At 40.7% G+C, this 225,411-nt stretch overlaps 5 protein-coding genes across 13 annotated transcripts; 2 read left to right on the top strand and 3 right to left on the bottom strand.

Moving 5' to 3' along the window:
* Window positions 1-3,043: 3,043 nt before the first annotated feature.
* LOC102046009 (phosphoribosylaminoimidazole carboxylase and phosphoribosylaminoimidazolesuccinocarboxamide synthase) lies at window positions 3,044-12,276 on the bottom strand. Its single transcript, XM_055703329.1, has 9 exons — window positions 12,144-12,276; window positions 11,194-11,391; window positions 8,562-8,740; window positions 7,700-7,879; window positions 7,498-7,611; window positions 6,171-6,254; window positions 5,881-6,061; window positions 4,967-5,125; window positions 3,044-4,272 (listed from the first exon to the last, which is right to left on the bottom strand). Exons 1-9 carry the CDS (start codon window positions 12,160-12,162, stop codon window positions 4,106-4,108), a joined length of 1,281 nt encoding a protein of 426 aa, XP_055559304.1. The 5' UTR covers window positions 12,163-12,276; the 3' UTR covers window positions 3,044-4,105.
* A 346-nt stretch (window positions 12,277-12,622) lies between these two features.
* PPAT (phosphoribosyl pyrophosphate amidotransferase) lies at window positions 12,623-66,851 on the top strand. The gene is made up of 11 exons (XM_055703307.1): window positions 12,623-12,897; window positions 50,410-50,476; window positions 53,888-54,094; window positions 55,444-55,556; window positions 55,676-55,821; window positions 57,097-57,169; window positions 59,959-60,110; window positions 61,327-61,454; window positions 61,750-61,971; window positions 62,721-62,841; window positions 64,243-66,851. The coding sequence occupies exons 1-11, from the start codon at window positions 12,770-12,772 to the stop codon at window positions 64,416-64,418; spliced, it is 1,533 nt and encodes a 510-aa protein (XP_055559282.1). The 5' UTR covers window positions 12,623-12,769; the 3' UTR covers window positions 64,419-66,851.
* LOC102045839 (uncharacterized) lies at window positions 16,459-49,964 on the bottom strand. 2 transcript variants are annotated; one of them, XM_027797343.2, is made up of 10 exons: window positions 47,499-49,964; window positions 42,558-42,644; window positions 38,645-39,082; window positions 37,517-37,606; window positions 36,687-36,758; window positions 32,497-32,583; window positions 25,668-25,739; window positions 24,551-24,952; window positions 23,056-23,121; window positions 16,459-22,004 (listed from the first exon to the last, which is right to left on the bottom strand). In XM_027797343.2, exons 1-10 carry the CDS (start codon window positions 47,884-47,886, stop codon window positions 21,790-21,792), a joined length of 1,917 nt encoding a protein of 638 aa, XP_027653144.1. In that variant the 5' UTR covers window positions 47,887-49,964; the 3' UTR covers window positions 16,459-21,789. The 2 variants fall into 2 exon arrangements, with proteins under 2 accessions (XP_027653144.1, XP_027653145.1); XM_027797344.2 differs by lacking the exon at window positions 42,558-42,644.
* Window positions 66,852-67,450: 599 nt separating the features above from the next.
* On the top strand, window positions 67,451-89,806 carry AASDH (aminoadipate-semialdehyde dehydrogenase). Of its 5 annotated transcripts, none has more exons than XM_055703278.1 (15): window positions 67,451-67,586; window positions 68,364-68,617; window positions 70,624-70,744; window positions 71,448-71,788; window positions 72,523-72,715; window positions 75,679-75,920; window positions 78,747-78,853; window positions 79,323-79,495; window positions 80,030-80,222; window positions 80,738-80,856; window positions 81,322-82,159; window positions 83,254-83,417; window positions 84,005-84,130; window positions 85,397-85,528; window positions 86,543-89,806. In XM_055703278.1, the coding sequence occupies exons 2-15, from the start codon at window positions 68,388-68,390 to the stop codon at window positions 86,948-86,950; spliced, it is 3,387 nt and encodes a 1,128-aa protein (XP_055559253.1). In that variant the 5' UTR covers window positions 67,451-67,586; window positions 68,364-68,387; the 3' UTR covers window positions 86,951-89,806. The 5 variants fall into 5 exon arrangements, 4 of the variants coding, with proteins under 4 accessions (XP_055559253.1, XP_055559264.1, XP_055559250.1 ...); XM_055703289.1 differs by having other exon boundaries at window positions 67,553-67,638; window positions 82,057-82,159; XM_055703275.1 differs by having other exon boundaries at window positions 67,558-67,638.
* A 409-nt stretch (window positions 89,807-90,215) lies between these two features.
* On the bottom strand, window positions 90,216-222,292 carry CRACD (capping protein inhibiting regulator of actin dynamics). 4 transcript variants are annotated; one of them, XM_055703265.1, is made up of 11 exons: window positions 222,021-222,292; window positions 160,422-160,558; window positions 128,618-128,786; window positions 116,027-116,162; window positions 106,097-106,261; window positions 103,521-103,589; window positions 101,990-102,175; window positions 96,973-100,312; window positions 95,320-95,510; window positions 94,167-94,332; window positions 90,216-91,040 (listed from the first exon to the last, which is right to left on the bottom strand). In XM_055703265.1, exons 4-11 carry the CDS (start codon window positions 116,144-116,146, stop codon window positions 90,880-90,882), a joined length of 4,398 nt encoding a protein of 1,465 aa, XP_055559240.1. In that variant the 5' UTR covers window positions 116,147-116,162; window positions 128,618-128,786; window positions 160,422-160,558; window positions 222,021-222,292; the 3' UTR covers window positions 90,216-90,879. The 4 variants fall into 4 exon arrangements, with proteins under 4 accessions (XP_055559240.1, XP_055559234.1, XP_055559228.1 ...); XM_055703259.1 differs by lacking the exon at window positions 222,021-222,292 and adding an exon at window positions 221,270-221,747; XM_055703253.1 differs by lacking the exons at window positions 160,422-160,558; window positions 222,021-222,292 and adding an exon at window positions 146,943-147,010.
* Between the last annotated feature and the right edge of the window lie 3,119 nt (window positions 222,293-225,411).

Here is a 225,411-nt window from a genome sequence, read left to right as displayed (position 1 = left end):
TTCCCCCAACAGAACCTGGGTGACTGTTCTAGTACGTAGAGTGGGGTTTAGGTTTTGAGTGCATAGGTACACTTTAGATCCTGGCAGTAACACTGACTTCATGTATCCTGATGAAGCTTTCATGCATAAGAGGCTCTTCTACCCTGTCAAGATCTAAAATGCTTCTACAAAAGCACAACAGCAGATGTGTAAGTGGCTTTAGGTCCCTCACACTCAAGATCTGAAATAGAATAAGGTCTTGGGAACTGGGACTGCAACCCAGTTTTAGAGGTACTTAAGCTTTGCAGGAAATGCAGGGTTTGTGGGGTTTTGGTTTGTTGGTTGTTTTTTTTTTAATCAACCTGCTATGAAACATTAAAAGTTCTCGTACATACCTTGAAACAAGTCTTGATTGTTCAAACAATTCTTACCTTATTTTTGTCTAAGCCCAGAAGTTGAGCACTCTCACATGTAAGCTTCTAAAAGTTTAGAACAGGAAAGCGTGCTCTAAAAATGTGTATGAGATGCCTACTGCAATGTGATCCAAATACAGTGGAACAGGCACGTCTGATTTTATTTTGAATCATGGTTCAAGATTTCTGACGGTTATTTCATAATTAAGTTGCATTGCTGAAATCACTGGGGCTGTGTGTGACAAGAGGTTCAAATGCCTACTCTGGTGCGAGAAGTCATGATTTTTTTCTTTGGGAACGAAATACTTCAATTGCTTCCAAAAAGAAAGGCTTCAAAACCAGGGAGTGCCTTAATGCCATCCCCAAGAAATCTAGTTCACAGCCTCTCCTAGGCCTTCAATTCACTTCTCACAATTCTCCACAGGCACAGGATATTAAAACCTTACCTTCAGGGTCCTGAAAAAGTGCCTTAACCTTTGAACTGCAGACGGAGGACAAATCAGTGCGAGCCAGGGCTGGTTTTCCCCTCATTTTTACAGAATGGGTGTTTGGGGTTGGCTTTTTTTGAAAAGGAAATGATGTTATAAAGGGTGAACACCAGGTGCCACTCACCTGTACCTGAGGCAGTGCAGGATGTAAAACAAGTCCTGCCCTCGGTACCTTCCTCTGCCAAGTCTAAATAGCTCCTTGCTGATACCTTGCAAGAATATGTACTGTTAAGCCAGTAACTGCCGATTAGGAAATGATCTAAACCAGGGTCCTAGGTTTCACATCAGGTCCTTAACAATTAAGACTTTCATTACAGGTATCCCAACTCAATTTTAAAAATGGAAATAAATTTCAGTAACCCCTCCGTGTAATAGTTTTTGTGAAGGTAAAAGCACTTTTTATTTAAGAAGTTGTTGGGATAGATTTTAAAATTGAACAAAAAAAAAAGCAAGTGCTACAAGAGCAATTTCTGGCTGAAGAAATTCTCAAGTTATTGCATCAGTGTAATAGTCGGAATGCTGAACCAAGGGGAAGTATTTTCATTTCATAGCAAAAGCTTTGTAAAACTTCCAGCTAAACAGCTGATACGCAGCACTTCAGCCTTTAGGACAACTATATGGAGTCCCTGCAGGTATGACAGACTTGGTAGGTTTTACCTGCTGATCACAGCCGTGCACTGTTAATGCTAGCTGCTGCATTGTAGTACTTCTTTGCAAGGCAACAGCTCAAGCAAGGGTTTGCATCTGAGAGTTCAGCACAAGCTGCACAAAAACCACCCCCAGACAACCCACCCCAGCCAGAAGCTGAAGAATGACCATCTCTATGGCAACTAAAGCACTTAGCATGCTCATGCCCAGCATAAACCGGCACAACTTTACAAGTTAGTTTAGTATAATCAGGGTGCAAGTAGTCTGAGAAATGTAACTAAAGACAGTACAGAATATTCCAGGTGTAATGCTCAAACCATTGTCTGTTACTACTTTTCACTGCAAGGGGAAGGACTGTGCAGTGACAGCAATACCACACAGTGATGCAGGTGGGGGTGGGGGGAAACCCACAAAACAAATCCCTGGCTGCAGTTGTCCATCTCACCATGGTGCTGGGGTAGCCAGGGAGCTAATGAACTTGTCAGATTGATTACAGATCAGAGCCAAGACCAAGTGTAGTGTTGGGTAGGGATGGGAAGAAGAGGAAGTGCCACTTTTACCTCTTGTGTAACTTCAGCCCCAGGTTATGTATACTTATACAGCTGAGCTAGCAGGCTGCTGCCACCAGGAGAAAGAAGTGCCACAGTCTCCTTTAGTTGTTGGCTTTGGTTCTTGTCCAATCACAAGATATGACCCAACTCACACAAACAAACAAAGAGCATGCACTCATCTCTTTTTGCCCATTAATTTTTCTATTAGTTGAATACTACTGTCTTGTTAGGACAGCTAGCTGACATCATAAGCATGCAGGTGAGTACAACCTTTGTAAGTAGTGCTTGCTAAAAACCACTGTCTTGAGGATCTTCATTTTTATATCAGTGCTTCCGAAGAGATGGTACACCACCCAAGAATTTCAACCTCTTTGTCATCACTAGCCCTCACTGTTATTGACATTTCATTTAGAAATTCATTAGAAAAGCAAGTGCCCTCAAGACCAAGAAAAGAGTTCTAGTTATTGTGCTTTAGTGTGAGCTGATGAATTTTAAAACTCCTGCCACTTAACTCCAGAAGAAAGCACTGCTAAGAGCTCTTCCATACAACTATGGATAAGATGTGGTCCCTTCCTGTTAAGCAGAAAGCCAGCAGTGGCATTTAGTGCAAGGAACTGGATTATGGGTAAGCCTGACCTACCACACAATCATAAAGCAGTACATTAGGACCAAAGCAACACAGCTTCCAGGAACAGTGAGACACAGTAGTAGAACATCATCTTCCAGAAGACTGTCACCTAATACCATTCTGTGCAGGTTTTCGTGCATAAGCTTTTTTTTTTGTTTGTTTTGTGTGTGGGGGGGGGGTGGTGTTTGGGTTTTTTTTTTTTGTTTGGGGTTTTTTTTGTTTGTGTGTTTTTTTTTTTTTTTTTTAAACACAATTATCATCTAACTTAAGGCCCTGAATTTACATTCTACAGCTGATTGCTAGTTTTTGAGTGTATTCAGTAAATCTCCATGAAGCTTTGAATTCAATAGTTTATTTATAATTGTAAAAGCATAAGTGTTACATACCTCAAGTAATTGCATATTTGTTAGAATCATACCTACTCAGAAGATTGGTGTGTGCAAAGACAAGACAGTCATGCTTAACTTCCCCCCAGTACTTTTTTGCTTTATATTTATTCCCCCCTTTCAGTTCAGCAAAATTTCCATAGAAACAGAGTGAGGAAATACAGATATGTCATAGCTAGAGTTATTGAAGTGTATGAAGACAGTTTGACAACATCATGTAGGCCCTTTAGAACTATTGAAGGTAGAGATCTGCCTAGTATATAAAAGGGCAAAGACTGGACTAGGCAAGAGTTACAGCAAACAGGCAACAAGCCTAGTTACAGCTCACAAACCATTTGTATTTATAGCTTGGTATGAGCAAGAAAATTGGTTTCAACTTTATCACATCATTTCAGAAAGTATCAATGGGGTACATATACACACACATGTTTTTTAAAAAATACATGTATGCATATAAATTATTTAAATAAGGCAGGTATTTATTCCAGGCTCTTAAAACATTTTTCCAGCCCCTTTTCCTATTTATACAGGATATGTTGCCATTTTATTGCTAAAGAAAGCATACCATCATTGCAAGCAGAACAGCATCAGCAGTGGCTCTAGTTAGCGGTCCAGTTGAGTTAATAAGGTTCAAGACATACATTATTACTATGGAAGAATATTACTGTTACAGAAATAGAGAAGACTAGTTGGATTCTATTTAGATCGCACCAAATCATTTTCTTGACAGTCTGTAGTTAACAGTATACACTAAAGAGCAGAACAGCACCATTTTGGAGCAACAGAAAGATACCTAAAATACTACTTCCCCATCTTTTCCTTAGCTGTCACATTAAAAAAATACACAAGGGAAGGATGAGGACAAAACAGACTTCATCTGCTGCTCTAATAATGCTTTCTTCTGTAAGAAAGGATGCAGGACTTTCAGCTCATCCAAATGTAAATCCTAGTATGAATGAATATGCACGCCATTATCTTTGCATAACTGATAAAAGTTACTTGTTAGTATGACTTACAAGGTGCACTCTCGAAGTTTTTTGTCAGCCTGCTTCAAGGAGATCCAGGTGTTTAACATGTTTGATCGCAGTTTGGCCCACACCAGATGGTTGTTTAACCCAAATATCTGGGCAGCAAACTGGGCAGCTCCGTCAGGTGACAGCGTAGTAGGACAGCCAAGACCTGCAGAGAGAAGAGTGCCACTTACCAAACCATATTTTACAGTTAAAAAACCCACACACACCTGCTTCTGAAGAACAATTTAAGACAATGTTTGTTTCAGCCTCCAGGAACCACATGATCCGGTTTTAGAGCTAGTGAAGTGTCCTGTGTTCCACTACTTCTAACAGAACTGCTTCACAGCATTTTAAACCAGAAGCCAGCATGCCAAATGACTCTCCTTGTACAAAGCTAACAGACTTCTGGGCCTCCTAGTTGCCAAGCATCCATTCAAGTCACTAAGTCAAGAATCATACAGGTAGCAATGCACTGAAGTAACAGAATTAAGCCCTTACCTACACCAATTGTGGAGAAAGATAATTAATCATATGGAAAACACTGCTCTAGAACAAAATTCCGTTATTTAAATTACCATTAATACCAACTCCAATTTCAAACTGGAATGTTAGGCAAGGATGAGCCATGATTTACATCTTTCTGAAGATTATTCCTATGCAATCTTTGCTCTGCCTACTGGGCTTTTTGCTATCAAAAAGTCAAAGACTATGTGCAAGATATTTCAAAGATTTTGTTCAGTACTATATCCAGCTCCTCTTCCAGTGTTTTGTCATGTATGTGTTTGTATATGTACGCAACTAGAACAAGAACAAAAATAGAACTAGGTCAGAACAAGAGCAGAAGTTTAAGATCATCCTACCGCTGGGTAGTCTGAGTGAAGACCACACATCCTGAGTACCCCAGTCAGCTGAGAGCGGAGGACAGTTGACAACTGGGTAAGCAGTGTTACCAGACATTACTGGCCCCAAACCGTTGCTTCTGCCAGCTACTGCAACAAACACTGTTGGGATTCCATCTCCTGGAGGGGAGGAAGGCATTCAGAAATAAGACATCTACCTTCTTCTGTACCACTTGCTTTTGTGGGAACGTTGTATCAGAGGCCACAATTCTGTTTGCAGTTATTTTGTCAATTCCGTTACATGGACACAAAATTCTAGTGCTAATTTCCCCTTTTACATAAATATCTTATAAATCTCGCAGCCTTAAATCCCAGCTACGCTTTCCCATAGCTGAAGTCAGCATGTCTGCCTCTGAGGGGAAGTCTCAGTACTAGAAGAATAGGTGCTGCTTAGCTGTGTAGCAGCCATTAAACCTCTGCCACCTTTAAGTGTTCCTCCTCTCCTTAAATCATACACAGTTCACCTCAAAGTGCTTCTCTGTTACCACATCTGTAGTTTCACAGAGCAGAAAGTACACTCCCACAAAAATAAATAGTTCTGTCACCCCTCCTTGTTTCAGAATGGCCAGCATCACCAGCAAGATGCTACCATAGGTGCATTAACATAATCAGGCTCGGGCAAAATAGTTCTGGTACTGGGTTAGGCTTTGGGTAAAGGAAGTTGTGGCTGCGCAGTAGGACAGCGCATTACTCCAACTGCTTAGTGAAGTCTATAGCTTCTCACTGTGTAATTAGCAAGAGTAGAACAGCATTGTAACACCTTGGTGTTCTGTTTGACAGAACATGGAAAAACACCTACACAAATCCTTAAGTTGCCAAGGAATTCTCGAACACGATACTGTTTCAATCCAAATCAGTAGTTCTATGGCATTTACCTTCATACTCTGCTTTGATCCTCAGGGTTTCATCTGGCCCTTTGTGAGCAGACGTCACTCTTAACTCACAAGGAATTCCAAAGGCTGCACATGCCTTTTTTATTTTTTCACAGTGACTCAGGTCAGAAGGAGATCCCATCAACACTACCACTCTACCTTGGCTCTTTGTTTTCAGAAGCAACTGGGGAAAAAAATGAAGGAGGCCGGGGGGGGCGGGAGGAAAAAGCAGTCAACAGGCCTGAAGATGTGCAGTTATCAAAGTCTATATACATTTTTTTAAAAACAGATACCTCCACTCTTTCTGCAACCCATTCAAAGTTTCTCTTGACCATCTGCAGTGCTTCAGGAGTCACTTCTTTCAGGTCCCGGTAGGACTGAAAAGACAAAAAAAGTTAAGTGTTTTGGGTACACAAAGCACTCATTTTGCTACCATAATTCATAAGGATACCCCAACTGGAATATTTATGCAGTTTCTAGAAACTCCACAGGAAGGAGAGCAAGAGATTGGTATAGACACGGGAGAGTAGATATGGAAGCAAGAGCTATTTACATCTACTGAGATGGTTCTTCATTAAACAACCTTCTACATTACTATTCATAGCTGTCTGCAACATGCAAGGCTTTCAGCCACAAGGGTACCAAGGGTTTGGAAGCTTCTCAAAGGGTGAATTTAAGGAAAGATACACAACATTTTAAAAATTGGATTTGCAACGACATGATTGTCTGCACTAGCCAACCTACATTCTGCATGATATTACCACATACCTTATTTTAGGGAGATGAGCAAAAGCACTGTCAGAGCAATTAACTTGAGTATGCTACTACATAATTCAGGTAAAGTAAGCAATAGAGCAGTTCTGCTTCCTAATTTAAGAGTAATACACCCCCCATCCCCTTTGAAATCTTGCCCTGTGGCTTACAGCCACGTTCTCTCACAGGCTCTCTGTTACTAGTCTCAACAACTGTCACAGAAGCTCCATGGCAGCAACATTCACAAACCTTTGTTCTTTCATAACTACTATCTGGTAAGTCAGAGATATTTGACAAGTGTAACTGCTACAAATTTAAATATAGCACAAGTTTTATTTCAAACTTATGTTTGTTTGCAGCCCCTCATATGTGGACAGTCTGTTAGTAACACTTAAGACAACTGAATAGTGAATTCAAGCTTAACCAAAATAATGTTGAGAAGCATCCTCCCGGCAAGATCCCTCTTATGTGTCACCAGTTCTCTACTACTAGACGATACCACGCTGAATAAACGGAGAAACTTGGAGGCAGACCTGGGAACCAAATCTTCTATTATTCCTACCAATTTGTTATCCAACTATTTTGTTACCTGCACAACAAGTCAAAAATTCTTATTACCCCTGGAAGCTCCAGTCAATAGTGCTGTTGGGCATTCCTACTGAAGATATACAGGCAGAGGATTTTCTACCATAAACCAGATCAACTATTTAATGAAAATAGGCTTGGGCATTATGTACCTTATAAGCTACTCTAACAAGATAAAACTATCCAGAAAAAGCCACTCTGAAAGCAGATGTTTAACTATAGGGTTCATGTTTTTTCATTCTCCTTCCCAAGTGACTTGGAAGGTAAAGATTAAAACACTACCTGTTTGTCCTTCTGCTGGCTTCTGTCTCCTGACGGCCACAGTCTCCATGAGTCATTATCAATAACATCAGCAAGAACAATTTCTTTTGTCAGAATATTAACACCAAATTCAATCTAAAAAAGACAGTAAGAATCCCAATTTAGGAACTATATAGTGATATACTTTGTTAGATCTAGGATCAACAAGAAATCAGACTTATACCTTCAGGTCTACCAGAGTGCAGTTTTGAGGCTGCCATGATTTTTCCAAGATTTCAAAAATGGCTTGAGTAGAACGAGCCATTATATCTACTTCAGTCTGGCCAATAGTAAGTCCAGCAAAACAGAATTTTGCTTCAATCAGCTGTTCCTCAGACCACTGTGGATCATTATTAGCATCATCCTGTTAAGAAAACCGGAACATATACATCATGTAATTTAAGCTGGCTACAAGATGAAAATAACCATTAGAAAATACTAGGATTTGTTTGGGTTTTAAAAAAACAAACCAACCCAGGCTTTACACTAGTATTTTATGATTAGCAGTGAAAAAAAGTGACAGCAACATTGAAAACACTTGCTGTAACACCTGAACATCTTTAAAAGCACTTCAAGTTTGGACAGTGCCCCACAAGTGACAGGGTACACTACAAACAGCACTTTAGGTCATAGTTCACAAGATACTTCTTTCAGCACACATTCCTAAAGAAGTTCAGAATGCTTATTGCCTAGCTAGCTACTTACCCTTACCATGCAGTAACTGTTTAATTTCTCCAAATGTATGAACACATCAATTTCAACTGATGCCTTAGCTTACACCTAAAAAATCCTTACATTCTAAATAAAACAAGTTTCTGGTTTATGTACCATTTGGCTTCTTATTCTTTGATGGCCCTGTAAGCCAGTATTACATTATATGCACTTTAGACAAAAATAGCTGTTGGACAAGAATGCGCAAAAACGTCAGTATGGCAAAGCTACCAGCAATATGAGCATTACTGGCTTAATTTGTCAACATTTTAAAAGGAGATACAGAGTTCTCTCTCTGTTTAAGTTTGATTAACATCACAGGAAAGGAAACTTACCTTGTAAAACATCTCAATTTTGGGCGGGTAAAACTTATATCCTTCTTTGACACCAGGGTTTCTTTTGAGGAAGGAACCAGTAGCAATTCTTCTGCACACCCATTCAATTGGGATCATTTCACAGTGAGCTGCTATGAATGCTGTGTCACTCTGTTTCCTGACAAAAGCTGTTTTAATTCCTAAATACAAAGATAGATGCTTAGTCTCATTACTAAACACACCCCACAGTTGAGACAAGAGTCACAACCATCTTTAAGTACAACTGAATCTTGTTCTCTGGATTTAAGGGACACCCTGAATCTCTTCAGGGTATTTTAAGCCCACTCTGACCTTGCAAAAGGCAATCAATGTTGTTAGCTTCCACAAGTCACTAGTTTTGCCTGTTTTATCATACAACACTCGCTTGTAGCTCAGAACCTTATGCTCTGGTCAGAAATCCTATTCTTGCAAATAATTTTGTTCACAGAGCTTCCAAAAAAATTATCTATCCCTTCGTATGGTTTATTTGTAAACAAAAGTTAGCAGCAACCAAGTACCCAACCAGGCTCTCTAGTGGAAGATCCATTTTACAAGGAACAGTAACTGGAGACTTTCAAAGGAGCTAGGGAGCACAGCAATCTTGACTACTTTGTTCAATAAAGGAGGATGGATAAGGAAGAGAATGACTTAGTCCTCACTTTCATTACAAACTAACATTTATTTAGGACACGAGATCTTCATGATTTGTTAGCTAAAAGACCTTCAGGCTCAGAAGCACACACACACAAACCTGCTGCAGCAAGTCAACCTTCTCACATAATTCTAAGATGACCCCATACTAACCGGGGCCAGCAAACACACGTAGATAGGCACTGTAGCTGTATTGTATTCCACTTCCAGAGCCATGAAGAATTAAAGTCTTAAAATACAGTATTAGCATTGACTCCTTAGATTTTATTGCACTGCCCTCAAGGCCAGAATGATTTAAATAATCAACTGCACATTAAGTCACTTCCAAATCCAGGCATTAAGGCCCCTACATGGTTTACTACTACATTTTTCACCAGTGCAGATGCATGCTTTTAAAGGGCCGACAGTAGCTTTTATAAACGGAGAGAAACTTTAACAGAACTTTGTAAATCATCACCTTTGAAAGGCTAGGTTAAGAAGAGTTGCGCAAAGCAAACAAACTACCTATACAATAAGGCATTCACATTATCTGCAATTTATGCCAGTCAAATAAGCAAACTGTAGAAGAACCCTGAAAGTTCTTTTGTTGCTTTAAAATGCAGCTACACTTTACTCCGCACATTTTTCCCGCAGCACCTGAAGTTACTGAGGACCTTTGAGAGGTCTGCAGCATGGCTTCTTCACATTCATAGTTTATATCTGTATACTATTTTTATTGTTATCTTATCTGTTGCCATTTAAGAATTGGGCAAAACATCTCATTAAAGATTCCTAAATGAAAACTGGTAATCAACCACAAATATCATCAGAAAGACAGACCTTGGAGGCTACTTTGTACCGCATGCACAATACGCTTCTCAAGAAAGCCAGTGACTGAGGATTACACCAAATGACTTATCTTTGTCTCAGCCCATATTTTAAGTACTACTTGCACAAAGATACGGGAGATAAAACTCTATAGAAACCATCTTTCTCTTCCCCACATATGAAACATAGTAGGCCTTTACTGTTTGACCATCTGTTACTACTCTAAAACTTGTATTTGTTACAAGCTGTAACTCAGCTGATACTTGAAGCAGTCTTTGCGAGACTTCTACAAGAATGCTTTGAAGTGTGCTGAGCGCACAACTATAAGTGGCCTTAACCAAGTTTACTGGTACCTACTTGTGTTATAGTACCATTTGCAGATTCAAGTTAGAAACCCACCAGCGCAAATTCCTGAGAAGTATGCATGTTGCAAAGAGACAGTTTAAAATACTTTTTCAAGGCAAAGATACGGGCTCCATTTTTGGAAGCTTGGTGCAAAACTTACTCGAGTAATTCAAGTTAGTTAGGTACTCCATGAAAACTCACTTGTAACGTCAGAAATATTTTGAGGTTTTTAGAAGCAAGCGTTGTTCCCGATACATTAAATTGGGCTGATAAACACTTAAGAGGACTGTATCGCAAATGCATATAAGTACAAATCATACAGAAACTTTAAATTGATATAGCACACAACTGAAAAGGAAAATAAAAATATAAAAAGGTACTCTGATTTAATCTTTTAACCTTAATACACAAATTTCAAACAGCTTAGATATAGGTCTGGTAGTGCCATTAGCTAGCAGTGATTTCTATGCAGGAGATGCATCTAGTCCGGTATTCCAGGCAAGAGGGCACGGAGGGAGGGGAGAACTGACAAGTACAGAGGAGGATTAGGAGGGGTGCGTCCAAACAAGAAAAAGAAGTGTTATCTGCGATTAGAAGATTACTTCAGTAGATAGTCTCATCTTCCAAATGAAGAAATCACCTACCCAGATCTGTAGTACCAGAGGGAAGAGTGTAACTAAAATCTAATAGAAAAAGCATTCCAAAAACCCATTACAGCCTCAAGGCAGGATAAACCAATATATAGAAATAATACTGTGTTGCAACAATATCCATGATATCCAGGCACGTATTCCACCTTTGAAATACTTACCGGCTTCTTGAAGCAGCTGGAACACACAGCTAGTTGTCGTGTTGGAAATGGCAGCCTTCCCCTCCATTCGGTCCTTCCTGGCCGCGTTTCCCGCTGTTATTTGGTCTTTCGACTGCATGAGAACACATCCCGGGATATCTGGCAGCTCGTACACTTCTTTCGTTTTCCCTTCATTAACTTTTTTACCAAGTTTCAGGTCTAGAAATAATTTAAAAAATTAGGCGGAAAAAAAGTTTTCCCTTGCGCGTGCAAGTGCACCGAGCCCGCATACTTTAGCGGCTGCGTGCAAAGCGGGACCCGGCAGCATCCCGCGCTGCAGTGACCCCGAAGGGCACGCTAAGCCCCCCTGCGGGGCAGCTGGGCCAGGTTCCCCCCCGAGCAGCGAGGGCGACAGCAATCGCCCCAAAACCCTGCCCCGCGCCCCCGTTCAGCGGGAGCAGCCCCGCTGGACGCGGCCGTGCCCGCGGCGCCCGCCTGCACGCTGCTGGGCCGGGGCTGCGGCGTGCGCGCTGGAGCAGCGCTTCTACCCGTCCGCGGGGGGTTGCCTTTTTTTTTTTTTTTGTAAGCACCGGGACAAGCCCGAAGCTCAGGCAGCCGAACGGCGCGGGCGGGCACGGCAGCCGCCCGCAGCAGGACCCCCGCCCGCCCGCAGCGGCAGGACCCCGACGTCCCCCCTCCCCCCCCCCCGTAGCGGGCGAGGCGCGAAGTTCGCCCCGAAGCGTTCACCTGCCGCTCGCCGCCCCTGCTGCGGGACGGGAGCAGCCGCGCCCTCCCTCCCGGCGGCCGGGGCGCGGACACCCACACTGACCACCCCACCCCCCCCCAAACAAATAAAACTTTGCGGGGAAAGGGCTCTCTCCGCCAAGCGCCGCACACCGAGCACGGCGGAGCGGGCAGCGGCCCGGCACCCCCCGACCGTTACCGGCGCCCCGCAGGGAGCGGGCCGTTACCTGATGCTGCGGGGGCCATGGCCACGGCGGCGGCGGCGGGAGCGGGCACCTAGGGCACAGAGGAGAGACTCAGCACCGCCGCCGGGCCCCGCCGCCGGGGTAAGAAGGGGCTGGCGGAAGGGGCGGGCAGGCGGGGCAGCGGGCAGCGGCGCCGCCCGCCAATCGCCGCCCAACGCGGCGGGGGCGGCCCTGGCCCCTCTCCGCCCCGCCGAGCCCCCCGGGCGAGCCCCGGCCCCCCCCACCCCCGTGCAAACACGGCCCCGGCCTGCTGCCCGGCCAATGCCGGCGCCGCGCCGCGCCCGGCCCCCGGCCCCCCGCGCCCCGCGGGCAAACACCCCCCCGGCTTGTGGCGCCCGGCGGGGGCGGCGGGCCCGGGGTCGCGGGCCCGGCGGGGAGCGGGGCAGGGGCGGGGAGGGGACGGGCGAGGCGGCGGTGTGGGGCCGGGGCCCCCCCGTATGTAAATGAGAGGCCGCACGGGCAGGCTACCGGCGGCCCCGCGCGGCGCGGCGCTGTAGGCTGCGCGCGGCGCCGGTAGGAGCGCGCGGGAGCCGCCACAGCGGGACCGGGAGCGGGACCGGGAGCGGGAGGGGGTCCGGGGCCACCCGCCGCCACGTGCCGCCCGCACCATGGAGCTGGAGGAGCTGGGCATCCGGGAGGAGTGCGGCGTGTTCGGCTGCATCGCCTCCGGCGTGTGGCCGACGGAGCTGGACGTGCCCCATGTGATCACGCTGGGGCTGGTGGGGCTGCAGCACAGGTAAGGGGGCGGGGGGCACGGGGCCGCCGTCCCGACCCGGCGTCTCCGCGGCGGCAGCCCCGGGGGTGGTCGGGGACCCGCGCCGGCACGTGCCGCCGGCGGCAGGAGCGGGCTGGGAGGGGAGCGGTGCGGCCGGGGGTCAGCCCCCTCCGTCCCGTCCCGTCCCGTCCCGTCCTCCCGCTCCGCGCCGGCGGGGCGCCCCGGCAGCATCCCGGCGGCGAAGCGCAAGGAACGCCCCCGCCGCCTCCCACCCTCCCGGGCCGCCCCGCCGAGCAGCAGCGCTCGGACGTGCGTTGGACCTCGGCTGCATCTCACTTAAGTGGCATCGGCTCCTGCTGGCGGCCGCACGTCCCGCGCTGCCCGGGGGTCTCTGTGCGCGGAGCCCGCGGCGCGGCCGCGCAACCGGGCGGCGGGATTGCGTCCCCCTCACCGGCTGCCGCCGACCCGACCCTGCCGCGCCGCGGCGGGGCCCGCCCGTCGTGCTTGGCGTTACTCGGGATGCTGACGTGAAGTGTGTAATTCACGCAGTTCGAGACTGCCGACACGGCGTGGGGCTTAGGCAGTTTTAGGCTCCTACTAGCCGTAGTCGTTTAGATCCATCACTAGGATCCAACGAAACGTACGTTCTACCTAACACGCCTACGGCGATGTAACACAGACTAGCTTCACGGTGATCCACGGGGATGCAGGGCTGCAGAGTGAAGTTTGGGTTCTGCTTCCCTTTGGTATACAAAGTCATAATGCTGTGCGCTGACATAGGCTAATCATTTTTTTCAGTGGTGGCAGAAAGGTGTATCCTTGTGGGAACACATGCTCCGCCCAACAGGCTAGTTCTGTGGTACTCGCTAGGCTGCTGTAACACGAACACCTCTATATACCATACCTCTATATAGCATGCTTAACTTCATTTGCACACGTGGGCTAAATAAGCGCATTCCTGACGGACTGGGCAAGTGGGCTTGTCTAAGTACACATGCACTGAAAGATAAAATCCTATGTTCTCTGTATTTTTGAGGTCACATACATGTAAAGGTTGCTCTGAAACTGTTTTGGACCAACAATGGAAAATTGTTTACGTTGACATTTTCTGTTTATTACAGCTAAGTTTCATACATTCTTACTGGTAAAATGCTGCATCCCTACATGACGCTCATATACTAATAATTTTCTTTGGGTTGCAGGTGTCTCATTCATAAACTATATATATTTGCCAGTGTCCATCAAAAATGGTCTTACTGGAAGCGATAGAGCTGCAAAGGAACAACAAAGCCATGTAATCAGTAGTCTCACTTTAGGTTGCGCCATTTTTCTATGAAGAGGCTGGAAAAAAATCTTAGTTCACGTGTGCTTACAGAGTTGCACTGGTGGACCTGAGGTTTCTTAGTTGGAAATAAAATGATTGCTGTCTTCTCATTTCTTTGCATCTTAATTATCTCAATTTTCATTGCAACCTTTTTTCATGATTTTTTAGTACACATATTCTTCTTTTTTTTTTTCTGATGGGCACTTGACAAGTATATTTGATTTCCATGAGCTCTTTAATATCAAATTTTCCCTGTGGAGGACACAACTGTAGATAGTAATATTAATGTTGCCATTGAAACTGTAAGCCATTCTCAAGTTTTACAGGCAGATACACACCTAAAGGCATGCATGCACTACTTCCAGTTCTGATCGAACTCAGTAACTGTCAAATTTTTTAAGGGACGCTTTCTTAAGAGACATAAACGTTATTGCATCTGTAAAGTGAAACAGTCTGTTCAATTAGGTATACCTTCGCAATCACTCAATAAAATTCTATTAAATAGCTGAGGTGGTAATGTTCCCATTTCCTTCTTTAATGTTTCTTTCTAACCTCTTTCCATTTTTCCTGCTCTGAGGTGTAGAAGAGATGACATCTCTATCAGGAAGTAATAGGATAACAGCTAGTTTTTCTTCTCTTTGGAATCTTACTTGAAAACCAGAATTAAGATTTCACATTAACTGTATCAGTAAATTTCATCAAGCCTGTTCTTTTTAAACTTAAAAACTAAGAAGTGTCTCTTAACTGTATCCTTTTGAAAATAAGTAAATATGGAAGAGGTATGGTAAATATTAATGGACAGTCCCTGTCAGGCCTAAGGGACTGGCAGATAGTTGATTGGCCACTGGAAAATAACAGTCCTTAGATGTCACCTTCAGATTAGTAAGGATGTTCAGGTAATGACTATTGGCCTCAGATACCCATAAGCATATTCTTTTATATGCAAATTAGTCCTGTGCAATAAATCAAATTACAGAATTTGGCCCTTAAATCATCTTAGAATTAAAAAATCAGAATATTCAGGCATGGCATTGTATCAAACTGCATTTCTGAGATGACTGACCCATAAAGAAGATGCAGCTGTTGGGAACATGCTAGATTTTCTAATCTTTGAAATATTATCTATATACATAAAGATCCAGAATATTTGTTACGTGCCACAAAAACATGTAAGTTCTTTGTGCTTTATGTTCTGATATAGCTGGTTGCAGCAATGTGAAGGACTTTGCTGTTTCTGATAAATGGCCTAAAATGAGTTGGTAGTTTGTATTACAGTGTTAAAAAGACATTACGGCACTGGAGAGATTTACTTTGGTGGTGAGGATGTTTGTAACTGAAAACTTGAAACTCCGCGTGCTGGATCAAACCACCAAACCGCTTAAGCATGTATTCAACAGCGTGTGATTGAGTGGTGCTCATTGTTGCACTGAAATTATTCTGCATGAAAAACTGGTGTGTATTTTGTAAGCAAGGTTCTGGAGTGGGACCACAAGTAGGCATATCATGAAAGATAAAAGATAGACTTGGAATTTCACTATCTTGATATAAGCGACAACTTTAACAGATTTTTTTGTTTTGTTTTTAATTCAAAAGGGGCTGCTAGATTGTTGAGGCTTAAATTCACACTCCTTTGTAGCAGAAGTTGCAACATGGCTTTTTATTGGCGTTTATAATGGTGATCTGTGAATTAAACTGAAACCTAGTATATTCCTACTCACTGGCTAATCAAGTCCTTCCACACACTAAGAACATTGTGCCAATTTGAGACCATTTTGAAGTGATTTCTTCAAAGTTAAAACATCTGGTTTTAACACATGTTACAGCTACGTTAGTGAATTCTCTTTATGTTTGAAACTTTAAAGCTTCTAAAACTAACGCTGTTACTCTGGTGTCAACATTAACAAGGCTTTAAAGTGGATCTTCTAAATCATCTTTACCATTTGTAATCCAGAGAAGTCAGTGCAAAATCCACTGACACTATGCCAAAATAAAGTCAAGAGGATATTGGTAAGGAGACGACTTTTCTTGGGGGCGGTGAGAGAGGGAGGAGTAGTACTTTGAGTTACAAATCTATTAAACGTCATTTGAGTCCTTGACCAGGACAAATTTGCAAAGTTAATCTTGGAACAAGTGTGAGTTTTGTTAACTTTTTGCAAAATTCCCGGGAAAATATTTTTGGCAGCAATGCTGTGTACTGAAATCTGAATGTATCCAGCTTTGTACTGATTTTTAGAAGAGGTCTTTAAAAGGCTTCTGTGCAAGTCTGCAAAGTCAGAGAATACTCCTCATACCATCTCAGCTGGGTCTACGTATGGAATTTGTTAATGAGAATCAAAGTAAATGAAGAGTGGAGGTTCAGCCAGCATGCTTTTTTGATACCTTCTTTATTACTGTCCACTATTAAAACCCACACAACAGAACCCAAATAATCAGCAATATAAGTTAAGAATTCTTACTTCTCTTTCAATCTAGTAAAATGACTGATGGCTTCCCATTAGCCATCCTTCCAAATATCTACACTCAATATAGCATAATGAAAGTGCTCATCTACGTTTTGTATACAACCTCTTGGCTACATGATCGATTTTTTTTAAAAGCCTATTTAGCAAGCTATTAGTACCCTCTCTTACACGGTGAATCTTTCAGACAAAAAGCTTTAAAATGCAATAGTATTTGGATGGGTATTTTCTGAGTAACATAGGCATGCTACAGGTAATGATCCTGGTAATTTGGTATGTAACATATTTATCTCTTCATCTCAAGAGCCCGTTATAGGTTCAGCAGATCCCCCATCCCCAGATGCAAGAACTGCAGTGTTAAATGTTTTAACTGTCTAAATGCCAAATTTTGTAATTAACCATATTTTTATGTAAATTTTCTATGGAATATACTGGGTAAGATGTCTGCCTAGCTAGTGATTGAGTCTGTATGCTGTTTTAGCAGAACATTCATGCTGTATGTGCTGGTAAAACATTTTCGATTACTTTCAGAGACACAGAATGAATGTGGATAGAGTTACCGCTTTTTATCATTTTGTTCTATCTTGGTTTACATTTATAGGGCATTCTGTGCTGCTAGGTGCCAACAGCCCGGTTTAATTACATGCCATAAAGCTTACTCTTGTAGGAAGAGATAGGCAGCAAGACTTTTTTGCTGTGGTGAGCTGTTATAGCCACTTGGCTGTCTCACATAACTTCCTGCAGAGCTCAGGTTCCTGCATGCTCTTTTTTGGAAAGTGAAGATAAGCCAGATTTCCATTCTAACCGAGTTCAAATCTCTGAGATGTACATGTCACAGAATGCAGTTCAGTCACAGCTCTTATCTCTGGATGTGGAGTAACCAACTGGAATGAAACGAGCGGAAAAACCAGGAGGGAAGTGGTGCCAAAATGTAGATACAAGAGGACATTTTGGAGGCAGCCCTTAATGTTTATTGTGACTAACAGACTTTCCATTAGATTAACCTAGCCTTAGCTGGGGTGAGACTGTTCATTTTTCTTCACGTTGACTGTAGTTACATCATCCATGTAGGCATGACACAGCTCTCCAGTAATTTTCACGGGATTGCTCTGTTGGCTTGTTTGCCCATACCTTAAATTTGAGCCTAATGAACGGAGGGAGGGTTGTACACAGCATGGGACGTTCCTGCTGGGTAGTTCAGTTCAAATAAATTGCCTTGGCTGCTCTTTCTGCCATGTCTTACACTACTTTCCCCGAACTTAAAAAAGCAGGGTTGTTTGGAGGGGCTTTTTATTAGTTAGTGTAGTTTTAATTTAAATCAGTTCTGTCAGTCGGTTAACCACTTGGCCATGTGAGTGCTAGTGCCAACACAAAGGAGACCTTGCTGCTAGAAGGAACAAAGGCTGAGAGTGTGGAGGGAGAGTTTTTTAGGCCAACAGTGATGCTGACAGAGCTTGTGGATCCAACATGAATGCAAGCATTTCTGTTCCCTGAAGCTCATTCTCCAGGCATTTGGCCCAAATATAGTTTGGTCTACCAGGAAATAATCTAAATGGGGCATTCAGAGGACTTTCCAGGGTAACAGCCCTATCTGAGACATGTAGAGTGACCCATTCATCTCAGTGAATGAGTGTGCTTTAGAGAAGAATGGAACTTTTAAATATAGGTCAGAGTGGTGATTGCTCCATTTATCTGCCACACCTTGAAAATTTCAGTATCTCCATTTGCCACTGGGGAGGAGTCAGATTTGTCCTCACAGTAATCTGGCTCCTTGGTAATAGTGCAGATATTTGAGGGAGAAGAGCAAAGATCTTTGGTTTTTACAGGACTGCTGCTCCTGCCATAATTACTCAGTGTTGGTTTTGATTTTTAAGCTCAATCATTTTCATGATGTACTTTATATTAAGATTCCCAGCAGCATGAAAATACATGGAAACAGATTGGTCTGGCCTTTCTGTAAAAAGGAACCATGTTGTGGATCTATGTCTTAAGAAGGTCTCTCGTCCCCAAACCCTGTCAGTCCTATGGTAGTATTCTCACACATAACCGTTTAGCATATGTCAGACAGTGTCCCAAGTTCCACTTAACTTGCCCATAAGGGTGCCTAGACTAAATATTGTGTGGCTGTAATAAATGTAAAGCTGTCAACAGAGCAGAGCCACAGCACAAGCTCAAGTGGATATAAAAATACACTGGGAGGACAAGTTGGATTAATGCTATTTTCAAGGGGACTTTTTTTGAGAAATCCTTCTCTCTAGTCACATTGTATTTAGCCCATTGTCACTACTCTGGGAGATGCTGTCAAAAGGAGACAGCCCACAGCTCCTGACAACTGGAATCCTAAATGTGCAACATTCATGTTATTTTGCCTCTAAGCAAAAAGTGATGTGGAATCGTAAGTTACAACTGCAGTGAAGAAAGGTCTTGATGCCACTTTGTTTTATCTATCTCAGCATCCTACATATTCAAGTAAATGAATTGTTATCTGTATAAATGGGAGTAGCACATAAATATTTGATGATGCTAAATTCCCCATGCACTTGACATCTCTTACCATCTTTGACTGAAAATAAATGTGAACAGCAGGGAAAAAGCAGATAGCCTTCTGACAAAACAATTACAAAAAGCTAGCTATGCTTTCCAGTCACAAAGCCGAATAGAAGTGGAATCCCACACAAGGGGAAGTCCACCTTCTTTGAACGTTTGTTTGTGAGGTAAATCCCGCTCTCTGGAAAGTTTTTTGAGAAAAAAACTTTTACTTGGAAAGCTACTTGAGGTTTTTTTCTGTTCTTGCTTCATGTCTACCCTCTAGTGTTGATATGAACAGTTTCCAAGCCAAGTGTGCTCTGCAGTTCTCTGCTCTGACCTACTAAGAATTTAGACAGTCCTTTGCCTCAGTGTTTTTATGCAGTTCTCACCTTAACAACAGCATTTAAAACCAGATACATATTTCTTGAAAGATCTACTTATTTTAATGAATAAAATTAAGTCTTTACTTTTTTATTTTATGGGAGCAAGTTTTTGGGGGGACATTGTAGTGAATGACAGAAAAGTTTTGGAAAGATTGGGATCCTTGTGCATCGCATTTTAAGTGCAGTTTGTCTTTGCAGTTCCAACTGCCTCCCTCAGGTTAGCCTTGCTTCTGAGAGGGAGTCATACTGCAACAAAAACAACCTTTGAGCTGCTCAAACCTAGGCCTAGCACAGCTGAGAACTTGCTGGGCTGCTCCAAATCACACAGAAAACCATCTGCACTTTTTTTTTTTTCCCAGCTGGGCTAGTCTTTTGTCAGGTTAGTGAGCTGAACTGGTTTATAGGGGATCCAGCAAGCATTGGACTGTTCAGAGTAGCATGGAGAAAAAGGGATCTTCTTGTTGCAATGAGTTATCAAATCAACTTCAGCCTTGCACTCATGGAACACAGCAGGTAGAGCAGAAGATATAAGTGATCCATACTATTTTATTTTAAAATTAAAAAAAAAAAAAAAGTATTTTTAAAAACTTAATTTGAATCAAAATGGAACTAAACTGTTTAAATGTACTGGAGTACATTTTTTCTGGTTCACAGGTGGAAGGAGTAACCTGTGATATTAGTACTGCTAGGAATGGTGAGGTCTTCAGCTGGCTCGGCATGTTCTAGAAGGATACCTGACTGCCATGATGGCAGGGACAGATCCCTTGTTCTCCTACCAAAGACAGCAGTTCTCTATGCAAGTAATATAACGCAAGTTCAAGATGTGTATCTTCCAATCAACTCATTGCAAAAAGAGGAGAAAGATTTTTAAGCTCACAGTGTTGCTAGTATTACAAGTCAAAGAAGGTTTGTACTGAGAAACCAATGTGAAAAGTAGTATATAAACATACACTGGAAGAATAGTAAATCTGTGTCACTGTATAAATGAATATGATCAAAAAACTGATTTTCTAGGGATCTTTCTCTGACTTCTCAGAATTGTTTCAAAAATGCTAGTCAAATGGCAGACAACATCTACCTTGGTGAAAATTATTTACCTTCATAATGTCTCTCATAAATGATTTAATAAGACAATAATTAACCATACAGCAGGAAACAAAGCACTATATCCAGTAACATTTTTGTGTAAGATGTTGTAAAGAGAGACTTGGGTGGAATTTAGGCCTCTGTGTAAAAAAAGCTGGCGGCTGTTGCTGCTGCAGTAAGGACTTGACTATTTGACTTCAGTTGTGCCCCTGTGTGTGCCCAGAACTGACCTAGCTTTGGCAGGGTTGTGTAAGTCTATGCCCAGACATGACTGAGATCCAGAACTGAGTTGTTTTGCTTGAAGACACTGAAAGCAAACCCCTAGATAAGCATGCCTTGCAGGCAGTGCAGGCTATTACTTACACAATCACAAAATGAAGTAGTGGTGGCTAGTAGGATTTTGCAAAGTGTGGTTAGTTGTGGCATGGCATTTGTCACTTACCACGTCACTGTTCCCTGCACTGTTTCTATGGTTTTTGTACTTTTGGTTACTGGACAAGGCAGACCCCTTGTCCAGGGACCAGAACCCATGCCTGCCCCTTCTAGGTGGGCAGCGACTTTGTGTACTTTCTTTCTGGCTCATTGAATTCTCAAGTTCATTTCTGCACAGCACAATACCTTCAGCAGGCAGATGGGGATGGTCCCCCACCCTAGCACAGGCAGGTGGAGAGGCCAGGAGGAGGGTAAATGCTGATAAAGGAATTAGGTGGTATGTTTTCCCCACCAGCCTTGCCTAACCAAGAAGTTGTTCTCTTACGGCTTCAGCTGTTTGGTTAATTGCAGAGGACTAACTTGCTAGGAAGGTCATAGAGATGGTAATTGGAAATTATGAGATGAAATTTTAACTACGTTTTCCTTCATCAGTCAAAGTTATTATTTTCTTTCAATTAAGCCTGTTAATTGTGGCATGTAGGTGAGTCGAGGCATGTACGCAGAAGTTACATCTTCTATCAGACTAACTGATGTCACTGCTAAAAGCTCATAGTTAAGGATTATGATGATAACTTGTTTAAATGACTGAAAGTGAATATATTGAAGGGGAGCAAGCATGTACTCGTGTGGGTGACCTACACTCATAAATAAGTCTTATTTACTTTCTTACTATCTGAGAGAATCTCTTTGCATGCTAATTTTATAGAAAGTTCATTAAACCAACCTGTTGTATGGCTGACGGATCAGCATACAGCTGTGTTCTGTTGAGGTCTTGCATTTCTTCCTGCTTACAAAGCCTTTCTAACAGTAAGTTTTTGCCTTCTGTTACTGTGTGCACTCTCTCTGTTAATAGTTTTTGGAAGTGGAATATGGTGTTTTCAGAAGCACTTTTCTTAAGTGGAACAGGCGACACCTCTGTGGACAAAAGCAAAATATGTAGTTAGAGTGCACAAGTCAATGAACTGCTGACACTGAAGTTTAGCACAAGCTAGATTTTCCTAATGCTGTCCTTCTGTTATGCTCTTTGTTGCCTTGCTGGTGTTGTGTAAGGGGTCACTGTATAACAGCGAGTAGGAATGGAACAGACCTTGTAAAAATCACTGATATTTAAAACTTTCAGCTTTGCCTAGCTACTGCCTTCTGCAAGATGTACTGATCCAACAGGCAATAATGAAAGTATATTTAATCACATAGAGTTAGTCCTGTTAGTAGTTTATGATGGTGGCCTGGGCGGGTTGAATGCAGAAGTGTTGTGGTGTTCAGATCTGTCTGTAGACAAGACATCGTTTTAGTATTAAAAATAGGGGTGAGCTTCCTAAAAAACCAAGTTTGTCGTCCCTCATTGTTGGACTTTTTGATTGTTTAGGGCCTGACAATTCTGCCAGGAATAAAAATAAGCTCCTGATCTTTCCTATATCAGATCACATGCTGCATATTTCTATCCATCCCTTAATTTTTCTCTCAATGATTCTGCATCATATCTTCTCTTTGGAATAGCTGTCTTAACCTGTTTTCCCTTGTACAACACGTTAGACACTACATGGTACACATTATATGTCTAAGCATGTAATTTCTCATTTACTGACACATAGTATAATATCGGGAAACCACAATCATGACTGTGATACTGTCCTTGTTTTCCTCTAAGCAACACAGGTAAGATATCTTCTATTAAAAATCTTTTTCTCTTTTCTTTGTACTTGATTCTTATAAATCAAAGAAGTATTTTCTGATGTTATCTCATTTATACCAGGGATGAGGACTAAATAAAGAAATTGCAGTTTTCCTTAGGACCACATTTTTATCAGGACTCTTCTTTTGCACATTGTTGAGGGTGAGAGAAGAAATGGAGCTTGGTGTTAAGTTCTAGGATTATTTTTTTTAACTGCTCAAGTACTAGAAACTAGAAGCTCGCATCCGATTCAACAGCAATGTATAGATGCTTTATAAAGTCAGGGGCTCTTACCATCATTCCATGTTTTTCTCTTGATACTCAAGGATCCTGTGTTTGCTGTAACATCTCCCACTGAAACTTAGAAGAGAAAAGCAAGGTGACTTCAGTATTTTGCAGTGATTCTCAAAGCACAGTCAGTCATACACCAAAAAGTTATATACTACAAAAGCAAATGCATTGGGACAAGTGACCTGGAGCAATGAGAGTCTTCTAGAAAAGTCAGGTACTGGTTGGCACACAAAATCTGGGTGGAGACATTTATTTGGCAGATCCCTTGAACAGCTTCATTACTAAAGCTTCTTTTCTGAAAGGTTATTGTTTTACTGTCTCCTGCATCAGCATTCGCAACACAGACTACACAGTCCTTTTCCAGCATGCTAAAATGTAAACCAGCCAGGCTGGCTCAAACATTCTTGGTGTTGATAAATTCCATTCATGGAGAGCAGAAATGAGCAGTAATATCTTCAGTTTCTGGATTTGGAAGAAAATGTCTGTCTTAAGAATGATCGAGCACAGGAATGAGGCAGATGAGAAGCAGTGGTGTCAGCCTATGGCTGTGTGGATGTCATTCCAGCCTCAGCTAATGGCATTACCGTACGGTGCCCTTGGACACCACATTAGGGCTCCGATTCATGACTGAGGACAGCTGGCTTAAGGATGACTCCAGTAGTTTCTGTTCAAGCTGCCCATCTGGCCTTTGCTGCAGAAGTGGTTCAAGTCCTCAACTAACATTTGCGACATTGCAAATTATTATCTAATATATTGAGAAAAATCAGAATTAGTTCTGGTTTACCATAACTCACTCAGCTCTAAGCTGCAGTGGTTAAGTTGCTTCTACAAGAGCATCTGATCTGCCTGGAGCAAGGGCAGGTATACCTGAGAGCTGGAGCAGCTGGCCAGTCATGAGAACCCTTACAGCATACACAAGGTGAGCTGTTGGTTCCTAGATCTGAGGTCTTTTGATACTAAAATAAAAAAAAAAACTCTTTAGAAAACTGATTCTACTTTAGCAAAATTAATATAATAATTACAAGTGCTCAAATAAACATCACTGCCCTGTATTCTTCTCTCTTGACTATGTTTAATTTAGTTTAATTTTATTGGAGTCCTTGCACTTGGCTTGACTGTTACAGTTCTGCAGTTTTAAATGGTGTGAACTTGGAGCTCTCTGTAAGATTTCACATGCCTGCTATATCACCTCTAAAACCTGCCACATTTTCTAGCACCATTTCACTGTATCTCGCTTAAGCTTCCAAAAGCACAAAGGTTCTCCAATAACATTGAACGCTTCAGGTGCTTTCACTTTTTGTTAATGTTCTGACTTCTAAATTCTTCCAAAGACCATTTCCGTTCATGAATGCAGATGTCCTACGTGACCATGCAGATACAGGTTCTTCAGTTATTTTCCCTCCCCATTCTGGCCACATATTTTACCACTACAGCATAGGTCAACAAGGCAACTTTTTTCATTTTAAGTGCTTTATCTCATCACTGAAGTTTTTAGTACCTGATAGGAGACTTGAACTTTCACATCCCCAGCCTGAGGGACCCAGAGGCTGTCTTCTTAAGATACAGTCAACTTCATCGTAAAATCTCATTTTTCTCCTGGGATTACCAAGATGCTCATTTTCCTTCTGCAGCGCACGGTATTCATATTTTAGGTTCTTGTACTTTGTGCGACATTGTTTCCAATCTCTGTCTATACCACGTTTCATTAGCCTTCTGGCAATTTCCTCAAATATTTCTTTATTTCTCGTGGCCCCTTCAAGCATTTGTTGTATCTTTTCATCTGACCATATGTTTATCAGAGCTCTGACTTCATTATCACTCCAGTGTTTTCCTGCTCCAGTATCATTAACTGTAATAACTTTAAAGTGATTTTGTGCTTCTTCCAAGGGGATGTGATTGTCTGAAAATATAAATGAAACAACAACTGAGTATTGCTGAATATACATACATTAAAGTGTAATTGTAGCTAATGATTTTGTAACAAGCTGAGGGATTAATTAATGTTTATAATAATCCCTTGTTATGAAAATCTTTTAACTTTATGGTGTTAACATCATACATGATTATATTTCTCTCAAGTATGCAAAATATGTAGCAAGTGAAACCTCTTGTTTCTCTAAGGCATCTAAATTTCCACATTTTGTCAGTGTAATTTTGTTGCTGTTGTCAAATTAAAGACAGATCTGTCCAAGCGCTGCATGAAGGAAAGCAATACGCCTTAAGCTTTAAAGCAACAAGATATCAGTATTGATAATAAAATGGCTTTCCAGTATGGTGTCAAATTAGAATGGCATGGCAAAATATCATGCAAATGAAAATGTTACTGGGGATTCAATCAAAGAAAAAAAATCTTATCTGTGTATTCAGAAGTAGGAAATGCTGCTCATCAGACAAATGTAGAATGCAAAGTTGAACTACAGTATTAATGCAAGTTTTGCTCATGACAGGGAACAGAGCTTTGAAACTAATTTTTAAGTTTAGTGATAAAGCTAGACTGGAGTCAGAAGTAGAAAAGTAAAGCCATGTTTACAGTAGAGATCTGCTTGGTCCAGCTTTGGTACTGAAATTACAATGCAATTTCATTTCAGAATAAATACATGGAAATTAATACTCACCTGTCCCGACCATCCGTTTTGTTACTGGCGTACAAGATCTGTCTTCTGAGGTAGTGCTTATAGAATCATCATCTATAGAAATACATAGATTTAAGTAAAATAGACTTGGACTTAGACCAATAAAGTGCTAATATTATTGTCATCCTCTGCAAGTAACGCCTATCCACTTAAAAATGTCATAATCCATTAGCCTAACCCATTAATCATAGAATAGTATAGGTTGGAAAAGACCTTTAAGATCATTGAGTTCAACCATTAACCCAGGACTGTCAAGTCCACCACTAAACCATCTACATGTCTTTTAGATACCTCCAGGGATGGTGACTCAACCACATCCCTGGGCAGCCTGTACCAATGCTTGACAACCCTTTCAGTGAAAAAAATTTTCCTAATATCTAAATTTGATTACCTGGCACTTGTTACCTGGGAGAAGAGACCAACACCCACCTTGCTCTAACCTCCTTTCAGGGAGCTGTAGAGAGTGTTAAGGTCTCCCCCTCAGTCTCCTTTTCTCCAGGCTAGACACCCCCAGTTCCCTCAGCTGCTCCTCATAAGACTTCTGCTCCAGACCCTTCACCAGTTCCATTGCCCTTCTCTGGACACGCTCCAGCACCTCGGTGTCTGTCTTGTCATAAGGGCCCCAAAACCGAACACAGTGTTCGAGGTGCGGCCTCACCAGTGCTGCTGAGCACAGGGGGACGATCACTGCCCTTGTCCTGCTGGCCACACCATTTCTGGTACAAGCCAGGATGCTGTTGGCTTTCTTGGCCACCTGGGCACACTGCTGGCTCATGTTCAGCTGGCTGTCAGCCAGCACCTCCAGGTCCTTTTCCTCCAGGCAGCTTTCGAGTCGCTCTTCCCCAAACCTGTAGCATTGCGTGGGGTTGTTGTGACCCAAGAGCAGGACCTGGCACTGAACCTTGTTGAACCTCATACACTGGCCTTGGCCCATCGGTCCAGCCTGTCCAGATCCCCCTGCAGAGCCCTCCTGCCCTCCAGCAGATCAGCAGTCCCACCCAACTTGGTGTCATCTGCAAACTTACTGAGGGTGCGCTTGATCCCCTCATCCAGATTGTTGACAATGATATTAAATAGAGCTGGCCCCAGTACTGAGCCCTGGGGAACACCACTTGCGACCGGCCACCAGCTGGATGTAGCTCCATCCACCACTGTTCTCTGGGCTCAGCCAGCCAGTTTTCCATCCAGTGAAGCGTACACCCGCCCAGGCCCTGAGCAGCCAGTTTCTCCAGGAGAATGCTGTGGGAAATGGTGTCAAAGGCTTTACTAAAGTCCAGGTAGACAACATCCACAGCTTCTCCCTCATCCACTAAGCAGGTCACTTTGTCATAGAAGGAGATCGAGTTAGTCAGGCGGGACCTGCCTTTCATAGGCCCATGCTGGCTGGGCCTGATCCCCTGGTTGTGCTGCATGTGCTGCCTGATGGCACTCCAGATGATCTGCTCCATCACCCACCCTGGCACGGCGGTCAGGCTGACAGGCCTGTAGTTCCCCAGATCCTCCTTCTGGCCCTTCCTGTAGATGGGCGCCAGGTTTGCTAATCTCCAGTCAACTGGGACCTCCCTGTTTAGCCAGGACTGCTGATAGATCATGGAAAGCGCCTCAGTGAGCACTTCTACCAGCTCTCTCAGTTCCCTTGGGTGGATCCCATCCAGCCCCATAGACTTGTGTGTGAGTGGTGTAGCAGGTCAATGAGCATTTCCCCTTGGATTATGGGGGCTTCATTCTGCTCCCCATCCCTGTCTTCCAGCTCAGGGGGCTGGGTACCTGGAGGGCAACTGGTCTTACTATTAAAGACTGAGGCAAATAAGGCATTTAGTACCTCAGCCTTTTCATCATCCTTTGTTACTATGTTTCCCCCCCACATCCAATAAAGGATGAAGATTCTTCTTAGCCCTTCTTTTGTTGCTAATGTATTTACAGAAACAATTTTTACTGTCTTTTACAGCAGTAGCCAGATAAAGTTCTAGTTGGGCTTTGACCCTTCTAATCTTCTCCCTGTATAACCTCACAACATCCCTGTAGTCTTCCTGCATTGCCTGCCCCTTCTTCCAAAGGTCATAAACTCCTTTTTTTCCTGAGTTCCAGCCAAAGCTCACTGTTCAGCCAGGCCAGTGTTCCTCACCACCAGCTCGTCTTTCAGCACATGGGGACAGCCTGCTCCTGTGCCTTCAAGATTTCCTTCTTGAAGAATGTCCAGCCTTCCTCGACCCCATGGCCCTTCAGGACTGCCCCCCAAGTGACTTTGTCAACCAGGCTCCTAAACAGGCCAAAGTTTGCTCTCTGGAAATCCAAGGTAGCAGCTCTGCTGACACACCCCACCACACACTTCTTACTCCTCCAAGAATTGAAAACTCATTTAATGATCACTATGCCCAAGATGGCCTCCAACCATCACATCGCCCACAAGTGCTTCTCTGTTCACAAACAGCAGGTCTAGTGGGATGCCTTCCCTAGTTGGGTCACCAGCTATGTCAGAAAGTTATCTTCCACACACTCCAGGAACCTCCTACTGTTTCCTCTCTGATGTATTTGCAGCAGACTTTTGGTAAGCTGAAGTCCCCCACAAAAACAAGGACTAGCAATTGTGAGACTTCCTCCAGCTGCTTATAGAGTATTTCATCTGCCTCTTCATCCTGGTTGGGTGGCCTTCCCCCCTGATTCTTACCTATAAACACTCAACCCCATCATCGCCATCATTAAGCTCTAGACAGTCACAACACTCCCTGACATACAGGGCTACCCCACAGCCTCTCGTTCCTTGCCTGTCCCTTGTGAAGACTTTATGGCCATCCATTGCAGCACTCCAGTTGTGTGAGTCATCCCACCATGTTTCCATGATGGCAACTATATCATAGGTTTCCTGCTGCACAATAGGTTCCAGCCCCTCCAGTTTGTCGCCCATGCTGCATGCATTGGTGTAGGTGCGCTTCAGCTGGGTTATTGATCCTGCCACTTTTTGGAGGGAGAAGCCCTAATTCCTATGTGACCATTCTCAGGCCCTTCCATGGTTTCTAACACATCAATAACCCTTGTGTCTTTGCTGACTCATGGATCTCTATCCCCTGCCTCCACTGAAATGGCAGACCAAAGGGCCTCGCTAGGACACCATCCCTCAATCATCGGTGTGCTGCCCCCAGGCTTATCTCTAGCAAGCCTGGTTTTATCCTCTTCCCCCTTCAAATGTAGTTTAAAGCTCTTTCAACGAGCCCTGCTAATGCCTGTGCAAAGATCCTTTGCCCTCTCTGAGACAGGTGTACCCCGTCTGTTGCCAGCAGGCCTGGTGTCATGTAAACCCACCCATGATCAAAACCCCCAAAATTCTGCCGGTGACACCAGGCTTGGAGCTGGCTCTTTCTGTTTCTTCCCTCGTCATTCCCTGCAACTGGAAGGACAGAGGGGAACGCTGCTTGTGCTCCTGATCCATTAACCAGTTGCTCTGCAGTTTCTCTTGATTGCCCTCAGACTTCTTGTTGCGACTTCATCGCTGCCCACCTGAAAAACCGATCACGGACAGTAATCTGAGGGCTGTACCGGGGTTCCCCTTCACAGCTGTAACCCGGGCCCCAGGGAGGCAGCAGGGCCGGGTCTGCGTGCTGGGCCTGCTGCTCCCTTCAGCAGGGAGTCTCCTGAACAAGTCTTCTGCCACACGCCCCCCTAAACAAAGTTTTTATTGGCATTTCTTCTAAGCCTTATCCTTCTCTCTGCCCCTGCATTCCCCAAAAGGTAGCTGTGGATATGACATGGATTTAAAACACTTGATTAAACACGTAGGCATACACTGACGGTTTGTATCTCACATATATGCCTATTTGCATAACATGTTTGTATACACTGATTAGCACAGGCGTGCCTTCCAGATTTTTTTCTTAAGTGCTGCAGGTAGGCCAGGCTTGGCGAGGCTCGGGTGCCATTTGTAAGGGCACATGCCTGTGGATGAACTGACACCTGACAGGGCTGGGCTGCAGCCTTTCCTTCACAGGGCCATGAGTGCTCCCCACTGCCGTCATGAAATGAGCAGGGACCGGGGCCCCAGAAGGCCACTGTCCCCCTCTCCAGTCCGGGAGCTGTGCATGTGATGCGGGTGCAATGGGGAGAGGGAGGCACAGGCACCTGCCCGCACACCTGCACGCAGCGTCATTCTGTACAAGCTGCATTGCATGCTGCTGGTGGGGCTTGTCTCAGATCTTTGTGAGAACTGAAAAGAGACCTTTGCTCCTTACTCCTTCTTGTTCTCCTCTGTTCAGGACTCCTTTTGACCACAAAAAACCAGTGGTTTAGTCCATTTTAAGCTGCCATGGTGGGTTTCAAAGCTGGGCTTCAAGGTGTGCCTTTCCCCGATTCTGGGAGGGAGGGCAGGGAGGGATGTTAGGTTTTGTGGGGAAGGTTGCAGGATTTTGCCTTCTTTTGGGAGACAGCCATCCGTGTTTGTTTACCTTTGGGTGAAAGGCTAGTCTCTGGTACAGAGCTTTTGTGATGGTGGTAACATAAGCAGAAGAAAAAATGGGAAACAATTCATTAAGGCTTTTGTCGAAGTCTTCAGCCTCAGCTTAACTTGCACTTTCTACATATAGGAATGGCTCTATCCAAAACTATTCTATGTGACTTCAATGACAAAACAGGGAAGACAGGAAAACTATTTTTTATTCTACCAGCATATGAGTGCTCTTCAAAATCCCATCTCTACCAGAATAGATACATTGATCTATTATTTTTCTGCATGTATACATGCCAGCTTTTTCTCCCTCTGCAGAGCTGAGGCAATAATAGATTTGCGCTTTTTCACAGCATAAAAACTATTCCTTTTAGAAGTAAAATTCAGGACCCATCAGAATTACTGAAATCACGTGTGGACACCAAAACCCAGCTTTGCTGACTCTGGGCTCATTTCCTCATCTTGGACTGCTCTGAGGCTGAAAGTTCACTTTTGTGTGACATTACTTTTTGGGTTGGGAAGGAGAGAAAGATTAGTCATCATTGGTTTGGTAGGGGATGTCATACACCGTCTATATTCAGTACAGTTTTTGGTAAAGGGTAGAAGTAAATATTCCTTCTATGTTTTGAAAAACTGAGTGCATGGTTTCGACTCTGTTAGAAATAAGAGATTGTTGGTAAATAAGCAAGGTTCATTTGATGTGCTTTCTATAATGGTACTTGCTAATATATGCACAGAGTAGTACTTAGAATTTTTACATTTGCCTTATAACTTGCTTTCTCAAGTGATTTGGCAAATACTTGTTTTTCAGAAGCCACATGCAGGAATAAATTTTATACTTATGGAAAACTTAACATCAGAAATTATACTCTTAATAAGCATATGTGTGTGATTTACTTGCAGTGCCAGAAAAAAAGTGTGTTTTCATTAATAGGCTGCCCTATAACTCTTAAGAAAATTCTTGCATCTTCCTTTAACATTTGCAGCTATTGGAAGTACAACCTTGGGCCAAAACGGAGCAGCAGGTCTACTCCTGGGCTCTTAAATGATATTATTTTTTAAAAAACTATTACCAAAAAACCCCATGGCGCTCATTTATGTGCTCCCCTTCTCAACCATGCTGGCTCTCTAATCTCTTTCTGCCTTTGGCAACAGCACCTGTACTGCTGACTTACATGATTTCTATCCTCAATTGGATATCACATGACAGGAACAGGGATTTTGTGTGTACAAGGCAGTCAGTTGATTTGCATGACATTTTATTCTATGTCATTGTGTATGAACTCTTCTCTTTGCATTAGTGTGACCTCGCTATGTCTCTGAACTTTCAGGGACACAGCTTTACTTTATCCTCAGTGTAACTTGTGTTGCTGTGTGTCATTGCTGTGATGGCATTGCTCTGATGTTGTCCTTGGTGTCATACTCGATACAGTTGTCTTTCATAATCAAGATCAACCTATGCAAACAGTTGTAAAACCTCTATTGGATAGGGTGTCTCAACACCCAAACTCCAGATAACATAACTGCCAAGAAGGAAGCTCTTGCCTGGATCACAGAAATACTGATGCATACAATAGAAATATTTTTATGGTAGAAACTTTCAGTGTAAAAGGCAAAAAACCTGTTGTTCACATAATCATTATAATAGAATTTTTTATTCTTTCCATTAACATCTCTGAGTACAAACAACACTACCATAAAGTATATTTTGTTCGAGGATGTCAGGACAATTTCAGTGTCATTGCTATTTCCTCTGATGCCTTTTTTTCATGACCTTCCATCGTTTCTATGTGCATTTATTCCAGAAGATTAATATCCCTACTGTATTCTAATGTTAAATTGTAATGTTTTTAATAAAAAAAATCTTCTGAATACTTGTCATTGAATGTATGACTTCTACATATTGCCGAGGCTCTGATTTCGACTTTCCTTATAAAATAATTAAGAATATTTATGGCACTTGTTTGATAGAGTGTAGCCTGAAATTAAATGCACTGTCATGAAGTAGTTCGAAAAGACAGATAAGGTATAAAATTTTCAGTGTTTCTGGACAGCTGTTCAGCTCTCCAGTTTATCCTCTCTAGCAACTGTATATGAAAAAGAACAGTATCTGTGTCACAATCAAATGCAGATTTACCACATCTAGCATAATAAGGAGTATGTTGTCTGGGAAAATAAGATTTTGTTAATTGGGGGAAGGAGAAATAAGTGTTTATACATTTTTGCAATATAAAATCAAACAAACCCCAGTTTTTATCATAACGTAGAAGCAGAATGAGTATAATGTGTGGAAATAACATAAGAACCTTAGAAATCTGCAGTCCCCAGTAAAGTAGAATGTGCTGTTATAACCATCAAGACACAGTCTTGACCTACCTATGTCAATCGTCTCCTTCTTTATTTGTGTAGTTTCCAGAGCTGCTGGAGTGGAGTGGGCAAAGTCCCCCTCATCTTCAAAGATTTCTGTAAAAAAAAATAAAAATAATTACAGAGCTCTAATTAACTAAACAGGTCTTGAGTTATGTCTTGGGAACCACCAACTAAAGAATGCCATTAATGACAACTATTGTTGAAGATTTCATCTCTTAATACATTAAAGCTGCCATTTCCCTGCAGCTGTGGGTTTAAGAGCAGAGCGTATGCACTTAAAAATAAATCCAGAACACCATGTAACAGCTGTCTAATACAAGTGTATGGATTAAATGTGCCAAATCTTAAGTTATTTAAACCTAGATCAGAATTTGTAGAATGTTCGCTGATGAGCAATTGTAAGATATGTAGTAACTGGTGACCCTCCATGCAGCAGAACAGGCAAGACAGTGACTTTCCTAAGGGGTGCTTCAATACATACTGGAATTATTGGAAGACTCCAAGCGACTGATGCCATGAGTCACTGAATTAACCCCAAAAGGGGTGAGGGTCCTGGCACTGCATCAGGGTGCTGTGCCTGGACCACTGATCTGCAAGGCTGCCTGCCTGTCTAGTAAAGACAAAGTACTAAATGCCTGTCCTGAGAGCATCCTCCCTGCAAAAGGTTTACATCACACAGCTGGGCCCTGGCCCCAGGCAAGGTGACAGAGGTGTCCCTGGGCTCCCCTCCACGGGGAGGAGACCTCCACTCCTCTGCCATTGGCCCTATGGTGTTCGGGGGGGACAGCTCCACCCCTCAGCCCTGGGAGGGAGGGATGGACTGGGGGATGACGCAAGTGGTCTTTGTGATCCTCATTCCCAAGGGAGTACAGAGATTAAATGGTGAAGGCCACACCACGGATCGATGACAGCAGTTTCTGGCTCCCAGACTGTTCTCAGTCCATTCAAGAATATTTCCCCTAAACATTGAGCAATAAAGCATAATCTAGATTCATTTTATTAAAAATTACCCCCCAAATCAATACGGCCTTGTTTGCATCAGATGTTCTTTACGATGTGACCAGCATCATGTGCCTTTTAATTTATTTTTTTTTTCTTAGTGAGCCAAGAATGTGGGTAGGGAGCCTGGCTTTTTTTTCTAAGCCACCGTTCAGAGTTTTTGGAGGGAGAGCATGAGGAGAGCAAGACTGAGCCAAACAGAACAAACCATCAACGGTTTCTGGCATGGATAAAACACAGTGGCTCCGTCCGCATTGTTTAGTGAAGCTATAGACAGTTGCCAGCAAATATGCTTAATCTCTACTTTGTGTTTGAAGCATTGCTCACAAGGCCACCAGAGCCATGCTGTCGCAGTCTTTCCTTTTACCCGCTCAGACTGATACAAGCTCTGTTCTCTTTTGGCACTCTGTCACTATCACCATCCTGGGTTCTGGCACATGAGGCAAGATTAGTAATTTGTCACCTAATCCTTACTCTCGTGTGTGTTTTGTTAGTATAAAAGGGGAGTAGGAAATGTCAAAGCTAGGGAAATTTTGGAGTGTGTGGCCTATGTTTACTCTCCAACAGCTTGCAAAATTGCTGCTGCTTCTGTCATGCAGATCTATGAGACTGGATACAGACAACTTGGATGCAGTTAGGAGTTTGTATGCTTGGGCTGAGCCACGGAATAATCAAGAAGTTTTGCACTTCTCTGAAACACTCTACTTCACACCAGCCTGGGGCATATGTATGAAAACATTATCTTTTGACTTTGTATGTTTTAAAATTCCAAGCACACAGCTGTAAGTCTTCAAGCCAACATAAGTGCCCCAGTATGCACTGACTTAAGATCTTAAACAACAGATTTTTAAAAAGCCCTTGCTTAGAAATTTACCCTGGCAGCGTCATGAGTTTGTTCTGAATTTGTTCTGAGAAGGACATACAGTAAAGTACGCTGGGCACCAAAAATCCTACAAAATAATGACAAGAAAAGTCATTTGAAGCAAAATACTTGCTGTAGGTATTTTTTAAGAACATCAAGCTACTGGTATTCCCTAGAATCTTGTTTTCACCTCCGCTGTTGTTCCCTGGCCCTTGTATTTAATCAGACACCCCTGTGTGTGCACAGTGACACACTGGAATGTACACACACACCACAGAGTTTGCATGGCTGGCTACTGCCTGGGCTAACTGAAACAGTTTGGCTCTTCCGAACAGATTTCTGGAATTCACTGCCCTCAAAACCGATCCCGTGAAACAGAAAACATCAGTCAAAACGACTAAACACGGGTTTATTTCCAGGCTGTTTTAATATGGGTATCTTTCGCCCGGAAAGTGCCATTCACGGCGGCCCCAGCCTCCCCCGGCGGCTTTGGCCGGCAGCGGAGCGGGCCGCCTGTGCCGTGGGCTCCTGCGCCCCCTGCCGGCCAGGCCCTGCCGCTGCGCCCCCGCCGCCCGCCACGGGCGCACCTCGGGGCTTGTTTCCCTCCGTCCTCCCCTTCCCAGGGGGCACGTGCTGCTGCTCCCCGAGTTTAGGCAGAGGAGAAAAACAGTACCATGAAACGTCAAATAACCAGGTATTTCCCTGGAACCGGGCAGGGTATTTGTCTTTCGACTAATAGCATCTTAAGTTTTTCCCTGCTAGAGTACAGCAAACCCGACCATTTGTAAAGGTCAGCAGTGGCGACAGTGTTGCTGTGGCTCATAACGGAGATTCCCATGTAAGCTGGTGAGAAGCACATGCGCTGCTGAGGCAGCTTGTGCACCTCTGCATGTTCACACAGCTGCGGTGGCCAGAAAGCAGCTATCTGCCCAGGCTAGCTAGCGTATGTCTAACTGACAGCAGAGTACATCAACTCCATGTATTAACTAGGAAGATACCTTGATACAAGGTGAACAGAATTTATAAATTCCTAATTACATCCAATTGAGGGGGTTTACAATTTTTTTTTTTAAAGGCACGAGTATAAATTACAATCACGTGCTTGCTGAGCAAGTTTCCTACGAAGGTTCTGTTGAATATGGAGTAGTCCTTAAGAAGTCACATCCTAAAGGCTATCGATTGTCAGACATCTGGTATCAAAGATTCAATGTAATATATCACTGCCTGATTGACTTTTTCACTACTTGTCAGGAAGTAAATTTATGAATACAGAGGTACATACAATCTCTTTACTTGCCAGATTCTCACTTTAAATTTATTCCAACCATCTAGGAAAGGCATGTATCACAATTCAAGAATAAAGGGTCTCCATGATATTGTAACGTAAAAACTGAGCATCTTTTCTCTGCTTTATGTAATATCTAATTATGTTACCGGTAATAACATTAAAGTCTAGGTGTTTTTTACTATCTGTGGTAAAATAATTTGAATCTGTATCATTCATTTGGGAACCAGGGAAAGAATTTTAGAAACTGAAACTGCACCGCTTCATGATGTAGTGCTGTGGTTTTGCCTCTTCTTCCCTACAGAAGTTTGAACAGTAGTCTTTAGAGTGGATAGGCTGAGCCAGAGACACTTCTGAAGTACTTGCTGTTTTAGCCTTTCCCCACAAAATCAGATTGCAGTTACAATTATCCAGAAACAAACAAAATATGCAGTTAAAATCCATATACTTGAGAAGGCAAACTGTAACCAAGGTAGGCTATAGATGTCTTAACACCTACACTTATCCTAAAGGAGTGTTAAAGCGTCAAAAATGAATGCTCAGAACTTTACTAGAAGTAGTCTGTTAACTCCACCTTAAATAACTCATTTGGAAGATTGCAATCCAAAAAGTTACAATATTACGTAGCTGCAGGCAGTTGAAAACTATGTCAGATGACAGTTTAGTGGCACTGCTCAATCTATGTATTATTACAGTATCTCACTACTGTTCATGTATATGTAGTAATTTTACTTGTTGATGGGGAGAAACGGAATTTTATGCATTTGACAAGTTGTCTTAACTGCATCTCACAAAGTACTCTTCATGATTTCTTATGTATTTTTCTCTCTCAAAATGAGGTCCCTATAAGCAATACACTTTTCATGACAACCTATTTTTCTCCAGTGAATGCCTCAAGTGCCCATGGTGGTGTGGTAAAAGGCCAGTTACATATTTCTTTGTTAGTAAATTTAAATTAATAAATGTAACTGCTGTTGAATGGTAAAACAAAATTGCTACTGTCCAGTATATCTCAAATTACCTCTCATGATCAACCATGTCTTTACTTACTTGTCATAGGTGTTTCTTTCGTTATACGCAGAGCTGCCTGATTCTCTGGAGTAGTATTTACAGTAACATCATCTGTCAGAAGATTTTAAATTTGATATTAAAATCTTTAAAGTTCACATTAGACCATTTAAAATTCTGTAAGACTACTCCTTAATGCCTAATTTAGACCATATTCTGCCTCATGCTACCGAAAGAGATCATAAGGTCCCTTGTGGCATGTCAGGTCTGTCAGCCTTTGATACTTTCATGTGTCTCTAGCTGAACGTTAAACTCCCGTTTCCCCTGAAAGTTACGCTTTCAGATGCAAATCATAATGTTTCTTTGTAAAGAGCATACGACCTTCATAGTCAGTGCTAGTAGTGATACTCTTCAATGAAGTTTTCATTCCCCAACATGAGAGTTTACACAATTATATTAAAGATTGATCACATTATATTGTGAAAAAGAGAATGCGGTTACTAGTTCATGCACAGGAGAGTGAACAATTCTAATCCTTGGAAAGACAGAGTTTAAGTAGAAGTAAATGTGGTAATACATTGCACTCAGCTTGTTCAAACCAATAGTTTCTTCTTCTTTACATCTTGGGCCATGAATCTTTGAAAAGATTACTTACGAGACTGTTTTTATCGAATTCAGCAGAGCACTGTAAATGTGCATATATGCTTGTACTGAAAGTATAGTTATCACCATGATGTTATCTCCTGCTTGTAAATATTTTGGGTCTTTGTCTCTTCCAACCATAATTACAATGTGGGCTTATTTTAGAAATCCATCTTGATTTACTAAATTGAGGGAGTCATTTATATAAAATAGAAGACTTTTCAGTTTACCTGAGTCAGAAACTTTCTTTGTATCTCCAACCCGTAGGTCTTCTGACATATTACTAACAGAGTCCTCTTCAGCTGTGTCTCCAGGCATTTCTGCGTAAATAATGCTATGTTAATTAGGGCACTGCATTTGTGTACTACATAAGAACAGCTGTGCTGTGTCAAATCAAAAGATCCATCCAACCTATGCCAAAAGATCCGTTATGCCAGCAGGCAGTAGTAGATGCATTAGCAAAAAGCTTAGAAACAGCAACTGAAGAGTGAATCCTCCCCCAAAATGTTTTCATAGTTTTCAGAGATGGTCTCTGTGCTATATTTTTCTTCACTTCTTCCATTAGTTTACTAACTTCTAGTCTTGTATTTGGCCATTGTAATATCATGCCCTGTGTAGGACTCTTACTGTGTAATAAAGAGTTTTATGTTTAATTTTATTCTTAAACAACAGGCATGTTTCTGGTTGTACATACCAATAAAAAATGTTTTAACTCCTGGGTAGTGTAGGTTCATCGGTCTAATTCTGCATTAATCCATCCAAGTTATTTTTTCAATAACAGCACAAAAATAAAGACAAGCTCTGACAGTATTCTTGGTGTTACTCCTTTTGCTATTTTCACCATAGCTGTTTCACTGCTTTGGGAGACTTGCTCCAAAGGCCAGTGAAGCTGGACTATTGGGGACAACAGGAGAAAGGAAATTTCAGTGTTAATTTTTTTAACCAATGTCTGTAACTACAGACTTTTTTGCTCAATGTCTTCATTTTTTCTCGTTACACAGTCTGACCATCTCTCTGATCCTTTTTTGGTTTTTTTTTAAACTAAGCTGGTAACAGTCTCTTCTGCTGTGATTTTGACCGGAATGGTCTTTCTGCATTGCTTTATTTTATCCTATGTCTCCATCTTTTTTTCCTCCTTTTGTTTCTCAGTTTTGCTACAAAAAGTCTGAGGCAATCACTCAATCTGAAAGACCACCTTATAATGTAAGACACAATAGTAAACTTCCATTTGGTGTTTTTTTCCCCCCAGCAAACTGGTTAATCTAGCTGGTTGCTCTTTTTTTTTTGGTGTTCTTTCAAATCTCTAGTGTTGGAAAACTAAATGTTTTACATTATATATGGGTAGCTGAAGTACTTACCTATGGAGTCCTTTTCTGATTTTGCTTCTGTCCATTCTGGAGGCCTCTCACTTTCATCATTATCTGATTTACTTGCTTGTTCCATGGTGCTGTGCCCCAGAATAGCATCCAGTTCATTAAAAAATTTCATACTTTTACTTGTACTCCCTGAGTCTTGGGCACTTTTAACACTCTTGTATTCATGTTTCAGATTTTTATATTTTGTCCTGCACTGCTTCCAGTCCCTGTCAATTCCAAACTTCTGAAGTCTAGCAGCAACCTGTTCAAATATTCTTTTATTTCTCACTGTCCCCTCCAGTTGTTGCTGGATATTTTTGTCTGACCATATGCGTATCAAAGCTCTGACTTCATTAACAGTCCAGTGTTTTCCTCCTTCATTTGCTACTGTTGGAATAAAAGCCGGTGTTTTGGAAGCCTCTATTGCTGACGTTGGATTACCTGCATCGTGTGGGGTAGGGGAGAGACACAGAAACGGGTTACCTGCATTGGGTGGTTGGGGTGGGAAAGGACAGACAGAATGAGAATGAAGTATGCCATTTCCTCATGACTTGGCTCTCCAGAGAAAGACGGAGTAGAGGTGACATTAAAATCGAGCTACTGGTTATTAACTTTTCAGCATTTTTGTTAACTCTGACATCATTTTTGCCCTCTCTTGAAAACCAGCACTGGTAGTGCATGTACATTTAACTAACCTAAGAGGAACATTCCTTTCTTCTGTGCCCTAATACACTGAACTTTACTTGTAACAACTTTGAGAATAACCAAGGACTTTTGACACCTCTGAGAATAACCAAGGAACTGTTTTGTCATTCAGACATTAGAGAGGAGCGCTGTTTGGCAGAGAGCAAGTGCTGCCTTAGCACAGCAATAAACTGGGCCCCGAGTCACTGACACTACCATCAAGACTTGACTTTCTGCATTTGTGCCATACTCATGGTTTTACACACATAGAGAGATTTAAACTGGGTAAGGATCTGAAGAATCTGATCCTTAACTCTTGACCAAGTATCCAGTTTGTGAGGAGCTGATGAATGGAGACTTGTCTTCAGTCACAGGAGCGTTTGTGCGATAACGAGCACAGTTCTCATGGTACAGAACCTCCACCTTTTCTCAGTGCAGGTCAATCAATGACATTTGGGGATTTTTATTAAAAAATTAAGTTTGAGTTATCGTACTCTGCAGATCTAAGTTTTTTTTTTTTCTTCAGTCTTCAACTTTATTTTTTAATGTTTACTTGTTTCTAATTATGAATTTGCTCCCAGACTTCATTTTGATTATCAAATTAGTTTGGAAAGTGGTTTCTTATGCATTTTCTATCTAAATCTTTGCAAAAATAACTACAAAAACAAAAAAAAACCCCAAAAAACCACAATTCCAGCGCTTCAACAAAGACATCAAACATGAAAGTGCACAGTAACTGACACGGTTTTTTCCAACCATACTGAAGTGATAAATGCCTTTGCCAGTGTCTTATTCTAAAAGGGCAAGCCAGGTTACCGGGGTTGGATACTTTATAGTCGCTGAGCTTTATGTGATGGCAAAAATATCTGACCTTTGCTTGTACATACAGCTTCAGTGGAGTGTACTTGTGTATAGCCACCTGTCTGAGGACCAACTTCTCCTAGACAGAGGCATTCTTTGCTAGTCTCCGTAATTCATTCTGGTTGTGAAAAAGCTGTTCGGAGATAGCGGTTTTCCCCCGTTTGTCCTGCCCTGTGTTAATCAGGACTCTGCAGCAGCCAGCTCACTGATACGTTGTTGAGGAGGGTAATTTTCAGGTTACGTATCACTTATGCTTTCTTCATTTCTTCCTGGGGGAGTCAAAGAAAATGTTTGTTTACAGGTGAATGCAACCGTAGGTCACAGGTGACAACTGCCAACATCAGACAGGCTTGGTGTAGTCTCTCTGCTCAGTGTTACCGGGAGCATTTCAACTACCTGGATTTCCAGAGTGGTGCATTCTGCACTACCAGAGCGTGCTGCGGGGGCCAGAGAGGAAGGACCCAGGGGAAGAGAAGAGGAAGACAAATGCAGAAGGTGCTCCCTGCACTTCTCAGTCAAGCCACAGAGTATGGGGCAGTCTGGGAGGGATAAGGTTTCTTTATAGCTCTTGTGTAGACCACCATTTCTCACTAGTAAGCTCATTTGCAACTAGGCTCACTTTTGGTTGTGGATGGTAGTTCAGATGAGTGCTCGTGACATAGTGTATTGCTTATTCCTTCTACTGTATGCAGAGTGGAAAAAGGTGCCAGTGTTTGTTCCTCATTCCCTTTAAAAACCATTGCGATTCAAAATATATTACCCACAAGCACTGCTCTGAAACAATGTGAAAATTTTCCTTATGCCTCAAATGTATTTTAGCCCTAATCTGTTTTTTAAAAAATTGTTAAAACAGCTTATGTGGATGCCCCATCCCTGGCAGTGCCCAAGGCCAGGCTGGATGGGGCTCTGAGCAGCCTGGTCTAGTGGAAGGTGTCCCTGCCCATGGCAGGGGGGGTTGGAACTGGATGATCTTTAAGGTCCCTTCAGACCCAAACCATTCTACAATACTATGATTCTGTAATATGCATTATTTTTTTATCTGGAAGATAAGTTTATGCCATATTTGATTTTTCTCTAAGCTCCCTCAAAATGAGATATCTGCTGAAATGAAACCAAAATATTAAGCAATATAAATAGAAAGGGCCCAACATTTTTCTTAGAGTGGAGTTTGAAATCTAAAGACTAAGACAGGTACTAGGGTAAGACATTTCAGTATCAGTACACAACAGCCGATGCAACTGAAGTTACTTTGCTAGCTTTGTAGAAAGTAACTTTCTCAGAACCGAAGACTTTTCTAGCAGGCCAAATAAATCTGCTTTGTGCGGTGTGTTGCAAGAGCACTGAGTAACACAGATATATTCCTGTAAACCTTGATTCAGATACTTACTGCAAGAAAAGACTTGTTTATATATATATGTGCATATAACTCCATGTGAGATTCTTGTCCCTTCCTTAATGTCTTGTTATGCCGGGTAAAAGGGGTATAGCGTGTAATGTAAAAGCTGTAGGTTTAGCTGGGACCTTGTTTTCTCCCTGAATACGGCACCTTGGAGATTCTGTAGTGAAAGTTGTAACTGGATTGGGATGTATATAGATGGGCATAGAGGGTATATAAAAAATGGAAAGAGCATGTAGGAAATTCAGGACAGTGCTACTGTTCAGGCATGGGATCAGCTCATCAGTTGTCTAATTCTGCCTAAAATGTGCTCAGGCTCCTCCACTCCTTTTAGCAGCCCCTTGAAGAGGCTCACACCTAGGATCTTCTTCCTCTTTCTGGCTTGCCAGATTTGGGCCTTTCCTCTGTAATGACTTTCCTGAGCCAAAAAAAAAAAGTAGGATTATGTCCGAGTGAGTTGTATGGCTGGTTGGACTAAAGCATTGCTGACCACCCCTCGCTTGGAGAGGGGATACAGTTTGAAGACCGCTGCAGATCTGGATTGCTCAGTGAGCCAGCTCTGACCTCTGCATCTCTCCTGGCTCAGGCCGTTCACTCATGCTGCTTTAAGCAGAAATGACATGAGTTAGAGAAAATCTGCAAGTTGACAGTGGTTTCACACCCTACCATTTGGCATACTTTCCACTAGCATTTAACAAAATGAACGTGGTTGATATGACTAAGTTATAGCACGGGATGTGTTTTGAACGTGAATGGTGGTCATGCAGGTGTTACATCATATACAGTGGCCAATATCTAGTTAGTGATGCATGAGACTGCCAAGTGCTAAAACCCGGAAGGAGATGGTGCAAAATGTGGCTATTTTAAAGCTATGTTGATCAGAAACAGAATGACGGCGGATTCAAGCTGTCAGAAAGTGCTCTGACAGCCATGCCGCTTTTTAGTTTTTGATCTCTCTGCGCCATCATACTATACCTAGTTGAACTGGTCTGACATGAGACATAAAAAGTAGTGGATCTCCTGGAGCATCCTCATCATCTTCTAAAGAAACTGATATTTCACCTGGGAAGGAAAGAGGTTTTAGATGAAAAATAGGTATGGACTATGTTAGCTTAAATTAGTTTAAGTGAAAATGTCCATACGCAATGAGAAGATTATTAACTTTGTAATCTCCACACTTAATTTGTATTTAAATAAAATTTAAAATTAATTTGGCCTGTCACCCTAAGAGGACATGAGTTACAGGAAGTAAATAAAATTATTTTACCTCTTGCATATGAAGCCTGTTTGAAATGTATTTTTAAATCCTTGAAGAAACCAACTTGATTCTAGTGACTTGTACACTTTTCACTCAGCATTTGGGATGGACAGCACATTAAAAGTATAGTTTAAAAGTAGATAATGAAAGGTAAGAGACACGCAAATAAAAGCAGACTTTGCATACGGATTCACATAAGCACAAAGCCATTTATGTAACAAAAAAAAAATATCCAGGAAGAATTATTTAGGGAAGTGTATGAAGAAAACAAGAATGTTCTGCAAAGAGTTCAGGAAATCTATGAAATTCATTAATGGCACAGGGAAAGCAGGAAAAGTATTGTAACTAGAGAATGGATGTATTTGTAGCTGACAGGATTCTTCAGTCTAGCTTTTTACAGCATGACATTCCTACATTTCTCTAAAAAGCAGTATTATATAGTAATTGCTATGTGAGTTTAGAAAGCAGCATACGTAAGTCAGGTTCTGAATCAGCTTCATTTTCACGGAGGACAGACTTCTAAGTTCTATGTTCTATAGTAACACGCTGTATTCAACGTACCGTGTTGACAGGGAGGTTTGAAATATTGATTCACTGTACAGGGAGCTGAGCTACTGTCAGCTCCTGCCAGGCAGGTCACACAGATCAAAGCTACCTGTTCAAAGGTGCTGCGGTAGCTCGTCACAAGGAGCAGTAACAAGGTGCGGTTAGGATGCAACCTGGTATCCTGACATAGGTGAAACCGAAAACTGCACTTGAAAGCATTATCCTAAATCCTCCTGACTTTCAGCAAGGCTCAGAATGACTCATAGATGCAGTGGCCTGATCTCCGACTGCTCCCAGCTGTCTGCCTTGCTTCTCTGGCAGGAGCTGCTACCCCCTGCGGCCGGGCTGATGGAGGGAAAGGTGTGCTCATCCCTCCACCTCCAGCACCAGGCTGGCCTTTTATCTGCTTAGGAGCTGCAAAGCAAGCTAAGGAGAAGGGAAATAAATTCTGTCAGAAGGCTGCTGAGTATCCCATGGGCACTAGGATGAGCAAGTTTAATTACATCATAGTATCACAGAGAAACAATTTATTATAATTTTAAGTAAATAAGAACAGTTAACACAAAAACATGTTAGAATATTTGATGGGGGGAAAAAAGCATCTGATGAGCAAAAAAGTTACTCAGTAAGAGCAATACACACTCTTATTACAAAAAATATGCATATGAAATACAATGACATGTTTAATGTTAAAGTCCAGACACGGAAAAACTACATACGTGTGGCATTTTCGAGTCAGCATTTCTGAAGGATCTTTTTGCATTTCTAGTAGCTGTCTGAGTTTTGTATATATGATAATACTGTCATTGCTGATGCATTTCTGCTCAGACTTGATACCTTTTCTGCATTTGCTGTGGTAAAATGAAGGTCAAGTAAGGTGACTGACCAGCGCATTAATATTTAAACATAGAGGACTATGAAAGAGCGTTAGTTACTTAATATGAGATACTAGGCGAGCTTTACTTCCGTAAATACTGCAGTTAATTTATTAATACTTGATTTAACTTGAAACAATCAAACTGATTAACAAAATGGGAAGGTGATTCATTTGAACTGTAACGAAAGATAGCATTTTTCGTAGTGCACCATCACTCTAATGGATTTACTTGGCTGTCGATTACTGTGGCAGTACACAAACTAAATTTTGAGATAAGTGAACATGTTGACTTACATCTTTTTTAATGATTGTTTAAGCTACAACTTGTGTGTGTGCCTCTGAAAACATGTATTTTGGGAGGACAAAATGAACATCTCTGGCCTCTGCTGCCGTTAAGTGCCTACGCAAAAAGCGTCATCTTTCTGTGAGTGAGCTGGGAATTTGGTGTGTGCGCTACTACCAAGTTTGTCCCGAGACACCTCTCAGATTTGATTGTGATTTTCAGTATCAGTTTCTTCAATTACACATTCAAAAGAAAACTGATTTTACCAGATATGAAGAAAACACTCAAGGAAACAGTACAGAAATACCATTCAGTTCCATAAACGTGGTCTCTTTTTTCCTTCCTTCCTTCCTTCCTTTCCCCTTCCTCCCCCTCCCCAGCAACCTCCCAGTAGTTGAGATAATCAGGCAAATCAAACAGAAAGACATGCTTTGTAGCTTTACATTAAGGATGGATATGAATATTTAGACCGAGGCTAAGCAGAATGGTAAAAATACAGTAATTTCTTTGGGAGCATGCCTTGTCCCTTTTCATTCTTTTTAAACAAAACAAACTAGTACAGCTACTAAGTTCTTCAAATAAAGTAAGACGCCCATGGTGGACAGTATTATTTGGCACAGGTTTTAGTTTCCTGATAGCATTTTGTTCTTGCTACCCAAGTCACAAGCCTAGACATCCTCGATGCCTCCAGCTCTGTCAAAATGAGGCATCTTGGCATCTTTTTAAAGCGGGGAGTGACCATTTTCCCTTTCTGTAAGGCTCTGCCTTTGAAAGGGAGAAGCCCAGGGGGGGACCTGCAGGGATACAAATACACTTTGGTCTGTTTGCCTTCCCTCTGAGGATGACACCCACATGAAAGCAGTCCCTGTCCTCCTGCAGACCATGGGGGAGCAGCCAGGTTCAAGTTCAGGGGCAGCAAGCTGCCTTGGTGGGTGCAGGGAATCGCGTTTCCTTCTGCGGGAGCTACACTGTCAGATCTGCCCCCACAAAAGAACTTCTGAGCATCAGCTGCAGAGCCACCGATGCCATTTTAGCCTTACAAATGCCCTTCAAAGTCCTGAGCTGGGCGGACAGGGCAGCACTTGACCGCAGGCGGAAAGGACTGGGCCCCTAGTACGGTGTTACTTGCTTAACTTGTGCTCTTAAATGAAGAAAGTTGGTGTTCTCACAGCTGCTCTCTCTGCCCCTCTTATGGATGCACGCATTCTGCATAGCTGCAGGACGCATTTCTATCTTGCTGTGTTTTCTTTGTGGGTGAATCATAATTGTTGTGAAAAACTTTGCATTTGAATTCTTACCGTTAGAAGTGCATTATTACACTTAGTTGCATTTAATTTTTGTTTATCCATAAAACCTGGGGGGGGGGTTGTTTGTTTTTTAAGGGAGTAACAGAAATGCTTGTGCATTGAAAAGATTTATTTTAATTATATCATCTTTAAAACCAAGCTGCCCTAATGCTTCAGAATGAGGTGTGTCTCACCCAGGCGTAATTTTTGTAATATATATTCTAGTTTGGGATTCGCAACTGAAATTAAACTTTCCTGATTTAAACTTGCTAGAGGTCTAAAGCAGATGAGAATTAGGATTAATAGTTGGTGCAAACTACATCAAAAAACAAGAGGGTAATCTAAGGGCAGATCCTCAGATGAAGGACACTTAGTTCCATGTAGTCCTCAAAAGTGTAACAGCTTGTATTGGCCTCAGTTCTGAAAGTTTTAAAATAAAAATGGATTGCAATACACGGTGCAGAGAGAACATGTTAAAATATTATAAAATTGCCATTTTAATTTGAAGTTACTTTGATAAATTAAAGACTTTCTCTTAGTGATGACAAATTAAGGTCAAGCTTTTTGTTAAAGTAAACAATGACAAGAAAAATGGCAATTTCTTTTCCTGGGATCTGTAAAACAGCATTGTAGGGGAATATGTGGAAGGGTACAAGGGCAAGCTGTATGTCCGGCTCCTTTCTGTGCCCTTGGCAATCTCCCCTGATACGAACGCAGAGTTTTTTGTTTTCTTAAAAAAGGTTCACAATCTTAACTGATGTAAATTACCACATACTGTGGGCACGAACAGCTCGGCTTTTCATTTCTCTATTTAGCCGTCTTATTTCGGTACTTTTTACTCTTATTGGGGCTTATGCTTCAGTGACATTTAGGATGTGACAAGGAGATTTGAGTGATGTCAAATAGCAGATTGACCCTAATGAAATGTTAAGCATAGCTTACATGCATATGTAGAGAGGGCTGAATAAAACAAGAGATGCAAATAATTTCGTAAAACCCCCTTCAGAATAAAAGCCGTTGTATTCATTTGGTTTGCCTCAATGACAAACAACGTTGAGTTTTACTTTCCTCACATTACAATTTTTAAGATGACATTATTAAACACACACACACACACCCCCGTTTCTCAAATATTTAAGTTGAATTACTTACAAAATGATTTACCTTTAGCCATCACACCTAAATTTGCAGATACAGGGAAATACGAATAAACCCCCTAGATTTCACTCGTATCACCAATAACAATTTTCCAAAAATCACGCCGATTTCAACCTTTACTTTCACCTTTCTCTAAGTTCCCACCCGCACCGGAGCCTGGCCAGACCTGCTCCGCCAAGTACCGCGCACGGACCAGCGTCACCGGCAACGGGAACAGCTTTTCCTCATGTACCGTTTCCAGCCAGTGCAGAAGCCTAGACAGCGGCGCGTACGCACCAAGGCTGCAATAGGAGCAGTTACCATAATTTTGCTAGAATTACGCTGTATTTACAGACTTCGACACTGGTGGGTGCTAACATTTTCTTCCCCTGCGCAAGGAGTGCATCCAGTCAGTTCCAGCAGCTGCGCAGCCTCCGCTTCAGCTCAAGCGAACTCAGGCTTGGGGTTTGTCCCTTTGGTTTTTAAGCAAAGAGAGAAAAATAGAAGCAAAAACGTTTTGTTTTTTTACCTTGCGCGCTCTCTGTGGCGGGGCTTGTGTTCAGCTGCGCCTCAGTCGCAGAACACCTGCCGTTCTCTTCTGCTGCTAATTGTGTGACAGGTTCGTATCGCAATATGGCATCCAGATCATGGAAAAACTTCATGGTTTTAGTGACATCCCCCGAGTTGTGGGCATATTTAACCGTTCTGTATTCATACTTCAGGTTTTTATACTTTGCACGGCACTGTTTCCAATCCCTGCAAACTCCTAACTCCTGCAACCTTTTAGCAATGTAGATGAATATTCCTTTATTCCTCAGGGTGCCGTGGAGTTGCTTTCTGATATTTTTTTCTGACCAGACGCTTAACAAGGCTTTAACCTCCTCCTCAGTCCAATGCTTCCCCGCTCCACTCTCCATGTTGAAAGTGACCTGGAAATGATTCACTATTTCTAGCCAAGATTTTGTTTCCTAGGAAACCAGACGGCTGGTTGTCAGCGAGCTCCGCCGAGGTGGAGGGATCTGGTTTTACTGGCTCAAGCTGCCTGAGGGGAGTAACTTGAGAAACTGCCAGATCGGCGGGCGGGGGCGGCGGGGCAGCGGCGCCGGGGGCGGCGGCGCCTTAACCCTTCGGGGGGCGAGGGGGACAAACCCACTCGCGCTATCCAGTTGCTTTAAAAAAAAAACACCACACACGAAAACAAACAAATAAAAAACTAAAACCACCACGCGACCCACTCCCCCGCAAAACCCGTCCGTGCCCACCCTTCGCTGTGCGGCTCCAGCCGGGGAGCCCGGGGCTGCGCCCTCCGACAAGTTGTAAGTTTGGAGGAGTTGGTGGTTGTGCCCAACCGGAGGACGAGCTGCTGTAGAAGTGTTTCCATGTGCAGTGTGGCTGTGCGCCAGACTTGTTTTGCTTGAGTTCAGAAGCTGCGGTGTCCGATATTAGCTTGATGTGCTCAAAACGCTTTTATCAGAGGGTCCACATAGCTTCTGGAGGTGTAGATGGCTAGCTTGTCTGCTGGAGTGCAAGAATGCAAAAGCTTCTACACAGGCGATCCGTGGCAGAAACAATGCATCCCCCTAGGCAAAACCATCTGGGATCATCCCACTTGGCGTTTGCTTCTCTGTCTAGGATTGGGTTTGAACCGGTGGTGGTATATATGCGCATTTTTAACTCTAGCGTTCATGGGTTATTAGTGATGTCTTAATGAAAAGCTTGCATATTTAAACGTCTGACTAAACTGGTAGAGCTGTGCGGGCTCTGCCGTAATGACATTGAGCTTACTTGTTCATGAGAGCTACCTAAGAGATGGGGGCCACCGAGGTGGCACACGGCAGGGGCCTGCCTGCCCTCAGCACCTTCCCTTCCCTCTTTCTGCTATTGATGGTGTTGGTGTTTAAAGGGACGGTGTCCCTATTCGAATGGCAACTGCCTGTAACATTAACATCGGGGTAACAGCTGCTGAATGCAGCATATCAGCTCTTAAGTCTCACTACCTTAAGTCTCACTACCTGTCTTTGTGCTTACAGGTGGGACATCTTCCCGAGTTAAAATAAATGTGTTTGAGTTTCTTCTCTTGAAGAGCTCTGTCAGTAACAGGGCAAAGTCGCTCTGATATGTCTGAAGCTCGTTTTGTTTAGCTTTCTGTAAGCAATTGTTCTTTAAATTTCTGGTTTACATAGAACTGGGGCTAGTGACCAATAGAGGGATTTTAGGAATGGGAGAAAATTTCTAATGAGCATGGTCAGTGGTAGGTTAGCGTCCATTCTGTAGATTTTTGGTGCCCAGTTTTATTGTTGGCTATACTAATTAATATCAGTTACTTCAGTTGAGTTAAACCAGTCTAGCGCACAAATAGCATCTTTGTCTAATATTCTAAAAATATTCTGAATGTTTTCTTTTTAAGAAAAACATCTTCGCTTTTCAGGCATTACTGTATATGAGAATGGATGGGAGCTTACCAGTTTACCACAGTCCTTACGAGTCTTACGGGCATGGTGGGTCTATGGCAGCAGTTTTGTTAGAGGGAACACTCTGCCTTACTCCAGGAGGCCTTGTAAAGGGAGATTTGAGTAGCCTGCACTGTTGCCCACTAAAACCCAGTCTGCAAAACATCTTTTCCATGGATAAGGACTGAAATGCAAACATTGGGCAGCTGTGCAGTGTTCTGCCTGCTTCCATCAGGGCACCCGTGCCTGCTGCCTGCCCGCCCTAGGGACCGAGCCTGGAGGCAGGGCTGGGGACAACGGGGAGCAGGCTCGGGAAAACCCTCCTTCCAGCTGATAGAGCTCCTCTGCTCAGCAAAGCACAACTGCCAGCCGGAGGCTGAACTGCTGTAGGAGAAGTGTTTCCATTTGCTGTGATGCTGTACACCAGACTTGTTTTGCTTGAGTTCAGAAGCTGTGGTGTCCAATATTAGCTTCATGTACTCAAATGCTTTTATCAGAGGGTCCACATAGCTTTTAGAGGTGTAGATGGCTAGCTTGTCTGCTGGAGTGCATCCCCCTAGGCAAAACCATCAGTTTCTTAATAAACTCCTCCAGCCCAAAGCAGAAATGGAGTAGCACTATAGAGCCTACTACTACTGCCTAGATGACTATCACTGCAAAGTGGCTTTTCGGATTAAGCATCTGCTGTTATTTTATGCCCACGCTGAAATAGCACTGCAGTAAGAACCTGAGCCAGTGCTTATTAGTGGAAAGATTCCCACTGAATTCAGTAGGCTTAGGCACAAACCTTATGTGACTGTTTTGAAATAAAGCATAACATGGGCAAGAAACCAGCTGCAATTACAAGCCTGTAAAATAAAACAACAAATAAGCCTACATTAAAATTTCATGTTGTTAAAAACAGATGGAAAAATATCAATCTATTGTATGTTAAAGCATTTCATATTCTAAGCATTTCATTACTTTATGTTAATTCTGTTTTGTCCATAGGGGCCAGGAGAGTGCTGGAATTGTGACAAGTGATGGAGAGTCATCCCAGGCATTCAAAGTGCACAAGGTAAAATGTAAATTAATGTTGTGTAGGTGCCTAACTCAGGCACATGAAAGTTTGTTTTGGCTGGGAAACAGAATGATTAGAGGGAAAGTAACATGTTTTGATGGATTGTTTGGTTTTGTCAGTGATAGTATCTAACCCTGTTATTGGTACAATTTGTGTCTTAAGTGCATGTTTAAAACAAACATGCCAGCTTTATGGTGGTGGGTGTATCCATACACACAGTGGCAGACACAGAAGTATCAAGATCAGTCTATTAATGTCACAAAAACTACCTACCAAAGTCACCCTGCACCTAAGGTGTTAACTCTGGAGATTCGGAAGAGCAACAATGCAACTTGAGATCAAGAGAAAAGAAATACCATTACAGGCTGTGCACAAGCAAGTGGATGACTAATTCTTGCCTTAGTGAGACTGGAGAAGTGGCAGCTACTTTACCCATAGGTAAAAATAAACAGAATAAAAGATTGAGTGGAGGCCTGAGAAGGTCACATAGTCTTTCTCAAGCTGAGAGAATCCCCAGGGATGTTAAACGGCATAAAACGGCCATAGCCTCGAACGTATTATGCCAGGAGGATACTTGCATGCTCTGGGATATTTCTGCTCCTTCTGTAGTAAATGGTGATTAGGAAAAAAAAAAAATCATCAGCCTGTTCCATCCTGGAAGGGGAGAGGATTTGAAATAAAACTACATCAGCAAAATAACCATGAGGCACTTCTTGATGCGTGTTCTCTGACCACAATCAGAAAGCGGTATGTCTTGGTGTTCAGAGGTCTCTGAGGAAGATTAATTAGCCTGTTCAAAGCAGTCCAAGAGTAAGAGCTGCTTTGCTGCAGCAGCATGTGTATCTATGCATGACTGCTCAATGCCTCATGCAAAATCTTGTTACTTCAAGCATCATGTTTGTTCCCTCTACAGGCATTTCCCCTCTCGTATCTGTTACTTACAGCCTGATTCACACACACACACACATACACACACTTTTAAATGCAGCTTTTCTCAACTTCAGCACTGTTATGTTTGTTCATTCCTGCTCCTGCTTGGGTTGCAGCTTTCCTTAAGGTTTACAGGAATTCCAGCTTCCTTTAAAGTAGGCTGCTCTATATATCCCATAGTAAAAAGTGCTTCTCAGAATGAACTAACAGCAGGTGATTTAGTAATTTGTAGTGTTTCCATGTTACTGAGCTGCAATATTTAGCTGTCATGCTAAGAATTTAAAATTTACTATCTCATCATAGCAGCTTTGATACTTTAAAAGTTGCAGAGCATGTGATGGCTTCTTTTATCCTTGAAATACATGTCTCAGCTCCAGCACTTTGAAACAACCACAAGTGTAATAAAGAGCTTGTGGAGTACAATTTATACGACTTGTTTAATCCTGGAAGTGGTGCTAATGTAACAAACATTTGGGTCTGTTACACCGGTGAAAGTGTATCTAGGACTCTGAGTTCTAAACTAGTCCCTAAAAATGTCAGCATTTGAGATGCTGCTGTACTTGTTGTCCTCCAAACCCCATATGACTCTTCTTCATAGCAGAGACAAGAGTGGAAAAGGTTCTTGCTTCTCACTACTCATGTTTGTCAATAGTTTTTTAAAAAAACATAATTATAGTATGAACTGGAACACCTAAGGCATGGGGGTGTGTTCCCTTCTGATTGTTGACAGCCTTTGACCACAAATTAATAGCCCTTGATAAAGGCTATTAATCCTTTGTTTTAAAATCGCCAAGAAAGACTCCTCCAGATTTGTCTGTCAGAGCCTTTCAGCTGGATTCGTGTAACAAAACATCATTGTCAGAGCTGTATTAGCTCAAGATGTGGAAAAATTTAAATCTCTTGCATAGACATAGTGATACCAGTAGGAGAAAGACTTTCTGATTGTTTCACACTTGGATATGCAGAATAATATATTAAGGTAGCCATTTACCAGGCCATTATCATGTTCTGGCATGTGTAAGGCCTTGTATAACACATACATAAGATTGGGAATTTTTTATACTGATGTAATTTACGTTCACCATCCCACACCACTGCCATCTAACTCGGAGGAATATTTCAAACTGCAATTAAAAGATTATGTGCTTGTGTAACCAAATCTGGTTTAAAACAACATTGCTTGTTTAAGCTATTGCAGTGCTTAACTTGGCCACATCCATTAACACTGGACCTGTGAACTGTCAGGATAAAGTTAGCCTCAGTAAAAAAAGAGTGCATGGTTGCATTTCTTTATGTGCCTGAGCACATGACGTAGACTTCAGACCACCTCTGTGTCATCTGTGAGACAACAGATAATAAGTGATTTGGCGCAAAGTTTGCTGAACCACTAAAGCAAATCTGTACCAGTTTGGCCGTTTGAGGCAGTAACTTTTTATTGTGATTGTAAGTATCCTAAATCCACATGTGCAACCACAGCCTCTTGGTATTCTGACTTTATAGCAGTCACAGCAGAAAACAGCCTAAAGCTGAGCTTTCTTTAAGCTTTTTCCGTTAAGCTCTGGAAAGAGTTCAACCACTTTCCTTCCCTCCTGCCCCATCCTGCTCTCTTGTTGCTGTACCTGTGGCACAGGCTGTGAACCGCTCACAGCTGCAGAGCTCTCCCATCTATCTTTGAAGGTCCTAGAGGAGTGTTACCCTGGGCTGGTGTGTGTATCACAACTGCCACGCGTGATAGGGAAACCGAGCATAGGATGTAAATGTTTTCCACAGGCAGTGGCAGAAGCAGGAGTTTGTAGGAGGACCCGGAATTCAGTCTAAATTTCTACTTTGCAGTATTTTCAGACTGTTCTTGCTGCTATATTGTCTCTACATAGTGCCTGTTGTGAAAAGCACCTCCTGACGGCTGACTAAAAAGTTTTGAAGCCTTTCTGCTTTAGATAGAAGGCAACTTGGCTACATGAAAAGTTTAAGTAAACAATAAAACCTCTTTAAAAAAGCTCTGCTTCTGACATTGGTAAGAAAGACCATGGAATCTAATAAACATTATCATGGGTCCAGATAAAAGTAAATCCTATATACTGCTAACCTGTAAAAGGAATTGTTTACATAGAATTTCCTTCTCACAACTTTTTTTCTTCTTTGCCAGTCTTCTGGCAGTCTTTTTTCTGGTGTTTTCAAACAAGACAACAGTTCGGCAGTATTTTTCAGAAAACGTATTTTCGGTCAGGGAATAGATTGTTCCATGAAAATCCTCAGCACAAAAATGTATATTGCTTTCTTTAAGAACCAGAGTAATGGGATCTGATGTATCACTGCGACACCTACTCAGCTTCTTTCTTTCCCATGTCTTTCAGGTTATTTGTCTTTCTCTTAAAGTTGCTTACGTTAATGCTGTACCAAAACCAAACACCAGGAGAAATGAGGAAGTTGCCAGGAAAACAAAACCAAACAAACCTTTTTTTTCTTTTTCTCCTGAAGGGAATGGGTCTTATAAATCATGTCTTCAATGCAGACAGCCTGAAGAAGCTCTACGTTTCAAACCTTGGTATTGGGCACACGAGGTACTCCACCTCGGGAATTTCTGAGCTGCAGAACTGCCAGCCTTTTGTCGTAGAAACTCTTCATGGGAAGATCGCTGTGGCACACAACGGGGAGCTAACAAATGCTGTACAACTCAGGAGGAAGGTTAGTACCTCCTTTGGGAGGCTCTGGCATCGTTTCTTTCTGAGTATGAGGCAGCAATGAGCCTTAAAGTCATTTGCTATGACTTCCCTTAATACCAGACTTCTTGGGGTAGTGAAAGAGAACCAAAATAAAAATAAATCATTTTGGAGTAAAAATATCCTGGGGAAGGGAGCAATTTGTAACTCTCACAGGGATTCACCAATCCTCTAGACTGATGGTCACGTTCATATTGACCAAATGAGAAAACTAACTCAGCCGTAACGAAAGGTAGCTTGGCTTGAAGCTCTGCTCCTTTGCAGTGGCTGATAGAAGGAGCAAATCATATGCTTAAAATTAGGAGAGGCATAATAAGGTGAGGTGATTGTAATATGAAATGTCTGGTTTGGAATATTGTCTTTATTTGTATTTCTGGCTTGCAAAATTAATCATGAACACTATCAGGATGTAAACCAACAAATGTCAAATTTTGATAGTGTGTTTGGCTAGAAGGGTATGTGTTAAGAACCAAATTAAAATTTAGCAGATGTTTCATTGTCAAATCTCTTCTATGATATGTTCCACCCAAAAGCGAGGACATACTTGTGCATTGCAGCGAGGCAAATGTATAGCACGCCCAAAAGAACCTAGCCCGTCTTTAATCAGAGCCACAAGTGTGTGAATGGATGGGAGAAAAAAAAGTGTTGAGGAAATGTAGATGCAGAATCAGAGTTACATGAGATGTAAAGTGATTTCTAAAGATAAAAATTAGGAACTGTAACGCATACAGCAGTGAATGGGTGGCTAGATACATTGCAGATTCTCTTCTCCCTTAGAAGCATAAATATGCCAAGACAGAACAATTTGGCCGACTAGGTCTAGCAGACTTTAAATTGTGGGATTTCAGTTTTTTAATCCCACTCTGTCTCCCTTTACACCTCTTTTTTTTGTTGTTTCTTTGTACCCAGACCATGCTTCTGCCCTGATTATCTTTGTCTGATGTAGGTAATTTCATATATTCCCTGGGATATCTGACCTCTCTTCCTAGAGCAAGCAGAAGCACAAAGCTGATTAAATGGCCCAAACATGAATTTATGCCCTGAATATTGGTGGTATTAATTTTGGTTGCATGTGGAGCAAAGGAATGAGATGCAAAGGGAGAAATGCAGTACCAAGCATAGGTGTTTGTACTAGGTCTTTTTACATCTTTGATTTTTTGGAAGAAAATTGACATTACTACGATCTGATCACCCGAAACACTGATGTTTTAATGTATTTGTTCATTGTACAAAGGTGCTGTTAGATTGCAATCTGAGCAATGTTATGTGGGTTTTTTTTTTAATGTTGGTAACACTTTTATTTTGTCTTAAAAGCTTATGCGGCATGGTGTAGGACTGTCGACCAGTTCTGACAGTGAACTGATCACCCAGTTGCTGGCTTTCACACCTCCTCTAGAAAATGATGATACAGCTGACTGGGTAGCAAGGTGAGGAGGATGGGTTTCAGAATCAAGAACAGCAATCTAATCGCAACATGATATGCAATTGTAAATGCACACAGCTGTTTGTGTGACATACAATTATGTTCACCTATGTCTCATTTCAGAATAAAAAATTTAATGAATGAAACTCCAACTTCATATTCATTGCTAATTATGCACAAAGACATAATCTATGCAGTACGTGATCCATATGGGAATCGCCCACTCTGCATTGGTCGCCTTATTCCAGTAGGGGACATGAACGGAAAAGGTAAACCATACATATATATTCATATACATATACATATACATATATATATATATATAAAAGTATATATACAGTTTGCCTGAAATCACTGATAAAGTAATAAAAGCTATACTTACTGATGTGCGAGTAGGAATATGTGATGCAAACGCCAGTTTTGAAAATTCAAAATAAAAGAATGTTGGTAAAGAAAAAATAATTTGTAGAATGTCTGCAAACATCTTTCCTGTGCCCAGCAAAAGAGAATCCTAGTCACCTGATGACAGTGTCAGAATTATGCAGCCCAACTGTAATAGAATATTTGTAAAAATGTAATTAACATCTCATCACCTAAACAGGAAAGCAAGGAAGAACGAAATCACAGAAGGGTTGAGGTACAAGGGACCTTTGGAGGTCATCTGGTCCATATCCCCTGCTCAAGCAGGGCCACTCAGAGCCAGTTACTCAGGATGATGTCCAGTCCAGAAACAAGTCTGGTTTCTTCTTTCTCCTGTAGTAAGGTGGCTGAAAAGTGCTGGATTACTGGCAGTGTATTTCTAAATTCCAAGCACTCCCAGTCACACGTAGTATGGTAATGGAACACTATACAATCAATTTATAGGAAAAAATATTTGTGCTCCTGTTTAGCCTGCAAATCAACATTTTCCATGAAGTGAAATTAAAATTGTTCATTTGTATAAAAATAAAATAATTCAAAGGCAAAGTAGTAAATGCTCCCGTGTCTACACAAAACTTGGTAATTTTAACCACAAGAAAAAGTATCAAGATTTTTTAAAAGCATACAAACATTCCTGCCCTACCTATATTACACAATTTGGTCTTTCCTGTGTCTGTCTCTGAAAACTCCTTATTGAAATTCAGTCCACCCTCTGTTGCAATCAAAAGAATCTATCAACACATTTAGCACAGGAAAAGAAGGAGTTTCTCAGGTGAGCAGAAGTAATTAGGTATATCTAAAGGCACTGAACTAGAATTGGAAAAGTTAGAAATAGTGCAGAGATAACAAAGGTAGTTATCTGAATTGTCTCTCTTCATGAACTGTGAATGTGATGCTGTTACTGCCACTTCTGCCTAGAACTGGTTTATGATGTTTATCTTGTTGGGGGGGGGTTGTATTACAGAAACTTTGGAATGCTATACTTTTTAGTTAGAAATTACAACAGTCTTTAATTGTGCACTTAGCAACCTGAACCATAGCAGCCAGACACTGCAGCAGAAATGCAATTGCGGGGGGTAATGGTAACAAGAATTGTGGACTCTAACTTCAGTCTTTCATTTCAGGAAAAGATAACAGTGAGACAGAAGGATGGGTAGTCTCTTCTGAATCCTGTAGCTTTTTGTCTATTGGTGCAGAGTAAGTGCCCTGATTTTCACTTTATCTGAACGCTCTCCTCAGGCAGCAATTAAACATTAAACCTCAAATTGCCAAGTATCATAATCTATAACAATATGAAAGACATCAAGGGTTAGGTTGTTGAGCTATTTGGAGGGGTTTTTTTGCCAGTCTTATTTTTTGCCTGGTGATTTTCTTGAACACTTTAATGTAACAAAATTATGTGTTCAGAAAGTAACAGTAAAAATTATTGTTGTAAAGTAAATGCCTCTTACTTGTTGCATTAAACCTGGTTACCTGTATAACTTTTTAAATTTAGGCCTTGTTTGCAGCAGATTCATTGTATTATAAAATAATTCTTCAGCTACAGAAAGGCTGCATTTGTACATCGCAGACTGAACGAACCTGAGCTGTAGCATATGCCATCTGATGAGCCAGCCTCCTTGTCTGAAAAAAAATGATGGGCACATGAAACTATTTCCATGTGTGCAAACACCCATCAGAGCCAAGGAATGAGATGACATTCATGTTACCTCTCTAGCTAAGATACTCTGAAAAGAAAGGTGTGATAAAAAGAGAAGGCTAAGAAGCTCTTTGGGAGACTGCAGATTGTTCTTTAGAAGTTTGGAGTGGAAGGCAATTGAGAACTAGAGCATAATTAAAGTAAGAAAGATTGATGAGTGGCGTTCCTCAAGGAAATGGGTGCTGTTTAACATCTTTGTCAGTGACATGGACAGCGGGACTGAGTGCACCCTCAGCAAGTTTGCTGATGACACCAAGCTGTGTGGTGTGGTCAATATGTTGGAGGGAAAGGTTGCCATCCAGAGGGACCTCAACAGGCTTGAGAGGTGGGCCTGTGGAAACCTCATGAAGTTCAACAAGGATAAGTGCAAGGTCCTGCACGTGGGTTGTGGCAACCCTGGCACGAATACAGGCTGGGTGGAGAACGGATTGAGAGCAGCCCTGAGAAGAAGTGCTTGGGGCTGCTGGTGGATGAGAAGCTCAACATGAGCCGGCAATTTGCATTTGCAGCCCAGAAAGCCAACCATAGCCTGGGCTGCATCACAAGATGTGAGGCCAGCAGGCAGAGGGAGGTGATTCTTCCTTTCTACTCCACTCTTGTGAGACCCCACCTGCAGTACTGTGTTCAGCTCTGGGGCCCCCGACATAAGAAGGACATGAACCTGTTAGAGAGTCCAGAGGAGGGCCATGGGCATGATCAGAGGGCTGGAGCAGCTCCCCTGTGACGACAGGCTGAGAGAGTTTGGGTTGTTCAGTCTGGGGAAAAGAAGACTGGGGAGACCTTATTGCAACCTTCCAGTACCTCAAGGGGGCCTACAAGAAAGCTGGAGAGGGACTTTTTACAAGGGCATGTAGTGATAGGACAAGGGGTAATGGCTTTAAACTGAAGGAGGGGAGATTTAGATTAGATATTATGAAGAAATTCCTTATTGTGAGAGTGGTGAGATGCTGGAACAGGTTGCCCAGAGCAGCTGTGGATGCCCCATCCCTGGCAGTGTTCAAGGCCACGTTGGATGGGGCTTTGAGCAACCTGGTCTGGTGGAAGGTGTCCCTGCCCATGGCAGGGGGGTTGGAACTACATAATCTTTAAGGTCCCTTCCAACCCAGACCATTCTATGATTATGAAGAAGCATATTTAATCTCCTAATCAGACATTAAAAAATGTGCATTTGGGGCTAGACTAATCTGGATCCCTTTCAAATAAAAAACTGAAAAATTCCATTAAGAACACAACTATCAAATAAAAGGAAATGTAGAGTAAAATCAGGAAGCAACATGACTGCACTTTACAGGTCTTTCATTCCATTCTGCAGTGTTTATTGCCGGAGTGGCGTTCTGTGTTCTTTTGCTGTAACTTCAACCCTGTCTCTGTAGGAACTATTAGCTGTTGGTAACAGGGGCTTTCTCGAGACAATTTATTCTACATGTGGATAAGAACAACTGTTTTCTGAAACTTCTTCAAAATCTCTTGTTAAGAGAAGCTTACCATGTAGGACCATCAGCTGAAGCCTGTGGATTTTTAAAAAAGCAGTTTTGTCTAAACATCTGCTGTAGGCACTGCTGCTGCCTGCTAATGCTAGTATCTGACCAGTGATTGATCACAGATTTGCCCATGTCTGATCTGTATCTCCAGAATATTTCAGTATTTTGGGATAGATTTAGATTGCAATTTTTATAATAGCCACCTGAGTAGTCACTAAAGTATCTAGAAAAATGTTTAATAAGGTTAAACATTGTAACTTAATAATAAACCTAATAATATTCTGTATTTCTTCAGATATAAGGATTCGAATGTACATTTCCAGTCAGCTGTATGACATTCTGGCATAGGTGCCTGTCACCACTAGACAGATATTTCTCTAGATACTGGCTTATGGAGTGGGATTTTTTTGGCTACCATCTTTATTCTTGATCATGGTTTTTTATATTGCTTCATAATGTTATTAGCTTTCACAGAAAAGTCCTCTAGTATTGATCCAAGATGAAATTACTAAAATAAATTTACTCTCAATTAAGTCTGTTTGAACCGTGTATCTCACATATAGGAAGATTAGCATAATTCTCTGGTACTAAGTATTAATTTACTGCTTTTGAGTATTAATTCAGACTTTTAGTAAAGGTCACTTGTCTTAGCATGTTAGTTTTAAAACACTGCAGGTCAAATCCTAAGATAGAAGTAAACTGGCGTGTTGGAATGTTCAAAAGCATTTTTTCCTGTCAGTTGTTTATATTTCAAAATGATCATCTAGGTTCTGGACAGTTCTAAATGCACGTATTTCTCTTTCAAGGTACTATCGTGAGGTCCTTCCTGGAGAGATTGTGAAAATATCCAGATATGATGTCCAGACGCTGGATGTTGTACCAAGACCTGAAGGAGATCCATCAGCGTTCTGCATCTTTGAATATGTTTATTTTGCAAGACCAGACAGTATTTTTGAAGGTAAGAAAATGCAATGTGCAGAGCCCCTCCCTAAATAGTGGGAGACGTTATCCTGGAGAACAATGACTCTAGAAAGGATCTGGGATCATAGCACGGTACCAGTGAATGTGAGCTTGCAGGGCAGGGCTGAGACAGAATGGGTTGGCACAGTTCTTGAGGAGATAAAACTCATCAGGAGGAGCATGTAACATCACCTTCCTGTTTGGGGCTGTGCATATGGCCTCAGTCAGGCTGCCTGTCCTATGGAAGGGATGAAAAAAGCCACAAACATGATTAAGGTAGAGGAGACATCCCTGAAAAGTGAGAGACTTAAGAACAGATCTTCATTGGTTTTTGGAAAACTTTTTAAAAATTAGATTTCTGAAATAGGATCTGCAAAATAACTTTATTTTGGCATTTCCTTTGCAAGAAAGAAAGATGCTTTTAATATAACTTGTAAATCTATGCATTATCGAAGTACTTAGTGTTGTCAGTCTAATGCTTTATTATTATTTCTGTAGAAGCCCTCAAAAATTGTCTCAGTGATAAGATACTAACCAGGGCTCTCACACCCAACAAACACCTTCTTCTCTTTCTGTGGGCATGCCATTTGTTGATCCAATACAGTTCCCCACCCTTACAAAGCCTGCTTCACCCACATCCCTTTTTTTCATGATCCCATTACACTTCAGTATCCTCCCTTCTTACATTTCTTAGTACTGATGCTGTGCCCCTTGCTGTGCCGCATCATCACAGCATCTCCAGTTCCCTCCCATGCTGCAGACTGTTTAGGACCTTAACAGCTTCTGGGGCCTCTTATCCCCTTAATAAATTTGGGGTGAATTTTGCCAACTGTTTAAAAGTTAGTAAGTGGGCAGAGGCAGACAGCAGGATTGCACAAACTTTGCTGGAGAAACCAGCCTAAAAATAGAATATGCACATTACGAACAGGCAGGCTTAAGTTCTGCTTCTTTCCTCCTGTAAATAAATTTTGTAATATCTACAGGAACTTTAGTTATCTGGTTAGGGCAAACTGGATTTAATTCTCTGTGTTCTAACATATGAATGTTAGAATACATTATGGAAGGAAATAAAATATTACCTTGTGTGAGTGACTGCTTTGTAGTTCTGGAGTTTTCCTGACTTCTGTGCCTGAAACTTGCTGCAGAAATGTGTACAGCAGGCTGAGGAAATTTGAATTATGCACACCAGGAAAAACACTTCTTGCTGTTCTTAGGTCAGATGGTGTATTCAGTCAGGAGAAGATGCGGGCAGCAGCTTGCTATTGAAGCACCCGTGGAAGCAGACCTGGTCAGCACTGTTCCAGAGTCTGCCACCCCAGCAGCTCTTGGTTATGCTCAAAAGGTAAATGTTACCCAAGCATATTACACACACCTCTTTTTTTGTAATGGAGTATAACAGTATGGGCTGCTAAGAGTTTTGTATTGATAGCACTTTGTATCTTGAATACACTGAGTACTCTTACTGAGTCATCTGCACTTGTTTTTTCTGTCATTATGCCAGTATATTAAGGTATTTCACAGTTTTTTTGGTTACTGTGAAGTCAATACCAAGTCCTAAGGTTGCTTTAAGAAAAACAGTAACTGAGAATAACCAATTCTTTAGATACTAATTTGATTTAACTACCTCCTGTTTACAGTGTGGACTACCGTATGTTGAAGTACTTTGTAAAAATCGATATGTAGGAAGAACATTTATCCAGCCAAACATGAGGTTGCGGCAACTTGGTGTTGCAAAGAAGTTTGGTGTGCTGTCTGATAATTTTAAAGGCAAGCGAGTTGTTATCATTGATGATTCAATTGTGAGGGGCAATACAATCTCACCCATAATAAAACTACTGAGAGAATCAGGAGCCAAAGAGGTAAGTTAATTTTCAGTCAGTACAATACAGATGTAAATAGAAGACTGATGAGAGGGTAAAGCACAGGGTTTTGTCTTAAATTGTAATAGACATTATTTCTTTATTTAAAAGGGCAAGTGTGCAAAAAAAAATAGTGGCTAGTGTTTATTGTGAAGATAGCGTGATTTTTGGATGGTTCAGGGGAGAGGGGCAGGTCTCCATTTAGAAAGCACTCTGGCAAACAAAGAGAGAACGGAAAATAAATTAGTTCAGATCAGAAAATCAAGTATTGGTGTTGTATTCCTGACATATGTGTGACTTTTGTACTGCATTAAGTACAACCACACACTGCAGTAAATAGCACATGCCTTAAATCACGAAAGCACAATTTTTTTAATTGATCAATATTTTTTAATTGAAACAGAGTGTGCAAGTCTGTCGCTGGAGCAAAAATGTTCTGTATAGTATTTGACTCTATAAATTGAAACATGTGCATCAAGGATTGAACACCATAGAAGAAAAGCAAAATCAGGATGGATCCTTTTAATAACATTAGGAAATACCATAAAAATAAACTCTAAAACCATCTTTCTCCTGCTGTGTTGGCATCTGAAACAACTTTATTTTACTTTTAACCCTTCCACGGCTTCTGTGCAGTGCTGTGTTCTGTTCTTCATGATTATTTTGCAGAACTGGGACTTGGTTATTTTATTATGATCTGCTGACCTTCACCTTATAGCATTCTGGTTTTAAACTGTGTTTTTATTCAGGTGCACATCCGTGTGGCTTCACCTCCCATAAGATTTCCTTGTTACATGGGAATAAACATTCCAACTAAAGAAGAACTCATTGCCAACAGACCTGAATTTCATGATCTTGCAAACTATATAGGTAAATACTACTATTTTTTCCTTTTTTTTGAGAGAGAGAGTTTTTACTTGTATGTATTTGTTGTCTACATCAAAACAAAGCACAACACATCAAGGCAACAGTGGCAAAACTGACTACAAAATTGTGAGGTTGATGCACTAAATCTCTGCATTTTGAGTACCCCATTAGATCAAACCAATTTAGCTACACACTTTTAACAGTTAGTGAATTATATTTCTCCAAACAATAGAAAGCATTACAATAATTGCATAATCATAAGTTATAAATAAGGTATGACAACACAGCTTTCCAATACTTAAAGCTCCTAGGAAACTTTACAAGGAGCTACTGTAGGCAAAATACCAGGAAGAAAATAAGTGGTGAAGATCTGTCCTATAATGAAAATGTAGTTTCACAAGATATTCATATAAATATGTTTGGAATTTGCAAACACCCACTGATGTTTCTACAAATTGAAATTTATGTAAATAGTTTTAACTGCATTATGTATTGCACTTTGAAAGAAATGACATTTGAAACTAATCAAAGAACGTTAAATACATTCTCAAAGCTCTACAATGAGTCATGTTTGCAGCAAAACAAAAGAACCAACAGCTTCTGTTGGTTGTGATGTGGTAAGTAACATGCTCTTTGTCACAGTATCGGCAACAAAAGTCACGTGATGCTATATATGGTCTACTGGGCTGCAAAATACTTTAAAAAATGGTTGAACATAGCTGTGGTTACAGTTAGAAAACTGTAAACCTACATTTCCTCAGTTAAATACTTACTCTTACCATCTAATATTGCAATGAATTCTTTTCCCCCAAACTATTGTGAAGGCATGTTGAAATTTTTCAAGTTTGTAGGATCTCATTTTTAAGTATTACTCACAAAATAGTAAGAGTACATACAAAAGAAAACTAATGATGTGAAAAGGCTATCAAACTTTCCTACTGCTAGAATATGTGCATGAACTGCACATTTAATTTTTTCAACATGATGGTCTTCCCCTCCTCCAAGTCCCAGTAAGGGTTTGTAGCCCTAGGTGTTCAGTTTGGGAAGCACGAGCCACACACACATCTGTTTCCAGACCCGAACTACAGGGTAAGTGGGAAACTATAGGGAGTTCAGGGAGTCTTAATACACACTCTGCACTTTGTTTCTGTTTTTGCAGTATGTGGACACGTTTGTTCCCAACTCAGATCCTTCCATCTAGATTTCAGTGAGTCTACTCGCTGTATAGAGAGTTTGAGAAGGGTAAGGCTTATTATGGTCTGATAATTTTTCATATCCATTCTCTTTAGGTAAGGTGATCCACCTGGCATCATAATCCATGCAGTAACGTGACTGTGTTTCCAAAGAGCACTGCAATTGGTACAATACTGCAGCTTTAACGGACGAATTCTTTATTTCATTTAGGAGCAGACAGTGTTGTCTATCTTTCTGTGGAAGGGCTGGTGTCATCTGTGCAAGAAAGCATCAAAGCAAGGCAAGAGAATGAGAACAGCCTTAAAACCCAGAAGTCGCGTGTCGGAAAGATCGGTCATTGCACAGCATGTCTCACTGGAGAGTATCCCGTAGAGCTAGAATGGTGAACGGACATGAGCCGATCTGCTGTTGAATGTACCTTTCTCAGAGATGCCTTCTTGCTAATAGTCTTCTCACATTTAGGTAATATGGAAAGCTTATTACAGCTAACTAACTACTGTTACTAAAACAGATCTTTACGGTAAAGACTTACAGAAAGTCCAGTGTGCAGATGAAAACAATGTAAGCGGAATAAAATACAGAATCATATTTTTGGTGCACAGTTGTGCCTTCTATTTTCTCATACAATACTGTAAAAACCAAAGTTTTTTTAATTATGTGGCAGTCCCAGAGTTATTTCGGTCTTGCCCCAAAAGATATCCGTTAGGCTTGTTCACAATTACTTTGTCATTTCCAATTATCAAAGTATTAATGCAAAAGTATGTGAAGTTTGCTTTTCTCCTTAGGACAAATACTAGATTCTGAAGAATCAAATTGCTTCCTTAGCAGCTCTTGCTTAGGATTTTTAAGAACAGAAGTACCTAACTTTTGCATAGCTAAACAGCCTTTATTCATCAAGCCCTTTGTAACAGATTGATTCTATAAGCATAATGTCTAACATATGATTTTAAAAAATGAAGACTCAGGGAAATGCTCAGCCAAAAGCTCTCTAGTTTTATAACTTTAATTTTTTTTTTGAAGTCTAGTGTAATTACATTATCTTCATGTGCTTTTATCAGTTGCCAACAGGATGTGGAAGGAGAAAAAATACTTGGCACTGCCATTTTTTTTCTGTTTTACATCTTGTTTTCTCCAGAGTAAGTCCTGACAATTAGTGTGCTTTTCATATGTCAACATCCAAAGTAAACTGAAAAACTAACTTTTCATTCTCAACAGTAAAAATGATATCGCAACTAAAGATTATGAGCTGTTTTAGGTGTAGCTTTATTTTACAAAATTACTGCTGTTACAATAAATGTAGTATTTTTTTCTTTTTTAAAATAAGAGTTCTGAAAAACCATAAGGTATTGAATGCATTGTATTTTTTAACTGGTCATAATTAGATGGCTACTTGTATACATGAAGATCACTTGGACAATGAACCACTAGCTGAAAATGGGAAAGCACCTTCTGAAAACTATTGCAAATTTACGCACAAGTGTAGAAGTATTTTGTATACCTCATTTCTTTTCACTGAATACAAGCAACTTAATTTTAGATTTTCTATTTAATATTGTGTATTTTGGCCTTAAAATTGTTTGTGACACTGTTAAAAAAAGAAAAAAAAAAAGTTTTTAAGAACTTTTTCCTTCCCCATCATTTTTCATATAGTGGAAAATTTCAGCACTGGTGATTAAATTCAAAAGGGAGCTTTCTTACGTGGGATTTGTGGCAATTGTGCCTTACAGATGTTCGCAACACAAAAGTCCCAGTTCAAGAAAGCATGCTAATACATTTAACGAAGTCAAGACTGTGCCGTGTGCAGTGGAGCCAGAACCTACTTGTAGTCAAACCTATGGGAGAATCTAAATTTTCATGAGCAATGGGCTCTTACTATGTGTTCTTCACTAAAGCCCAGATCTACGCATTGGGAGATGTAGTGGATCTCTTCTAATTAGCAAGTTTGTTTGTTTAACAGAAGTAACAGTTCATTTGGACAGTAAATTGAGCAAAAAAAGAACAGCGTGGAATCATGCTGACTGCCCCCTCTTCCAGATTAACCAGGGAGGAGTGGGAGAAAACAGAAAAAAATATCATTAAAATTTTTCACCTTTCTTCTTTCCTTCCCTCAAAAAAGCAATAATCATTAAAAGAAGGGATAGTTCAAGCTCATAGGTTATAGATATGTGTGAGGAGCCCTTTCTGCTTAAGACAAACACGTACAGTTTAACAAGGTTGCAAGCACAGAAATCTATCAATTAATCTGAAATTGTTTATAGAAGAGACTGTAAATCAAACTTGTGCAAATACTCTTTTTAACATGTTTTCAACAAAAGGCATTTTTGAAATCTAGTAATAATTGCTTAAATGTGATTTGAGCATTAGGTGGCATAATTGTGATTTCAATAAAATTAGTTCTAACGCCTTTTTTCCCCCTCTATGTTATGCATATGAAATTACAAGGTCTGCTACTGTAAACACTGTAATTTTTAGATACACTACATGCCTATCTTTAGTACATATTTTTCCAAACCTTAAGTTAAAGGGGACATACTTTTCAAGTGTAATTTTATTCTCTGACAGCTGGACTTATGCTCCAGGTTACCAAGCCTTTTTTTACCACATAGAGCAGACACACACATGCAATGAGGATGTTGAGGGCGCAAACTGGTTTTAAGTGTCACTATTTGTATTGTTTTTGATGTTCTACTGTGAAACTGTTTCTGCTGTATTACCAATGTGCAACTGTGCCAAATTATCATTTACAAAATGTGACAAAGTAGAAAGCTAATATCTGAGTTCTCCCATGTGTAATATTAAAAATGGTTATAAACTGGTCATCTCGTTCCTTCTCCCTTCACTGCGGCTGTGTGGATCGGTGACTTCTTTGATAAAGTCACCTTGAAAGCGCCTCGAACCTGGAGCACATCACTTCGTGCCTTACATTAAGCCCCCCACCCCGGTACGCAGCCCATACTGCATTACTGCTGCCCGCTCCCTGCGCCGGCTCCAGCCACCCTCACTCCCCGCTGGCGCCTCGAAAGCCCAGCTGAAGGGGAAGCGGGCCCTGCCCGTCCCGGGCCCGGCGCCGCAGCCCGGCCCGACAGCAAAGCGCTCCCGCCCTGCCCCGCCGCCACGGCCGCCCTCCCGCCCCAGCCTCCCGGAAATGACGTTCTCCCCCCGTCCACCGGCGGCAGCACCGCCAGGAGGGCCCGTACCACCTGCGGGGGGGTGTGGGGGGGTGGGAACGGAACACACACGACACGGGGACAGAGACGAGTGAGCTGAGTGTGGCAGGGGCATCTTGCCCTTCACCCCGGCCACCTGTGCTTGATTTAGCCCCTTTCTCACGTCTGAAGAGTTGCCGCAGAGCTGGGAGGGCTCTGGCACACTCACCATTCCTCTCACCCTCGGGAAAAAATGGCGCAGCCCCACGCAGGCCACTGGCGCGCCGGGCGCTGCTTGTGGATGCCCAAACAGCGCGACGGCCGCTGGCCAATGAGAGCGCGCGTTACTGCAGAGTCGGGCAATACTAACTTTCCCGCCAATCAGGAGGGCCGACTCACTGTTGCTAGGTGCGGCGGGGCGAGGGCTGGGGCCGTGAGGTGCTGCTGGGCGTTGCGGCAGGTGGGGGACGCGCGCGGCGTGGTGACTCGTTGGGGCCAGCGGCAGCGGCCGGCGGGGCCGCGCCGTTGGCGTCTGTCCCGCAGAGGTTCCGCGGTGCTCGCGGCGCAGCCGTCGGCCCCGAGAGCGGCCAGGCCGTGCCCGTCGTGTGTGGAAACGGGGGGCGTTGCGCGTGGCGGGGTGTGCGGGAGCCGCCTGTCCTCGGTGGAGACCGCGGCGGAGGCGAGAGGGGGCCTTGGCCCGCAGCCTTGCGGGCGCCCTTCGGCCGTCCGGTACGGGCGTGACGGGAGGGCCCGTGGGGCAGGCGTGCACCAGCACGAGCAGTACCCTAAAAGCCTTGGCTATCGGCGTGTTGCGTTTTCTGCTTGCAAAGGAAAGATTAGTTTTTCACAATTCTATTAAAGAGAAAGTCACTAATTAAATTGTGTTAATAAAGTTACTAATTTAGTTGTGCCCAGCTTTAAAAATAAAGATGTAATGGTGAGGGACGTGCAGCCTCTATGCAACGATGTCTTTGAATTACCGTATCCTGGGCCTTGGGTAAGACCTATGGCAAATGATAAAAGTATTAAGCTTGACACTTTTGCAGTATAAGGTGTGGTGAAGCTGTGTGCTTTCTGCCAAGAATCTTTTTTTCCCTCTTGGTAGTGTTCTGTGTGCCTATATAATTTGACTAAAGTATCAAAAGTTAAGAGGTGACAATGCAGTCTGGTTTGTTAATCTTTCAGGGGGATTGAAGATGTGCAGCTGAGATGACTCTTCAGGAACTGGTGAATCAGGCAGCTAGCCTGTACTCTGATAGAAAAGCAGTTTGGTTTGATGAATGCAATGACAAAGCTCCAACTTCCTACACATATGCTACGGTGGTTAAGCTTGCCATGGAGTTAACAGCTTTCCTTCAAAAGCACTGTGATCAGCAAGGAAAATGTGAAATAGGCCTTTACTGCTATCCAGGAATAAACTTACCATCTTGGATCTTGGGGTAATGGTTTCAATGCTTGCAGTCTGTGTTGGTTTTTTAAGGGTCATCTCATTGAAGGAAATTTTCAGTTTGGTTATATTTTTAATAACAAAAATGTAGTAATACAGTCAAGAGGCACTGAAGTCTTGCATTCTTTAAGAGAAAAAATGGCAGTATTATAATCTTTACAAAAGCCACTGCTAAAGCTTTTTGAATCTTAAGTTTATTGATCTAAAGTGTCTATTTTTAAAGTGATTAAGGCTATTTCTAGAAATATAAAAAATTAATTACTTGTGTCTTTGTGCTTATTTAGAAATGGAGGTTATCTACAGAATAAATTTATACAAAAAAAAAGGAATACGCAGATTTTTTAATATATTCTTGCCTTGCTAGCAAAAAAAAGATGTTGAAAACAATTTTCATGCTTTAAGCTGAATGAGTGTACAGTTAAAGTTCCGTTACAAATATTCCATTACAAAAAAGTAATGAGTAATGCAGCACTAAAGTGACCTTGATTATTTAATAGCTAGGAAGTTGAAATGTTTGTGACCTCAAAACACACTCACGTTAATCCAGCAATTTTAAAAATCCTACTTCTGATTAATTCTGTTTGTATCCTTTATATATGTATCTTTTATATCTATTGCATTTATGATGTAATACAGAATTGCAGCATCACAGGCATATTTTCTTCAGCTGCTATATACAGCAGCAGTTGTGCTTCCTAGGAGGAGGGTCTGTGTCAATATTTTCCTATTGTCACACAGCATGTAAAATACACAACAGCACAAGAAGATGTATCACAGCTGGGTATAAAGATTTCAGTGCAGTGAGTGAGTGAGGGCTGTAATCATAAACCTCCCAGAAACACTGAGGAACTTTCTCACTGATCAGGAACACTTTTCTCTGAGTCCAGCAGTGGAGTAGGTTGCCCAGAGATGTTCTGTAGGCACCATCCTTGGAGGTTTTTCAGACGTAGCTGGAAAAAGTCCTGAACAACCTAGTTGGGTGTCACAGCTGGCCTTGCTTGAGCAGGAGGTTGGACTAGGCATCCTGAGGTCCCTTGCAACCCAATTTATCCTATATCCCAGTGAACTGAGCAGCAGCACAGTTTTCTTTTGCTGTGTGACTGGGAACTACGGGGGCGTTTTGATTCTTAACAGCTATCATTGCTGAATAGTTAACCACTATATATGATGCAGGGCAGGCTTCGGTGCTTAATGATCAGCCAGTGGCTATTCGTGTATATAGAATGCTGCTGTTTCCAAGTCGTTATACTGAATCTCGGCTTTACTACAGTGATAAATCACTTGCATAAAGAGGTAATATAACTAATTGTACGTGGGAACCCAGCCTTAGAAGAAATGTGAATATTTATGGGATCCGCTCATGTTTTAGTCGCCGCTTAACTCCGCTTTTTGTGGCGCTAATAAATTCAAGTGCTTGTCATTATCAAATGGAGCCACTAGAGGGCGGGACTGTAGTGAGCAACTGTGGAGGAAGAGCTACAACGTAAAGCGCCGGGATGAGAGCGGAATGATACTCGATGTTCCTGTTTGCTTATTAGGGAAGAAATTTCAGTATGTGCTCAGATTTTCTTATGCTGGATTCTTTAGACTTGTGAGAACAGAAAGTGTTTTCAGTGTGCAGACTTTCAGTGCCTTTTAAAACATGTTTACACATGTTGTATAACTAAAAAGCTTGTATTTCTGTTCCTAGTCAATAGCAGCAGCTTTTAAAATGTGATGCTGTTGATGTCAGTGATACCTTTGTCATCACCAGCCTGCTTGGCCAGAAATAATGTTCAATGTTTTCATCCAGCTTTAATCTTTTTGCGCTGTAAGATACCAAAAGGCAACGCTGATTATTCTTACTACTTTATTTCCAAGAAAAACTTTAAAAGTCACATAGTGACTACGTTTTCTGGCTCTGGCAGCTATAAAAGCATAGAAGAAATGTTAGTGAAATTTAGGAAGATTTTCTTATTTTTTTAAAAAATTACGTTTAAAACATTTGTGTCTTGTTAGAATCCTTCAAGTTCCAGCTGCCTATTCTCCTATTGATCCAGATGCACCACCAATGTTATCCACTTACTTCATGAAGAAAAGCAATCTTCAGTACATTCTTGTTGAGAATGACAAAATAAATGTAAGTGTGCAGGCTTCTACAGGAAGCATTAAAGGGCAATTTAGAAACGTGTAGTTATTCAGATTGTATTCTGTTTTAATAAGCTTGGATGGGGTTGTTTTGTTTCTTCATGTGAAGAGGTTGTCTTTTTCATTCAGAAAAGAACATCTTTAAAATTAGAAGTACAAAGTGCTTCTCTTCCTCTTCAAAAATATTACCTGTTTTCCTATTACAGTGTTGTCCAGGCAAGCTTGTTGTGCACTGGCCCTGGAAGACTTTGGTTTCCAGAGTTGTCTCTTTGTATGTCAAGGCTGAGAGTTGGAAATCTTTGCAATAGTTGAAAAAAAGCTCCTGCATTTACTTCTTTGGTTTCCTTCTGTCCAGCTCCTCACAAGTCTTATGCCTTCACTCATTGCAAAGGGAATATAAAAGATTGGGCCATACAGCTATAATTCAGAGTTCTTTGTCTTCTGCAGAATTCTTTTATATATTTTCCTTCTCATTATTTGCTCAGAGAATTGTTCATATTTATGAAGTCTGTGTTCACTCATATTTAATACATAAAAATACATGAGCTTAAGACTGTCTGCTATGTGTCCTCCAAAAGTAGAGGCATGAACAATCACAGATTATTTGTATGAAACGTTATTTCATTTTGCATACAGTAGGACAATAACAGTGCATCCTGAGTTCTGCTGTTTAAATTGTTTATTTTCTCTTACAGAAATTCCAGATGTCCCATGTTGGTTGCTTTAACCACAATTCTTCCACAGTAGAACACATTGGTTTAACTCTCTTCCAAATGAACTTGAGCAATACTGATTTAAATTCACAAGTAGATGACATGAAAAGTAAATATGAACCTTCCAAAGCTATGGGTAACTCGCACCCGGGATATACCATTTGCCCAGATCAAAACAAAGCAAAAACATGGGAAGGAGGATACATGGGTGATGGTCAGAAATACTCTGTAGCATACATCTTGCATACATCTGGAACTACTGGGATCCCCAAAATAGTCAGAGTGCCTCATAAATGTATAGTGCCAAATATTCTGCATCTTAAGTAAGTGTGGTTTCCAGTTTTCCTTTTAAATGCTTTTACAGATTTGATACTTAGGCAGTTGGGTTTTTTTAATTAATATTTCAGAGGAGTGTAGATTGGGGTTTTGCTAACTGTTTCACTTCTTCCTCTTTCCCTGCCTTTTCAGATTTATTTGTGTTTGTTTCTTTTGTTTCTAAATAGTATCATATAAAATTTTGTTTAACTATTATTTTTAATGTTGAAATGGTGCTTTACTTGAATTTTTGAGGGGTGTACTTCAAATAATAAGCTGTTGCTGTAAGTATTGTATTCTGGCTTGTGGCTTAAAAGAAATAGCTAACAAAATTAATTATTTGTTTGCAGTTATATTTACTGTGTTCTGTAATTTTTAAGTCCCAATTCCTTTTCAGGCTAGGTTTTTTTCTGCTTCATTTAGTACTTCCTAAAAAAATTATTATGGAAAATACCATCCTTTTTTTATTTATTTAATGAGCATCTCTTAGTTTAAATATGCTCTTCAGTGTACTGTATTGGTGTGTAATGTGGTAGATATCTTGGTGAAGGAGCTCATTAATTTAATCAGATGCAGGAGCTCGTGCTCAAATTGTTTGGCCTACATACACCTATATATTCAGAGCAGCCCTTAAGATCTTAGCTTTGCTAAAGCACATTTCTTTCATGCTGCTCTTCTAGTTTGGAAATGTTTTTTTTAACAACATGCATCAGATTTGTAATTTCTAGCTTTCTGAATTTAGATCCATATTTGAGATCACACCGGATGATACGCTGTTCTTGGCTTCCCCTCTAACATTTGACCCATCTGTGGTTGAACTGTTCATTGCACTGACAAGTGGAGCCTCTATTCTTGTAGTACCAAACACTATTAAAATGATGCCTGTGGAGCTGTCTGCTGCTCTATTTCACCGTCACCGTGTGACAGTGTTGCAGGTAGGCAACACCTAAGATAGGTGTCTTCTTCACTGTCTTGCTTCTCATCTTTGCTAATGAGTACTACTTTTTCATCAGTCTGGACGCTAATCGTAATAGAACAGGAGCATTATTCCTTGAAGGTGTAGCTCATGCTATCTTTTTTGCTGTAGAGTGTTAGCTGTTTAGAAAATTACAAGCCTCAAACATTTTGTGACAGAAAACAATGAACTAAGATAGAACCAACATTCATATTAAGAAACCATTCATTCTTAAGAATTAATTTATTCTGTTAACTAAGCAGTTCTAAAGAATCTGGTGATGAAGTAACCCCTTACAGACATTTTTAGCACTTTTTAATGGGCTTGATCTTAAAGCCTTTCCTCATAAACAACTTCTAGGTTTTAATGGTAGTTTCTGTGCTAAAAATACAACTAAACCAGTGCTGTTTATAGGATGATAAAATGTTTGTTGTTTTTACAATAATGAGAGAAAAAGAATAATTGATTCCACAGCAACACTTAGTTTCCAGGCCACTTGTTTCTATGAGGCTTCATGTGCCTCTTATGTCTTGGAATAGATCATGTCCTATAGCATCTCCATTCTAATAGTTTTAAGGGGTTTGGGTTTTTTCAATTTACTTGAAATTATGTGCATCCAGCATGGCTGAACAAGCCTAGCCCTTGCCTTGTAGAGTAATGAGGTATTTTGTAAAACTCTTAAATTGAGTATAGAAACTTAAATCGGGGGGGTGGGAAGAGCTGCTAGAAATGGATCTCACTTGTAATTGACTTAGAACAAAATGAGTGTGGTCTGATTAGTCTATTAATTGTGACAAATCAACCCCCAAGCCTTGCTTTGCCATTAATGTTGTAATTCTGAACTATTTGCACTCAAGGAAATGCTGAAATTTCCTTTTCTTTCAGAGGAATGGTGGTAGTTGAGATTGTAGGGTACAAATTTAAGATTAGTGAGCAGTTAGCTGAAGATTCCACAGCAGAAAAAAATCCAGTAGTTACAAATATTTTGTAACTTTATTCTCTGCTCTAGTATCTATTTGTTATGATTGCTGTAATACACAAGTTTCTTGATAAGTTTAGTTCACTTGCTTTTAGAAAAAAAATTCCAAATTCTGATACGTTAATCTCTATTAGCAAGATTTTTAAAGTATGTTTTTTAAGTCTTTTAAGATGTGTTTTTAAAAAGCATCTTAAGCATTAGTAGAGAAAGGCAGAAATTGGTGAATAAAGGTATTTGAGATGTCCTTCTAAGAAAAATTTGATTTTGTGATCTTTTGATCATTGTCTCAGTCAGTGAAGGAAGGGCTTCTCAGTTGAATTAATGACAAAAATTTACTTACACCTTACCTTCTGATGATCAGTGATTTTATGTTTTTTAAATTAGAATAAGACATTACCTTCCCCTCTTGACTTGCTTGAGCAGACTTGAGAAATCTGAAAAGTGGTTATGAGGGAGTGGAAAAGAAATTTTCTTCCCCTCTTTTTTTTTTTTTTTTTTTCCCCCCCACTATAATTCACAAATGTTTATATGGTCATTTGAAAAGTGAAAGTCTTCATCTGTTACTAGAAGAACACAACCTGGTAATACATAATTCCGTTAATTGTGCAGCCTTCTTACTAGAAAAAGTTGGGAAGAATGAGCGTGAAGTAAGTGTGTTAAAGATTTGCTATTTTTCCCATTCAGTGAAAGGGCTCTACACCAACAGTATTATATAAGTAGTTGTATTTAAGGAACCTGTTTTCTTTTTCTCTTTTCCCCTGCTCACTTTAGAGTGTGCTGTGAAAGCTTTCAGAAAAACTTATCTTTGTAAACTGTTATATTTACACAAATCAGGAACAACCCAGAATCTGGTGTCCTAGGAATTTTTAGTGTTACGGAAAGGTCTTTAAATGTTCTATATGCAGGTTAATCAGATGTATAGGTTATATTTTAGCTGTAACATGCTGGAATGAAGGGATAAAAAGCTCAAACAGTAACATCAGAGAATACTGTGTTTGCTACTTTCTGTTTCACAGCAATTAAACTAAGAACTAACATGCTGTCATAATTTAACCTCAGCCAACAACTAAGTATCACACGGCTGATCACTCTCTCCCCCTACCTTCCCTCAGACCCGGCGGGATGAGGAGAGTCAGAAAAAGGTGAAACCTGTGTGTTGAGATAAGAACAGTTTACTAATTGGAATAAGTAATTAATATTAATAATGACAACAATAATTGTAGTGAAGAGTACAGGTGGAGAAAGGAATAAGACCCAAGGGAAGAAAACCAAGTGATGCACAATACAGTTGCTCACCACCCGCTGACTGATGCCCACCCAGTCCCCCAGCAGCAATCAGCAGCCCCCAGCCAACCTCCCCCAGTTTATATACTGAGCATGACATTCTGGGTATGAAATAGATCTTTGTCTAGTTTAGATCAGCTGTCCTGGCTCTGCTCCCTCCCAGCTTCTTGTGTACCTCTTCTGGCAGAGCATGGGAAACTGAAAAATTGTGGACTTACAGTAAGCCCTTCTTAGCAACAACTAAAACATCAGTGTGTTATCAACATTACTCTCATATTAAATCCAAAGCACAGAACTGTATCAGCTACTAAGAAGAAAATTGTCCCAGGAGATGCACACACACTTCACAGAGACACAACACACAGCAGAGACACGCCAGGGAACCCATAACACATCTAAGTAAAGAAGAAACTGCAGAGGATATAGATTGGTGCTGATAGTACTCATTAAAGGCTTCACATAAGAAACAAAACCTCGCAGAACACCAGTGTGATCTGTTTGGGTATCTAATGGCTGATGCCATCTACTATACGTAATGATTATTAAGTATATCCACAATATAGTAGCTATGCAGTGCATATGATAAAGCAGGAGGAGGTGCACACATATACTGAAAAAATAGAGGAGGTCTTTCTCTTATCTTCTTTTTTCTTTTTCTTTTTTCAATGTGTATCATTCAGGCCACGCCAACACTTCTCAGGAGTTTTGGAGCTCACATTATTAAATCAGCAGTGCTGTCTGCAAATACTTCACTTCGTGTCTTAGCCCTTGGTGGTGAAGCATTTCCTGTACTGAATCTCTTGAAAAGTTGGAAGCACAAGGAGAACAAAACAAGTATTTTTAATCTGTATGGTATTACTGAAGTGTCAAGTTGGGCCACTTGCTACAAGATTCCTGAAGAGGTTTTTACTGCTGATTTTAGGTAGGAAAATGCACTGATTTTGTGGCTTGGCATTGAATGATGAAAATCTCTAGAAATAGAACCTTGGTCTTCTGTTTCCAGGGCTACTGAGTTCTCATGGGTGTTTATGCTGGTAGAAGTTACATTTGATTTTTATGTAGAAATAGACTAATCCATTCTCTCTTTCTCTAATAACAGCTCCCTCAAGTAGAAGTTGTTGATGAACGATTCTTGAAGAACAGGACTGCAGTCTGAAATTCTGTATACTTGTAGATCTGTTACATTTCACATGATGTGTTGTGATGGTGTCTGTTTTAGTCATCTCTGTATCTAGACCTTTTCCTCATTCCAGCCTGTGATTCCACATGCTGAACCTGGACTAGCTTAGTCCAGGGTGTGCTATCTCTGACTATGTGGGAATACTGAATCAGTGTTGTGCTTCTGCAGGCAAATGATTCCTACCCAATTTGCTTGCTCATCGTGAGGCTTTTCCAGTGAGATCTTGCATGTTCAAAGAGAAGAAACCTAACAGAGCAGTCAGTGAGGGTAAAGAAACGGGGCTGTGTATCTGTTAATAGTAGCCTTGGAACAAATGTATAGCTTAGCTCTGTCAAGTTCAGAATGTTACTTCTGAGATTTACTTATTTAAGCAAAAATGCTCAAAGATTATTTTCAGATATAATCAGTAGGTACACATGTGTTTCTTAGGGCTACCATGCTTTTGCCTGCAGTTCTTAAAACTCCGCAAATGAACGATTAAGTGGAGATTAGGTACTGTTGGGTTTTTTTTCTAATACTGGATAATACACTATTCAGCAAATGATCCCACTGATACTGCTTGACTAGTATGACAGAAATTCGTCCAAACTGGCTTACCCAGGGTCTCACAGTAATTGTACTTGGATATCCAGAAGTACTTTCTTTTAATCATTTAGCACTCTGCCATTTTAAACTCGGTTACTCAATTTCTCACCTTTTTTTTTTTTTTTTTTTTAGTTGTATTTTATAAAGAGTGTTGCACGAGTTTTGGGGTCGTGAAAGGTATTTCCAGTTAGCTCAGTGTTTCATTTGGTTTCGGAAATGTGTAATTATTCCCTGACATGATAATTACACATGTGACTTGAATTAATCATGTCCTATGAAATGGGATGTTTTGGACAAATGATGTGATGTATAACCTGTTACTTAAACCCTTGAAACATGAGAATGGTGGGTGGTCATAAAGTGATGTTAAGTTCCCATGCAAAACTAATTTTCATTCTGGTTTCTCGTGAGTTCAAACGTTATCTTCTCCGCAGTGAAATTGTTTTTTCTACTCAAAGTTTCTGTGCTCCAGAGATAGTGTGTTGTTTTTCAGTCCTAACTGAGGTGCAGTTAGAATGATGGAAGTTTTTACAGCCTTTGACTATTGTCTCCCACCCTTCACCTCAGAGCCTGCTCCCTGTAAGCCTCATTGCAAAGGGAATTAGGATTCCTTTGTAGTAAGCAGGCCCAGATACAATAAAACCACAAAAAAGGATGGACCTTTTTGTCTTTTTCATTCCTTAGTATTAGTAGGACAGTTGGAATACAGTGGCTTTTATTTTTGCCAGCTGAATGATAAAAACTGGCAGAGTTCCTAGAGAACGCTAGAAAATGGAAAAAAAAATCAGCACAAAGTTAGTGCCTTAGTGGTCTGGACCCTTCTGTTCTTTAGGTAAGTTTTGCGAAGTTGAATGTCTAATCACAAGTCTTTTAATAATAAGGTCCAATGAGGTGGTGTTTGTCTCTTATTTTTGCTGTTCTATGGTATATGTAGGAATCTTGGGGTTTCATTTGGTGATGTTAAATTCTGCTCTTTTTTTGGTTGGGACTTTCCCATGACATGAAGCAGATACATTGACAATCTGGGATGCTTTCTCATACCTATGTGTCAAGTAATTATATTTTGAAACTGACCAGAGGAAGGAAAAGGAGAAGATTCTCAGTTGGCAGAAGTACATGTCTTAGAAAAGTTGACTGCTTTTTGGACAGCTTGAGATAAAGAATTCATTGGCTGATCAGAGAAAAGGAGAAGTTTCAACAGCCTAAATAACAGGAGTTGAACAAGAATTGTTAGGTTAAAATATGATACTTAATGATAGAAATTGAACTGGAACCCATGCATAACTTCATATATTACCAAAGCTATTTAAAGTTAGTTTGCTTTTTAAATTTTGCTTTACTGAAGAAAATATATTATTCTCTGTTCCCACTCAGAAATAGTGTCTGTGTTCAATAAATGAGGTTCTGCAAGTGCTTGAAGAAGCTAGAGAATGAAGGGAAAGGAAGGAGTTGGTCTGCAGCTCAACAGAAGTCTATAATAAATGACATCGAAATTACTGTTTCTTCTATTTCAGTCTTTTCTGAAAAAGTCAACTGTACTTGTTGCCACAACATCAGTAATAAAATAGAATAAAAGCTCAAACTAGGTAGGTCAGGGAAAGAGTGAATTAGAAAGCAGTTAATGTGTTTAAATTGGTTGACTTTTGGTATGAAATTTAATTGAAAGTTTCAACTTGGGTGCCTCAAAAACTGGAAGTTCTCAGCATTTTTTCAGGGTATGTCAGGGTCCATTCCAGCTTTATTTTCTATCGTTTTGTGGGGTTTGGGTGTATGATAATGAAACCTGTGCACATTGATGAGGTTTTAAATTTTGAACAAATTGAGATGTTTTTAAAGAAGATTTATTTGTAGAAAGAAACCTCAAGCATCTGCTTTTGCTCTAATACCAATCCTTTAAAAGACTGTATGCTAACTAATTTCTGGAACAGTTGTTTGTGTTCAGAAGGGAAAGATTTTCACTATTTCTTTCTTTAATATATTTAGAACTGATTTCCCTATACCTTTGGGATCACCGCTCCTTGGAACAAAAGTTGAGGTCAGAGATGCCAACGGTTGTTCAGTTCTAGAAGGCGAGGGACAAGTATTTATAGGTTATTTTATATTTCTTATTCTTCCAAGATACTGTTCTTAATTGATTGCATTTTAATAATACATTGATTATTTTGTTTGTTTATTTGTATCTTTATATCGGTGTCTGCCTCTGATATACAGATTAATGTAGCATTTTAGGTTTCCATTGGGAAACTTCTGATGGTATTTTAGGTTGTTGGGATAATGAACAGAAAGTTACCGTAATTTTATCTGCAGAATGTGGTTTCCTTATATTGACTTTTTTTACTGCTTGCATTTTGACATTCTCAATTGAGGTAATTTCTGTGTATGAACTGGATTAACTACATAGCCCAATTTGTACATTGCGGAAGTTTAGACTTCTGTAATAATCTTTTAGTACTTCTTATAATGCTTGTTAGAATTAGGAGAATTTGATAAAATATTATTTACAATTTCAATTTACAGTTAGCCATTTAATATATATGCCCACAATCTTTTCTTGTATAGGTGGTGAAGAACGAGTCTGCTTTCTTGATGATGAAATAACTGTACCCCTGGGCACAATGAGAGAAACAGGGGATTTTGTGAGAGTGCAGAATGCAAAGTTGTTCTTCTTGGGTCGGAAAGACAATCAGATTAAACGTCACGGCAAACGTTTTAATATTGAATATTTGCAGCAGGTAATACAACATCTAGTGAGCAGAGTATGCCAGTATAGAAGAACAGGGATAAGGAACACATTGTCATCAGAAGTGGGTATTCCCTAATTTTCAGATGACTTTTAGGAATCTAAAAGAAACTGGGAGGGTGTATTTTCAAAAACCTAGTCCCATAATTTGGAGAGGAGTTTGGTTCTGAGTTCTTGGAAATCTGTTTTATTGTATGGTTTCTTCCAGCAGAATTAAGAACTGTATAAACATCTGAAAAATACTGAGTGTTGCACTGCAATGTTTGTATAGTGATTGTTCTACAGGACTGAACGTCAGCCTCATGGATTATATCTCATTCCTGGCATTTAGACAAATAATGCATATATCTCTGAGTTCATGAAGTACAAACGTCAACTACAAGAGGAGATATTTCATAGGTTGTTATGTGGGAATGTGAAACACATACAGTTTTTAAATGTGTACTTTTTAAAATTGTGGGGTTTACTTCTTTTACTCTGTTGTTGAGCTGCATTTCAAAGCAAGACTAGTATTTTTTAATTACAGGCTGCTGAAGATCTTTGTGAGGTGGAAGCTTGTGCAGTGACCTGGTATCAGCAGGAAAAACTTATCCTGTTTGTTGTACCCAAAGATGATTTAGAAGAGAGAGAAACACTTAAAGAACTCCAGAAACGTCTACCATCTTATGCAGTCCCTGATGAGCTTGTTCCGATCAAAACTTTGCCTTTAACATCACATGGTAAATGAAACTATTAAGTATCCTTGCTGCTTATTTTAATGGTCTCTATTCCTTTTTTTCTTTTTTAATTTCTTTGTTGACCAAAATCTGGTGCCTGATTCGTGCTTTTTAAATAGTAGATTAGATAACTTAACTCCTAGGAGGAGATCTTGACCAATGTTATGTTTTCCTGATAATGCTTCATTTGAGAGTCAAACAGTAGTGGTAAAATCAATTCAGTTTTAACACCGCACACTTCTTTTCTCAGTCGTTCCTGTTGCAGTTTGCAACAGAACCCTGACTTTGGCTGGGGAAAGATCAGGCCTTGAAGGTGGGATTATGTTGGGAGGCTAGGGTGAACTTTTAAAAACCTTACTGGGTTCTGTGGAGTTGATTGACTGGGTAAAAACCACACAGGTGCAGTTGGGTATGAATGAGGAAGTATTTACAAGAATAGACTATTTGGGCAGAGGAAATTTTGGAAGTGTAAGTGCTAAAAGAGCAATGAAAAAAATCATACTTTATTTTCTACAAAGGCAAAGTTGATATATCTGAACTGAACAAGATTTACCAGAACCATCTAAACTCCAGGAGGCGTGACAGTAAGCTGAGTGGCGCAGAGGAATTGTGGGAAAGATTGCAGTATTTATGGAAGGTAGTATTTTGAGCTGCCTTTTTATCTTTGCAAGTGGATCATTATACATGTGTCAGAAATTAAACAGTTCTAAGAAGTATGACTAATGCAACCAGAACGTTCTAGCTGCCTATAGATATAAGCAGTACCGCTCTTTCTGTTCAGTTAATACTTAATTCTAGTTGCTCTGCAATGGCCAAGAGGGGGTATTGGAGAACTGCAGAACTGAAATTGAGCAAAACATTTTGTAGTACAGAACTAGTATCTCCCTGTTTCCCTGTTCCTCCCCAGCTCTTGTTCTGTCATACCTCTGTGGCACTAACAAGTTTCATGTGATTTTTTTTCAGAATAGTGAGTTTCCTCAGTTGTTGATTTTTAGTGGGACTTCTGGTTATTCAGGTGGGTTTTACCCAACCTGAGTTTTTATGTGTGCGACATGGTGTAACACCCGTGGACTGTTACCTCTTCCCTTCTTCTTTTCTCTAGTCTGTTCTGGGTCTCCTGGGTGATTCCACCGGAATTCCTAAAGATGCAATATTTCTGTACAGTGGTGGAGATTCCTTAAAGGCTCTACGATTTTGTGATGAAATTGAGGTGCTAGTAGGCAAAGCTGTGCCTGGACTTCTTGAAGTTATTCTCAGTCGCTCGATTGAAGAGGTTCATAGACATATTGTTAAAAATCTGTTTCCACATGAAGACCAATTAATGAATTATGACAGTGTTGTGAAAAGAAAATTAAGTGGGAACAGTGAAGAGGAATTCCATGGAAAATATGTTAAACTGAAATCTGAAAGAGGTCTTGAGGTTGCTTCAGGGTTAATTTCATTTTTTGCACTAAGCAGAGGAAATCATTTTTTTTCTATGAATTTCACAGAGTCTTTTGTGCAGCCCAATAATACGGTACAGGTAGGAGTGGAACTGCTACAGCAACCATCCTTTCTGCATTTAGTAACTCCAAGTGTAATGAAAAGCCATGTGCAAGGGTATGAAATGGAGAACAGAAGTTTAACAGTTAGGAACAAGGCAAATAAAGCCGACTGTTGCTCTGTACAGCAGATCCATGCAGAATGTAGTCATGTAACAGCGACAGAATTGGCATTAGGCATAAGATGGAAGTCAAATACAAGAAAATGTGTTGATGCATCACCACTGGTTATAATACCATCTAAAGAAGAAATATCTGCATCTGTGTATGTTGGCTCTCACTCTCACGCAATGCAGGCGATTGACCTAGACTTGGGAGAAATAAAATGGGAGAAGAACCTTGGAGATCGTATTGAATCTTCTGCCTGCATATCCAAGTGTGGCAATTTCATTGTTGTTGGTATGTCTCTTGATTTAGCCTTAATTTGAAATTATTTTTCTGCTAAATAAATCATGAATGACAGAGAATCTTATTTCTTACCTCTGAATGTCCTCCATCTACACTTACTCATAAGTTTCCATATCTGCTTCAGAACTAATTTATTGTAAAATAGAAACAGAAGTAAATTTCATGATAACCAGTGACAGAGCTTATCTAACATGTACACTTGTGGTTTATTATATACCAATTTATTAATAAGGCCTTATTAAGGAATAGTCAATATGTACAGTTTCTTTTTAGTGGTTGATTAAGGTGTGACCTTTAAATGTTTTTTTGTAAAGAAGTGTGGAAAGGGAATACGGTCTTAAAATGTCTTTAAAAATTGATGGGGATAGAAATTAGTACATGGTGCCTCAGATTATTTTCCACAGAGTTTAATTATCTCTTTTTTACTTCTTTCTGGAAATGTAAAGAACATGTTTGGATAGTTCTTTGGTCTTGTCATATCCGTTGTCAACAGAGTTGCCATTATTCATCAGTGCTATCTTTTTAGCTAATATGTATACATCACTGCTTCACACAGATGTCCAGGGGGTGAGGTTTTTTTATGCAAAGCTAATGTTACCACCTTTTTGCTAGTATTTTGATTGATACTTACTCTGATAACAAAATGGAAAAGTCATTAAAACTGAAGGAGTTTCTAGAACTGCAGTTCAGTTTTCATTAGAAAACACACATGCTTTATTCTTTCAGCATCTTTGTTTTCAGAAAGGAAAATTAGGGAAAGGATTAATTTACAAAAATTCTTCACCATTTTCAGCAACTCTGTCTTTTGATGTTATTACTATATAAATTTGATAAAAGGCAGTGAAGTAAGTATATCCTAAATGTAATCTGGAAAGAACATACAGAACAATCTACTTTGAATGTATGAACTAGCCGCAAAGACGTTGGGCTAAAAGAAGAGGAGCAGCTTTGGAAAATGTTTTGAAACTGTACCTTGTGAGTCATATTGTTTCTTTCCAGCAGCAATGCAGCTAGCTGCATAAATTGCCCCATAAATACAAATAGTCATTATTCTTTTTTCCCCTGTTGTGTTGTATTTCACACAGGTTGTTATGATGGCTTAGTGTATGTGCTTCAAAGCAGTGATGGAGAAATACACTGGACTTTTGTCACAGAAGATTTGGTGAAAAGCTCTGCAGTTGTAGACCCTTCCAGTGGACTAGTCTACATAGGCTCACATGACCAACATGTGTATAGTTTGGATATTTATGTAAGAACACTGACTATCTTTTATGCATAGAAGACTAAATACCCAACTTAGATCATGTTTGTAGTACACCAGATGAAGGTCCACATAGTATTCTCAGGAGTCCACAATTACACTTTTGAAATAGTTAGGCCTGCTTGAAGTAGGGTTAGGATTATGTGGTAGTAAATAGTTCTAGTGGCGTTCTCAGCTGTGGTTCTTGTGCTACTAGTCCTGGCTGAAATCAAATCTTAAGTTTCTTAGTTATTAAATTCTCTGTGGTTGTTTCAGAAGAGGGTGCCCAGCTAGAAATAAAGCTGACTTAACGGTGGAGAGAGAATCTTGCATTCTAAAAGAGCAGATGAAGGCACATGCAAAATAAGCAATAGAATACTGGCTTTTCATTAACTGAATCATTTACTGGAAGAGAAAGTAGCCAACAACGTAATTGTTGCTATAATAGCGCTGAGATTATATCTTCACTTCTTAACTAGCATTTGCTGAATAAATGCAGTGTTTGATAAGCTTTGACATTCAAAGGTCTTTGTAAATGTGATGAGCTTTAACTCGAGTTGAAAAATTTTTATTTATCTTTTTTCTTGTGCTTACAGAAAAAGGCATGTATATGGAAGTTACATTGTGAAGGTGGAGCTGTGTTTTCATCTCCTTGTCTGAATTCCTTTCCACATCATCTTTATGTTGCTACACTAGGAGGACTATTACTGGCTGTAAACCCAGTATGTACCTTTGCTTACATGTCTTTGATCCCAATCTCAAACTTTAATTAAACCAAAATGCATTTCTGATCACTTTTCTGATGAAAGGAACTAGATGATCATATGTTACCATAACGTATTTTTCACTTGAGGGCCTTATTATTATACACAAAGTTACCATAATAATACCTATTTTTCAGAAAGCTGTCTGGTGATAAAAAGAACTGAAGTGACTTGCTTGAATTTACATGCTGACTGTAGGCCAAAGCTGGAATCAGTGTCTTCTCATTCCTATATACTACCTTATCAGTTATACTAGTGAGTGAGAGCATGTCTGTAGATTATTTTTTTCCCTGTAGATTATTTTAGTAATCTGTAGATTACTTTTCTCCCACTCTTTGACTGTAGGATTAAAAAAAAAATACACAGAATTTGACTGAAATCAGAACAGAACAGAGAAAGAAGCCCCTTCATTCCTCTTACTGTTTTCCTCCCCGTAGTCATTTAAAGAGCTGTCCCCTTTAGTCTTGGACTGCTGTTCTGTTCTCTGCACTGGAGAAATGGCATTCTTGATAGATGTGGAGCAATTTCATGGCTTTCTGAGGCATTGTTGGCTTACAGCTGGTCCTGCCTGATAAAAGGAGCAGTCACTTGGAGCAGCTGTTCATGTTTTTGTACTCACACAAGCCAGAGCATCAGTCCTAACCATCTTTATCTCCTACCCGCTACAGGTGTCCTCAGTAATACCCAATCTAGTGTTAGAAAACCAGTGTATGGTTTTGCAGCCCTAGTGGGCTGTACTTAAGAAAAAATAGATTTTGATCTTTTTTTCCCCCATAATCCTGAGTAACGCATAGTTGAGAATAATTTCCTACAGTATTTATAGTTTATGACGTAGTCAGTATGACTTGCTTTCAAGATATCTTCTCCTTCATCGGTCCTTGTCACATGCGTGAGGAGCTGGGAATGGAATAAATATCGAATCTGTCATTTATTAGAACTACTACTACACTATTATTATTTTGTCTAGGGGGAGGAAGAGGAGGGTGAAACAGATATTGAGTATCCCATGGAAAACACTAAACACTTTGTTGGAATAAGATTTGAAGAGTATGTTTGCTTGTGGTATGCATTCTGGATGGGAGAAGCCTGCTTTTCTTTGCTTCCTGCCATGCCCCCCCCCCCCCCGCCTTAAGGACTGGGACAAGCTGTGAAGGGAGGGTTGTTTTGTGCAGCTTTGTACAGTTGTGTTAAGCATCAGATACTATTCCATGCTGCTGTTTACAGGTGGCGGGGAATAAGATTTGGAAAAGCTTCCTGGGAAAACCAGTCTTCTCCTCTCCTCACTGCAATGAGAAGTATGTTTGTGTTGGGTGTGTGGATGGAAACTTATACTGTTTCACTCATTCTGGAGAAAAGGTAAAAGTGGTGGTGTTGGGATTTTTATGTTCATCACAAAATCTTGAATAAGATGCTTTATTAATGCTGTTTCTGAGGTTTAATGATTAACATATACCTTTTTGTGAACCAAATAAAGTGTCTATTGTTACAGAGAGGAGAAAGTAGAAAAGCTTTTTGCCTAGGGTAGTCCATGTGGTTCATGGCAAAACTGCAAACTCTCAAGTTGCTTGATGCAGTAACAGAACTTCTAGTTCAGAGCTTACAGCCAAAGTTAATGGTCAAGAGCAGTGCCAGCAAATGAAATGGTATGGTTCTGTTTTTGGAGTTTTTCAAGCATGTTGAAAGCTCTCTTCTGCAGGATGGTGGCTATGTAGAAGTAAAGTTTTCTTAGAATGTTTATGCATTTATCAAAAATTATGGCAAAATGTGCCAGCCTTCACATTGAATTAAAAAAGAATATTTTTTAGAGATGAATGTGGTTTGTATCTGGTGGTGAAACAACTGACGCTTTCTGTTTCTTTGCCTGAGATGCAGTGTACATGGCAATTCCTAAGCCTTTTCTGATTATAAAATATTTGTTAGCCCATGCCATGCTTTGTGTCTGCTTGCAGCAGTGTTGCAAAACTGATACTCTCTTGAGGAGGGATCTGCATATCATTAGCATGAACAGAGGAAATCTGTATTACAAAAGGAGTATTTGTCTTTTTGGCAAAGAATGGCATGTTATCAGAATGTTGTCTTGAAGTGCGTTACTAATTGTGGTACCACAGCCTAAGAATATTCTTTTCCCAAGTTGGCCATCTTTACATGGGCCTCACAGAAGACAGTAACTCTTGCACATCGTATTTTATGAGTCTTTTATCACTTCTTCTGTGTTTAAAACTCGTCATTTGACCAGCTATCACTGGAATGTAGTATGCTCTTGAAATAAAATGCTCTTCTGTCAACAACTATTCTATTAAAAAATTACAGTTGCTGTCAAACTGATAATGGAACAACCTTTGATAATGGGTGGTTATGTTCTTTCTGTAGGTCTGGCAGTTTTCAACTAATGGACCGGTGTTTTCATCTCCATGCATCTCAAGTTTAACTGAGCAAGAAATATTTTTTGGCTCCCATGATTGCTTTATCTACTGTTGTAACATGGAGGGTAATTTACTGTGGAAATTTGAAGCCACTTCAAGTGTATATGGAACACCATTCATTTTCCAAAGTAATGACTTAAAGAACAAAATTCTTTTGGCAGCAGTATCTACAGATGGCAAAGTGTGGATCCTGAATGCCAAGAGTGGAACAGCAGAAGGAGTAGATAAGCTTCCAGGAGAGGTTTTCTCTTCCCCTGTAGTATGGGGAACAAAGCTTGTTGTTGGCTGTAGAAATGATTATGTTTATTGCCTAGATTTGTATGTAACAGGAAAAAAAGCACAGCTGAGATGTTAGGCTGCTTCCTTTTTATTGTTTACATTTGTAAATTAAGAACTCACAGCTGCTGGCTACATCTCTGCCTATTTTACTGTAGGCAAGAGGTGCTCTTTGCAGATGACTTGGGTAGCATTTTGCACCAGGCAGTGTCCAGAGTAGGTAAAGTGATGTTTATTGACTTGCTGTACTGATTGAAGGAGGATGGCTGCTCAGCACCCAGCCAGAAGTTTCACTACCCCTCCGTCATTTTCCAGCTCCAGTTCATGAAAGAACATGCTTCATATGGTTTGGATTGGAATGTTGTGCTTTGACCTATGCAGTAAGAAAATGAAAGCCAGTAGTTTGGCTTCAAACACTTGCAGGATTGGGAGAAACTGTGGTAAGGTGCCTACTCCACAGCTTGGAATAACGTGCCTGTCTTGCTGAGGGAGAAATGTGTTCCTCTCCGTGAGTCCAGCCTAGCCTGTGCCTGGCTTTTCCATGCATCAGACTGGTGTTCGTCTAGTATGACGAGGTTTCTATGCTGGGGCAAGGTAACCCAAGTCCTTTTTTGAATCAGACTGAAGAGGTAGCCTGCATTGCATATACCTGGTAGTAGAGACCTGTTTACTGTAGTTTGTATAAACTGAGTGCTTTATCTCTTGTGAGCCTAGGCCCTCCTTGGCTTCAGTTCAGTCAAGCCTATACTTAAACTCCGTTGAAGTCAGTAGGAGTTATTTCTTTATTCTGAAGTGGAGAATATACTTACGTGTATATCTCTTAAATTTCAGTGATGGGTACAGTATGAGTTCCAAGATGAAGTGTGCACTGCTTAAATCAACCATTGGCAAAAAAATATTTAAGAGATTTGAATGGATGTTCTCTACAGTATCTTTGTGGAGAGCTACTAATAAATGGTTGTGTAAATTGGTTTTGGTTGGCTTTAATGACATAAAAAGAATTACCAGTGGTCTTAGTAATGCGAATCAAGTATTTGCAGTGACAAAAGTACACCTGACTGAGAGCATCTTCCTGATTATGAGTCTTCTAAAAGAACTATAGTAGAAACTACTCTCACTTTCTCTGATGAGCCATCTACTTTGAATGCTAACATCTTGAAATCAAAAGTAAAGTAGAAGTTGCACTGGCTATGTTGCTTCATCGTGTCTGGTTCCCTCCATTTTATCATTAGCAGAAATGCACAGGCGAGACAGTTGTAGAACTGTAAAAAGTTCTATTTATAAAGCAAACCTGAACTGCATGGTTTTAAAAAGGAGACACAGAATACACGCGTCATTGATTAGATAATTTTGACTGGGTTATAGTTTAATAAGAATTAAAATGACATTAGTATAATAAACAATTGCACTTTAAAACATTTGAAAAATTAAAAAAGTACACAACAAATACCCCACAATTATACATCTTATAGTTTTTATACATTACTATATGAACATAAGAGGTTAATCATATATAACCTTGTCAGAAGAAATGGTATTTTGTGTGTATAAGTTACAAAAAATTGAGACAATATACTACATAGTGGTTTGTTCGGTCCTTAAAACATTTTTGCTGTTTTGAACTCTGTAGTAATGTTTTGGTTTTATTTTTACAGATTTCCAACACTTTATCAGAAATGGTTGCAACAAAGCTAAAGCAAAGTAACACTTCATTGGTATTTAGTGCAAATTTTTTTTTAATTTAACATGAAATGTCACTTAAACATGTACACTTTAGAAATGTTTCCATTGAGTACTGTACATAATACAGTTTCCATTATTACACTAGATACCTTAATGGTTGGAAAAAACCTCTGCTTTGAAGCTTTAGATTAAGACCATCCTTAATGAAAGCTCTATGTGCTATAAATGTATTGTATTGGAAAGTTGCATCCTTATGTCATGCACAATAGCACCTAATTTTGCTATGCTTTTCAGAATACCAGTATCTTGAAGTCTTTAATCCTGTTTTACTTCACCTTCTCTACATTTCTGCCTGACTTCTTCTCCCAAGAGAAATAATCATAAAGATGGATTTCAAGCAGTTCAGTTCTTGTAATTACAAATACATACTGCAGGCTTATAAACTCAGAAAAAATGTAAATTTGACTTAAGATGCACTAATTCATGGTGCTAGAGGAGCAAAAATAATAGTGGGTCCCATTCTTTCTTATAAGGTTGCAGAGATTTGACTGTGAAGGCATTAAATAGGGGTTTTTTCCCCAATCATTTCAGAGCAGCATTGTTTTATCTCCATATAAAACATTTTAAATACTGATATTAAGGGTAGAAAGTTACTGTAGACATTCTGGTTTTAAATATGAAACTGAGCAAAACTGATGGCTTAAGAGTCCCAAGAAAACCTATCTTGCTGCTGCACACCTACTCAATCTAGCAAGTCTGTTTTGTTTGTGCTGTTGTAACCATGATACTGAACTGTTTGTTTTCTGGGAAATAGTGTATTGAGTGAGTTCTGCTGACAAGCCCTTTTTAATTGTTGGAACGGGAGGATACGGCAGGTTTCATTCTTTTTTCTGTGTAATTTAAAGTGCTACTCCTCATGCTGCATACAGCAGTTTGGCTGAATATACTTTCATGAAACATATGGTATCATTCTATAACAATGCAATTTCTTCTTATGATAATGTCTCCCTGTATGATGTTGTAGACTTAAAGGTTCCTTTGAGCCTTAAGGTGATAAGGAGACATTCAATTTTGTTAAAGACTTCCTTGTAAAAAAAAAAAAGGGTGTGTTACAGATCTGTTTACTAGCATGACTTTTTAAAATGTAGACCTAGCTATTTATGGACTTTATCCTTTTTTGTAAGAGGGAGGGGGTGAACATTTCTGATTTAGTTACAAGACATAATAAAGTGTTCAATTGCCACAGCAGATACCTGAGATGGGGTAAGTATACTTCTTTCGGAAGTGTTCTGGCTGTATTGGTCAAAGTACAGGAAGTTACCTGAACTACCTGAAGTTGCACATGGAGTAAAATCGGGAAGAATGCAGAGTTAAAACTCCTGAGACTCTCACTGACTTAGCTTTCCGTTCTCAGTTAACTTCAGTTCTGCAAGTCTTACTCCTGTGGGAACTTACTGAGACAAATTCTACAGCTACATGAGCACAGGAAGTTTTACTGATTTTAATTCAGGTCGATTGATTTAAAGTTGTAATCTACAATCACTGTCTCTATGCATCTTAAATATGGCGAAGCACAAACAGTGATGCACTTAAATGACTAGAAGAAACACCAACTCCCTGGCTTCTTTCACATTTTTGTTTAAATTACTACTTTCTTTAAAAAAAAAAAAAAAAAGTAGGATTAATTGTTTTCTTCCGAGGAGTAAGGGAATATAGACATAATGTATTAATCCTGTGATAAAAGAAATTATCTCAATACTTGGATGGTACCAACTTTCTACTTAGCATTTGCAGGTAGTATGATATCTCCTGAAGTTCTTCATTAGGGAAGAAGCTTTCAAAGAGCAGACAGAACTGACATTTCATACAGTTTAACACTTAAAAAAAATTTAGGTAGAAGAGAAGGGAACATGCATCTTGCCTTTAATTTTCAACAATGTAGCATTGGAGGAGAAAAAAAAAAAAAAGATCTCCACTTAACTGTAGAGATCTCAAATTTCAGAACCGAATACCCACAGAATTTAAGGAGCTTCTGAACTGAAGTTCTGGCCCTTATTATGATACTCGCTAAAATTTTTGTCCAATAGCTGAGCATTTTTAAGTTTTTGAGAGTCTGGCTCTGAAATTTTTGCCATGACCTTATTTAGCTGTTTGTCAAAGCAATGGAGTATATGAGTTGAGTAGACTTTACAGTGAGCTAGAGCAAAATGGTAATCAGTTCAGTTTTCAGTCCTTCAATACATGCATTTTCAGTTTTGTCATGTGTAAAAAGCTGAATAAATAAAAAGAAAGCAATCAATAGCAATAGAGATGTAAGTTTACAGTTTACTTTATGATCTGTGGACAGTCACTCCAGGCTTTTGCTTTCCTTTTGGCTAATGCAAGCCAGGCAGGTTCTGTTGACACAGGGTTAGCATCAGGCGTAGAGAACCTCTTGGCCACCTCTTTTGCCAGTGTGGCAGGTGGAACAGAATCTGAAATTTCCACTGTTTTTGATGGGGTGGGGAGGGAAAGAGCGAAAACATTAGTTGAACCTTTTGCTTTGTTGCAGGATTCTAAAGATTTGGCTTCTTTTCTGTGAAGATGTTCTGATCTAAAACTTGGTATTTATTTCCAACCCTTTCAGTTAAATCTTACTTTTTATTGTATTTGCAAAATAAGTTAGGACAAGCTGAGTTTCCTTTTTCAGAGGTGACTCCAAGTAACACAAAAATAGGGACAAAATTTTTAGTCTGTGTGAGATCCAGAGAAAACATTTCCAATTTGCTAGTTGTCATCTTTACATAAACCATTGTAATTACATCTGTAATGTGGCAGACAATGGGAAATAAAGCTGGATTATTTTTTTTTCTCTTTGGTAATGCAGCTGCTGAACACGTGAGCCAACTATTCAGGAGGATTTAGATTCTCTCTTCAGATTAGGGTTCTTAAATAAACACAGAGACTAAAGTGGTCCTTTAGTTTTCTGCCTCAGTTAACCATGCCCATGAGACTGTCCTGAAGAAGAAACAAACCTGGTTTCTCCAATAGCTGTTTGTCACATTTTCCTGAAAACTGAATATTTAAGACAAATAGCTGTCTCAGCAAGAAAATGTGTCTAATAAGCACCTGATTTCTAACAAGCAACTTCACAGAGCAGAACTGTAGAAGTATATTGTAGAAGTCAGGTGGGAAAATTGTTTAATTCTGAGACAGTGAATGCCCTTGAAGGCAACCTGGATAGAAATTAGACCTATCTGAAACCTATGGAGTAACTCCAAAAACCATGGTTACAAAATAACTCCTCACCTTACACATTTTCTTTTTTATGAGCCAAAAAGCTTTTTTTTGTTAAATGTACAGGTTCAATCCAAGTTACATTTAGTTGCATTTCACTTTCAGGTTTTGAATGTTTTTAAAAGTGCATGGATAGCAGTAATTGTTTATTTTTCTTTTTAGTACATCTTTAATCATGTATTTTTAGCTATAAGCAAATGAACAGTAGCAGCAGCTATTACTGTAGACAGACACTTTGAAAAGCTAATTATTTTTATTGATGCTGTTTTAAAGGTTATACCCTCTTATCAGTTCCTGTTGTATAAGACTCAAGTGCAAGTCTGAATTATACCAACTTCTTCAGGTTTTGGGTGGTTTTTTCATGTCCTTAGAGCACGACTCAGCAAACTTTTGTTTTAAACATTTCTGGCCTGCTTTCCTGCCATAGTGCTCTCCTAATTGTGGGAAACTCAAACTGGTGTCATCGTCCATAATAGATACTTGTATATAGTATATTTGTGTAGCTGATAATGGCTACCTGGCCACAAATGTAGCCAGTAATCACATGGACATCCAGTCACTATTTCCTTTAGAATCAACAAGTTCTCTGCTTTTAATTTACATTAATTCCTCCTGAATTTCCTTCTGAAACTCTCTAGTTTCAGGTGTTCTAGTGCAGACAGCTCGACTAAGGATAATCAGGTTTTAGCCCTTCTTTGATCTAATTTGGCATCCTCTGTCGTGCTAGAGTTTGATTTCTGCTAGATCTGACCATGTACAGCATAACCTCACACTACTGAATCTTTTGGGGCAGGGCTACAATAGAGCCCTGTTACAGGTTGACAGGAATACTGTGAAGCTGCTCCAGCTGCCTGCCTCCAAGGCCAGTTTGGACACTGGAAGCAGGCTAACAGGCAGCATGAAAGTTTTGGGCATTCTGTTTGAGACAGTAGAATGATTTGGGTTAGAAGGAGCCTTTAAAGATCATCTAGTCTAACCCAAGATGTTGCAAGTAAAGTTCTGAGGGATATCTGCACAGGCGTGCAGCTGCAGTGTGCACGTACAGCTGCTGAACCAGTTGAACACAGGCATGTGCAGGGGTTGTTCAGCTCTCAACAGTCCGTAATGTAGGAGTGGCACTGTCAGCCGTTGCTATTACACATCAGATAAATGAATTATGTCATTGCTTTCAGTAGCTGCATTCCATGGTTCTTGGCTTGCAGTGGTGCCAAATAGACTCGGCTGAAATAGGTATTTACTTTCAAAGAAGCCCACTCTACTGTGCAACCTGTAAAAAGGTTTGTTCAACACCTATCTGTACTATTCCCCAAAACCTTTTGCCTAGGACTCATGTTGGCTAGGGAAATATTAGGCAAGTTTCTATTTCAATAACAGCTTTATACCACCCCAAATATTGTGCCCTTTTGGGGAAGTATTTACTCTAATGCACCTGCCTTTTGAATATGAATTGTTTCAGCTTAACTGAAGTTACAGATAAAGTAGTAGGTTCTGGTTCCAGCCTTCCATACCAAATACTTGACTGGGAGGTAGAAGTCCCACATTCCAAGCGACAGGCTACCTTCAACTGAATTGACTGGGTTGTGCATTTTTGAATGAAATGAAAATACTCATTCCAAATATTCTGGGGTGAGTATTTTTCCTTAGCAAACTGGGAGGTTTGGGAGCACAATATGCTTCGTTTCCTACACAAATACACTTTGTAGAAGTTAAGTATCATTCCCCCTTTGTGCTAACACCCAACCTAAAGGCAAAACAGCACTGCAATTGCGATTTATAGTAAATCAAACCTCTCTAATGTGCATTAGTCATGTTCCAAAAATAGTGTTGGATATGGCTTGGGAAGATAGCCTGATTTTTTGAACTTGAACCAGGGCAAATGTAAGGAAATGAAGTAGTGCAGCCTTAACAACCTGGGGAACCTGGTGAAAACCTGGTAAAATGATGCACTTGCAGCATAACAGCCAGCACATGAGAGACAGGGACATGTTGTGTTGTTCCATGCTGAAAGCAAATGCATTTGTAATTTTAAGGGTAATACAGGATCGTAGAATGGTTTGGGTTGGAAGGGACCTTAAAGGTGATCCAGCCCCAACCGCCCTGCCGAGGGCAGGGACACCTTCCACTCGACCAGGCTGCTCAGAGCCCCATCCAGCCTGGCCTTGAACACTGCCAGGGGTGGGGCAGCTACAGCTTCTCAGGGCAAACCTGTTCAGTGCCTCATCACCCATTCCCATATATAAGGGGGGAAAAAAAATCACTCGTTCACCTTCTCAAAAAAATGCAATACCATTTCTGAGTGCATTATTCCTAGAGTAAATCTGAATCTCTCACTGTACCTGTCACAGAAGTTGGAAGGGTGTTTGACTTCTTCAGCTGCTCCCTTCTTTCCAGTCTTGAAACAGCGGTCTCAATTTTCTTCTCCCCTTCCTGAGTTGTAGATTTCTGCAGTGTACTTGTTTTGCTGCTGCTGCTTTTATTTTCTGACTGATTACTTACAGCAGCCTGGAACAGAGAAGGAGAAGTGCTAAATGAGAAACTGTCATGCAATGGCTACAAGTAAGAGATGTCACACATGATGCTTTCATTCATTGCCTGTCCTTTCCTTAACCTTCCTTTTTGGCAAAGGATCAAAACAGTCTGATATTTCTAGAACTAACAGTCAATAGAGACTGTAAAAAACCCCACAACTCATAAATTTGTGATGTTTTCATTTCAGTCAAAATGTTGAACAATTTGAGCCAGCCCTACCTGTTAAATAACAGCACTGAAACAGTGTGCACTTCACACCCACTGCTGTCTTCTGCCAATTATCTATGTCTGTAGTTATGCATGTGTTCATCAGAAAATTTAGGTCTCATAACAAACATCAAAATATTATCTCCCTTTTTTACCATCTGTGGTATCTAAATACAGCATCACTGTTTGTGTAGCATCACTTCTGCAGTGTTTAAGAAATGTTTTCCTTACTAATAGAAAACCGTAGATAGTAAATAGCTATTCATCCTGCTTTAGGCATTTGGATGTTTCACGTGGTGGTTCATTTCTTTCATCTGCATTTTATCCAAATAATACATGTTACAATAAAAATAAATTCAAACTCACTAATATTCACCTATATTCACCTGTAAGTGAGCATGCCAGCTGTTATTCCTCAAGCATTAAGGATTAACATCTTAACTTACTCAAGCTTTGAAAGAGCCATATTGCATACAATATGTGCAGTGGTCATGCTTATGATTGCCGTTAACTACCACATGATATTAAGGCATCAGAGTTTACACAACAATTGTCACACTATTGCACACTATTTTCTCCTGAAGGCCTCATTTTTGCAAAAGGGAACTCCAAACTTTCAGACTACTACTACCAAACATTTTAAAAAAAAACCCAACAAACCAACCAAAAAAACCTTTCTCATAATAAAACTAGCTAACAGTTATAATTAGGTTATCAGCAGTAATAATGGGCAGGTTTCTAAAGATTGTTCACATTTTCTTTCGCCAGCTTCTCTGCTTGCTTCGCCTCTCTGGCTTGTCTCCGCTCTTCCCTTGTAGCTTGCTGCTCTCGAAATCCCTTTTGCTTTTGCAGTGCTAATGTAATCCAAAGCGGTTGTGAAGTTTCGACTTTTTCCATCAATTTAGAGCCATCTAAAGAATGCCTGCTCTGGAGGACAGGCTTTTCTGAAAGAAAACATGACAAGAATTGGTTGAGTAATGTATATCTCTTCGCTAAAGCAAACCCATACAACTTCCCTGCCTTGTGAAAACTCTGGAGCTGAGCCCATTGACTGCCGTGCCATTCACAGACCTTGTGGACCGTATGTCAAATCCCGAAACAGTTTTTATGCCTGAAGAATAAGACCTAATTCAACATAAGACCTAATTCAACACATTCATACAGCTGTCCAAATTTATCCTTTTTTTACCCCAAACACTTATAGCTTTATTTACTACAAATATTTACACTGTCTGAGATATTTAAGTGAAAGTGATACATACGCATTGATTGTTTATAACTGTGATGAAAAGGGATCCAGCCACTACATACTGCAGTTCCCTGGTTTTCCAGCCGGAATTAAGGCAAGAGGAGTGTCCAAACTTTGGCCAAAAGAAGGGGGCTGAAATGATGTACTCCTGTAAATGCAGCCCCTCTTAATTCTTTTTTTTTTTTTTAAATATATTGTCATTTGAGCGTTTCACTTTCTGTACCCTGCATGAAATCGGGGCTAGCACCCAGTATAGAGCTGTGAGTGGCAGGGAGCAGCACCAAGCTGCAGAGGTAGTGAGCACAGAGACCCCCAACTGGCCCAGGCTCTGCTGGGCTGGCAGCTGTGCCTCCAACTGGTTTTCATAAATTCTCATTTAAAAATGGACGTGAAAGGGAAAAGTGTAAAAAAATGGAAAAAATGAGGAGCAGTTCCACTGAGATGTGGTTTTAGAAGTCTCTTGATGCTTGCAAAATTCAAGAATGGAAAAAAATTGGGATTTCCTAATAAAATGCTGAATTCCTGCCTTGCTCTTTTGAGTGTCCTTACACCGAAAGGGGAATTTTTCCTCTTGTACAGAATACTGTTTTAGTACACGGGGGCTTTCAACCCTCCTCTGAAGAGCCACTGTGGCTACTGTAATTGTTTCTGTTACTGAAGAGTGCCTCTGAAATGCAGACTCCTGTGTCCAGCTGTATTGGGTTAGACAGAGAATTTGGCCAGGATAGGCACTATAAGGGAACCTAGGTCTTAGTATTTTTTTAAGCTAGATAATATTGCCTAAAAAAAGAAACAACATAATGTAAATTATAAAAACTACTCCCTCTGCTCTGATGACACCATTACACAAGAGTCCATCCTCTGACTAGCTAGGTAACATCTCTACCAAGGAAAACACACACAGACTTCAGCTACCTCCTTGAAATTAACTTTTTAAAGCAGGTCGCACTGGTCACCCTGTTTGTGTGTTTCCGGATCAAGTTGTGGGGGTGGGAAGTCCCATTCATTCAGAAAACCCTAAACAAAGTAGTGGTACTCCACAAATACAATGTCAGATAAAAATTATAGCTGAAGACCAAATGTCTTCCTCTGGACCTCCAGTATTTCATTTTAGAAATGCAGACAGGAGCTAAAAATGACCTTTGAAAAATATATACCTTTCTTCAGTGGCTCAGGCTTTTTGTCATTTTTTTCTCTCCACGGAATACTTATAGATGGGAAAAACGACTTCTTTTCTCTGATTTCTTCCTCTTCATTTTTGTACTCATTGGATGGTGTGGGGTGCACTGCATTTACTCTGTCTTCTTTTCTCCAGCCACCCTCTGATTCAGCTTTCGCCAGCCTTTGCCCTAACTTATCGGCGAGGTGTGATCTGTTCACTTTAGAGAGAGGAGATGGTGGTGGTGTCTGGCTGGTGGGCTTTGGAGCTAAAGCAGGTTTCTGTGGGAACAGTGACTTGCAGGCTGATTTTTCATGAGGGGGTAAAGCGCTCTGGCTGGTGGCTGGTAGGACCACTGGCATGCCCGCTTGTTGGGAAATCTCCACCACAGTAACTGAAGAGTCTTTTGAGTCTTTGAAATTGCCAGGGATGTTGGCTCTCCCCATGCCAGGGGGTGTACTTTCTTGTGGAGCAAAAACAGAGGATTCTTTCTCACCTTCTGTTGTCACCAGTGGGTCTGGCACGCCATCAAAACTATCTCCTGCACTGTATCTTTTCTTTTTCCTTTGCTCTGCCTGTTGATCGTAATGGAAACGTAAAGAGTAGTTTGTCCTCCGTAACTTTATCCCAAAAGGAGAAACGTTTTCTTCTCCATTTGGTGCTTGTTTGTCTGATTTTTTTGTGCTGTTATTCTGCTGATTTTCCGGAGCACCAGGAGATTCTGGCTGGGGTAATTGTTTACTTGGAGAATGAGGAAAACTTGGAACAAGGAAAGATGGAAGGTCTTTTGCAAATTTACAGCCTTCTGTGTTGTCTGTCATTTCGCTACGGGTTTCCATTTTCTCTTTAGCCCTTTCAGCTAAGTTATCCTTAAAAGTGGAAGTCACATCTTCCTTTGAATCAGCAGATGAGCCAGCGATTCTCCCCACAGCCACTGTTTCATTGCCTTTTGCCGCACTTACATTCTCAGCATCTGAATTGCTTCTTGAGGCTTCTGAAAATTTCTGCCATGCTGGTGTTATGGAGAACTTGGCATTTGCAGAGAGGGTTTTCCTCAAGTTGCCGTGGGGAGCACTTCGTCCTCGGGGTGTCCAGTCATCACTGTGTCTGCAGACACTTACTCGGTCTCTCTCGTTATATTTGCTGTTTTCTGCGTTCTTTAGGATTCTGGAGCGGATAGAGGCCCACTCAGCTAGCACGGCCTGGTTGTTCAGTGCCTCTTGGGCGTATTTCATTTTACTGCTACTGTGTTTGGGATCCTGTTTCTTTTTCTGGGCCTTCTCTGGTGAAGGAATATCCAAATTTTTTCTTTCCTCTGTTAAGCCAAGTAACGATTTACAAGCCGTGTCCTTTATCTGGTTCAAGTTAACTGCTGTGCCACACAGCTGTGCTCCGGTAACCAAAATAGCTGTATGGGGTACACACACAGATGACGGCAGTGTGTGAGAACCCTTGGTGCCAGTGTGCATCCTGCAGTCTTTCATGGATGGAGAAGAGAGTCCTGCTCCTTTGACGGGCATGACCGGACTCAGATTCACCTTCTGAAATATGATCTGTTTATCTCCAGAAGACACTTGAAATGTGAAGGGTCTGGATGCAGTTTGTCTTTCATCTACCTCTTGCCACCGAAGTTCTTCCCCTATTCGCTTTTGTTCCTGAGCCTCAACTTCTCTCTTCAGTTTCTGGGCTAGAACTTCTTCTGCTGTTCTATTTCCTTTTTCTGGCTGGCTCATTTTTGGGGATCTTGATCCTCCTTGGAGTTTCTCCTCTACTGGATGCCTATCAGCCCCTCCTGAACACAACTGATCCTTGTCCTGTTGCTGTTCCAGGGATTTTTCTTGTTGGTTTTGCTGAAGATTTTGTCCCTCTATGTCTAGCTTCTGCTCTTCCAGTTTGTTCCATTCTTGTTCATTTTGTTCCTTTTGCTGCTTCAGTTCATCTTGTTGCACACCATCTGCACTTTCCAAGTGCATTTGTTTTGTGAGCTTGTGTTTTCTCTGCTCTTCCCATCTCTTTTTCTTATCCATTACTTGCTGGGGTTGTTCCTGCTCTGTCTTTTCTCCTTTCTCGTTCAAACGCTGCCTTTGTTCCTCCTGTTTCTTCTGTTGTTGGAGGCTCTCAGCTTCTTTCTCCTGCTTCAGTTTTATTTCAGCTTCTTGAAGCTCTTCTAGCTCTTGTCTATGTTTTTCTTCCTTATTTTGTTCCTTAAGTTCTTTTTGTTCCACCAGCCCATTCATTTCTTCTTCCTTTTGACACCATTTTTCAACATCACGTTGCCTTAATTCTTCCAGCTTTAGCCTCTTCGGCTCCTCCAGCTCTCGACTCTTTTTCTCCTTCAGCTCCTTGTGCCTCTGTTCTTCGCATTCCTGATGCTTCTGCTCCTCCAACTTCTGACGTCTCTGCTCTTCCTGTTCCTGGTGCATCTGCTCTTCCAGTTGTCTCTGTTGCTCCTCCTGTTCCTGGTGCTTCTGCTCCTCCAGCTCTCGTCTCTGTTGCTCCTCCTGTGCCTGGCGCCTCTGCTCCTCCAGCTCTCGTCTCTGTTGCTCCTCCTGTTCCTGGCGCCTCTGCTCCTCCAGCTCTCGTCTCTGTTGCTCCTCCTGTTCCTGGCGCCTCTGCTCCTCCAGCTCTCGTCTCTGTTGCTCCTCCTGTTCCTGGCGCCTCTGCTCCTCCAGCTCTCGTCTCTGTTGCTCCTCCTGTTCCTGGCGCCTCTGCTCCTCCAGCTCTCGTCTCTGTTGCTCCTCCTGTTCCTGGCGCCTCTGCTCCTCCAGCTCTCGTCTCTGTTGCTCCTCTTGTACCTGGCGCCTCTGCTCCTCCAGCTCTCGTCTCTGTTGCTCCTCTTGTACCTGGCGCTTCTGCTTTTCCAGGTCTTGTCTCTGTTGTTCCTCCAACTCCTTCTGCCTCTGCTTCTCCAGTTCCTGGCGCCTCTGCTCCTTCAGCTCTTGCCTCTTTTCAGCCTCCAGCAGTCTTCTCTCCTCTTTATGGCATGTTTGCTCTTCTATTTTCAAAGATTTCTCTCCTTCAGGGAGATACTGCCTCCTCTCTTCTTCACGCCGTCTCTCCTGCTCTTTCTGCATCTGCTCAAGTTCTTGGGATCTTTGTTCTTCCATTTCTCTTTGTTCTTCCATTTCTACAATCTGTCTTATCCTTTCAGCCTCCAAGATCCCCCAGTGATCTTCAATTCTTTTCTCCTCTGCCAGCTGAAGCTGCTTCTGCTCGTCTCTGTTCTGGATTAGCTTGTCTGCTATGATGTGTCCATTATAACCTGGGTGTATGTCTCCATACAGCTGAGTTTCTAGGTCCTCTGGTTCAAATTCTGTTATTGTTAAACTTTGTGATCCCTAAAATTGGAAGACAAGTTTGGAGTTACTGAATATTGCTATTGGCTTGTTATTCTCTACAGTGAACAATCAGTTGCAACTACAAAACAACTTTTTTTTTTTTTTAATAATTATTTAGATCCAGAGCCAACACCTCCACCCTGATTTATGGATCACATCGTCATAGATCCCATGCCTCTCACCTATTCAGATTATAGCCTTTAAAAGAAATCAAACATCCCAACAGTGATAACAGTATAATGCTGAATACTGAATTGCCATTCAGTGTACATGAGCTTACCTAGATCGAGACCTGCCGTTTCAAATTTACAGAAGCCCAAGGAACAGAGCACAAGTTTCATATGCCTGTTCTACTACTTAAAACTCTATCCTTTAAGCTTGAAATAATTAGCACCTGCTTAAGGACACTGTTTTGCCAGTTCTGTTGTGGCAAATCTAGCTGTTACTTGCAGAGACAGAAGCTGTTGCCTGCAGAGGGGAGCTCTGCAGTGCTAGCCAGGAAAGAACATTGCTCAGGGAAACACAATTTGGTTGCTTTTCACAAATCCTGAGCCAGGGTATTGTCCTCATTAGCTGGGTTGAGATTCCAGTTCTACTGCAGGAACTGTGGGACCACGCACGGACAGAGTACCCAGAGCTCCCCAGCAGCACTGCACTGCGCCGTGCCAGGGACGTGCTGACGGCTGACTGGTTTGCCCTACAGCCCTGGCAGGTGGGTGCAACACCTGCAACAAACTGAATTCACACCTTCTTCACAGTTTACTCCTTGTCTCTGTAGCAACGCAGTCTGAAGATGAGCTGCACCTGAAGAGCACTTCCCAGCACCTTCCTTGAGGAAAACAGCTCACCTAATGCCCAGTCCAGCTATCATTTGTTGAGCCATCATTTGGCTCCAGTTAAACATTCTGTATAAACAAGAAGTTTAAATTTAATTTCCTCACTGCAAGAGTAATAAATGCAAATACAATAGTGTGGAAGAAAAGACAGTGGCCTCTCCTGAACCCTGTATTAGTTGAGTAGCCTTGTCCCATTTATAAGCACTAGTAAGATGTCAGGATCGAAACCAAAACAGCCACGCAGTAAGTGTACAAAGCTAGATTCTGATAATTCTCTCTACAGCTGTAGCAAGAGCTGTGTCACCTAAGTCTTATTCTTTCTTATAAGACAATAATATTATCACTGTCAGAACCCATGACAGTTTTAGACAATCTAATTTTTTTCCCCGACAAATTTTGCACTATCTGATTGCCTATACCAGAGCAGCATTAACAGTGGCAGATATTCTTCCGACCTTTGCAGCCTAAATATCTTTACTAGGAAAACTAGGATCAGAAAACTCTCCCAATGTAAAATTCTAGTGGAAGTACCTCAGGTGTAAGTAGCATTTGTCTCAACTGGCTATATGAAAACTTCTTTGCATCTTTTCTCCAGCTAGGGATTCATCTTTAGGTCTCTATCTCAATTTCAAGACAAAATGAAAGAAGCATGCATTATTATTTATTTTTTACTTTAAGACATGAGATTTGTTGAAGAAGCTTGCAATATCTATCTTTAACAGTGTTAATCACATCTTAAGACATTCCTCTGTCTATAGTTATTGCTGGTGCACTCAGTTATTTTGCACCCAGCTTCAAAAGTGACCCCCCTCCTCTCACTGTTCGACCCGTGATTCAATACCTTTGTTAATCTCTTGTGCTTTCTTGACATCCTCTGCTTTTTTGGCTTCACTGAAAGCTTGTGTTTAGCTGCACTGTTGTCTAGACGAGCAACAGCCTGGGGAACTGCATCCAAATTGATTGTTTCAATTGTGCCAGAACAGGAAAATTGTCTTTTAGGCCGAGATGATTTGACTGGAGGGACCTGCTTGTATCACAAACACAAGGAACTATTATTAAGGTATTTGTTCCATTTAAATAAATAAATAAATAAATAATACATACACCGAGGGTGGGGGTGGTGGGCTGGGGGCTGGTGGGGAGGGGCAGGGAAGGTGCCTTTCCAGGTTTGAATTCAAAGGAGTTATTTGCTGAAAAGATTTGAAATCTTACTTTGCCATTATACAAATTATGAACTTTGGACATTGAAGGTTACAGTTGTAATATTTTCCTTTTGCCAGTGCTACGTGTTTTTATACTTTTCACTTACAAAATAGTTAGACCATTCTAACTGAAGTTTTTCCACAGTTTAGCTCCACTCTGAAGTTGTTGGGAATGGGAAGGGCAGAGGCAGAGATTTAAGCAACAGCAAACACTGGGACATTTTAAAGCTTGCTTACTGTGAAAAAAATAACTACATCTTTAAATAACTTAGATTATACACTTTAGGCCAGAGCAAATCAGATTGACTTATCTAATCATTATAATAGAACAGGTACAGAGCTGTGCTGTCTGCATGGGAGATGACTATGGTATTGGATCTCAGACTGGCACAGTGCCTGTGGAAAACCTTCCCTCCACAGTCACATGGAGTTGTCCAAGCTAGAACCAAAGAACAGCAACAAATGAAATAAGACAATACTGGCTTTGACTGGTGCTTTTTTCTCTTGTTCAGAAAAGTGCAAATAGAAACAAAGTGATTTAGTGAGACTCCTCTCATGAATAAATACAGTGGAACTGTATGTCTAGATGTGTAAGAGTGAGCCTGTCATCAGTCTCTCCTGTAAGTCACCAAGTTATCATCCTGAGACTGGTACTTGGCACAATCCAAGTGGAAAAAGAAGACAGGAAAAAAAAAGAAGGGAGAAAACATCTTCTGTAAGGAAAGAAAATCACACACATTGTTTTCAGGGCAGCTCTGTAATCTTACGAGGTTAAACACATGCTAATCAGGGAACCAATTACTTAAAAGCTGATGGAACATTATGCATATGCTTATTGAATTACATGAAGGCATAACAACGTAGTAGAAGTACTTATGAAAATTATGGCTCTATGATTAATACATCAAATGCAGGAATGCTGCTAGACTGGCAGAGACCGAATTCTGCCGTTTCCTGCAATCATCTCTTACAGATTTCTCAGTCTTAGTTATTGCTTATTTACTAGCCCCAGAACTGCACAATGTTCACAAAATCTTGGACGATCAATGAAACAACAAAATGTGTATTAAAGCAAAAACTGATTTTCAGGCTTCTAATAACTAAAATCAGAAAGCAACTCAGTGCAAACTGTAATAAAAAAAAAGTGTAAAAGTATGAAAGCTTTTTTACCTTCTCTTCCACTTCATGTCCTGTTCCAGGCAAATTCATTGTTCTCAACAAATCTGGAGAGTCAGTGGACTAGAAAACAGGAAGATTATGACAGATAGATATTAAAATGTACAGGATCTAATAGATATGGTTCAAAGGACTTGTGAAACCATGCATGTTACGGTAGCATTTTTACCCTGCTTCCTGTCACTGCACGACTGAGCGATAAAATATTTTTGTTCCTAAATGCTGTTTCTCTTTGCTGCTCCTTGAATCACTGCTATCTATACAGAAGCAGTTGCTGCTACAGGACACTACAAAAGGCAAAACATTTATGCTTCCTTAACAAGATAACTAGGTTTCAAATCAAAAGAAAGAGCACAGCTTTGCAGGATTTCAATCAGTTCTTAACAACTTTATTATCTCCTGACCTACGCCTAAGGAAAAAACACATGAACCTGATCAAGCATTACCTCTGCTGCAAGGAGTTTCAACTCCATGTTCTTGGCAGCTCTTCTTCTCACAAAGCAAACCACCTGCCCAGAACAATCGAAACCCATCCGTCACTAGGACTCCTTAGCTATTCCCCTCTCCAAGCCATCTCACAGGGAGGGATTTTTAAGGTGCAGGGCTTGAAGCAGAATTCATCACACCCGGAAACATTGTTTTTAATCATTATATCACAGTATTACTTTATAACCGAATAAATGCTGGAATCCCCTTACGCCGGGTACACATGATTGCTAGTGCTAGCCTGAAAAACGAGCTTTACAAATACAGGTTAAATGAATCCCAGAACTCTTGCCATCCATCCAAGTTACTCAGCCAGGAAAATCAGAAGTCACAAAGCCACACAGGAAACCTGCTCAAAGCAGAGCAGCACTATGTGGTCCTGGCCACCAGCTCCTGACAAAAGCCACCCTGTCCCCCAGGACCTATGCAGATAGACATACAGAGGAGTTACAACGTCAACAGCGGAGACAGAAGCAGAAACCAGGCAATCTGCCGTGCACCAAAAATCTCCGATAAAGCAGGTAATAAATAGTGCACAGAAAGAAAAAAGGTACGTACCTAGTGGTCTGGCTGACCCTGTGCATGTAGCATTGGTTTGTTTATGTCTGCAATATCCTCTGAGCAGGGATGTTTGCTCCTTCAGTATTTGGAAAAAGAATTACGCAAAGGGGCATTCATTGTGTTTTCAAAAATTATTATTTAAAAGAGTAGGTGGTAAGGACTGAATCCCTCTTTATTACACAAAGATACTCTAGTGGTTTTTTTAAGTGCTTGAATTATTTTCTCCTTCAAGCTGGAGGTCATGAGGTGACATTTGGGTCTCCTGAAGGACGAAGCAAGAAGGCTGTGCGAAGAGAATCTATGTTGGCCTCAGCCTCGGCTAGTACCACAGTGCATAGCCAAAGCCTGTCCACAGTCCCACTGCAGTCTTTGTGCTCTGAAGCATGCAGGATGCTCTTGATTCACTTTGACTGCTTCAGAAAGGAGCATTTGTGAAGCAGAAAAAATGTACCTTACTTCGGCTTCATTTTTATCCTTCCAGACTGCAGAAGGACAGGTGCGAGTGTGCAGGTCCTACCTAAACGCCTGGCTCCCTGACAGATCCAACCACAGCCACGAAGGAAGCGGTCACAGAGAAGCTATGTTGCTCTTTACAGACTGAAGAATTTGGGCCACCTCAGCCATAAATCTCCTCTCTGTGTGTCTGGCTGAATATAGGCATGAGCTGCAGAAGACACTTACTGCCTTTGCATTTCACACAGCTAGTGCTAGAGTTAATCAACGCGAGCAGAGGCTCATGCCCCGGTGTCCCTCCAGGATCTTAAGGGCTGCATGTGCACGGTGGGTTGCTGCAAGCCTTCCCCAAGGGCTCCCCGGCACAAAGTCAGCTTCTGCCAGGCAGGGGAGGATGTCCCTCTGTCCCCCACGCTCCCTTCAGCCATCCCAGCTACACACAGAACCAGTCTCGCCTTAGGGAATTTCCAAAGAGCTTCCGTCACTCACTGTGTTTCTTCACTGTCTGAAGAAGACCCTTCTGGACACCTGAATGCCCACAGTTCCTGGTGTCTAATTATTCAAATTATCCATGAAGATTTATCTGAATTATACTGGCCATTTAGATTTAGGGAGTATTCTCAAAATGCTTCTCCCCCTTCTATGGCTTTGGTTCCTCTACATGAGAAATATGGATATTTACCTTCAAAACCCAGGATTTTACAGATTTAGGCTCCAGACTCCTCTCATTTTGCAATTACTTTCCTTTTTCCCATTTAATGCCATGTTTCCATGTTGGGAAGTCCATATTTCAAGTCATTTTCTGTCTCAGAAAATTTTCCTGTCTTCTTGCAAGTGACGTCTGCGCTGCTGGAAGTTCAGAGCAAGCATTCACACTGGTAATTCTGTGGGACATGGCTCAGCATGCCAGGAGCACACGCTTCTCACCAGTCCGAGAAGCACAAGCTGAGAGATCCCACACACATAACCCTGCCTGCTGAGCTCAGCTACGCCTCACTTGAGACACCTGCTACGCCCCAGTGAACTAGTACTGCTGTAATGCCATGAATACATCAATTTAAAGTGCTTACTTTATTGCTACTGTCTGAGATCACTGCGTCCTGTTGAGTCTCAGTCTCCATGGGGCCACTGAGCAACACATCCTCTTCTACACTGCCGTTTGCCTCCCCCATGGTCCTCACAGAAACTGTCATTTGCGGAGGCTGCCCAAATTTTATATTCTTGGCCAACTGTTGCTGAAAAACAAGAAAAGAAAAACCAAAAAAGAGGTATTTATATCATGAGCAAAACAAGCCAAATCTAGCGTGTGCCACTTCTCCACCTGAAAGCTGCACAGAAGCATCTAGGGCAACTTCTGACTCTGGACAATAAAAATCAACTTGAGGCTCATGTTGCTGCAATATGGTGGGCACTCCTTTTCCTTCTCCCTGCAAAGTGATCAAGGTCAGGAATTAACACATGATTTCTGATTTTGGATGATCAACTTGAGTTCTTGTCAGTGTTGCCAACTTTTGCAGACTTACTGTGAATTTCAAAACATTCCTTCTCTTTTTTTAATCTATGTCCTAGGTTAAGACTTATTTATAGAACCAAAGCCTTACTGTTGCAAAGAAATAAGATGATGAGCCGAGCATACACTGAGAAACTAAAACTGCCCCAGTAGGCAACATTTTTCTGCTTCAGCCCCCAAACCCTGCATCTCACGCATCCAGAGTTCTTAAAGATATCCTTACTGTAATGTTTAGTCATAAGGTTTATGCCTTAGAGGAAGCAAATCCACAAAGGAGAGGAAGCCCAGCTTCTTTTTGATGCTTGGTTTCGTAGGAACAATACACAACCTCCTGTCTGCCCATGCTCACGTGCACTGCCACATCACTGCTTTTGCACAAAGAAGTTTATGCAGGGGACACGCAGTAGATGAATGGATAAAAGAGATTTCCCACCATTTATTTTCCTTGTTGAAGTAATCTCCTCTCAAGGGTTACAAGAAAGTAATCTCGAATTATATCAAGCGTAAGATGAGTAAAGTAAGTAGTATACAATATCTGTCCTCTGACAGGGTGAATTAGGGAAATTGCAGCCCTGGCTAATGCAGAGACATATACCAGACATATACCATGCAGTCTTTGGAAGTGAACTTTTTGCAAAAGAGTTAGAAGAAATTCTCTAGAAGGAACAAATGGAGTAAGGAACATTTATTGATAGATTTTTGACATGAAATACTTCAGGAAATCATTCTCAGGAAGGAAGACACCATGGAGTTATTTTCCTGCTTTACTCTGTCAAGCACAGAAGATTTTCCAAAGGAGATCTCCCACTTCTAACCTACCTTATTATGAACATCTACAGCTCAGTGATACTCAGTTCAACTGTGAAGCTTCTATTCAGTGGGGATATCAGGCATGTACACGGACCCCTGACACAAGTTTGCTGCTGAGAACTGCAGAAGATTGGAGTAGACAGCACGTAGAACAAAAGAGTATTTTTTTTTCCCCATAGCACAGAATCAGTAGTGCGGCTTAGGTGGGCAGTTGGCAAGGGAAGGAAAGCTTTAGTAGCAACAGATGGACCTCTAAAAGTGTCCAGGTCAGATCAGTCTCGCTGGCCATCACTGCCCAGTGGACTAGACTCTTACACAAAGTTTATCCACATTACCACAAAATATTACCAGATTTCTGTGTTGAACTATTAAGACAAAAAGTACATGCAGAGACACCTCATTAGAACAGTTTCTCGGCCTCCTCATCAAGTTATGCATTATTTATGCCCATTTGGGTTTTGGCAGAAAGTAATGAAATTGATCTAGTACATCATTTTGGCATAGAGGGCAGTTCTGCATGGCAGAGTTTTATTCCTGCCTAGATTACTGGCAGTGCATCCATTGTCTAAAGGCAAGGGTTTCACCAAGTCCTTCCAGGCTTTCATGTTAGTAGTGCAGCTCTCTGACTTGCAATGTTACGTGTTTCCATTGCATAAATGGGAGCTGGAGAGAGCAAATGGGTCTGTATTAGATCATGTGAAGGCTGTAATTCTGCTTTATTCCTGCAGGTCCTCTGATGATAGTAGCCAATTACTTCAGAACAGTTTCTTAATCTGATAATGTGGTTTTTAAGTTAAGGCTGTTCCTTTATTCTTCCTAAAGTCATATTCCTAGACAAATAGTTCTCCCAGGAAGAAAACTGGAACCACCAGCATTACCTGAGCAACTAGCCAAGAAACAAAGGATTTGTACATCTGTCCTATGGTGAGAACATGTGTGCCTGTACATATATGGCTTGCAGTGTGTGTTGGAGGAAGGGCTGGTGTGCTATTCTCTTGATCTTCTGATTAAGTTCTTGATCTAGTGAGAGTGCAATGCACAGTGACATTTGTCTAGTGATGGAGCTGTTGTGGGAATGGTCTATGCTTGGGAAAGAATGGCCTTTTTAATTGTCATCAAGGATGCTTGAGGGCTCTGCTGTAAAAATGTATATTTGTGTATATAAAAGTTTAAAATGTTATTTTCCTGATATTTCCAGGAAACAGACCATCCTCAATATTTATGGACTGTACACAGTTTTGGGGTTTTGGGGTTTTGTTTGTTTGTTTGTTTTGGGTTTTTTTTAATTAATTCAAAGTTTTAAAAGTTTGTTTTTTCAGACTTGCATAAATGAGTTTGAAAATTGAAGAAGAAATTCTAGTAGCCCTCTCATTCCTTCCAGGACATAAGGCTCTTCTCTGTGTTATTTATTTATTGGCCTTTTTTGAACAAATTTACCTCAAAAAAAAGCTCCACTAATAGTTCTCCACTGGCCAGTTTCTTTCAGTGCATTCTAATCTCCAAAAGTGATGTTGAATACCAAGTGTCAAAATCTCAGATAGCTTAGAGTTACCACTGAGAAAATTTATTCTTATTGCTTTCAAAGACCAATGTTAAACCTGCTCCTTGTTCTTTTTAAAATGTGCTTATACTGTAAGTACAATGCAAGTATCCTCTCTCAGAAGAATTCATACAGATATATTCTCTACCAATCATAAAAACCCTAAAAGTGCATCACCCATGAAAGAAAAAACCTACAACTTTTACCTGGAAGAACACACAGAGATAGTCTAACCCAGAGATGGAGAGAGGCATCAATTTAAGCTGCAAGGCCATTGAGAAGGGGTCCTATTCCCTGACAAGGAGCATCTGCTTTAAATTTCTCAAGAGTGTTGGTTAGACACATATTCCTGAACACAAATCTATAAATCCTCTGTACTTGAGAATTCCTTGAGCTGACAGCATGTGGGTGATGGTTGCTTAAGGAGGATTATTTGCCACGCTGGTCATTAGAAGTTGCAGGCATGACATTTTGTACTTCTACCATTGCACAGTCATGTGTTTAAATGTCTTTGTGGAAATCTGCATAGATGCATATCGGTGACCCTGGTCTCTTGGTTTGTGCAAGACAACTTGGAATTTACCAGCCAGAAATCACCACCTTGCTCTGAAATCTAGGTGTCAGCTAGAAACAGAAGGAAAGAGATGACCATTTGCTGCTTGCACCTTCCACTTCCAGCCTTATCAACTCCAAAGGGCTTTCCCAGCCCTCCAGTCTGCAGCCAGTGGATGGGTATTTCCACAGGACTTACTGACCGCTCTCAGCACAGCTACCACGTATGACAATTATACCATGAAACAGCAGCTGGAGGGACCACACGCACATCACCAAACTGTGCTCCAGACCAGTTTTACCTCATCCCCCATTTTTTTCTGTAAGATTTAAGACATACATGAGAGTTTGTCTATTCGCACCCAACCCAGGTGGCTGTCTGTGCGGTACCATTAAAGCGAGGTGAAGGGCAGGGCTGCACATCTAATAAAAGCAAAGAAATACTGGGAATTTTGCAAAAAATTTTAAAAGTTTGTAGTCATCTGATTTTTTACATCTTCCTCAGTAAGCGGACCACGACACAGGCCCACTTTAATTTCATGCAAAATAATTTGCTAAAATAGGATGCTATTTAACTGAACCTTGAGCCCAGCTTACCATTAGTAACTTCAGAAATAAAACTCGTAAGTTAAATTGCTCTGCATTGGTTGGCTCCTGCAGCAAATTAAAAAGCTTAGACTTTCAAGGCAGTCTTTGTGTTTGCATAGGAAATGCCACAGAACAAACTTTCCATATTAATCGGCAGAGAGCCCAGACTGGGCTGTACATCTCCTCTTTCACTCCAGTTTGGCTCCTCTTCTGTGTACATGCCTGCTCGCATGCATGTTGGATTCAGCCCCTCAAAACCACATCGTTCTTACAGCTCTATGCCTGGAGTGAATCCAAAACTGGATCCACTGAGCTGTTTGCTCTGTTCAGTAAAAAATCGCTAAAAAAAAAGTGGATTAATTCAGCTGATTCCATTCAAACAAGTCTTACAAGAAATGCTTGTCATATTTTGCCTTCAACTCAAGTACCTATTTTTCAGGTCTGTCTGCAATGCCCAGGTATATAAATAAATGGAATTATGTTCTCTAGTAATATATAATTGTGAAATAATGAAGTAATCAATAATACACATCCTAAGAATAGCCATACTGTTGAAATTCCACTTGGTCCTGTACAGTCTCTCACAGCGGCTCAAAAATTCAACATCTTGGGAATATTTAAGAACAGGGTGAGCACATACTGAGATTTTCCTTGTAAATGCTCCAGTGACTTGTGACATCTGAGGAATCTGCGGGTCAATAGCCAGTTGGGAACTTTTCCTGTATGAATTTGTTACATTGCTCTTTGAACTTTTGTAAATATTTCATTAATAACAGTGCTGTATGACAATGAGTTCTGCAGTCCAGCTATGCATAAAGAAATATTTGTTTTTTGGTTTGAAAGTGCTACTGTTTTCAACTGATACTCACACGTTCTCATGCTGTGAAAGACTGAATAATTGTCCTCTATTCATTTTCTCAATTCCACGCATGATTTCATGTATCTCTACCATATTCTGCCTCTTATAATTTCTTTTTTAGACTAAAAAACCAGTTTACATTAATTGTTCTTTCTATGGAAGTGAGTCCACTTCTTTATCCAAACAGGAAAATCTGCAGCATATCTAAACAAGCAAAACACTTCACGTAAGCAATTACAAAATAATTAAAAAATTAATAGAGCAAAACTGGAAAGCATCATGTAAGGTTATATTGGTATAGCTGGAAGCTTTAGAAAGTAAACTAGATGTAAAATTAACATGTAAACCTACTGAAAAAGAGGAAAATAAGTATTACCACAGATATTTTGTACATAAGATGCAGGAAGGGAACTATTCCACTTGCCATTGCTGGAGCAGCGTGTGATTTAGGGCACTATACTTCAAGAAAGATTTTGGGAGAATCCAGAATAGAAGGATGGTGAAGAAACAAACTGTACGTGATCTAAAGAGATACATATTTACAGCAAATCCAGATGCAAATGAAGATTTCAGATACAGTGGCAATAGACCATTTACACGCTTATGTGTTAAGAACAAGACTTTCTGGAGCAGCCTGAAGATATGTACAGGATCCGTGGCATTTGTCACCCGAGTGTCTCCTTGCAGAGTACCGAAAGCAAAGCAGATGTAAAGAAGGAAAATGGAAACTCATTTCCAGGGCTTACTATGATCATAGGAAAAAGGTCTGCTCTGGAAATGCTAGAATGATTAAGAAAAAAGTGATAAATTCTGTTTATAAAGTGAAAACAATTGTCAAATATAAAGAAAACAATTAGGCTGCAGTGGCACTAGAAAATATTGGCAACAAAGAAATTAATTGTACAAAGCTGGGCAATCATGCAGTGAAAATTCACTCCTGATTCTACAAAATGCAGAGCATCAAGTTGAAAGTTAATAGCTTTGAGGTTCAGCAAAGACTTTGTAGCCTTGTTGAGATCTGGGCAATATCAAACAGAAATAACAATGGGAATGGCTGGTAGAATACAGATGTGCAATGCACAATAGGGGAAGCACCAGCCTGATAATTAGTTAAAGTACGTTAACTAACCTAAAAGAAGTAGCATCCAAAACTAAACCGTCCTTAGGTCTGACAGGAAAAAAATAACTGGGGACATTTGTCATTACAAAGCCAGGGAAATGTGAATTTAAAAAGTGGCCCTTTAGAATTTGACCAAGAAGTCTGGATTCCCAAGACGTGTTTTATCGTAATTAAAATCTGTTTAATAAATGGGTGTTTTACAAATTTACAGAGCAGAGGGTTTATTTGTTTTAAACCACATGGCCACATGAAACAGTAGCCCAGTGGTTCCTCAATGCAATAAGCCATACGCCATAGCCAACCTTTAATATTTCTTGCAGCTGAGTGCCACAGCCTCATGGATGCCAGATGACCTCGTATACTTTTGGTGACGTCAAGAGGCAGAGAACAGGCTATCGTCCTGCCCGCAGAGGCAGCAGCAGTGCCACACCACAGCGTTGTCGCAGCAAAAGGGGGATAATGGCTTCGATGCATCAAGATACTAACACTCAAAACAAGTTTCCATTTTACTCGCTACAGTTTTTGTGGGTCTGAAACAAAACCTGTCTTCTGTTCATTTCCTGACCGTTTCTGACAAAAATCAGTAGTAGGAAGAAGAGTCACAGCTGCAAAATGTGAGGAAATGTATCTAACACATTGATGCAGGAAAAAAACAACCCACTTACCTATGAAAGGGAAGGGTGTAAAAACAAGCTCCCTGACTTTCTTTTGGGTTTCTTCTGACACAGCGCTAGACTTAGATTTTAAACATTTCTTGTGTCTCATTCACAGTCCTGTACGAGAAGTAAAGCACTAGATCCAAGAAACTAAATGAGTTCAGTGTTAAGAGTACCAGTGCCCAGGTATCATCTCTTTGTAGGAGAAGGTTCAGGCTGGCTTTCTACACTGGATCTTAAAAACTAGGTAATGATAAATCTTGGCAGATCCAAAGGGCAAGGAAAAGATTGCTTTTACAACAGCAGATGGCTTGAGCCAACACAAAATAACTCCAGGGTACACAAGGGCTATAGGAGGTTAACAAGGAGTCAGGCCTTTCTCAGCCTGACTTCTAGCACACAATAAAACCTTTGAACATGACCAAATCCATTTACAGAAAGCCTGATAAGATGAATGCTGCCAATCTGAAAATCAATAAAAAGAAATTAGAGCTATTCCAGAAAGAACTAATTTACTTTGCACGCATAATCAGAAAGGAAGAATTCTTACAATAAGAAGCTGAACCAGTTCATATGCTGGCCAGCTGCCCAGGCTGCTACAGAGTTTTGCACCATGACACAACATTTTTTGTGGGTTTATCAACACACCAAAGTCAGCAGAAATGCAAGACAAAAAGAGGGAAACACTTTGGTGGTCAGCAGAATGAGATCCAGCACCATCAGTATTAAATGGCTTGTGTTTCTATTCTGATTTCAAAACCCTTTCCATCATGTTTTCAGTTGGGCTTGTAAGCAGTGCCTCTTCCAAAAAAGATTTAGGTTTTCCAGGAATGTTCTCTGTACCACCCCCAAAAAAATCCTGAAAAAGGTTAAAATTTGCAAAGCTTTTGATCTCCATTTGGAATACAGGAAGCTCAGAGCCAGCACAGGGCTCTGAATCCTGGCAACACTTCTTTACTAAGGGGAATCTTGCCAGACAAATAGAAGCTGGAAATGTTGTGCTTCCACCATGACATACAAGCCTGGGCAAAACCCACAGTAATGCTGGTGGCATAGCAATGACTTGAGACCAGGAGCTGGCCATAGCATTGGTTTTAAGGAGTGGAGCACTCTTCAGAAGAGATGACTGCCTCCTCTTGTTCCACCACTTGAAGAAATACAGAAGTTCCCAGTGGGAGTGAGCTTGCAGAAAGGGATTTCGAAGTAGATACAAGCTTCTCATAACTGTTTTTTCTGTGCTTTCTGTGACTGCAAAATCACACAGCAAACACAGTATCCTTTTAGAGTACTACAGCAGAAAAAAAAGGATGGGCTATGGAGTGCATAAAACCTTCAGACAGGAATGACAGTCCCTCCCAATAACTAGTCAGACCTGAGACTCAACTGTAAGGTCAACCTAAAATGTGCAGTGGGATTTTGGCATGATCTTTTCCTAAAATTCACGGAACAGTTGCAGAAATCATGACTAGGGAAATGGGGACAGTTACATGATGGGCATCAAGTTTTGCAGATGAAAGAACTGGCCCTGGGCATGGTATAAGGAGCCTTTCTGTGGCATTATTAAAAAAAAAATAATCGATGGACATTTAGATGAATATGTAACTTTTGTGTAAACATGTATATAGAAGTGTCATTTACAGTCTATTATGCATTGCCTTTCTGATCGAACAAGTTGCTCTGGATATCACCATTAGCAGCAGAGTGGGAAAAGCTGAGTTGGGGATGTTGTAACAGGTTGGGTTGCAGCTATACTAAAATTATAAAACTAGTGTCCTTCAATTTTAAATAAAAAGGCAAGCACCCTTTTGACATCAAGCAGCTGAAACAACATTTCCCCTTAAAATACATGCAGGTTAACCACACCAAAAAAAGGCTTATGCAGAGTTCACACAAGCAAGAGCATTATCACTGGCTGTTTATTTTGTGACTTCCAAGTTGTCACCAAGTTGTGACTATTTTTGCTTTTTCTTGAGTTACCATTTACTGTGTGAAGATGGTTGTTAGCAACTGCAGTGACTGTACTTTTTATCATGTCTCTGAGTTTAGTGAAGGCAATAATTTCCATTGGGAATTATAAGGTGAGTTAGGAGTGGCTTCTCCCATTTCCTACAAAGTGAAAAATTATTCAGAGGAAAGCTTAGGTACTGAAGCCAAGACAACAGATCCAACAGATAGGAAGGGCACAGCTCCCTGCAGAAGTCAGTGGGCTTTGTATCCAAACGAGACTCAAGCATTCTGCAAGACGGGTCCAACTACATCTTTGCCCAGAGTCAGCAGTCAGTTAAAATATAATGGTCTCCAGTCTGGAAAGTAGCATGCATCAAATCTACCTGACCCAGGGAAATTTAAGGTGTAAAACCAGCACAGAGAAATTGGAGCTGTCCTAGTGTGGTTTCTGCTTCAAAGTTCATCCACAGTCAGCACAGCTAATGCTGTTCAGGTGCTCTGTGTGCTGACAGCACCAGGTAGGAAAAAGGAATAATTTCATCCTGAAGGTCAGATCTGTCTACTGTGCATGACCTCTCACTCTCCAGAAAAGATGGACTGGGAGTTTATTTCGGATGTACAAGAAATCAATTAAATTTTACTAGTTAGCTATAGGGTAACGGCACTTGCACAGCATCAAAAAATTATCAGCATTTGGACAGGACATGTCAGCATCCTGAGCAATAAACTGAGACATGTTTCTGAAGGACAGCTCTTTCAAGGTCTAGAACACAGCTGGGAATCTTACAGATGTACAAGAAGTAAACCGAAGCATTAGTAAGAGCACTAATGGGACAGAGTTCTAGAAAAGAAGGGAAAGCAGGTCACATCAAACTCTTCAGAAGAAAATACCCAAATGTGTTGTTTCTGTAGTTACTTATGTGCTGTTTGCTTTGGAGAGATAAGCATTTCCACCTGTCACGAGAACGACCAAAAGGACAGGCAGAAAATGAAGGAGAAAAAAAATGCAATACATATAAAAGGATAATTAAATCAGCTTTGCAAAGAAGTCTCACTCTGCATGCCATTCCCTGCCACCAACACCACCCTCATTTTTTCACTCAATGCCATGTCTGTAGGTCTTGGGCATCAAGATCAGGACATGCCAAAACCAGGAGTTCAATTCCAGAGAGTTCCACAAGATGCAGACATTTCTGTAGATTTGCTTGCAGCATCACTTCCATACCTTTCAAGACCAAAATCTAGATCTTCTGCAGATTATCTGATTTATTCATATGTCTTTTGGCAAGACAACTTACATTGCTGAGAAACTGCCCCAAGGCTATTGGAAAAGCAATCTACCTTTATCCATATTTAACACATTCTAGAGACCATTTCCCACCACATTTTAAGTATTTTTCCCACTTACAATTTCTTACCTGAAGAGTTTTGACTTTTCCTAAAACGTTCTCCTGTGACATTGCTTGGATGGCCTGTTCACTCTCCGTTCTCCCATCAGGTATAAAAATACTGTCATGGGAAAAAGCTCGACTGCCCATAGAATAATGGGAGGACCTGTAAAACACAGTTAAAAAGTAAATGAGCACGGCAATTAATTTATGAGAGTTACCCTTCGTGTCATAGCTGCCCTGCTGTATAGATTTTCCCACTCTTTTGCCTTCTATGTAAAAAATTTGAACATTCTCAGCAGAGATGCATCCAAACATATTCTGTTATAAAAAGTTTAACAGAGGTATACGATTCCTTCAGGCACAATTTTCCTCCTTGGAAGGAGATAGAGCGGGGTGTTTTTAATAGGCGCATTGAGAAGTTCAATTGATTTTCCTTAGAAGTCTCAAATCTAAATGTTATTTTTAGGATACAGAGTAGATGATGATGATGTACACATTACCAGCTGCATATTTAAGAAAGCCTGCATTTGTGCTTAGTCCCAATGCTTGGGACCTGCTGTCATTCTTAGTCAAAGACAGCAGGTCCCAAGCAAAGGCAGCCCTATAACACAGAAAGAGGTAAAACATTCTAGCAATCTATTTCTAAAGAGCTAGCTTTAGCTCTTTTTGGCTGATTGCTTAGCTGTTTCTATCACCAGTATGATCACACTGACAATAAAATGTTATCATCAAACCCCTAAACTGATAAGAAGCATATTACACCAACCCATGTGGGTTTGAGTGTGGGTTTGAGTAGCTACAAAGAGTGAGATGCCCACATGTTACTGTTCAACTAGGTACGGGTGCCAAGGATGAGGCTGCATCGCAATTGACCTAGTTATATGGCTCTGCTCAAAATCCACAGGTAAAGGGATTCAACAAAAAGTGATTTAATTTCTTGGAGATTTTAAAGGCTTATCAAAAAACCTAAGAACTAAAAAAAAAAAAAAGGTTTGTGGGTTGCAGCTTTGGTGTTTTGGGGGCATTCTGGGGGGGGAAATGTTAGAGTTTGAAAGTCATGTTTTGTGTCACCTGGAATATTTCATGGTAAGCAGAAAGCTGGTAAAATACAAATATGTTAAAAGCCACGGTAGAAGAAAACTGAACAACCCAGAAGTCTTAAATCTCTCCTTTTAATAACCTATTGGCAACTCTATAGAACCCATTTATAGCTTCAGTAAATAAACAATCTGGAGGAAAAAAAATAGATATTTTTTTTTTATACCAATCTAACCAACACAATTTTCTATCTGTGATAAAAACATTCTAAACAAATGCAAAAGCAAGGAAGATGATACTTCCAGAGAGAGGGTTAAGTAACACAAGAAAAATGAAAACCTTACATATTTAAGAAAATCAATATCTTATCTTTTTCTCCCTTGCAAAATGTGCTAATTGTTTATAAAGTGTTCAAGATATTTCTATTCATGCATTGGAAAAAAAATATCTGTTTGGAATGTACTTTTTTTCCTGGTTATTAACATAATCTTTTAAAGCAAAACCAGCAATATTTTCTTACCATGAAAGAATGTTATATAGGACTACATTAATCTTTTATAACTGATTAAATGATTGACTATTCTTGACTTTTATTACAAAATTTATTACAGGTAACCTGAAAAGAATAGGAAAAAAGCCCCGCACAACCTCTCTCTCTCTCTCTCTCTCGTTATAAAATACATTTGCACTCACAAAATGATCAATCCAAGCTTTTGGGGAGAACACACACCGCTCTCTGTACCGTTTCATCCTCCATGCAATCACAGACTCACTGAAAAACTATTTTTTATCCAGAATTAATATTTGAACAACATGCTTCATTTGAAACAAACCAGCACACAATCAAGTGAAAAGCTGGTCAATATTTCACAGCCATCAGTTTTAGCCGTCAAAGAGAAGGAACTTTTAACTGATGCTATATTCCATTTTAGATTTATTTTTTTTAAAGCAAAACCCACAACTAGATTGCCTTTGGCTGCTAAAGGTAAAACACATTCTTTTAGAAACCTTTTATTAGAGAAATCATAAATTATATTTTTAAATCCTCTTCTAAAAAGGTTTGTGTCCTGAATCCACACCATGATTCAGCCTGTACACAGAGCTGTGGTAAAATTGCGTGGCATAGGAATATATCTGCCTTCTTTAGCCATCCAGGAATCAGCCCATGAACCACAGTTTGAGAAATGCCCCTTAAACAGAGATGAATCCCTAGCAGGCCTGGCTTGCAGAATGAGTACTTTGACATGAAGCAGAGGGAAAGCTGGCTTTTTTCATTTAACCACTTAGGTCCGGTTGAATTGAAAGTGCCAGCATTGCATTCAGCAAGGGGCCAAAAAAGTCTGAATTCACAACCAAAACTGCACAGCACATGCAAAATTTGACAAACCAGCCCATGCCAACCCCTCCTACATTTGCATGGTTCAATATGTGAAACTGCTGCAGGTGCAGAAGGCAAGGCCAGTGGGAGTTTATTGTTTATTATTTACCTTTGAGTTGAGAGAGCTGCTGAGGATGCATAACCCAGGCCATATTGCGCTCCAGAGAAGATCCTCTCCCAAAGATTTTTCCAGCAGTTCTGTGGCCCAGATGCTTGTGGCTTTGTCTCACAGCTATTCACCATGCACATGACACCATTCTCCCCTTTTACTGTCCAGTGTGATGGCGTCCTTATACTTAACATTAGACAGCTCATGTTTATTCCTATTGTTACAGCTAATTAGTAGGCAAGGTTTGCAATTCAGGCACCAAAGAGTTCAGTGACTTGTTTGCAAGTCATTCGCGACCTTCCTGATGAGTCTGTTAATATTCAAGTTGGGAACAGCAACCTGCAGCTTTTGAACTGAACAGGGTTTGCTAGCAGCTCAAACCTCAAAACTCCAGCTGACCAGCAGCAGGGATGCTCTGGCAGCGGGAACTGCCCAATAATCTGAGTCCCTGAAATGGGATAAAAGAGCAACTGCTGAGGTCAGTGCTAGTGGACTGCCTGGGACATGGCTGCAGATGAAAAATCTTCCCCATCATGCTACTGAGCCGAGGATGCCATCAGTGAGATGGTCTCACCTCCTGACTGAACTAATCCAATTAATCTCCTGACTGAGATACACAGTACACCAGCTTTTGGCTATGTGCAGATTTGGGTTTATGGCTAGCGTGATCAGACCTGTTAAAATGTTATTGAAAGCTTCCCTTGGGACAGCAGGTGATGTGAAACAGCTTGGGAGTACCTACGTACATCACCACTGAAATTCCGATCCTACCTTTGACAAGTGCTCACAATGGTACCAATGGCAGGTTAGGACCATGCTAAGCACGTACAGCATCTCTCTGGTGTTCTCCCATACACCAGCTGCTTTCGGTTTAGGCACTTGCTCATTACATGGCATCACACGTTTTTGGTTCATAGAGCTGAGGCCAAGTATTTGAAAGCTCTTGTCCACTTTTGTTTTTCTATTAACTTGCGACCGAAACAAACACGCTCCAAATTGTCAGAACACATGAAACATTCACAAGAAACCCTGTGGTGAATTAACCCAAGACTTCTCACTACCTTATCCCCTCAAAATTCTTTGCAGATGTACTGGATATTTCAGAACTGGGTGACGGAGCGATTTTACTAGCCACATGTCCAATAACCAGTAAAAATGTTTTAAGAATTTTGCTTAAATGTCTATGTAGCCTAAAGTACATTGAAAAATTCACACATTGTAGTAACCTAGTTTCTTTTATGGGTGAGTTTAAATAGCATTTAAGGTGCTTTCCAGGGTACTTGAACTTTCTGAAAGGTCTTATTTTTACTCACTTGGAGCCCACCACCCTTTCAAATCCTCGCAGCTGAGTTTGACAGATTATATCAGAAAGATCCTTTTTCCACCTCTTTTTTTCACTTTCCTCATGTTCTACTTTCAGAAAGACTGAATTTCTTTTAAATCACAACACAGTATGAATAGTTGAGTTTCCTTCACTGCTACTACCATTCCCACCTCTGAAGTTTTCCTCAGAAGCCTATATATAATATCCTCACAATCCACATCCACAGGCTGTGCTTCAGAAAGTCCTCCCCTCAATTAAAAGTCTTGTGGACATCAAAAATGGCTTTCAATAGATACATGGTATGACAGAAACCTGGGCTGCAGTTTCAAACTGCCATATCACTTCCAAAAGAAGTGGGAAAACAGTGGCATCAGTTTATGAGCATTTCTGTTGATAATATCAACGATGACACTTCAGAGGCTGTTTGTGCTGAAAATAATTGAATCATCATCTGACTCACTTCCAGAAACCTGACTAAATTAAATGAATTATGGATGTGCTATACCAAAATACAAAGCACTTCTAGCAAACCCTTAAAGATGTTCTCTCTGAAGATGTGTTGCAACCTAAGTATCATGTTCCAGTTTCAGTTCCAAACCACAAATTTTCAAAACTAATTTTCTCATACTTGAAGCAAACTTAATTCCGTTCGTTGTCGGAGTTCTCTTTGCCACACCTGTATCCTCCTTCAGATTCCTGAAGATAGGACAGAATACTTGGTTTCTTAGCAAAACTAACATACTTTTCACCTTCTTTGATTAGGACAAAATTCTTAAGAATTACTGTTTTTGAGAATGTATGAGGTGTTCTTTGATACACATGGGCTTTAGCACAAAAAGAATGCACCAGGACATGTCTTTATCTTGAGGGCACCTCAAGAGCATAAAAGTACAGCAGACCCACCATCCCACAGGTTTTTCACAAATAACAAAAACCAGTAGTGTCAAATGGGTGTGAAATAGAGCAAGACACGGAGTACAAGGACCGTATCACATCTTGACCACGTACATGATGTAGACACATAGTCCAGGTTTAACTGTTCAGCTGTAAAGAGTTGCCTCAAATACATCTCGTGCCTAGATATGTGCCTAAATAGCTTTTTTCTGCACAAAATAAGTTTGTTTCTCAGACTCTTTGTTTAACTCAGTGCTGATAAATTCGTTCCCCTGGCAAGGGAGAACATCTTCTGTTGTATTCCAGACTTCTGGAAGATTCCCACAAAGCCACAGGTAAAACAGATTACATAGATATCGGAAGTATCATAGTTCTAATGTATCTATGTATGGATTTGGCTTGCAAAAATGTCTGTGCAGTAATTCCTCTTTCCATTACTCATTCTTGCTGAGGTGTCTGCATATGCTAGGAAACTAGGAAATGTGAAACAAATCACTCACAGCAGAATGGGACCCTCCTGAGACTTCAAGAAAAATCTTACTTCTCTCCCATGATGACCAGCAAACTGATGGGTCTTTGGACCCCCATCAGCCATCCACTGCTGTGCATCATCATCTGTTTAGGATGTGATTTTCCGTCAGGTCTAGATACTCCAAGTCAGGACTGGATGAGATATCACACTTTCTCCCTTTGTCCTCTTCCCTGCATGTTGCCATCGCTTATTTTGTGCCTGCCTAATGCTTATGGTTCACATGAAACAATTCAGAGAGCTGTTCTGACTGAGTAACTACAAATAAAAACCCCAAACCAACAAAACTCAAAACCTCACACAGCTTCCTGGTTTGGCTGAGCAAACACTGACACAAGCTTCCCTGCCAGCTACATCTCCAGAATGCTGCTGGAAAGAGTCAGAGAACTACAGTTCAGACTTCCATCAGCATATACTGCTGGGGGACTGCACCCCTAAGTACATGTGCAGGGGTAATGCTGCGCAGATACAAGGCTAAGTCTACCTCAGTACTGGTGGCTATTACATTTTAGACCCTGCTTTTCTCCAGAGCTATTTCTCCTCTCAAAGATAAATGTGGTGTCTTTAGAAAGGGGATGTTTTGCTAGCAGGGAACACTAAGGTCTCAGCTTTTGCGTGATCCCATATCGGTGCCTTACTGTAGTACAGAAAAGTACCACCAATTGCCTCTTCAATGTGTCATAAATGTTCCTCCCACTCTGATATTAAAGAGTTCGAAATAGAAACTGGAAAATAAAGGGAAAGAATGAGTTGTTCTGCTCTTTCATGCTTGTAGAGACTGACTCCAAAAACATACCCGTCTCATGATCTTCACTCTTTTAGATTTCCATTAGAAACCAATTCTGTAATTATTAAAGTCAACTTTTTAACATAAACCCATTTTAACACTAAAAAAAATCACAAAGCATGCAAAGTAGGAATGAATTTGTTTTACCCAGGTATTGACCCTTAGTATAATCCCTTCAAGGACATCTGAGAATCACCTCCCAGAATAGTGTCCAAGGGAAATGACAAGTGCAGTGATAAGTTGCCTTTACTTAATTTTTTGTTTTAAAATAGATACATGATTCCAGCTCTTTGCATCTCCCATTAATGTCCCCAGGGCAGCTAGAGATGAAAAACATAATTTGTATTTTCTAGTCATTCCAGAGATGCATTAATACTGTAAGAGAGGAAAATGGATCATAATCCTGAGCTGTATTTTTAGTGTCCTCTCTTTCATCTGTCATGCTGGAATGTGAGTTTTGGTTCTAACTCATGCCTGAATGGGGAATGTTGTCCATGCTGCAATATAACTCTGAGTTACAGCTGTGCTCTGACAGTGTGTCACTTCATTCCATTAACAAACCCATGAACACAGTCCTTGCAAGCTAAACAGGCAAAAGGGAGACTTTTTCAGCAGGGTAGTTGAAGGATTCTTTTGTATAAAGTAAACTTAGAGATCGTTTCTGTGCTCAGTCCAAAGATATATCCATATCACCTTCAGGGACTGCTGCACCTCAGGGCACTAACTCTAGCAAAACGTCACAGTCCTATTGTTACAACCCACCAGAGCCCCTCTGATGCCAATGACCTGTTTTGCAGCCTCTCTGTTAGTAATCCTGCTCATTTCAAAGACATCATACAACGTTATCTCATAAAAAGCTCCCATTTGGTGTCATCATGGGTTCTGTAACCTATGAACTTACCGTAAAGTTCCTGATGCATTTTGAATACATGCTAATAATCTAACTAAAATCGTGTTAATTAAGGGCATAAGAAGTAATCATGGGAAGTATCAAGGCCCTGAGTGCACTAATAAGCTGTAACATCCCTGACTAGCCTTATCTAGGGACCTCTACCCGCACGCATGTGTCCACAAGCTTTATTTAAGATCACAGTTGAGGCTTTGGTCCCTGCCTGAGCTATGCTGGAGGAGTTCTGGACTCTCACAACTGTGCCTGGTCACGAAGCATCTCGATCCAGCCTTCAATTTGCAGACGGATTTCCTGGCCTGCCCTTGCTCCTACCTTCGCAAATGTGGACCTGCTGTGTGATCAGTGGATCTGATCCTGACCTACAGAATGACTTTCTTTCTCAGTCTCAGACCTGCCTTATCATCCAGGTATCACCTTATCTGTGCTTCTGGTTGGACCTGGCCAGCATCTGTCCTTCTTGCCTTGTGTAGATACTGTGTGACTGGGCCCTGGGCAGCAAAGCCTCTACGCTGCTGTGGGATACCCCTTGGTGCTCCCCTTGCCTTCCTTCAGGGAGCAGCCCTGCCCTTGCTGCTGTCAGTCAAGAAGGTAATGATGTGGGACTAGACAGTTCTTGGCACATTAATTTTATGTAATTATTCACCACATTGTCTGATTTCAGAAAGCCTCAGTATGCAGAGCAAAGAAAAGCATCTTTCTAGCTTCCAGTGATTCTGCAAGTGAATCCCTAACGCAGTTTGAGGACTGTGGTCAATTCACCAGTTATCATAGAAATATGTAGACTAGCCTAAATAGTAGTAGACTAGTAGTAGACTCTAGATGGTCAAACTTTCACACTTGACCCGGCAATCCATTGCATGCGTCACTATTCTATGAAATAGCAGCAAATGTTTGTGAAAAGTCTAAGTTAGCCTTGGCAGGAAGAAGTGCTATGTAGCTTATAAGGAAGGAAAGGAAGAGGAAATAAGACAGTACATTATACTACAGGTGACAATTCTGCTTGCCCTAGACCTCACCAGCTGCTGAAAAGACAGTTGCCATGCAGTATCTGGAAGGAAATAAAGTATGTGATCATTAGAGGGGGAATGCAATGAAAACATCTGAAACAGAGGCAAGGGGGAGGACAAGTGGACAGTAAGGCAACCTAACCTTTCATGGAGACTAAAGCAAGACAGCATATGTGGTGGAAGAAGTGAAGACCGGAGTATAAAAAGTTCTGGGATTACTGGAGCGAAAATGAAGTTAGTCATGATCAGGGCCAAGGACAAGAATGAAAAAGGAGACATAAAAGGAGAGTGGGACCTGGCATAAAAGGTTGAAGAGTTGCAGAGACAAACCCTGTTGAAGACTTCTCAGGATCATATGCAAACTACAACATACCTACATACAGCATATATATTGAGGCATCTTTGCACTCCGGTAGCGTGTTTTTTTTTAAAAAGCAAACCAAAAAATGGCAAGCTGATGGCATTTAGTGCAAATTTGTAGTAAGTGATAAAATTGCAACAAGCAGTGAAAAGTCCTAGCTCACATACCTGAGAAGAGAGCTTTTGGAGCACAAAGGCTTAAGCAAGTTGCTAATAAGAGGGAGAAAGGCAAGAGCTGAGGTATCAAGAAAGGGTCAGATCACCAAAAGCCCTGAGCATGGTGCTAGTCTTATGTCTTCTGTTCTGTCAAGACACCCGGGACCTTTTCAGAAAAGCTTTGCCCACTCCTCCACCCTAACCACAAGCCACTCGGGACACAGCAGGAATGGCCACTCCTAAGGTGGTTGTGGCTCCTATTGCTGTGCTGCTCAGCTGCAGTGTGAATTACAGAAAAGGTGAAACAACTCTAATTTCACCAAAACCTGTACTGAATCCTATAAAAAGATCCAGGCAAATAAACTGAAGAGAGCAAAGCTGCTCTTTGCTACAACCTTTTCCATCCTGGAATACCCCGTTGTTCCCACAACAGACCTCACTACCCAGAAATAAGAAACTTGTTCTACACAGATCCGTGTCAATCCAAGCATGCTTTGTTTCTAAAAGTCTTACAATGGACATATGTTGCTTTGCTGTGCTTGGGCTTGAAGAGCTATTTACTGAAATCAGGGTGCTGCCGAGATGAAGTCCCTAGGAGAAGGTGGACACTGAGAACCACTGCACCAAGGTGGTCCCACTGGAGTCAGGAAGGTGCTCAAAATGAGGCACTTACAAAGGAAATTGGGAGACTGACAAAAGCCAATTACAGAAATCAGGCTAATAAGGCAAAAGGAAAAAAATAAAATGCCCAGCATATAAAAATTGGATGTGACAGAGAGAAGACATCTTGGGAGCTCCTTGAAGCTGCAAGCGGGTAGACGGATCACTTTTATACTCTTGGTCTAGATTACTTCATACAGAACTGCCCGATGCTGCAAATAAAGGGGTCCCATTTCATGGACAGGGACATTCAAGAGGCTGAAGTTTGCTGAGAGACTTTTCCCTGGAAGAAGATCAGTGTTGTCACACTTGAGTCTTAAAGACCTGGCAGGTCTGATTCCAGGTCCTTTGAAATATTGCATTCAGCCCAAGTACAGGCACTCTACTGTACCCTCTGCACGAAAAATCTAATTCCCTGCTGCCTCTGCACATCAACCCAGAATGACAAACTTCTCACAGGGCACTACACAGGTGCCCTTTCAGGTATATCCTCACAATACTTGCTTAGTGTCAACTGTGACAAATAAAACAAATATAAAATCTTATAAAGTGCCAAATCATAGCCTCAGAACAGAAGCTTCTGGAGACTTTAGCGAAGCTCCACAAACACAACTTGTCTTGTAATAAGCACTTCTGTCTTCCAGCTCATAAAGTTAGACAGAAAGTTAATGAATACAGTTTTAACTTTGTAAAGTCAAGAAGGGCAATATAAAAGTGGGAAAAGGAATTCCAGTCTCTCATAAGGCAGGGCGAGACAAATTGCAGTAGGAAACCTCCCACCTGGGAATTGCAAAACAACATGGATGAATAAATAGGTTGAAGCGTGCATACATCAGGATACTGAGCAAGTTATTTGCATCTGATGAGTCCAGGAGTAAGAAAGGATGGACAGGCAGATCTCTCAAGCTGCTTCCAACTCAGCTAGTCAATCTACACCATATGCAGATTACCTAAATTGCTCCACCAGATGTATATCTGCATCACCCGGTTGGCACAGTCTCCATTAGAGATTCAGGCATTAGCGCTGATCAGGCTTGTAAGCCAATACAGCACACAGTGAAATACTAGCTTAGGTCTTGGAAGCAATACAGATGTCTTATTTAGCCTAAACTCATTTATTTGCTTGCCTCTGCCTCCCTGAAGCAGAATCCTCCCTTAATATCTTTAAAAATAACAACATCCTCTCCCTCAAACAAAACAAAGAGTCCACATGAAACATCTACAGATAACAAATTAATGTACTTTACAGGTTGCTGAAGAAATATAGCTCTGTTAAAGGGACAGGAGCGCCCCTGAACTTTTGCTGCAAAAATTTATTAAGCTTCTATAAATATACAGTCCTTGTACATTCTTGAAGAGTTTGAAGCAAATGGTTTGAAACTACTTGGGATGTTGGTTATATAAATATACTACTAGTTATTGGTATTTGCTCTATTCTATTTCTATATGAGTAGTGGAAGGTATGGAAATATATCTGCTGTTAGACAACTTGTAAATAGCTACGTATATTATTTTACTAAGCCTATTTCACATTCAATTCATAAACATTTGAAATTATACTAAAGGCAAAAAAATATAATGGACAGAAGTCATGCTGCTGAAAACATAAAGGAGTGGCAAAACTAAGCTCCCCAAAGCAATCTAATGCACTGCACGGAACATCCATGTTTGTTGTAAGATGAGCAACATGATAAACACTACCTGCAAACTGGAAATTATTATCAAATCCCAACCACGTTTGCACCATGAAGCCTGACAGGACAAACAGAGTTTTGACTGAGTATTTCTACCAGGCTAAAACAGAAGAACCTCTCACAAATCACAGGCACAGAAAGAAATGTTCCACTTGAGAGGAGATGTGGGACCCTTCACGTTTGCTAATCCCCTGTGACTTAAATTGTATAGCCTGATTTATTCTACCACAGGCTTACATTTAATGACTTTATTAAATAGAAAAATTAATACGTTTAAAAATGCAAGTGTTTAACAGTCTCACAAGGGTCTGCTTCACCGTTAGAAGAACAGCAGAAGTTCCCGTATCACTGTTTCTGGGCACAGCACTGCACTTTCAGTTACTCTGAATGGGAAACCCCTGAGAGTGAGATGATGCCCTTTGTTTTGCTCTTGTTCATCAGTTTACTCCTAAGGCAAAAGGCACTGTAACTTCCTACAGTCTCAGCATCATGCACACAGGTAATGCAATGCAATAGCAGTCAGTCACAGCTCCATTTACAGTGTGGCTATGCTCAGTCTTGATTTTCTGAAAAGCTGGGACAGGCAAAAGAGGTGTACAAGATTGCACTGCAGAAACCAAAGATGGAACCTGGAACTTACAGAATTTCAACAAACAAACAATCCAAAAACAAAAAAATCCAGAAGCTTACAAAAAAATATATCTTTTTTAAAAAAAAAATCACATATTCACAGCTACGATTTTGCACCACTGAAAATACTGTGCAGTGTGATGTTTCTGATAGATTTCTTTCTTGGGCAGAGGGATTTGGTATGTTTTTTTGATACCCTCAGATTTCTTAGTTACTTTCAGATACTCACTCCCCAGCGCAAACAGGTCCTTTTTTCCCAAAGAAGCAGGCTTTGACCAGAAGTCAACTAATCTCTCTGAGACTTTCAGTCAGAAAGTGAAATAAGTATTACTGACCCAATTAGTTTGTGCATCTGGTCTTGTTTTTTTTTGTTGTTGTTGGGGTGGTTTGTTTTTTTTATTTTTGTTTTGGATTTTTGTTTGCTTGGTTTTTTGTTTTTCTTCTGTTCTGTTCCTAGTTAAGAGATTGCTGACGATAACTCTGCAGTTCCTTTCTCCCACCATTTCTACACAAAATTCTCATGCTGTCTTTCTGTCATCCTCTCTTGCCACTGGAATATGATCTGATTTCCAGGTGCCTCTCTCCCCTCTCTTCCTTCTTCTACTATACATTCAAATCAGATCAGAATAAAAGCAGCCTGTTTGTTGACCCCAATTACAATGCAAAAAGTATCCCTTTTTGATTGATTTGAGACACTGAAAGAGGATGTGTCTGTCCTGACCCAGAGATAGCACCTCAGAGGGAAAAGTACACAAGAAAGTATCTGTAGCAGCCAGTTCAAGTTTCCCTTTTCCCAGTTTTAAAAACACATCTGCCATTAATACCTCTGCTCAGGTGATCGCCATGGAGTTCTGTTAAATCACTGAGCCGGATTCAAATTCATTTCTGCTTCACCCTGGGATTTCTTTTTTTGCAGACCGGCACACGTACCCAATTAGTGACGCATGCAAGAAGCAAGACCTTGAGGTCTATGGCAGCAGGTGTCACATTCAAAGGAGGGACTGAGATGCACATGCTTCCTAAAAAGCAGTGTACAACTTGATACCACTCAGCAGAAGCCGAATTTAAATTTAATTCCGTTAGAAGCAGGGAGGACAAGCCTTGTGTTCGCATGGGCTGGCAGCAGCCCCGCGTGCGCTTACCTCAGACCACCGTTTGGCTCTTCGTCAGAGGAGAAGGTGCCATTGCAGACGTTGCCGAAGGAGTGGCTGGGCTTCAGTTTGGCTTCCTCGCAGTCTGAAATGGGCTCTCTTTTCTTCCTCTTGCTGAAGAGCTTCTTGAAAGGCTGGAATTTGCCTGCTTTTTTCTTGTCTGCGGATTACAAGACAAACAGGCGCAGGGCTGAGGGACGCGGCTCGCGAGCGTGCACCGCAGCAGCAGGTTCAAAGGAAGAATGAGGTCAAAGAGCAAGTCACCAGCCTGAAGCAGCCCGGCGCTTGCAATGTAAATGCAGGGCTGCCACTTGCTGTTGACACGTCATACTGACACAGCAAAGGTAAGAGCATTAAAACATCTGCTCGTGGGTTTAAGGATCTGCTTGGAGGTGTCAGTGCAAGCCAAATGTTTGGATGAAGAGAAAGGATAATTTTCCAGAGCCAGAATATAATGCTGAGGTTCATTTTTTGGCTTTATACCACACACTTTTGACCTTTTCACCAAAAGACAAGCACTGCTTTGGTCACCCCACTTTGGTAGGTGCTGGATCCGTTGCCTTGAATTAAAAGCATTTGAACACAACCAGCTGTATTTCACTTATGTAGCCTCATAAACAGACAAGTCAATTTACATATGAACAAAGAGAACAGGATAAAGTTCTGTTGGTTTGCTGGTGGGTTACTTCAATAAACATCCAGCTTTATATCAGCAAAGTCAGTACATTGTTCTGACTTTTTTTTTCCCCCAAGTAACTGAGATCAGAATTTGACCAAGCATTTCTTCCTTGAGACACTTAAATTTTAAAAGCTCCGCCAAAAAAAGCACAGCAAAAAGACAAAACAGACATGAGACAGGAACAAAAAATAAAAGTTAACCAGAAAAAAAAACATTAACTTTTTTTTCCACCAAAGGCTGAAGAAAATAAAAGTAGCGTCAAACTACTTTCCCCACATCTACTGAAAAGTACCAAGAGTTTCCTGTTAACTATTGCCAAGAAAGGGTTTTCTGAGGGCTGTGATGCACCAAAGAATTTCTAAAACACCATAACTGTCAAAGAACTTAATTTCTTTTCTGCTTCTACTTAATTTTTGCATTGAATCTACTGAAAACTGGCTTTTTTTTTTTTAAGAAAAGAACCACACAACTTTTCTCTTCCTATCACAACCCAGTTTGAGAAGCATCATATTGTACTGGTGACAAATATCTTCATAAGCTATTTAAATCCCTGTATGTGCTTTTCTTGCAGGCTGTGTGTATACGCACCGCCTCAGCACGCTCTACTCTTCTACGAGCCGTTGCTGAGCTGAAAGCAGAAATTCTGGTTGCAAAGTATGTAGAGGCCTGTGTAGGAACACTTGCCCAGGAAACATGAAAAACCTTCTGTAGGCCAACAGTACTTTTCAATACCACATCAGGTTTTACACTCTACTCTGCTATAGCTGTATATGGCAAGGCCACATCGGGGTAACACCTCTTTGTAGTTGCTAGAGGCATAACTACAGGGTAGTTAGAGAGAGAAAATGTACCCAAGCACAACGTGATCTGGCTGCTTCCAGTGACAAGTGGTTTCCAAACTAGCATGGCGCCAATGAGCCCGAATTGAACCCAGGGGTGGAATCAAACTTACACAAAGAGCCAGAAAGCTACATTTTGTGAATCCATCTGTACCTGATTGTGGATGAAGTAGAAAACCTAGCCTGAAATTATAATGTCAAAGATGCAACAGATAGCAATTCTGCATTTCCTTTACAGATCCCTGAGAAGTTTACACCGCTGTCATTCTTCTCATTGGGCTGTCAAGATACACAGCATTTCTGCTACTTCATTAAGACAACCAGGCATCCCAGTAGCAGCATGAAAATAAAAAGCTGAATTATGAACCTCAAATTCAGGCCCAGCATTAGACTTTTTTGATCCAGATCACTGACCCACAATGAGCAGATAAGAAAATCAACAACCACGGAGACAGCAGTTTTACCAGCACAGAAGAAAAAGGGGTACAGGGGTCTGCGCTCCCTGTCCCCTAGCTCTGCTTTCTATAAGCTGACCAACTTGCATCTCCAGCCACACCAATTGCTTGCTGCTCAATTCTGACTTTAGAGAAATATGTTCTTACACAAAGCCCCCAACAGACAGTCAGGCAGTCGTGCAGAGAAAGAGAGGAATTATTGCTCTAGGCCACAGCTGCCCCAACACTTCATGCACTTCAGAGACTGCCTGTAAAAACTCATAAATCAAACGACAGAGCATACAGGAGAGAAAGCATCAGTACCAGACACAAGACTGGGTGCAAGAGCTGTTTCTCCACAGTTCCCACCTTGCCTTCTTCCTCAGTCTTCTTTGAAAAGGAAGGCTGCGTGATGCCATTTCTGCTGGTTAATCCAATTTACTGCATAAATCAATTCAACTACAGCTTTTTAAAAAAAGGTTCTCACTGTGTCATTCATCCACACTGCTCTTGCCTCCTCCTCTTTTGGAGGTCTTCAGATATAACTGTGAATTACTTCAACTCAAAATCTACTGCACTGATTCACCAACTATGAATCTAGGTGTTGGACAAATAAGACAGGTCAACACAGCTGTCATTTCATCAAAATGGGTGAGAGCCAACATGGTTATCTCCAGCCAAGATCTGCTTTTCTCCATGTGATTTAATATACCCCTTAGCTGTTTCCCCGCTCCATACCCCATCATCACAGTTGTCACATTACTAAGTGTGAATTCTTTAAATCAGGCTTCGTGACTCATTGCAAAACTGATGAACAACCTTCCCTGTACAGGCTGTACACGCTATTCCACATCCTACCAGTGCAGAGAAAAGGAGCAGCCAGCCCTTCCAGGTTTCTAAGGAGGCAATGCCTGACCACTAAGACAAAAATCTATTTATGTAAATTTTTTGCAAGATGTTATGGAGGAAGATGTGGGATGATAGCACCTACAGGGTAAAATGCTTCCTATAACAGTAAAACAAGTACAAAAAGGAACCCAAACATTGGCAATACAACAGACAATGCCCTGCACAGAAGCTTTTTGAGTCTCTAATGCTAGAGCTCAAACATGACTCATCCCCCCTGTCTGCCTATACTGCTGAAAGAAAAAAAAATAGGATAGGATAGGCTGAAGGCTGGAGCACCCAGTGCTGTCAACTTGTGTCAAGGACAATTGCTGAGATAGCCAGGAAGCAAGTCTGCTTACATGGGCCATTTGCTTCTCTCCTTAATCACTCAAATGGGAACCCTACAGATCCAGCCCCAGGAGAACACGGGGAATCAGCAATTAAAGTATTTTCCTGTCTGCTTGGCAAGCCTCTCTTTTTCAAATCGCTGTAAACAGTTACCAGGAAATCAGTATTGAATCACAGAAAAACATGAGGTGTGAAGGCGACAGATAAACAAGGTTGGATACGCTAGCTAGAATAACACAGCACATATGGTAAACGCTCCCTTCTCAGCTTATTCCAGAAGAGTAGCTGAGCAGATTAGAATAATCTTTAACCTGTCATGTAATTTGTCAGCTGCATAAAGACATGCAGTGCCTAACACAGAGCCAGTTAAAGTGGAGAGCATCGGCATCGTGAAGGCAGCACATGGTCCCTCCACTCCCAATGACAGCGGGGAGACCGATAGGAGCAGCTACTCCTCTCACACTCTCTTTCACTCTAGGGTGCTTCCCAAGAAAGATAAAAGGTGGGTGCAATGGGCTTCATTGCTGGTAAATCAGGCACAGCCTTCGGACTCCAGCTGGCAAAGTCTTAGCAACGCACCAGCTGACGAATTCCCATAAAATAGCTTGCAGTTAAATTGCTCAAATGTCACCCAAATCCATATGGATTCCTAGGCTGTAATGCCTTCAAAAACTGCACAAAACCCTCAACAGAAGCACAGGTCAAATAAAGATTTAACTATTACGCTTACATAGGGAAGAGATCTAAATGACTGGAAAGAAAGTGAGTAATGTATCCTAAGCAACAGGCACAATGTGGGTGTGTGTGAGGCTATGCTGCTGGATGGGACCACACCACTGGAAACATCTGAAAAATAATTTTCAAGCAAAGCAAGCTTCACACAAGAAACAGAAAGTCTCAAATAATTATCAAAGAGACACCTAAATATCTAACTAGGTTTTGGTTCCTTGCAGCTTTTACTCCTTGCTGGGGTGCTGGGGGCGCTCACAGTCACGTGGGTGAGAAAACCTTCAGGGAGAAACCTCTCCAAGCAGAGGTGACCAAGAAAATGCTGGTGGGTAGGAAGATGATCGTTGAGGGAAAAAATAAATAAAAGCAGGATTTATAGTGACTTCTTAAAGTTGAAGTTACATTTGGCCAAGATTGTTCAAAACCTCGGGTTTTCAATGGGATTTGCGGAGATTTAACAGACATTTGCTCATTATGTAAAATGCAGCACCCGTCTGTATTACTGTATTATCTGTAGTATGAGATATTGCACAGGAGTTGTCTGCAAAATAATGTGTTCCTTGTTAGTGAATTTAATGGGTATAAAATATGGTGTAATAGGCTAGATTAATGAGGATATGAATTATTAAATCAAACAGGAATTTCTATAAAGAATTTAGAGAATGGAAATCCACACGCACACAGCATTAAGAACTGCATGGCAGGGAGAGGGCAGGCGGGTTACTGGGCTGCAGGCACAATACAGCAGCCAAGTCAGAAAAGGGAATTAAAGAACACTGTTAAGAGGGCAAATTGACTGACATCTCTAATCACATCTCTACAGCAGAAAAAGGCTGTTATGATGTACATTGCCAGTATCAGTAATAAAACACTCTGCCTTGATTTTAAGCTAATGGTATGCTTATTCATGCTCTTTTTAAAATAACAGGATAGCCACTACCACTGCCCTGTTGAGCCCTGGACTGGCCGTGCATTTGCACAAACAACTTTGCTGTTCAGCTCCTCACCAAAAAAAGCCGTTCTGGCTCCCCCTGCCCAGTCTTTTCTCATAGGGCAGAGCTTACCCAGTAAACTGGGATCCGCACTTGCCTCCAGCTTTCCCACCCACTCCACATCTTAGTATATCTATTTCTGTGAGTCCCCAGAGATGTTCAGTTATTACTGATACATTTATGTTCAGAGCTGGGAGCAATGCTCCCCAGAGAGGTGTCTCCACTCCTCCAGGAAAGGGAAACAAATTGTTTGGGAGTGAGAAGGAAGGCAAACTTTGCTCTGCCTAACCACATTCCCACAATTCAGAATAGGTGTGAGCTCCTGTAGCTATTGTAGCTCATCAGATTTCACAGGGGAAGTTGGTCTCTGAACGTTTTCTGCCTCCATGACCCACCCTCAGTCCATTGCCCTCCCTTCCATAGGCAGCTAAAAAGAAAGCTGGGGCTGATAGATGGACATGGGGCAGATACACAAAGGAGGCACAAACACCAAAGAACCTAAGGAAACATTTAACATAACAACAAAGATTGATATTAAAAAAGATTGATGCTCAGATTCAATAACGTAACCTCCCAGCAATGAGTTCAACTGTGTGAGACAGTTAGTGACAGCACATAACGCTCGTAAAGTAGGCAGTATGCAATAGTCCCATGCTGACAGAGATAAGACGAAATAATATGACCAGAGATGAAATCAATACCTGAGAAACAGTAAATGAAAACAAGATTGAGAGAGATCAAGGGCAACAAATTGGTGCAGCCACAATAGCCTCATGAAACACCTAGGCAAAGCAAAGGAAAAATAGCATGCCAATGCTTGCCTGTTTTTCCAAGGGTATCAAGTGATCTTATAAGAGATACAATTTCTTGCAAACCTTGTCCCACAGAGATGATGAGGCATTCTTGGATTACCTGATATAAACTAGTAATACTACCTAAAGTATCCATAACACAGCCAGAACCAATCTTACTTTTCAGAAACGTCTATTTTCCCTTGCCACCTGCAGAAGCAAAAACATTTCCATAAACAACAGCCCATTTTCTGATTTTTCTTTCTCCCAAAGACTGTACCTTTCAAAGAAACCATACATAGCTGAGACAGTCAGCTTTTAGGAAATATATATGAATCAGCATAATAGAGTTTATTGATGTTCGGACACCATATAATATGCTTTTATCATCCAGAGCAAGGCAAGAACTATTTCAACACTTCTCTTGACACAACAAGGAAGTAACAGGGAAAGTAAAACCTTATTTAACTCACTTGAAGGCAAAAGGACTTAACCTCCGCTGAATAAGGATTAGTACGGTGGTCTTTAGTGGCAGGAAAGGGATATTCATGGAGACAAGGAGTAAAAGGCAGTTTTAAAGCATTTAGGTGACATTAAACAGAAGAACCAGAGCCAGGTAAATACCTCTCCCATCCCATCTTCAGTCTCATTTACTTGGGCAAGAGTCTCACCTTCCTTCCTTTCTGAGACCCCGTTTTCCTCTTTTTCCCGTCTATGAATTAAAGCCTTCTCAGCCATTCTTAGTATTTCTGTGCCTGTTATTTTTATTAAGTATCACAATGAGTGGTCCTAGAGGTCATAAAGCCTCATGTTCCTTACCCAACCCTTCTTTTCAGCACCAGCATCCTGCCTCCCTAATCCATCCCACTGCCAGCCTTGGGCAGCACCTTTGGCATGGGGAAGACACCGCTCTCTGAAAAACACAGCCAAACCAAGAGCAGGCAAGTCACTTTAGGAACACGTGGGATAGGCTAGGGATAGTGGGGACTCCCGGCAGGGAAGACAGTATGAGAAGGTCAGTACAAACTTCAGCAGCAAACCTTATTGTAGCCAGGGAGTGTCCTCCTTTCCCAGCTTCCAGGGGGAAGGTGACATAGAAAATAGTTTAAAACAACTTGGGATATGCATCTTGAGCACAGTGACAGCACCTTGCAAAGTTCATACATATAAGGACATTTGCGAAAGGGTTAAGTAAATGTGAAAGATATTACTGAGGTGCTGGGCTGCATTGCAGAACATATGGGCTAAGACAAAACCTGCTTATAATAGCTCTGGGCTCAGTGATGCATGTGAGACTTTTAGAAAGGAAGAGACTGCAATAGCTTCTGATTCACCAACAAAACATTCACCCATTATGTAACAGAAGGGAGAAAGTTTTATTTTACTAGGGCAAGACTTATTAACTCAAGTTATTCATGATGGAAGACCCTTTTGGTATGCTGGGGTTTATCTCAGTTTTCCAGATCTGCATTAAACACTTCAGGTCAATGCAGTAAAGAGATGTTCGCTTATTATTCCCTTCTCTGAGTAAAAAAAAATTGTATAATATGGGATTCCCTCAGCAGATTCGTTTCTTACATGGCACAATTCCTGCTTGAAAGCATTTAAAACCTGAACTACTGGCTAGGCCGCAGATGGAAGGCTAAACCTCCCAGAGGCAAAGTGACTTGCCTAAGGCCCCACGGCAGAGCAGTCCAAAGTCCAAGGAACACAACTTGACGTGGCCAAACGCCTCGAGCTGCCCCTCCCCATGGCACAGGCTGCCAACAGACAAGGATTCTGCACCCAAATCACTTCTACTAAGATTATTCTTGCAGGGGATTGTGTTACATGAACTGATTTTTCTGCCCCTCCAGCCCCTAGAAGAATTCCTGTGTTGAACAGGTCAGTGCTTTTGGATCATACCACCTCCCACTTTTTCACCAGTGAGAGAAGGAGCAATCATTCTCACAGAAACTACTGGCTTACCATAGAAAATGTTAATTTTCATGAGGCGAGCGTGAAACTCATAGAGCAAACCTCTTCAGCGATTAAGGCACAAGTGCTAACAGCATGCTGCTGACATCTATCGATAAGACAAAGTTGAGAAGTATCCTGAACTCAGAGGAGAGTCAGAGCGTTACGCCAGAAAGACTGGATGGCTGGAGAACTGGGATAACAGAAATGAGAGGCGATGTTGAAATATTACGTACATACTCATTCATTTAGGGCATATTGCTGAGACATTCTTCCAGTAAATTGGCCTCAAACAGCTAGAAATGGCAAGAAGACAGACCTGGCCACACCAGCTGGTCACAGGATAGTTATAAGCCAGAACTGTGTTGCAGCTATAAAAAAAGTAAATGTCATCCTTGGAAGGGGGTTGTGAAGCTGATAGGGGTTACTACCTGAGCAAGGGGAAGGAGACCCAGCTGGCTAATACATCACCAGGTGCTAACAAACCAAGGCTGAGATCAAGCAGGTACCTCCAATGTATTTTGGATTGGGATTCGGAACTTTTTCCTTCTTTTATAAGGGAACAAACAAACTAATACATTGCTGAGGTGTTTTGTTTCTTTCCTGAATGTCACATAAGGGCAGTCTTATTGGATAAAAATTTCTTGTTGTGGTGCAAAACCAGACAGAGTCTCTGCTTTTACTGCCTGACAGACTGAAACCGGCAAAGACATATTGTGATGTACAGCAGCCGCAGGCACTAAAACTAGCAATTTATGGAGCACTTTCAAAGCGGTGTCACTACTCAGAACAATAATAACCAATTAATGAAGAAAATCAGCAGATAAAAATGTTTTTTTGATTCATTGTGACTGGTGCCCTGGTTTTGGCTGGGGTGGGTGCATGGCTGTGTGGTGTTTAGCTGCCTGCTGGGTGAAACCATGACAACTAGCAAGCGTCAAAGAATGGCTTCAAGTGATTTTTTTCATTTTTCAGTTTCCATTTAATATACTTTTACAATGACAAATAAATAGATGAATATTACCCTTAAAATGCACATGAACTGATAAAATGTTTTGGATAAATCAGATTAAATGAAGAGTCCATTTTTCATTTTACAAACTTAGCCCCCAGTCATAAGGGATGTCTGATTGGTGGAGGGTTTTTTTGGAAACTATCAATATACCTTTTGAGTTAGAGCAGTTCCACAGATCACAAGGAAAACTACCATGTGTCTTCTGTGATGTAAAAATTTTTAAAAGTTCAGGCATAGTTCTACATGTAACTCTAAACAGGGAGTGGGGGGAACCCCAAACCGATTACTTTATGCCTGTGTGTTGTCTTTCAAAGTTCTAGAGAATTATAAAGTGATATAGAAAAGCCAAGAGTAAAAGGGGTCTTATTCCAAGCAAATTACCAACCACTGCAGTAGAAACTCTATTTTAATAATTTCCTCATTAAATTTTATAAAGAGAAAGCTGAACAGGAGGCAGCAAAACCATCTCCCCTCCCCAAATTTAGGAGGCTGATATCTCAGAACCAGCTCTAAATTTTGCAATGAGTCACAAAAACCCCATAACTGAGTAACCTGGAAGCCAAGTCTAAGCTAAACTCAGGCTGAATGTGTCTAAAAACTAAAATACTTATGACCATCTCTGATTTCACAGAATTAAAATCATGCTGTTGTGGTTTACAGCTGGGTAGCAAAATAAAGAAAATAAAATATTTCTTAAGAAAAGAGCTGCACGAACCATGGCATTCAGAAATTTGCCAGCCAATTCTGGTAAAAAGATCAAGACCAAAGTGAATGCTTGCATGGTGATAACCAGAGTGAAGTAGGGACCTGGGAAGGTTTTTGTTTTGTTTAGGCTTTTTTTTTCCTGAAGAAAGTCAAACCTCAGCCACTTTAGCCTGTTGGGCAAGGTGTTCAGAAGGAATCATGGCACTCATTTCCCAGACTGGCACATCACCAAAACATCATGGGAAATAACATTAGCCAGCAGCACAGGAGGTAAAGAACCTGCTCTTGTGTTCCCCTCCAAAGCCTGGGAATGCCATTGCCCCTGGAAGGAGCCACCGCTTCTCCTGGAGCTCTGCAGAGCCAGGGCAGGAGACACCTTCACCTCCTCACTGCTCCTTCCCCACCTTTCTGCTGCACGCTCTCCTTTCCCAACCACTCCTCCAGGCTCACTTACCTCTTCTGATAAGCAAATCCTTTTTGCATAAATTGACAATAACAGTGACCAGATTAAGACTAGGGACAGCTGGCCTGAGTCTGTGAGTTTGCCTATACATCCAACACCTGTTTTTTCACTGCCCGACCAGCTTTCACTACTTACACAGGCCCAGATTATCCCACTCTTCAAGAAGCAGGCGCTGCATGGAGACATTCTCTATTCTATCCAGGGATGAGGCTTGCCTCCTTGGCATGCAACCAGGAGACCCAGCCGCAAGTCCTCAGAACACTGAAATATGCCAGACCTGGCTAGATCTTCACAACAAGATAGAGAGACTTCTTCTCTATTCACAGGTGGCTTACAGCTCCTGTTCCTCTGCATCTTCAGCATCACAGCCTCCCCTCCATGCCGCACAGAGAACAGCACCGTACCACCCTTTTACCTCCCCTGCTGACACATTGGTATTCCAGTCTGCAGGGGATCTCCCTCCCGAGTGCCAAGGATAGATGGCCATTCCCACCTTTTTCTGAAATTGACAGGTTTTGTAACGCAGGCTACTATCAGCTTAAGGATGAAATTGGTATCTCAGTATTGACTTGAATGCTCTCAAGAGAAAAGCTCCACCTGAGCCAGCGCTTAACCAACACTGCTACCAGCAATTTCAGAAACAAGATTTTGAAAAAATCTTGAACAAGCTGACCATGAGGACAAAACCGCAAATTTGATCATTAGCATTAATCTCTATATTAGTATTGTATTTCAAACTCCAAAGCATTTTACAGCCCTTACCTAATTGTTCCTCATTCACCTATCCCTATACGGCAAGCAGGCAACAGGCTGAACCCCAGATCCAAATCTTGAACCATTTTTGCACAGAGCGGAGTCAGAGACAGGACAGGAAACTTTTCCACATCTGCACTGGAGCCCTCAGCCTGGGTTGCCTTCACCACCCAGGCCAAGCACTGACACAAGCATTGCGTAAGACATCCTCGTTATAGGAAGATGACTGTAAATCTTTGGGCTGAAATTCTGGCAATTTTCTCAAACACTAGATCTGCTTTAGAAAAGGAGCTTAAAATTGACTCAATTCCTCATCTTGTCAGCAACATGATAAAAGATACAGAATATAAAGATATTTCCCTTTGTTATTTATTAAAAACAAGTAAAAAGTCAGAACACACACCAAAATTTGTATATTTTCAGTGAAGCTCTTGCTATTTGCAGGCAACTGAAGAATTGAGGCAATCGTTGTTTGCCTTTGTTTTCCAGAATTACAACAGAGAAACAGGACATCACTTGAAACACTTATCTGACTGGAAAACTCAGAGAAATCTGCTGAAATTTGACAGCTTAGACTTGCCTAAAAATATCTAAGAATTAAAAACCTCTCGTATGTTTTTCTTCTGATCTTTGCAAAACTAACAATATTCACTTCATAAAACACTCAAATAGGTGTCTGTTGTCATCAAATTTATTCGGCTAACTCTGAGTATATTTTTTAACACAAAACACTATTAAGTTGAAGCAGTGTCATTTTAAATGTCAGCCAAGTAAGGTACCTGCATGAACACTGCAAACAGAAATATCACGAAAGGGTTCTTTGTAAGGTCTCTACCATTAAAATGGAAAACCCCAAGCTACTACTGTGATGCTAAGGGAAATCTCCCCCTACCCATTCTATTTTATGGTGACAGAAGAAAATTAATTACTCATGAAGAGGCAAATTCAGAGAGGAGAAGCAGCCATAAAGAAATGATACTCAAGCATTTGTAAACCTAAACATTTTAGAAATATCAAAAGAATTCAAATATAAAAAGGCCTTTGCACAAATGAACTACTCTTTCTGCCCCTGAACTAGGCCAACCAGACATTTTCTTTTAAAACATCTTCTTTCCTTTAGGCAGTGGGAACAAAGAGAAAAAAACTATTTCCTATTTTCATGCTGTTTCATTTCCAGGCGAGGATTTGCCATGCCAGGATGTGACTGATGATGCTTATTCACACACTACCTCACTGTGCTGGGATAACGAAGCACTATTGCCACTAAACTGGTGAAAAGCATCAATTCTAGCCACAAGTCAGACACAATAAAACTTCACAGAGAAAGGAAATGGCGCTTTCTCTCCAACATCACTTGCTCACACTGGAATTTATTTATCATTTACTATGTCCCAGAATGAAACATAATGGAAGGGACTCAGGTGGCCAGGCAAAGTATGAGATTTCCTGCGCTAGTGAGGATGATTAAACACAACTAGCACCAAGGGAAATTAATGCATTGTAGATTCTAGGATATAACATCAACTTGATCCCTAGAATGAAAAATATTCAAGTCTGCAGCTTACAAGCCTTGGAAGGACGTTGGGAGCACAGGCTATGTCTGTCATACTCTGCGGGGGTACAGCAGCCATAAAAGCCCAGGGGACCAGCCAAGCGCAACATCTCCTGACACAGCATCATTCCAGAAGACGTCACTTGTACAGGGTGCCTTCTGGCAGATCAGGTACCCTCCAGCTGTTCCAGTTATAGCAACAAGAGCAAGAAACAGAAATTCTGCTCCTGGTACTGATCAATGCCAAAGTCTGACTGTCAAGCATGGATGGAAGCTTTTCCAAGCATTTCAGCAGCTCTGAACACTCGTTTCCCAGTTGCCAAAGCACATTTTGGACCCCTGCAAGCAGCTTGGTACAGGAATTGGTACCCTGCCTGCCCAGTTAAGGGAAGTCACAACGAGATCCAGGGGAAGCCTGTGGTGACCATACTGTATGTCGCCCCCTTCCCCAGCTGTTCCTCTGACACCGTAGGCTTCCTGCCACCCTGCATAAACAAGCTTCCAACTGATACCTCTGCTCCACTTGTAAAACTGAAGGCTCAAGAGCAATCACCGTAAAACAAATTGCAGAGAGCAAATGGGGGAAAGGGGTGGGAGCAGAGGTCAGAGGTGAGTACTCATCTAGTTTTAACCTTTTTTACTTCCCTCATACCTATTCTTAAATTATCAAGACTGCAGTAGCTGAAACAGTTTTTCCGTCTGTGTAAAGCACCACCCAGGGTAACAGCAGCACATGCAAGTTTGAAAGAATTCTAACAGTAAAAAAATATTAAACAAGCTGAAAGAAAAGTTTATAAAGATAATCAGTTTCCATTATGTGACTAACCAGCCTCAAGAGATGCCCACATCTCTGTCCTTGACACATTTTGAAGCTGAGATACTGCAAAGCATCTCAAAGCTCTCAAAGGCTGCACTTCTTCAAGCCTTCCTCACATGATCATTTCTGAAAGAGCTGTCGAGTGTGAGTATGGAAACAACAGTGGCTTCATATGGTGGGCAGTCTTTTTAGTCATGGCCTAGAGAGGGGCAAAATCAACATTTATAGCCGAAAGTCCTAGGTGAAGAGAATAGTCATTCCACTGCCCTGTGTTGGCCCTCTGTCAGAGCCCCACATCCCAATACCAGGTTTTCTATGGCATTTTCAGAAAAATCCTGATGCTTTAAATGATTGTGCTAACCTTGATACTTCTTTAAACAGCAGAGCTAAAGCCCAAAAGCCATATGTGCAGTAAGCCCCATCCAGGGCAGTCAGAGGAAAGAACCATTTAAATTCATGTATAAGAAATGACAGTGCTGTCAGCTATACAATGGTAACTTTGCACAATATACAAAGTAAGCTCAGGCTTCTCCCACACCTTCATCCCTAATTCTTCACTATTTAAAACTAAGTCTTATGTTTTACCTGGAAGAAAGAAAAATGCCAGTCGCCACTTATAGGGCAGGAATGCATTGTAATGCCAATGCAGAGCGACATTTCTCCAGGATTTTTCCACAGAGGGAATGTCTCAATCGCAAGAGAAACACCACTCCTTCCTTTTTCTTTTCCTACTTTTCTGCTGTGAATTATTTGGAGCCAAACCATAAATTGTACAACCACACTCACTGAGTCAGAACAAAACAGGAGACTCTCCAAATTTTCTGGTTTTCAGTATGACTTGATTTATGAGGTATGTCCCTACCTGATGGTAGAGAGATGACATATATGACAGGATATGGATTGCTCATAATTTTTTTCTGTAGAAAGCATTACTCTGAGCATATGCAATTTAACTGTTTTAGTCACAGTTAATATTACATATACCTGCTCTCTGGCTGACTCACACAAATAGGTTTAAGTACTTCAGACTGTAAACTGAAAATTAACTAATGACAGCTAAACTGGTGTACCACCTGAGAATTCACTGCTTTATTAACATTCAAACAAATGCTAAATGAAGATGAGCACAGACACTTAGCATTTCTGTACATGAAGTTTATCATGTACTTACAAATTGCAGATCACTGACGAATCTGGAAAAAAAACCAAACCTGCAAAGAATACATACAGCTACCTGGCATTAGATATCCGCATTCATTAATAGGAGGGCAGCTGCTACTTACTTCAAAGGTGCCAGTTTGGAAACCACAGTCAAACATGTGACTGAAAGGTGTTCAAATTTGTGTACTTAATTTTGATAAACAGACTCCTATAAGGCCATCACCCACACTATATCCTAAAGCTCCAGTAATGGTAGGGCAATGCAGATAGCATCTGGATTATCGCAACAGGAAATAAAGACAGCTTTGACATTCCTCTACTTTTAGCAAAAGCTATTTGAACATCTTTTAAAAATACAAAAATATTTTTACCAAGTTATTCCAAAAGCTGAGGGAAGTGTTTTCCTTAATTTTACTCAAATAAAACATTCAGAATGAAGTGGAAGCGGACACTGGATAGAAGCTGAAACAGCTTATCTACCTGTAACTGTTCCTCTTCGAGGTGCCTTGTGTACATCCATGCAACTGATACCTACCTGCAAGCCTCGCTGCCTGTCAAGGGTTTCAGCCTGGCAGCACTTTAGCGCAGCCCACTGCTGCGTGGACACCACATGCACTGCATGTCATTATAAACGAGGCCAAAAGCCTCCTAAAGGATTTGAAATTTAACCAGGACCAAGGAAGAGGGCAGAAAGGAGGGGTGTGAAAATGCGTGCAGGATCTTACATCTCAGGAAGGACAAGAAGGCAGCAGCAATCCGTATTACTTCCTTGTAACATCAAATGTTTGTGTACTTAGACTGTCTGCCACAAAAACCGCCTGTAGAAAAGTCCTCAGAACCTCCAATGAAACAAACCCTCTGAAAGCCAGCATCACCCTTTGCAGCTGTTGTGGAAACATAGCACTCACAGCACAACAGGAACCCAAGCAGCAGCTCCGGAGACCTTGGTTCTGGGTAACTGATGCAAAGTCATCACCAGCATTATTTGGTCTCTGGCAGAATGAGCCCAAATTGAAGGGGGAAGGAGATTTATTTTGCTCTGGTTTTCTTTACTGAAAACATCTTAGTTTTTATTCCAAGAACGACAGTGGGGAAAAACAAGGTGGCTGTAAGCCCCTCATGGTGCTGGTAGGCAAGGGCACAGCTGCCGAGGCCACCTTGCAGGACTGCTCGCTTCTGCTGGAACAAGGTTTGTGCCAGAGCTAGTAAATCTTGAGGACCTGACCTCACTATGAATAGATGTGCTTCTCTCCCCTGCCCTCCTGGACCATGCCATCAGACTGGTAAGGTTTGTTTGTACCTGTTCTTCAGGATAAGCCAGCACTCTCTGCAGACTCAGCCCCTTATTATCCTCCAGCACCTGAGTAGTCAGCTGGGGCAAACGTAGCCACAGAGCACTGGTCACCCCTGCTTTAGGCTGGATTGTGAAATGCCACAAGTGCTCTGCTCTGTAGGCTTAAAAGGAGGCATCATTTAGGGAAACAGCATTCCAGAATAAGAATTGAATGTAGTCTGCCATAGAAGAAGAACATAAAGAGATTGCATCTTTGGAGTAAGGAGACAAGATTTTAATCTGACTATTTAATAAGAAACCAGTAAACTAAAGGACAGAAGTTGCCCAACTACTGGGCTGAGATCTCTAATTAGTTCATGAAACATTTTACTGAAAGTATAATTTTATATGTGCAACAAAGCCAAAGGTACTGATTAATTGCAACTCATTAAGTGTAAGTTGTTTAGTAATTAAGAAAAATTAATGCAGGCATGGCAAGGTTGGTGCAGGCAAGAATTCCACCTAGACAAGCATCACATTGCCAATAGCAGCCAGTCTGCTCAAAGCAGCAAAGGAGTAATTTAAAAACCAGTCCTGACCCATAGGGACAGGCAGTCAGACCACTCATTCCAACTCTTCTGAATGAAATCTTATAAAATAAAGATAACGGTTATCATCTTTTAGAGTTCTGCCAGGACTTGTGCAGAAGTAAGGTAAGTCAGTCACACTTTTCTCTTACGTAAATTATACACTTTAGGGAATCAGAAACAATCAAATATCCCAAGAAAGATATTACCAACAAGATATTAATAACACAGTGTTTTCAAAATTTGCTCTTTATCCATTTTGGGAGAGCAAATTTGCTGTGGGTGAGAGAGTTCAGAAATCATTGCACATACTAGGATAGAACAGGGACTGAAAGCAAAGGCAAAATATAGCCTTGGCACAGAAGCATGTTCTGGGAACAAGAGCACCAAGGCATGCAAAATCGTCATCACTCACCTCAGCTGGAAGGCTGGTAAACTGTAGATAATCTCCGTCTTTCTACTTTTAATCCTATCCATGGAACACAAGTACCCTCAGAGAAACCAAATATATTTTAGCCAATCCTTTTCCTATGAAAGGAGGCAGCGGCCATGGACACAGCTTCCTAGAACAGCAACTTTCAGAGAAGACTGGCATGACATTGAATCAGATTTGTCCCCCACAGCTGGCTGCCAGGGGTTTTAAAGTCTTTACATTAGTACTGTACAGTGATCAACCACAAACCCCAATATAAGACAGTGATGCACAGTTTCATTTGGTGGTAATCGTGTAGCAAATGCTTTTCTTCAAAAGCAGGCACAAATTCTGGGGAAGCCTGAGCCTGGAATTTGTCACTCAGTTATGACTTAACTAATAGCAGCTAACACAAGTGTAAAAGTCACATGAGAAAGAGAGTTTCCCTCCCATAACTGGTGAAGTTGTCTACAAAAAGAAAACTAAAAAAGTCTGAAAACTTCACACAAGTAAATTCTTTTCTTTGTACTGAATGAACACGCTATACCCCCACGACTTCACAAAGGAAGTTACGAACTTCTTTATATTTCAAGCCTACTCTGTTTTTCTCAACAAATACAAACGAAAGGGCCATGTGAATTATTAACAGATGACAACAGAGAGCTAGCCAGGTACTTCAAATACTTCTGTCTCTTCTTCCTACATGAATTCCTCAACAGTGCATGCAAAGTAAGTCTTCTTACTACTTCAATCCTTCAAATCCATAATTAGAGCTGATTAAATAACTTGTTGAGGAGTAAAGGCTTTTTTACATTCCTTCCTCTCCCCTTTCTTTCCCTGGGAGAGCATTTGACCTGACCCTTAGTGACAGGGGGACATCACACCTTCTTCCGAAGAATCAAGTGAGAGCGTTTTCCCCTCTTAATACCTTTTCAGCAGCGCAAGCTTGTGCAGAACATCATGCAATCCAGTGGAAAGAGATACTATTTATTTCTGAACTGGAATAGACATATAATCAGGAAACCTGAAAACAGACTAAAGCTTTTGTCATGTTAAGAAGTTAACCATCATCTCGTGTTGAAAGCAGGTCCTGTTTATTATAAACACTTGGGCCAATGCCTCCTCCCCCATCCCCCCCAACAGCCCACCAACAAAGAGGTGAACAGAAGGACACCACATGGATCCATCACTACTGCTTGACAGCATGCTTGGTATTTAAACATAAGTACAAACTATACTGCTTCAGTCCATTCACATAATTTAACTCAAATAAATGCTGAATTTGCCAAATAATCCCTGCAAATCCGTTACAAGAAATAAAAGTGAAATAATGTAAGTTGGTGTCAGTGCAACTGAAAGACAGTATTTGACAACTAACATAGGAAAACCTATTGAAATTAGAACCACAGTAGTAAGCTTTAAAAATAGCAAACTTTTTGACAACTTTGAAAAATAATCCAGATGATCCTAAATGAGCACATACTTTTCTATTTGCTTCAAATTTAAATCCATAAATTCTAAAATTTCATTAATTAAAAGGACCATTTCAAAAGGTACGGTAAAACACAGCATCTAACATAAAACACAAGCTGGGGGATTCAAGTTTCCCACAGTGGTGCAGGTAGCTCCCAGTGATGCCACAGGGAATTACCTGCAAAACCATAAACCAGAATGACCTTTTTGGTTTGCATTTGACTCTGCTTCACACAAACACTGTTTATTACAACTGCCATAAAAATGAACAAAAGCAGCACATACATGAGCAGCAGCTCCTGCTTAAAAACAATAAGCACAGCACATTCCCCCCTCAGCCAGCTCCCCATGGAAAGTATTCCAGACTAAGCCACAAAAACTTAACAGTGAGCTTTTGAATGACAGGACATCATGTGCTCTGTAATCTACAGAATCAGTCAAGTACTTACAAGGTTTCTTAAACAAATTGATCATGCCTACAATTTCAGTCGAAGTCAGAGAAACGGCAGACTTGATCTTCTCTGAGGAAGAAACAAAAGCCATGAAATCACCAAAGAGAAGGGGTTTTTTGGCTTTTTTTCTTGTTGCTTTTTAGACAACTCTGAAGGACATACTATAATGTGATAGGAAGCTTGTAGGAACAGCCTTACAAATCAAACTGAGCATGTACTTCAGCACTCTTTATTTAGCACCCTCCCTGTGGAAAATGCTAAGGGAGGTTTTAACTAGCAAGAGCCAAGGTGATTTCAGATTGATAGCTAAGACCTCCTGACTGATCTTTCATGCCATATTAATTTGATACATTAGTTTATGTAACCGCTTTTTGCTCAGTCTTTCCCAGCTACAAAGCCAAAAATAGCTTACCTTTTCTACAAGGGCAGTAAGGCATACCTGGAATACTAGACAACTTTTTATAAGTGCTATGAATAAGAGCAGTGGTTTTTAAAAAGTCAAAAAACCCACTGTCATTATATTATCATACATGTTTTCACCTTTACGAGAACAGTTTAATGTCAATAACTACCATGAAATCTGGAGGCTGTGGTTTCCAAGAAAAACTGTGCCAGACACTCGTATTTTCTGACGCATCCTATAGTACCATGAAATGGAGACAAGCATTAGGCAGTCTATGTTATCATCATAAAAGAATCGACAGTGATGCAAAACCCTCTTAGAAAGCAATAAAGTTTTGAATATAAAACCTAAAAAAAGACTTCATTATGCAGTTTTCAGTCAACACAGGCTGAGCCAAAGCCTACTACAGTACTTCTCTGTGCTTGGGATAAAACTTTCCATGGCTCCAGTAGCAGCTTTCGCAGAAGTGCCAGTCTTCCATAATGCATCTTTGCAACCAGGATTTAAGGGAAGATATACCCAGTAAAGCTAGGCTCCAGATAGGTAGTTTAGCACACAAATGGGTGGTCTAATTTTCAAATCTCCCAGGAACCAGGTAGCTTATAGAGCAGTAAAATCGTCTACAGGAAAGTCATATTTTAAATGCCATCTTTTCGATTCTTGCAAACTGTTCAAAGGAATGTTTTACAGGTTTTACCCAAAGACCAGCAACAAGTGGCTAAGCTTGGACCTTCACATCCCAAAGGTGTTCAGACCAAAAAGTGCTTCCCATAAAACTCAAGATCTAGAGAAAGATTGTACTTTCTTAATGTGAAACCAACGAGATCGATGGTTATCATCTGGTTTAAATGGAGGTCCTTAGCCCTTGCATATCAATCACAGAGACTTTTGAAGTCAGTAAGATAAAGCTTTTAACAGAGGAAAATTTTAATTAATCCATTGTACATAGTGCATTTTATAATCTGGTTTCTTAAATCTCCCTCTGTCAAGTCAATCAAACCCACAGTCTATTTGGAGAAACGTTGAAGAATCTCAGGCTGTTCAGCAGCCTCATTTTGCTATGCACTGGAAATACAAATGTATAGAATCATTTATCCAAAACATAGGCAAATGGGTTCAAACTGAAAATGTGAGAAGACAAAATAAAAAGCTTGAGAGTAATATCCTCCTGTTGCTCTCTCCTCTGAGGTATCTCACACTGATTTTTTTCCAGTAGATATAGCAAGATTTATGTGTAATAATGACTTTAGCAACTTCTTTCTTTAGGGACACATTTTATTTCATTAATGAAAGATTCTCAGGAGCCAAGAGAATGACTTTCACCCACTTTCATTTTTAATTAAAAAGACCTAAAAAAAAATAATAAAAGAAGATCAGAGAAATTAAACTACTCTGGCCTGACAAAATGTATGGCTTTTTGACCCATCTAAAAGGGCTGCTTCCTCCACTGCAGCAGCTGGCAGACCAAGATTTCCTGCACCAAATAAACCACTTCACCCAGCCCCCTCAAGCCTTCCTCCTACAGCACTGCACTAGATCTAGCATCCCTCCTAATAGCCAGCAAGCCGGGATTAATTCAGACCATGAGAGCTTACAATAGGCCTCAGGACCGTCAGAAAGGCTGCGTAGCTACTGGAGCAAACACCCTGTGGATCATAGCTGTGGTCACGCCCTGGGCACATTCCTCAGCTATTCAAGTCCTTTGCAGTTTTATCACTTCAGACCTCATGGTTGAGATCCACCTTGGAGACCAACAGATGAACATTACAATACGGAAAAGCATAGGTGTCAAGAGGTACCTCTTAGAGGCACTACCTAAACTAGCATCAAAGTTGCAGATGCATGAATGACCATGAAAAAATGTCCAAGCCCAGGACAATTCACAGTGTTTAATCATCACACAGGGTTATCAAAGGACTTTTTGTAACATCAAAACATCACTCAGATGTTTTGAGGAACAGCATCACTCAGACACCATGCATGAAGACAAGTGGTGGACAACCCTGTGATGAAGAGGTAGAAACCACTCTCCCTATAACTTCCTAATATCAGCTTTATCTCAGTCACACCCAAACTGCCTGCCATCAGTGCCACAGCCTTTCTCTGTGTAAGCAGGGATGAAAATTGAAACCCAAGTTTTTCTTACACATCAAAACATTAAATGAAAGAGAGAGTTAAATGGTGGTGAACTGACAAAATTAAACTGTGCAAAGCTTAGAGAGAAAAATAAAGTGTTTTTTTTTTAACTAACTTACATGACAGTAGGTTTTGATTATTGAAGAGTGTAATGCAGTAGACATTTAAAAGGTCCTAGTTATTCCCCAAACAATTCCAGTTCATGTAAAATAATTTTAAAAAATGTAGACACGTGGAGTGGTTTGCTTTTACATTTTCTTCTGTGGAAAGTAGTTAAATAATTCACATCACTGAATGGGCAGTGATGCCAACCACCGATGCCAAACTGAAATTTTTGTCCCATCTCACCAGCTTAGCTGACTTCATTTTTCATCTTGACCTATTTCAGATGTGGCAGGAAATCGAGACAGTGGGATTGCTAAAACCTTGTCATTGTAGTTATTGGAGGTTATTAATGCTACCATAGATTTGGCATAGGCACTAGAACTTTAACTCAGGAAACGTACTTGGTCAGAAAACTTACCTGCTGGTTTGAAACCCCACAGATGACTAACTCACTCAAGTGGTCCAAACTACATGCAGTCAGTGGAGAATATTGAAGCTAGTAAGAGAAATCAAACGAGAGTGGCAGGCAGTTAACCAGGCGAAAACCTCTTCACTGGAAGCCAGGAAGTGTCTGAAGGGTGATTAATGATACAAAAGATGGGATGCATTATTTAGACAAAACAGGTCCCACTGGAACTACTTGGGAGTCAATGAAGAGAGCTCTCAAGCAGCGTAGTCAGACTCTCGTCTCTCATTTGTTCCTTGAATGCTGGTGGTCCAAAAGGAAAAACTCTCAAGTTATCATAAGAAATTTGACAATATATGGCATTTGCAAAGGTACATACAGTCATCCACCTCCAACCCGCTTCTTCAAACAAGCTCTACTTGATAATGACCAATACCCCCTGAGTGTAGTCTTGAGAAATATTTTTTTTCATTTTCTTGCAAGCGGGCAGGTGCTCCATTTCCAGATAAACAGTCCCAAAGGCATGGTCCTTAGCAGCAGCAAAAGCACAAAGTGCCGAAGGGAGCAGTGTCTCCCTGGAGATGGGCATCTCTACCCCGGAGTGGGCACTGATTGCAGAGCGCCTACCAGCGCTCTCCACGACAAGCTCTTCTGAAGGCAGGCAGGGAGCACCAATTTACCAGTTTTCAACCCAACACCTTTCTAAAACCCTGACTTTGTGCAAGCAAAGACAAAATGTTACCTTTTAGATTACCAGAACTCTTGGTTGGAAAGAAGCATCCCTTGTATTAATCAACATCCTTGCAGCAAAATAAAACCTGGCAAGTGTTGCTTCTTATCTTACTAAGCCACAAACCCTGTTTAATCTTGCTCCATTATTGTCTTATCTATGAGCAGCTAAATTTCTACCAGGTTGGCATAACTAACCAACTTATGTTGCTGTGATTTTGACATTTAAAAAAAAAAAAAAATCTGTTACACAACCAGAGCAGAAATAAAAACACTCGAGCAGCTGAAAGAGTAGAGCCAAATAAGAAGTGCTACAAAACAGGAACAGATTTAGGAATAATGAGGTCACCTCACACCTCAACACGCATGAAGTTATTCTGTTCACTCAAATAACTTCACATTCAGTAGTAGTCACAGCACAAAATGCCACACTATTTTAAAGAGACAGAAGCATTTTCTATATTTTGGCCGACTGGAAAAAATGAACACAGAACAATATTATCATGTGTTAACCTTCCAGGCTTCTCCTGGCTTTAGAGATGACAAGAGAAGTGAGGAGGGAGAAAAATGTTCCCTCCTTCCTCAGCCCTTCTAAGTGAGACACCCCTAATCTGACCATGTGGTTGCAGCTCCCGAGCATGGAGCAACTGGGGCATCTACGGTGCTTCAGAAGCATCTTAGATGTGCCTGCTCGAGCACTCAGGTGCTGCCATGCTGACAGCATGAAAGACCTCCTTCTCACCAGGTGTTCTGACTTTTCAGCCTTCCTTATTCCAGAACCTACAGCCTCTTCTCTATTTAGCATGGGAGAGATACAGTATTAGCTTCCCACCAAACTGTCAGATCACACAAAAGCAACATTCGGTGCCCTGTGGTCTGGTAGTGCTGGTGTTAGGGGTTCCCTGGGAGTGTGGAGGAGGAGAAGACTGGTGGGAGGCAGGAAGGCGAGGAGATAGGCATTCAGGTGACCGAAGATGAACAACAACTGGTGAGCGGACAAGAAAGGAAAGTGAGGGATCAACACAAGATTAAACCAGTCTAAATCTTCATTGGATTGGTAACATCTGAGCAGCCAAGAACTGAGTGGTTTGGGTTTTTTTTTCTTTTTTTAAGAAGACTGCAGAGACCACGCTTTCCTGAAACAGAGAGGAGTGCAGCAGTCCGTATCTAAAGAAAGAAAGTTCTAGACATAAAGGTCACTCAAAAAGAATGACTGCCTACTAAGCTAAAGCCTGACATTGCTATCCCTAAAAGGGAGTTGGTATCTAAGCAGATCCAGATTGGAATCACTGACTCATCCACCCTGGGCCTTTAAGGCAAACTGGTGAAGGATGAAGGGCTGACAAAAGGAAAAGAAGGGGGGAGGAAAATAAGGAGGCAGAGAGGATTTAAACAAGATTAGCTACATGTGAATCCTAAATAAAGATTAAAATCACTGCCTCGTGGATTTTGGGATTTCTGAAGTCAAGGTCATGAAATCAGCAGAGAACTGGTAGATCATGAGTTTGTATGCTGACTTCTCTGGGGACAACTTTCAGCAGTGTTTTGACTCTTCAGAGCTACCATTGCACAGCTCTTCCAAGCTTTTTAAAACCATAAGGAAAAAATGGTGTTTAGTGGAGGCATCTAAAAGTCTCCACTCCCATTCCCTAATTAGCTCAACCATCTATTTTAATACAAAGTCCTTCCCTAAAAGTCTTTCTATTGTTTATACACCCTGCTGCCCCCAATGGAATCAAGCACGCGTAAGAGGTGAATAGCCTGGGTCTGCTCTGATGCACTAATATGACGAACATCATTGTGGAATGAGCTTGGACGATCTTGCTCACCTAGTTGTTAGTTGATATATATATCATTTTATATATATATATATATAAAATATATATATCATTAGTTGATATAGATTACAAATCTTTAAAGCCAGAGAAAGCACTGTTAACTTCTGTTTCTCTAACTAGTGCTCAACATAGGTCAGATTTCTTAGCAGTTTACCAGGCATTTCAGTCTTCTTAGTAAATGTTTTATGTTTTTTAGAATTAAGACTTCCATAAGAAAGTTCAGTATCTCTTCACTTATTTCCTCCTACTCTCAACTGACTGAAATGTAGGCTTGTCCATTTACAACTTTGTATAGACATCACAAAGACTATATAAATTTCCCTTATGTACTTAATATGAATTAAAATCTAGTAAGCTACTGGTGATGATGAATGCCTTTCATTTTCATTTGAAAAATTTTTAAACTGTATTATTTGGTCTGTTAATTCTAAAATTGCTGGGCCAGTTTCCTTGGAAGGGTGCTAGTTTCTATGAGGGCAGTTGGAATATGACTAGGGAAAATAAGTAAGATGTCTTCAGCCTATTTAACATTTAATAACACTTCAGCAGAAGTAAAATATACAGATGGTATTGTTTTAACTAAGACGCATTCAACTAAGACACCAAAACCCCAACTGAGGAATTCAGTTAAATTTTCCTCAAGCAAATTCGTGAATGGGAACCTTAAAGAATTGTTTTCTTTATGATCTAGTTTTCTATAATTCCTTCCTATGTTTCCGTCACTGGAGATTTCCTTACGGTGGCTTTCTTTTTATAGCTTAAGGGAGGAAACCCCATAAGTCTGGGAATAAAAAAGATTATATTTTGAAACCTTAAAGATAGTTTCATCTTTCAGTAATAAACTTTGATTTTTGCTGTGAGACTATAGAATGAAAGGAGTAGGGTTATTTAGGAGTCTCTAAGTGTTTTCTAGGACAAAACGTTGCCAAAGAAAGTTCAGATTCAATATCAGGAAAAGTTTCTGAATAAAATATATTAAACAACTGGACACATACATGGAGTGTAAGAACATGCACCTTGACAAGGCACTCAGAAATATAATTAAATTAACAGTCCTACAATTAAAAGAGGAAAACCAAGATAAACTGAATACAGTATTGCTTCTCAGAGCCAGCTTCTAGGACCCTTTTTGTTCACCAGATACTAGAACTAAGCTGAACACTGCTACAGCTTGAAATAATGGGGAAAAGGAAAAAAAAGAAAGGGAAGCAAGGAAGAAAACACGAAATCAAATCCTGCTGTAAAAACCTGTAACTTAAACTTCCTATACAAATACTTGAATCTTGCTAGCCCAAGCATTCAAATATGCTCCAGACCATGTAGAAGGACACTGGGAGACACATCTGCAGTAAGAAGGAACTGCAAAACCAGCCTGGTCAACTCTACAGTTTTCAGACACAGGCACAGGCACAAACAGATCTTTGCAGTAATTTATGAGGAAGGAAGAAGCTTCCCCTGTAAATAAACTGAAAATGTGTTCTGTCTCTTTAATTTGCAACCGAAAACCCAGGGTTTTTTTACAGTACCTGAATCATCTGTACCCAGTACCTCAGAGTTAACATTTGGGTTAGTATTGCTTTCAGCTGCAGCCATTTTTTTTTGTGGGTGTTTTTGTTTTGTTTTATTTTTCAAATGTTACTGAAACAAGAAGTATAGCAGAAGACATTTATATAGCCACTGAGATTTTGAAATCAAACACAAGGCTAAGTTTCCCTTATTTCTAAATCATTGTTCATGCACTAAATTGTCTTACATTTTAGGTTGCTTTAACTGTGCAGTAGCAGTATTGTGAGGGTACATCAGTCATTACATTATGAAATCTTTAATACGTGAACATTATAGCTGTGCTTCATAACAAAATGCAGCAGTACCAGTAAGTCACACCTCCAAGGAGTCGCAGAGCCCTGTAATAAGAAAGGCACATTGTGCAGAACACATTTTCCATCTTACTGTCTATATTCCTTCCTCTGATCACTGATGGAAGCAACTAATAGTTTTATATAATTTTATAATAGATACCTTAAATAATATTTGTAGTATTTCTATTTAACACAATAAGCAAATAGTGCCATACATGAACACTATATTAAAGAGTTTAACTGTGTTAAACAGTATTATAGTATAAAGCACTATATCAGCTACCTGGATACTGTAGAAGGAAATATTTTTACAGAACATTATTTTCTTCAAATTACATTATCTAGTTGCATGTTTTCCATACTTTAAGTTTCACCAAGGAGTAAACAACTACATTAACAGGCTCAATAAATGGTGCTTTTACTGCCTACGTTACATAGGAGTATTATAACAGTGCATTATATCTTCCAGATCTAAAAAGATGGTAGTCATTAAAAATTACAGCATTTGCCCTTCTGTAAAACATATAGCAAGATTATAATAACAGTTTAAAAGGCCTTGAAGGGTTTTTCTAGTGACGCTTGCCTGTGGGTTATATAACTTTCATACTCTTGCTTCATCTCCAGAACCATTCTTTTTGGGGAAAAAGTGTTACTTGTAGACAAAAACACATGCAATATGGAAAAAGAGTAAGATACAAAACAGCACTATATGGCATTGTTTTATCCTAAGATATATCAACAAAAATTGGCAACTCAGCAGGACCCTGCAGTGGGAAACATTACCCAGCCATGACAGGAGTTCAGCTCCCCTTTCTACTCAAAGATAGAGATGATGGAACTGAAGAAGGACCTTGTCTTGTATACACCTCAGAGGTGCCTACTGCCAGCTCAGGACATCACAGATCTCTGAGAAGATCAAGGAGTGCAGTGATACATGAAGTAAAAATAATGAAGTACGCACGCGCAGATTTTTAAAAGCAGTATAAGTTTCTGTCTGAGCTGCATTTCAGCTAAGAGACTGATTCACATGGAGAGGAAGGCCACAGGGAATTTTAAATATTTGAATACAGACCAGATAGTCAGTCCATTGCCAGTACTGAATTTAACATGCCATATCATAATTAGCTGTGATATCTACATGGGCATCTTATTCTTTCAGAATTTTCTGAATATCTTTACCTCCCTCCACCCTAGTCAGCTGCTAAAGCCCAGGACTGTAGTGAGCTTCCAGCTCAAGAAAGCACTAAACCTTATTAAGCATGAGATTTTCTTTGCCCCAAATTAGGGCTTCTAAGATTATTTAGCTGCTGCTGGACACTTATGGCAGGACATCACAAACACAAAAGCCACTTTAGCAAAGTCAGGTCAGGATTTATGTCAGTTTTTGCCTGTCCCAAACCTACAAACCTGAATTGCTGACTACTCTTAAGGTCCAAATTTGGACTTTAAAACTCTAAAGTAGGGGCAGCCATACAAAATATAACTATAGGGGCTCCTTTAACTGACCCAGTTCTAAAAGGACTACAGGGAGCATAAATCACCTTTTGCCCTCAGATAATTTTGCTTACAGTAATCTTCATTGATACTGTCTCAGAATTTCGCATAGAAGAAATCAAAAGACCACAACTTACAGATTAACTAAATATAACTATTAAATATAGATTATAAATATATATTAAATTAAATATGTATTAAATATAGTTTATAATATATAATAAAACTAAATATAACAATTAAACTCTGGTTCAATTGCATAAGTTTCTGTCATCAGTGGGACCACAAAACATAAAAACCCAAACAGAACCTGATCTAAATTTTGTCAACATGGCTCCTGGCCTTGTGAAAAAATTGACTTGACACAAGAAATTTTGAACACATTGAAAAAACTCAAGAACCAGTCAGACTTCATAGTTTGGGCCCCATTTTGAGATATACCCCAAAATACTTCTGGTGAGTATGGAAATCTTGCTTGGAACTCCTGAATTAACTGGGAACAAAAACCTCAATTCCTATTATAACTTGGTATTTAAAATAAAGAAACAAATTTATTTAGAACCAAACAAAACTATTGCAACCAAATAATTTAAAAAAAATTAGCTCTGCCTTAGAAACTAATATATTCATTTTTCTAAAACTTTTAATCTATATTAAGCACAAAGATTCAAAAAAATATAGGCATCTAGAGGCTGAATGTAAATACTGCTCTGATTTTAACATAGATATAGTATCCATCTTATACAAGGGAAGTAAAAGCGTAAAAAACTATTGCAAAATTATCAAGACAAGTTTTTGCATATTGGGTAGCTTCCTGGGGAAAGAGAGCAGATGCAAAAGTAGTTAAGTTAAATATTGAGAGGCTTAAGGAACATGAAAAATATCACGTGGCAACTTGTTCTGTTCATTTGTTGTTTTATTTATAGTTGTCTTTCCATTATTTCAAAGCAAGTTGATCAAGATCAACTCTTCTTCAGCATGACAGTTATTACCTTTCAGAGGAAGCTACTGTTCAGGATCTTGTGCCATTCAGCCTCTCCAGGCTCTCTTGGAGATCCCCAAATTGTGCAGCTTTCACTTTATAACAGATCTACCCACTGCCTCCCACTTCCCTGCCAGTAATAATTAAAAACCCTAACCCTCTCAACTTCCAAAAGCTTACAGGTTGCCAGCCTGGTAGATATTAGGCATGGATCTCACAACTCTTCGAAAGAGAAGCACTGAACACCTAGACTCAGAAGCTGGGAGCCTCCAATTCCCTATATGTTGGCCACAGAGAGAAATACACATAACCCCCTAATGATATATGAAACAAGTATTTGATATTTACAGCATAGTTTTCAGACCATCAAAATCTTAAATTTTTTTACTGTAATTACTACTCTACAAGGATCAGCAGATGGGCTTAACCACACAAGTTTTCAACTCCTGCTGCAAAGTTCTGTGCAGTTCTGCAGACAGGGGGATTCAGTCAATTGCATATCAGAAAATGTTTTGCATGGAACTGTGAACATAATTCCAAATTGCTGAGACTTTCAGGTCATCTCCTTGGTTGTTCTTCTTTGGTCGTGGAGGAGACAAAGAAGTTAGTCCTTTCTAAGTAGGACACACCTTGGGGAGGCCGCACAGTGGGCAGACGTAGCTCTGGTAAGCACAGATGAGGTTTTTAGGGGGGATTTCTGCATGGTGCAAGCACAGAGCTACCCAGCTGAGCTCTGCAGCTCACTACCCCAGGTCCCAGCCCTGCACGGCCAGAGGCACCAGGTGAGCAAACCACGGATTAAACGAGCAGCTTTTGCTGGTGCATGGGGTCACTCCTGCACTGGGTTAGAATGAGGACACGACTGTTCTGCACGAAAGCAAGCTAAGGTTAAGTTGCAGAAGAGCATGAAATCAGAGTCCATTTACAGTGAAAGAATTCCTTGCTGTTTTTGTGATATTAAATTTGAGAAGACAACCAATTCATTCACACAAATAATATGTAGAGGCTCCACCAATTAAGGGACTTTTCACATTGAGGATTATTCTAACCATCACTAAAATTCATGGCAAGTGTAACACAAAGAAGTCTACAAATCTAGAAAATCAGTCATGAACAAATGCTACAACATAATGTTGATTAAACCAAGGTCTCTGTCTTCTTGGCAGGTCCTCTTCTTCATTAAAATAAGGAAATAGATTATTTGCATAGCTAGTTACTGCACAGTGATTCATTTCATAAAATCTTTGTTGTTCGTACTTCCACTAAATTGACTGAAAGAACACAATCAAATGTATCCATAGTCATCAGTTATTGTAAGAAAGAGATCTGAATTGGGTAAATATGAAGAACAAGAGAAGCAAAAGAAGGAGAACAAGAAATTATGGAATAAAAGTGGAAAAAAACAGCTTTGGGTGATACAAACAAAATCAGAAACTTTAACGGAATATAAAGAACAAAGGTTTTCCTATTCTTCCACTTTTTTTGAGGAATGAAAACAAAAAGTGTGCCTTAAAGGAAAACCGAAGCCTCTGGATGAAGCAGGATAAGGTCACCAATAAATATGAGTCTCAAGCAGTAAGCATTTTAACCTAGAAAATGCAAAATGGTAGAATGAGCTAGAAATAGGAGTATGTATTAGACAAAATAAAATATTGGACTTCAGTAAACTTGTTCAAAAATTGACTAACACAACATTTACAAATGATTTACAACAAAGAGAGTCTTTTGCATGTAGCAAAATCTTTACTCATAGTACAAATTACTTCCTATTAAATTTTTGTTCCTATTTTTTTCAGTAAAAAGCAGAATATTCTAACAACAGGATACGGGGGTGGGTTACGAAAGAACACTGGCTACACTGTCACAGAAAAAGCTAGCCTTAATTCTCTTGGAAGAAAAATGCTATGTAAGATTTATACAGAAATGTATGTCCTGCATACTTTATGAAATTAATATTAGCTAATCTGGAGATGATATTGTAACTGACCACTCTCATAGAGTGCTCTTTGAATATTTGTATTTTAAGCCAACAGGTATTGTATTTTACTTGGCAAAGTATAAAATGTGCTATTTGAAAACTGCTGTATTGCATGCAAAAATGAAATCTATTAAAAGGAAACAGAAGTTAGCTCAGAATCTGTAAACCTTACACACAAGTGGCATGGAAATAGGAGGTTAGAGAGAGAGGTAAGAAGTATCCTGCCTTCACAGAGCACTTTCCATTGGTGGTGGCATACTTTGTATCTTCCTGCTTTGAAAAAGTAGGAATGCATCCTACCTATAATAGATTAACAGAGAACATCTTGCAAATTGGTATTTCAAAAACATCTCTGTGTGTTTGGCTGAGGTGTAGTTGGTTTTATGGCAGAAAAATATCCTCATGGCTACAACCATCTCAAGAAAACAGAACCTTTTTCTTAAAAGTAGCCAATGTATTCCAGCTGACCATTTCAGAAGAGTTGTCGATGTTACTTGCTTATCATTCATTCTCTTGCCACATAACACACCAGTCAAACATACATTTTGGCAAGACAGTCACAAGTAAGGCAGGACTTTTAGTTAACTAATAGTCTTTGTTAACTTACAGGCTGATATTTGTTAGGTAGGACAGACTCTCTAAACCACATAAATAACTTTGAACAACAGAGCCGTATTGGCTTGTGCAAAAGCACAGACAGCATTTCTGCATTAGATAGACACTGAACCAAACGTGATAGAAATGTAGTGTAGAGTGGGGTGTTCGCAGAGAAAGTGATTGGTGAACACATTTTCCCTGGGACTACATTCCAGAAGAGCGACTCTAGGAAGAAATTATTACCTATCATTCACAATTCTGACATCCTTCCCAGGCCAAAAAAAGGGAGGGAGAGAGAGAGAGAGGAAAGAAAAGAAAATCTGAATGGAAAAACTTCTCTGCTCCTGCCGTTCCACTCTCAGAGGAAACACGCACAGTGCAGTATGTTTTAACAGTTTTCAGCTTCTTACAATACTTTTTAGAACTGAAGCGTCTAAGGAAGTAGAGTTGTAAATATTTTACAAATAACAAATCAATCCAACACTTGGCAGAAAGGAAAATAGTGCAGATGTGTTCTGATAAAAGCCTAAATGGTGGACTATTACTTAGCACAAATTCCCAGAGGCAGCATTCTACAAACATATATCTGTCTCGGCAAAATGAGAGACCAGAGACTACATAAATCTTTGCATGGCTAAGAATACCTTCAGTGGCTGAAAGGAAAGAAAATATTTGCTATTGTACGCAGTTCTTGTTTTCTTTTTTTCCAAAATATACACAAAAGATATACCAAAAATAGTTTTAAGTACAGTAACACATGCATTACATCCTTCCTTTAATATAAAGAAGCTCCTTTTTTCTCTTTATAAGTTAAAACATGCAGGTTAAAATAAGTAACTTCAGTATTAAATTATTACCTAAATTTTCACTTCTGCCATCAACTTAATGAATTTTTAAATGAAGACACCACTTATAGTGTCAAAGGATCAGCAGAAAAACGTTTCCTTACCTTTTTTTAAGATGCGGTGTGGCACTTCCACACAGTCTTGCACCCTCTCTGAAATGGGGATTTTTCTTTGATATAAGTGATCAGAAATCTGGATACACTGCTAGGGACCAGTGGTTAACATTCTTCTCCCAGACTGCCTAGGTATAAGGGGAAAAGAAAGAATTTAATTCACCTTTTTTAAGCTAGCCTAGGAGTATTTTTTTGGTTTCCCTGTTTTGAGAGGTGCTTATAAACTGAGCAATTTCTGTCTGCCACAGGTCTTGTAAATGGTCTGAGATGTGAGATGTTTGCAGTCTTAAAAAAAAAAAAAAAAAAGAAAAAAAAAAGAAAAAAAGATATTGCAACCTGAGAAATTTTCATTAGCTTCAGATTTCCCTCTGAGACTTTCATACAAAATGGTCTTTCTTTACTCTTTCTAACTAGTGAAATAGAAACACTTTCTTATTTTTCCTTCCAAACAGCCACATCCTGCACTTCTAAATCAATTATAGCTCAAGACAAATATGTCACTGTTTTTACTGTAGTTTTGGCTGAAATAAAAATGCAGGTTTTGACTCTAGTTTCTCAATAGGAAAAACCAACAATTCTAAAAATTGAAATGAGAGCTTATAATAACTTTTATTTTACTTCTACCAGAGTATGTGAAAATGTTTTAACTATTTTTCTAGCAACAAAGCATGAAATGCCTTTTAAAATAAAAAACCTATCTTATTACAAAAAACTCAAATTATAGTAATTGATTTGAAAATACTGCAAAATAGGAAAAATTTAAACAGGTGAAAAAACCTTGTAAAATTGCACAGAACAACTGAACCACTTTTTGAACAGTTTTTTTTCATCTGGCTTCACTAGTTACTACTTTTACATTGAAAAAATTGAAACTAATTTTGCAATTTTGAACAAAAGCAGGATGTAAAAGTTCCCTCAAAAGTTTTTGACTCTTAGGAATTTTCATGCTTCATTTTGCATATAACTAAAAGTAAGTATCAGATAGGGATATTGTAGCAAGTATCCTATTCCCGCACAGTTATTAAATAGCATTTGCTGTATTCATTCACAATTATATCCTCAGGCAGCTACAAAGAAGAGTCTTTTGTCCAAACAATGTAATCAGGGTATTGGCTAAATCACGCTCCATTTGAAGACACAAGGATAAGTGTGTTTTTCGACCATGGTCAATCAAACAGAACAGCTTGCAGGCATTTAATTGTGGGGTTATTAGCACCAACATTCAGCTACTGCTGAAGTTCAAGGGCTAAGTGTTGGTGGGCACTCTCAGGCTGCCAGAACAGATAATCTAGATCAGCGCTGATCCTAGCAGAGGCACCTGGAAGGAGGCAAAGTCTGTTTAAACTGAGAAATGAGAAATTAGCACCCAGTTAAATCTGCGCCACTGATAATGTTCAGTATATCTTCAAGTTGTGAACGAAACACAAGAAGGCAATATGAAAATACCCTGAGCTTGTCAGGCCAATTTTTAAAAAAATAAAATAATAAAAAAGGTACTCCTAATGCATATGGCAAACTGTGGTCTTGAACAACTTATTCTTGTGTGTAACTGGGAACTCCAGATGTTTAGCATCTCATACACACACACATCAACCTCAAACAGAATTTTCACATGTAGACTCAGCACTACCCTCTTGTTTATGGGCACAAGGTGCAGTACTGAAAACAGCATGTGCAGTAGTGGTTTGAGCATGGAAAGTCTGTGGCATGCAAAGGATATTGGGTTAGTGTCGTTCTAGCAAAACCAAGCAGGAATGTATTTGCTTTTTCACCAAAAAGCACTCCCAGTAAGCAAATGCAAAGGTCTCTGTTAGTTCACAGCTGTAAGCCCTGCCTGCAGCCAAAAGCCGTTCCCCGCACAGCCTCTCCGACAGCCCTTACCCAGCAGACATTGTGTTGTTAACTGGCAGAGCAGAGAGCATCTCTCAGTGGGACAGGCTGCTAATTTTCACGTGTTTCCCTGCCCTTCCTGCACCTGACTGACTTATGCTGATGGCCGTGGCACCAGCAGACACCGGGAGTTCAATGCACCTGCAATAGCAAGCCTCCTGTAACTGAGAGACTCCAGGTCTATTACCTTGTGTGCATCCCAAGGGGAGCAGTAAATCTACCGGTGGCTGCCGTTATGGAGAGTCAATTTTCATTCTGCTGGTTAAGGTTTTGAAGTATGTGAGCAATAGGCCAAGCTCTGAATTAGTTTATTGTTCTTGAAAATCAGAATCTAAAGGACTTTGAACTCCTGGCTTTAATACAGACTTCCATTGTTCAAGGTGAAAGAAAAACAAACTTAAAGCACAGTCAGTGTTGACAACTAAGCTCAAGAAGCATGCATGGAGCTGCCCTGGCAGCAGCAAACAGAAAAGGTCTTCTTTCTATTTACTAACACCCTTTTTCTTCTCAGGGGAAGAAGCGGAGACAGGTGGATAGGGAAACATCTCAATGAAAAGGAAATCCCTGCAGGCAGGCAGGACAGCATGGAAGATTGGACCTTGAAAGATTATTTCAGGAAACTATTCTATATGGTCCCTTTCCAATGCCTCCATAAAACTCAATGCAAAATTAGAAATATGTATTTCCAGCATAGAAAGCTAAGCAGACACATACTCTGCATACACTTAGGGAAAATTACTGTACCCCACAGTAATAAGTAGCAGACAGAGGCAATGATACCAAACCTCAGAGCCCAAGAAAATCTGACCAAAATGGAAAACAGGAAGCAAAACGTTGCCTCTGCTTCTGAAAGTTTTGTGAGAGGACACAGAACTCTCTATTCTGCACTTCACCTTTTCATAATCAACACTTCCCTCAAGACATAATAATAGTACAAAACTTCAGAACAGAAAAAGGCCATTATAAAAGCAGGTTGCTGAAAATACCTACCTAATGCTAGAGTTACAAGTGGTAAATTGATCAACTGGTCTATTTTCAGTGCCTCAGACAACAGTTGTTCTTGTACATAGTCCACATGGTTGTTATTTTGCCATACAACACAAGACTGGTGGGTAATTAAGCATGGCCAACCATCAAATATTTGTCCACTAAAGGACCCTGCTACATCTTTTCCCTCTGTCTGTTAACTCCCTGTTTTTCTAAGGGCATGTCTCAACTTCTCAGGATAGCTGAGTAACACTCCAAAAGGAAAATATTATGTTCAGCATCGCACAGATAAGTATAACCAATATTACTCACATTATACTTTTTTTCATATGTAAAGAAAGATTCTGATTTAAAGGGGGGGAAAAATTGTTTCTCATCAGACAGAGAAAGCCAACAACTGAAAAAAGCAATAGAGTGTAGAGATATCTTTCAGTTAAAATACTGAAAGCTGTGATTCAGTGTTTTGTTATCACGAGCAGGAAGATGATCCCTCTGTGAATTGTATTGTTTCTTTAGAACCTGGTAGATCATTCTGCACTAGAAGCAGTGTTAGCTCTCATTAATTTTAATAACACCTATAATTTAATGTATTTGGCACACGTACAAAAATATACAGAATATCACATGAATACATTTTTTTCCAGACTAACTGACAAAAGCTTGCGATTAGTTATTAGTTATGGATAGTACAGTTCAGAAAAGCGCTTTTGGCATTGTCAGGCTTAGGAGACGAGTTAGTACTAAGATAGAAGTTGTTTTACTAACAAGCAATAATATGTTGTGATACCAAAGTTCAGCTGTTAAATTCAAACCAAAACCAAAAGAACCCTCATGCACTTCCTTGGTGGCCACTAAAACACACATTTCTCTGTACTAGAGGCTGAGACGGCTCCGTGTTGTGCATCATACAATTCCATTACTTTGGGTTATCATCACTGACAACGCATCACATGGTGTCCACAACTGTTCAAAGCTAAGAAAATAAACAATCTCCAGAGATCATATTAGATCATATTAACAATTTATCATGGTGCTAAACCTGAGTTTTACTCTCTAGCCCCTGCAGGGAGCACAATCCCTAAACATACATGTGCATGTGTGCTTGTGTACACACACACAGCGTGCCGTGGAACAACAGGTTAAGTTTATCTAACACTACTTCCCTCCCAAAGTTTGGACTGTTCAAGGGGAAGGAACACCATCACTGCAATTGCCAGGACTCATTAAGAGAAAAAAAAAAATAAATGCCAGCAGATATGATCTGACCTGCCTTTTCCTAGGCTTTTGCAAGATACACAGTTTTTAACAAAATGCATAGCAAAAGCATCAGAGATTTTTTCAAAAGGGGCTACCATCATATTAATAAGCGCACTTCTCCTCTCATGCAAATATAGTGAGCAAATCACGTTCTTGATCCATATGCAGAAAACAATAACCAAACATGGTGGGCAAAGTGTGTTCTCACTCCTCAGCCAAAATTAAATTTCTTATATGCTTTCTTGAGAGATAAATAAGAAGCTAAACATTCAGAACTAGTAACTAAGAGAACTGCAAATAAAAGAAAGTGTAAAAATCACAGTTAATAAATAATATCTCAAAAAGAAGCACATGAATCCTGGGATAAGAAAAGCTTTGGTAACTTAGCATATCTATTATCATTGACATCTATTGCGTCCTGGAGCTCTAGGATATCATGAAATGTTATTTAATTCATACAGCTGTTTGGTGTTTGAGGGAAAAACACCTGGTAAAAGTATTCAGCTCCCAGTTTTCAGTAGTGGTAGAGGTAGGAGTGGAGACTTCTCCCAGATCTCCTTACACAGCTATTTGCATCCATGCCTTGCAAGGAATCCTCTTCTGAGGTGCAAACCCAAGTAAGAAAATTAAGATGAAAAAAAAAAGACCACAAAACTGAAAAATATCTGAGCTGACTCTCAGCAGTATTCTACGTGCCCATACTTCTGAACAATACCTGTAATAAATGTAACAAGCTAGAAGGATGTAAAGGATGCAAAGAAGACCATGCCAAGCTCTTCCCAGTGATACCCAGTGACAAGGGGCAATGGGTGAAAACCGAAACACTGGAGGCTCCCTCTGAACATCAGCAACCACTTTTTTACTGTGAGGGTGACCAAGCACTGCCATGGGTTGCCCAGAGAGGTTGTGGAGTCTCCCTCCTTGGAGATACCCAAAACCCAACTGGGCAGAATCCTGGGCAACCAGCTCTAGGTGACCCAGCTTGAGCAGACGGGTTGGACCAGATGACTTCCAGAGGTGCCTCCCAACCTCAGCCAGACTGTGCTTCTGTGAAAATGGAAAAGAAGAAACCAGGAAAGTAATTTCTGTGTGTAGGAAATAAAATATTGGAAAACGTTCATATTTTTGTAAAATGTACAAACCTATTTATCATCAGCCAAACAATGACATGAGTAAATAGGATAAAATTGGTTTAATTAATCTTGACAGACTTACAGAGCAATTGCTGCTGACATCGTAATTTTCCTGGGCCAGGGTTACACAATTAAAAAGTCATCTCTCCAGTCAAGGTTGTATCGATAAAATTCAAATGCACGCAAAAGACTGAGGAAGAAGGAAGCTTTGATCTCCCACACTGAAAGACAGGAATAGCCTTCTCAGGAAAACCTGCCAGGTCTTAATATGAACCAAGTAGACTTCACAGGGCCAGCCACCCCCCTGCATGCACAGACACTGCAGCTGTGCACGCCGCTCGCCTCTGCATTCCCTCACTTCCACCCAGCGCAGCCAAGGGCACTGAAGGTTAATTACATTTGCACAGAAGAACGGCAAAGCTGCATCAAAAGACACGGGGGACATACAGACGGGTAAATAAGACTGGGCCCGCACAATATTACTGCTGATGAGGTACAGAAAAGGGAAAACACTCACTTGGGCTTAGAGGGGAGCTTGATGGCACTGCAGTAGGAAAACGGGTGTATTCTTGCAAAGCACCAGCACACCGCAGGACTGTAGCGTAGCCAGAGCATGCTGTAGTTTTACGTTCACTGATGCTGAACAGCAACTAAACCAAAATAAACCTGTCGTTTTCCCTGTGTTGTGGGGTGTTAGAACTTCTTCTATCAGACTATCCCATCCAGCTCCTCAGTCATCCTTGGCTAATCTCAACCCGCCCGAGCCACGGGGAGCTTGCTCAAGTGTGAATTGAAGTGCACTTGATCGCAGTATTTAGTTATACTTACAGTGGCGGAATTTAAGTGTAAAGTGGCAAGGAATAAATGAGAACACAACCTCTCCCTGGGGTTAGGCTTCTCTTCCTCACAGTTTATATGTAACACTGCCTTCAGAAGAGGTAGGGGGTTTTGTTTCTTTTAAAACAATATATCATGTTCTTTCGCAAGGACTACAAACATCTTCAATTAGAAATGCTTCTAATACACTCTGAAAGAGAAAAATGTGAAATAATACCATTTCATTTCATTGCCAAGATCTAAGGTTTTGCTTCTGTATTTATTGTGCCAATTATAGCCTCTAGTGCCCAGAAAAAGATATGTTACTGCTCCCCTTGCAGTACCTTCAGTGATAAGGCAGGTCACCCACTGTTCCAATATTCTTTTATGATGGTAAAAATCCTCCAGTTATTTTCTGTCCAGTTAAAGCACAATTTAAAAACACTGTTCTGTGGTTACAAGTGTCATTCCTGACTATATACCCACACTATTTTCAAACATAGATAGAAGAACTATTTGCAATGTTACATGACCAGCTTCCATGCCCTTTATTTGATCTAAATTGAATTCCGTCCTACAGGCTGACTTAAATGAGCTGTAAAATTGCTCGTGGAGTAGGATCCTGCTCTACAAAAGTAAAAGTAAAAAAAAACTGTCAGAAGAACTTGAAAGAAAAAGAAAAAAAGGAACAGAAAAGCCTGAGAAATTCTCCTTGAGGAATGTCATATCACAAAGTGCACAGGCAGCACAAGCCTCATGGAGTAATGATGCCTAACCCTAGTGTGTATCCAAAAATAGAAGGGAAAGGGAACTTCTCATAACTACCTCCTCAGCCTGTGGAGAAATCCCTAACAATTTGTTTCAGGTACTTGTTCATGTAGAAATAAATTTACCTGCTGCCTGAAGAAAGGCACTATATAAACATAAATCATTAATGAACCAAGTGACCTCACCCTTGGGTAACTAGAGAAGCATAAAACCAACATGCTGTATAGGTAGAAAGTCTTCTAGTCAGCACTGCCACGCACCAGCAGGCAGCCAACACAAGAGCATCCATCCTGATGCAGTAGTAGATTCCTTTTGACAGGCTTTGTGTTTTTATCTCAACCACCACAGGTCACTGGTGGCAAAAAGCAGAAGCTTCTGGGGACAAACAAGTGCACAGTTCAATAATTAACACAGGGATCCCTGTCACATCTTTGGTTCGTCCAAGGCTTTCCTGAAGTGAAGCATTTGACAGAAGTAAGATACATTTTGCTACATTTAAGAACACAGAAATAGTCATTGCATCTAAGCTGGTAAATGATGCAAAATTGTTAACACAGACCACGGTGGTCCAACCTGTGGCTTGCAGCAGCATCTTGGGGAAGATGGGGACCAAAGGTAGAAACAGAAGCTCTGCTGAAGTAAGCACCCAGCTCCTCCAGCCTCACAGAGTGATGGGAACTATCCCCACACACACGGCAGTGGGATCAGTGCAGCTTTTGGGGGTCCTGTTCTTGCTTCTCAGCTTTGTTCCCTCACCTTTCAACACCTGTGACTGCAGCTGCTCCAGCCCAACTCGCTTCCCGGTCCATTCACATGGTAGTAGCATGGAAGACACAGGAGGCAAAGGCTGCCAGGAAAAGGCAGGAGAGAGGGTAGCTGCTGGCACAAAGTCGAACAAGGAAAATGCTTCTCGCACAGTGGTAAAGCTGCTGCTACATGAAATAAGGAGTGATCATAGCTCCCCATCCAGTACCTGTGAGTTCAAGGTTGTGGTGTTTGACAGAGACTTTTGTAGTCTCTAACACTAAAAATTCAGTTACTCCAAAATGCCCTGATAATGACAGGTTTCTTAATGACATCATGAGGACAGCACTCCTTTAAAGGGAATTTGAATGAGACAGGATGGTGATTTTGCAAGACCTTCCAATGACGTTGTTCAAGGCACAAGCATCACCCTTGAGGGACAACAAAAAAAGGCAAAGATTTCTGTGGAAAAAAAAATATTTTAAAAAAAGGAGGAAAAAAAAAAAAAAGGAGAGGTGCCTGCTCTGGCAGAGCAGAAGCAATGTTGTCTCTCGTTAAGTTAGCCAAATGCACCAGTGCCTCACTGGATGATTCTTTGTGGCCAGCAGCTCTGTGACTGACATGCCTTTTTTTTTTTCTTCTTTGTAGAGAGAAGTGACAGAGGGAGCACTTCACTGACGATCTTCATCCTACTAACATGGAGAGGAAACTCAGCTGAGTGTCATGCCTGCTGCATGCAATAATTTTAGCTGACAACTGGTCTAAGCCACCTTTGCTGTACATGTAAGAACTTGTTTTCCATCTAGCTGTACAAGCACCTCAAGTGTCGTATTTTTCCAGCTTGTTCTAGATAGTTTTTCAGCCTGTTCTAACATGACAATTTGACTCTGAAACTGGGGTTGATGGTTACTGGCAGCCCAGTATCTTCATCTTGGTAAGTGTTTTTGCTTGCTATCACATTGTGACTCACATCTACTTCTCCCATACTGATGTATTGTTGCCTAAGTGGTAAAAATGGCACAGAAGGGTTTGTGCTTTCCCCCTCTCTTGTACTTCTGTTATCTGGAAATTAAGAAGTGGGTTTGCACAGAGATTTGGCACTCTTTCCCTGCAAGGAATCTATATGCAAAAAGCTGTGTTGTCCAGACAAGATTAATATTACTTAGTGATAATCAATAGTTCCATCCCTGAAGAGCTTCTAAATTTTGTCTCTCACATATAAAAAGAGAAAAGGCAGAAAACTGAGTGGTGAGGGACAATAATTTCCCTAATTGCTTCTAGATATCTTAAGGATATCAATGCGAATTATGCAAACCTCAAGAGATAGGAAGGGATGAGGGAAGGAAATAAATTGCTGTATGAAGATATGACAGTCTTCTATCAAATACAAGGATATATTGTTTCTTGCTTAGGACTTTCAATGTTTGTTGTGTTTATCTAATGAAGTGCCACATGTAGTGAAAGACAGAAATTGCATGGGTATTTATGAAAAAACAGCTCTGTAAAACTATAATAAAATGAAAAGCCCCAAAGGAAATAAGAAAAATCACTGGAAAGTACTTGAGAGCATTAATTGTATTAAAACTCTCATTTGTGCATATCACGGCTCTGTAGTTTACCCTCGTCTTGGAATAACCCACACAGAGTACCGTGGAACAATTTTTCTTTCAATTCCATGACACTTGTATGAAAAAAATATATAGCTTTTCCAGAAAGCACATGAATACCTGTCCATGTGACAGGTAGAACTGCCCCATATCAGCAGCAAAGTTTCCAAGACTTTTACCAGCAGTGATAAGTACTACCCAATCTAAAATATCTGTGTGCATAAATATGTGTATACACACCCACTCAGGCACACACACACTATCAGTCTTCAGGTTTTTACAACACATTGGGGAAAGCTTCAAAACTCAAAGAATTTTTACTTGCCCTTCACAACTTGATCTAACCTGAAAATAAATACAAACTCCTCAGCATTAATGAGCAGACTTAAATAAAACGGTTAATTGGGCAAGAGACTCTTTACACAGCTTAAAACTAATTAATATCTATTTAACTATCAAATGATGACTTAAAAGGATTAACAGCTCTGTTAGAAACTCTTTTTCCCCCTTCATCTAAGTAGGGGACATATCTTGGAACACACTAGGAAAATGCCAGTTTGGTGTTTGTGGTTATGTTGAATTAAAGAACAGAATAAACAAAAAATATTTTTAAAATCATCTTCTCCCTTCCCCCCCAACTGTAAAACCTTCCTGCTAAGTCTTTTTTCATCTTAAGCAAACATACTGAATTTTCTACAGTTATTCAAAATGTCAGTTTCTGGTAATTGTAGTGAGCTACAACTCCAGTTCCTAGAAAAGATGAATGTGCACTGCTTATTATTCAGTGTCATGCTTTTTCTTCACTTAAATCGCTCTGTCTCCCAGCAAAGTGAAGCAATAGATGAATATCTTTACTGTGTTTATTTTTCAAATTGAAAAATGCATCTTTGCAGAGGCTATTCTCACAAAAAGGAAGGTCTATCAGATGTAAAAACCTTTTTTAAAAACAACTAATTGTAAAATGAGTTATTCTTTATTTTAATAGGAATTTATTAATAGAATAGATACCATAGCATTTAATGGATTCTTATCAGATGCTTTTTCTAATCATAAATTATCAGAAAAAATCCTCTGGTTGAAGTTTGTTGTGAACACCACACATTCTATTGAGACAGTGACATTTTAAAGCAGTTTAGATAGCCCTTTTCAGGTATGGCTGGTGGTGAAACCTGTCACCACCTCCAGTGTGACAGACAGAAAATATATGTAGAGTGAAAGAAATGTAGCTGTGAAAGTATAGCATAGCAACAGCAGTACACGTTCGTCTTTGCTTTCTGCATTTTGATACACTGAACAAGTTTCCACCCTGGCAGATATTTTGGCTTACCTGGAAACTTTCATGTTTTCTCTCTCCACATGAAAAGTAGTATGGATTAGGAAGCCTTCCTATGTTATTTTTCAATGTCCTAGGTTACGATTGCTCTAATTATATGGTTTGTATGGGATAATCATGAAATCTTTTTGTAAGTTTGAGAAGCACTCGACATGTTTTTGGAACTGCTGCTATCCCAGCAATAAGAAGTTGTGACAATCCTATGGATCAGTGCCGTATTTCTCATACTTTTCTGCAACAACCTCAGAAGGGCATCTTTTCCAATGAGATAGTAGAAGGTAAATACGTCGGCTGTCAGCAGCAGAGACACTTAAATCCTCTCACTTTCCCTCAGTGAGAAAGTGCCTAGGGCATGAGAATGGGCAGAAATTTGGAAAAGAACCCATTCAGGTAGCATGTCCTGAAGGGAGATGAAAGGAGATGGGAACAAAGACTGTTGTGATAATTCCATCAACCCTTGTGCCCTACCTGGCATTTCCAGCAAGACAACAAGAGACCACTGCTTCTCTGGAGGAGCAGGTTCTCCTGGTAGAGCTCAAAGACCTCAGGGAAGCGCAGCATCAGCTCCATCCCCACTGTTACAGGGCCAGGTCACATCTCGCAGAGTGTGAGGTGGAATACGAAGCAGGATGTTTTTTGAGGAATTGGGACCTCATTTAGTTGTTGTATCAGGATGCTTTTTGTGTAATTAAGAAGCAAGATAAATTTGTGTGAAGCAACCAAAATCCTGAGAGTTTTGAAATGTTTATTGGATGGCTGTTTGTGTATTGGATGAGCCTGGGAAGAAAGGGTTGGGAGGAAGGTGGTTTAGGTTTTGTCTGTCTTTCTCACCATCAAACTCTATTTTTAATTGGTAACACATTAAATTAATCTTCCTTAAGTCACGACTGTGTTGCCTGTGACAGTAATTGGTAAGGGATCTTCCTATCTTTACCTTGATCCACCAGCTTGGTTTTTTCCCCTTGTTTTCTCCCCCTGTCCTGTTGAGGAGGGGGAGTGAGAGAGTGGCTGGGTGGGCAGCTGGCTGAGGTCAGCCCACCACAGTTTTTTATTGATGGGCAAAAGGTTCTTCACTGCCAAGGAAGTATTCCAAGTGTAGATTTGCTTTTAGTTCTGCCCTTTTAAACCCAGAGATCCCAATTCTCTCTCATAAGACTTCCAGTGCATGGATCTAGTATTTGTCTCTGTCTTCTTTTCTGCCCTTTTCTGAAAGCAACACAGGGATTATTCGGTGCTATCTTTTCTCTAGGTCAGTATAGCAAAATTAAAGTGATACTGGGCACCAAAAAGGACCCAATTACAAAGCGTTCTGCTAGATGTTCAGAAAGAGTTCAACAGTTTGGTATTTGCGATACCAGTAAGTTTTCACATCAAAAAATTAAAATTGTTGCAATTACTTCCTGCATTTATTTCACTTCACTATTTCAGCATATTGCCCAATGCTAAATAATTTCTTGGTGGTGCTGGAATGACCAAATGCTTACTATGCTTCTAGGAATTAAGAAATCCAGCTGATGTAAGTAGTTAGATTTGAGAGAACTCTATAGGAAATAAAAAGTTAGAGGAGCTTTAAAAAAAAAATGAGGAGGGAGCCAATGGCAGCTACAGAGACCTCAATGGCAGCTGCAGAAGCTGCATGTATATACTGACAATGGGAAACATGGGGGGTCTGCCATGGAAACAAAAGCAGGTGAGCTAATGTAGTAGCAATGCTGATACCCTGCGGCAAGCAGATAAATCATTTGGCTAAAATTGGGAATGTTCTTTTCAACATCTATTTTTAAATAAAATGTCTAAGAAGCTTTCACAAGATATTTGTATTCTCTATTTCAGTTCCCAAGAAGGACCAAAATACTACCAGAAATGTTGGTCCCAGAATATTGCTGCCAGGATCTCAGAATAGAATTCCAGAAAATTTTACATGAAAGCATGGAGTGAATGGTTCCAGCTTGTTCCATCTTTGGTTTAGGTTCAATAAGCCTAAATAGCCAGTCTAGCATGCATGCCTAAGGCAAATGCAACTTCAAATCTTTGATGAGTCCATCTGCCCTTGAAATTAAAAAAAAACCTATTCTCTGCACTGGAAAAAAAAAAAAAAAAAGTGTTGGAAAATACTCAAAATGTTACCAAAAGACAGCTTGAGAGGGTCTCATTCATTCATTTGTTTGAAACAAAAAAAAAAGCCATCTTAGAACTCCTAAGTTTCAATAGCAACACAGATAGTTTAAGAAAAGATATGCTGACAAATGAAAAGAATATGGTCTTCCCCGACTGTTAGTGTGGCTGTTCTCCACTTAGATGTAAAAGCCTAAGAATTTGTCCACAGCTTACAATACTAGTAAACCAAACCAGATAATACTGTTTGACATAGCAGGAACAGAGTCAAACTCTTAGTTTACATAAACAGCTCTGTGTATTCCTATAGAATGCTACAGCCTGTGTCATACAAAACCTAAGAATTACTGAATTGCATCCATCCACCCTAATTTACTGCATTAATTTTCTGTCAGATAGCATCACATTAAATTGTGGGAAACTGCAGTAACATTTCCATGGTCTGGTTTGAATGGAACCAGTGGACGTGCTCTGTGCCAGTCATAGGCAAGCAAAGCATGCTTTGCTTGCTTGGTCTAACCAGAATCATCACACTTCCCTCTACCCAACATGACAGTACTCATCTTCATTTTTCACCATGCATCCGTGGCATAGTTTTTTCCCCACATTGCTAGGGACTTACTGTTCAGTCAATGATGCCAGTATCTGTGATTAGTTGGCATAAAAATGACAGATCCAGAAGGCTGCAATTCCTTTTTCCACAAAATGGATGTGACAGGTAGTGGCAGCAGGACCCACCCTGCACTTAAGACATCTGGGACTTCTCCACTTATTATAGCAATTTGTTTCACAATTCTGTAACCTTCCTTGCTCGGGACACTGCTGAGAGGAGTGCTGACTCCACACTGTACAGCAATGATATTCCAACACTCATCTTCCAAGATCTGAACAAAACCAGCAAATCATGTCACACTGACTGAATATATTATTGTATAAAAGAAATTGGGATGCAACTTTTCCAGGTAAGCGCCAGTATATTCCATGCAGAGTTGTTAGGATTTTTTCTTGCACTTTAATAGATAATCTTCTAGAAAACAAGCAATTGGAGAGAGTGCTAGATTCTCTTAAATTTAACAAGCCTTCAAGCAACTTGTACAGAAGCTTAATACATTTCTATAGAGGTCTGTTTCGTGCTATTAAATTAATACATTTTTACCTAGAAAAGGAGGGTACTTCACTGAATTGCATTTTAATCAGGAAAATACAAGATTTCTCAATTCTATTACAAAGGCAAAACTTTCCTGCCAGGTTTCCTCTTGCACCTGAAAGAAAGATTCTCTGCTGATTTTATGAGTGAAGTTTCTTCCTACAGAGGTCAAAAGTTTCATTTAGTCAAAGTCAATCATCACTGAATGACCACACTGCTCTAAATTCATATTTAGTGCTTCATTAAGGTGTTAATTTCCTCACAGAGAGGGAGCCTGCCGTGGTTTAAGTATACCTGTGGAAACAGGGATTTATTCATAGACCACAAAGGTGAAACCCAACAAATGTTCGTTAAACCTGGAGCATGTGAAGACTTCTGATTTGAAGAAAAATGGTGAAATAGTATGAATTCTAGGGACAGACACATCCTCAGGTGACAAACCCCAATCTGCCCTGCAGCACTGAGAGCTGGGATTCAAAGGCCAGACCTTCAGCCTCGTTTGCTAATTATAATGGGACAAAAAAGTCCCCTCCAGAATGCACAAGGTTTATACACAAGTTACAGGGCTTTAAGATTTTTCACTAATAATTTGACTTGAATCAAAAGAGAAGAGGAAGAAACATAAAGATACATGCACCGGTGTTAATGTACTCATAGAGTTCAGGTGGTGGCTGGATTGGACAAGTCCATTGCAGTAGTCTGATTTGAAGCTAATACGTGAAAGCGTATGTTTATGCCTTAATAGCATGGGGGCTCAGTTTTAGCCTTTTGTTGCTTAAAAAAACCTAAACAAAATCCCTCATGCTTTTTCTGAAATGGATCTAGAAGATTTCTCTTTTATAAAATTCAAAATGCCCACATGCGCAAGGTACACAGTTGTACCTTTTAACTGAATGACAAGTTACTCCTTTAGGTGTCTTTACTTTAGAAATTGCACCCTCCTGGCGGTACGGAGTATCTTCGCTTGGCACGAAGTTATTCATGGAGACCAAACTTTGAAGAAGTGCATTAAAAAGCTTTCTTTCCCCTGGAGACTTGTCCAAAGGGATTACATCCATCAAATGCATTAAGGAACAGTCAAATATGTTCCAAACATAAGCTGCATCTTTCCAAAGAGTTTAGCTGCAGCCAGGTTATTTTAGCTCAAGTTCCTTGTGCCGGAAAAGCTTCGTCTCCTTGTCAGAATTAGCCACCTAATTTTGGAAAGTTCACCACAAAAACAAAGGGAACGTGTGAAATTGCAAAGGAGGTGTTATCACCTCTATTCAACAACAACAGGCTGGGATAGTTCCCTTCTTGTCAAATTACTGTAGCTTCACACAGAATTTTAATTTAGAAGCAGCTATTTGGATCCTACAGGCAAGTAGGACTTAGAATTATAAATCCATGAAACCCTGAGCAAGTCTCAAATGTCAGCAAGCCACAAGTAAATTACTTCTCTCTGCTAAGGCTAGTCTTGATAGACAATTTTTATTGGTTTATCTCATCAAAATACATATTATAGATGCCTTTTAGAGTGCAAGGAAATAACCCTGAACAAGGGTAGTAATATAAGAGCAAATAGTTGCAACTCCTAAACCTAGGTTGTTACAATGTAGGCTAATTATTACCTATTCTGACAAATGGTAATTGTTCAATCTTTTTTCTTTCCTTCAGTGGATCCATTCTCTTCTCCTTCACCAGCTGCTCACCTTGCCCCTGGCAGACTTGGTGCCTCCCCTCCACTGGCATACGACCAAACAGGTAGAAAACCTCCAGTAACGAAACCAAAAACGGCAACAAGCCATGGGGTAGGATGGAGCCAGGGAAAAAAACATGCACATTCAAGTTTTTAAAATGCTTCCCTGCCTTGCTTCCAAACCAGTTACCATAGTGCTTACCAGGCAAATTAAACAAACCTTATTTAATTGGAGACTTGCATTGTTATTTCTTAGCAGATGAGTGAGGCACAGAAATGAGCTGTTCCATGGACACAGAGTTGTTCTCACAGAAAAATTATTCTTCAACAGTTAACTGTGTTATTTTATGCTATATTAGTTAGAATAACTTTTTATCTGTGGCTTTGGTAATAAAATGCCATTAAAATATTTTGTACATTGACTACAGTCTGAAAAGAGAAGGGGGAAAAAAGTCTGGAAGGTGTAGGAAGCAAATTTCAATGCTAGAGCATAAAGCAGTATTGGGAGACAGCTCTGCTGAGGCCTCTGCTTCAGTGCAGCCCATGCACAGCTGCACTCACGCACCATGAGAACTCCGAGGAAGCAACTGCGGATCTTGTCTCTGGCGAGTATCACAAGTACTATCTAGTAAATCCTAACTGAACGTGCACAAGCTGCAATCTCCAGATTTGGAAAGGGAATGAGCATCTTGCTAGGTTTTTTTGAGGGCAGTAGAAAGAGGCACAACACCACATCTTGCCCCTTACCATATTTGACATCCTGGCTCCAGAGCACATAGGCTTTCCAGTTTAAATTATGAAGCATCTAAAAAAAAGGCAAAAACAACTCCCCGATACCCAGATTCAATTCCTCAAAAGTGAGAAGTCAGTTTCTTCAGAAACATTTCAAAATAATCCTCAGGACTGAACAGGCTGGGTGGAAAACGTCAACCAGGGCAAGCAAAGTTGTATGAAACCTTCTTGTCATGACAGCTTATGCAAAATTAAGTGCGTACCTGTCAGGACAGGAGCAGCCAGAATATTGCAGACTTCCAGGAAGAAAAGAAACCTCTTTGAGACTTGCATCCAGTGTTCAGACATAGCTTGGTTACATTGAACCAAGTTCTGAAGTGATCCTTCTCTTCTGGTTTTTAAATGAAGAGCTAACATTAGGATAGGTTTTTGGGTTTTTTTTTTTATTTAAAAGAAAAAAAACAACAACCTCCAACCTAGATCCATATTTCATTTTACCAGACCCCTGGGGAGGAAGGGTCAAGAGGAAGGAAGAGGAGACTACAGTTAACAGTTTCTGTATTGGACCGTACTGGATGAACCCTTCTCTGCTCTCTGAGCCAAATCTTTTCAAAAACATTTACTGTTGCTAAAACACTTACCTTTTTCAACTATTTTCCTAAGTGCTTTAAGTTTGACTTGTTTCCAGTTCTAAGTAAGAGTAATTAAATTTTTCATACCAAACATTTCCCAGGAGTTTCCACTACCTTCAGCTCCAGAGGCTACAAGCTCGCCTTGGCAGGCACGAGATATTATCAGTGCTCCTTACTTGGGCTGATAGCAAGCTACTTCTGTCACCTCATCTTGAATTAATTCTAGCTATCATGACAGCAGCACCTGGAAACAGCTCTCCCCACAGAAATCCCCAAATGTACCCTCAACAGTAAGGGTTTAGCACAAGCACATTCATCTTCATTACTGGAAACATCATAGGAACTGCGGCACTTAAAGACACTATGGTAGGGTATTTTAAACAAGAATAGCTCCTGGGTGCAATAAATACTTCATGCTCACATGAGCTGCGTGCCTACAAATCAGATGCGGCCCACTGAACCATCTGCTTTCACAACAGCTTCCAGCCGGTCTTTCTCACCGTGGCGCAGCGCGGGCTGTGCCACTCCCCAAAAGATTTGGGATTGAGCTAGATCCCATAAAGAGAGCCCTTAGCAGCTGGTACGTTTAAGACCCTTTCTGAACTCTATGTCAAATACTCGACAAATTACTGCGTCCTGTAACTGAAATTACTGAAGTGGAAAAGACATTGGGTAAACTGTTAGGATAGCGTTTGTAGGTACCTCTAAAGTTTACTTCTGATGAGAAAGTCAGTTCTTCCTGCAACTGAAATAAACTGTCCTCCTGTCTTTATTCCCGATGTGATGTTGCACAGCTCAGACAAGAACGGGGCTTTCATTCCATCACCTCTCAGATAACACTGCAGGAAATGTGACACAAACACCTCTGTGCTGACTCACTCATGCACTGTGTCAGATGTAGGGATGCACCCAGCTGCCTTCAGCTTCCACGGAGCCTAGCAGAGGGCTAACGAAACTTCACAACATTACAAGGCACCTGCCTACTCTCTCTAAGAGGGTCATGGCCAAGAACTGTCCCCAGTCCCAAGCTGTGACATTGGCAATGGCTGCAAAAGGCTGTTTACAATGTGATGAGATCACCTGGGAAGTTGTCTGTGAGAACAGAGACTAACCTTACACACCTCTGAGCGGCTCTGTCAGGTGATGCGTCACTCTGGTATAACACTGCTAGTATGAGAAGCTGAATGGCAATGACAGGACATCAAGGACAGGGTGTGTACCATGACAGAGGCAGGAAGGCAGACAGCAGTCATGGCAGCACAAACAGCGAAACATAAAGGTAAAATTCTTCTAGCTCCCAATATTCAGCTAAGTCATATGTGAACTTAGGTACTGTCTCAAAACTTCCTTCAGGTCAGAAAACTCAGGGAAATTTGTCTCAGGTGAGTTTAAACATCTAAAACATCACAAATGACTGTTCAAACCTAATTACAACCTAGGTAGAATTACGAGCTAGATATCCGCTTCCGCTAGATTCTGAGCTAACTTGTAGCGAAGTTGCGGGACTTCTCACTGGAATAGAATACACCCTGTTATTTCTCCTCTCTTAATACTCCAGATACCCTCTGGTGTCTGAAGGATCTGCTATCAAGACAGAATTAGACTGACAAACCTTTGACCCTTTAACATTAAATATTAAAAGTGGACTAGAATGCCACCTTAGATGCCTTCAGTGCTATGAATAGATTAATAATTATTTTGTACAAGAAAGCCTAGCTATTTCAGCAACAAACCATTTCTAGAGGTAACTATATTTTCTTCTTCTGTATCAACTATCAACTAGATAACTATTCAATTAGAAGATTCAGCACTTCCTCCTAGGTGAAATCAAATCTCTTATATAAAGCCAGCAAGCAGCAATTCTACCAGAGCATCATACAAGTAAAACCAGAACAGGTACCATTAATGGCTCCACTACAGTGCATAAAAGAGAAAATATTTTTCATCTAGGTGCTGCATTTTGGATTACATCTATGCTATGAAGTTTGCCAGTTTTAAGAAATAAGAGTAACATCTACTTCTCTAAGCCATAAAACCATACAGCTAAAGCCTTTCCTCGCTGTAGTATCACCATTAATTTTGGAGGGGGACAAAACCTGTATTTCCAATAGTTCCACCCAGTATTTTCCAACTACCTACACATAGCTGATGAAATTCAAAAGACCCCTTACTCTCAAAAAGGACTCTTAACTACCCTGGTGGCTACCAACCAGAAAACAGGCAGTTTAAATAATATTTCAAAATAGGAAGGTCTTTTCAGAATGCTAGACAGGTTCTTAACCACTTGGCCAAAAGATATCAAAAGAAACTGTATACCCAGATCTCCACATCTTACAATGATGATCAGGATTTTTCCTTTTTCGCAAACCATTACTTTGTTTAACCCATTAAATGTGAAAACTAGCACACTACCTTCTGCCGACAGCAAGAAGAATAGGTTTTAGGTGTTATAATTTTTTTGATACATTATACTGCTTCTATACCAAGACCTAGAAAATGTTTGCACTCATGTACATACCTGCATCTTTACTCACCTACTAATATCTCAATTTTTAAAACAGAACAGCGTTCCTAAACAGTGGTCCCTAAGTAATAGCATTTTGATGGTGTCTGTCGCCAAAGAAAGTTGCAGACAGCAAGTAAAGGAATGTAAAGCATGTTTAGCAATACTGAGCTGCTTTGCTCACAAATGTGCCACAAGTGTCTGTGTCAGCACTTCAGACTTTTCAACGAAACAGTTGTTTGACAATATTGCCAATTTTCCCCTGCACAAACAATTTGAAAAGCGAAATGCCCAAACTGTCCTTATTACATGCCTCATCACAGCCTGCTGGACAACAGGCTATATTATTTAGCACTCAATGACAGCACTTTAAAATACTCCGTAGCAGCTCTATTTTCTAAAATTCTTTTAAGAAATTTCAGTAGTATTTCTTAGTATAACAGCATGTAATTCCTATATGACAGACCTGTGTTTTTCTACATAAAGCAATCTAGTATGTTGCTGAGAAGAAACAAGTCAGCCTTTTCTAGGCTACCCAAGCCTTTCAAGGTCTGAGGGCTTGCTATACCACCGCTGGGCAAATAGCAATAGGGGAACCCTACATTAAAATTTGGAAAAAAACCCTAAATAACTTTTCAAGCAAAGAGATAGTTATGTAGGAGGTCTATTGTTTTTCAGGCATTCAAACGCATCCTCCTTTGCCCCCTTGAGCAAACGGATTTTGCACATTCCCTGTGATATGTGTAAATTCTCTGAGCAAACAATGCTGAACCCTTGTCTGGTACAAGGAACAACCCTTTTAAAGAGTAATGCGTTTTCATTTATCTTGGGATTCTAAATGGAGTGAGGTTATAATATCTTAAATATTTCTACTACCCAAATGAATGAACTTCAGGAAATTGTCAGCTATGCAGCTACATCTATTACAGGCAAAGGCTGAACACCCCAGTCTGGAGAAGGCTTGAGAGTCTGGGATTTGCTCATTAGAAGAATCAAAGACTGTGATCCAGAAATTGGGGATGAACCAAAACTTTGTATCAAACTTCACCACTCTCTTAAGCAGGCCCCTCTAGCTGAAAGAGTTTCATTTGTTAACCTGTGTTGAAACAGCCATTGACAGGGCACATTCACAAGTGGCAGACACAGTGTTTTAAAAGAGAAAGAAGGAAAAAAACAAATGCCAGAGGAACAGATTCCTAGCTGAGTGGGTGGCAGCACACAAGCAGCACAAGCCTCTGCTGTGGAAGAGAACAGAGCGATCTCATGGTAGCTAAAGATGTTCTTATATGCGTTGCCATGAGTAGCAAGAACACGTAAGATTTGATCTGCAAATTCGAGGCCTATACAAGAGCTTTAAGTGCTTGTCTGCTCCCAGCTCTAAGCACTCCTCAGTGCATCAGCCAGGTTATCACCAGTCCAGAGTCAGTTATGAAACTCCAATCTGGCCGCACCACTAATCCTTAACTTGCAGGGAAGGATTACTACCACAATGTATCTAAGCATTTAAAAGGTGATGCAGCAAGAAAGGAAGCAAACCTAATCCTCATGTTAGCGGCTTAATTATTTTTAGAACATACCCTCATGCTGCTGCTCTGTCTCCTGCATGGAGGTACCATCTCACATCTTAAAAGAAGTGGAGTTACATTAGCACGACCATATGCTTTGAGGAAGGCTTGTCAGCTGAGGCAGAAAACTGCTGCTTTGGGTTCTGGAGGAGGATTAAGTCTCTGCCAACCAAAATCTTTGTGTATGTGTCTGTTCTGCACCACACAGTGGGACAACAGAAGAGAAACCCCAGATTCTGTAGTGCGGTAAAACTAAAGCAAAAAAGGGAAGGGCAGGGAGGTTCTCTAGAAATACATCAGTCGTAAGAGAAATGTCTTAATAAAAAAGTTAATTTAAGATAATGGCCAGCTTGGATGAGAACCACTATGTATCCACTGGTCATGGGGAAAAAAAAAACCACCACAAAACTTCCCCACCAATACCCCCCCAACATAAAAAAACAAGAATCTGGGGGGGGGGGAGGGGGGGGGAACCAAAACCACAATATCTGGAAGCAAAAAACTTGCAACCTGTTTTAAAGATGGAGTGTGATAAGTTCATGAAAGCAATACATGGCATAATTGCCCATGACAGGAGTGAACTACAGTGCAAAGGCTAAGGCAGGCAAAATGCCACACACTGAAACCCCAATTATTCCTACATAGTACCATCCAAGTTGTGTATTGAAAACATATGAAAACTGAAGAAAAAAAACCCCACCACCCCAAAACCTCAACAAATCAACCAGAAAGTAGGAGTATAGACATTCTTTAGAAAAAGATGGTATTTGAGCAGTGTCCTAAAGGAACCACCAGTAATCCCAACTATACTGAATAGACGCATGCCATCTTTCTTGGCAAACACTGTGCACAGCAAAGTGGTGGCTCATGATGCCAATACTATGGCAAGGCAAAAGGCTGAAGCTTCTCTGTGCACAGCAGCCAAACGCCTTCCCCAGCAGCAAGAGAAACCCTTCTGCAGTCAACCACTCTGCCTTTATGCTTTTACTGGTAATTGCCTCACACTAAAATAATTCATATTCTGCATGTACTGACTGCATTGTAGAATGTTTAAGGCATGATCTTGCTCTGATGCTTATTTCAAGCCTCAAAGTAACTTACTCAGACAGTTTTTCTGTGCTGTTGCCAACTAGGCTAAGCAACAGGATTCTTAGCTGGTCCTGCAGAGCCTGTTTAGGCAAAAGGAGACTCTTGCCATCTCCTGGGGCTCTGCACCAAAACAGTATAGCATTCCCTATATCATTCTGTTATTTGCCATAATAACATGAAAGAAAGCAAACGCATGCAGGAGAAAGAATTTCACAGAGTATAGTCATCATGCGCAAATTCTATATTCTTCTCTATTTGTTTGAAGGCTAGAAAGTCAAGCTATTTTAGAGTGATAATTGACTTCTATTTCAGCACTGTAAAGAAAAGAAAATGTCATCCACTGCGGGTAATTAATTGTATTACATATTCACATACACCCACATTCGTTTGGAGCAGGAAAATACAACTCTCTGACAGCTATGTTCTCCTAAAAAATAAACCCCCAACAGATATATTTAGAGATTCCAGATGATCCTAAAGAAACCAGATCCTAATTTCAAGTTACTGACTAGTACTGGACACAATAACCTTTAACAGTTTTCTTTATAGACATTTGTCGATAAGCACACCAGTTTTTGCTTCCTCACTTCATATAGCTCAGCCCTTCAATGTCGTTGAGGTCCCTGAGTCAAGAAGAATATGGCCTGTTCTGTGTTTTGGGGGATTGTGGTCTCCAGTTCATTTGCAAGAACCCCTTAGGAGTTTTTCACATCCAGAGGGAAGCAGCTCTTGATGTTTCTTATGGTTAGAAAAGAAGGCTTGGAAATAGAAATATTACTTAAAAGGTAAGCAAATAAACAATGATGTCAACTGTTGTTACAAAGCTAAACTGTCATGCTATATCCTCTTTATCTTTCTTTTTTTTTTTTTTTGGATGGGGGTAAAATGTGTTTGGTATGCAAATTTTAAGAGAGTAAAATTGATACTATACCTGCAGCTTAGATTTCTTACCAGACTTTCCATAATATTGTATGAGATTCTGAGACTCCTGGCATTAACCTCCATTCTCATTAACACTAATGTTAACTATGTTTCCCCCCATCCCCTCAACAGCTCAATATCACAACAGTAAGTTATGATACTGCAAATGAAGAGCAAAGGCCCTGCCTGCTCCTCTAATGAGCTGCCAGCTCCCCAGACTCAGCGTGATGTTCTGCAGTCTCTGGAGCACACTGGGTCACCGGGCCTTCATGCATGGAATAAACCTTTGTCTGTACAGCCAACACCAAACAGCATCTTACCTACTAAGGGGCCAGGAGTTTTACTACTATTAGTTTATCATGAAAGATAAGGCAAAACACAATGACAAGTTCCACTTTTTAACACAGAGAAATGATTATTTTTAAAGTTCTCAGCCTTGGTCTGCTCTCCACTATTTGCAAAGACACTGGTGCGTAAAGGCCACCCCTTACCTCTGCCTAGGAGCAGAAGTTACCATTTTCCTTTTCTCTAGGTGAAGAGCCAGAGCACCTTTCCCCAGGTCCTTAATTTAGCAAGTCCAGCTATTTCCTTTGGAGCCACGAGACAGACACTCTGTCTAAAAAATAACATTTAAAGTGACAGTAAATTTATAGCATTGAAATATAAGTAAAAATCTGTTCTCGAGGCAGCCCAAATACATGATCCTGCATAGTTTTTTTCTGTCCTGCTTTCACCACACATTGCTATCCAGTGGAGACAGCTCCAAACGGGAGCACTTGGAAAGGCCACAGCCCTGGAAATAGGCACACATGGCAGTCCTTATCTTCCTCCTGGTTGCCTCCCACTCCTTCCAAGACCCTCAAGTTCCTGGAAGCGCAAGGAGGAACCAACCTGGTCACTGAATAGCAGAAGAGCAAAAGGGCACTAAATTCTCCATTTTGTGCACAGACCCAGTGCACATGTTCTTTTCTTTCTGTAGGGTCAGCAGCAAACAGCAGCAGGTTCTCCGTGCCCGCCGTTGTGGGTACCCAAGAGATACTGTAAGATTTACATGGATGGGTAGCAGCATCCAAACCTTTCTAACACTACATCTTCAAAATTCTTTCTTTCTATAAATCAGGAAAATCTATGGTTTAAATTGAAGGAAAATATTAAAGCCAAGAATCATGCTAAAATTTCACACAACAAATCAATCTTTCCTTCAAGGAAAGCCATCTGGTCTTTAATCTCACCACCACTGCAGCCGGACCTCAGAAGGTATCACAGATCCAGACGGCATTCTTCAGTGTGGCAGAGCTGGGCAACGTTCTGGGCAATACTAACACATACATCACTGTTTGCTGCCCAGCTTCTCTTTCACTGAACCTCTGTGCTGCGTTTCCCAAGCCTGCTACAGCACAGATCATGCTTTGTTTGCCTGCCTAAAGAAACCCATCATGCCAGCTGACATATAGAGCCCCCCTTCTCTAGTTCCTGGAAGTCCACAGTGCATTCTATGAGAATAAAGTAGAACGTTAAGGATAAGAAAGGCAGTAAATTCCTGTGTCCCAATAAAATGAGGCCCACAGAATTACATTCTTGAAAAAGATACACAGATCTATTTACTGCTCAGAGACCAGTGCTTTAGGGAAATTCATAAAATCATCATATACTAACAAGGCTCAGTGTTCAACACAAGGAATACAGCATAGTTTGGAAGAACTACCTTGAGAAGCTGGAAAGGAATCTGTCACCAAGATAGATGCATTTATAAAATGCATCTCAGGAGACAGCTTTGTGTAGATTGAAAGTGTCAGATTTGAATCAAAATTGTGAGATCTGAACAGAAGCCCAACACAAGAGTTAAAGGGATACTTGTTCACTCACCTATTTATTATTTTATATTTGTTGCTACTGAAATGAATTGCAGAGTTTCCACCAGAGCAGAACTTGGAGAAAGTTCTGGAGCAGTTTAAGACATAGTAACTAGGATCAAAGCATCACATTTAGAGAGATGCAATGATTGTCGCTTGCCTAAGACCATCTGTGGGTATAGCCTTGTGAGCAAATGAATGCTGGCTGGGAAAGCAGAGGGGAAATGGAGAATATTTAGGATTCATTTAGTTGCTGGCCACAATTGGTTTATGATGGCTTTTACATAAGCCCAGGAATTTTAAGGACAGAGCTACAGGAAGGTATAATCTTTGTCTATTTCTGAAATAGAAAAAGAGACCTACATTTTGTATCTATTTAAATACACAGTTAATTATTGCTACACAATGTCCCTAGCAAAATGCACCTCCATTTAGATGATTTTTTTTTTGTTCATAGTGTTCCATTTAAGCAGCAGTCATTTCCATTCAGTTTCAGCCTAAAGTTTCTCTGGAAGACATCCCAATTAAACAGATTTTCTTATTAAGCATGCCCCAATTCAGTTATGTACATCACTATCGCTCACTTTCTATATGACTTTTACACACTGAGCAGAGTACAGGGAACATTTCACACTGGTTTTAAGCTGGTCGGTCCTTGTGTGAAGAAAGTACATTTTTACATTAATTTAAACAAAGCAATATCAAAGGTATGAAACCTAACCTAAATAAGATGACTTCTATTGTAGTTCTTGTGGAGTTTTGGGAAGAAACTACCCAATCCTTCCTTTTAAGCATTTTATTGAAGCAAATCTCTGAAGAGAAACTGACTTCTGGTATCCCAGCCCTCCGAGTAGTGCATCTCTATCGAGGTGGGAAGGGGCTGTGCTTTCCCTGGTGTCTGGCAATCAACTTCATAACTCTGTGCTCCAGTACTACATAATTTTTTAAAATATTCTATTTAATTTAATTAAGTTTAATTAAATTCAATTAATTAATGTATTTATTTCCTGTGGGGAAAAGATTAAATGACAGCCCCAGAGTCATTTATTAAGGTTAAATTTCTGGCGCTTGGCAAGGAATCTGAAACAACTATTGGACATGTGTCTTACTTTTACAAGATGATTACACTTAAAATCAACAACCCTTGTGCATTTTATTAGATTAGGTACTAGTTCATCTGAGGTAATAAAAATAAATGCTGAAAAGATATATTAATTCAAAGCTGTCACATCTGTTAAAGAGTGTCAAGGTGTGCGCTGAGCATGACTCAATATTGACCTTCAGCCCTCACTTGCTGTTTGAGTACCAAACATCACTTTCTAAATCCATTGCAGTCAAACAACTGGCATCATTTTACAATCACAGCTTGCTGCTTTATTTTTTTTCTTTCAAAAAGTCCCAGACATTGGAAATGCTAGATCAGTTACCCCATAAAACAATCTTCTGACTTGGTTTTTCTGTCAACTGCCAGTAACATGGTGCTGGGGAACAAAACCTGACTGTCACTGTGAGTTGTCATTGTTTCCTGAAGGAGATGGTAGTTTCCAATTTAATATCATTATGTTGCTATATTAGTCCACTTTCCCCATTTTATTATAATAGTTCAAGCTTTTAACTCCAAACATTATTTCCCAGTTTGAAAAGATACAGGCCTTGTGCCAAAAAGTTAAATGAATTACTTTTATACCATCAGAGGTTGAAACACAACCATCTGGTCCACCAAAATTGCTCTGAATTTTTCAGTATTCTTTAAACGGCACATGCTGAGAAAATTCCTGGTCCAACTGAAGTAAATGGCACAACTCCCACTAATTAATATGAAGCCAGGATTTCATCCAGCATATCCTAGTGAGAACATTTTGCATTTCTGGACTATGCACAGATTTTGTACTGGCTATAACTGTGTTGGTGGGGTGAGAGACTTTTTTTCTTTCCACAGAAACAATAAAATCAGCATTACAGTTTGTGAAGAAACAAATATTCAAGAAGGACAGAAACAAACACTAGCAAGCATCACACTTTCTTACTGGTGTTTGCATAGCAGGAGATGGAGAATTATTCCCTTGAAAGTACAGTGAAAGGAATACATGTGGGGTATTTTTATTTTTGCCAAGTCCAAAGTATTGACAAAACATGGAGAAAAAACTTTTCCTGGTGTAATATATTATCTCATTGACTGCCAGCAATACATGAACTTCATGTTTCCTGAACTGGACAATTAATATACCACCCTTCTGGTAATACATTTATTTTAAAATGTATACACAGGCACCCACACATCACCAAAGGCTCACAGTCTATGAAAGCAAATTTTATACTCTAGAGTAAAACAGTGAAATTTTCACAAGAAATACTTTGCTAAAAATTAATGCTTGCAGTTGTTTCAGGTCATTTAATTTGGCTTTACTTTATTTACAGAGAAAATGCTCTAACTCAGATATCAAAGAGGTTGCATGAGCGATGGTTTCACATGCAGTGCCACCATTTCCAGAGATTTTACCCTGTGCTTCACAGTGAGATGACATAGTCAGGCAGCCAACTTGGCACAAAATTCTGTTTGTGGTATGGCAATAAATAGATGAAAAGAGAAACCTGTGCTTTCCATGGCCAGCTATGGTTTATTGGCCTAATGTATAGGCTATTTTAAAATTGTTTATTTTACTGTTTGTAGTAGAAATAAGGTAGCAGCTGCTTTAATGTATATAAGCATGCACACAAGCACTTAAAAGTATATTTACACAAGTGTGTTTGCTTTGTAAATAAGGTTACTCTGAATATTTTTAGATGCAAATCAATTCTGTTTTCCACTCTGCCACTAGGATTAAATTTCTGATATTGGTGGAATCCAAAGATGCTAAGTTTAACTTGGTAACTTGAGAATGATTAATAACGAAACCCTTCTTTTTCATAGCAGTGGGATGCCACCTATTTTTATTCTGGTTTGTTCTGAAGACAGACGTAAGGGTGTACCCATGATAAGTGGTAATAACAATCAGATTTTAGCAAGCCAACCAGATAATGATACTCCAGCTATGCTCTGGGGGAGGTAGAAAGGCTAAAACTTGTGGCCACAGGATTCCATATCTATTGAAGCAGTACGACACTAAAAAGGTTATTTTAACACATGTACCTTCTTGGCATTGCCAGTTTCTAAAGCAACAGATCAGTGAATTTGTCAGAGAAGACAAAAATAAATATAAGGTCTTTATGCATCAAAGAGCTACGGAATAATACTTTCCCTCAAGGGAAAAAATAATGCTAAGTTTTGAGGAGTAATCTGACTTCTCCTTACAGTACTTTTTTTCTTCAAATAAAGATTTCTAGTTCCTGTTGTAGGTCAAAAATCCCAAGCATGCATTTAACATAGTGCCATGGGTCTGTAAGCTTTGGTGGAGTGTCCTGTAATGAATATGCCTACTGTTGCCTAGCAAGTATAAAAAATGCGGAACATCTGTAATGTCATCAACAAACACATAAAAGTGTTAATTATTTTAATTTTCTGTTATCATATTTTAAATATTTTTATTTAGGGCTTTTTATACACTAGCATTAAACCTTTATTGTAATTTTTACTTCACTGCTAAAGATTAAAAACAAATGAATTTTCCTCAACAAGCCAGCTAAACCCTGGATCAAGCTGTTTAGCTTGAGAAAAAAAGTTGAAATCAAGTTAAACAGAGATATTTCCATAAACTTGTTTAATTAAAATAGCCAACAGTTATTTTTCCTGACAGTTTTACATTTTAGCAGCATCATATTTCTCTGCAGTTAGTCTTCACGTACCTTAGGTGATGTTTCTGGTACTAGAAAATTCAGCCTGTAATCATGGAAACTAAGGGTTTCCAGTCTTCCCCTCTCAATAATTCCTTCATAGAAATAAACTTTACAGTTATTTATAACATATAGAAAGGTCTCTATATATAATCATATATATACCACAGTCCTTTTTTAGGATCTGAAGTTCTACAAATTAATGCATACTATATTAGACCAGTTTCCTATCCTTAATCAAGATACACAAGAATATCTTCTCATGTAAAATATATGACAATCCTGAATAATTTAAAAAGGCTCAAACGCTCCGCTCCCTTTGATATCTAGATATTCCCTGGCAGAGGAAAATACAAAGAATACTTCCTTCACTCTTTGAAATAATAACAATAAAATAATAAAATCTTCTGTGGAATCTTAATTTAGACCACGTACAAGCAATTTGAGGGGGAGACGAAAAGGGGAGCTGCTCAGGCATGTTGTAATTATTCCCAAAACGAACATTACGCTCCCAGAATTCTAAAATAGCAGAGACCTTTGGTAATGGTCCAGCCACACTAAGACAAAGATACAGATAACTCTGCCCGGAAATGACACAGTAGCAGGAAAATGAAGATGTATTTAAATTAGTACTTGATTTAAAGTAGTATATATTTTCCTTTTCACAGTATTGCACAGCATTCTATCCATTTCACAGTTTTCATTTAAATCTCAATTTCTAAGTTATCTTGAATCTACTGCTACAATTTTCATGACTGAAGATCATTAGTATTTTAAAGGAATTAATAATTTGGGATGTGTGTATTACACTTGTAAGAATAAATTGCCCAATCATTTATGGTTTATTGGCAGTTAATAATACATCATCCTCCAGAAAACTTCAGACCTTAAAGAGATGAAAACCATTTAAATGAAGGGTTTTACACAATTTTGAAATACTGTTGCCTTCAAACCCATTTTGCTCTCTCACTCTTTGTTTTATTTGCAGATCAAAATGGAAAAACATGATTGAAGCCAATTTGGTCCCAATTAGTTCTTTACCAAGATGAAGGAAAGGGAATTTAGAGAGTCATTGCAAGCCTGAAACAGAAGTGGAAGCAATCAGCATTGCTGTGCCATGAGATGCCACATACTGTTTCATTTGAGGGTTTTTCATGTAGATAGTGGGCTGTTTGAAGCCTTATGTTGACAAGATCAATTAATTTGTATTCATCAAAAGTAATGGTTTTGAAGCACCAGCATAACAGAATCTGTATTATTCACTTTTCTAACGGGGAGAGTGCTTTTAGTCATTCAGTGTTTATATCAGTCTCTTGCCCTTCATACACCAATCTAAAGAGAGCTGCAGTGGCCATATAACATTCAGGAATGTTAGATAATCAACTAGAATAAGCGTGAGTAAATGTCTGTTAAATTAAACATTTAATCACAGCTTAAAAAGGCACAAGACAAAAATATTGTTACTGGCTCAAAAAAAAAAAAGCGGCAGATTTATTCTTACACTTATGAGTGTTTTGTTTTGAAACAGAGACTCTCAGAAGAATCAGGATCTGACACTGAAGCGACATTAAAGTTCAGTTTAAGGATGATGAGAAACTGGGCGAGCATTGCTTGGTGACGAGGCACATCCAGACAACCTTCAAAACCAATTACAGCATTATCTGCATAAGCCTTTAGATCACTGATTCATAATATTTCTTGGAGAGAAAAAGCAACAAAGCTCTTCATACACATCTGTCAACAGTCAGTGGAGACTTCTTAAGGAAACACTCAGAAAAGAAACGCACAGAAAGAAAAAATTACACACAACCCGTGGGTCTGAGTCTTCCTGCAACACATTCTAGTGTTGGCAGGCTGTCCACATCCATTACATTGTGGCTTTTAGGTTTGGAGGGTACCCGAAAACCAGAACCAAGCTTCTCCTTCATTACAATTAATCTCTACCAGGGAGTTTGGTACCAGGCAAGTCAGAACTATACCCAGCATCAACAACATCTGTACATGATGGTAACTTCAATGGTAAAAGGACACACACATCATTTCTATTCATGTCACTATTGGACCTGGACAAAGTCAGAGCTGCTGTTCCAGCAGCGCTTCCAGAATTGTAAGAAAAATCCTATGTACAAGCAGAAGCAAAAGTCATTTATTTGTAACTATTTTCAAGCTAAATATTTTTAAGCATTTCAGCACTAAATATTCCCAAGCAAACATCACCTGGATTACCACACCATTCAAATCTTGCTCCTGAGTGGAAGTTCTACACACCCTGTTGATCTCCAAACTCCTTTCCCACCTCCCCCGCTGTCAGTCAGCTGATGGAGCACAAGCAGGGACCCAGGCTGTGTCACAGGGGTTCCCACTGCCTCCCAGCGCTGACCCTCCCAGCATCACCCAGCAAGGCAGAAGTCAAAATTTCCCAAGAACAGGCTCTTGTGTCACCTGCTGGGATTATAATCCAAGGGAAGCCATTAGAGGCAGCAGCTCCTGGCCTGGCCTGCTCCAACTGGGTTGGCTCTCAACAGGTTCCCCCATGGGCTTTTGGAAAACTCCCCTTTCTCCCGTGAAGAAATGGGTGTGCCAATTCTTAAAAACCCTACAGGATCCTGTCCCACCTAGTGGGAGCACCACTGTCCTCCCCTCTGCTTCCCAGGCAAAACAGAAGAACTTGCTATAAAGACACATCGTGTATTTCTAGTAGAGTTTGTAAAAGTTTTTAAAACATGCTGAGACACAGATGTGGGAAAGATTCCATAAGTGCTTTAAATTCAAACATACTGAGAACCTAAAAGCTTAGAAAAGCCTATACTGGAGGTGAAAAACATTCAATAAATGCTTCCTACATCTTAACTGTTATCATGTACAAATACTAACTGGTTATTTATTAAATTATGTTAAGCAGATGTAATTGGAGAGGGACCTGCACATTTATTGGCTAGAAACCAGATGCATTCTCATGTATATCATAAATTCCAGTTAAAAACATCTTATTTAGCTATTTGAGTTGGGAACTTTTACATGTTCCAAGCTTTCATAAATTTTCATAAAAGTCCTGCTGAAAATCCAAGACCAAAAGTTTGTCAGTTCTGTGCAAGTAATAAAGAGGTAAAATGAAAATGTATCTGACTCCAATGTCTCATTTTCACCTCCCAGCTGTATCCAATGCCAAACCTATTACTTGCATGGCTGCACTCTCAGGGTAATGGGAACTAGGTATTTTTTCCCCACATTTCATCTGCTTCCAACTTTTTTCTTTCAAAAAAACCCACAAAACCTCCACAGTTGTTGATGTCTGAAAGTCAAAACTGATAGCTGGTTTAAAGCCAAAATCTCACTAACCATTCTACCTCACACAGTGGACCTGGAATGTCACTGACTGCAACTGCTTAATATCCTTCACATCTGAACAGAAATTAGTTCCATGTCCAGTTCAGGTCTTTTTGGACACTTTCAATTCAGCTGCCATATTCTTCAAAACCTATACACCTTTTATTTAAGAGTCAGTCTTAGGAACATCCTCAAAACTGATAAATGTTGGAATTTTGCAAAGCAAGTCCTTAACCGTCTGCTTTATTCTCCCAGAATGGCAGCACAGCTTATAGAGAGGGACACACTCCCTTCAGATACTCAAGGGTATGACAGGTCTCTGATGCAATCCTCCAACACAAGAAATCTTACAACAACAACAAAATCCGAAAATGAGAATCCAGCCTTTTGAATCCAGCCTTTCAGTTCTAAAGTCCCCCAATCAAAAAGCTACATCAAGGACTATTAAGCTTACCTAAGTGTACCTCAACAGCTAAAATGTTAAATGCAATTCAATCACTCAGCAATCAGGGTCACCTGACAGCTTAACTAAATCAATTTAATTAAAAAAAAAAACACCTTTCAGTAGAAGATGCTATGGAAGTTCAAGCATTTACTATCCTAAACTAACAAAAGTAATAAGTACTTCTCCTCAAGAAAAGATTGATCTTGGTCAGCTCAACGCCTGTCTAGCCCCAGTGATCACTTTCCCAGCATATGGAAATAGACCACTGGTGTGATCTCTCCTGGACTTCCCCAGCCATGCTGATATACGTGTATGGCTGGGGAAGTCCAGGGGAGGCAACACCCAAGGTATATACCACCTCCTGGTATAGTCTTCCAGCTTTTAACGACCAAGGATTTACTGAACCAGAAACAGTATCTTCATACTTAAGAGCTTGTGACAAATTAATCCTCCACTTGTCTAACTAGCGTGTGAACCTATATAAAATCTTAGCATTTTTTCATATTCGGTGTAGTAAACAAACCAGCACATAGGAAGGAGGCACAACTGCAATGGTTTGGTGGCACACCAACAGCGAGGTAGGTTACAGGAGTTGATAAGACATAGCCACCCTCTTCTGCAAGCCAGCACCCCACCCAAAACCCCCTCTAGTAATTCCGAGTACAATAAGACAAAACTGTAATTGGAGTCAGACATAGAATTTCAGACTTAATGCAGTGTGCAAGGTTATAGCCTGTTGATGCCAAAATAAAGCCCACCTACAGAACTTCAACAGTTTTGAGCTGCCTTCCAAAATACAGCCATTTCCAAAGCAGCCTGGAGTTTGTGTGCCACAAACCTGCACCCGTATTGTACCCTGGCTATCACGTATTCCTCTAAATTGATGTTCAGTGTTTGTATTGGGTCTGGCTGAGATGGAGTTAATTTTCCCGCAGCAGCCCTGGCAGCGCTGTGCTTTGTACTCATAGCTAGAAAGGTGCTGGTAACACACCAGCGATTTGGCTACTGCTGAGCCGTGCTCTACCGCATCCAGGCTGGCTCTCCAGCATTCCCCCACCAACAGCCGGCTGGGGGTGGGCAACATATTGGGGAGGGGGCACAGCCAGGACAGCTCATCCAAACTGACCAAGGGATATTCCACACCGTATGATGTCTGCTCAGCAATAACAGCTAAGAGAAAGGGGGGAGAGTATTCAATATTAAGATATTTGTCTTCCATAACTACTACTACTACATGTACTGAAGCCCTGCTTCCTGGGAAGTGGCCAAACACCACCTGCTGATAGGAAGTAGAGAATAAATCTTTTGTTTTCCTTTGCTTCCATGCACGACCTTTGCTTTCTTTTATTAAACTGCCTTTATCTTGACCCATGAGTTATTTTCATCTTATTTTCTTCCCACCCTGTCCTGCTGAGGAGGGGAGTGATAGAGCATCTTGATGGGCACCTGGCATCCAGCCAAGGTCAACCCACCACATTCTTTTTTGGCACTCAATGTGGGTTGTGAGGAATTCAAGATAAGGGTAATAACTGGGAGACGTAACAGGCAAAACGTGGACTGAACACCACTAGAGAGTGAAAAGTGGCATGACTGTGGGAATTTTTCTTGTAATCATGGTAAAGGGATGAGAGGTGGATTGTGTGTAAATTGTCCACTTCACTTCGGTGCTGTGATGGTGTCATTTTGAATTTAGTGTGGGGAATTCTTTTTTGTTGATGTGAGTGAAGTTTGTGAAGATTGTGCAATGAATGTGGCCTTTAATGATAATTCTTAAATATGTGATTCACAGAAGCGAAGGGTAGAATGTATTGAGTTTGCGTGGCAAGGTGAAGGTGAAGTATGGCTCTTCATGCAAAAGTCTGGTGAGGAAAATAAACTCTTTTTTTTTTTTTTGCTTGCTTTTTTGATCAGTATTCCAAACATAATACATGCTTTGTGCAAGAGCCATGGAGGATTGAGATGGCACCTGGACATAGAATAGACTCTCGCACTTGGCTGGAAAATCTGCTTCAATTTAGAGAAGCTTGGATGATCCAAGCCTTGTGATTTTCATGAGGAGCTAAATTCTTGGTGTGCTGTTCCCAGCACGGTGTCTCAGAACACAAGGTAGTGCACCAAGCTGAGAAACCATGAATCAGAACAAAGCAACCTGCCCTGGAAATACACGGATTTGGAATGGTGACCTGCAGATATTAATGGTACATTTTGTAAGCTGACTGTTAGCAATGCCCAGCTGCAGGTCAAAATCAACAAGGACGTACATTTGACAGCTCACCTCATCCAGGGACAAGGGTAAATGCAGAATGGATCCATCACCTTGGCCCATATTCCAGAAGCCAAATGGCTGCCAGGAAACAGGAGGCCTTCACATATTAAATATGACAGATAGCCAAGAGCAAAAGACACATTAAGCCTAACATATGATCCCAAGGTGTGGAACATTGTCGGCTCCCTCAGTGACAGAACCCCTCACCAGGGACAACTTTGTTAAGGAGAGCATGTAAAGACTTCGTTCTGCTTCCAACAGGAAGATGCTTTCCAGAAGTGACAGCTATTCAAGCTATAATGAATGAAGTATTACATATGTATTAAAAAAATACTAGTCTAGTAGATGGGGATTGACCAAAGCAAACTCAACAAGAGCCAGACAAACACAGTGAAGGGTCTATGTAGAATGTCAGATCTTAAAGAAAAATCCAGAGTGGGCTTACTGGCCCCTGACAAACTGCAAGTAAATGCAAGCGCACCCGTTCATTCTGCTCCGCAGGATTCCAGCAAAGGATTTCCCCTTCACTTGCCAGAGACATCACTAAGGGAAGTATTGCATTTTGCCTCTGTGTTTTCAAGTTACTGAGTCTTAAGACTTTTTCCTTTCACAAAGCACCCCAAACCGACACGCAAAGAGCCTGTTCACTCTACCTACGAAGACACTGAGACCACATAGTACAAAATTCTTAAAACCTGTGAGATCTTGTCATCACCAGAGCACAGACTTTTCCAGGATGTGGCTGTCAGTAAGTGTTGGAACCACTAACTCCAAATAAAATCCACTGAAGCTCTCCAGTCTCCAAAGCACACTCTGACAACTGGCTGGCTTTAGGGAGCTCAGTCCTCCAGAGCTGTGTTTGCAGACTTGTGAAGGACCTAGAGGGTTACAACGGCTATGTTAGCCAGGTTTTCCAGTAGCGGGAGAACGTATGGGCTGGACCTATCCCTCTCTAGTTGTGATGAGAGCCAGGGGCAGGTGGGCTTTGATACTGCTCTGGGATGGGAAAGTAAGAGAGAGGAGCGTGAGAAGAATGGCACCCTGTACACAACTTTCCAGAAAAGTTTATAATGGAATTCTGCTAGCAGGAATACAAGACCATTCAAAGACTGTCACTGAGTAGGATCCGAAGATGGACTTTGCTAGGGCATCCAATTAGTCTCGCACCAACTTATAATTATATAATTACAAAAGATGCTAACTTAGATAGCCCAACTGCACAACTTGCTTGGCTGCACAAACTGCATCTCCCTTTTGAGTCGTCATTCTTCAATTGAAGACAGACATTTTGGGCAAAGTAAAAGCAATGTTAACCGTTCGTGACCATGTAAACAACCTTCAAATCAGGCCTTTGGAATATGGTCCGATAGATTGTTTTGTTTATATTCTGCATTTTCTACAAATAAAGGATTGTTTCTTTGAGCTGAATAGATTTCTGGGCAGTTAACGGATCTTCCTGTAATCATTACTGTTATAAGATTCTGTTTCCAGAAAAGGGAACAGCGCCACAACTCTAAAACATTTCGAAGTATAAACAGATAGATTCCCATGTACTCAGTCTGATTGCACCTCTGAATTGCTTAACCTGTAAGCTTCCAGGTTTGTTCTGTATCCTACAGTGTAGACATAAATGATGACTGCTGTTGCAGGTAATTGAAACTAACAGTGTGATACGACCAGGTAGCATGACATCCTGTATATATTTATTATCTTGGTGAGAACCTATCACTCTAATAAATACATTTCACTTTCGGGTACAAAATCGGATATGACTTTGGACACGATCGTAACGACTTCATAAATCTTCCAAAGACAAACTTCCCTAGTGAATAGGAAATAATCTGCTTTTTCTAACCCAAAAGACAAATATGCAACACAGCGCTTGTTTAAGTACAGGATTCTCTACTTGGGACTCCTTGTGTGTGCAAGGATGTAGTGCAATAATAAAAGGCAAAGAAGAGGCAAGAATGATCAGCACAGAACAATATACAAACTAGATACTTCTGCTGCACATTTGTTTTAAATGGGTTTTAAAGCTTTCATAAATTTTCAGTAGTTTGTTATGCTGGAAGTGCATCATTCTGACACTTTGATTAACAAAATAAAGAAATAAAATACTCCTTTAAGGATTTGTTGTGGTTGTTTCATCATGCATTCAAAAAAAACCTATATGCACTGATAGTGTTACCTGGAGTTAGTACATCCTAGCATCCCTCAAGCATAAGAAAAAGCAAGAAGTTGTTTCAAGAACAGTGCCAGTTTTGGAACTAGGCATAACCTAAGTGCAGACATTGTCTTTTAATTATTAAATTCACTGAGCACTGTATTGAAAAATCTCCCACAGCACAGACATGAACTCTGATGACAACAACTCACTGCCTATGGAAAGGGAGTCACAGCAGCATGCAGCAATATTCTACAAGATGATCTGAAAGTACATGATGCCTGTGGTCTGGAAAAGGACTCTCACATCCTGATTGTACCACTGACTGCCTAACAACATGGGGCAAGTCTTATGTTATTCTCTTTCATTTTTACTGTTGACGGTTACGTGGATAAAAATACTTGTGATTAAATATTCCTACCCATGATAATATACCAAGAGCATGTTACTTATCACTTATATAACACCAGGATTATCTTTTTTTCTTTTTTAAGAGGATTGTGTAATAAAAAGGATTAACATTCTTCAAAACAGAAAGTATATCCAGTACAGCAGCAGTTAGGGGCAGACTGACGGACTGATCAAACGCTTCTTTTTCTGGCTAAAGTGCCATTATAAATCACTTTAACACAGTCAACACCGAGTAAACTGAGACTAAAGGCAAGTGCACAAAACAGCAACTATGAAAGACTGAAAATCTACTCACTCTGCTAAAACAAATGTTTAAATCATAACAATAATAACTATAATAATAAATCAATGAAACATTTAAACTGCTGTGTTTTGTTTTGTTTTTAACTGCCACTGATGCCACTTAAATATTCTGCTGTGGAAAAGGGGTTTGGTTAAATAAAACATTAGAAATCGACTTCTCCCCTCACGTTGTGCGTGGTTATTTCAACATCCTTCCTCTCTGCCCAGGCAGCTGGCAGCTCTGTGCCTGTGCCTCTCTGGAACTTCAGGAATTTTAGCTGACAGAGAGCGTTACAGTGAACAGGGCTTTATAACCTCGCTGAATTCTTCCACTTTCTAGCAAAAGCTTTGCACTCACCCACCTTTATTTTTGTCACAGTTGCTAGGATGCCTTGGCAACAGGCACCAGAAATATCTATGATTTGGAGACAAAGACGGAGGCAGGTGTAATCCACACCAGCCCCAAAGGCGGGCGGAAGGCTCATGCCACCGATCCCCGCACCAGCGCGGCGGATCCCTTGAGCGAGCCAGGATAGAGCAAATCTGCTCGCTGCCACCTCAGCCTCTTTGCATCTTACCTGCCTCCCCGGCTGGATGCAAAGAACAGATCTCAGCCTCCCACCACTGGGGAGGGAGGCAGCGTGTCTCTCGTAATTCGGGCACCCACCCCAGCCAAGCGTGAGGAGCACTGGATCTGCCCTGTAGGGAATTCCCCTCCTCACTGGGGGTCAGCATACCGAAGAAGTAAAAACAGATACTGCACCTTTACTGCTCAGGACTGGGCTTGCTTCGTGTGCAAAATCTGGCTTCTGCATGGACTTTTGCAACAGAACACCCAAAGGCTTTACAGAGGAGCAGAGGTGGCCAGAATCGGCTTCCAAACACCACAGTGATGCTTCCTCGGTGAAGCTCACACAGATGCTGGCAGAGACTGTGCTAGAAACAAAGCACAAACGATGTATGCACTTGTTTAAAAAGCACATACAAAGATGACTTTTTCTTTTAAATGCTGCTGATAGACTTCTGCATTTTCAAAGGCAACCACAGTAAGGCAATTATTTAGAATAAAAAATCATTTTTCAGGGTGATAAAGTAGTTTCATTAAGTATTAAACATCTGTTCTGAAGGAACTGCCCCTTATTTACATAAAATCTGTGTGTCGTTCTACAAAATGAATGCTTTCTGTGCTAACAGCATTGTGGAGGAAAAGCTCTGTCATGTTGGATTCATACAACCAATCTTACTTGCTTTACTTTCTTCTTGAAAAGTTTCATTGCCAGACTGGCTGTAGTAGGAAAATTACAATGTAGTGCTACACCATAGTTAAAAATCCTTTTGGCCTCTAATGTTTGATGGAAAAATTGTTCTGAGCATAAAAGAACAGATGCTGACAGCCATAGCAATTCTCAATGTTCATGCCAGTGAGCCATATTTACTTGAAAAGGCTATTCATGACATGAATAGTGCTTCATCTGAAGAGAACTATTATACAAGCTAGTATATATTTGCAGCAAAAGGGACCCCCACACACACCCCCATTGATTTTTTTCCCCTTTATCCAGCTTTACTTGTTTTGCAGCCTCTTTTTGTTACATTAGCTGCTTCACTGCTCTGAATGCTTCTTGTTTACACATGTTGCCTAAAACAACAAATGCTAAGCAATTCATAATATAAACGGGGAAATGTATTAGCAGACTGATATAAGAATCCACAGAATGTGAAATCTGACCTGTATGTCATTTTATGATCTGGTTTTCTCCCTAAGAAAGCATCCACAGTTGCTGACCCCACCATGCCCAGCAGCAGAAGCACAGGAGCACTGATGTGTAGCACTAGTGTAGACAGACCACTGGAGCCTTGACAGTGTCCTCAGTCACAGTGTTCAGCTAGACTAGGCACCAATGACAAAAATATCAGATTTGCCCAATCTACAAAGAAAACAAACATTTCCAAATACCTTCTCATTAGGCAGGGTATCCTGCACTCTCTGCAAAGTAGGACCTTCCTCTGTTATCAAGGTATGCCAGCTTCATCTCTGCCATAGAAAGCATTCCTCCTTCCCATGCCCGTGCTCCTGGCCACAGAAGCAGCCGTTCAAAACTTCTGGCACCACCCAGACCCTGACAACAGGCTGGTACAGAGCAGAGCACACAGAGGTAGCAGTTCAGCCAAGTTTCCTACCCAAGCAGCACGAGGAGGTTCACCTCCTTGCTGAAAGGAAGGGGGAACATCCCTGTTATACTAACAGTGAAAATGTCCTGCAACCCTATATTCCCATCAGCTGGAAACCTGCACAGGCGACCATGGAGCAAACCAGCTGTGCTTGGTCATCGCTGCCATGCACGCATTGGTTTATAGAAGTTTCGGTTGTTTAGGAGGGTAGCTCCAAGCCTTGTCTGCTCCGGCATCCCTTCTCCAGCCAAAGCAGCATGAACCCCCTTGTTTCCCACAGCCAACCAAGCAGAGCAAAAGGCCCTTTTTACCCCCTTGCAGCCCTTGGAGCTGCACCTGCAAGCTTCCACTCACGGTGACAGTGCTGAACAAGACTCACAGCTAAACCAACTGCTGAAAAAGGGCTCCTGTGTATAAAGTACTAACAACTTCATAAGGACTGACTAATGACAGCTGAGACAGAATTAAAACGTCTATTTAAAAGAAAGCAGTGTCATGTTAAGGCAACGGTTTTGAAAAGAATCATGAACCGAGCTGAAATGTATACAATATTAAAAATTCACACAAAAAGTCGTCTTTTATCTTCTCCAGGAACCCGTTTCCTTCTTTACTTCCACACATAACTTTCCTTAGCAGTTTCTACAAATCTTTTGACATGTATAATGTAAATTATAGAATTAGATTTTATATCATAGTATCCAGAAAAGAAAAAAAAAATCTTCATCTTTAAAAATAAAGTTTAAAACTTATGTTCTAAATAACTGTTGGTTAACATGTTCCTGAATCAACCACAACTGTATTCCCATGCTGAATTCTGTTCCTCTGCTTCCTGAGCTTAAGAACCGCTATAAAACCTGAAATGCACAGGATAACCTAATTAAATCTTTGTCCTTCTGCACTTGTTCAAGGTTTCTATCCTACTCCTTACGAAAGTACACAGGAGATTTACTAGAAGGATTTTCCCCAAGAAAAGTAAAGTTTTCACAAACATTTGTTATTTTCTTGCATTTTGATGTCTGTTTCACTGCACATAAAAGGTGCAACACCGATGTTTTGGTTTTAAGAAGGTTAGATTAGGAACTGGTCTTAAATTTGACTACCAGCAACATGTCATGGGTCTAGTCCATTCCATCACATGTAATAATCTGTTTTGATGCAGGTATGATGAAAGGAGGAATGAAGAGGCAGATTACAATATCAGCTCTAAAACACTGCTATGACACTATGTGGCTCTATTAAACAACTTTTTAAAAGCCAGGAACTTCCACATTTGCTGAAGCATGTTACTGCTGGAATAATTCTTGACAGATATTTGGTTTGCAACATAGATATTGACTTATTGTGTCCTTACCGAAGGCTGGTAGCTTGGCAATCAAGGACAGAAAAGCAATTTTCTTTTCCCACTCCTGTTTTCATCCTACTCTTAAAATGTGCTTACCAGCACTCAAACTAACCATACTGCAATCAAGGCAGCAAAAAGCCCAGTTACATTTATCTTCGAAGTGCCTGGTTCCTGATAAATGACTTCAGTTGCATACATGGTGAAACTCATGCAAATAGCAACTCTAACACGAGGACATTCCCTTTTCTCTATCATATAAGCAGGCATTTTCAACGGAACTCTGAGATACCATATCCACTGCAAAATAGACAGCATGCTTCCTTTGTAAAAAGTCCTTTTGTGGAAGAATAGCCATTTCAGTCTATTAATCTGCACCCGAATGTAACATCTTAAAAATAATTTATGAAAATTGTCTTGTATTTCTCTGGATAGAAAACTGACAATATTGGTAAATTCTTGAGTAAGTCTGATTGCCTTTTAAAAGTCTTACACAAATATAAGGTTTGAACAACCTAATTGACCACCAAGAGGAAAACACTCATTTTTATATCATACATGTTTGATGCCTGTACTGATTTCCCACTCAAGTCTGCAGTCCATATGAACGGCACAGTGACTTTTTCCTTGGGGTTGCAGAATGTATTTATTTAGATTCCAGCCTGTCATACAGCGCAGAGTCTCATGCCCCAGAGTAACTTGACTTACTCTGTTGTCTAGAGTAGCACAATAGCCGCTTTCAACACCCAGACTGGTTTCTGACATTATATATTGTCAACTCCATTTGCAAACAGCCACTGCCAGATTTGGGAGTTTGCCACATACAGTATGTAAAGTGCATTGCAACTCACTTAAACACAAAAACTGTCATATAAACCCAGTAACAGCTCATGATGCAAGTTACAAAGTCTGCTGATTCTCCCCACCGTTTTGAAAGCTCTGCATTTGCAACGGGCAGCTGAGCTTCTGTGACTCTGCTTGTTTGTTGTCTTGCGCCATTTTCTTTTCACATTTTTGTCTTACGCATTACATACTTTAAAAGATGGTTGTCTCCTGCATTAAAAAGCAAAAAGGAGTGTTTCACTAGTCCAGCCACACTTAGATGCATCATACTGGGAGAAGATTCTCTTTATACTAGACAGCAACGCAGCTCCACTGAAGTGCTGGGGAGCATTGCAAACCATTTCAGGGCAGAAAGAGGTCTGTGGAGATCAAGCTAAAGCACAGATGTTTGAATTAACCTTCCATTGACTGGAAATTCTTGAGCAAAAAATAAATAAATTACTGTTATTACTGTTAAAAATAGAAGGCAAAGACTCACCGACCCTTAAATTATCACAGAATATTGTATAGGTGGGAAAATGTACCAGGCTTGTTACAAAGATATGAAGAGGGAATGCCTGCTCCCATACAGACATTAATTTATAAGTGAGCTAGGGATTAGTTTTCACAAATTCTGATGCTCTTCTGAGTTTAAGGCCCAAAGTTGGTGCTCCAAGTTTTCTGCCTTAATCTAGATTTGTTTACTTAACTCATGAATCCTTCAGCAGGGCAAGAAAATAGCTTCTACACAGTTGGCTCTTCTGTGTCCTTTTTGTAGAGACAAATTCAGCCTGAGGTCAGCATAACTAAAACTGACTTCTTGCTCCCAGGCATATCGTTGTGACCTCCTGTTTATCTTAGACAGTAAATTTAACTTCAGTTTTGGACTGTCATAACTAAGTCATCACTTCTTGCAGGTCCTAGCAAGGATCAGATCCCTTTTAATCTACAAACACAGAATTCTTATCTGAGTCAAGCCTCTTTATCTTTCATACTGATCAGAGAAACCTGTGTTTTCCTGGTCTAGCACACTGCATTTCTAACCTCATTGTTATTAGTGGCCACGCTGGTGGCTTTGGACAGCACCAGAACAAATCTGTCACGCATATTAAACACGTGCATACACAGACATATGCAAACATATAACCCAAGATACAAGCACATCTTCAGGATCCGCTCTGCTTCTACATAGGTCTTCAAGAGAAATTTATTTCTGGGGATGCCATTTATACACCACTGACATATAGGTTTTTCGGGTCTAGAAGCACAAAGGCATTAAACAATGTAATCAAACTGTTGAGTAACCAGCTGAAGTAGTACAGATATCGCTGCATATATTTTCATAGATAATCAAGCAGAAGAACACAGTGGTTAACTGCTTAAGTTATATGAGTGTGAAAAAGCTAGAACTACATAAAAAAGCATTCGACTCTAACCCACAGTTCTGCATTTGTCAGTCCTTGGTCATGGCCAGCCTGGTATTCCTCATCTGTTAACTTAATGTCCCAGAGGCATTTGCCATTCCCCACTGGGCATTAAGTCTGTTGCATTGCTGTTCTTCAGTCTACACATAGATAGGCTTTGTCTGCATGAAAGGGAAAAACGTAACAAACAGTGTATGGACCTTTGGTGTAACTTAGATCTGTTATAAAACAACTTCAATAAGTTGAGCTAAAGGAGAAATAAAAATATTCATGATACCTTTCAATTAAATCAGCTTTAAAGTATCTTCTTAGATCAAACTGTCACCAACTTTTCTGAAAGGCTTTTTCTAAAGCAGGAGAAGACAGATCTGGGTGAGCATTATTCTTCAGGGTGCTTTAGCAATTAGTAGTTACAGAAAAAGTTACAACTCCTGCCTGAGACAGCAGACCTATTTCATGTGATAACGGTTTCACTTTTCCCTTTCTTAATGAGAATTTGGCTTTTTCAAGAAGACCACTGCTACCAGGAGATCTACATCTCACCTTTAAAAAAACTAAATATTCTTCCCAGTTAATAATAAGAAAGAAAAAAGGCAATGTTTAGAAAACAGCTCTTTATGCACACACACACACAAGCATAGGAGGACTCCAGCTCTTCTGTCAATAGTATATAATAGAATTCTATACTATGTTTTATTTTCCAATGCACCGGAAAACTCTCTCCTTGACTCCAGATGTCAACAACCTCCATGATTACCCTTCCTTATTCCATACCTAAATCACTAGCTCTTGCCAGCGGGAGACCTGCCAGTTCAGGGAAAGCAGAGCACTGCCTTGCAAATGTGCCAGCTGAAGAAGTGGTGTATGCTTTTCAGCTATGATGTGCACTGTATTTCAGGCACACAGTGTGACCAGAACCCCTACGGCAATGAAATGCCCATTACTTTCACTCCAGAGGAGGTTAGTTACAAAAAGGACATACATGCTTATGTACGTAAAAGTAAGTGGCTGTTCCTAGGGTAAACTTGCCACACAAGAGCCAAGACTGCCATTTTGCAATGAGTATCAGCCTGCATCCGAACATCAAAGCCACCCCCAGTGACTCAGGGAGGGCGTGCAAACGAGAGGTTGTGCTCAGAGCCCGCAGAGCCTGGCTATAGGGCACATAGCACCCCTCACACCGCACCCGCCAACCTGACAAGCCATCAGATAAACAGAGAAAGGTTCTCTTTTTTGGACAGATCAGGACAAATTTTCTGTATTTGTTCTGCGGAACAGAGGTCTTTGATCAAAAAATGTTTCCATCGGGTGGTGTGAATGACACAGGTCCAAATTCCTCCACCCTTTGATGCAGTTTCTAAACAGATCCAACACTTCAGACAATCACAAAAGCGCTACCCCAAAAATGTCTACATAGCCTTTAAGATCAGTTACCCGTAAGCGGGGGTGGCACAACGCCAGCCAGCTGTGAACTGAGCAGCGTGTGCCCCTCCTAGCACAGCGCCCACAGCCTGGAGCTGTGAGCCCAGGTCCTCAGCGAGACTCCAGAGCAGTCATCTGATTTTTGGACTGGATTTTTTTTTTTTCTTTCTTTTTTTTTTCCTTTTTGGTGTTCTGCCAACTTGGAGACCAGCTAGAGTTTACATTTACCTACAGAAAACTGCAAATAATCTGAAAGGTTTAATTATCGTCTCCCCTACACCAGCAATGAAAACATAGTTTATATTGCTGGGGAAAATATTCCTGTGTTGTTTCTTATCTTGCACAATGACAATAACTGGTATGACACTAATGCTATATTCAATAGTTCATAGTTAAAAACAGGCACAAATGTAGGACAAATAAGCACAGAGCAAAACCCCATCTGTTACTTTTGGGAAAAAGAGGGAAGAATCTGATAGGTAGAGTCTACTTGATTTTCTAATTAAGTTTATGAACCTTGGCAGAAAAGGTTTTCATACATTGCAAAAGAAAAAAGCTTTGAGGAACAGATGTACCTAAACAGATGAAAAAAATACATATTTAGCTATTTTACAGAACACGGTAATAGTTTAGGCGATCAGGAAACTATGCCTGGAAAGCAATGCTGGCTAGTGCCTTTGGTTATCCTGACATTATCCTAACAATTATCCGAGCCTACTAAAGCCAAGCGTGTGTCTTAAATAGCCTAATGCTGATGGGAGAATGCCCTGCATGTCCTTCAGACATGAAAACAGTGTGTCAAGGACTCATTGTAAATGGCGTTATGAATAGGAAGATGTGTCACAGTACACGAAATAATAAAATGTTAATTTAGTATCTCTTTAACAGGCATTAGAGTTTATAGAGAAAAACATTATTCTCTACATTCTATATTATTTTCTGCATATTCCATGCAGATAATTCTCTCTATTGTAACATCCCCTTAGCAGACATTAGAATTTATAGAGAAAAAATATTTTTCCTGAGGTGAAATATTCTTCTCTACTAAACTGTTACCTGATATAATGTACTAGAGGTAGAAACATCAAATCACTGTAGCATGTATTAACCTACAGATTATTTCTTGTTACAATATTAAAAAGCCATACTACCAGTGTATTAAGTATCGTATTAATGCATTAAAAAATAGTTGAGCAAAAACTACAGGCACTAGACAGATAATCAATGAGACTTAGATTTGCCTTAGGCACTAAATACACTTTATTACACCATCTTCCGAAGTGTTTTCATATGAAGAAAAAGAACAAATAACCTATATAAAAGAACAAGTAACCTATATAGCGAAAACATTCCTTTCATACATGAACCAGTTTTGCATTCCCCCTTTAGATGTGTTTTACATTAAAAAAACCCAAAAAGTATCCACTTTCTAAATAGATGCATGTTTTTATTGGCCTTAATCCTTGCTGTGAAGTCTGCTGTGAGGTGCAGCACTTATTTACACTCCAAAGCATTGGAAAGAACCTGAGTGTCACAGCATCAGCCCAGAGTTTCCTCCATTAGAAAAATGATTTGGTTTTAAGTCAACTCATCTCCCTAGGCATAGAACAGATGTGCATATCAACAATACAAAATACTAATGAATGAGTTTGAATGGCAGAATTAAAGACTGTTGATAATGTTCTTTAAATATTTAGAAAATAAATAATATTTTGCAAGGCAAATTAAGGACTGTTATTTGTTGCTAAATAAAAATCATTAATAACGTTGAACATTATGACACTGCAATCCCAGAGAAGATGCAAAATATTAGTGCAGCTTGTAGAAGATAGAAATATTGAATACCAATTATTTTTTGAGAAGACTCCATGCCAAGTAAGACTAGATTGTATGAAAGCTGAAAGAATGAGGCAGTATGTATTGCACATTAGCAAAATCTTAGGCATTCCTTCATCAGAAAAATGAAAAAATAGAAATTAGGTGCAAGTTACAAGAATAGCAGCAACTCAGAGAAAGAACAGAAGTACCATGGTCAGTCAGGTGGAGACAACATACGTGGCTGACAAGAAAGCAAATATATGTGCAGCACGGTGCTGCTTCTCCTTTTAATCTTTTATAAACTTAACAGAGCATTTCACAGGCAGGATAAAACCTGCTGACCGGTGGAGCCATCCCAGCAGTGGCGTTCGCTCATGCTCGGCAGGGCTTTTCTGCCTTTTTATCAGACAGTGTATCAGGGAACTGGGCCAGCAGCTGCCTGTGCCAGGACCCAGGATCTACATAGGGACAGAAATGTATCCCATACCTTAGATCAGAATTTTTGCCATTTTAAGTGTGAAAGCTATCATGTCATTTACTGGTAACTGCATGCATTTTTCCCCATGTGTAAAATAAAGATAGATTTATCTGGGGGATCCAGGCTCAGCAGCACAGACTAAGAGGGTTACCTTGAGAATCACCTAAGTGGCAAACTGCTATTTTAACAGCCCAGCCTCTGTGCCTGCACTCTCTTTACTCCCCAGCCTGACCACATACACCAAAATACATGGCTATCCACTGCACGAGAAGCCCACGTACTTCTCTCTCTATGGGGAAGATGAAGGAGGTGACAGAACATCCAAACCTGACAGCCTCTTTCTCGTCCATCACCTTGCGCAGTGAGGTTGTCCTCCCTATTTTTTAAACCTACTAACCAGCTGCAATTTCATTTATTTACTTTGGGCATTATATTTTAACAAAACTGACCGAGCAGACTTCCAGATCTTGGTGAAGGATAAGAAAGTCCAGCAAAAATTACCTAGAGGCCAGACCTCCACGCAAGTGGAAAATGCCCTTCTAACCAGGTTCCTGCAGCACCTGATGAGGAATTCAGCTAAAGGTCACCATTGCTGCCACCATCACCCACGTCTAGGATCTGTGCATGCAAGCTGTCACACTTGACACCAGTATTATCCCTGACAGATGATTTATACAAAAATAAGAAATAATAAAACATTAGCAGAAGTAATTACAGGGGGAAAAAAGTCGCTGCACAGCTTATGAGACATTCAGATTTCTTTGGGAAAGGATGAAAGGGTCAAAAGGGAAGCTGGAAAGTGATGCTGAAATAATTAATGAACTGGTTAGTTTGAGTCTTCTTATATTCTTAAGTTTAACACTATTCTGCAAAATTCACATTACTCAAATATCCTTCCTGGCAACGTCACTGGCAGTGCATGACAGTAGTGTTTTGCTTTCCCGAAGCTCAAAGCTGCCATAAGACATTAATTCCTCTACTAAAATCCAAAACCTCACAAAGACAGAAAATGCACTTAAGCTATAGATTCACTCATGCAGCTATTTCAATGTATCGGTGCGACTCCATCCCTGCTCTAAAAACCATCAGGAGTCAAGAGCTGACTCCTGGATACCTGCAGTTGCCTGCAGTCATCTGCATCTGCTTCCCACTTCATGGGGGTCTCTGGTCGTGCTTAACAGTTGTATCAAAGGTAAACATCACTGGAATGTTTTTGGAGGGCAACCTTTGAACAGTAAAAGAAGAGCAGAGCTCACTTTCTTCAGTTACCAACTCCAGAAGATTACAAGGTGTCAGCACACAGTGTAATCAGTCTCTTTTTTTCTGATTTAAATCACCCAATGAGAAGCCTGAAAATAGTCTTTGAGCTTTTGTTCCTCATGTTTTTGTATTGAAACAGAAGACAGCTTCCCATCCCCATATAGTGAAAGATTAAAAAATACAATATATGGATATGTTTCACCAAGAAATTAATGTCTTCAGCTTCTTACCTCCCTGGGAAAAGTCCGACATCAGTTATTTGCTTCCCTTCTCACATTAACTGCAATACTAAACAATGCAGCACTTGCGACACACCACTAAATACATGTTATTATATTATTAATATTATAAATTACTGAAAATTAATAGTTTAATTATTGAAATTTGATAACTCTTTATACCAAGGAGTTTTTTCTGCAAATTTAAAAGATGGTTTGGAAAAAAAAGCCCAAGCTGCCTCCTTTCTGCTAGCTGAGACCAACAATGCGTGGTCCTACAAATACAGTTAACAGGGCTTAAAAAAATAAATATCACACTCGCAGTCAGGAAAGTGCATAAAGCAGAAATCCAGGTGGCCTCTTTGTTTGGAGGCTGACAGGTTAACAAAACCTTCTGGCCTTAAAATCACAGGAAAGAGTTGAAAATTTCAAGTGATAAGAGGACAATGGGTAATTGCAATTAATTGCTGAGAAGTGCAAAGCTGGCACCACTGCCCCCAAGGGCACAAAGAGCAGAGGCAGAATTCAGCACAAGCTCCATCCACCCGAGCACCGAGACCAAAAGCAAACACATACAAAACGCACACGTGAAGGTCACCAGATAATTCTTTGAATGATTAAACACTGCTAGAGACCTTCCCGGCACCGGTCCCCAAGCACGCTTGCCTTGCCACCATTTGCAGGTCTACGCATGATGGTACAGCTACCTATTTCTTGAAACTCTGGCACCAGCAGCTTTCCCTGCTGGACCAAATCTCTCAGGTGTGAGAGCACTGAGGCTCTCCAAGAAACAGCAGTGGAAACATACATAGAAGAGTAACTCACGGGTCGCCAGGTGCTGTGCTGACCCCACCACCTCTTAGCAGACCTCACTTCGGAGGTATGTAACAGAGATACACACTCCTTTTGCCTCTTTCCTCAAGCAAATCTGGCACACCTCCTGCAAGCACTGATGACCATGTAGTGAAACCTTGCACCTGCTGCCTCTGCTCCCACACTGGTGCATCTCTCTCCCTGACAAAATCTCCTTTCCCAGCGCTAGCAGTGTGGGGTGGCAGCGCAGTGAGGTGCCTTTTAAGCAGGTGTTGTAAGGCTGGTATTTGCACAGGGACGGCAGAACCAGGAATAGGCAGGCTAGCGGCAGCATGTGAAATTTTGGTCTGTGAAGTGATTTCCCTAACATGTTAATCCAGATAATCGTTATTTATATTATTCATTAAATTATATTTAACAATACACTTGTGTATTTATATATACACACCTGTTTACTGTGTTATAATATTTGAATAATACATTATTATATAATTTAAAAGGTCCTAATAATTAGAACCACAGATGTAGACTCTACATTTGAAAAAAAAATATATTAGTGCTAGAATTCCTTTTGTGTTTGTATCTTTGAAGTTAAAAAGAACAAAAAAAAAACAAAGGAAAAAGGCAGGACTTTGGGAAGTGTGCGTTGTTTGTTCATTTGGAAGACAGGATAGAAGGGAATTCAATTGATTTACTAAATGACAAGAGTTAAAGCCAAACCAAAGAGTTTCCTGGGGTGTTTCCCCTATTATCCCCATTTTCCTTCTGCTTCACTGTGGGCAAAGCAACTTCATAGTCTGCAAGTGCTGAACTTATAATGCTCTAGAGCTTTAAATTATGAGCTCAGTATTGTATACTACATCATAGAGTACTGCCAAGCTGGAGTGAGTATTGAAAAAAGGCCTTGTCAATAGTGTTCTTGGATTATTTTTTTTCTTTGCCTCCTGGCAAAGAAGGTTGGGATTCCGGTTTTGTTTTAGGAAATCCATTTTTCTTTAGGAATCTAGTACAATTTCCTTAAAATTCAGTTAGGGTTATCTTAAATTTAAAAAAAAAAACATTTTATTTTAAAATGAAGTTTTTCTGAAAATCCTAAATGTGTCAGTTCAGGTATTTAGAATATTAGCTGTCTCTCAAAAATAAAAATGTTCATATTTTGGCTAACTTTGAGGCCTTCACCGCCGAAGTAAAGAAAACACATAAGACGAAGAGTAAAGTGAATTACAGACAGCAGCTATAAAGACCAGGAGACATCTACCTGACAGCCTCAGATTGACCAAAAAAGGGAAAACACTGCACGAATTTGCCCAATGATACCCAAACACACATGATACTGTACCCACAGCATTACTTAAAATCATCATTATTGCTCATAAGATAAGTACTAACAGGTTAGAGAACAGAAAAACTGAAGCTGACAGTGGGCAGGATTTTTTCTTCTTGTTTAGAAACGAAGGCTTGATTTGTCACAGAGTGGTTATGCTCTGCTCTGAAGATCAAATGATTCAGTTCCTCACCAACCTTTCTAGTGCAGCCAGTAGCGTACCATCAGTATGCTTCAGGTGCAGATGCAGATCTAGATGCAGACCTACAGTACATAAATATTTATAATTTATAGGACATATTTTTCTCCATACAGAAAAATAGATAAAATTATGTTAATTGCTATAGCTGTGCAACTGAAGCAGGGGCAAGATAAGCATGACACCTTCTGACAGCTACATAACATGAAAAGACTTAATGGTGCTACTAATGCAGGGAACTTGCATCAGTAGTTTGCACATGGCAAAAGTGTTCAACTGAAATTTGTAAGAGCTACACAATAAAAGATCATAACCAGCAGCAGAGTCCATGATACAACCTGTAAAGAGCCGATTGCGTATAACTGAGAGACATTGCTTGGGCTTTTGTAGGTTGGACGCTTGGACTCCGTTGCCCATTATAGGATATGTTTGCCACATGCAATAAAGTTCTGCAAAAAGGAATGTGCATGACAAATTCAATACGCAATTCAGTGTGGCTGGGCAACACTGAGTGAGGCTGGTCCCCAGGAGAAGTGCCATTAGACGCCCACAGTCAGTTGTGCCCTGTGCCACCAGCAGCACTACCACATAGCGTAAATCTCAGAGAGCTAAAGGCTCCCAAAGATCAAAAGGAGCCAGTAAGACAGACTGACCCCTGGGACAAACAAATCTTGATGGGAAGAGTCAACACTGCAGAACACCCTGGAAGCAAGAGGGATGTTCTTGTGCTATTTGGCAGAAGTAGAGACACACATGAAACTATGGTAAAAACATAGTCACTAATTATGGGTGTGCAATTTAAAATATCCGTGCTTGCTTTTTTGAGCCAACTTAACGCTATGTGGATATTGACATATTTAAAACATAACTGTCAACTCCAGTCAGTCATAATGTTAAGCAGTTCTATTAATTGGATTTAATTAAAATTAGTTAAAACTCCTAACTGAAGAACACAGAATTTAGGACCCCATGTGAACATATTAAACACAGACAATCCATGGAGATGGAAAGGAAAGTTGCTCACCAGCAACTAGAGTTTCTTCAGGGTATAGAGTCTTCTATGCACATTCACATACTCAGTGCACTTATGTAAATAAACTCTGGTTAAAAATAGAACCTTTGACTCCAACATTATTCGTGGGCAGCACACTCCTTATCCCACTGTGTCTCCATGGAAAACAAGACTGACTTTAAAATTTCAGTTCCAAAAATCAGTTCTTAAAATGCTGTCTGACTCGTGGCCCATTGGCTTGAAGTGATTCAGATCGTCTGCTGGACCACACAGAGCCTGTGAGACAAAAATCGCTGTTTGATGATCTGATGAGTCTCAATAATTTCCTGACAAGAGAAGAGATGAGGGTGAGGGATGAAGAAGCATTCCTACCAACATTGGACAGGACTTCCCGTAATCAAAACAAGAGTTCAAATCTGACTGCAAAATTGTGATCATCCTTCCACCACAACACTTTCTGAGCCATGACAGTACAAAGCCAAATGTAACACTGGCAAATCTGTTTACATGGCAAAGTTCACCTAAGTATGCAGTCACGTTTGCATAAGCATAAACTCCTGTCTTGTCCAGTGCTGACAAAACATCAAGCGTAAGCGAAGTAAAGTAAGCAGAGTATGTCCTTTGGTCCTCAGTGGACCTATCTCCAGGTCAGCTGCCAGTCATCAAGCCTAGGACAATACTTGGAAAGCCTGGCCTGCAGTGCACCACGAGACGAGGTGTTCCTTATGTTTGGTGTGACCATAAGAATCAAAGAACCAAAGCCACAGACTGTTCCAGCCCAGAAGAACTGCCTGTCGCTGATCAGTCACTGCTGTAAGAGTGAAGAGCCACCCCGCATGCTTGAAAATGGACAGCCATTGTCACAGATACCCTGGAAGACAATCTGAGAGCCACCTAGAGCTGAAATGGCATCACGCTGTACTGGTTTTGGATCTGGACTACAGCAAATGGAGGGTGGTTTCTCAAACCAGTCAAGCTGCAATTTGTAAACAGGCACGCTGCAGGTAAAATGGCGCAAAATGTGGTCTAGCAACAAATGCCACTGCCACCATTCTGTTTGACAAACAAAAGCATTAGGCATTCTGTCAGAGTCACAAATGCATCTTCATCTTGTCTTTCATTCTGACAATGTAAAATAGTTCCTGGGCTGAGAAAAAAGTTATTTCAGTGGCACTGCTGGCTTACAGCGCATCCGCCTCTTACTGACCCAGCCTCTGGCTGGGAAGGCTCCTGATGCATGTGCTCTAGCTTTGACTGGGACAGAGATAATTTTCTTCACAGTAGCTAATACGGGGCTATGTTTGGGATTTGTGCTGAAAACAGTGTTGATAATTCAGGGATGTTTTCATTACTGCTGAGTGGTGCTGACACAGAGCCAAGGGCTTTCTGACCCTCACCTCTGCCTGCTCACTGCTGGGGGGGCACAAGGAGCTGGGAGGGGGCACAGCTGGGACAGCTGACCCCAGCTGACCAAAGGAATGTTCTGTACTGTATGGCGTCATGCTCAGCATGTAAAGCTGGGGAAGAAGGAAGGGGGAGATGTTTGGAATGATGCAGTTTGTCTTCCCAGGTAACTATTACGCATGATGGAGCCCTGCCTTCCTGGACATCTCCAGGCTGGTGGGAGGTGATGAATGGATTCTTTGTTTTCCTTTGCTCGTGTGCACAGCTTTGGCTTTACCTATTAAACTGTCTTTATCTCAACCCACAAGTTTTCTCACTTTCACCCCTCTGATTCTCTCCCCATCCCATCAGGCAGGGGAGTGAGCGGGCACCTGTGTGGGGCTTAGTTGCTGGCTGGCGTTAACCCATCACAAGCGTGCCAGGAAAGGTGAGCGGGAATCCATCGTTTAACTGCTGGAAAGGGTGTTCCGGCAGGCAGGTGTCCGAAGGGATGTAACCCCAGGCTAAACAGAGCCTTTGCTTCACATCTGAAGAAACGCTTGTGTGTTCCAAAGCTTACCTACTTCTTTTTCCCCTCACCTTATCTGAGGAAACACAATCACCCAAAGCATGCAGTTTGTCAAATATCAGGTGTTGGTATCGGGATACCAGACCCCAGTAACTTGTGACAGTATCCAGCAGGCTGTGTGGGTGGTTGAAAGATTAATCTACTCACCAGAAAAAACACAGCAGGGTTGTTTAATACAATCCACCCTTGCACTGTCAACAGGGGATGTTAGAACAGGGTGGTTGCAAAGAACATCGAAACCCACACATACGAGCTGAGGGTGCCTGTCCTTCCTCCAAACACGAGCACCGGAGGAAGCAATGACTGCCAAAGCTTCTGGGCTGAGAGCAGTATGGCACCGTTCATCATTATAGCCCCCAGATGGGCCAGCGTAGGCTACTGCAAAATATCTAACAAGCTTGGAACAGGATCCTGAAAGAACAAGAAAAATCAGGCTCGTTTTCTTTCTCTAGCAATTTACGTACTCTGATAGTTCTGTGAAGTCCAAGTACAAGATTTCTCCTAAAGTAAAGTATGAAAAAGTGCCTTATTTGCCACTAGAAGCAGCATGGGAAGCAAAAGTTTGTATTTCGATCTTGCCATAAACAGCAGCTCGTTTTCATGTCATTTGCAAGGGTTGGGGAGGTCCTAACGCTTCACACTGGGCTAGATGGGAATTAGGACCTGGTCTTTTATGTACATCACTATTACCCACTGAAGCAAAACCCCAAACATTTTAAAAAGTGAGAATAGCAATAGCAAGCCTTAATGAGTTTTTGGTGCCTTTAGCTAAGCTTTTCATTTGAGTGCGTGAAAAATATTTTAATTAAGCCACCTCCTGCTTCGATTTCACCAGATATCTTCCTGCTTCCGCAAGAAATGCCACAGATGCCAGAGATCATAGCTTCCTTCACACACAGCTGTGATTCACACTGAGGGCAGATCCACTCTCTGCACTTGGTAAAGCTTGGGTTATGTGAGCAAAAGAAAATTCAGTAATAACGTTAAAGATTGAGTTAAAATAAATACATACAAAAAGGCTAAAGGAAACTTCAGTCCCAGCATTGCTTTCTTTCACTTGCAAACTTGGCAATCCTCTTTGCCAAAAAAAAAAAAAAAAAAAAAAAAATAAATTTGAAAAATGCAGGAAAATATTGAAAAAAAAAACAGGAGCACCAAGGTGCAGTATGGTCTTTACAACCCAGGCACTGATCTCTGTTATCTGGGATTACAGAACAGCTGATGCAGTAACAGGTGGTCATTCTCTACTTGAAAAGACCAAGAAGCCACTTATAATGGATCTCCCAAAGCCCAAATGCTAAGACAACTGTAGGTTCTCAGCTAAGGTTTAGAAGACCATTTAATCTTCAGAAGAAAGTCTTTGCCATTTTCTTCCAACCTTTAATTACTTCTGCCCCATAGTCTCCAACGTGACTTTCCCAGTTGTGTGATCTCCTCTGTCTTGGCTCTTTGTCATCTTCTTACTTTCACAATCCCAATTTGCACTTTTCAAGGCTTCTGGTATATTGAGAGTCTCTGCCAGCAACCAGACTTTCCAACTACTAGTTAACTCTATATCGTACTCCAGGGGTCCTCAAACTACGGCCCGCGGTATTTACAGACGCACCCCCCCACCCCCCCCCTGCCGGGGGTTGGGGGGGGAACCAAGCAGCCGCAGATGGCTGCCTGCCACTGCATCCGTGCGCCGGCCCCCTGGTTAAAAAGTTTGAGGACCCCTGGCCTACTCTTTACCAAGTCCCAGTCATCTGCCATGAAGTCTTAGCTCCCCTTCACATTCATGTCCTGTGTTCGTGTACTATCCTACTCATCACATAGCGCAATTTCTAGTGAAATGTGTACCCATGCCCTCCATTCGTCCCCTTCCCTATGTTGCCTGGATCTCAGCTTCCTCCCAAAGCCACCTAGCCCTTTGACCCTCATACTTTCTGCCCAAGACCAGCAGAGGAACCACTATGAAAGAAGAGAGGAGTGGATATCAGCCTTGATCCTAAGCAAGAGATTATAGAGAAAATTCTGAACCTCTCTGGTCACACCCCTGCCCACTTTGGAGACATCACATACAAGCAATCCTGCCAGCCACGACATTTGTGTGGAGACAAGGTACGATTGATCAACACCAGAGAGCAGAGATGTTGAGGATTCGTAAAGGCTAGAAGAGACCCCAGAGTAAGGTGTTCCACCACACTGCTCTAGAAAGAATTCAACCGTATTTATGTTGTTCCTGACTAATATTCAAACAACTTATAATTATGTCAAAATCCTGAGGATCCCAATTCAGTAATCCATTCCATTGCTTCAGTTTCATTAATGCTGAACCCATTATGCATCATCTGGTTGAGCACAGGCATGAATTGCTTCACAATAGCTTTGTGACATTACAAAGTTAACATGCCTTGTCACCCTGCCACTCTTCTTTCATTGGAGCTGAAACAACTCCAGGCTTTTCAACCTTCCTTCAGAGGTCATATTTTCCTAAAGCTTTAATTATTTTCATTCCTTTTCTCTGGATTCTCTCCAATTCATCCACATCTTTCCTGAAGTGTACACCCCAGCTGGATGGTGTTACAGCTGAGGAGGACTGTTACACAGTGTGGAAGTATCACATCTCGTGTCTTCCACGCTGGCGTGCTATATATATATCACAATACAGTGTTTGTCTGTATTACAGCAACTCTTCAAGTAATCTACTGTAAACCACAGCTCTTCTAAAGAATTACCACCCAAACCCTTCCTTATACAGTTGATAACTACAATTATTTTTGTCCTGTTGAACAACTTAATTTTAATTCCATCTCCAGTATATTCACAGTTCCTCCCCAATCAGATGTCAACTGCAGATGTAGCCAGCACCACCGAGATCACTGTCTGAAATACTCTGCAGTACCGAGTACTGGATAAACATGTAATCTCCCATTCTGTTTGCTAAAGTTTGCACAGGTGAATGTGTAAAAACTACAGTACTCTAAAGATATAAGACATCTTTAAAGAAAAATTGAGCAGGTTTTCATAAAGACAGTAAAAATGCAGATCTTTGACAATAGTACGCTGCCTTAGCAGGATCTGGAGCCTAGATACAAACCAGAAGGACAATACCCTGGTTCCAAAAGGTCTTAGAATTTTTATTATTTTTTTGTAAGGAGTATTAATTCTCAATTAACCATTTGGGTGAATTAAAACAAAAATTATCCTGAGTCATAAGGATATGTGATGAACTACAGCCCACATGCTTAAAACTTGGCAAAGTTATAAGCAACAGAAAAGAGCCTTTACAATGGGGAAGACATTTCAATTTTGTTGGCAGATGGTGGCACCCAACCCAACAATATCATGTGTGCAACAACAGATACTATGGATTCACAGGGCTTTCTATCACTATTTTTCTCTTCTGGGCCAAACTGTTCCCCAGACCACTGCTGTACCTCTTTTTTTTTTTTCTTTTTTTTTTTCCCTTCTTTCCCCCCCTATGCTAAAATGTTTCAAATGTGTCTTTATCAAAGGCCACAGAGAAAGATAGCATGTTACTTTGAAGAAAACGAACTTTCTCTGAAGAGTGACATGAAAGTCACTATCTTGTACGGTTCAGTTCACTTTAATTCTTTCATTACACTCCCTCCACATTTCAACTTTAGCAATAAACGTAATCTCTTGCGTGCAGCATCCTCCTACAGAAGTCTCACCACAAATCACTAGATTAAGCTGCTTTATGAAGCTGCCCAAGTCTGACTGCTGACTTTCAAAACATACTGAGTAATGAAAAAGATGTTCAAGCAGGTCAGCAACATGCACAACATTTTGCACGCTCAGACCCTAAAGCACAAAGAAAGCTTTTACCTATTCAGAGCACTTTCACATCGTTTTTCTTAAGGCAATAAACATGAAGAAATTAAAGCTTGCATATGTGTTGGTATTAAAATTATAAGCTTACCCCTTTCAAAGCATCATTGGGATGTGAAGTGTTTGACTTAACAGGTTTGACTGTATGTTTTGGTTATTGCAAATGAAGATAGTCAACAAAAAAGTTGTAACTACCCTTACTTAGATACATCACTTGGTCCCATGAACTAAAATCAGCTGAATATGACAGTATTTTCTCAAATGGCCTTATTAGAGGCCTGAAACTTGTATTTCTGTAACTTGGCATACAGCATGCGTATATACAGGAGAAACTGAACTATGTTTAAAAATGTATTTATATACTTCATACATTTATAGCGGCATCTGAATCATCTTCATTTAATGTGTAGTGCAACTGCAGCATAAGCCACTTACCCAGGAAAATATGCAGCAAGATCTTTACATTTTTCTTCCCACCAAACTTAATTAACAAATCACTGTCATTCAGCCCACGTGACATGCTGGCTCTTGAAGAGTATTAATTAAATATTATTTGTTACAAGTCAAATTTATTTCTTTGTAAGACTTCATCAATATAAGTGTAAATGCTGAATGTAAAGTGTAAATGCTGCATGTTTCTGACAAAACATATTCTAGTTCTAAAACAAGAAAATCATGTGGTACGCAACCCAGAGAATCAAAGGAGTGAAAGTAGCTTCAGGAAGTAATGGGAAACAAAAAGCATACGACCTACACAGCATCTCATTGTTTCCTAAAGACAGAACTCACAGTGTCTCCATTGAAACAAACACACTTGTTATTCATCACTAATTGATTTAAATAATAGATTGTAAAAAAGAGCAGAATTTGGCCCTTCCAGTGGAAGCACTAATGTAAAGTTGAGACTGTAACTTTAGGTTGCCTTCTATCACGTTATTTGAAACCAATTAATTCTATTCTAATGTGCACTTCATACAACGTTATTAAATCTTACTCCAGTACATGGGATCAATGACAATATATGGGTCTTTAGAGCATCTCAACATTTACATCACACTGATGGAAGCTGTTATGCAACTTCATTTGCCCTGAATCTCTTAATTCTAAAGAAATCAGTTGTACTTTTCTAGCATGCCAGTGGTAGGCTTATCCATATTTGCTATAAGGCTTTTATCTGGGCTTTTACGGAATAAAGGTTGTGCATTGATTTTGTGCAAGGGAAGAAAAAAAATCCCTCCTAACAATCAGTCAGCTATTTCAAACATGAATAATTCAGAAAATGGAAAAGAAAAAAATTCGTCTTTTGGCTTGAGAGGAAAAAACGCCAGAACGCAGTCATTTAAGCTTACGCTCTCTAAATAAAAATTCTGTTTGTTAGACTTCATTGTAAAACAACAAGCAAATATATTCATGTTCATAAACTCATCATGACATTTCATCCAACACTGATTATGCCATGTACTCCTTAGTTAAAAAGAGCTTACCTGACATGTCTCCAGCAGGAATGTAGGTATAAATTGAAATAACCCTAAGCTACATTACTCACACAGATATGTCAATTTTCAGCGACTGAGGTACCTGGCAAAATAGTATTCAGAGTGACTAAGAAACAAAGCAGGAGAAACCATGAAAGTTATTCTGACAGCTGTAATCAGAAGTGTGAAACTAAAAAGGCTGCCTTTAGTATCTGCAACTAAAATGAGATACTATTACCAAAGCAACAGTCCCTTTAAAAAGTAAATAAATATTGTTCAAGTTTTCAGGAAGTGGATGTTAAAAAAAAAATAAATTTACCTGATGCATTACCAATTCATCACTGCTACTACCTGCATAACCCTTGCAAGAAAACAGACCAAAGTAAGACCTATAATAGTAAGACCTGTAAGGAACAAACTTTGGGGCGGGGAAGTCAATGTCTTAGCACAGAACACAGCAAGACATTCACACTTTACACCAACTGTGTCTGACACCAGTGCACTTTCAAAAATCCCATTATACAGCATATAGGAAAAAAACCCAATCATCGCTCGTGTGTGAAGCACTTCTCTCTAAAATCCAGGATTGCCCAAATGGATATTTAAAAAGCGTCCTTAATTCTAGAACAGGATGCTCTGAGATACATTTTCCTATTGGAGAAAAATGACCCAATACCAACCAGCAGCGACCTCCTTGCTCCGTGCCATATTAATTAATAAAGATTTCAAATCAATTCTTGTAACTATCATCAAACTTGGACATAAATAAATATACAGATCACTTTGATACAAAGTTTTGATACACTTCAGAGTGTTAAATTCAAGTTCATTGTTGCAATGAAATATTCAAAACCAAACACGATCTCTAATCTGATAAATGGATAGCAGCCAAGCAGAGTTGGATTTGTCACTTTGATAATTCCTGACCTGGACTCAAACCACGTAAAGTAAGCTATATGCAGAACTGCTCACTATTGCCTGGACTAAAATATATTGTTGGCTTTGTTGAAGAAATTCACAATAACACTAATGCCCAACGATTAGTATTTTGATATCAATAAAAGACTTAATTGTCTATGCAAGACACAATTAGAATTATTTCGGTGATGGGAATTTCTCTAGCATGCATTACTAAATACTGAATAAAAGTCAGTTCTGGTTCCAGTTCATCTTCTTTAATCTGTTAAAATATAGGACCTGCTACATGTTACTGCTATCGGGTAGCTTAAACAGCTCAGATTCTTGGAAAAGAGCTCTTCTCGTGCAATTGCTATACACTGTTCAAGGTATGTACAGAAAATCTCTTCAGGGATAAACTAACTTGTATTATCTATATATCTATTATTGACAGAATATCTGTTATTAGGCCTGTGGTTGCAAATTACTCTTCCCTTTCTCCATGCCCCCATCCCCCACCCCACCACCCAGCAGATCACTTTCACTGCCATTATTATCAGGCATATTAAATTTTCAGGATGCACAGTTGTGGTTTCCAGGTCTCTATTTATCTCTTGAACTGTGTTCTTAACTGGGCATTTTTACAGTTAAAATGACAGAGTAGAAGCATAATAATGTTTCTTGTACTACAGCAACAGAGAAGCAGATTTGTAATCGACTCACAGCAATACCAGCAAATTTAATTAAAAAAAAAAAAAAAAAGACAAACAAACACCAAGCCTTCAGTCATTAAAAATCTCTTAACGACATAGGGAAAAAAATGTGTTACACGTATCTCTAGTCCTAAACCAGACGTTTTCTAACTGAAGAGACTGTGCAAGGCAGCAATTTCCCATGCAGAATAATGCCACCCCTATAGCTTACCTGCTCCGGCTGTGAAGGTGCAGGGTGAGGAAGAGCACGATGTGCCGCTGCCCTTCAGCCGTGGAAAGCAGCAGGTTTATTTCATCGCTCACTAAAACGCGCCGGCCGCTGTGCGATCAATGGCTTACGGGAGCGCAAACAAAGCGATGCCGCTCTGGAGAAGCATCGTGTGAACCAGTCATCCTTGACAGCTCCTGCTTTTCGGCAAAGCCGGAAGGATGCAGGACTCCCCGGGAAAACGCTAACAAAGGAAAACCGGGAGGAATTGGACGGAGCCGGGTCCAGCCGTTGGATTCCCCGGCGGCGGTCGAGCAGCCCCTTCGGAAAACCGCCCGCACGGCCCCTCGCACCTTCGGCGGAACAAAGGCGGCGGGCAGGAGCCGGTGGCGGCTCCCGTGCGGGGGTGTGCGGCCGCCCGCGCAGCCCCCGCCCCGCCGCGCAGCCCCCGCGCCCGCAGGCGGCACAGCGCCCGCAGCCCCAGCGGCACGGCCGGCCAGGGCAGGGCAGCGCGGCCCGGGGGCGGCCCCGCACCCGCACCCGCCGCACGCCCCCGCCCTCCGCGCAACAGCGGCGGCCCCGCACGGCCGGCGCCCCCCAGGTGCGGCCGGCGCCGAGCGAAGCGGAGCGCGAGCGCCGGGCTGGGGGCGCAGGGGCTGGGGGCGCAGAGGGCGCGGGGCTGCGGCGCGGCTCCCTCCCGCTGCCGGCTCCGCAACGGCGTTTGCGCGGGGACACGCGCGCGGCAGGGTCCTACCTGTCCGCCCTCCGCGTGCCGCCGGAGGGGACGCGCCGGTGCCGGTGCCGCAGCCGCCGCCCAGCCCGTCGGAGGCGGCCGCCGCCGCTCACGGGCGCCCCGCAGCGCCGCGCCCCGGCCCGCGCCGGCGCCTCTCCCGCATCCCGGCCGGCGCCCGCCGACTGGTACCGTTCGGCTTCTTTGTCGGCGAGGACGGGGCACGGCTGGGTTTAGCCGGGTTCACCGGGGTCCCGCGCCCCCGCCCCCGCCGCGGGGGGACCCGCCGCCCCGGGGACTCGGCTCACAGCGAGACCAGCGCCGGGGCGCGGCGCCTGGCGGGTGCTGCAGCCAGCCAAGCGCTTATCCCCTTCGTTCACCAAAAAATGGGAGGAACTACAAGGAACAAAACGAACATCAGCGGCTGCCCAGCACAGCAGCGCAGAGAGCAGCCTCCCTTCTCCCCCGCACCTCCAAATCCGGCGGCTGCATCGGCTCTGCTGGGTCCCGCTCCCCCAGTTCAGCTGCCTACGCCAAGATGTTACGGTGCTGGACACTGGTCTCCCCAGTTTCCCAAGAGAATGCGGTAAAATTGGACACTGCTCTTAATTCCGTCCAGACTCTGCCACTTTATTTGAACCAAATTGATCGTGTGATTAACCATCTTCCACTGCTGAGAAAGCTGTTTTGCCAGCCGGTTCTTCAGGTCCAGATGCTCCCTGGACAAAAGGGCCGTACAGCTTTGGATCCTGCCTGTCTGTAACTTTTTGGCCCAGCCATGACCAGTCCACCTGGCATTCTCAAAAGGAACTGGGTCTTACAGAAAAAGAACACCCACGCTGGGTCAACCCTAAAAGCCATCTCACACGTTTTATACCAATAGTTGGTAGTTTAAAGGAAGAATGTAAGTTTAGGCAAGCATTTATTGATACTCTTCCACTCCTTAGTGATTTCCAGCTCAGTGAATTCCTGAGTGAGACGTGATTTGTGCAAAAAAACTAGCTCTGTGACTCTGGAAAGAATATTAATCGCTAGGGATCACTTTTTCACCTGCAGTATTCTAGAGGTGACCAGAGGTTCAGTCCGTTCCCTTTTCAGTCCCTTCAAGACTAACGCCATAGTGTACAGGGCACAGATGACTCAGAAATGAAGCTTATGCACCAGATCTGGCACGTAGATGGCTGTTAACTATATCGGCTACCTTTGCATTAGCAATGACACATATAGGTTTTTATATCCAAAATATATGGATCCAAACCACCTCAATTACCAGAGCTGAATTTTGCAGCACTCCTTCGAAGGATTCAGGGGGGTTCCTGTGTTTTGCTTTGCTGCTGTCCCAGCACTTACACGTCTCAGGCAGGAGAACTGCGTGATACAGATGGAAAACTTCAAAAGTAGCCACCAGGAAGGAGCTGAATCCAGCCTTTGCCAATTCCTTCAAAGCGGTCAAATGCTCAATTGTATCAGACCTTTCGTGACAAAGGTCGATCTTTTCATTTTCCTGGAGGAATATATAAGCTAAAATGAGAATTTTTTTTTTTTTTTTTCCACCTTAAGAACTAACAATTTCTGGGAAGTGTGCAGCCACAAACCTCAGTAGCAAAGTGATGGATGGGCTTCAGGAACACGTGGCCTTATTAGCAATTCTTTCACTTTGAGTTCATGAGCTGTATCTAGAAGTTCCATGGAGAAACCCGAACCTGTGAAGTATGTGCCACGGTCGCTAGAAAAAATAGGGTCCACTAGGTGGCACAAAGACACCGTTTAAAAGCAAGGAGCAAGCCAGCAGGTGCCTATTGAACATTTTTATTTATGCAAAGGAAATGAGTACAAATAAAGATCGCGCATACAGGTACAGTCCAGTAACCCACACATCTCTTCTCAAACAAAACCAAGCTCAGATGTCAACGTGCTCCTTTGGACTTAGAGGCTCAACGAAAACCTCCTCCAAGAGCAGTACCTGCTCCTGCCGAACTTAGAGCTGACTAACCACGCTTTTGTTTGCATTCAGGAAAAACGGCTGTCCCTGCCCAGCAGTATTAAAACCGAGGAGAAGCTGCCACTGCCATTCTCATTTTTATCACTTTATTTGCCATCATACCGTACTAGTTAAAGCAAACAGTCTAATCCCTGCACCGCCACCTTGAAATGGTAAAGGACCACCGCGGACAAACCTGGTGGAGCAGCTCTGCTCAGATGATGTTGAGCTAGCAGCACACACAGGTGGGACAGGCAACTCTCATGTCATAACTTCCAAAACTCACCATCTACCTGAGCTGTAACGTACACATCGAATATTGAGCAAAACAATGACAATACAATTATTTTTTATACTCACAGTCTTAAAAAAAGTCAGAGATCATAGTATAGATGATAAGGGTCGATTTCACTACAGCTGGATAGGCACTTACCTAATCACACTACTGCTGGCGTGATTAGGTAAAATGTCCCAGTCACAGAATTGGTGCCCCTCTGGAGACCATCTAGTCCAGCCCCTTGCTCAGACCAGGGTCATCTACAGCAGGCTATCCAGGACTGTCCCCCACCGGGTTTTGAATACCTCCATGGATGGGGACTCCACAACGGGCAGCCCGTTCCACTGTTTCACCACCCTCACAGGGAAAAAAACAAAAACAAAAACAAAAACAAAAACCACAAAACAATTTTTCTTCTGTTTAAATGGAAATCCCTGTATTTCGATTTGCATTTTCAATTTGCCTGTTGTACCTCCCCTGGACACCACTGAGCAGAGCCTGTCTTAATCTTTTTGCTCCACCCATCAGGTATTTATGTATACGGAGATGTTCCCTGCTGAGCCTTCTGTTCAAGGCTGAACACCCCCAGCTTGCTCAGCCTCCCCTCATGTGTGAGATGCTCCAATCCCTCAATCACCTCCGGGGTCCTTTGCTGGACTCACGGAGAACGCCCACGTCACGCTGGGAGCCTTGCAGATGACACTGTGCCCTTGGGTAAACCGTGCCTGCCCTACCAGGTGGGAGCAGCCGGTACCCAAGCATAGGGCAGCCACTGTGCAAGGAGCGCCCCACGCACTGGTGGATGTCGTGACAGAGAGAACACTGCAGCCTGCCAGAAGATAGAAGGGTGGGTTTTTTTCCCCTTTGTTACTAAAACAGTGCCGGTAACACACCAGTGTTTCAGCTGTTGCTGAAGAGTGCTTGCACAGCATCAAGGCTTCCTGTCTCGCCCCATTTATACTGGGGGATGGATGGTAAGACTTCAGGTCCAGGAATCGATACTGCTGCAGCTATTATCTTTGTGCTGCCCAGGAAGGCTCAGAGGATGAAATGAAACTGGGACATCTGTATACATAAAGCTGAAAGACCTGAGTACCAAACCTGTGCACAACTGGTTTCTTACACTGTTAAGAGCGAAAAGGAGAGAGTATTAAAAT

Source organism: Falco cherrug, chromosome 1, assembly GCF_023634085.1.
Source record: "Falco cherrug isolate bFalChe1 chromosome 1, bFalChe1.pri, whole genome shotgun sequence".
Taxonomy (NCBI): domain Eukaryota; kingdom Metazoa; phylum Chordata; class Aves; order Falconiformes; family Falconidae; genus Falco; species Falco cherrug.
Note: the sequence above shows the minus strand (reverse complement) of the source record. Positions and strands in the feature narration are given on the sequence as shown.

What these genes read in the sequence shown, in the direction of transcription:
- LOC102046009 (XM_055703329.1), bottom strand. An exon ending in GCCAGCAGAAGGACAAACAG is followed by an intron (nt 6,255 to 7,497) that starts GTAGTGTTTTAA and finishes TTGTCTTTTCAG; the next exon opens with TCCTACCGGGACCTGAAAGA. An exon ending in GGGTTGCAGAAAGAGTGGAG is followed by an intron (nt 6,062 to 6,170) that starts GTATCTGTTTTT and finishes TTTTTTCCCCAG; the next exon opens with TTGCTTCTGAAAACAAAGAG.
- PPAT (XM_055703307.1), top strand. Translation starts at nt 12,770, where the DNA reads ATGGAGCTGGAGGAGCTGGGCATCCGGGAGGAGTGCGGCGTGTTCGGC. An exon ending in AGGGGACATGAACGGAAAAG is followed by an intron (nt 55,822 to 57,096) that starts GTAAACCATACA and finishes CTTTCATTTCAG; the next exon opens with GAAAAGATAACAGTGAGACA. An exon ending in CTCTTGGTTATGCTCAAAAG is followed by an intron (nt 61,455 to 61,749) that starts GTAAATGTTACC and finishes TCCTGTTTACAG; the next exon opens with TGTGGACTACCGTATGTTGA.
- LOC102045839 (XM_027797343.2), bottom strand. Translation starts at nt 47,886, where the DNA reads ATGGAGAGTGGAGCGGGGAAGCATTGGACTGAGGAGGAGGTTAAAGCC. An exon ending in AAAGAAAGTTTCTGACTCAG is followed by an intron (nt 36,759 to 37,516) that starts GTAAACTGAAAA and finishes ATCTTCTGACAG; the next exon opens with ATGATGTTACTGTAAATACT. An exon ending in GAAAGAAACACCTATGACAA is followed by an intron (nt 32,584 to 36,686) that starts GTAAGTAAAGAC and finishes TTTTTTTTACAG; the next exon opens with AAATCTTTGAAGATGAGGGG.
- AASDH (XM_055703278.1), top strand. Translation starts at nt 68,388, where the DNA reads ATGACTCTTCAGGAACTGGTGAATCAGGCAGCTAGCCTGTACTCTGAT. An exon ending in ATATTGAATATTTGCAGCAG is followed by an intron (nt 79,496 to 80,029) that starts GTAATACAACAT and finishes TTTTAATTACAG; the next exon opens with GCTGCTGAAGATCTTTGTGA. An exon ending in TTTGCCTTTAACATCACATG is followed by an intron (nt 80,223 to 80,737) that starts GTAAATGAAACT and finishes TTTTCTACAAAG; the next exon opens with GCAAAGTTGATATATCTGAA.
- CRACD (XM_055703253.1), bottom strand. Translation starts at nt 146,967, where the DNA reads ATGATCAATTTGTTTAAGAAACCTT. An exon ending in CAATTTGTTTAAGAAACCTT is followed by an intron (nt 128,787 to 146,942) that starts GTAAGTACTTGA and finishes TGTAATCCGCAG; the next exon opens with ACAAGAAAAAAGCAGGCAAA. An exon ending in GCCTGAGCCACTGAAGAAAG is followed by an intron (nt 95,511 to 96,972) that starts GTATATATTTTT and finishes GTTTTCTTTCAG; the next exon opens with AAAAGCCTGTCCTCCAGAGC.